Source organism: Cryptomeria japonica, chromosome 3 (assembly GCF_030272615.1).
Source record: "Cryptomeria japonica chromosome 3, Sugi_1.0, whole genome shotgun sequence".
NCBI classification, from domain to species: domain Eukaryota; kingdom Viridiplantae; phylum Streptophyta; class Pinopsida; order Cupressales; family Cupressaceae; genus Cryptomeria; species Cryptomeria japonica.
Window position 1 is genome coordinate 35,232,788 of NC_081407.1, and position 288,358 is coordinate 35,521,145.

The window sequence follows — 288,358 nt, forward strand, 5'->3', positions numbered from 1 at the left end:
ATATACCTTGCTTGCACGTCATTAGAGGTAGTGTTAACATAAATACAATAGTAAGAAGGGGTAATATGAAAGTGTGAAAACTATAAAAACAAGTTAAGGTAGATTGACCCACCCTAACACTTTTGCTTGTTACTTTACCAAAGGAGTTTCTATTTATGGAATGGGCTTAAGCACAACATTCACAAATTTGATTTCCCAATAACGAATTTGATTCTAGGGCAATGAATAGAAACTACATTAAAAGACATAGTTAATACAACTAGATTGCATTCATAGCCTAAATTAATAGTCAAGGTATTTTGAATCCATGTGCTAGATAAACGCAAAATACATGCAAGATCATCATTAAAATAGTCATAATTTCCAAACATCAATGGATTGATTGGATTTTCCAACCAAATTTTATTGAATAAAGATAAAAGCTTCTACATCAATGGGATGATAGTAAAAAAATCATAGCAAAATGAATAGTTACTTGTACATTCTCCGCAAACAATAAAATATGTTAACATGAGGAGGAACACATTTACTTGTGATATCATCCACAATTGCATTAATCTCAAGACACTCTTTGAACTGGTCATATATTTTATTAAGATAGGTAAACTCAATTTTTCTCTTAAAAATTGTATATGAAAAATTCCTTTCATATAACTTAAACAAGAACACCCAAATGCCTTTTTGAACAAAGTGGTAGTGTCCTCCCTAGATTTCAAGTAAAAATAGATGTTCATGTGTTTAACGATAAAATAGATGTAGATGAAGTAGATAATTGGTTGGTCGATTAGATTCATATTTCTCTATCAATAACTTTTCTAATGAAAATTGATCAAGCTCACACTTCTAAAAGTTTCTTCACATATCAAGAAGTGGTGGCAAGCCCATGCTTTGTTGGATGAACAAGCAAAAGGAATATTTGATTGAAATTGGGAAAACTTCTTAGAAGCCTTTAAGGATAAATGTTATGGGGAATAAATCTAGTATAATTGCTATATTAAATGGCAACAACTACAAAAAGGGGGTGACTATTCAATCTACACTTGTATCGATGTCTTCAATGGCCATTATGCAAAGTTGGAGACAACTAAGTAAAAATATATATAAATTCCTCAAGTACCATAGCAACTTGCAACCATTCATTCCATCCAAACTAAAGTTGGACAAGGTTTACAAAATGGAATCTTATTGGTGTACAACCAATAGAGGAGAAATCAAAGATAAACAAAAAATAGAAAAAAATCCTCAATGCCAAAGAATATGCCTTCTTTAGACGAACAAATCATCCAAGATAGGTAAATGGTATATCACACAAATTTGGCAATTAGTATAACAACGTGCCATGTACAAAAGAACATTTTCACAAACACAAAAGCAAAGGGTTCACACAAGCTTGCAATGGAAGAAACAAAAGCAAAGTTGTACATCTCAATGCAACAACCATAATATCCACAGTAGATGTTGTATAAGAAATCTTATTACATTTACAAGTGTGGTGCAAGGTAGTTTAGGATTTTCTAATTAATGGTGGTAGCATGAAGAATTCCATCTTGGAAATCTATCATAGTGTACTTGAATTTGTCAACCAAGCCAATTCCATAACATTATAATTTGGGATGGATTAGTTAATGTAGCACTAGAGGCATACATATCACTCATCAATTTTGACCTTCTCATATATTATACATAATTTTTATAAGTAAATCGTGATATAGTGCCATTCTTAGACATCCATTTATGCACCATTGCCAAGGTGTGTACACAACCAATCCTTGGAGTATCTCAATGTCAATTAATGGCAAGCGATATTGAATTCCTAGAGTGATTCGATGTTAACATGTCATGTAGCTGTAGAACACAAGATATCATTGAGAGGGGGGTGAATCAGTGATTATAAATAATTTCAAACAATGTGTGCAACCGGTAGTATAATGAAAACAATAATAAGCAACTACACACAAGAGCACATCACATAACACCAGATATACGAGGAAAACCCAATGTGGGAAAAACCTCAGTAACAAATGATGTTGGAGATCTACTGCTCCAATCCAGCCTCACAATGAAATAACAGTTTTACAATGTTTAGGGCACCAACCCCTAGCAATTTATGGGCACCTACCCAAAGGAGCACCAACCCCTATTCTATTTTGAGCACCAACTCAAGGATCACCAACCCCTAATCTATTCTGAGCACCAACTCAATGAGCACCAGCCCCTGCACTGAGCACCCACTCAGTGAAATACAATGATATATAAAATCAATACAATGATAAACACCTAGTTACAAATGAGTTTTGTAACACCTGCAAACAATTCTCTCTGCCGGTTAAACTCCTTTATGTCACACTGCTTCTTCTTTACCAGTCCCTGTTCTTACTGTGTGAATCCTCTACAACTCAGTTTTTCCCTTGCCGGATCTTCTTTGAAACTCACTCTGCTCTCCTTCACTCTTTGCTGCTATCTTACCGGTTCAAACACTGTCGGTTTAACAGACTGTTATACTCTGTAACAGTTTACCGATAACCTCAACCCTTGCCAGTAACACCTATCTTACCGGTTCTTCTCCAACACTCAGTCGTTTCAATATTCTTCTATCACACTCAGACTTATCTACTCTCACCTCGTAGAGATTCACTTTATCATAAATCTCTCATCCAGCATCCAATCTCTTTAAAGATCTACGATCTGCACATTTATACTCTTGCTTTCCCACCAAAACAAAAACTCAAACTTCACGCGCTTAGTGTTTTCTTCACCGACCTCGATCCGTATCAAATCGAATCTCATCTTCTTGAATCGACAACCTGTAACAGTTCAACAAAAAGATTTGTCCTCTTTTTATTCTTCCTATAAACATTTACTATTTAGCAAACTGGACTCTGTTCATCAGTCTAAATTTTGTCGATCACAATAAATGATCTAGCAGTTTCCTTCTCCAGATCGGCAAGATGATTAGATATCCTGCTTCGATCATAATGTCAAAAAATAAAATCTCTACCCTTCGATCTGATTTGAGTCGCAATCCTCTGCAACCGATCCCTGTTTTTCACAGTCGACATTTAATACCGACCTAGTTGGCAAATACCTCGTCGACACACCAGTCACCTACCACTACATGTTCGCCACCTGGAGTCCACATGACATCTATGTCAGCATACAGCTCCCATGATTTGTGTTGGTTCAAACTGAGTCACCGACCGAACATGGTACCAGTATACACTAATTGATTAACCTTCATATCGTGCACTTCTTTGTTTTGTCGGTTAGAACATGTTATATTGGACCACACTTACTTACCAGGTTTGCTTGCTTACTGGTTGACATGGCCGCACTTACTTACCGGGTTTGCATCCCATACCGGTTGACATCAACATGCCAACAATCTCCAATGCCGGTAACAACATCTTGCATATCGGTTGACATCAATGACAATACAATGCCAACAATCTCCCCCTTCGGCATTGATATCAACACACATATTATCAGGTTAACCTCCACAACCTGGGCTCACAATATGCACTATCTCCAACTGTGTTCTTTCTCCCCCTTTGACAACAATTTCAAAGGGCTCAAACAACAATTTCCGGTAGGCCAGACCACTCTACCTTGGCTCAAACAACAATTGCGACTTTTGTAGATAGACAAATGGAATAGACAACTATAAAAATCACAAACGAGGATTGATGATCAAGTTCTCCCCTTGTGAAGTTACTCTCCCAGTCAAGCTGATGGCAACTTTGGTAGATAAACAAATTGAATAGACTTCCCAAAGCTCCAAACTAGTCAGTACTGACATATAGACATCAAATCTCCCCCTGTGTCCAACATATGGTCCAAGACTCAAAAATGTATGGCTATGAACTCCCCCTGAACCACAGATCTCCATACACATTTAAGTGTATAAAGCTAGTGAGAAAACTCCTTACTTGTGTCTTAGATATTCAAATGTGTTTATCGATAGTGGTTTTGTGAAGATATCAGCAACGTGTTCACTTGTAGGAACATATTCTACCTTCACTTCTTGCTTTGCAACCTTCTCTCTGAGAAAATGGTATTTGATAGCAATTTGCTTTGTTATTGAGTGCATAACCAGATTCTTTGAAATGTTGATTGCACTTGAGTTATCACACCATATATTGAAATAGGGTCATATATTTCTATTTGAATGGCCTTGAGGGTCTGCTTCATCCATAACACCTGAGAACAACATGTAGCAGCAACAATATATTATGCCTTAGTAGTAGATAAGGAAACTGAATCTTGCTTCTTGTTGTGCCATGAAACTAACCGGTCACCTAAACAGAAAGCGCCACCGCTTATGCTTTTCTGGTTATCAATGCAGTCTGCCCAATCGACATCAGTGTAGGCCTGCAAAGTGAAATCTCCTTGCTTTGGATACCATAAGCCATAATTAAGTGTTCCTTGTAGGTACCTGAAGATTCTTCTAACTGCATTCTCATGTGACTGTTTAGGTTCAACTTGAAATCTTGCCACCATACATACTGTCTGCACTATATCTGGTCTTGAGGCAGTAAGGTATAACAAACTACCAATCATGGATCTATACAGGGTCTGATCCACTTTTGGGGACTCATCAACCTTGCTCAACTTGCACTTGGTCACCATGGGGGTACTTACTGGTTTGATGTCTTCCATCTCAAACTTCTTCGAAATATCTATGGCATACTTGGTTTGAGAGATAAATATTCCTTTATTTTGCTGTGAAATTTGCAAACCAAGAAAATATGACAACTCTCCAAGCATTGGCATCTCAAACTCTGATTGCATCTGGTCAACAAACTCTTTACACAAGATGTCCTTGTTGCCTCCAAATATTATAGCATCCACATATACAACAACAATAATCAAGTGATTTCCATTTGCTTTGATGTACAGATTACTATATGCACTTCCCTTTCTGAAACCTTGCTCCTTAAGATACTTATCCAACCTTGAATACCATGCCCTTGGAGCTTGCTTTAAACCATACAATGCTTTCTTCAATTGGCATACAAAAGTTTCATCATCATGCAGTAGAAAAACTTCTGGTTGTTCTATGTAGACTTCTTCCAAATTACCAATCAAGAAAGCAGATTTAACATCCATCTGATATGTATTGTATCCTTTGAAGGCAGAGAATGCTAAGAACATTCTAATAGCCTCAAGTCTTGCAACCGGTGCAAATGTTTCTTCAAAATCAATTCCTTCCACTTGAGAAAACCCTTTGCACACTAACCTTGCTTTATGCCTGACAATCTTACCTTCTTCATTCATCTTGTTCCGATAAACCCATTTAGTACTAATGACATTTTTATCTGCTGGTCTAGGAACTAATTCCCAAGTCTTATTCTTTTCAATCTGTTGCAGCTCTTCTTCCATAGCATCCATCCATTTGTCACTTTTGCTGGCCTCATTGAATGTCTTGGGTTCCATTTCAGTCATGAGGCAGAAATTCACTTGTTCATTGTTTCGGGCAAGTCTTCTTCTTGTTTGTACACCGTCACTTTTATTTCCTATAATCTTCTCTTCTGGGTGATTTTTTTACACATATATGTTAGGGGTCTTGCTGGGTGCTTCTCCCGGTTCACTTTCTATCCGAACTTCATCTTCATCACATGAATCATCACAGTTTACTTGTGCTTGTGTGCCTTTATGCAAATCTTCATCAACTCTTTCATGCACACTTTCAATGACTCTTCTCAGTCTTTTATTGTAGCATTTGTAGGCTTTGATGTGAGTAGAGTATCCCAAGAAAATACCTTCATCACTCCTAGAATCAAAACCACCTAAATTATCTTCATCTCTCTTGATGAAGCATTTACTTCCAAAAACTTTGAAATATTATGGCTTCCAGTCATACCACAATTCATAAGGTGTCATTTTGCTATTTCTTCTCAGCTGAACCCGATTAGTGTATATACAACAATATGAACAGCTTCCTTCCAGTACATATCTGGTATGTCTACTTCATTCAACATAGTTCTTGCCATCTCCTTGACAATCCAGTTTTTCCTTTCTACAACACCATTTTGTTGTGGTGTTCTTAGGGCTGAATACTGTCTTCTGATTCCATGTTTCTCACAGTAGTCTACAAACTCATTTGATGTGAACTCACCACCCCGGTATGATCTCAGACACTTCAACTTGCATCCACTTTCCCTCTCAACCATCTTCCGAAATATTTTGAATCTCTCATATGCTTGTGATTTGTCATGTAGAAAAGTGACCCATGTCATTCCTGAGAAATCATCAATGAATAGCATGAAGTATCTCTCACCGGCTAACGCTCTTATTCTGGTTGCACCACACAGATTTGTATGCACAAGTTATAAGGGCCTTGAGGTATTATGTTCTTTGGTCTTGAAGGTTACCTTAGTCTGCTTACCTCTTAGACATTCATCACAAAATGTGCTTGCCGGTTTGATGATCGGTGGTATATGTCTCACATAGCCTTTCTTTCTCACCCTAACCAGATTATCAAAGTTTATATGGCCTAATCTTTTGTGCCATAGCTTACTCTCATCTACTTGTCCCATCAAGCACTGGGACTCAAAGCATTCCTTCAAATTGTACACATTTCCATCTATCCTTTTACCTTCTGCAACAATCTGTCTGGTACTTTCCTTCCTTATCTGACAATCGATAGAGTTAAATGTGAATTTGTATTATTTATCACACATCTAACTCACACTTAGCAAATTATGATTTAGTCCTTTCACATAGTATACATCATGTGATTTTAATTTGTCATCTATGTTCAGAATACCTTTGCCTTTTATCTTGATGGAAGAGTTGTCTCTGAACCTCACCGAACCTCCATTCCAATCATCAAACTTGATGAACTTCTTTTTGTCTCCGATCATGTGATTGGAACAGCCACTGTCAACTACCCATAAATTTCTTCTTTCTGCATGCAGGGCAGTCTGGACGATCAGACTTGATTCAGCCTTATTCTTATCCTTTTCAACCCAAACCGGGTTGGCTTCCTTCTTCTTGTCAGTTACAATTTTCTTCTCGGGTTTTGATTTTGGTCTCTGATTCAGTACTGACTTCTTTTTCTTAGAAGTCATGAGTTTGCAGTGCTTTGCAATGTGGCCAACATTTTGACAAAGATAGAATTTCACATTTACATTGAAAGATGAACTTGAAAAACTATTGTAGGATATCGGCTGACTTCTCCTACAATCATAACTCTTATGACCAAACTCATTACATTGATAACAAATAGCATTCATCTCCCGGAGTGCAACAAACGAATTTCTATTTTCAAAACTAGTAGGGGGCTTATGCATCAAACTACAATCAGCAATTCTATGACCAAACTTATTACACTGGTAACAGTAACCATGGAATTTGGGTACATACCAATCTTGTCTCTTTGGAATGGCAAACCTTTGTCTCACCGGATGTTTTCCTCTCATGCTATTAACTTTAGTGAACCCCTCTTCATCAATCTTGAACTTGTCTTTATGGTTTGCATTCTAGTATGATGTGTGAGCCTTTCGGTTCTGAGCATTCTGGTTCACAGTTGGATTTCTTGTAGCTTCAGCATAGGTCTTTTTCTCGGTAGCTTTGTTGACAATAAAGGTTTTTTTTTCTTTACTCTCACTTGAAGAAGTAAATTGTATCTCCTTGCTTGATTTGTCTTTACTGTTTGAACTTTGTCCTTCTTCAAAACCTATACCTCTAGTATCTTTTGAGTGTTTCTAATTACTCAACATCTTGTCCAAGGCTTCAGTGTTGCTCTCATATTTGCTTCTCATCTTCAATTCATCTTTTCTCTTTTCAAGCTCCTTTCTTTGCCTTAAAATTTCTTCTTCCAAATTTTGATGCTCCTTCTCCTTCTTTATGAAATCGGAGGATGCTGTTAATGTTTATATCATATTTGAATATAGGATCTTTTAAATCTTATCAATGCAATTTCCACTTCTTATATCAATATAAGGATTCCTTTGTATATCAATTAATTTAACATGAACTATTGTACAATGATCAATTAAAACTTATATTAATCTTATTACAATTTTACATGAAAATAGAATCAATTAATATATTAAACTTCCAACAACAAATGGCCTGCAATATTTTGGGAGGCAGACAATATTGTTTCTGCACTGTAATTATTCTATACGTCCACAATATGATTGTCTCCCTCCTTATATAAGGAGAGAGACATGCCTTTGTAGAGGCATGCCTATACGTGGATCATGTCCACGTAGAGACATGTCTCCCGGTCATGTAAGAACACGCCGATACGTAATGTAATGCAGTCGATAATTATTGGTAACCCATTTGCATTTGTTACATTGTTAATATGAAATGCTAAATGCACATAATCTTATCAATAGTAAATATCGCTAAGCATATGATTAAATGTTATTTGATATAATCAAATTAATTATGTGTATTATACATTTTTAAATATACACATGATTAATTCATAATCATATTTCAAGATTAATATTTAAGTAGGAATCTTATTAAATACATAATGCAAATAATGGATTAATACTTGTAGAGGATAGATATCAAATGCTTAAGGCCGATAGGCCAATTAAGCATTTGATTTCATCGATTAGAATTATCTGACCGAAGCTACAAAACATTAACACTCCCTCTTAGCTAGGGAGGATTAATTCTATCCAGAACATAGTAGATCCAATAATATCACCTCACTATGATATCTAAGAGATATGGCATGTATACAAATATCAAGTCACATGATATTTGCCATGACTCATAAATATATATATCCATAGACTATGATATGTGCACTAGCATCACGTCACATGATACCTATCATAGGAATATATATCATGGCATATCCATGAATATTACGTCACATAATATCCACCATGATTATCTCAACTATTATGGTTATCCATTGATATCAAGTCTCATGATACCCACCATAATATCTACAGAGATGCTGACTATCATGACATGTTCATAGATATCAAGTCTCATGATATCCAACATGATAGTGATGTTAAATATTGCAAAGTTGTCACTTTACAATATCAACCATATACAAGTGTTCATTTTGAAAAATCATCATCTTTCAAAAATGTTCATAGGACCCAAGCAGTCATGGAGTCTCACACATGATAAAGGGTTTACACATTAAACACCTCTAAGTACAATAAAATTTAAATAATTTAGATTTTATTCTCAAATTAACTTATATTTCCAACCATACCAAGTTTATCCCAGAAGTGCTCAACCTTTGTCTTGGATAGAGGTTTGGTGAGAATGTCTACAGTCTATTCACCTGTACTAACATACTTCAGCTGAATCACATTCCTTTCAACCATGTCTCTACCATAGTGATAAGGAATCTCAATGTGGTAAGACCTGTCATGAAACACTGGATTTACTGAAAGCTTTATACAACTCTGGTTGTCGCAATGGATGATAGTAGGATTCAAAGGTTGTCCAAACAACCCCACAAGGAGTTTCCTTAGCTATACTGCTTCCCTTGCTCCCATGGAAGTTGCAGTGTACTCAGCTTTTGTAGAACTTTGTGCTACTGAGGATTGTTTCCTACTGATCCAGGAAATCATAGCTGATCCTAGGCTAAAATAACACCCTGATGTGCTCTTCCTGTCTACCACACTTCCAACCCAATCTAAATCAGTGTAACCATGAAGATCTAGGTCAACATTAGTATATTTAAGACCATACCCAATAGTACCACGTAGGTATCTCAAAATATGCTTCGCTGCAACCATATGTATCTCTTTTGGTTCACACATAAATTGACTAAGTGCATTAACTGAATAACAAATGTCAGGCCTGGTGTTAACCAAATACATTAGGGACCCAATAATTTGCCTGTATAAGGTAGGATCTGCAAATTCTGATTGTGTTGCTGCTTCCTTTAATTTGTGCAAGTTTGTATCCCTAGGAGTAGACATAGGTTTGTATTCCATCATTCCAAATCTTTTCAGAATGTCAATAGTGTATTTTCCTTGATTTAGGATGATGTTATCTGCTTGTTGCCAAACTTCTAAACCAAGGAAATAATGTAAACGACCCAAGTCCTTCATGTCAAACTCTGAAGCAAGGTCTTGCTTACATTTGGCAATTAGGTGATCTTCTCCTGTAATTAATAAGTCATCAACATATAAAATGAGAATCAACATTTCACCATTTATTACCTTGAAGTACAAATTCGGATATGCATCATTCTTGAAGAAGTTTAATCTTAGAAGATATTTATCTATTCTTTCATACTAGGCTTGAGTGGCCTATTTGAGCCCATATAAGGCTTTCTTCAACTTGCATACATATGCATCATTTCCATGTATGACAAACCCTTTAGGCTACTCTAGGTATACTTCTTCTATTATCCCATTCAGAAAAGTTGTCTTCACATCCATCTGATGAATCTTCCATCATTTAGATGCAGCAATGGCAATGACAACTCTAACATAAGTATATCTGGCAACTGGGGCAAAAGTCTCTTCATAGTCAATCCCTTCCTTCAGAGAGAAACCTCTGGCTATAAATCATGCTTTGTATTTATCAATGCTACCATCTGCCGCATGTTTGATTTTGAAAAGCCATTTTGAGGATACTACTGATTTGTCTTTAGGTCGGGACACAATGTCCCAAACATCATTCTCAATGATGGACTGATACTCTTCTATCATAGCATCCTTCCATACTTGATTTTCAATGGCCTCTTTGACACTGGAAGGCTTTGATTTGATGATCTCACTCATCAAGGCAACATAGCTGGAAAACCTATGAGGTCTTTTGCTTTCCCTAAAGGTCCTTGTGGTGTTGCATAGTCTTTAGCTTCTTGAATCATTTTTCTTGCCCAAAGTGGCCTTTTTCGATTCATATGAGTACCTCTGGTTTCATTTGCAGGATCCATGAGTTCATTTTGTCCTTCATTTTCTATTACTTCTTGAGTCTCCCTTTGAATCTCAGGAGCAAGATCCTCTTCCATGTTAGAGGAGATTCTAGGTCTTCTAACTCTTGAGTACTTTTAGATTTTCTGAAAGCAATATCTTCCTCATAAATAACATCTCTACTTAATTCAATTTGTCTTTGTCCAAGTATATAGATTCTGTAGGCTTTAGATATTTCACTATAACCTACAAATATGCCCTTTTTGCTTGAGGGTTCTAATTTGGATATTTTCTCTTTAGGTATATGAATATAGACTCCACATCCAAATATTCTTAGGTGACTTATGCCAGGCTTAACTCCAGTGAAGGTTTCTTCAGGGGTTTTGTCATCTAGGAGAGAGTGAGGACTTCTATTTTGTACATATACAGCAGTACTAGAGGCTTCAGCCCAAAAAGAAGTTTTTAAGTTTTGATCATACATCATAGCTCTAGCAGCTTCTACAATAGTTCTATTCTTCCTCTATGCCACTCCATTTTGTTGAGGATTATAAGGAACTGTATACTCCCTCTTAATCCCAACATTTATACAAAAGTTTTAAAAGTTATCTAAAGTATATTCCCTCCATTATCTATTCTTAGCATTTTAATTCTCTTACTAGATATATTTTCTACTAGAGCCTTGAATTCCTTAAATCTCATAAGGATTTCTTCTGACTCTTTACATTTTAAACAATATATCCATGTCATCCTATAGAAATCATCTACAAGGATAACATAATACAAAAATCGTCCTAAAGAGGTTACAAACATGGGTCCACATAAATCAGAATGAATAATTTCTAATACATTTTTAGATTTGCTATCATTGGTGTGAAACGTACCTTTTGTGTTTTTCCCTAGAGCACATCCTTTGCATGTTCCTTCAAGATTTTGCTTTAGTTTAGGTAGACCTATCACCATTTTTTCAATTGAAGCGAGAGCTCAGAAATGAAGATGTCCTAACCTCTTGTGCTAGTTGACTCATGCATTAAAGCTTGAGAGGAGGAAATACAAAGTTTGTAGAGGCACCCATGTCTTACTCCATTAGTACAGGCCTTCTTGCTGGTTGAGTTCTTTGGCCATGCCAAGACCTTTCCTTCCATAAAGGTGATTCTATATCCTTTGTCTTCAAGTGTTGAAATGCAAACTAAATTTCTCTTTATCCCTGGGACATATAATACATCTGTGAGTTGAAGGGAGATGCCTGAATTTAGGTTTATAGTACAGGTCCCAATTCCTTTTACAGGATAACTTGAATCATCCCCAATAGTTACTTCCTCATTAGAATTTTCTATTTGGCTACCAAGGTTTTATTTGTATCTTAGTAATGTGATGTGATGCTCCACTATCAGTTACCCAGGTATTAGGGTTAGTTGATACTTGACTTGAAAGAGTTGAGTAGAACACAAGTTTCTCTGAATCATTCTCTCTCCTTGACTTACTAACTTCTGCAACAATGGCTTGACGTCTTGGTCTGTCCGAACAATTTATGGCATAGTGCCCATTGTACTTTGGTCATATCCCTCTTCCTCTTGGATGAGTATTTTCCTCTTGAATCTTTGTCCTTCTTTTTAACGTTCATTTTCTTTCTCTTTTTCTGTGAAGAGGAGTTCAACACATGAATGTCTTCATTGATAGGGCTTTGACCATCCCCCCTTGCAATTAGCCTGGATTCTTCTTGAATGCAATTTGTTTTTAATCGATCAAATTTTGGAAGTTTTGAGCGAGCACTAATTCCTTGTATGAATCCTTCCCATGAAGCAGGTAATCCATTTAATGCTAACATAGTTAGCTCCTTGTTATCTATAAGGTGACCAATAGTGGAGAGTTGGTCCTTTAATTTTGTGATCCTCATGAAATACGATGTAATGGATTCTCCTTTGTTCATCTTCATATGGTGAAGTTTCTGTTTTAGTGATAGAGCCCTGCTAGTATTGTTTATTTCATACATGCTTTCTAATGTTGAGAACATTTTGAATGTTGTATCTAACTTGGAGATTATAGGTACTATGTGATTCTTGACTACGTCTACTAACAACTTCATGGTCTTATTGTTGTTCTTTATCCATTGTCTCTTCTCATCTTCTTCATCTGGTATAGTTGTTTCCTTTTCTACAAAGGCTTCTAACTCTTGCTCTCTTAATGTGATCATAATTCTGAATTTCCATGAGACAAAGTTAGAGGCACCTTCAAGACAATCCTCGAATCTAGCACCGTTGGCCATTAGGAGAAGAGTATTTGTTTTGAATAAATTCAAATGATAAATTCTGACTGCCTTTAGACTCAAATCTGATTGGATCTTCCTTAGACTAGCTCTGATACCATGTTAATGTTTATATCAGATTTGAATATAGGATCTTTTAAATCTTATTAATGCAATTTCCACTTCTTATATCAATATAAGGATTCCTTTGTATATCAATTAAATTAACATGAACTATTGTACAATGATCAATTAAAATTGATATTAATCTTATTACTATTTTACATGAAAATAGAATCAATTAATATATTAAACTTCCAACAGCAAATGGCCTGCAATTTTCTGGGAGGCAGTCGATATTGTTTCTGCACTGTAATTATTTTGTACGTCCACAGTACGATTGTCTCCGTCCTTATATAAGGAGAGAGACCTGCCTCTACATGGATCGGTTACCAATAATTATCGACTGCATTACATTACGTATTGGCATGTCTCTACGGAGACATGTCTCTCGGTCGTGTAAGAACATGCCAATACGTAATGTAATGCAGTCGATAATTATTGGTAACCAATTTGCATTTGTTACATTGTTAATATGATTTGCTAAATGCACATAATTTGATCGATAGTAAATATCGATAAGCATATGATTAAATGTTATTTGATATAATCAAATTAATTATATGTGTATATTTAATAATATATAGTTATACATTATTAAATATATACATATGATTAATTCATAATCATATTTCAAGATTAATATTTAAGCAAGAAACTTATTAAATACATAATGCAAATAATGGATTAAAACTTGTAGAGGATAGATATCAAATGCTTAAGGCCAATAGGCCAATTAAGCATTTGATTTTATCGATTAGAATTATCTGACCGAAGTTACAAAACATTAACAGATGTAACTTCACATATCCTCTTGGCCTCTTCCAACTGGAGTTTCAGATCAAAAATTGTTGTCTTGGTCTCCTCAAGTGATTGCTTCAAACGATCTTGTTCTTCTGCAGCAGTACACTTAACCTTTTTGAGTTCCCTTCTTTTTTTACTTATTTCCTCAAGAGCACTTATGAGCTCACCTTCCAATTCCACTTCAGCTTCAATGTCTTCATCTTCATTAGCTTCATCAACCGGTTCATCTAGTGCCATAAACATATTGGTTTCTCTTTTATCCTCACAATAGTCATTTTTAGAGGCACTTTCTTCATCTGTGGCATCATCTTTAAAAGCATACATGTTGTTCTGCTTCCGGTAGCTTCTTCTGTCTTGTCGGCAGGCTTTCTTCTTTTTATCCTTACTCAAAGGTCTGCTGGTGCTTTGTTGCTCCTCTCCAGCATTCTCACCATAGGGACATTTTGAAGCAAAGTGTCCTATTTTACCACAGTTGAAACATTTGAGAGGTAATTTTCCTTTGTACTTACCGGATCCTATTTCAAGCTTCCTTACAAATTTTGCTACCACTGTGTCCAAGTCTTCCCTAGATTATCTATCAATAATTTCTTCCTTACCCTTTTTGATGGAGTTGAAAGTAGCCTCTTTCTTTGAAATTCTTTCACTGGTTGTTTTCATCTCATAAGTGGTCAGGGATCCAAATAACTCATCCATTGAAAAGGTTTTCAGATCCTTGGTTTCTTCTATTGTAGAGACCTTTGTATTGTACTTAGATGTGAGAGATCTAAGAACCTTTTTGATAGTGACTTCATCAGCTATATCTTCTCCAAGTCCTCTAATAGTGTTTACTGTTTCATCAATTCTTTGAAAATAATCAGCAATCTTCTCTTCATCTTTCATCTTCAAGCCATCAAGCTGACCTCTTAGTGTTTGCAGTTTAGCCTCTTTGACCTTGACATCTCCTTCAAACAATCTTTTCAACTTATCCCAAGTTTCCTTGGCAGATGAGCAGTGCATAACATTAACGAACTCATTATCAGACAAACCACTAAGAATAGCATGCTTGGCCTTGGCATTGTTTTCATACTTCTTAGCATCTGGATCTGTAGGAGTAACATTTGGGACAGTATGCCCATTGTTCACAGACATCCAAACATCAAAACCTAGGGAGGATAGATAGGTTTCCATTCTTCTGCACCAGAAGGCATAGTTGGTACCATCAAACATGGGAGCTTTGGAGGAGGACAATTCATTCATTGTCATTGTGTTCTTAAACCAAAATCTACCCATGAAGGAGAAAGCTTTGACAAACAGGGAACCTAAGGCTCTGATACCAATTGTATAATACAAGATATCACTGAGAGGGGGGTGAATTAGTGATTATAAACAATTTCAAACAAAGTGTGCAACCGGTAGGATAATGGAAACACTAATAAGCAACTACACACGAGCACATCACATAACACTGGATATACGACGAAAACCCAATGTGGAAAAAACCTCCGTGAGAAATGTTGCTGGAGATCTATTGCTCCAATATAGCCTCACAATGAAATAACAGTTTTACAATGTTTAGGGCACCAACCCAAGGAGCACCAACCCCTAGCAATTTATGGGCACCTACCCAAAGGAGCACCAACCCCTATTCTATTATGAGCACCAACTCAAAGAGCACCAACCCCTAATCTATTCTGAGCACCAACCCCTAATCTATTCTGAGCACCAACTTAAGGAGCATCAACCCCTACACCGAGCACCCACTCACTGAAATACAATGAGATATAAAATCAATACAATGATAAACACCTGGTTACATATGAGTTTTGTAACACCTGCAAACAATTCTCTCTGCTAGTTAAACTCTTTTATGTCACACTGCTTCTTCTTTACCGGTCCTCTGTTCTTACTGTGTGAATCCTCTACAACTTAGTTTTTGCCTTGCCGGATCTTCTATGAAACTCACTCTGCTCTCCTTCACTCTCTGCTGCTATCTTATCGGTTTAACAGACTGTTATACTGTGTAACAGTTTATCGGTAACCTCAACCCTCGTCGGTAACACCTATCTTACTGGTTCTTCTCCAACACTCAGTCGTTCCAATATTCTTCTATCAAATTCATAATGATCTACTCTTGCCTCCTAGAGATTCACTTTATCATAAATCTCTCATCCAACATCCAATCTCTTAGATCTACAATCTGCACATTTATACTTTTGCTTTCTCGCCAAAACAAAAACTCAAACTTCATGCACTTAGGGTTTTCTTCATTGACCTCGATCCATATCAAATTGGATCTCATCTTCTTGAATCGACAACCTGCAACAGTTCAGCAAAAAGCTATGTCCTCTTATTATTCTTCTTCCTATAAACGTTTACTATATTTAGCAAATTGGACTCCGTACATCAGTCTAAATTTTGTTGATCACAATAAATGATCTAGCAATTTCCTTCTCCAGATCAGCAAGACGATCAGATATCCTGCTTCGATCGTAATGTCAAAGAATAAAATCTTTGCCCTTCAATCTTCTTTGAGCCGCAATCCTCTACAACCGATCCGTGTTTTTCGCAGTCGACATTTAATACCAACCTAGTCAGCAATTACCTCGTCGACGCACCATTCACCTACCACTACATGTTCGCCACCTGGAGTCCACTTGACATCTCTGTCAACATCCAGCTCACGTGATTTGTGTCGGTTCAAACTCAGTCACCGACCGAACATGCTACTAGTATACACTAACTGGTTAACCTTCATATCGTGCACTTCTTTGTTCTGTCGGTTAGAACATGTTATATGAAACCGCACTTACTTACTGGGTTTGTTTGCTTACCGGTTGACATGTCCGCACTTACTTACCGGGTTTGCATCCCATACCGATTGACATCAACATGCCAACAATCTTCAATGCCAATAACAACATCTTGCATACCGGTTGACATCAATGACAATACAATGCCAACAGTAGCCTTGTAACCATATTGCATGAATGTCTTGAAAGGAAGCTAAGGTGCAAAAAATGCTTCCTAACAATAATCTAATGGGGGAGATGATGCAAATTTTCTTTACAAAATCTTAAATATTACAGAAAAAAGAAACACAATCATAAGGAGATAATGAACATACATAAAGATATACAATAATGGACACAAGATATACTATGGGGAAAACCCTTTCAGGAGAAAAAAACCCCACTCCAAAAGCACGGTACTTTGCATTCCAATAAACTAATGGTTACAATACAATATCAACACTTAGCTTCTTCAACAACAGTCTGCAACTAACAATCCACAATCTAAATCAATTCCAACAATGTAACACTTCACCTGCAAAACACAACATGACTAATACTCTCCAAGGCTACCATATATAGAGAAATACAACTCAAGAGGTAGATTCTAGATGAAGATACAAGATAGGGTTGTGCAAAACATTGGGCCCTATTTTTTAGCCATAAAAAATTATGCAAATAAAACATGTATATCTTCAAAAGAATCCTCATTCAAACCTCCTAAGTTGGGTGATAGATGCTCTTATGCATCTTACATCTCTCATAAGCATATGTCATAACTTATAGCACTTACAACTATAAGAGAATCCATCATAAATAACTATTATTAGTTGATTCTCTTACAGGTAGTCATAACCCAACTTGGGCACCCATCTTCTCCATGCAAAAGGTATCTCTTGCCACTTACCTATTTTGTCATAGAATTTGTCATAGGTTGTCATATGTACGTGTCATAGAATCTTGTCATAAAACTATCATAACATGACATTTGTCAAGATTTTTGAAGTGGGATGCATGCTTCCACATGTGCAACATATGTGCCATACAATCATCGCCAAGTAGGATCCACCAAGCCTGTGGGTCTCACTAGATGACTAGACTTTTGTAGGCAATTAATAAATTAAATATAACAAATAAATGCACTAATCAATGTTAAGATTTGCAAAGATTGAGACACCTCAATCCCTACATGTCTCAAAACAATCAATATGATTTATCTTCAAAAGGAGGTGAACATTCTATGTGTTATCATATGCAAGCTCACGTGCTAGTCTCAATTGCTTACACTAAAGTGCAAACCATTATGTACAATTCCTTGAATCTTGTGCAACATGTGCTATAATAGAAACCATGTTGCACAAGCACACACAAATATCTTTGTTGTGTTATTTGCACAACATTGGGAACCATATTGTGCACTTGCATGTAACAACAAGAAACAAAAATGCACAGTTTTGCAAAGACTCCATAGGTTTTGCACAATCCTTCTCATCATGAGTCACTCACACAACACCAAGGATCATGCTACACAACATCAAATACATCTCTAAGTTATGCACCACACCACATTTACAACTACATATGCTAGCACATACAAGGCACTTGGTCCATGACTCAATGAAGAACCCTATATAACATCTCAGAAAACCATGCAACATTTTCATCCACACAAGCATTAAATGTAACTCTTAAAGTTGTCATAGGATATACTACTTGTTAACACAAAGAGCAATGAGAAACCAAATCATTGGGAGATTAAGCAACATGTGTGGAAGTTCAACAACTTCAAATTCCATAACGACCCTTTGTCTTCACATACATGTAATCTACAAATGTCTAATATTAATTAGCAAGCATATGTAGGATAGATAGAAGATATAATGCTATGGACAAAACACATAAATTAATTTAACATTTTGTTGAACTTACAGTATTGTTCTCTACTTGAACTTTGTCTCCTCATTGCTTATGTGTGCACATAACACATCCAAATCCACAATTAGAGCATTATACCCGAAATTGCATGGACACAGATACGAATACAAATACGGATATGGTATCAGATACGAACATTTTTAAGACTCCCAATATGGATACAATTGGATACAACATTCATAAAAAAACACATACACATATTTAACACAATTTTCTATGTTATTAAAGGAAATTTTCATTACTTCAAAAGCAATATAGACACATCATTGCTACATATATAATTATAAGTTGATTTAACAATTTAGAATATGCAAAAATAGTAGAGTTGCATTGAAAGATATCACAAAAAATGGGTCACTGAAATAGGAAAAAAAATCATTTATCTTTCTTATTTGGTGTAGGTTTTATTTATACCAAAAAAAATTTAATGCATGAAAGAAGTTTTTTAGATTAAATTTAGGAAGATATACATCAAAAAAAAAAAAAATTAAAAAAATATCACATAGAATCCGGCATGGTTGGAAAATCAAGGTTTTTTGGGCACACATGGGTACAGTATACAATGTGTATGCAGGCCGTATCGGATACAGAGATACACGCACCCAAGGAGGGGCAGAGGAGTTTTCAGCTACTCTGGTTATACCTTAAACCATCAAGGATTTGGATCAGACATATTATGTTTTGTATAGACAATAGTTGTGTCTTTTCTAAATAACATAGAGGAATATCACCAAAGAAGCCAACATTAAGCAGAGTTATAAGCAACCTTATAGCTGCCTAACTCCTTGAATGTAATACTGTATACTACCATTCTTTGTATCTATAACAAGAAGACGATGAACACACTATTCAACTTACTAGAGAAGAAGCTAACATAGGCGTTCCATGCATTTAACCTCTCAAATATTGCACAAAAATATTATTAAAACTTTGCATTACAATTCTCATTTATGTGTCTAACTTATTCTAATATAATATTCCTCTTCCCGTAAGTCATCTACACTTCCATATAGTTTCTTAGTTTTTGTCATTTATGTTTATGCTTCTACCGTAGCACATTTAGTCCATTGTGTTTATCCACCAAGAACCATCTTGTAGATCATAATTGCATACAAATCATAAGGTTACCATTCATTTATTTCATACTTTAAAGAAAATAAACAGCGATTTTTGTATACATTTACAAATATATTGCATCACAGTTCTCATTTATGTGTCTATCTTATTCTACTATTCCTCTTTCTGTAAATCATCTACTCTTCCATATAGTGTCGTAGCCTTTGTCATTAATGCTTATGCTTCTACCGTAGCACATTTAGTCCATTGTGTCTATCCACCAAGTACCATCTTGTAGATCATAATTGCATACAAATCATAAGGCTACTATTTATTTATTTCATACTTCAAACGAAATAAACAGAAATTTTTGTATACATTTACAAACATATTGCAACACAGTTGTCATTTATGTATCCAACTTATTCTACTATTCCTCTTTCTGTAAGTCGTCTCCACTAATGTTTATGCTTTTGTTGTAGACTTTTTAGTCCATTGTGTCTATTCACCAAGTGACATCTTGTAGATGGTAATTGCATATAAATCATAAGCTGCTATTTATTTATTTCTTACTTCAAGAACAATGAACATAAATTTTTGTATACATTTACAAACATATGTAGAAACCATGTCATACTTTAAATGATTTCAAATATTAAATATGATAGATGTCTACTGATTAATGTATATATGAATTATACATACCATGAATGATTCCAAACATTAGAGAGAGTGAGAAAGGGAGTTGGAGAGGTAGGGTGCAAGGGAGGGAGAAAGAGAGAGAGGTGGGAGGAAGGTGGTGGGGGTATGACGGGTGGGCACGGGGATGATTGTGGGTTAGAGGTAGAGGACAACAATAAGGGAAAGAGAAGTTTGCATATCAAGTTTTGTAAGGAAATATTTATTAAATTTTGTAAAGAAATATTTTTTATTTTTCAATTATCTGACCAACCTTGTTCATCAGAATACTATATCATCCACTATCATACCACAATGAAAATTTGAGTTTTATGTTTGAAAAAAATTCAAATATAATTGTACTTGAATACATAAATATTATATATTAAATATATTAAAAAATGGAAATTTGAGTTTTATGTTTGAAAAAAATTCAAATATAATTGTACTTGAATACATAAATATTATATACTAAATATATTAAAAAATGGCTACAACATGTTTTAGCCAATCAAAATGAGAATAAATTATATACAAATAATAGACAGTATATCCAGGATTTCTTGGTGTCAAAACATAAAGGTATTAGTGTTCAAAATTTATAAAACATAAAAAAGAGAACTTGGTTCTCCAAAGCAGGTAGATAAAACCGCTTTGGCCATTTTACTTTTTAAATTAGGACCTTTTTGAGCTCTACAGAACCAACAACGGCCTGTCAAACTACAATCATTATGAAGTGGAGAATTGTGCATAATACAACATTTTTAATCTCTTGATTACATATCCAATATAATAGGTAAATAGTTCTTTAACAAAGTAATTAATAACTGGATCAATGTAAATCTCTCTGTGAAGGAAAACAATATCCATATTGAACACATGACAAAGAATTAAACATTTCCAGTTAGTTAAACATTCTTATCAACATCTCTGTTAGTTCCACTCATGCCCAAGCTATGCGAGAATTCTGCACGGGTTGCTTCAATCTTCTTTTGATTTAAATGCCACCTCATGGAAATTTTTTCGACCTATCCCAAGAGATGAAGAGACAGAAAAATGTTATTCCAACTATACTGTTGTTGCTCAAATGGCATACAGAAGATGAAAAAGTGTAACATTAGTATGCATGCGAATTGAGGGGATTAATTGCATACAAACTCCAAGTCTGCTAAAAAACATTAATGCTTACGAGGAAAAAGGACAGGTTTTAGTATATATTTACCAACATCAATGAGGAAATAAAATATGCATATTGATTATATGACTGAACCATGCTCAAAGACTTCAAACGATTTGAGACATCAAATAGATAGAATGGGGAGAAGGACGAGGGTGGAGGCAAAAAAGAGAGAGGAAGGGAGAGAGCAGAGATATGAGAGGGGAGGCAAAGGAATTTGCTAGTCAGTTTTTGCAAATACTAATTACTCGACCAACTTTCATAACGTCTTGATTAAATGTATATGTCAAAGTGTTACTCGACTTCATATCATGAAGGTTGTAAGAGGGACTTCCTTTATTGCCATTAAAAGCCTGCATTAATGTTAGAAGTTCAAGCATTTTCTATTGACATACTTTGGAAAGGGCATGAACTTTTCTTTTGGGAAAGAATGAAAAGAACCTTGAACCTTGTAGATCCTTTGGAGCAAGTGAAGGCCTCCTCTAAGTCCATATGGTTTACATGGTGTAATAAACATTCCTTAAATAAAAGGATATATTGTAGGCTGGATAGATTCTGTGGGAATAGAGAGCTTGAATCTTTCAATGGAAACCATGGTGGGAATCTTGTTTCAGTCTACCCTTCCTCAATGCCTGACCATTCTCCTATTGAAGCTTCCATGTGTTTTGGCCCTTCACCTTCTGCTCAAATGAAGACCCAACCCTCTTCCTTTAAACTAAATTACACTCTTCTCCGTGACCAAGACTATCTTGCTGGCATAAGAACTGTTACTGCTCTGTCCAAAAACTGTACAAAAACCTGAATAAAAGCCTAAACCCTATCCAAAAGTGGGATTCACTTGTGATGAGGGCAAAACCCGAGACACAGAAAAACACAGCAAAAGAGACACAAAAGATCTATATTATTATTATCTGAATACTATTTGCAATACATACAATTACATATAAGAGGAATAAACCCTCTCAGGCTGCAACACAACAACTTACAGAGTTTTCTGCAAATCCCTTACAATGCAATTTTTCCAACCCAGAAACTAAACTTCCAAAAACTCACATCCAACAACTAACTCCCAAGTTTCCTCATATGAGTCCTAAATAGCCTTTTTCCCGTTTGGAACCAAAATTACAATTTAGAAATTACCATTTGGGGGAAACGCCAAATCTTGAAATTGGAAATATAAAAATTTAGCCAAATTCGAAAACTGGAAACTTTCCGAAAATTGTCCAACTTCCGGCAACCATAACTTTTGATCCGAGAATTGGATTGACATGCCGTTTAAAGTGTCGGAAATCTCTCTGAGTGGAGAATATGCTAAGAACCCACTCTGCCGATTCCCGCCATTTTCAGGGCCATTTGGAACCGTTTAATGCCTCAAACCTGACTTGTAAGAATTTTTTTCGGTTTTTCGAGAAACTGAAACTTGAATAACTTTCACACCGTAAATGATTTTAATCTGATTCTTACACCAAAGTGCTTATTTTTCCATTCTCAAGCTTCCCGCAAAATTCGAGCTCCATCCACCATTAAATAAATACTTTCTATTTTTGGCAATTGTCTAGAAAAAGCAGCTTGTCAATTCTGAAAGTTGGAATATCTTATTTGTCTAATTGGGTATCTGTTGATGTGTGTTTTATGCACATAACATTTCAGAATAAAATACCAAGGTAATTTACCCTCTCTTGAACAAAATCACCTCAGATGCTAAGAATGAGATCAACTAAAATGATTCCAAGGTTTCTACATGTCAGGTCTTGACAAGTGGGTAACTCAATGGTCGATGTGAATTGTTGTGTTCACTTGGGGACTTACGCAAATGTTAGGATTATCTTCTTTGATCATGAAAATGCGGAATAGGTGTATTGACAACTTAGGTTTATCAATGAAGCTTTGGACTTAATTCTTACTAAAAATGGGCAAAAGGAATAGGGTTCAGGAAATCTATTCTAGGCTAGGAATGTAGGAAATGATGAACAAATCTAGTGGAATCAAACTAGGCAAGGTCTCACAAACAAGTATTGACACAAGCATAGTGCAATCGTCTAAGGTATACTTAAAGATTTTCAGACTATCACCATCAAACATTGACACCATCCAAGTTGATGCTTGTCAAGGGACATGTAATAGTTGAAGTTAAGCTTACTCAAATTTCCAGTTGACCACACAAGGCGCACTTAACAATGACAAGAGGCTAGTGGTATGGATTAAGGATTCCACGCAAATATCTTCAACAAATCTTTCACTCAAATCTAACATACATTAAAAATAAATTCTAATCTAACTTGGAGGAATTGAGAACCATGAATGCAAAGACAACACTTGAAGAGCAAAATCACCAACAATTGAACAATGATTATGATTCAAATAGCTGCACCATATACCAACAATTCTACAAAAACTCTCTTACAAAAGAGAGACAAGGAGGCATATATAGAGTCTCTTACAAAATGGATGGCCGAGATTGATCCAAGATCATGCCAACAAAACCCTAGAGTTGCCCTAATTAGGGTTTACATAAAAAATGGTGCCACCTACATATGGCCCAATAACAAGATACCTAGTCATCAAATAGGGAATCTTCTAGAAGATTTATCCCTGCATCTCTCTGTCTCTCTCCTAGCATCAAGAATCTAGCCAATACTGAATCTAACTCCATGAAAATGCTAGGCAAGGTATCCTGTTGTAAATCAATCACGTCAAGTGAATCCGAGCAAGCATCCAAAGTGTTCTCCAAATCTAGCATGAGCTTCTGCGAACTATGAACATGAATCAACAAAGAGACCAAGTCATCTAACTGACTCTTCTTCAAAGAGTCCAACTGGCAAAAATACATAAATTTCATCTTGTCCGTTAATTCGGCTAAGTGTAAACCACTAGCATCACTAACATCAACACCCAATAATTCCTCAATCGAGGCAAGGATCTTCATCTAAATGTCCTGAATCAATCCCTCCGTCTCCATACAATTCAACTGGGCGTTCTCATAAGTTGATTTCTTCACGGCTAATGAACAATACCAGCCATGGAAATCGTATCTGTCTCCACTGTGCACAATGTTCTCGCTGACCAAGGTGGAATTAGGAATCCTCTTCAAAGCCTGGAGGCGTGGAATAGTTTTCTCTTGGATAGGCCAGAATTCTTCCCAAACTCCCTCCAAATACTGGATTCTAAATACAAGTCCTGTTGTCATATCATATGCATGGACAAACTGAGTAAGGAAATCATCTGCCTGCTTTCTTGTTCTCTCAATCCACTTTTCCACCTCCGAGAGTGTATCTCTCGCTACCTCATAGTGTGAATGTATTCCATGGTCAACCGCAATAGGGGAAATAAGGGTGAGATTTTCACGCCTTATCCCTGCAATATACTCTCTAAGTCTGATATTCTCTTCTTTGTACCTTTCTTTCTCCACAATCTCTTTGTCTAACCTAGCAACAATTGCCTTGAGGTTTTCACCAACCTCTTGAAACTCTTGCTCTCTGGATGTACGACCAAGGGCAACTGAAGTGATCTGGAAATCCATAGGAGTAGCAATGTCCGCTGTTACGCCTGCAATAGGAACAACAACCTGCGCAATCCGCATTCCTGTCTCATCTCTAGCTATGTGCGACAAAACCTCCACTCTCTTAGGTTCCTTCTCCTTAACATTCCTAGCTAGGTAGTCATCAATGTCATCAATAGGTTGTACCTCTATCATTTTCTTACTTTTCTCCATACTTCTCATCAGCCAATCAGGAATAGCGGCCATCTCCATGCCATCATCGAGACACATTTCTTGATCAAGTCCTCTCAAAGCCAAGATAACATCATCATCGTCATCATCAGGATTATTCATGGTCAAATCGTATATCTCATTTCCCAAACTAACTTCCAAAAGGACAGTAGGGGATCTCGGTTGATCATCATTCTCATTTGGAGGTGCAAATGTCGCTGTGGCATGTAACTCCTGAATATTCTCTAGTAGTATGACTGTGTTGGAACACTGTTGGGTTTCCTTGTTCTGCTCTGTTATTTCAATCACCTTAATTGACGAGACACTGAGAGGTGATGGAGTGGTAGGTGGAGGAATGATAGTCTTATGTTTCTTCTTCTTCACCTCCTCAATCTTCTTCCCTCTGGCCTTGACTTCTCCTGACGTGTTCTTCCTTCTCTTGGGAGCTTGACTCTCTTCGTCTGCATGAATCCTGACATCATTGATAGTCCTCTGATCATCCTCGGAAGTAGACTCTTTCGGCTTCATCCTTTCATAAGTGAAGGGAACACCCATATCAACTAACTTATTCATCTGTATATCTACCCATGCACGGGAGAAACTCAAGACCTCTCTCATCAATACATTCAAATCAATCTCTTCTGACTCTGACCAATTTGGCAATAAGATTGCCTTCTTCATTTCATTCTCATACTGTGGATGCATATGATCCGTATCATCTAACACTTGATCAGGAATGAGGAAAAGTCCACATTTCCTCATGAAATCCACTGACATTCTGAACCACCTTCGTCTCTTCACTGCTTGCTCGTCCATCAGGTCGGCCCAATAATCTTCTATGTCTACTTTATGGATGAACTTCTCTCCCCTAATCCTTCCTACTTTCTTATCTAGATCAAATCTTTCTCTTTTCTTATATGTTGCGAATCGATAGAATGCAAGCTCCTCACTCACAGTGCTGGCGGCTAAGGCAGACTAGCATACCTCTGATGTCTTCCCAACTAAAATAGGGAATGTCATGCATGTCCTATGCTTCTCTCTTTGAATGGCATCAAACTCTAGAAGTTGTCTCACCACTTCCAACAAAATCATTCTGTCGGTCGGATACCTAGGAAGCCTATAGGGTTCGTATTGAAACCCATGAATCCTAAGGTACGTGGAAGTGGGAAACTGAATATACCACGATCCATCTTTCTCTATTAACTCTGTTGCCTCCTTGGACAATCTTCTGTGGATTCCGCCTTCCAGCATCCGCGTGATGTACATAGTAAATGCATCATTCACTCTCTTACAGTCTTCAATTATGTACATGCTCAGCTGGGGGTAGCATTCATGACTCCTGAATTGTCCTTGCCCATTCCCGACTTCACCTTTGCATATCAATCCTCTGTATGAAACAAACCGTGAAAGCAGGTATACCGGGTAAGAAGTCATGGCGAATGACTTGGACCGCTCTACATTCCTCAGCTGAAAGTCTAGATTGTCACTTATAATCTTAGGCCAATTTACCAATGTCCCTCTAAGACAATCTTGGATGAAATAGAACATCCATCCATCAAATATTGCTCCCTGCGGCATCCCCATCACTCCGTTGAGCAGGAATATTAAGTCGCTATACTCCTCTTTGAAGTCTATGCACATGAATGTCTTGGGAGCCTTGGATTGATGAGACCTAGGCTCAATCATCCACTCTTTGTTTATCATATTCTTATAAGCACCCATCTTCTTCGTGTACCGCTCTTTATATTCATCCTTGGGCGCATCCTTCATATCTGTTCCGCGTGGAATTCCGAACACCTCAGCAATAGCATCCTCAGCAAGGTAGGCAATGACAATGCCCTTAGGAGTTTTGATCATTCGCGTGAGAGGATCATAACATCGTGCACACTCCAGGATAACCTCACTGCATTGTATGGACTGTGGAAATCCAGCGGTATGAAAAATACCACTCTTCATAATGTTCACATATGCTAGGGAAGGAACCTGATTTCCGACTCTGAACATCCGTTGTCGCATCTGGTTCATGTCCAGGAAATTGTTGACGTGTCTGAAATCGCATTGCTGCAAACTCCATATGGCCAACGCAGAATAGAATAACTAGCTGAGTATCCTATCCTCTCTTGAGATAAGGAAGTCCCTAATGCTGTTTTTGGTTTGATCAAAGGGGATGACCTCAAGGTTTTGATTGTCAGGTCTTGACTGCAGGATTACTCAATGGTCGATGTGTTTTGCTAGAAACACAAGGGGACTTACGATTTGCAACAAGCTAGTCTGCTGTGATTCTCGAATTACGCAATAAAGAGCAAAAGGAAAGGGTTAGGAGATCTAAAACTAATCAACACGGGTATGCGGGTAGACGGATTCAACATAACCAATTCCTGCTTGGCCAGAATAGCTCACAACCTTGCAGGAGCGGTGCAATCTTCAAAGGGACTTGGAAGATTTTCAGACTGGAGATGCACAACTAAGCACCCAATTCTGGCGCAGCTCAGATGGACACCTGCAATTGAACTAAGCACAATTAAAGGCTCAGGTTAACCATACAAAAGGATACACAATCAGTATATCCTCAATGGTATGAGCCCGAATCTATCAAATACCTGCACACCCAAAATAGAAAGATCTATCTAAAATGCTGAGAGAAACCATGCAAACAGGATGAAAACAAGACAATAAACACCAATTCAATGTCTATATATTGATTTCAGCTGCCTATTACAACAATTTCTGCAACATCTCTATGCTACTGCTTAAAATCTAACCTATTCTAACTCTAAAATCTAACTCTCAACCGAGTCTAACAATCTCTAACCATCTAACTATCTAACAATCTAACCCTTTACAAAAGAAAGGCCTCTGCCTTTTATAGATATTACAATTTTGAATCAAAGGCTAGGATGGACTGCATCCAAGGGTCCGGATCTGCCTTCCAGAAGCTAGCAGCTTTAACCCATGCCAAATTAATTCTCAGTTATCCAACCAGCAACTATCTCAACTACCTGCCACTATTTGGCTATAATTCAGGTCTATCCAATCTTCTTGGTGGTTGGGAATAGTTATCCACAAAAATATCTTGTGCGGGACCCATAGGCAGTTTACAATAAAGCAGTTTCAGTTTTAAAACTGAATTTCTGGACTTAAATCCAGCTGTGCACTTTCTTGAGAATGCATAGATTGAGTGTTCTTTTGCTTTTTGCCTTCAATCTCGTCAGTGGACTTCATCTTTGTGGTCTGGTGGCACACTTCCCAATGCTCGGTTTTTCTCGTGCTCTTGCATCTTTTATTTTCCAGTCTTCAGCGCCTGGCCTTGAATTGCGATCCTTCCTTGAATTGCGTTTGAGGCGTTCTCCTGGTTCTCCAATGACGTCCTGCGATCAATCAACCAATTTCATTTCATTAAATCAATTTGAAAAATTAATTAATTAATTTAACAAATATTAAATCTAATTACGATGTCTGGCTCAAGAAGTTCTTTGTGAGATGTATCTTGAAAATGCTTCTCCTTTCTCTTCGAATGTGAAATCTGATCCTTGGTCTTGATAGTGTTTGGGCGATTTACTTCTGCGTGATTTTACCTTTGGAGTCTTGGGCGTTTTGAATGGGTTTATGGCGTTTTGAAAACTTCTTCTAGCGCGACTCTGGAGGTTTGAAGAGCTCCTGCAAAATTTTAAAATCCTAACACTCATGCCTTTTCTGGTGAATTTCGGAGAATAGGGGGGGGAGTTTTGCAGACTTTAAACTTCACGTCTCCATCTTCTAAATTACGAACTCTGTGTTTTTTCTCCAACTCGCGACTTTTGGGATATGGAGGCCCTTCCAAAACTTAAACTTCGTATTGATCCTAAGTGCGAACTTCGGAGGCTTTCATGTTTTCGGAGGATTCAAACGTTTTGGCAATTCTAAACAAACTGCGAACCTCTAGAAGCCTTCGGCGTTTTCGGACCATCTAACACTTTCGCAAAAAAAACTTCGAACCCTAAGCCCAATCTTGCAAATAGAAGAAACTTCGGAGTATTTAGCATGTTTTGCAAATTTCGCGTCTCTACGTTTTGGCGAACTGGAGGCATCTTCGACCATGCATTGCCTTTAGCATTCCGCGATTTTCAGGCTTCTGGTGAATTAAAAGAATTTCAGACTATTTAGATGTTTCTACAACATAAAAAAACTTCGGACCCTTTCAACATTTTTTGCAAGTTATGAAAAACTTCGGACCTTTTAGACCTCTTTGCAAGTTTGTCAAACTTTGAATTTCGGCCCCAAGGTCCGAATTTGGAAGTCTAAGGTGAATTTCGGAGCATTTAAACATTTTTGCGAACTCTATCATTTTCGGACCTAAAGCACTTTTTTGCAACATTTCACATTTTCGGACCTCCAACCAGTTTTTGCAACATTTCACTTTTTCAACTTTTTGCCCCAGGGTCCGAAATTGGGCATTTTAAGTGAAATTCGGACCTAAAGCACCTTTTTGCAACATTTCACATTTTCGGACCTCCAGCCAGTTTTTGCAACATTTCACTTTTTCAACTTTTTGCCCCGAGGTCCGAAATTGGGCATTTTAAGTGAAATTTGGACCTAAAGCACCTTTTTGCAACATTTCACATTTTCAACTTTTTGCCCCAGGGTCCGAATTTGGAGGTCTAAAGTGAATTTCGGACCTCTAGGGTCTTTTTGCAACATTTCACTCTCGCCGAAGGATCATTTTATGGAATATAACATTTAAGTATAAGTTTCTTATACTTTAAGTTATATTCCATATATACTTTCAACATGTTTGAGAGTGGTTTCGGCCCTCCAGGAGTTATATTGCAAATTCTAGTTTTTGGAGGATTCCTCAGTTTTCCAGACTTGGTCAAATTTTAGGATCGGGACATTCCAAACTTAGCCAAATTTCAGGATCAGGACATTCCAGACTTAGCCAAATTTCAGGGCATTTGAAGATCAAGATGACATTCCAGACTCCATCACTCACCAACTTGACCCTTCATATCCCCTTCCTCTTCCGCAAAGACAGAAAGGCACAAATCGGGGAGGTCCCTGTCCAAGACGGGGATGGGTGTGCGATTCGCACAACAGAAATGCATGTTTGTATCTGTGATCTCCCTCCATCTGGATGAAATCTTGAGCTCTGGATAAAATCCAGTCTCCAACATCTTCAGTAGTTCTTTCCTTTCCTTAAATCCGAACTTCGACATCGCACCTGTACGAAGCTTAAAGTTAGACTTAGGAAAATAAATAATGTTCTTGATAAAATTCCTGACTTTCTAAAGATTTTAGCTAATTAGAGCATGAAGTCAGGAAAATAGTCCACACTCTTGGTAGATTTTGACAATTAGATTCAAAATGTGACAATGCTAGGGCATGGAAACCCTCTATGAAATTCATTAATACCTCTTTATACTTAGAAATTATGCAAACTAAAGTGCAAAAGAGTATACCGAATCAACGATGACTAAGGAAAGGTGTGAAAGGTTGTGTTTTCACACAAGGTATGTAGGAGGACACCTTCCGCGGTCAAAATGGAGGTTACAAATCTTGAGACAGCCTGCAACTAATAAATTAACTTCTCAAAACATGTTGCAATCCTTCAAAAATATGCACAAACTTGATAAAAATCAGTCTTGATGATGAAAATAATCAATCTTGGAAACATGAGTATGGCTGGTAAAAGATAAATTAATGAGGACAAGCAACCAATAACACAGTTGCAGACCTTGAGACAGCCTTCTAATGGTCTGAAAATGGTCTGAGAATAGCAAGCAATATTGGTAGACAAAATCGCCGAAGTTGCAGCTGGCTGGGCAATAAAAGTCAAGTCTAAAAAATGAATGTGCAGCCAACAATGGAGGTCAAAACCTGAAGCAAACTCAGATCTGAAGCAAATGACAGCAAGTAGGGAGGCAAAGGTGGCATCAAACATGCATGGAATCCACCAAAGTATGCTCCAAACAAAAAATGAACTTTTCCAGCCATGGCGCCATTTCCAAATCTGAAAAAAAATGTCTTCAATGCATACTTCAATCTGCCAACAATGGTCTGAAAATGGTCTGAGAACAGCAAGCAATAATGGTAAACAAAATCGCCAAAGCCTCAAACACCAAAAATCACCAATTTCCACCAAAAATCGCCAAACTTGGAAAATCGCCAAACTTGGGAAAAATCGAAAATCTGGAAATGATCTTCAATGGCAGCAATGGAAAGGATTGCCAAGCTGGAAAAAATGGAGGAGAAAAGAATCCTCAATCCAACACTTCGCCAAAATTCGCCAATAAGAGAGAAAAATCGCCAAACATGGAGACACCTGGCAAACTTAAATAATAAAATATTGCTGGAGACTCCTCTCTTATACTTGCTTTTGCCTCTCACTTTCACCACACAAGCAATGTGGGATAAAACACTTTCTTATATACTTGTTTGGTAAAACTAACTTGCTTCTAGAAGGGTAGAAACATTAAATGCTTATTGCAAGTTATTTAATTTTGTTTTAAAATTTTAAATAATCGTCAATCATCATTTTTTTTAAAACAATTAAATGGGGCTCACTTATTAAATATTTCAATTTTAAGTGAAAATTGAGCCTCTGGGGAAAATCGATATGGGTATAGATTAAAAAATCCCATTAAAAATCATTTAACACGTCAAAAATTCCCCCCAAGGGAAAATCGATCCTAGTATGGACAAAAATCCATACTCAAACTCATCAAAATGCACACAAAATAGGCCAGGGGAAAATCGATGGGGGCATGGACAAGGAATCCACACAAAAATTCACTTCATTTGCAAAAAAATACTCCTTGGTGGAATTTCGACCTCAGTCTGGATGAAAATCCGGACTTAAAACTCATCAAAATGCTCTCAGTCGAAAATCGACTTGGGTATGGACTGAGAGTCTGCACAAAAATCCACATTAACTTGTCATAAAACAGCCTGGTGGAAAATCGACCCAGGCATGGAATCATCCTCAACTTCATCTGCACTCTAGTCCGCACTCCCGGTGGAAAAACAAAGGCAATCTGGAGAAATCCTGACACTTAGCCAAATTTTAGTGCTTCCAGGGGAAAAACAACCCAAGCATGGATAAACAGTGGTGGAAAATCATAGCCAGTATGGATTTCAGGGGAAACCCATGTGTAGTGTGGATTTTGAGTGGGGGAAAAGGGTGGGTAGTCTGGAATGTGAGGGAAAAAGCACCTCTAGCATGGAATTTGACCTTTTAACCCTTGGAATATGGATTTCCCTTAGGAATTTGACATTTTAACCACTCATAATCACTTAGAAACTTCAAAATTAGATTGGACTTAAGCAAATTTTCCAAAAATTGAGCGAAACACTAGGAAATTTGTCAGGATAAAGTGCGAAATCAACTTAAATAATACCTTAGGAGCAAGAAAACATCTCCAAAAGGTATGGGAATACCATGGCACTTTAAAATCACCGACGTGCGTGTTTAAAAACACGTTAATGCTCAAGAAGGTTAACACTTACACAAAATTTAGGATCATTAAAATTCCAACGTTTGCAACTTGATCCTATAACCTCAAAAACCCTAAATGGCACTAGGCATGATCAAAACTCCGAGACTCAGGCACGGGAAACATAAAATTGCCCACTAAGCAGCCAAAACCCTAACCTAACAATGCAAAAAGCCGAAAAAGAGGGGGTCCCTGTTAGCAATGGGGCGATGTGTGAAAAGGTCACAACAGTATCCACAAATAAAAACATTAAAATAAAATTAACTAAATAGAAATATTTTTGGGTGATGCAGGATTGCCCTTACACCATCGAATGCTCCTACATCAGCTTGTGTTTGTACGGAGGAACTTGTTTTAAGTGGTTAGTAGAAAGAAAACTTTGGACAAAAATAAGCTAGATAACCTGCTCCACAAAAAATTGCTTCTACTTGAGGGTCAATTGCACACTAACAGTCCTAGCATTCAGTTGGAAGCCAATCTTATTAGGACCAAATCTCTCCTCAGAAAGCTCCAAAATTACAAATTTTAAGGCCAAAAGATTCGAGCCAAGATGAATTGGCTCCAGGAAGGACAGTGAGGCACTAAAACTTCTTTAACGTGATTAAGCATAAGCAAAACATGGAGGAGATATGACCAATTGTTGACAATAGAACTATTTCAAAAGACCATCTATGGAGGAGGCATTCCATTCCTTTTTTCAGAAATTCTTCTCATTAGAAAAAGATGATAAAACTCTTGAAGCCAAAGAATTCTGCCTCAAAATGATACCTAGATAACTTGTTTTAGGTGGTTAGTAGAAAGAAAACTTTGGACAGAAATAAGCTAGATAACCTGCTCCACAAAAAATTGCTTCTACTTGAGGGTCAATTGCACACTAACAGTCCTAGCATTCAGTTGGAAGCCAATCTTATTAGGACCAAATCTCTCCTTAGAAAGCTCCAAAATTATAAATTTTAAGGCCAAAAGATTCAAGCCAAGATGAATTGGCTCCAGGAAGGACAGTGAGGCACTAAAACTTCTTTAACTTGATTAAGCATAAGCAAAACATGGATGAGATATGACCAATTGTTGACAATAGAACTATTTCAAAAGACCATCTATGGAGGAGGCATTCCATTCCTTTTTTCAGAAACTCCTCATTAGAAGAAGATGATAAAGCTCTTGAAGCCAGAGAATTCTGCCTCAAAATGATACCTAAAAAAGTTAGCTCTGAAGATGCTAGGGTTCTTGATAAAGCTATCACTATCTCAGAAATTGAAAATACAATTAAATCATTGGCAAATGGTAAATCCCCTACAGCAGATAGGCTTATTGCTGAATTCTACAAAGCCAACGTATATTGGATAGGGTCTGATTGCTAGAGTTCTTCAATGCAACCTTTCAAAATAATTCTATGGGCCACAACATGAACAAGGGGATCATTGAATTGATCCCCAAAGAGGGAGATAGAACACTGATTAAAAATTGGAGGTCCATCACCCTCCTAAATGTATCTTACAAGGTACTAGCAAAAACTCTTGCTGGAAGGTTGACAAAGGTTCTTGGGAAGATAGTTTCAGTCATCCAAACTAGCTTCATAAAAGGAAGATACATACTTGAAAAACTGATTACAAGCTGGGAGAGTATGCACTAGGCTAAACATGATAAACAAAATGTAGCAATGATTCTATTGGATTTTGAGAACGCCAATGACAAGATTGAGTGGCCATTTGTGCTTGAGATGCTGAAAGCTTTTGGCTTTCCCCCTAAATTCTGCAAGTGGGTTAATATTCTCTTCAATGACTCCTCTACTCGTGTGGATGTGAATGGGAGTTCACATAGCCCATAGTTCTTCAAAGGTCCATCAAACAAAGCTGCCCTATAGCCCCTGCCCTATTTAAGATTGTAGGCTGATGTACTACATTATGTACTTAGATCTAACTTGATCTCTCCTCCAATCAATGGTATTAGACTTCCTAATCACGAACAGATACTAAATGCTCAATTTGCTGATGACACTGCATTGTTCATTGAACTAACAAAGGCTAACTTTGACAATATAATCAAAAGACTGGAGGTGTTTTGTGCTGCATCAGGTTTGAAGATCTCCCCTCATTAATCAACAATAATTGAATGGACTAAAGGTCCTTCTAACTGGCTTGTAAATAAAGAATGACAATGGGCTGATCCATACAAGGTGATGAGATAGTTGGACATACCATTTGCTGTCTCCCCCTCTTTGAAAGCATGTGGGAATGGGTCTTTCAAAAAATAAAAAATAAACATACAAAATGGCAAACTCACTTGCTCTCTCTTGTAGGTAGAATTCAGGTTGTACAAAGAGTCATTGCATCTCATGAGTCCAACATTCCTCTGCTTGATTATTTGCTAATGTCCAGTTTGGTAAACTTCAAAAGATCCTAAGAGAATTATTGTGGTCAGATGGTAAACGCAATATGAAGAGGCACGATGTGAACTGGACCTAGTGTTGTTTGCCAAACAGTATGGGAGGCCTAGAAGGAGATGAAACCTCAAAATTTCTGATCAGGAATAATTTGGCACTGTCCAAACCAAAAAAGGGTAAACTTTGGGCCCCCTGCACATTCATGATATTCTATTTGGCAAGTTTAAGGTTAGAGTTTTGTGCTTGGCTATATTTACCACTCTTTGAAAGGCTCGAAGTAAAGTTAGGTAGTTGGTTTTAAATGGAGCTGTAATTGATAAAATCTCCTCCATAGCGTGTTTTAAATAGATCTATTTGGTGGAATATTGCTCCAAACAGGAAGCCTCTGGCACCATCTCAAGGCTTCTCTGCCAAGATTTGGAACTCTTTGGGGGGTCAAGATGATGGAGAAGCTTTTGGTAAATGGCAAATTGAGGACTTGGGAGCAGATGGGGACTAAGTATGTAATGTCCTAATTTTAAGGTTCTCTTGCACTGCAATTGACTTTGGCTTTCTCGATGGGTGTCTATTTTGTCAAAGGAGTTATTTGATGTTGTAAGTGATCTCAGGTGGTTTGGACTCCTCCTACGCATCTTTCAGAAGTGATTTCCAACTTCTGGTATGCTCTCCAAGAATCTTGAAGAGGATTTTTGTTAATTTTAGCAATCAGATTAACAATAAATAACAGAAAAATCGGAATGCAATGAAGAACAAACACATAACACACAGATACCCTGGGAAAACCTCCCTCTTGGAGGAAAAACCCAGCATCAAAAAGGTCTCAGATCTGATGTATTAGAGCAGAAATAAACAATTACAAATTCGCCCAGCTAGGGCTAGATAGGAGCAGACTTATCTGAATGTTAAACTCATGTGATAGTGAGCAGACCCTAGGGCAGAGTAGAATCAGATTTCTTCAGCCTGAAGATGCACGCACAACATGAAGGGAAGCCACCACCTTTGAGATGATACACATGACAAGGAGAGCTCCCAACCAAGTTCGCTATGCAAGGAATTAGATTTGTTGTTCTCCAAAGTGAATTTGCTGGTCTTGAATGCTAGCAGATCAGAATTCGTATGGCAGAAGATATACGCTTAACAGAAGTAGATTTCGCTGGAGGAGTGAATATGTTCTAAGGCTTTATCTTGCCTTACATATATATGAGTTACAAAAGATCTAATAGTCTTGGTCGGCCACAAGGAGTTTGGTGCCAAGATGTAATTTGAATTTACAATAACAAGTTCCATTCACTTGAGTCCTGCCCTATAACACGTTACCCTTTACATTTTGCTTATGCGCCCAAATAGGGCCTGCCCTTTTAATATTACAAGTTACAATTTTGGGCCCAACCCCAATTACATTAAGTGACCGTACAATATACAAATAAATTTTAATGGCCAAGGGCCACATTAAAATTTAATACGCTAGGAATCCGACCTAGCTATTTTCAACACTCCCTTTTAGCTAGAGAGGATTCAGTCAGCTATAGTGTAATCATGCATCATGGACTTCTTTATGAGATTCATCTTACATTGCCCACAGAGGATGAATGTAACCTGCAAGAAAACAATCAAAACTTTCCATCTTGCATTGCCCGCAAAGGGTGGAAGAGGTCTTTCACCTCAATCTTCTCCTAGAGAAGGATATACTGTCACCTTGCATTGCCCGCAAAGGGTGACTCCACCATGCATTGCCCGCAGAGGGTGGAAGATGCTACTTGATGCATCACTAAGACTAAGACTCCCTCTCAATCATAACTGGATTCTCCACAATTCCAAGCCTATCTCTGAAGTATTCAAACTTCACACGAGCAAGGGGCTTGGTGAGAATGTATGCAACCTGTTCATCAATGCTGACATATTTCAGCTGTAAGGCACCTCTTTGTACCATATCACGAACATAGTGATAGTGAGTTTCCACATGTTTTGATCTGTCATGAAACACAGGATTAACAGACATTTTAATACAACTTTGATTATCACAATGAATAACTGTGGGTTCCCAAGGTTGTCCAAACAACCCAGCAAGAAGCTTTTGAAGCCACACAGCTTCTCTTGATGCAACACTCGATGCAATATACTCAGTTTCTGCAGTACTCAAGGCTACTGAGGACTGTTTCCTGCTGGCCCAGGAAATCACAGCAGAACCCAAACTAAAACAGATACCTGAAGTGCTCTTCCTATCTCTAACACTTTCTGCCCAATCAGAATCTGAGTAACCCTCCAAGGTAATGATAGTGTTGATTGGATACTTCAGCCCATAGCCAACAGTTCCACGTAAGTATCTCAAAATATGTTTGGCTGCAACAAGGTGAACGTGCTTTGGCTTGTTCATAAACTGGCTGAGTGCACTCACCACATAACAAATGTCTGGTCTAGTGTTCACCAGGTACATCAATGATCCAATCAACTGCTTGTACTTAGAAGGATCTGCAAAATCAGAGTTAGTTGCAAATAAACTCAATTTCTTCAAGTTAGTTTCCATAAGAGTAGACATGGGTTTGCAATCCAACATTCCAAATCTATTCAGAATATCAACAATATATTTTCCTTGATTTAGAATGATTTCATTAGGTCTTTGCCACACTTCTAATCCTAGAAAGTAATGCATTAGACCTAAATCCTTTATTTCAAATTCAGTAGCTAATTCTTTCTTACATCTAATAATGAGACTATCTTCACCAGTTAGAAATAAACCATCCACATATAAAACCAAAATTAGCATTTCATTACCAAATACTTTAAAGTAAAGGTTAGGATCGGCATCATTCTTACAGAATCCTAGACTTACTAAATACTTATCAATTCTTTCATGCCAAGCTCGAGGGCTTTCTTGAGGCCATAAAGAGCTTTATTTAATCTGCACACAAGAGATTCTTTGCTATGAATCTCATAACCTTCTGGTTGTTCAACATAAACTTCTTCCTCAATGACACCATTAAGGAAGGTTGTCTTTACATCCATCTGATGTAACTTCCAACCTTTAGCTGCAACAATAGCTATAATAGTTCTAATAGAAGTATTTCTAGCAATAGGAGCAAATGTTTCCTCATAATCTATACCTTCCTTTTGAGAAAAACCACGTGCAACAAATCTAGCTTTATATTTCTCAATACTACCATCAGTAGCATGTTTAATTTTAAACAACCATTTAGAAGAAACAACAAACTTACCTTTAGGTCAAGGCACAATATCCCAGACATCATTCTTGATGATGGATTGATACTCTTCGTCCATAGCTTGTTTCCATGTTTGCTGGTTCATAGCTTCTTCTATGCTTGATGGTTCAGTCTCAATTATATTGCACATCATTGCAACATAGTTTGAGAATTTTTGAGGTCTTCGGCTTTCTCTAAATGTTCCTTGGGGAGCAGCAAACTTTTCTGCTTCTTGAATTGTGCTCCTAACCCAAAGTGGTCTTTTCTTGCTAACTGCAATATCTCTAGGTCCATCAGTTGGATCCAAGGGCTCAGAAGGATCACTACAATCAATGTGTTGAGGATGCTCAATAGGCTCCCTCTGAATCTCAGGGGAATCTCTCTGAATCTCAAGGTTAGTATCAATATCCATATTTTGATTATCAACAATTTCTTTATCATTGTTAACAAGATAACCTTTAGATTTCTTAAAAGCAATATTCTCTTCAAAAGTAACATCTCTACTTACCTCAATATACCTTTGTCCTGGAATGTAGATGCGGAAAGCTTTGGAGGACTCACTGTATCCAACAAGTATGTCTTTCTTCCCGGATTGTTCTAGCTTAGTTCTCTTTTCCTTTGGAACATGAACATAGACAGGACTTCCAAAAATCCTTAGGTGACTGATGTCTAGTTTGACTCCAATGAATGCTTCTCCAGGAGTCATGTTCTTCAATACTCGATGAGGATCTATTCTAAATATATACTGCGGTTTTGGAAGCCTCGGCCCATAAGAAGGTTTGAAGATCCTGATCATGAATCATGGCTTTAGCAGTTTCAACAATGGATCTATTCTTCCTTTCAGCTACTCCATTTTGCTGAGGGTTGTAGGGAACGCAAAACTCCCTCTTAATTCTTGTCTCTACACAAAAATCATGAAAGCTACTTGAGGTGTATTCACCTCCATTATCAGATCTTAACATTTTAATTCTTTTACCAGACATATTCTCAACTAAGGCTTTAAATTCTTTGAACCTACTTAGCACTTCATCAAATTCTTTTGTTTTCAGAAAATAAATCCAAGTCTTTCTAGAAAAATCATCTATAAATGTAACCTAATATAGAAATCCACTGAGAGAAGGAACTGACATAGGTCCACATAAGTCAGAATGGACAAGTGCCAATTTTTCCTTGGTTATACTTTCACTTTTATGAAATGGTTTTTTACTATTCTTACCTAATGCACAACCTTTGCAAGTATCATCATGAAAATGACTAAGTTTAAGCATACCTTTAACTATCTTTTCAAGTGAAGGAAGTGCCTGGAAGTGAAAGTGACCAAGCCTTTTGTGTCATAGCTCGCTAGATTCAGGAGCCTCATGAATGTGTGCTTGAACAGGGTGAGTTGAAAGCTTATACAAACTATCATATCTATTTCCAATAACACGAGCAGATTTAAAACTAGATTTCTTAGGCCATGCAAGTACTCTACCCTCAGAAAATGCTACTTGATAACCTTTATCTTCTAGGGCAGAAATGGAGATTAAATTTCTTTTAATTCCAGGAACAAATAAAATATCACTAAGATGCAAGGAGATACCAGATTCTAAATTTAAAGAAGTATTACCAAAACCTCTTACCGAATACCGAGCATCATCACCAATTACCACATGAAGGTTGGACTCTTTCTCCATTAAGTCTGAGAGGTGCTCCTGGTACCCCGTGATATGCTTGGATGCACCACTGTCTATCAACCAAGTGTTGCTGTCAGTTGGCACATTGCTGGATAAGGCAGAAATGAAGAGGAAGTCTTTGTTATCCTTTGAATCTGCAACTTCATTCAGGTTTGCTTCTCCTTGCTTGAGCAGATTCTGACATTCCTTAACATAGTGTTCAAACTTATCACATCTGAAGCAATGGATACGTGAAAGATCCCTTGGCTTCTTCCTTGAATCATGAGCAGTAGGAGGTTTGAAATCTCTATTTCTTTTAAAGTTGTTCTTCCAATGATCACCCTTCCTTTTGACACATTGAGATGCAAGCATGTGATGGTCACCTCCATGAGTGCCCTTGAGCATTCCTCTTGCAGCTAAGCGTGATTCTTCTTGAATGCAATTAGACCGGAGGCAATTAAATGTGGTGTTAGGCGTAAATAACGTATGTTAGTAAGAATAATATTTATAAGTGTGTTATGTTTATGTTTGTCGCCGAGAGGTTCCCGTCGAGTAGTTGGGAGTTGGTGACGGTTGGCAACTTGACCAACTGTCGAAACTTTATATTGTTTGGTTGGAACCTCAGCAGGGAGGATTATGTATGGACAATTCTAGACACGAGAATAAAGATATAACTTTCTAGTCTAATTATTATCATTTGTCATTTATGTTATGATGTACAATTGTTTTGTTCCATGAATACTTGGTACGTGCAGGAGATACTGTGTTATCTGATTATTCACCAACTATACATTTAGGACTAAACATTTTGGCGTCGTTGCCTGAACGAACCTGGAGATAACTATGGCGGCAGGTGGAAGCAATTAATGGGCCGACCGTTTAACCAGCAGTTAATTGTCGTGGACAGCGACACGCACGAAGAGAGTACCACGGAAGAGGAACAAGAGGATCAATTAACGGCAAACTTGGTGGAGTTGTGGGACATGTCGGTCACGCAGTACGTGTGGCGAGAGGCTCAGAAGAGAGCCGTCTCGGAAGGCACAGTACGTGGTGAACTCACCGTCAGCACCCCCGTCTTTGACCTACTCGGGAGTATTCCAACGTTACTCGCCAGGAATTTGATTGCACTCCAGGACCAAAGGGAGGAAACGGCAAAGGAACTTCGGCGGCAACAAGTTCTCGGACGGTACGAGGAACAGACTCGTAGGGAGGAAGAGGAGAGGGAGGCTAGTCGGTGCCATACCTCTGCCACTTGATGCCCCTATGGCCGAACAAAGACAGGTGTACCACTACTACCGAAGGAGTAAATGAGGGAACTGTACGGAGATCTCTCCGCATAAAAGAACAGGCCGACAGGAGGCGTTGACTAAGAGAGGTTGCCAACTCGAGGAGTCCGAAGAAACACAGCAGAAGTCGGAGTGTGAGTCGGAGTCGGAATCGTAGTCGGGAGAGGCAAAAACCGTGTACGTGGAAGGAGTTGGCCGAGGTCGCCAGGAACCTGCCACTTCCAGACGTAGCGAAGGAAGATCTCGCCGACCAGGCCCCACACTCGACGTCAAGTGAAGAAGACTCTAGAGCCGAATCACAAAGCACCCAATTGGAATTTTCCAAACAAGGAGAGGAGGCGATACGAGACCTGCACGAGGAAATCGCCACTATTTTTGAAGCAACATTGTCTGGCATTAAATATTTGTCCTTGTCAGAGGGCACCAAAATAGGAAGGTCAGATCCGAAAACCTCGGGAAGGAGGGACTATAGAAGTGAAGGTGACCAAAGCTCGGTTGGCAGGGGCCCAACTAGACCAGGAGCATACAGTACCTCCCAGACACATAGTACCTTCCTAGCATATAGCCATTTCCAGGCACTGCATAAAACCGCACAGAAAAGAACAATGGCACACACCCCGAAGAAACAAAACTCCCAAAATTCATGGGCGATGGGTCAGAGGACCCAGTACGACATTGCAAGACATGCGTCACCATCTGGGAAGCAAATGGCCAGGACGACCGAGACTACTGGGTGAAGGCATTTCCAGCCACTCTACGAGGAATAGCTATTGACTGGTACACAGACCTTGATGCTCAGCATAAAACATCCTGGAGCAATCTGAAGAAGGCCTTCGAGGAAGAATTCAAACTCCTATGGGATGACAACGAAATTGTGGCGGAAATTTACAACACCAAACAAGGAAAAAATGAAAGAGTGCGCACATATAACAGAAGGCTGAGGGAACTACTTAACAAAATGGAGAACAAGCCGACAGATGGCCTCAAGAAGTGGTGGTTCGTGGAAGGATTGGTGCCATCCCTGAGAAAGACGATGAAAGTGGTCCCTCCGCCATCGTACGATGAAGCATACAACTGCGCCATGGACATTGAAAGTGAAAACAAGACATCCCGGGGGAAGCGATAGACCAGCGATGGTGACAGCACAGACAAAAACAGCGATGGGGGATCCAAAACCGTGCAAGCACTCCGGAAGGATATGATGAGGATGATGGAGTTAAAAGGTGACAAGGAAAGTGGTAGGGAAGGAAAATAACTATGGTGTACTGACTGCAAGACTGAAGGACACACTAAAGGAAGTTGTCCCCGCAAAGTTTTTTGTGACATTCGCCAAGTAATGGGACATTCCAGTAAGGAATGCCCATACAACTTGAAAGCACGAAGCACACAAGTGCTCTACGCCCAACCCAACCAAGCGACACCGCCGACGACACCACCGAAGCCAACAGCAAACTCTGATGCCTCACCTGGAGGGTACAGAAACAATCGACGAGGTAACAATAGATCCAATAATAACACACCAAGGAGTAGAATTCAATACGACGAGAAGGGGCGACTCATGATTCAATGTAGAAAGTGCAACGAATGGAGTCACTTTGCCCGAGAATGCCAAAATGGAGGTGATGCAGGAAGTTTGTTGTGCAGATGGTGCAGTCCAGGAAATCACGAGGACATAGATTATCCAAAGCAAAAAGGGGTGAACATGCTCGACGTGGAGGGATCAGGAGAAGACATACTGGCAATCACAAGGTTGCAAAACAAGAAAGCCATGTACCCTGACCCTCGCACAGAAAAAGAAAGGTTCCAGGAGGCAAGGGCGGATATCGAGCGAGCGATGGCTAGAGAGAGGAGGGCCTCGCACCTAGCTACCGATGCACCAATCCGGTCGGAACTAGAGAAAACTATCATCAAGCAGATGTTACAAACCACAATACCCATACGGGTGTCTGACCTTCTGCAGACCATGCCACAATTAAGGATGGCTCTGACAAATATAACCAGGGATACTACCCTCAGTCAAGAACACCAAACGATGGCGGAACCATGTAGTACAGATTCGGTGAAGGAATCTGCTACGGATGCCATGAATCCTATGCTAGTCGCGGTGGGCGTCTGTTGTGACCATTTCACACATCGCCCCATTAAAATGGGGACCCCCTCTTTTTGCTCGTTTTGCCTGTTTCTCTCTCTGCTTTTAGGGTTTTGAGTAGGTGAGTGAGTCGTCTGGATTAGGGTTAAGCCTTAGGGTTTCCGTTTTGATGATTTTAAGCCAGAGTCCAGTCCAATTTTGAGAGATTATTGAGCTTCCTCCCGCAGGATGCAATTTTGAAATAGGGTGAATTGTCAAGGGGTCAAGTAAGTTTGTCTAGGTTCAGCCAGAATCTTGAAGCAAGTCCAAATTTTGCCTAAGTGTTGATGATGGAATTTTGAAATTTTGTTTGAGTGATTTTGACCAAATTTTGGAAATTTTGATAATTGATCCCAGGCATTGGAAATGGCCTAGTTTTGCCTTGAGAAGTGACTGAAGTCTTAAAATCTTGATATTGTAGCCTGTGGAAGCAAAATCGCTCCTGTCCTTCAGCCAGGGACCAGGGCGAAAATGATATTTTATGCATCTTGGTTATTAATTTATTTCATTTGTCTTGTGCAGGGTCGCCAGGAGATGCAGTTGAACGCGAATTGAAAGTTTTGAAGATTTTTTTGAGACTCAAAATGGCAAATTTTTGAAGTTTAAGGCCAAATCGCTCCTGTCCCTCAGTCAGGGACCAGGGCGAAATGACTCACTTAGACCATTTTGACCTCATTTTGATCAAATTGAAGCGTCAAGGACGTAATGGAAGGTGAAATCAACATGATAGAGCGCCAGGATTGAGTCGTTTGCAATAAAAGTTGAACTTTTGCCCTCAAGGACAAAAATCGCTCCTGTCCCTCACTAAAGGACCGGAGCTTGTTTCTCAAAATTTCACTGTCCTTGCAGGACCAAGACGATTTTTGGATTGGAAGAGATAAAGGAGGACGTCTTTTGTCCATTGAATATAATTTGAAGAAATTTGCAAACAAGGAAACATGCTATGAAGACAAATCGCTCCTGTCCCTCACTGAAGGACCGGAGCTTGAAATCCTAAATTGCCTTGTCCTTGAAAGATTTGAACGATTTCGCGATTTGAGAAGAACAAGGGAGGCACATTTTACTCGTTGAATATAATTTGATTGTACCTCGAAGGAGAAAATTGGCCCTAGAAGCAAAATCGCTCCTGTCCCTCTGCCAGGGACCAGGGCGAATTTAAAAGGTAGCTCCCGTCCCTCTCTCAGGGACCAGAGCGATTCTTCCACAAGACAAGTTTTTGGCGAAGTGAAATGAAGTTTTAAGTTTGAGGCAAGTAAAAAGGGGCGTAACGAATCCATTGAAGATAATTTGAAGGTTGGCAAAGCACGAATGAGCTTATAAGTGCAAGTTCGCTCCTGTCCCTCAGCCAGGGACTAGGGCAAAATCAAGGTTATCTAATATTCTCCTCCAAGTTTAAACCACTCCAAGCTAAGGTACAAGGCGGCAATGATGTTTGGAACGCCTCGAAGAGAAATGAAGTTGCAAAGGCCGCAAAATGTGATGAAACTGCCCAAGTTCGCTCTTGTCCCTCTCCAAGGGACCAGAGCGAAATAGTCAGATATGCTTAAACTTTGAAGGCCACGTTCGTTTCAAATGTTCAAGAAGGAATAAAGAACATCATTTTACGCCTTGAAGACAATTTGATATCAATATGATGAAGGATTTGCACCATAGACTAAAGTTCGCTCCTATCCTTCAGTCAAGGACCAGGGCGATATTCACTAGACTGGTCATTTCTTTCAAAAACCACGTCAAGGCAAGGTCGCACAAGGTCGAAAATGTCTTTGGGAAGATGATAAGCAAGGAACCAAACGTCAAAAGTGACTAACTTGAGCAAAGAGGCAAAATCGCTCCTGTCCTTCAGTCAAGGATCAGGGCGATATTCATAAAATCAATCATTTTTCTTCCTAGATCACATCAAAGCAAGGTTACACGAGATCCGAAATGTCATTTGAAAGGTGATGAACAAGGAGTTGAGGTTAAAAGATGACAAATTTGAGCTAGAATTCAAAGTTCGCTCCTGTCCCTCACCAAGGGACCAGGGCGATATTCACTTGAACATCAAATTTGCCTTGTAAAGGACAAGTAAGTATGCATGGAATGAAAGAATAAAGTTGTTACTTGCCTTGTGATATAAATTAGTGATTAAGGAGGCAAAGACCAAGGAGTAAATGCAAGTTCGCTCCTGTCCCTCACTAAGGGACCAGGGCGATAATGATCTTAAGAGGCATTCATCTACAAAATTGAATAGATCAAGCTCGAGATTCCCAATGTAGATGCCAGTTTCAATGTAGAGGAAGTGATTTTAAACGTAAAAGGCGAGAAATTCAAGAGCAAAATGCTAAATCGCTCCTGTCCCTCTCCCAGGGACCAGAGCGATGTGGTTTGTACCCCTTACATCTCCCATGTTTTGGCGCTAACATTATTTTCAAATTGCATTAAATGCTAAATTTCGATAAATCTTGGTATTTTTTAATTAAAATTAGCATTTAATGGGTGCGCACAAGGCATTTAATTTTAATTTTGCCTTTTAAAAAATCGAAATAATTAATTATAAAGGCATTTTAATTAATTAATTGGAGCGCTTGGGTTTTATTTTCTATATTTTACAAAGTCGGCCTCCATTTTTATTTGAAATTTATTTATTATTCGCCTATTTTCAAAAGTCGGCCTATGGGGGATTGAGGAGGTAAGCGCTTATATAAAGGGGGTGTGATATGGCATTTTAAATCATCATTTAATCATTCACTTGCATGCGATTTTGGAAGACAAGGAGAAGTGCGAAAATTCCATCCAAAGAAGAGTGTGAATTTGGTTTGAAGAGGAGCGAATACTCTATCAAGACGTTGAAGACCCCAAGGGTGGTGGAATTGACAAGAAAGGCGCCTTTGCTAAAGGAGGATCGCATTGATACTTCAAATTTCGATTTTTGCCTAGGCGATTTCCTTATTTTGCATTTTTAGAGTTAGCTCTCAAGTGAGGTATGGCGAAGTCTTCCCTTGTCTTGAATTTTGAATATTGATCTTAAATTTTGAATTTTGAAATTTTGAATTTCCTGTAGCTCAATCGAATTTAGGAAATGATAACTCAAAGACTTATCATGAAGTTTCCTAAATTCAATCTCTAATCTAATCTATGTTTATACATTGCAAAATCTATTACTTATTATGAAATGTTGTGTAGGTGTTACGATGGCGACCCCGAAGGCGGGAGCATCCACCAGTCGTCCAGCTCTCATGAAGGAAGATCAAAAGAACGAGGAATTGGAGACCAAGATCGTGTCGAAGTGGAGCAACATTGGAGATACCAACTTGGGAAACTTCAGTACGAAGAAGTTTCGAGAGGTCCCTTATATTGGCAAGCCATCACCTGTCGCCAGGAGAATAATTGAAAGTGGCATCATTAAGGCGGCCGGCTTCCCTCCAGCAATCCAGTGCCATGAGTTGATGATCGAGTGTGCTCGCCATTATGATCCACAGTCCAGATCGATCGTGTCCAAGGAGGGAAACACTTTGGCTTACCTTTCAGAGGAGGCTATAAGTGAAGCTTTTCATTTGCCAGAGCACAGAGATATGATCTACAAAAGCATAGAAGGAGCCAGGTCCATGTACGAAGATGATCCAGACACTTGCCTAAGCATCATCAATAAGAACTGTTTACTCAAGAGTCGTCCTCGCCTGAGCAAGATTCCGAATACACCACACAGGATTGACTTCCAGGAGGAGTACAGAGATTTGATAACAATGCTCAACCGAGTCACTGGAGCCCCTCAAGCCTTCTATTTCGAGAAGTGGATGTTCTACTTCATCCAAGTGATAGTTCAGGGAAAAGGAACAATTCATTGGGCTAGAATGATCAGCCATTGCTTGGACGTACAATTAAGGAGACTGAAGGCTACCAAGTCTTTCCACATGAGTTCATACGTCATATATGCCTTGATCAGGAGCTTTGAGTACGCAAGACTACCTCACAGAGGAGTGATTGGAAGGGGACCCGGCGAGGTCAGAGTCTATGATTCCTATGTTCACTTGCATCATCCGCTAGGAAGTAACTACAAGTTAGTTAATGATACCTTCACGATGAACATCACCAGGACGTTGCAAGGCGGAATTCACAATAGGCTATCACAGGATGCACAAGAGCTAGTAAAGAGGTACGGTGCTTGGTTCATCCAATTCCAGAAGTTTACATATATTAGAGTTCATGGATGTCCTTCACCTCCCTACATGTTGCCAAGATATCCGACAGACAGAATAGTGTTACTTGAGGTAACAAGACAGTTGGCAACTTATGTGAAGGCATTCAGACACAGACATGGAAATGGAGTTCCTGTGCCTATCATACTAGGAAGTTCTCTTTGAGGACATTGGTGTTAGATGCAATCATGTTGAGGAGGTTATTCACCCGATCCAGGATAGAGTGTTTGAGGTACTACGTACCATTCTTGGCAGGAGGATCGAAGTTGAGACAAATGTGGACTTGCAAGAATTGGAAGAAAGGGTCAAGGTCATCTTTTGCAAGGATGCGAATATTATCACAGATGAGCAACGGGACCAGATGTTTGCTACCATGCTCCTGATTGAGAAGACCAAAGAACTTAAACCTGAATGGGACGCTACTCTCCTCAAGGCTTTCGATCAGGTCATCCACTTGGAAGAATGAATGAGGAATCTTCCCGAGATTCCAATTGCTGAGATTGAAGGAATCGTATCCAGATTCATTGCATATGCTAAGAAAGAGCATTGGAAAGGGAATAAGATTCTAGAAGAAAGGTTGTTATAGATGAGGTAGCACCTTAATTGTCATTGGTCTATGTCTCCTAGATTTTTGTGCCAAATTTAATATTTGGCTATGCATTTAATATTGTTCAGTAAAAAGGGGACTATTTGTAATAAACCCTAATTAGGGTTTAGGTGTCATAATCTTGGCCATTGATCTTCTTTTTGATCTGGACCGTTCATTGTAATTGAGGATGCTATATATACCCTCATTTCTTTTCATTTTGTAACTAGAAACTAGAGATTAGATATCAGCATTAGTGATTAGAGATTAGCAATTTGATAGAAGCAAGTATTTTGTAGCAAGATTGAGCTTTGAAGAAGGAATTTCAAACAATTGTTGTTCATGATGGCTTTGAGATCAATAAAATATTGAAGTTATGGTGTTTTATTGCAATTCTTGTGGTTATCTTCATGGTTGTTCGTTTTCTTGAATCATTCTCAATCAAAGTAGTGTTTTAATTCGAAGGACAAAGTGTTGGACTTGATCGTCGGTGAGATTCACTTTCCAAACCACTAGCTTCTTGCTGATTGTAGGAACGCCTTGCGTGGTCAACTGGATCAACTTGAATCGCTTAAACTTTCAATCATTGTTGTATCTTGGATATGTGCCTTTGTGGTAGTGTCTACGATCCTTGATGAATTGAAAAACCATTTGTTACCTTAGAAGATCGCATCAATTTCAATTGAGTTGTTACTTTATGGCAATATTGAAGTTGGTAGAATCTTGCCAAGTCTCGTCCACATTGAGTCATTCTTAGGATTAGATTAGACTTTATCTCTTGCAAGCCCTACTCTTTTGATCTTTTTGAGAACTTGTTAGTATTAGGAAATCTTGTTCCTGCAATTCGGATTTGACGTAAGACCCCTTGATGAAACAGCAATCACAACGACCACTGGTGCTTATCCACACGTAGAGACCCTACTTAAAAGAACATTGAAGTCACCCTAACTGATCCTTCTTGCGATATCTTCAGCAGTTAGAGATTTTATTCAAGAGAGGATAAGGTACCCTTGGGTATTTTATTCTGTGTATGATTGTGTACAAAATACACGTCAACAGCGTCGGACAGAAGCCAGCAGTAGTAGAGATGGATATAATGAGACAAAAGCTTACAAACACCATTGTTGATGGTGGGTCCGAAGTCAACATACTACCGGAGGAAACTTGGCGAAGCCTCGGCAAGCCTACACTCTAGCCACCAACCTTCCACTTGGTTGGTGCGGATCAACACGATATCAAACCCCTCGGTACCCTCATGGCACAAAAGGTGGTAATTGGGACACAGCAATTCCTTCTGGATTTTGTAGTCATTCCACTGGAAAGGAAAGCGTACAACGCTCTTCTAGGAACGGGGTGGCTGATCATGGCCAAAGTTAATCATAAGTGGAAAAGGAATACGCTCTCAATCGAGAGTGACGGTCATAAGTATGTAATTGATCTAAGGAACCAGTCTGTTAGCGAAGAGCTCGCGTCATCGGACTCCGACTCAGAAGATTCAAATAGATGGGAGTGGGCTTCTAAAGGAGACAAAGGAGGGAAAGAACCCGACGAGGAAGGAGTGTTGGAACTGGACGGATGTTCCGAGGATGGAACTAGTTCACTGGCGGGACTTTTTCATTGGCAAATGGAGGACTATGAGGTCTTCCACCCGGAGTGTCACATGCTTCAAATATGTGAGATAGGAGAATCAAGCGGCGGGATGGAAGAACAATCCTTTCCCCCGGAGTACGGTAGATACCAAGAGGGAATGGCACGGATGGACGACACGCCAGCCCACCAGTTTGAATGGGATAAACCCATCAAGTACGAGGAACGGGGTGTGGAGAAGGTTAATCTGGGCAATGAAGCAGAACCACAGGTGATACTTGTAGGAGATGACTGGAACCCCGTGATAAAGGCAGCAGCCTTCAAGATATTTCTAGAATATAAAGACATCTTTGCCTGGACCTACAAGGACTTGAAGGGGGTACCGTTGGAGATACGCATGCATCGCATAACCCTCGTACCAGGAGCCCAACCGGTACGAAGGAGGCCGTACAGGATGAACAAAAATTATGCAACCAAAGTAAATGAGGAGATCAATAAAATGTTAGAAGCAGAAATACCGTACATTGTACAGTCGAAACACAGGTGCGAAGCACCATTCCATACGACAAGGCGAGGAGTCCATACGACGTACAACAGAGCATCATTCCGTACAGCGCACGACAGAGCATCAACCCGTACGGTGTACCTCACCCGTACGACGTACCTCATCCAACCATTCTGTACGATGCAGTCCGTTCATTTGATCCGTACATCGTACGACATAAACTACATAGAGAAAAGGGTACTGTGTACAGTGAAACCGTACGGCGGATATGGCACAAGAGACATCGTACGACATGCATGAAAGTTGTACGGACATCGTACATGAGGCATCGTACGGTATACAGGGATGCAATCAAGGAGAGGTCGTTCGACCACGCTACAGGTACGGCAACCAAAGGCGAAGGCCGTACGACAACCAAGAGAAATCCGTACAGACCATAGGAGAAATACCGTACGGTCAAGGAAGCAATATATCAAAAACTCGAAGGCATCAGCTTTGAGTTGGATGAAGGGAGTCTCAAGCCACACACCTATGCATCGTACAACCAAGAGAGAAGCACAAGTCTGATAGAAAGAACAAGTTAGAAAACACAATTCCCGTACGGGAGAATGCACCTTGACCAAAATTTTGACTTCTTTGTCCTTGTTCTTGACGTCTTAAAAAAGCATTAAATTGATGCACGCCATGGAGTTTCGTGTGGGTTTGAAGGTTGTAATTTGGTGTTGGCGGCGAGGGTGCTGCCCTCAACCCCGCCCTGTATCGCGACAGGGAGTGCGCCCTGGGCGCTGCCCCTCGACCCCGCACTGCCCCAGGACCCTGCGAGGGGCGCTGCCCCTCGACCCTGCAAGGGGCTCTGCCCCTCGACCCCGTTGGGGGCATTTCCCCAAACCCCCATTTGATTTGGTAGGTACACTACACAACGCAACCAACAAGAAAAAGGAGGAAACTGGACACATCCATGGAGATTGACGAGGTTAGCAAAGCAGAGGATTTGGAGGAGGTGGAAGAGACGAAGAGCAGGAGAGAGGTGATGAGGGGTTCCATCTGTCAGGACACATAGTTGTGGAGGAGGAAGAGGAAACAGAGTCGTTGCAGCAGGAAGAAGAGGAAGAGGAGCAGCAACAAGGAGGATTGCGGGCTCAATGGAAAAGTACGAGGGTAAAATTCACACCCTCGAAATTATCTTCAGCACACTTGGTACCACAAGAAGCACTTACGGTGGTCAGCCCTGTAGAGGACGTACGACCAGTAGGGGTGTTGTTCCGGAAAATCAATGAAGGGGAACCACCAGCGCAGCGGCAGGTATCATTACCACAGAAAACAGTACTTGTATCAAAAACCACGGAGGGTACCAATACGGTAGACCAGACAGTGGCAGGGGAGGTCGTACCAGGAAAAGACATAATGGCCGAGCAAGGAATTGGTACGGCATATCCAGGTTCTGGTATGGAAGACATTGGTAGGGTACTAGTAAGTACTGGTACAACATCAGCATGTACTGGAATGGTGCCAACATGTACTGATACGACAGGAATTGGTACGGTGCAAACAAGAACTGGTACGGTGCCAGCAAGAACTGGTACTGTGCCAGCAGAAACCGGTACGGTACCAGTAGGAACCAGTACGGTACCAGCAGAAACTGATACAGTACCAGCAAAAACCAATACGGTACCAACAGAAACTGGTACGAGTGACTTGGAGGCAGAAGCTGGTACGGTACCAGCAAAAACTGGTACGGGTGACTTGGAGGCATTAGCAGCCCAAGTGGCAGAGCTAACCTTACAGCTGGAACAGAAAGATAAAAAGCTACTGGAAGCTGCTCACATGGTAAAGAAAGCACAGGAACAACAGCTGCTGGCAAAAAAGAACCTGAAACTTCAGGCTGGATAGTGTTGACGTGTCTAAAATCGCTGAACTTGCGACTTCATCCGGCCAACGCAGAATAGAATAAACTCGCTGAGTATCCTATCCTCTTGAGATAAGGAAATCCCTAATGCTATTTTTTGTTTCATCAAAGGGGACGACCTCAAGGTTTTGATTGTCAGGTCTTGACTGCGGGATTACTCAGTGGTTTGATGTGTTTATGCTGGAAACACAAAGGGGACTTACGATGAGATAGGTGATTGCTGGATGAGTTCCCCAAAACTTTAATGGTCTTGCTTATCAAATGGTTCGAGTTGGGTTGATACTGTCTTCAAAAGGACTGCGGATTCTCTTGATAAAAAAAGGGGAAAAAGGGAAGGATGGGGAGAGAGAGAGATACATAAAAATATAAATTTTAACTAAGATAGCAGATTCAGTAAACAGATGGACACCTCCAAATAACTAAATTAAGCATTACCAGCGATTTAAGCACAATACTTGCATCAATCTAGTGCGATCTTCAAAGGAAAGTAGGATTTTCATGCTATCAAATACAACATTAGAACTTTTACATTCATTCAGTGAGCATTTAATAACCAAACTAAGCATGTGAAAGGTTTAGATTAACCATGCAGAAGGAAAGACAATCAGCCATTCCCTAATGGTATGAACAGCGAGGATTCTATCAGATGTCTACTTAGAAAATGCTATATTAAGGAAAGAAGCATAACTGAAAAATTCCAAATTAATGAAGGAGACCATGCACTCACAAGGAAACTTGAAAACAGTCTTAACTTTGCATTAAATCCTGTAAATTTCGTCAGAGCTTTCGCAACAATCCTAGAACTTCTTACAAAATGAGGGAAAAACAGTCCCTTAAATAGGCTTCAAAATGGATGAATGGCCAAGATCTAATCTAAACAAGTGGCCCAGATTCATCCATAAAACATGGCTGCCCATACCCATAAATGGGAGGCAAATATCAACAACCACCCCAAAGGGAGTAATAACTACCCAAAAAGGCAATTAGAACATATCCAAAAATAATCCCAAAAAGGTGCATACATAAAGTTTTACATTTTAGTTGACTTGGAAGTCAAACATGACCTTTTGGTCCAAAAGTGTATTTTCAAGATTTAAAAGGAAAAAACACTTTCCAGGAAAGCACTTTCTCTTTTCCATTTGTAGATTCCTTTTCCAAGAACTCATCTTCACTATGCAAATATTCCTGCCAAAGATCACGACCTGCCGCACGCTCCTCACGAACATACTCCTGGAACCTGATGCATAATTGGAATAGTAGACTGAAGGGAGGCATAGGAGGATGACGAATTTTATATTGCATGCCCTTGAGATATTGGTCCACGTGCTTCAAACCATCCTTCCAGCTAGAACAATTACGCTCGAAGCACAACATGTCTGACTGGAATTGACCAGCAAAACTTAGGTCCTTAATGGAATAGGTGATCCTATCCGTCCCTAGTCTTTCTTCCCAGTCTGGTTGTATCACTTTATCGAACAGGGCATTTTGCCATCCCGAGACCATTGATCAAAGGATCATTTTGCCGAGTTCTTGCACGGTGTTCATAATTGTCTTGCACGCATCGTGTTCTTTATCAATGATTTCTCTTGTGTCATTCTTCATGGTGATAGTCCAGTACCATTCCTTAAGAGTGCTGATGTTATGAGGATCTAGGATGGTGGGTAACGTAGGAATCTGTGCATAGGTCCAGAAGAGAGCTCTCATGAGGGGAAGAGTAGTGGCCGCCACTTCATGCATTCTAAGGGATTCCCTTTTTACCTCTAATAGCTGGACCAAGGTGGTCTCTCGATGGTGAGCCATCTCTTTTACTTCTTCGAGGATTCATTCTCCCCTCCCTTTGATGCCTTGTATCCATTCCTTGACGGCCCTTGCAGTGTCCCGTACTCCTTCAAATTTTGTTGTGGTCCTTTGTGCCAATGCTGTCAGGGGAATGTGGGATTCGGAAGCATTGTGTAATGGTCTCAGGAGTTGATCGATGTATCCCTCGACTTGCTTAGCACGAGCTCGATACATGTCCTTTTTAGCTGTTATCTCTTTAAGTTGCCTGAGCATGTTCTGTACTGAATCCTTGAATTCCTCCTTTTCCTGTTCCTTAGTGGCTCGTCTGATGGGGATGGTCATGATGCTATAATCCGCTAGTGTAATCTAATCTGCTGGCTTGACTACAGGCGGGGTGGCAATGTGAAGAGTGCGGTTCCTTTGATCATCTTTAGTCATTCTAGAATATGCCTTGGGCCTTTTCTTCCCCTTAGCTTTAGCTTGGTCCATGCGTGAGAAGATGTCCTCCAAATCAATAGGTGGTTTGGTGGCGGCCTTGCGCTGGGCTCTGGCAATCAACCATTCTTTAGGTACTGTCTGGGCTGATGATATGGTTAAGTTTACATTCTGTTCTTTGATGTTTTCAGCCGATTCATCGCAAATTCGCAACTGTTCTGTTACCGACGGGATGGAGGAGGTGTCAAGCTCTTTGCTTGCAGCAGAGTTTTCTCCTACTTCGCTGAACAATTGTCTGATGCCTTCGTGTGATGGTAGCTCTTCAGTCTTTTCAAGCTCACGGGTCTCCTCTGTCTTTTGCTCTCCTTCAACAGTAGAGTCATCTTTGGCAGTGTTATGGAGCAGCAGTTCATGGCGACTCTATTGGGTGGGTTCATGCACCTTGATCTCCTGGATGGATGGAATTTCTCCTTCCTCAATTTGGTCACCCGGCTCGGCTGGTTCAATAGCTATTAGCTTGGCTTCTAGAATGTCGGGTGCGGGAGGATTATCAGCTCCAAATGCATCGATGTCACTCTGGGAAGGAGGAGCGGGTATATAATCCAATTCTACTACATCGTCGGACGAACTAGGGTCCTTTGACGATGAAGTGACCTCTGGTCTTCTTATAGGAATCTTTTCCCTTCTTGTTCTCTTGGACGTCCGAGTACCTCTGCAAGCCTTAGCCTTCTTTCTCTTTTCAGGTTTCTCAATTTCTTCTCTGGGTGCATTGGAAGTTCCCTCATCTTTGGAGGACTGAGAATCAAGGCTGCCCATTAAGTGGTAGGTGAACTGGACACCCTCATGAATTAGTCTTTCAATCTGTTGATGCAACCATAGGTCTGTATATCTTGCTGGGGCTGCCATGACTGCCTCAAAATCAGTGCTAGGGTCCTGCGACCAATCAATGCCTAGTAGAAGATGCCTCACTGCCTCAAATTCCCAGACTTGCAGACAATTCCCTGAATCCATGAGTTGATCCGGGACCCGGTTGTATTCAAAGAGTCACATTTGCTGCACACTCAGCCTCGAATATTCACGCCTCCAGACCTCATAGTCATCAGAGCAGTTTTTCCAATAATCTTCAACTGATTCCTTTGCTCTGTACTGCCTGCCATAGGCTCTCTTTGCCAGATTATCGTGATCAAAGCATTTCCTTGGAAAATGCTCTTGTAGGCCATAGGAAGCCAGCTCTGCAAAGGATTCCTCTGCTAGGGTCGGGGTCTTCAGATGGACATCCTAGTTGCCTATAATCATGGGGAACGCAAATCCGGCCTGCTTGCTATCCCTAAGTAAGATACCGGTCGGACGTGACTGCCTTGCAACCTCCATAAGAACTATCTTGTCGGTTGGGTACCGTGGAAGTCGGAGAGGGGCACCATCAAAGCCCGCTATTCGGATATAGGAGAACCTTGGGAATTGGATGAACCAGGCTCCGTATCTCTGTACCAGGATAGTAGCTTGCTCCGAAAGCCTTATGTGTAAACCTCCCTGCATTAGCCTGACCAGGCGCATTGTGAAGGTGTCATTGACGCGCTCATACTGGCCAATTGCATAAGCTGGGCTATTCTTTTCTCTCTGAGCTATATCCTGATAGTGAAGCTGTGGGTAACAATCATATACCTTTACCTGACCGGGCCCATTCCCGATTTCACCTTTAATTATCAAACCTGGCAGTGGCTAGTTCTTGGTGAACATGTAGACCAAGTAGGAGGTCATAGTGAAGTACTTTTTGCTCTCGAGCTCAATTAGCTGAGTGTGGATGTTGTCGCTTATAATCTGGGCCCAGTCAAATTTAGACTTCCCAGCGAAGACTTGCTCTGTGAAATAAAACATCCACTCTTCAAAGTAGTTGGATTTAGGAAGTCCCATAACCCTGCTGGGTAATGTGACCATATCCCCATGCTCATTGTGAAAGTCACTTCTTGGGGTCTTTTTCCCAATTCTGGCACTTGGAGGCCTTCTCTCCTTGTACCACTCTTCGTTGATCAGTATTCTGCATCTGGCCGGATTCATATCATATGCCCCCTATGCTTCGTCTATAGTCGTGGTCGTGGGATTGCTTGGGAAGGGAATGTCAAATGCGTCGCCAATGGCCTCAGAAGTGAAGTTGGCGAGGGTCATATTCTCGAGGAGCACCAATCTGGAACCTGGCTGATAATGCCGGGTAGCCTCTACCACTAACTCATAGTTTGTACTGCTGGAGGAAATCTCGCTGCTTGGGCGATGCCGCTTTCCACCATCTATCTGGGCTTGCCATATGCGTTAGGGGACAAGACCCGATTCCTGAAGTCTTGGATATCAATATGGCCTAGGTCGGTATCACCGACATTGTCCTAGACGCTTTGAACTTTTGACTCCCTCAATACCCCTCTTTGATACTGATAATTCATCCTTTCAACTTTGCGTGGGATATCTGATTTGGATGCTCACGATGTCTCGGCTATAGCGGGCGTTTTTGATGATTCCACCGCCGATTTAGGCATTTATCCTGCACAGCCGGACGCGGATTACAGGGCGATATAAAAGTAGGCGAGTTAGATAGAGAATATGCCAGCATTCAAGGATTAATTCAAAATTTGGATTGGAAACAACAAAACATTGCTAACTGAGAGCTTGATTGAGCAAAACATTTATTCACGAAGCTTTTGATCGCGAATTTATACTTAACATTTTCGGGATTAATTTTCATAAGGGACAAAGCTCGAAAAATTCTCCTAAGTTTGAAAATGCAATTCCTAGCTGATTAAATCTTAGGAGCAACTTCTAATTTCGGCTGCTTTGCATGACGTTTTAATAATCGGAAAAAAGATGCGAATATGAAGATTTAAGCATTTTAATCACTTTTGCACAGGCATGCATCCAATTTATAAATATTTCAGACGATCAAGAGAGGTAGAGCGTACTTACCTGGTGAAAATGGACGGCGAGAAACTGCTCGATTTGCTGTGCAAGAACGAATGGATAGTTCTACAAATTTTGAATTCCAACGGTTATCTCTCTAATTCAAATTTTTGCGGCTGTTGTTTGAAAAGAATTTGCAATGTCGAGTTTTAAACTAGGCGATTTTCACTTTAGGCGATTAAGTTGAACGTGATTCTGAAGAGGGGTTGCGGCTAGCAAACTTCGGTGAATCGAAGAGTCTGGAGACCATTTAAAACTTTAATCAATTTTTTGCATTCACTCTAAATCGCGATTCTCGGCACTCAGGCGCTTTGCCAAATTAAACACTTCGCACTTTACCTTAAAATGCGATTTTCGAAGCTATGAGGGTTTTGAAAATTTTCGCGTGGCATGGGCAGGGGGGGTTTAGCAGACTTTTAAACCTCATGTCTCTTTCTCCTAAATCGCGAACTTCGCGTTTTTTTGCGTTTTGCTGTCTAATAAACTTTTTGTGCTGCGATGTGAACTTCGAATGAATGGGGATTTTACCAATTTTGAATCCTCTATGCTTGCCTTATGTGTTGCGATTTTCGCCTTAGATGGTGAATCTCGAACCTTTGGAAGCTTTCGCAAGCAAGGTAAACTTCGGATGCCTGCATTTTTCGGACTATTTGGACACTTTCGCCAGAATTAACAAATTTCGGAGCTTTCAACGTTTTTGCAAACTTATCATATTTCGGACCTTTCACGCTTTTTTGCAAACTTATCAAATTTCGGACCTTTGGCACATTTTGCAAACTTAAAGTATTTTTCGGACCTCTGGCACATTTTGCAAATTTAAAGTATTTTTCGGACCTCTGGCACATTTTGCAAATTTTCAGAGCTTTTCTGAAATTTCGGCCCCAGGGTCCAAAATTCGGCCTCCTGGGCAATTTTTGTAAACTTCATGAATTTCTCTCATTTTAACCCCAGGGTCCGAAATTCAGCCCCATGGGCGATTTTTTGCAAACTTTATGAATTTCTCTCATTTTAACCCCAAGGTCCGAAATTCGCCCCCCCTTGGCGATTTTGCAAACTTTATGAATTTCTCTCATTTTAACCCCAGGGTCCGAAATTTGGCCGCTTGGGCGATTTTTGCAAACTTCATGAATTTCTCTCATTTTAACCCCAAGGTCCGAAATTCGGCCCCCCTGGGCGATTTTGCAAACTTTATGAATTTCTCTCATTTTAACCCCCGGGTCCGAAATTCGGCCCCCTGGGCGATTTTTGCAAACTTTATGAATTTCTCTCATTTTAACCCCAGGGTCCGAAATTCGGCCCCCCTTGGGCGATTTTGCAAACTTTATGAATTTTGCAACGAAATTCGCTCCTCCTTCTCCGGCTATCGAAAAATTGTTGTTTGCTCAAATCCCGTAAACTCCGTAAAAACAAACCTCATATAAACTATCTCATCGCTCTTATGCGAAAAATGACAATTTTGGGTCGTCATGCGACCTCCAGACGCGTTGTTCTTTGCTTGGCGGGCTTCGCCAACCTCTACCATCTTACGCCTATCCAAGGCAATTTCACAATTTTGAACAATCTCTTGGGATTCGTGCCCGAGGGCTAGACTAGCCTAATGGAATCATCGGCTCTTTTCTCTCAACATCATCACTTCACAGACCAGTCGAGGACTCGCTCAAAAGGACATGAGACACTCAAAAAGGGAAAGGGGGACCCTGTCGACGACAGGGAGCGTGTGCAACGGACAACAGACAGCAACCTCCTCCTGCGGCCACTACAGCGACGCCTCCTCCCTCTTTTCGATCTTAGCTATGTTTTATATAATTCAGTTTCTCTTGTCTGAGTCATTTGGAAGATGACTACATTTTGGGGGGGCTAATGTTAGGGGTAAATAACATATGTTAGTAAGAATAATATTTATAAGTGTGTTATGTTGTGTTATGTTTATATTTGTTGCTGAGGGGTTCCCATCGGGTAGTTGGGAGTTGGTGGCAGTTGGCAACTTGACCAACCGTCGGGTAGTTGGGAGTTCGTGACGGTTGGCAACTTGACCAACCGTCGGGCTTTATATTGTTTGGTTGGAACCTCGGCAGGGAGGATTATGTATGGACAATTTTGGACACGAGAATAAAGATATAATTTTTTGGTCTAATTATTATCATTTGTCATTTATGTTATGATGTACAATTGTTTTGTTCCATGAATACTTGGTACGTGCAGGAGATACTGTATTATCTGATTATTCACCAACTATACATTTAGGACTAAACATGTGGGAAATTCAGATCTTCCACTTATGCTTTGAATGAATGGATCCCAAGAATCAGGAAGTCCATTTAGTGCAATCATGACAATGTCCTTGTCCACAACTTCATTTCCAATGGAGCTAAGTTGATCCTTCAATTCTGAAATTTTCATGAAGAAAGACATTACCGAATCTCCCTTACCCATCCTGACTTGAAGTAGTTGTTGTCTTAGGGTAAGTGCCCGGCTGATGTTTTTGATCTCATACATTCCCTCTAAGTGTTTGAACATCTCCCTGGCTGAAGGTAGCTTGGAGATGATTGGAACAAGATGATCCTTTACAAAATCAATTAGGAACTTCTTGGCCTTAAGAGCATTCTTCTTGAACTGCTTTAACTCTTCTGGATCTGAGGGCTCAGGCAGATCCTTATCTTCTACAAACTGCAGCAAATCAATCTCCTCAAGGGCAAGGAGAACACGAACCTTCCAAGAGGTAAAATTAAGAGCCCCATCAAGTCTGTCTTCTACTTTCAAGCCTGTCACCATCTTGAAAATAAAACAGAAAACTGAAGGTGAAAGCTTACTGTTAATCTGATTACTTAGAATGAACCTAAAGCTCTGATACCATGTTAATTTTAGCAATCAGATTAACAATAAATAACAAAAAAATCAAAATGCAATGAAGAACAAACACATAACACACAAATTCCCTGGGAAAACCTCCCTCTTGGAGGAAAAACCCAGCATCAAAAAGGTCTCAGATCTGATGTATTAGGGCAGAAATAAACAATTACAAATTCGCCCAACTAGGGCTAGATAGGAGCAGACTTATCTGAATGTTAAACTCAGGTGATAGTGAGCAGACGCTAGGGCAGAGTAGAATCAGATTTCTTCAGCCTGAAGATGCACGCACAGCATGAAGGGAAGCCACCACCTTTGAGATGATACACATGACAAGGAGACCTCCCAACCAAGTTCGCTATGCAAGGAATTAGATTCGCTGTTCTCCAAAGTGAATTCGTTGGTCTTGAATGCTAGCAGATCAAAATTCGTATGGCAGAAGATATACGCTTAACAGAAGTAGATTTCGCTGGAGGAGTGAATATGTTCCAAGGCTTTATCTTGCCTTACATATATATGAGTTACAAATGATCTAATAGTCTTGGTCGCCCACAAGGAGTTTGGCGCCAAGATGTAATTTGAATTTAAAATAACAAGTTATATTCACTTGAGTCCTGCCCTATAACACATTACCCTTTACATTTTTCTTATGCGCCCAAATAGGGCATGCCCTTTTAATATAACAAGTTACAATTTTGGGCCCAGCCCCAATTACATTAAGTGACCGTACAATATACAAATAAATTTTAATGGTCTAGGGCCACATTAAAATTTAATACGTTAGGAATCCGACCTAGCTATTTTCAACAATTTCTATTTATAGTAAGTCGCTCGGTTGGCTCCATTTGTCATTATGCTTCACCGGGATCACTCTACTGAGATCAGATTCAATTCTGATGTGTTCCGACAATTTTTGCTAATTTGGTGCATTAATGGTTTATTTTAATTATTTTTTAGTAAGGATGCTAAAATTATATTAATTTCTTTTACAAGTGCCTAAGTGTCATAGCTCGTCAGAACCAGAGCGAAAAATTTTAGATCATGGGCGCATTTAATAGGTACCTTAAGTGTCAAATTTTCATTATATTAATGAAAAAGGTCTTTTTTGGAGTTTAATTAATAAAGTGATTTTAAATTGTTTAATAAAGTGATTTTAAATTGGAGCTTTCCGAAAGTTAGTAGGCAAAGTATGAAAAGGCACTTTGGGAGATCATTTGGTATGTTGAAGATTAAAATATTGTCTTTGGAGAAAGCATTTGGGATTTTGAGGATTGATTGTTTCGGCCTTCTGGAGGACAAAAACCCTTCTGAAGAAGATTAGCAACAATGGTGAAAGATCCACCCTGGTTGATGTCGTGGGATTTGTTTAGAATCTCAACTTGTGCTTTGAAGGATTTGTAGGTTTCATAATGGAAGTTTGGTAATTTGTTCAAGTTTTGCCAAGTTTGCAGAATTGATTTTATGGAAGCCTTTTTGAGGGTGTGCTTGTGTGCTTCATTGAAGAATATTAATTATCTAGTTGTATTGCAAATATTGTGAAATACCCATTCAGAGACCAATTTCCAATATTCAAAATATCTTATCAGTAGAGATTTGACACCATTCTTGTAGAAGCTTAAAATTTATTACGATATATTCTTGACATGAGATTTAGTCCTTTATTCTTAGCGTCAAAGGATTAAATTATGATGAAATCAAAAAGTTTAAACTTGGGCAAATTTTAAATCATTTGTATGAGTTGGGCGATGCAATAAGAAGCCATATGTAACCAAGAAAGCCAAAAAAGAAATCCATGGAGACCAAATTCAACAGAAAAAGACAAAAGTGGAAGTGAATAAGATATAGTGAAAAGAGCCATGGATTTTCTTCTTAGTGGAGCTGCATCATAATTGTTATCAATAAAGCTTGCACCCTAACCAAAGCTATGAACTTCAGCAGCCTATTGATACATGGGAACACTTCAAGGTTGTGGGTTACCTAAAAACGAAGTGGACCTCCAGAGTAAGTTGGTTCTTTTCTAAGTACTTCACCTAGACTAACACTTCTTGCAAAGGAAAGAGTAAGAAAGAAATGCATAAAATGAACCTACAGTCTAAGGTGATGCACCAAAATGATAATTTTGAAATTACACAAACAAATAACACAGAGTAAAGCCAGTAATAAAAGACTCTCCTACACAACCCAATAAATCATAATCTTTGCATCAATAGTTCATAAGAAGGCAAAAAATCACAGTCCTAAGAGGACAAAATACTCTTTCTCACAACCTAAGACTAATTATTTCATATGCACAACTTATAACCTGCAAATAATTATACTCTTGCACAAAGGTACTAACGTGAAATACAGTTCCAAGGACAGAAAAAACATCACAAGAATCTATACTAACACTAAGAACCCACAATATTAGAAGAAATGGGAAGGTATGAACTCTTTTCTAAGTACTTCACCTAGACTAACACTTCTTGCAAAGGAAAGAGTAAGAAAGAAATGCATAAAATGAACCTACAGTCTAAGGTGATGCACCAAAATGATAATTTTGAAATTACACAAACAAATAACACAGAGTAAAGCCAGTAATAAAAGACTCTCCTACACAACCCAATAAATCATAATCTTTGCATCAATAGTTCATAAGAAGGCAAAAAATCACAGTCCTAAGAGGACAAAATACTCTTTCTCACAACCTAAGACTAATTATTTCATATGCACAACTTATAACCTGCAAATAATTATACTCTTGCACAAAGGTACTAACGTGAAATACAGTTCCAAGGACAGAAAAAACATCACAAGAATCTATACTAACACTAAGAACCCACAATATTAGAAGAAATGGGAAGGTATGAACTCTTTTCTAAGTACTTCACCTAGACTAACACTTCTTGCAAAGGAAAGAGTAAGAAAGAAATGCATAAAATGAACCTACAGTCTAAGGTGATGCACCAAAATGATAATTTTGAAATTACACAAACAAATAACACAGAGTAAAGCCAGTAATAAAAGACTCTCCTACACAACCCAATAAATCATAATCTTTGCATCAATAGTTCATAAGAAGGCAAAAAATCACAGTCCTAAGAGGACAAAATACTCTTTCTCACAACCTAAGACTAATTATTTCATATGCACAACTTATAACCTGCAAATAATTATACTCTTGCACAAAGGTACTAACGTGAAATACAGTTCCAAGGACAGAAAAAACATCACAAGAATCTATACTAACACTAAGAACCCACAATATTAGAAGAAATGGGAAGGTATGAACTCTTTTCTAAGTACTTCACCTAGACTAACACTTCTTGCAAAGGAAAGAGTAAGAAAGAAATGCATAAAATGAACCTACAGTCTAAGGTGATGCACCAAAATGATAATTTTGAAATTACACAAACAAATAACACATAGTAAAGCCAGTAATAAAAGACTCTCCTACACAACCCAATAAATCATAATCTTTGCATCAATAGTTCATAAGAAGGCAAAAAATCACAGTCCTAAGAGGACAAAATACTCTTTCTCACAACCTAAGACTAATTATTTCATATGCACAACTTATAACCTGCAAATAATTATACTCTTGCACAAAGGTACTAACGTGAAATACAGTTCCAAGGACAGAAAAAACATCACAAGAATCTATACTAACACTAAGAACCCACAATATTAGAAGAAATGGGAAGGTATGAACTACTTATTACTGCTAAAAGGTGTTACAAATCTATATTACTCCTGAAAATGGGTTACAAAATTATCCACTTCTGCAGAAAGAACTCTGAAAACTATAGGCTGTCAAAAGTGAACAAGTAAGAACTACTCCAATAATGAAGACTTGGAGATACATGTGCTTTACAATACAATCAATGGAAATAAAATTACACCTCCTCTTGGGCAAGCGGACACAAAAAGCCCACTTTTCAAGGCCTAAAACCAGTCTAAAAGGGGATCTGCTTGAGAAAAAGGTCAAGCCACCCTATCCCCTACCATAAAAGCTCTTAAATGGCCAATAAATTACCCCAAAAATATCTCTGAACAACCAACCTGCAACCCCTCATAAATGCAGAAAATATCCCTGACTTGCTCAATAAATGCAAGTAAGGAAAAGATCTAATAAAGTGATTTAATTAATTATCACTTTAATAAATATATTTGTAATATCCCCGATAATTTTATTTTTTTTAAGTGCAATAAGAATTACAAACAAATACATAACCCGTTAAGGTTAGAAAATATAATCTCAAAGCTTGCTGAAATTGCAACCCTTCCACTTAATGTGGGAAGGTGAGAGCATACGGTGATAAGGGCTTCGTTAGCTCACTAATCTGCTGGAAATGATAAAGCAAATACAATACTGGGCGGAAAGCCAGCCCCTTCCGCTTATCGAGCGGGAAAGCAAGGAACTTGGCGGTGAACCAACCAAGAGAACAATACTGCAGACACGAATCACTCAAACGCAATATTTCAGCGGGAGGACTGAATTACAAATTACTCAACTCAACCGCTTATGCAATGGGAGGATCATTACAACCAACATCACTCGACTGCTTATGCAGCGGGAGGACTGAATTACAAATTATTAGGTATAGGCAACAAGCCAGCCTCTTCCACTTTTCAGCAGGATATGAGATTACAATCCAGAATGGGTTAGTGGTACTACTACTTAACCTTGCAATAAAGAGGAAAGTGAGAATAGAAGAATATTGCCGAACATAAGAGATAATGATCATGAAACTCATTCAACATCAAAAACAACAGGCTGGAAATGCATAACCAACAACCCATAAACTCACTAAATTACTCATATCTCACTCAAATCTCACCCAATTCACTCCAAATCACTCCCAAACCAACACTAGACAAGAAGCAACTAAGACAAACCAAAAAGGAGCTACAAAAACACTCCAAAATACCTTGCATGCATCCCAATGCACCCTCTAAAACCCACGCCTAGCTAGGATATTTCGATTTGCATTATTAAATTCAAGACTCAGAGAAAAGTGCCACAAACTTACAAGATGTATCGCCAACAGCAAGAAGGAAGATTGAACCAGTACCCAGAATGATTAGTCGCTCAGGCAGAGAGGTATGATCAAAAACTTTCTTCAGCCACAAGGAAACCAACAATTCCAGAAATCACTCCAAGCTCCAAAAACACTGAAATATGCAATGAAAATATCATAGATTACAGCACGCAGCTAGGTACTATATCTCAAGTACAAAACTGGAAACACTAGGGAGTAGCACTCTGAAGCTTCAAAGTTCATACACCAATCCAACAACATAATGATGCAAATTTTCAAGATGCCAAAATGAGAGCCCAAGGCTCATATTTATAACTTCACGCCTCCCCAAATCCAAATGCAAATGCAAATGGAGCTCAAACTCCACTCAAATGCTCTTTCATTTCGCTTCATGTCTCCACCAACATGGCGCCCACTTTCCTTTTCCTAGGCAAGTTCGAACTTTGCCTTATGGTGGCGTTTTTTGCAATATTAAAACATTAAACAAGAGATGTTTAATCCTCCTAAATTGCCACCAACAAATTCGCCTTTTGACTTAGGAAAATAACACATGGATATCAATTAATTATTTTTCCCTAAGTCATCCTCAACATTTAATCAGTAAATGCAAATATTTAAATATTAAACCTTTGACAAGGAAATAATATTTAATTAAATTACTTATGACTCCCATACTGATCATTAACAGAAACCAGGATGAAGCGGAGTAAAGAAGACCATAGAACTACTGCAGGACCAGGACCCTGTCCACTGCCAAAAAAAGAAATACTCCATACTGCCACTTACCAAAAATAGTAAGTCATGAATTACTACTCCGAAAAGCATGATCTTCGCACCCAGTGACAGAGCATGGAAAGCTCAGTTGGACAGCATCATCCAAACAGCCAACCCCTAACTTACTAAAAATAGTAAGTTCCGGCTTCACCAACGTTTGAAACCCTAATTCTTCATTCCACATAGCCTACAGGTCTCAGGAATAGGCCAATGGACCACTGAAAACACATCATCAAGAAGGGGACATTACAATCTTTTCCTATTTGATTTGTACATTAAGTCAAAATACTATAAAATGAAAATAAGAAAGATATTTAATAGTGTGTTAAATAATCAATCACTTTAAAAAATATTTATATTATCTCATTTTACATTTAAAACAAGACATTCGTAATGAGAAATATATTTAATAAAGCGATTTATCAATATCACTGTTTAGTCCTTAATGTAAGGTTGATAAAACTCACAGATAACACAGTGTTCTCCACACGTACCAATTATTCATGTACCAGTACATTCATATGCCACAGCATAAGTAATAATGATAAACAACTAGACCAAAAGAGTTATATCTTTATTGATTGATCCGGAATATATCCATACATCCTCTCCCCTGCCGAGGTTCCATCCAAACAATATATAGACCCAACGGTTGGCCAAGTTGCCAACCGTCACCAACTCCCAACTACCCAACGGGAACCTCTCGGCGATGCAACATAACCATAAACACAACATAAACACAATTATAATTATTATTCTTACGAATATAAGTTATTTTACCGCTAACATTAGCCCCCCCAAAAACGTAGTCATCTTCCAGATGACTAAGAGAATAAGAGCTGAAATATAAAACATAAACTAGGACCGAGAAGAGGGAGGAGGCGTCCCTGTAGTGGCCGGAGAAGAGGGTTTCTGTCCAGTGTGAAGTCTTAGGTTCTTTTCTGCCAGCAGCTGTCGTTCCCATGCCTTATTTACCATGTGGGCAGCTTCCAACAGTTTCTTATCTTTTTGCTCTATCTGTGAGGTGAGCTCTGCCACCTTGGTTGCCAGTACTTGTACTTCCTTCTTTTGCATTCTGCAACGAGCCTCATAGGTGGTCATCTTCATTTCCAACTCATTCCGCAAGTTCCTTTCTACAGCAGCCAACTGTGCATGCTTCTCCCCTTCTTTCTCCAGTTTTGTTATATACAGTCGTTGGGCCTCCTGCTCTATCATGTGCAATCGCATCCGCAAGTACACATCCCGGAAGGTCCCCTCCATGCTGCGGAAGGTGGTGCCCAACGTACACCTGCCTCCCACTAGGTGCCTGTGAATCCATTCCTGAACCATTTCTGATTGGCTATGGTCCGGCCACCCTTGCTGCTCGAAGTAGCGTGCAAACTCATCTGCACACCCAGTAGTCATGAAGTGACATAGTTGCGTAGCGTCGGCCGAGTTGCCCGCCTCCATCCACCCAGTCAACTGTGCCATTCCCCGTGCAACATCAGAGAGCCCCTGCAGCTCTCGAAGGAATCGCCGGAATGAGCCTACTGGATCACTCGGATTTGGTGGAGTGAGGTGGAGCCTTGCCACTGATCCTTCTGGCCCGCTTTCCCCCTCATAGCTGCTCTTTTGGTCCGGTCCGCAACTTCCTGGGGCCTGATGCTCTCGGTCAACAGACATCCCCACGTCCTAGTCTGTGATAGTAATAGTTTTGTCCAGTGTCAGGTGCACCTCAATGGCCATGCTGTGCAGTGCGGGGGAGGGGGGAAGGTGCGGAGTGAGTGCGAACTGCCCCAACCATCCATCTAGCGAGGAATCTATATCTTCATCCGTGAGTGTCTCCAGTGCTACCAATGCCTCCAGGCTATCCCCAGTCATCGATATATTCCCTGCCTCCTTCCCTACTAGAACCGTACCAGTACCTGTTCGAGCCATACCAGTACCTGTTGGGACCGTAATAGTACCTGCTGAAGTCGTACCAACACCTGTTGGAACCGTACCAGTACCTATTGACATTGTACCAGTACATGTTGGTACAGTACCAGTACCTATTGGTACCGTACCAGTACTTGTTGATGTTGTGTCAGTACTTGTTGGTACCGTACCAATGTCTATTGTACCAGAACCTGAGTTTGTCTTACCAATTCTCTACTCCGCCGTTATGTCTTTTCCTGGTACAGTCGTTCCTGCCATTGTCTGGTCTACCATACTGGTACCCTCCGTGGCTTCTGCTGCAAGTACAGCCAAGCTGATTTGTGGTAATGATACCCGCCGCTGTGCTGGTGGTTCCCCTTCATTGATTTTTCGAAACAGCACCCCAACTGGTCGTACATCCCCCACGAGGCTAGCCACCGTAAGCACTTCCTGTGGTACCAAGTGTGTCGAGGATAATTTTGGAGGTGTGAAATTTACCCTCGTACTCTTCCATTGTGCCCGTAACCCTCCATGTTGATCCTCCTCTTCCTCCTCTTCCTTCTGCTGCGACTCTACTTTCCCTTCATCCTCTGCAACTGTGTCCTGCCATATGGAACCCCTCATCACCACTTTCCTGCTCCTCAGTCTCTTCCACTTCCTCCTCCGACTCCTCTGCGCTGCTGACATCTTCGACCTCTATGGATGCGTCAAGCTTTCTTCTCTTTTTGGTCGACTGTGCAGTGTTGCCTAGTGTGTCCAGGTGGGTATAGTAGTACATATTAGGTTTATTTGGTTCCACCCCTCCACGCGGTTCGAAGGTTCCCCACATTTCTGGTGGTACTTGCAAGCGTACGGTATCCAGGAACAGGCTGATGGCATGATGGCACACATGTAGAATGTCTTGTGTTCTAGTTTGAGAAAGTCATGGATTCTTTCCGCTAGGAGTTGCCCCTAGTTGTATACTTTCCCACACTTAATCCCCTTCATTAACCCTATCATCCAAACAACTATGTCGGATGCGCGGCTGGCTCCTGTAAGGCGACTTTTTACCAGGTCCATTAGCATTCTCCATTTGCCTGGTGCAATAAACGCATGCTTCACCCCTTTTTGTCAAACTAGGCACTCTTCCACTGTTCTTCTGTGAGATCGTCCCTGCATACCAAATCCATCAACCATTTCTTCTTTTCCTTGGTGATTTGTTTGGTTGGTTTGGCCGCGGATGCCCCCTTCTCGAGTATACCAAATACCCTCCTGAAGTCCTCTGGTTTAAAAGAAACTCGCACCGTGCACCCCTGAAACTGAATGATGGAAGCTCGTTCCTGCGGGTTGTATCCGGACACCATGGTCCTCAGAATTGGCTCAAAATCCTTAATGCTGAATGTGGGCATTTGGATGGCATGGTCTACCTGGGCCTTCCTGAGAGAATCCTTTATTACATGATCCGGAGGGGTTTCTTCCCACAAGGTACGGCATTCGTTGCCCGTCACGCTCTCAAATGCTACATTCTCTGTCATGATTCCCTCTGAATCCTTCTGAACCTTTGGCCTGGTTCTGACCTTCTTGCTGTTGTTGGTCGGCTCTGTGTCAGTCATGGTTGTACTGTAAATGCTTTGCTCCGTTTTCTTGCCTCTATCCCGTCCTCGGTCGTTATTATAACCATCCCACAGTGTGGCTCGCCAATTGGTACGAACCATTACATCAATTGCCACTTCTCCAATGTATTGACAGGCTTTTAAACTTTCCTCCCCCGTCCGTATGACCTGCTTGATGCATGCCAATTCTTTATTCAGCCACATACGGATGGCAAGGAACTCCCCCTTTACCGCAACTGTACGATACACCATATGGATCACACTATCCTATGTTTTCAATGTCGTATGTTGGTCGTACAGTACGTGATTTCCTTCGTACGGCGGTTTTTTTTCCTTTGTCGTTCATACCTCTCTTGCCCGTACGGTCGTGCAGGTACTGAATATCTTTGTCGTACGGCCCCTTCTCGTACGACTTCTCAATTTGCGTGTTCTGCCTGCTATACAGTACCTCCCTTCCGTACAAGTGTTCTTGATGTCGTATTAACCCGTCGTATGGATGCACCTCCAGGTACGCTCGCGTGGGTCGTACGGCTTGATAGTACGACGATGCTCGTACGGCTGCTCCATACACTTCACCTACTATGTCGTACGGCTTACCTGTCACGTCGTACGGTTTAACTCATCCAGTCCTGGTTGCTGTAATCCGTATGTCGTACGGATTCTCCTTGAATGCACTTGCTTCCTGTTTCTTGAACCTCCTATTGTTACTCGTCCAGTCTTTCTTCCATTTTTTGTTTGGTTCCTGGTCGATGTCCTCATCCCCACTGTTGTTCCTCTTCACTCCTGAAGGATCGTTCTGAATTTTTATCTCCAAATCGTGCAACCACATACAGACGTGCGGAAGTCTTCTATAACATTCTTGTGCACAACATGTCCCTACGTACTCTAGGTCCCATATCTTGTCAACTAGCGGAGCGGGTCCCACCCCCTTATATCAGTCATCAATGTAGCGACCCCCATACTGTTGGTACCATTTCACGCTCTCTCTGTCAACCTCTAGTGGTCCCGCGGGGTTAGGGATCACCTGGTACAATGAATTGGGTCCGGCCTATACGTCGCCTGGCTGGGAGGTGATGACGAATAGATCCTCTATTTTCAGCACCATTTTTTAACAGGGACCTAGGGTTGCCCCATACACCTCTAAATCAAGCTCCTCCTCCAGGTCTACCGGTTTCTCCTCTTTATTTGCATTCTCTGCTCTCCTTCGGACCTCTGCTTCTTCATCAATATCATAAGCCACGTACCCTTCCCGAAGTCCTTCGTATGGGGCCCGCTTCTTCCAGTGCCCTGAAACCTGCACCCAAACAGTCAGGTCCCCAAAATACGCATTCATGAGGTACTTGTGGATCCTCGGGACCGCCACACCTTCCACACGTTTCGACACCAGTCGTTCCTCCATGGCCGTAAAGGGCTTTTCCCACTCTTCATCTCTCCGAAAGGGTTCCTTTATCACCGGGTCTTCTTCGACTTCCTTGTTCTGGCCAATGGTCCAGTGCCCCTTGGTGGCGTATCCCAGCAAGTTAATCTCAACGACAAGTTTTCTCTGTTCTTTGTAGATTTTCAGCTTGCAACCATTCATTGGGTCCCTGATTGGATTGTTGTCCAGAGTCGAGAGCTTCACTGCCCCGTTCTTACCGACGTCTCTGATCTTATAGGGTCCGAGCCAACGGACTTTAAACTTCCCTGGTTGAAGTTTGTTCCAGCCGTTATACTTCAAAACTAACTGCCCCGGCCGAAAGTTGGCCCATCATAGGTGCTGGTCATGCCAATGCTTCCGTCGACATTGCGCCACCTCCGTCGCCCATTGTGCCATCAGTCTTCGTTCGTCTAGTTTTATCAGGCCACCAAGCCTTGCACTCAAGCTCTCTTCGTCACTGAGCCTATTATCCACCGCCACCCGAAGGCTAGGTACGGTGTACTCAGCTGGTACTACTGCCTCCTGCCCGTACATGAGCTGGAACAGGGTATGCCCGGTAGTGACCTTGTATGTTGTACGGTATGCCCATAGCACGGCTGGTAGTCTTTCCTCCCAGTCTTCCTGCTCCACCCCACATGATTTGTAAATTATTGACACCAACACCTTGTTGGTTGCTTATGCCTGTCCATTAGCTCGGGGATAGTACGGACTAGAGAGGTTGTGAAATATTTTGAATTCTACGGTCATGGTACGAATTACTTGATTGACAAAGTGCACTCCCCTGTCACTAGTGATTTGAAGGGGTATCCCGTACCTTGTGACGACCTGTTCATACAAGAACTGTGCCATACTCAGAGCTGTGTTGTCCGGTAAGGCCCTCGCTTCTGCCCACTTGGTGAGGTATTCCGTAGCTACTACAATATATTTACACCTATGCATGCTACTTGGCTTCAAAGGTCCCACAAAGTCCAGATCCCATCATTCGAATAACTCCTACGGCTGTGAAGGGAAGAGAGGCATGAAATCCCTCTTGAGTGGTTTTCCCGCACATTGGCAAGTGTCACACCCAATCACCCACTCTCGAGCGTCGGTGTGTAGAGTTGGCCACCATAGGCCAGCCAAAAGCACTTTCCTGGCAGTTGCATCTGGTCCCATATGTCCGCCTGCTAACCCGTCGTGTGCTTCCTTCAACACACCGGAAATATAGCACATCTCCTTAGGATTTGGTCGAGACCCATTTTGTATAGCAGCCCATTGATTAGTTGGAAGGTCTTACTCTTCAGTACCAGCTTCCTCCGTTCCCCTAGAGGCAACTCCCTTGGAAATGTGGAGGTAGAGAGGTACTGGCCGATCTTTCAATACCAGGCCGGTAGTATTGCAATTTGGAACAAGTGTGCATCTGGAAAGTCCTCGTTCACCCCTTCGGCTGGTTCCCCTGATCTGGTCCTTGATAGTTGGTTGGCTATTAAATGGGACTTTCCTGGGCGAACGATAATGGTGAAGGTAAATTCCTGCAGGAGTAGTAGCCATCTACTTACCCTACCTTGGATGATTGGTTTATTTACCAGGTACATTAGTGCATGATGGTCCACATAAAATGTGAACGATGTGAACGACGTGGCCAACAGGTAGTGTCGAAACTTTTGTACAATGTACACCATCCCTAGTGCCTCCCGCTCTGTTGTGCTATAGTTTCATTCAGCCTTTGACAGGAGTCGATTGGCAAAGAAAACGGAATGGTCCAGCCCTTGTCTCCCTACCTACGCGAGGGTAGCACCAATTGCAAAGTTGGAGGCGTCGACATGTACATGAAACTCCTTATCCCAGTCCGGGTATACCAATATTGGTGCACTCACCAGCCGATCTTTCAATTCTTTGAAGGCTTCTTCCTGCTTTGTACCCCATACAAACGGCTCTCCCTTCCTTGTTAGCTTATTTAAGGGCCAGGAAACTTGTGCAAAGCCTTTGATAAACCTTCGGTAGTAGCCGACATGGCCCAAGAATGATTTCACCCATCACATTTGTTGGGCTCTCCATGTTGACAATCACTCCTATCTTGTCTGAGTTTGTCTTCAGACCTTCCTTACAAACAATGTGGCCAAGAAACTTCCCTTATGGTACCATAAACCTGCATTTCCTTGGGTTCAGAGCCAACCTAGCCTTTCGACACCTCTCCATACATTCTCCGAGAGCCTTCAAATGGGTGTCCTGGTCGCTAAAAATCGACCAGTCATCCAGGAATGCCTTGAAGTTTCCTATGGACATTTTGTCAAAGATGTGTAGAATTATTCTCTGGAAGGTTGTAGGTGCATTACATAGTCCGAAGGGCATGCGATTATAGGCGTACACCCCTTCCTCCACCACGAATGTGGTCTTCAGTTTGTCTTCTTCTGCAATACTTATCTGGTTCTATCCCGAGAACCCATCTAGGAATGTGTATATCTGCTGCTCGGCTACTTCCTCCAAGATGCTGTCAGTGAATGGAATCGGGAATAGATCTTTGATGCTTGCTGCGTTTACGTACCTGAAGTCCACGCATATCCTTATCTGATTAGCATCCTTTTTAAGAGAGATGACTATTGGGAAAACTCAGTCACTAGTTTCCACTTTGAATATGATCCCTGCTTCCAACATTTTATTGATTTCCTCGTTTACTTTGGCTGCGTAGTTTTCGTTCATCCTGTACGGTCTCCTTTGTACCGGTTGGGCTCCTGGTACAAGGGTTATGAGATGTACACACAGTTCCGGCGGTGCCCCCTTCAAGTCCTTGTATGTCCAAGCAAAGACGTCCTTGTATTCCAAAAATATCCTGAAAGCCGCCGCCTTCAGTATGGGGTTCCAGTCATCTCCTATGAGTATTACATGCGGGTCCTCATCCTTGCCTAGATTAATTTTTTCCACTCCCCTTTCCTCGTACTTGATAGGTTTGTCTCGTTCAAACTAGTGGGCCAACATGTCATCCACTCGTGCCATTCCCTCCTGGTATCTACCATACTCTGACGGAAATGACTGTCCGTCCATCCTGCCACTCGGTTCCCCAATCTCACATACTTGCAACATGTGGCACTCTGGGTGGAAGACCTCGTAGTCCTCCATCTGCCAATGGAAGAGCATGGCCAGCGAACTAGTTCCATCCTCGGAGCATCCGTCCAGTTCCAATACTCCTCCTTCGTTGGGTTCCCTCCCTCCTCTGTCTCCTTCGGAACCCCACTCCCATCTATTCAAGTCCTCCGAGTCGGAATCAGACGACGCAAGCTCTTCATTGACGAACTGATTCCTCAGGTCAACCACATACTTATGGCCTTCACTCTCGATTGAGAGTGTATTCTTCTTCCAGTTATGATTGGCTCTAGCCATGATCAGCCACCCCCTTCCCAGGAGGGCGTCGTACGCTTTTCTTTCCAGTGGGATGACTACAAAATCCAGAATGAATTGTTGTGTCCCGATCACTACCTTTTGTGCCATGAGAGTACCGAGAGGTTTGATACCGTGTTGGTCCGCACTGATGAGATGGAATGTTGGTGGCCAGAGAGTAGGCTTGCCAAGGCTTCTCCATGTTTCCTCCGGTAGTACGTTGACTCCGGACCCGCCATCCACAAAGGTGTTTGTGAGATTTTGTCCCATTATGTCCATCTCCACCACGGCAGGTTTTCGTCCAATGCTTACCGTGAGTAGCATAAGGTCCACGGCGTTCGTACCAAGTTCCTCCACCGGAGCTGTACTATGTGGTTTTGTCATCATTCGGTGTTCCTAGCTGACGGTGGTGTCACCGGCTGCATTTGTCAGGGCCATCCTGTAAAATTCCCTAACTAGGATTTGATACGAATCAGTTTGATAACCAAGACATCGTAGAGGATTGTTTGTGCAATATAACTAATGGTGGAAATAACCTCTTATACGATAACTCTTAGTTAGGTGTCTTCCCTTTTTGCATTGGTCTGAATATTATTTAAGTAATCACCACTAAATATACAGCTAGAACAGACACTGTAAACATGGAATCAATTAATGCTTTCAAGGGACAGAGATAGGTTTTGTATCATAGTGCACTTGGCTGGGCTTCTGTTGGTTAACTTCGCATCGAGTCATCAGAGTTCCCGATGTCAATAAATTGATGGGTCTAGTACTCTGCAGTCCGTATATACACCACAATGCCTCTTCCGTGATGATTAACTCCTTCCACGCTACACCCCAACGTTGCCACTATACTGTTGTGTCGTTTTATACAGAGGTCAAGACTTTAGTTTCTACAATGTAAGTGTATTGCTTTATCGATGTTTCTGCTATTCAACACATGTCGTGGCAACTTGGAGTCACCGTCGACCGCAAAAAGGAATAGAATCGGGTTTCTTTCCCCTGCGATTCTGCTGCACACACATGTCGTGCAATATCAGTCTCCCCGTCAACTGCGATAAACTGTGTGGCGTCGAATTATATTTCCGGTGACACACACGCTATGCAAATAATGGTATTCCCGTCAACTGTGATAAGTTGTGTGGTGCTGGGTTATACTTCTGGTGACTCTGCTCTATAATATACACTCCCGTGGTAACCTGGAACCCTTGGCAAGGTTCACTTCAATCTAGCAAATCGATTCTCTTCTAGAATCGTAAAACCAATAGGCCAGTTGAAAACTGACGAAAGGCAATATGGCTCTAAGTGTCACACACGCAGATTCAAATATTTCTTCCTCGCTTCTTCTTTTTATCAAATTTCGTGCCCCTCCTCTCGTGAGCCCATTCTTTATTTGACAATAGTTGGTTGAATTCCCGTAATCGTTAAGATTAATTACGGCTAAACTATTGCAACATATGACTTATAAATATTAATATAATTGCAACGTATGTTTTATAAATATTAATTACTTATATAAGTGAATGGAACTTTATATAAGATAATTAATATTCCATATATTCATAATCGCTTATTATGGGGACATGACAGTATCCCCTGCCTCGTGTTGCTTGCCCTCAAGCAACTCCAAAACTCTTTCATTTTCCCAAGTGGCATCATCTTGAGGCAGATTTTTCCATTTGATGAGATATTCCCTGATGGTCCTGTTCCGCAGTTTCCTGTCCCGTTTCTCCAAAATTACTTCTGGTATCATTTCAAGTTTCGCTTCGTCAGTCAAGGGAGGCAAGTCGTCGGATACTGACACCTGCTGCCCCAGAGCTTTCTTGAGACAAGATACATGAAATACATTATGTATTTTGCTAGCTACCGGTAAATCAAGTTCATACGCAACTCAGTCAACCTTCCGTACTACTTGATAGGGACCATAAAATCGAGGCTTAAGTTTTTCGGATCCACTACGTTTGAGAGAAGATTGCCGATAAGGTTGCAACCTGAGAAATACCAAATCTCCCACTTCAAAGTAGCGTTCAATTCCTTTTCTATCTGCATAGATTTTCTGTTGATTCTGAGCTCCTTGCAAATTCTCCTTAAGAGCTAACAGAATGTCTTGACTTTCTTGAAGCCTATCACGAGTTCTAGGTACATTGCTCTGCTCAAAAGTAACGTCAAGAAAAGAAAGTACATCATAGCCATATAATGCTTTGAAAAGAGACATACCAATTGATATGTGAAAGGTAGTATTATAACAATATTCACCCAAATATAACCAACGAACCCAAGCTTTTTGATGACTGGCTACATAGTTACGAAGATAACCTTCAATCCACTTGTTCACTATTTCCGTCTGCCCATCGGTTTGCGGATGATAACTGGTGCTATGATTCAACTCGGTACCTGTCAATCTGAAAAGCTCCCCCCAAAATATGCTCAAAAATCTGCTATCTCTATCACTGATTATAGTCTTTGGTAAACCATGTAATCTAAAAACCTCTCTGAAGAATAACTCTGCAATCTGAACCGCTGTAAACTCTGTAGTGATACGAAAGAGGTGTGCAAATTTAGTTAATCTATCAACCACGACAAATATACAATCTTTACCTTGGGATTTCGGTAAACCTGTGATGAAATCCATGGATATACTTTCCCATTTCTGGTCTGGTATAGGTAGTGGCTGTAGTACCGGCAGGATACGTTTGTTCTGCTTTATTTTGTTGGCAGGTGGTGCGTTCCTTGACATAGCGTAGGACATCGTTTTTTAAGCCCTTCCAAGTGAACCTTTCTCTTACCTGACGATATGTTTTGAAGTATCCAAGATGCCCTGCTAGAAGAATATCATGCATAGATTGGAGAATCTTTTCTTTAACTTCGATCCTGAAGTTAAATAAATCCTGTCTTTGTAATAAATAACATCATTAACAACTTTATATTTATCATCCTCTATATTACCTTCTAGCAAATCACATGCAAAAGAATCCTTTGAATACTCAACTAGCAATAAAGACTTCCAATCAGCTATTACGACAGATAAAGCATTGATTTCAGGCCTTTTAGATAAAGCACCAACAACAACATTATTTTTACCTTTTACATATTCAATCTCAAAATCATAAGCTTGAATTTTACTGATCCACTTCTGTCGCCTGTCATTTAAGTCTTTTTGTCCCAAGAAATATCTCAAACTGTTATGGTCAGTTTTCACCACAAATCTACTACTAACCAAATATTGTCTAAATTTTGTCAATGCATGCATGATCGCCAACATTTCTTTATCATAGATAGAATATAATTTCTCAAGTTTATTAAGTTTCCTGCTTTCATAAACTATAGGATGTTTGTTCTGCATTAAAACTGCCCATATTCCATCACCAGAAGCATCACATTCCACCACAAAAGGCTGATTAAAATCTGGAAGAGCAAGTACCGGACAAGAACTCATTACCTCTTTAAGTTTCTCAAATACCTATTGAGCTTCCTCAGTCCATCTAAATGCCCCTTTTTTGGTAAGATCTGTCAAGGGTGCCCCAAGTTGTGAAAAACCTTTGACAAACCTCCTGTAATAACTGCATAAACCAAAGAATCCCCTTAACTCTGTAAGATTCCGTGGTGGTGGCCATTCCAAAATGGCTCTTATCTTCTCTTGATGAACCTGTACCCCTATTGCACTGATCATATGCCCTAAATACAAAATTTCAGTCATTCCAAATTCACATTTTGACGCCTTTGCATACAATGATTGTGATTCCATAATACCAAGAATTATATCAATATGTTTCAAATGTTCTTCCCAAGTCTTACTATAAATCAATACATCATCGAAGAATACCAGCAAAAATCTCCTTAACTGTTTGTTAAAAATATGATTCATACAGGACTAAAATGTTGCTGGAGCATTTGTTAGACCAAACGGCATAACCAAGAGTTCATAATGACCATAATGACAGCGGAAAGCAGTTTTATGAATGTCTTGTTCCCTTAATTTAATCTGATGATATCCTGATCTCAAATCAATTTTAGAAAAATAAATAGCACCATGCAATTCATCTAACAATTCATCAATTCGAGGAATTGGATACCTGTTTTTGATTGTTTTCTTGTTAAGAGCTTTGTAGTCAATACACATTTGAAGAGTTCCGTCCTTTTTGACCAACACTACAGATGAAGCAAAAGGACTAGAACTAGGTCTGATATGTCCCATATCCAATAACTCCTTAATTGCCTTTTCTATTTCATCCCTGAATGTTTTAGGGTGTCTGTAAGGAGTAGTAATCACTGGTTTAGCACATTCTTCTAATTCAATAGTATGTTCAAAACCTCTATCAAGTGGAACTCCTGGAGGAATATCACTAAAAACCAAATGATGTGAATCTAATACTATTAACAAATCATCTTGATAAAATTTAGATTCAAAGCCTGATACCTTGTTGGAGATTAAACATTGTGCTGACCATACCACATCTCCATGTCTAAAAATAGCTTCCATTCTTTTCACACTGACGATCCTGGGGTCACCGTTAGACATACCACAAAGGACTACCTTCTTATCATCAATTTTAAAAGAGAATTCCATTCTTTTAAAGCTCTGTGTAAATTCATCTAATGTTTCCATCCACTGTATGCCCAAAACAACATTAGTATCAGCCAAATCAATCACATAGAAATCATCAGTGACAGTGTAATTGCCAAGAATAATATTCAATTTAGAAACTTTACGAGAACTAGACATATTAGTTCCACCTGCTACTCTAACATCAAATCCCTCATGTTTTTCTGTCTACAAACCACGTTTTTTCTGCGAGTGCTGCATCTATAAAATTGTGAGTAGAACCACTATCAAGCATAACAATTACACGTTGTCCATTCAAAACTCCTCTAACCCTGAAAATATTATAATGTGGGGTTCCTGTCATGGATGCTATTACTCCTTCTCTTTGCTTGGTACCCGTTTCTGACTCAGTGTTCTGTGGTGCTCGTCCTATGTTAGGATCAACATTCTCGTCATCCTCACTGTCAGACATAACCTCAATATAATGAATTTTCCCCTTCCCTAAACATCGATGTCCTGGCTGCCATGCTTCCCTAAAACTGAAACAAAAAAAAATTTCTTCTGAGCTCTTCTCTTTCCTCTTTATCTAGCCTGTTTTTAGGGAAATCATCTTTGTTGAAAGATTGTTTGTCTTTTTCTGGTTTAGGAGGTGGTCCTTTGTTAAAAAAAATTCCTTTAGAGGATGGTTCCAATTCTCTTGCCCTTTTGACAGTTGTTTGTAAAGTAAGGGGGTTTAAAGATTTAACCCACCTTTTGAGGGAGTCAAACAACCCATCTATAAATATCACAATCTTCTGTCTTTCTGAAATTTCAGTAACTAAGACAGCCAATTTTTCAAATTCAAAGATATATTGTTCAACAGATCCAGTTTGCTTAAGTTGAGTCAGGTCCTTAAGGTGTAATTCAGGGTCTTTAGAATCAAACCTATCAATAAGTTTCTCAGTAAACTCAACATAAGTGCCTATCAAATTATGGCCCAAGGTTATTTGTCCATGATGCCACCATTCATGTGCTACACCGTCAAGATGTAGTGCAGCATATTTAATTGCTTCTTCTTCCATCATAGGGTTTAATTGAAAGTATGTATCTAGTTTTTGTACCCAAGCCCGTGCAGTTGTCTTTCCTAAACCATCAAAATAAGGAATGGACATTTTCCCATTTTTTCTTTGTAATTCACTGTTATTTCCTCGCTGTCCTCTAGGCCTATGTTTCATTCTCACATCTAAATATTCTCTAAATGTCATGGATGATCTGAATTCTTCACCGGAACCTAACCAGTCTTGATGTATTTCTTCCTAAATTTCTCTTATTGTAGGTTCATTCTCAAGTGGCTGGTTTCTAGCAGTAAATGTAGGCATAAATGGTCTTGCTGTTCCTATTCTTTCTGGCTGATTATTAACTGACTGTTCATCTCTTCCCCCATTATTTTGATGTTGATTATTTTGTCTTCCATTATTTTGGTGCTGATTAATACTACTAGCCATAAACTGGGTCATCAAGTTGGTCATTCTACTAATATTATCCTACATATCTTGCTGACTTCTGATCAATGCAGCCAATAAATCCCTATTGTTATCCGGGTCTCCCATGTTGGTTTGAAAAATAAATTCCTCGTCTGTTTTTGTGTGGCTATCCTCAATCTCAAATGGAATTGATGAACTATTTTGTACTAAAGGAAAATTTGGAAACCTGTTTTCACGGGCCCTAGTACTTCGGAAATTATAATTTCCTTGGTGCATAATCAATTGTGTATTAAGTTTTCATGAAGTCTCAATACTCTACAGGCTGGCAGGACACAAAAAGCTCTGATACCACTGTAAAATTCCCTAGCTAGGATTTGATACCAATCAGTTTGATAACCAAGACATCGCAGAGGATTGTTTGTGCAATATAACTAATGGTGGAAATAACCTCTTATACAATAACTCTTAGTTAGGTGTCTTCCCTTTTTGCATTGGTCTGAATATTATTTAAGTAATCACCACTAAATATACAGCTAGAACAGACACTGTAAACATGGAATCATTTAATGCTTTCAAGGGACAGAGATAAGTTTTGTATCATAATGCACCTAGCTGGGCTTCTGTTGGTTAACTTCGCATCGAGTCATTAGAGTTCCCAATGTCAATAAGTTGATGGGTCTGGTACTCTACAGTCCGTATATACACCACGATGCCTCTTCCGTGATGATTAACTCCTTCCACGCTACACCCTGACGTTGCCACTATACTGCTGTGTCGTTTTATACAGAGGTCAAGACTTCGGTTTCTGCAATGTGAGTGTATTGCTTTATCGATGTTTTCGCTATTCAACACATATCGTGGCAGCTTGGAGTCACCGCTGACCGCAAAAAGGAATAGAATCGGGTTTCCTTCCCCCGCGATTCCGCTGCACACACATGCCGTGCAATATCAGTCTCCTCGTCAACTGCGATAAACTATGTGGCGTCGAATTATATTTCCGGTGACACACGCTATGCAAATAATGGTATTCCTGTCAACTGTGATAAGTTGTGTGGCGCTGGGTTATACTTTCGGTGACTCTACTCTATAATATACACTCTCGTGGTAACCTGGAACCCTCGGCAAGGTTCACTTCAATCTAGCAAATCAATTCTCTCCCAAAATCGTAAAACCAATAGGCCAGTTGAAAACTGACGAAAGGCAATATGGCTCTGAGTGTCTCACACGCAAATTCGAATATTTCTTCCTCGCTTCTTTTTATCAAATTCCATGCCCCTCCTCACGTGAGCCCATTCTTTATTTGACAATAGTTGGTTGAATTCCCGTAATCGTTAAGATTAATTACGGCTAAACTATTGCAACATATGACTTATAAATATTAATATGATTGCAAGGTATGTTTTATAATTATTAATTATTTATATAAGTGAATGGAACTTTATATAAGATAATTAACATTCCATATATTCATAATCGCTTATTATGGGGACATGACACATCCTCAACTGTGGCATGGTTTGTAGAAGGTCGGATACCCGTACGGGTATTGTGGTCTATAACATCTGCTTAATGATAGTTTTCTCCGGTCTTGACCGGAGTGGTGTATTGGCAACCGGGTGCGAGGCCCTCCGCTCTTATGCCATTGCCCGCTCGATATCCGCCCTAGCCTCCTAGAGTCTTTCCTTCTCCGTGCGAGGGTCAGGATACATGGCTTTTTTGTTTTGCAATCTTGTGATTGCCAATACGCCTTCCCTCTGTCCTTCCACCTCCAGCATATTCACCCCTTTTTGCCTTGGACAGTCTATGTCCTCATGATTCCCTGGACCGCACCATTTGCACAGCAAACTTCCTGCGTCACCCCCATTTTGACATTCCCATGCAAAGTGACCCCATTTGTTGCACTTTCTGCATTGAATCATGGGTCGTCCCTTCGTGTCGTATTGAATTCTACTTGTTGGCGTGTTATTATTGGACCTGTTGTTACCCGCCGATTGTTTCTGCACCCTCTAGGAGAAACGTCAAAGTTTGCTACCGGCTTCGAAGGTGTCGCTGGTGGTGTGACTTGGTTGGGTTGGGCGTAGAGCCCTTGTGTGCTCCGTTTTTTCAAGTTGTACGGGCATTCCTTAATGGAATGTCCCATTACTTGGCAGATGTTACAGAAGGCTTTGCGGGGACAACTCCCCTTAGTGTGTCCTTCCGTCTTGCAGTCGGTGCACCGTCGCTCCTTTCCTTCCATACCACCTTCTTTGTCAACCTTTACTTCTTTCATCATTCTCATCATATCCCTTCGAAGTGCTTGCACGGTGCTCCGTGTTTTCAAGTTGTACAGGCATTCCTTAATGGAATGTCCCATTACTTGGCAGATGTTACAGAAGGCTTTGCGAGGACAACTCCCCTTAGTGTGTCCTTCCGTCTTGCAGTCAGTGCACCATCGCTCCTTTCCTTCCCTACCACCTTCTTTGTCAACCTTTACTTCTTTCATCATTCTCATCATATCCCTTCGAAGTGCTAGCACGGTTTTGGACTCCCCATCACTGTCTTCATCCGTACTATCACCATCGCTCACTCGGCGCTTCCCTCGAGATGTCTTATTTTCGCTTTCAGTATCCATCGCACGGTTGTATGCTTCATCATATGAGGGCGGGGGGACCACCTTCATCTTCTGTCTGAGGGATGGTACCAATCCTTCAACAAACCATCTCTTCTTGAGGCCATCAGCCGGCTGGTTCTCCATTTTATTGAGCAGTTCCCTCAGCCTTCTACTATATGTCCACACACTTTCACTTTATCCCTTGGTATTGTAAGTGTCCGCCACAATTTCATTGTCGTCCCATAGGAGTTTGAACTCCTCTTCGAAAGCCTTCTTCAAACTGTTCCAGGACGTTTTATACTTGGCATCCAGGTTCGTATACCAGTCAATGGCTATTCCTCGCAGAGTGGCTGGGAATGCCTTCAACCAGTAATCCCGGTCGTCCTAGCCATTTGCCTCCCAAATGGTCACGCATGTCTTACAATGTCGTACGGGATCCTCCGACCCGTCGCCCATGAATTTTGGAAGCTTTTGTTTCTCCGAGGTGTGTGCCATTGTTCTTGCCTAGAGGGTTTTATGTAGCGCTTGGAAGTGACTATATGCTGGAAAGGTATTATGTGTCCGTGAGGTACCGTACGCTCTTGGTCTGGTTGGGCCCTTGTCCGCAGGGCTTTGGTCACCCTCGCTCCTATTGTCCCTCCTTCCCGAGGTTTCTGGATCTAACCCTCCTATTTTGATGCCCTCTGACAAGCACAAATTCCTGATGCCAGATAATGTTGCTTCCAAAATAGTGGCGATCTCTTCATGCAGGTCACGTATCGCCTCCTCTCCTTGTTCAGAATATTCCGACGGGTTGCTCTGTGACTCAGCTCCGGAATCCTCTTCACTTGACGTCGAGTGTGGGGCCTGGTCGACGAGATCTTCCTCCACTACGTCTAGAAGTGGCAGGTTCATGGCAACCTCGACCAACTCCTTCCATGTACACGGCCTTTGTCTCTCCCGACTACGACTCCGACTTCTGTTGTGTATCTTCGGGCTCTTCAAGTTAGCAACCTCCCGTCGCCGTCTCCTTTCAGCCTATTCTTTTATGCGGAGAGATCTCCGTACCGTTCCCTCGTCTACTCCTTCAGTGGCAGTGCTACGTTTGTCCTTGTTTGGCCGTAGCGACATCAAGTGCCAGAGGTACAGCATCGACTAGCCTCCCTCTCCTCTTCCTCCCTATGGCTCCACTCCTCGTACCTTCGGAGTACATGTTGCCGACAGAGTTCTCGTGCAGTTTCCTCCCTTCGGTCTTGAAGTGTAATCAGATTTCTGGCAAGTAACCTTGGAATACTTCCGAGCAAGTCAAAGACGGGAGTGCTAACGGTGAGTTCACCACGTACCGTGCCTTCAAAGGCGGCTCTCTCTCGAGCCTCTCTCTGCACGTACTACATGACCAACACATCCCACAATTCTACCAAGTCTGCCATCAACTGATCCTCTTGTGCCTCTTCCACAGTACTCTCTTCGTGCGTGTCGCTGTCCACGACAATTAATTGTTGGTTGAATGGCCGGCCCATTAATTCCTTCCGCCTATCGCCATAGTTATCTCTAGGTTCGTTCAGGAAACGGCGCCAAAATGTTTAGTCCTTAATGTAAGGTTGGTAAAACTCACAGATAACACAGTGTTCTCCACACATACCAATTATTCATGTACCAGTACATCCATATGTCACAGCATAAGTAATAATGATAAACAACTAGACCAGAAGAGTTACATCTTTATTGATTGATCCGGAATATATCCATACATCCTCTCCCCTGCCGAGGTTCCATCCAAACAATATATAGACCTTGCCAACCGTCACCAACTCCTAACTACCCGACAGGAACCTCTCGGCGACGCAATATAACCATAAACACAATTATAATTATTATTCTTACTACATGAGTTATTTTACCCCTAACAATCACTTTAATAAGTATTCTTATTATTACATGTACACATTTACTCTTAATTTTCATTAATAAATAATACTTATTTATTGATTGGTATTTTATCACTTAATTAATTTTATTTACTTTGATAATATTTATTAAGTGAAAAAATAAAAACCACTAAATAAGTATCATCTATTAATGAAAATTAAAAGATGCATAACCTAGTCGAACACCCCAAAGCTTTCACGGGGGAAAAAGAAGAGAGAAAAATAAAACCCAAGCCAAAAAATGCCACTAAGGCAATCGATGATATTTTTAGGGAAAATGAAAACCTAAAGTATTTCATTTCCTCTCCTGTATTTGGCATTCGATTCCTTCCTTCTGGAAAATTTCTGCCGCCATGAGGGAGTTCGCAAGGGTTTTCTAAAAAAAAAGAAGGCACTGAGCATGGTGAAGAGCGCATTTTTGTTGCTTCTATGTGCTAGGCGCCACCATGGTTGATTTTCTGGTTCAAATTTCTGGAAATGATTGGAAGTTTTCTGACATTTTCATTCGCTGGCCACTTCAGGTAACCCCTTTCTTCAAAAATTCACTGTCTGAAACTCGAACAATATTACCTCTGTGCCTTTACACGAACTTCTCTTTTGATTGCACACAAAACATTTGAAGGGTTTTGTTCATGTTTTGACTGTATTCAGTGCCCCTGTGCATGATTCCTTCAGTATGCTGGGACTGAATCACTGTATACATTTTAGGCTGTATCTATTTTCTTTTGAAGTGCTGGAATACTCTTATTGTGACAATACTGCTCTTTGATATTCTTTCATGAATGTTACCGAATAATGAGATCATGCCAGGTTATTCTCCTTTGATAAGCACTATCAAAACTCAACATATATCATGATTTCATTGTTTCTAGAAGAACCGCTTCTATTCATTATTGTTGCTGTCAATAAATCTGGTTTATGACCGAGAACTAAATCTTATGGATTTGAAAGGTCTTTTCATGGAATCTTCCACGGCTCCTTGACCTCTATGACTGTACCCTAGGGTTTCAAATCCTCAATCAAAGCTTTAAACACTGCCCTATGAGGACCGTAGCCTGCACTTATTCTTTTATTGTTTATACTCAACTCCTACTTGCTTAGGGACTGCAATCTTAATGGACTGTAACAGTGAGGATTGTGGGAGCTATTATACCTTTGAATATGGATACCTTGCTGTCTCTCATGTTTGTCTTGTAGGATTCAATGCACCTTTCAAGCTTTTGACAGTGATCTCTTAGTCTCATTTGATCTATCATTGTCTTTGAAAGTTATCATAAGATGAATGAATTGGCACTGTTCTTTCTGAAGATTTTTATCAAAACTCTTTACGACTGCCCCTATGAGCAGCTCACTATAATGATAAGGAAAAATACTTTACTGCTCTCTTTGTATGACGTGGACCTCATGAACACTTTTGATTGTAGTGCTGCACTTATGAGTAGCATTTATCCTCTGTCCTTTGAAGATTAGATTGCTGCTCTTAAAATACCTCAATATCTTCTTCCTACGATGATGATCTCCAGGCTACTATTGAAGTTTGCCCTTTGGGGATGAATAGCTGTGACTGTATTTGAAGTTTAAAAGCATTTTTATGACTGTATTTTTGTAGGCCCTATGTGATGAAGGACTGCAATCTCTTTGTTCCTATGCTGCTCTAAGGGTTGCTCACTGTCCTAGACTACTCCTCAGATGATTACATACCGTGAATATCTTCTTCATGATTGTCTTTGATCATATAACAGTGATATCATTATTGATGCTCATGAGTGCCTTTGATCATCTTCAAACCCCCCTTTGGCTGTAAGCATGTATTTTGATCCTTGGATAGGACTATGGCTGACTTCATTGTTAGCTCACCATGCTTGTCCTTTTTTGAGACAGACTGCATTTTGATCTACTGCTATGTAAACTGTGATGTGATGCTTTAACCATTGGATGACAGTAGACACAGCAGTAGACCAACATGTTGTGTTAAACACCTTGGGTGATCTCCTGCACTGGCATTCCAAAAGACATGCTTTCTCTCCTAACTACAATTATTATGACAATCATGCAAACTTCCTTATCTCTCTTGTATGATGGTCTCCGTGAATAAGTGTCCCTCGTTTATGACAGTATGCTGGTACTGACATCTAGGACCCGCATGTTCCTATCAGCTTACTGCCATGAGCAACAGGCATTCTTTTATTGTGACTACCGTAGGAGACGGGTAAAGATTGTTGCATCTTTGTCATAATAATCTGTCCTTAATATCACATGTTGAGCTCAACCCTCGTGGGAGCCCATTTACTCCACATGTTGTAATAATAACATCGAATGAAGACAAATGATACAATCACCTGCGCTTGATAGTTGGACTGGGAACATTTTGTTGTAATAATAACATCGAATGTAGCTGGAAGTCTACTGCTGGAGGAGATTGGCATGATTTGAAGCAAGTTAAGCCAGCGCTTGATAGTTGGACTGGGAACATTTTGTAGTAGACGTGGCAGTATGAAGGTGTGAGTACTCTCTATATCAAAAGTCAATCCTGAGTCCTCGGCATCAAGCTTTGCCTATCTCTCCGCAGTGTACTAAATTTCGAATCAGCATATCAACAATATGTATTTTTCAGACCTGTGCGTGGGAGCTCTTGGACAGCAAACTTAATCTTTAAAATGTAATTTTCAGTTATTCTGAGACCATTCGGTACCCATTAAACCCATCGGTTGCTGAGCCAATGTAATGCTACAAAATTATGATCAGATTGTATGATTTTTACGTAGTCTGAGTTTTCTGAAAAGGTCATGAAACTATATTTCTGTCATTGCATATCATTCTTAAGTCTTGTTATATCTGAGACAAACTTCTGCAAATGCGGGGTCTGATTTATTAGCTGTTGTAACTTGGGTATTCATATCTGCTTAAGTATTTGTTTTGAAATCAGTGCAGCAGAATATCTATTTGTTATTATTTTCTGATCTTAATCTCATTTAAGTCGAATGCAAATTCTTAATATTATTATGAGAACTCTATCAAGAATACATGATATTCTCCATGAATACAAATGTTTGGCAAATGCTCATATGGAAAAAAAAGGCAAAAATAAGGTGATTGAAACAGTCTGTTTGCCAACTTTTTGACATAATGCTTGAGCCATTAACCTTGAAAAGTGATTTGAAAATGAGCAAAAATTATAGCAAACAGAACTGGTTACTACAGTGGTATCAGAGCACAAAGTATCCTGCCAGCCTGTTCAAGTATTGGATTCATTATCAGTTGCAGCAGAGTGATGGATTTTACAGTGAGAGATGTCCATTCAGGAATGCATGACAAAATTGATGCAAAGCTTTTAAAATTATACCACGACTCTAATAAAATCATTAGAGCATCCTGAGTTGCCTGAGTTGTTGGAACCTAACTTATCAAGTGACAGGAAAAATGAAGAGTCGTCATTAAAGAAAAAAGATGAGTCCAAACAAATCATTCAGCAGGTGGATGAAGAAAAGTTCATGACAAATCATTTGAATGGAGAGATTTCTTCACCTCATAAGGAGTATATAATAGAGCCCTTGAATGATTCTTTTGACATGTATGCAGCTACTTTTGATGAGGATGTGCACAATGAAAAGGACAAAACAGCAGCCTTTGGTTTGAGTTCAGACATTTCTAGTGATGTTGGTTCAGATTAATATCAATTGAATGTTCATACTCAGTCTTGGCAGAGGAGTGTTTATGAAGACATCAGTGCTAGTGAGTTTGGGAGTGACTCATTCACTAAGACAACCACTCATGGGAGCACAATGATCATTTTTTCTCTTAACAAAGCAATCAGCCCTTTGACACATGGGATCTGGATGTGTTGGCACCTAAGTATGATGAGGATCCTACATGAGATGAATTTCCTTTTGATTGTGACGATGTTCTGATTTTTGAGCATAATGCATGCATGGAGGATGGCATTGATGATTTTGATGATTATCATAAAAACAAAATCAGACTTATCATTGCTTAGAGCTGATTTTGAGCAAAGCCTTCATGATATTGTTGGTCCACATTCTGTTGTTAAGCATCTTCATAATAGAGAGGCACAGGTGACTTGGGACAGCTATGGAGTTACTGCTAATGGGTATGACATAGGGTCGGATTTTGGTATTCATCATGACATCAGTTTTCTTGATTTGCATTAAAATGGTTGTAAGAATCAATTTGTGGTGTTTGTTGATAACCCATTGTTTGAGATAGGTGTTGAGAAGATATATGACAATCCAATTTATGAGTTGGAAGATGGAACATCACTTGGTTCTAGCATTACACTTGGTGAAAAGAGCAAGGTGTGGGATCTAGGAGAAGATTCAGAATGTGAGTTGGAGTATGGTATTCAGCCTGCTGTTGGTCTTGGTTGACATTATGAGTTGATTGGTTACCCCTCGTGGGAGACCACTCGATATGTGATATGCAAATGGGGAATCAGATGAAATTTGTATTTTGAGTGTTATGACACTAGGAGTTGTATTCTCTTCATGGGATATTCTGATTCATGGAGACTTCTTCAATTCTACTTTTGAAAAGTTTCCTGTCAATGTTATTGAGCTTGCTGGAATTTTCAGAACAGCAGCAAGGAAAAGTGATTTCAAGCTTGACACTTTGGTATCTCTGGAGAAAGAAGTATTCAAATTTTAAACATGACATCTACATGTTTAACAGTCCATCCTTTTGATTGAGTGATGTTATATATAATACTAGTCTTTCTTTGGGGATCTTTTTGAAGGTAACAATTGTTCCTTGCACCTCAGTTGTTGATGCTTTCATGGATGGGTTACATGAGACTACCAAAAAGGTCACAAACATCCATGTTGAGTATGATGTTTTTGTTTTTGATGGCAGTTCAAGTTATGATGTTTTCATTTTTTATGGCACTTGGAGTTTTGATGTGGTGTTGGAAATCATTCTTGGTTGGGTATCCATGATTTGGATCTTCAACAAGAATTAATGGATCTTAAAGGGGTGGTAGGAGTGATCTTTGGAACGATAAGGATCAAAAATTCAGATTTGGTAGTGCTGTTCATTTTCTTACCAGCCATCTTGTGATTCCATTTGTTCATCTACAAATGGACTGGAGAGAAACATTAAGGATTGGAGCATTGAACGAATGATCACTGTTGGGAGTGTCACTTGACAAAGAATGAATCAGAATTTCAATTTTGAGCTTGCTGATTGGTTGCAGGTCACTTATCATCATGGTTTCCTCTCATTGAGGGGAGTTGGCACATTATTTTTTGTCAGATGAGTGAAGATTTTCAGTTGGTGGTTGCTTGAAAGTGTTTTCCAAGCACTTTTGAGTTGATTTGGTGCAGCCTTATGCTTATACTTGGGAGTTTCATTGGTACTGTTGTTGTCCTTTGTGTAGAGCACTAAAATCATACTGTACTTCGCTGATTTCAGTTATGAACAGCAGTAGTTATTGTTTATTTCAGACCCTCCAAACTCAGGGAGTTCATGTTATGAAGGTTTGCATTGTAAGCTTTGACAGTTTACCCTCGGAGTTGGTTCGGGACAACGAAATTCTATATGCTAAGTTCATCTCTCAAGGGGCCTTGGAGTTGTTACAGTGAGTGTTAGCACCACTGTCCACTTTCCAATCAGCCTATACATGACTTCAGTCCTTGAGACACAAACGAGTTGGATGGCTTCTTTTGATCAGTATGAAACAGATGTGGCTGGTTAGTAGAGGTGTTTTGATCTTAGAAGATGACTCTTCAGCTACATTCATACTCATGTCTCCTATGTTTTCTGTAGGATTTCAGATTTGTTACCACTGCCCCTACAATTTCATATTGGTTATGGAGAGACCTTTTCATGAGCAGATTGTTTGCCACATACGGGTAAACGTTTAAATGCAGAAAGTAAATGCACAGAACATAATGAGAATATATTTAAGAACTGGTCTCTGTATTAATTCAACAGTCCATATACATCAAGTGCTTATAACATCACACCCAGATACGACTATCATGATGCTACTTCGAAGGAAAGGTATGCAATATATAATACCCGAAGGGGTGCGACCAACCGTCATGTCCAACTGCCCTTGGGGAAGACTAACTGACTGCCGAAACCCATAATTACCGACGACAACATAACATAATGATTATTCCCGACAACATCATCCCCACCAAGAAAAGAAGTCATCTCCGGACGACTTAATACAAAATAGAGATGATATTCATACATTAAACAGAATCAAGGTATAGAAGTGCAGGAACTGCTGACGCCAGTCGAGCCCGCAACTCATACACCCGTTGCGTCCTCGCCTAAAAACCTTTTTCTACTACCATCCGATGCTCAAGTACGGATTTCACCATTATTGCTTCCGCAAGGAGGTCGTTTTTTTTCCTTGACATCACAATCCTCCTGTGCCTAAACCAAACTTGTCTGCAAAACACGCTTTTTAGTCTCAGCCTCCACCAACTGCTACTCAATATGATACTGTCTCCCTAGCCAATTTGTCCTCGATAGCCACCTGCGCTACCCTCTCGGCATCCAACTGCTAGGTACGCTGAGCTAAGTCTCACGCTACTACTACCTCCAACCTGGTGGTCAGCTCCTCCAGAGCCCTCTGTGCATCCACCAAGGCAACCTCACGTCCAGTCGAGACATACTCCGAGTTCCTCAAAGCGTACCATTCATGCCTGGAAGTGGCCACAACCCTTTGGCACAAAGGCTAGGAGATGCCTCAAATCCTCCATCACACTCCCCAAAGGTTGATAACTGAATTGAATAACTCCCTGGTGTCGTACAACTTCACGTTCTTGCAATGCCTTCCTTCAAACTCTGTTTGTTCGCAACCTCCAAATTCGTCTCCCTCTACAGCTATGGCTTCCCCACCAATGCTTAGCTTCAAGCTTCTTTCTCACAGTACGGAACAACCACAACACTTACCGTGACTTTTCTGATGCCCTTCGCCCAACTCTATTGCCGGGAATAATCATTATGCTATGTTGTCATATTATGTTTATGTTGTCGTTGGTAATAATGAGTTACGGCGCTCAGTTAGTTAGCCGACGGGTAGGTAGTCGGAGTCGCGACGGTTGTGTCGCACCCCTTCGGCTGTTATATATTGCACTACCTTTCCTTCTTAGAGAATCATCATGATAGTCGTGTCAAATGTAATGTTATAAGCACTTGATGTACATGGACTGTTGAATTTATATAGAGACTGGTTATTTAATGTATTTCCATTATGTTCTGTGCATTTACTTTCTGCATTTAACCGTTTACCCGAGAGGGCAAACATTTGGCGCCGTTGCCTAGACGAACTCGGGAACGGAAGACACGGATGGCGCACAGACACAATGGGCTTACCCGTTGGTGAAGTAAACCCAGAGGCCGATGACGCGCGGATAGAACTTTACACAGGAGAAGACACGGCAACGCGAGAATTTTCAATTTTGCTCCAGGTAGCCATTCAAACATACGTTCGACGAGAAGCGGCGGAGGCAGAAATCCCACCAAGTGCCATGTGGACAGCGCTGGAGGTTAGCCCGGCAGTAAATCGGTTAATGAACCACCTCCCCCGGTTGCTTGCACAGGCATCGCTGGCACAACAGGCCCGCCTGGAGGAGATTGCCCAGGAAGAGCGACGACAACAAATCCTGCAATGCTACGAAGAGAACAGCCGACGGGAAACAGAGTGAGATGGCGCCAGGCCAGGAGGAAATTGAACCTTTGACTTATGCCCAATAGACTAAATAAGGACAAAAATAAAAAGATACAGAGTGACGAATGGGAAGTGGCACAAACCGCATTGAATCTCAGACAGCAGATAGAACGAAGGCGTAGGCTAAGGCAGCTTGCCGAGGGATGACCGGCCGAGGGGTTGCCCGAAGGGAACCCAGGAGGTGTCACGGAGTTTGCGGAGGCAGAGATAGACGGAGAGAACTACACTATTGTAGGGCTGCCAGAAGGAGTCACGGAGGGTGTCGAAGGAGAACTCTATAGTTCGCCAGAATACCACCGTAGGGTAAGAAGCCGCGAAGAGTTGGTGGAACAAACAAGGCGAAGTCTAAACCTGATCGACGCTACCAGAGACTTGCTAAAGAATTTGTCCATTTCAGAGGACAACTGGAGGGAGACAACCAACCGGAGGGAGACACCGGAAGGTGACGGTACGACCGAAGGTGCCGAGGAAGCACAAGGGTACCGTACGGGAGGCAATTTGATTGGTTCGGTGTCAGCAACTTTTTCCGGAGGACCCACGAGTGGAGGTTCAGTTGCAGGAGGCGGAGGATCGCCAGGTACAAGCACACAAGGAATTAGAGGAGCAAGACCTAGTGGTGGGATGGCGAGTAAACAAAAATTGCCAAAGTTCACAGGGGAGGGCAAGGAAGACCCCTTACTGCACTGCCGTACATGTGAAACCATTTGGTCCGCCAACGGAGTAACAGACCAGGATGACTGGGTACAACAGTTCCCAGCCACGTTACGAGGAGTTGCCATAGATTGCTACTCCGATGTGGACAAGCAAAAAGTGGCCACGTGGGCCAATCTACAGAAGGAATTCACGGGGGATTTTCGGTTGCTCCGTGATGATAATGAAATTGTAACAGAGATATACAGTACCAAACAAGGTACCAAGGAGACAGTACTGGCATACAATCGGAGGCTGAAAGAACTCTTGGGTAAAATGGAAAGCCAACCTGCAGATGGATTGAAGAAACGATGGTTCGTTGAAGGGTTGAAATCCTCCCTAAGGAGGAAGATGAAAATTGTACCCCCGACGTCATATGACGACGCTTATAATAGGGCGATGGACCTGGAGAGCGAACACAAAACATCAAACAAGAAGAAAAGTAATAAATCCTCATCCGAGGACGATGACTCTTCACAAGAAAGCAGCAGCGACGACGAGGCTGGCAAACGGGTGCAAGCGCTCCAGAAAGACATGGAGCGAATGAGAAAGGAATTCAAAATAATGAGAAGCACTGGTCGGAACGAAGGGGACATATGGTGCACTGAGTGCAAAGAGGAAGGGCACACAAAGGGTACTTGCCAAAAGAAGGCATTCTGTGAGATTTGCCAAGTGATGGGACACTCCACCAAGGAGTGCCCATACAACATGAAAACCCGAGGTACGCAAATGAACCAGGTGCTGTTCACAGAGCAGGCCACAACATACGCACCAGCGGGTACCGGCCAACATACTAACACAACGGCATCATCTGGAGGATACCGGGACAACAGACGCGGCGGCGGAAGGAATAGCAACAATAACAATAACAGAAGCCGTATCCAATATGACGCCAAGGGCCGGCCAATTATCCAATGTAGGGCCTGTAATCAGTGGGGGTACTCTGCCCGTGATTGCACGAAGGAAGCCACCCCTCAGCACCTCTACCGTTGGTGTGGGCCAGGCGACCATGAGGATGCAAATTGCTCGCAAGCAGGGGTTAATCTCCTCAACATTGAGAAGGCTGAGAAGACTGGTGAGAAAGAAGTACTGGCGATCACCCGCGCCCAGACGAAAAAAGCCACTTATCCCGACCCCCATACGGAGAAGGAGAGATTACGGGAGGCAAAGGCCAATATTGAACGTGAGATGACGACCGAACGACGGGACAACGAGGTGGCGAGTACATCATCCCGTACGGAAGCGGAAAATAACATCATTGGGCAAATCTTGCAGATGGAGGTGCCGATAAAGGTAAAAGACCTTCTAGACTCTATGCCACAATTGAGGACTGCCATCCTCACCAATGTGCAAAGCACCGCATTATCGAGTACACCACAGGTAGGGGTTCCCGCCATCGCATCGTCGAGTGCATCACAGGTAGGAGTTCCCACCACCGCATCGTCGAGTGCACCACAGGTAGGGGTTCCCGCCACCGCTACGAAGAGTACACCACAGGTGGAGGTTTCCGTCAACCCTTCGACTGACCCGACGTTACTAGCCGTGAGCAGTGGTAGACACCCAGCTGTGGTAGAAATGGGTATCCGTGGGACCATTCTGAAGGACACCGTTGTGGACGGGGGATCTGGGGTGAATGTACTACCAGAAGAAACATGGAAGCGGCTAGGGAAGCCCACCCTGTGGCCACCCACATTCAACCTGGTGGGAGCGGACCAACACGGCATTAAGCCACTCGGCCTGTTGATGGCCCAACAAGTGACAATTGGTACACAACCATTCTTGTTAGATTTCGTGGTTATTCCCTCGAAGAAAGGCTATGATGCCATCCTGGGGAGAGCGTGGTTGATCAACGCAAGGGTAAACCACAACTGGAAGAAAAATACACTTTCCATGGAGAAGGGAGGGCAGAAATATACCATTGACCTACACACCCAAGATGTCGGCGAAGAGCTCGCCTCTTCAGACTCGGACTCAGAGGACTCTAATAAAGGGGAAGAGGGTCCCGATGAAAGTAAGGGCAAGAACGCGATGGAGCCGAACAGTGAAGGGGTGCTCGAATTGGAGGGATGTTCTGAAGATGAGGTATGCTCACTTAACGGGCTCTTCCACTGGCAAATGGAGGATTACGAAATGTTCCAAAGCTATAGGCTTGAAGTAGAGGAACTAGAGCAACCAACAGAGGTGTACTTGCCGGAATACAAAGAATATTGGAAGGGAGACGCCCCAAACCCTGGCGACGTAGATAATCTGAAGAGTGTTGGCAATGATTGGAACCCTATGTGGAAGACCACAGTCTTCAAAATCTTTATTATTCTTCTTCTTCTTATGTACGGGAAGGAGACCGTGGTCCCTGTAGAATTTGTGGTTCCAGGTCTTCGGATGGCCATGGAAAATAAACTTGCCACCAATAGGCCCAAATTGAAACCCTACCACGCGAAGCGCGCAAGGGAACCGAGAGGCCGGGCAGGCGACTCGCCAGGGACAGGACCAAAACGGGAGACTCTCGGGCGAGGCAAACCGAGAAGGATGAAGGGCGATCCCAGAGATAGGGGACCCGAGCCGAAGACTCTCTAGACAATTAAATTAAGAAATCGAAAAAAGAAAAAAAACGTACGATCGTATGACAGGTGATCGTACAGTCAAAAATTTATTTAAAACACCGTACGGTCGTACGAGACAGTTAACTGCACGACAGGAAAATAAATTTGTGAAAAAAACACCACTGTACGGGGCCGTACGGCTGGAAGAAAGAAAGAAAAACGTACGGTCGTATGGCAGGCGACCATACGATCAAAAAATTATTTTAAAAAATTGGAGGAAAAAAACCGTACGGTCGTACGACAGCGACCGTACGGTCAAATTTTTTTTAAAAAAAAGAAAAAGAAGAAAAAAGGAACAAACCACCGTACGGCGGTGACCACCGTGCGGTGGTAACACCGACGGTGACCACCATGAGGTGGGCCACCCCGGCGGTGGCAACACCGACGGCGACCACCGTGCGGTGGTAACACCGCCGGTGGCCCACCGTAACACCGACGGTGACCACCGTGCGGTGGGCCACCCCGGCGGTGGCAACACCGACGGCGACCACCGTGCGGTGGTAACACCGACGGCGACCACCGTGCGGTGGGCCACCGGCGGTGGTAACACCGTGCGGTGGGCCACCGGCAGTGGTAACACCGTACGGTGGACACTGACGGTGGATGCCATTGTGCGGTGGTCAACCGCACACCCAGCATAAATCCCCGCACACAAAGCCGCACAACAGCACAGTCGCCATGGTCCGTCATACGGTAGAGGGGTGTAGGCCGCACGGGAAGGTGACCGCATGATTGGGAAGGTGGCCGCACGATCGAAGGTGCCAGGGAGGTTGTTGGCCGGGGTGCCATCGGGGACATTACAATGCCTAAAAAATTAAAAATTAAAAATAAAAAAAAAAAAAAACGACGACGGAGGATTGAAAAATGATTCGATGACATCTGGAGCCTGGACACTGAAAATATTGGAGTGTAGAAGAAGGGTTTTGACATCATAAAATATCACAGAAATGACTCGCCCCAGGACCCCGCAAGGGGCGCTGCCCCTCGACCCCACGGGGGCGCTGCCCCAGACCCCGCGAGGGGCGCTGCCCCTTGACCCCGTTGGGGGCGTTGCCCCCAGACCCCAGTTTATTTTGAGCTACAGAAGACCACGGGAAGTGTTGTGGTTGTCCGTATTGTGAAAAAGAAGCCTGCAGCTAAGTATTGGCGGGGAAGCCATAAGCCGTAGAGGGAGACAGATTTGGAGGTTGGGAACAAACAGAGTTTGAGGGAAGACATTGCAGGTCCGCGCAGTTGTATGACACCAGGGAGTTATTCAGTTCAGTTTTTAGCCTTTGGGGAGTGTGATGGAGGATTTGAGGTGTCTCCTAGCCTTTGTGCCAGCGGGTTGTGGCCACCTCCAGGCATGACTGGTACGCTTTGAGGAACTCGGAGTATGTCTCGGCTGGACGTGAGGTTGCCTTGGTGGATGCACAGAGGGCTCAGGAGGAGCTGACCACCAGGTTGGAGGCAATAGTCGCGTGAGACTTAGTTCAGCGTACCCAGGAGTTGGATTCCGGGAGAGCAGCACGGGTGGCTATCGAGGACAAATTGGCTAGGGAGACAGTATCAATTGAGTAGCAGTTGGTGGAAGCTAAGACTGAAAAACGTGTTTTGCAGACAAGTTTGGGTTAGGCACAGGAGGACAATGATGGCAAAGGAAGCAATATTGGTGAAATCCGCACTTGAGCATCAGGTGGTAGCAGAAAAGGGTTTTCAGGCGAGGACGCAGGAAGTGTATAAGATCCGGGCCCGACTGGCGTCAATAGTTCCTGCCGTTCATCTCTATTTTGTATTAAGTCGTCGGAGTCGACTTCTTTTCTTGGGGGGGATGATGTTGCCGGGAATAATCATTATGTTATGTTGTCATATTATGTTTATGTTGTCGTTGGTAATAATGAGTTACGGCGCTCAGTTAGTTAGCCGACGGGTAGGTAGTTGGAGTCGCGACGGTTGTGTCGCACCCCTTCGGCTGTTATATATTGCACTACCTTTCCTTCTTAGAGAATCATCATGATAGTCGTGTCAAATGTAATGTTATAAGCACTTGATGTACATGGACTGTTGAATTAATATAGAGACTGGTTATTTAATGTATTTCCATTATGTTCTGTGCATTTACTTTTTGCATTTAACCGTTTACCCGAGAGGGCAAACAAACTCAAACAGTGTATTGCAGCTCAAAAATAAACTGTGGGTCTGGGGCAATGCCCTAGCAGGATCGAGGGGCAGTGCCCCTCACGAGGTCCAGGGGCAGCGCCAATTTACCACCTTCAGAACCACACGGAAGTCCATGGCGCACATCATTTTTGTGATATTTTAAGATGCCAAAAACCTTCTTCTCCACTCTCATTTTTTCAGCATCCCGGCTCCAAACTCCATTGAATGATTTGCAATTTGGTCGTCGTTTTTTTTTTTTCACGTGCCACCACCACCGTTTATCCCTGTCGTGCCGTGGTATTTTTCCTTTCACCCTCTTTTAAACTGTCACTGCCATGCTCCTTCAGGCCTACGAACTGTTATCTCACGAGCCCGTACAGAGGTTATCTGCCGGTGGAGTGAACCCGTACGGTGGCTGAGTCGTATGGCGACTGGGGTCACCCGAAGCTTGGTGTCATACGGTGATTGGTCTCCCATACGATGGCTGGGAAGGTCGTACAGTGGATGAATACCCGCCGAGTTCTGCCCTCAGAGGCCGGTGACCTCCGTCGACGATGGTGCACCGTACGGTGTCCCACCGCACGGGGTCCCACCACACAGTGATCTACTGTGGTGGTTCCACCGTACGGTGTCCCACTACAAGGGGTCCCACCACACGGTGGTCTCCCGTGGTGGTTCCACCATACAGTGGTTCCACCACCACTTGCAAAAAATATATATTTATTCATTTTTATTTTTTTTTCAAAGTTTTTTTTTCTTTTATTTTCAATTTATTTTCCTAATCTAATTGTCCAGAGAGTCTTCGGCTCGAGTCCCGTGCCTCTGGGATCGCCCTTCATCCTTCTCGGTTTGCCTCGCCCGAGAGTCTCCCGCTTTGGTCCTGTGCCTCTCGAGTCGCCTGCTCGGCCTCTCAGGTCCCCTTCCTCTTAGGTCCCCCTCCGAACTCTCGGGTGACCTTCCGGCCTCCCGGATCCCCTGCGTGCTTCTCATGGTAGGGTTTCAATTTGGACCCGTTGATGGCAAGTCTATTTTCAATGGCCATCTAAAGACCTGGAACCATAAATTCTATAGGGACAACGGTCTCCTTCCTGTACATAAGAAGAAGAAGAAGAAGAATAAAGATTTTGAAGGTTGCAGCCTTCCACACAGGGTTCCAATCATTGCCAACACCAATGATCTTGGGATTATCTACGTCACTGAGGTTTTTCTCCTTCAATTTTACCTCTTGATACCTGATGGATTCTTCTTTCAGGAACTGGTGTGCGGTGGTGTCACTCACACAGGCGTCTCCCTTCCAATATTCTCTGTATTCCAACAGGTACACCTCTGTTATTTGCTTTGGTTCCTCTACTTCAAGCTTGTAGCTCTGGAACATTTCGTGATCCTCCATCTGCCAATGGAAGAGCCCGTTCAATGACCCCGTCTGATCCTCAGAGCACTCTCCTAGTTTGAGAATCCCTTCGTCATTGGGCTCCATGCAGCCCCGTCCTTCGTCCCTCAGGTCGCCTTCTCCTTCACCCTCTGATTCCAATGATGATGCCAGTTCCTCACTAACCAACTCTGTCCCAAGGTCTATGATGAACTTCCTTCCTCCATTCTCCATAGACAGAGTGTTCTTCTTCCAGTTGCGGGTGGCCTTGGCTGCCACCAGCCACCCTCTCCCTAAGATCGCATCATACCCTTTTTTCTTTGGTGGGATTACCACGAAGTCCAGTATGAAGGGTTGCGCCCCGATGGTAACTTGTTGGCCCATCAATGTCCCGATGGGTTTGATTTCATGTTGATCTGCTCCCAGCAGATTGAATGTAGATGGCCACAGCATTGGCTTCCGCCAGGTTTCTTCTGGAAGAACATTCACTCCCAATCCACCATCGACGATGGTATCGGTTAGAATGGTGCCAAGGATACCCATCTCCAAAATGGCTGGGTTCCTTCTAGTGTTAACTGCCAGCAGCCTGGGGTCTATTGCAGACCACCCAAAGAACATCCATGCAGTGGTTGGTATTGGTGCGTGGTTAGGAGAGATTATTCAACAATGTCGTTAGTAATTGAGGCATTGTCCGGAGGAGGTCGTGTACCTTGACAGGCACCTCCAGTTTTGAAATTTGATTTAGTATAGCCTCCTCCACCTCTGGTCGGCTGGAAGTACCCGTCGCACCCTTCGCCTTCGCCCCCTCTCGTATCTCTTTCTAAATTTCTTCCCGTGTTTCCCGTACCCATTGCCTCTCTGTCTCCAAGTCTGGGCACATTGCTTGTCTAGCTTGGGCGCGGGTTACGGCCAGCACTTCCTCTTCTTTAGTTTCCTCCATATTGAGCAAGTTGACGCCAGACTTCGGGTAGGTGGCATCTTCGTGGTCTCCCGGTCTGCACCATTTGCACAAATATTGTGTGGCCTCTCCCTTCGGACAGTCTCGAGCGAACTGCCCCCACTGGCTGCAGGCTCTGCATTGTATCATCGGTTGGCCTTTGGAGTCGTATTGGATCCGGCTCCTTGTATTGTTATTGTTGTTATTGTTGTTTCGTCCTCCCCACCGGTTATCTCGGTAGCCTCCCGATGTTGCATGGTCGTTCGCCTGGGAGTTGTCGGTACTGCCCGATGTAGTTGGTTGTTCTTGCGTAAGTAATACTTGTTGGTTTTGTGTTTTCATGTTGTATGGGCACTCCTTGATGGAGTGTCTGATGAATACTAAGAGGGAGGGGTGAATTAGTATACCAAAAAATAAGGAACTCAAACACTTTGAGTCTAGTAGCAAACCGGTATAACAGTTTAACTAACAAACCGGTTAACACAAATGCAAACCAAACAACAAGTAAGGCATTCACCCACAGAAGCACAATCACCATAACATGAGATTTTGATGTGGAAACCTGTTGTGACCATTTCACACATCGCCCCATTGCAAATGGGGACCCCTGCTTTTTGCTTTCTAGGGTTTGTTTTCTAGGTCTTTTAGGGTTTTGTCTGTTAGCCTTTAATTTTCGAGTGTCGCCAAGGGGATCACCGGATAGCAGGTTCTGCTTGAGTGAGGTCAAGCTGATGAGTGATGAAGTCTGGAATGTCCTGATCCTGAAATTTGACTATCTGGAAAACTGATGAATCCTCCAAAAACTAGATTTTGCAATATAACTCCTGGAGGTCCGAAACCACTCTCAAACATCCTGAAAGTATATATGGAATATAACTTAAAGTATAAGTGACATTTCCTTCTCACTTATACTTAAATGTTATATTCCATAAAATGATCCTGGCGGAGAGTCTAAAATGTCAAATTTCGCTCCTGACCCTTCCAGAGGGTCCAAAGCGAATTTCGCTCATGACCCTTCCAGAGGGTCTAGAGCGAAATTCCTCATAACCACATTTTTGGCCTTCCTTCGACATGAGACTTTATTCCTAGCAAGATGAAAGATGAAAACCTACCTTGCAAAGAAGTTTCGAGTTGGAAAAATGATGATTTTTGGTCAAGAATGAAAATTTCGCTCCTGACCCTTCCAAAGGGTCCAGAGCGAATTTTCTCAAAATTACCCTTTGCTATCAAGTTTTGCTAAGGCAAGTATGGGACAAGGTGAAAATAGAAGGAATTGAGCCCAAATGAGAAAATTCGCTCCTGACCCTTCCAGAGGGTCCAGGGCGAAAATTCTTCAAACACCTATTTTCCCTGGCAAAATCAAGAGAAACTTGGGTTGAACATGCAAGGAGAAGTGTTTTTTTAGCCTTGAAGGTGAATTGAAGTTGAAAGGATAGAGGAACATGCTCAAAACTTGAAAATTGCTCCTGACCCTTCCAAAGGGTCCAGGGCGAAAAATCCTAAATCCACTTTTTTCTCCAAGTTTTGAATGAGACTAAGCCTGGACTACAGTGAAAAAGCCTATTTGGGATGCGTTGAAGGGGGTGTGAACTTTGAAAAATGAGAATTTTGAGCTCAGGAGAGAATTTCGCTCCTGACCCTTCCAAAGGGTCCAGAGCAAAATTCCCAAAAATGCAATGTTTCCTTCAAATTTTTGATGAGCTAGCCTAGTGATGGAGGTGAATGAACCCTGGAGATTGCCTTGAAGGAGTTTAATGATCAAACTAAGGTGAAATTTTGGCCTAAAATTGAAAATCGCTCCTGACCCTTCCAGAGGGTCCAGGGCGAAATCTTGAAGAAACTTCACTAAGCCTCAAACAAACCTTGATATTCCCAAATTTCGCCATACTTGCCAAATTCAAGACATTTGGGAGGTTGAATTAAATGTGCATTAATTGAGGCATTGGCAATTTAATAAATTAATTTTTAGGCCTTGAAATAATAAAAAAATTTACCTTGGAGGCACTAAAATTAATTTTTAAAATTAAAAAAATACAAATGAGCGCTCAAAAAACATTATTTTGCCTTTATAGGCAAGTCGGCCACCTTTTCAAGGAAATTTTATTTATTTTACCCCTTATTTGCCAAGTCGGCCTTGAAGGGAGTAGGGTGAGCGCTCTATATAATGGGGGAGTATTGCTTCAAGTTTCAAATCATTCATTCATCCCTTCTAAGTGCGAAATTGAGGAGCAATTTGAGGAGCGAAATCCAGCAGATTGGAGGTGAAATTTGCTAAGTGTTTGGAGGCTAGTGGAAAGCGAAGTTCTTTTGGAGGCTAATGGAGGCATAATTCATCCAAAGGAAGACCACAATTCAACCCTTGTCCAGCAAAATCCGGTCTTCTTTCATCATTTTCCAAGGTTTTATAGTTAGGCTTTCAAAGGAGAAGGTATGAAGAATCATTTTGAAGTTGTTCTTCAAGATTTATTTTGATTTCATTGCCATTAATTTGAAAAATTAGAATTCTGGATTTATCATGTCATTTCCAAATTAATATCTTAAATCATTCTCTTGGAAGATCCTAAATTCTATGCTTTAAGTTTTGATGCTCAAAGACTAACTTTAATCTTTTGTGTAGGCATCAAATGGCGACCCCAGAGTCGGAAGATCAACTACTTGGCGGACCCTCATCAAAGAAGATCAAGTCAGGACAAGGGCAACCTCCTCCCGTTTAGCATCGACAAGGACGGCCTTCTTCGATCAAGCATCATCAGGAATAACCTCTTCCAATCCAGCATTCCAAGGCGAGGTACATCATCATCCTGCACATCAAAGACAAAAGAAGTCAAAGCAAGGGTTCGTTGAAGAAGCAGATAGTTTCAGATGAATTAATTAAAGCTAGCTTCTCAGCATCATCGAATTGGATATCTACCAAGTTGCAAGTATCAAACAAGGTGGCATCCCAGTCATCACTCCTCCAGTCGGATTGGTCCACCTCAGCATGTCCAGATTCAATGTACCTGACTCATGGGAGATGGCACAAACTTCGATGTACCTACCCCGGCTATCCATTGGTCGAATATTCCAGAGAAGACGTGTCCAAATAATACAATTATTTCATTGGTCGGAATTAAGTTTGTTGTAACAAACCCTAATTAGGGTTTTCATTGTAGAATCTTGGCCATTGATCTCAGATTGATCTTAGCCATTGAATTGTATTAAGGGCACTATATAAGCCCCGGCTCTTCATTTGTAAAGGCTAAGAGAGAGGAGTTAGGAAATAGTGAGTCATTAATAGTTAGAAGGTGAATAGTCAATTGATAGAATAGCAATTAGAGTAGAATAGGAGGACAAGGCAAGAAATTGTTGCCATTGATTGTAAATAAACTCCATTTTCATTGAAGTAATGGTGAAGTGTGTCATTTCTTGCAATATGCATGGTTTCTTGTTGAATCTTCATTTCTAGATGGTAGATGATTAGGTTGAATGAAGAAAATTGTTGAATGCACTTGTGTGGAATCCGTCTAATCCAAACCACTAGCCTCTTGCTGATGGTAAGTGCGCCTTGCGTGGTCAACTGGAATAAAATGAGCTTAATCCTAAGTCGTTACACATCTATTGTTTCATGCATTATCTTGGATGGTGATCAATGTCTGATGGTGTACGATTTGAACATATTGGAAGCACCCCTTAGAAGATCGCATTGAGCTGGTGTCGAATTGTTCAAGCCTGATGGTGAGACCCAACCCAGTAGGACTCCGCCTAATCATTCATCCATCTTCTCGCATTCTAGGTAGTAGAGTAGACTTCCTAAACCTTGCATCTTTTGTCATTTGTTTGTCTTCCAGTTAGTTAATAGGACTTGTGATTCCAGCAAATCAGACGTTTAGGTCATTCAGTGCAAGTCCCCTTGTGATTCCAGCAAAATCACATCATACCGCGAAGAGCTTATCCACAAGTAGAGATCCTACAAAGAACCACCTTGAAGTCATCACGATTGATCCTTTTTGCGACATCTTCAGCATTCGGAGACTTTACTCAAGAGAGGATAAGGTACCTCTGGGTATTTTATTCTGTGTTTGGTCGTGTACAAAATACACATCAACAAAACCCAAATGGGAAAAACCACGGTGAGATGAAACTCACAAGTAACTATCTGCAGAATAGTAACCAAACCGGTTAGAGTCATACAATGTTCTCTACCAGAACAGATCCTGTTAGGAATCTCAATCTTTGTTAGGAGATAAGTCCGATTAAAGACTACCTTGTGAGAGGACTTCAGATCCACAGATGTGAATCACCTTGTTAGAGGATTTACAAAGGCTTTTCTGGGCCTACCCGATTAAGGGTTTCTGACTTGTCAAAGATGTGAGTGATCAACAAGTGAATGATCTAGCAAATAGCACAGTCTGCTTGGTTAGATCCATGATAGCTCATTGCTAATGCATTTCAACATTACTTCAATCTTCAGTAAATCCACACTCTGTTACAACACACAGACTTGATCTTGTCTATTAAGATCGCACATACAAGAACTCATCAACCACCAAAAACCCTAACAGCTACACATATTAAAACCCTAGACATGATGTCCTTAAAAGGAATCTAATTTCATGTCGGTCCAATAGGATTACATTGCAAGTTCCTAGGTTCATTGTATCTAGACACATTTGGTAACACGGCACAAAATCACCGTCAAAGCGTCGGTGCATGGTAACTCATCACAAAAATATATCAGTTGGTAACTCATCACAAAGTATTACCGGTTTATACAACTTTACCGATTACCAGTTGGTAACTCAAAGTAATACCGGTTTGACTAATAAACAAATTACCGGTTTGACAAAAATGAAGAGTGGGAAAATGATAACTACCGCTTCTAGTTCCTTTGCTCTGTTCCGCTTGAGATCCTCGAACCGCTCGAGGTCTTCATGCCGCTTGAGATCGGTAAACACTTTCTCCAAGACACCGATAGTCTAAGGACTACAACATAATACCAGTTTGAAACAAATACCAGTTGAGCATAACTCATACATACAAAAAGTGATCTCATAGCAAGTGTGTGTCCATCAATGACAATCACAACATAATCATCAAAAATGCCAACAATCTCCCCCTTTGGCATTGATGGCAACACTTAGGAAAAATTTTGACATCTAAGTGTTTTACAAAAAAAATGTCATAGTCAAAATTACTCCCCCTAAGCATATACACTATCCCTTTGTGTATACTACCTTACAGAGATAAACATGAGAGTATATATAGCACGCATCAAAATTTTAAATACCAGAATACTTCTCCCCCTTTGCAAACAATGACAAAATACAGTTGAATAACCCCTGTTTCTATTAGCTGAATAAATGTTTATGACAATAAAGCGTGAAACTTGTCAAAAACAGATTTAAAGTCCTACATAAATTGCTTCATGGATAAGGACCATGACTCAAGCAATGAGGTAGCAACCTCACTCTCCGTTTGCATCTGGGAGACCTGTTCCTCCATGGCATCCAAGGTACTCATCTCTTGAGTAACCATCAAGGCATCCAGATTGAGATAGCATTTCTGAAGTATTTGCAGTCTTGGTAGTAGAACCAGTTGTAGTTCCTGCAAATCCTTGGTCCGGTTGCTGATCTCCAAATCAATTCTTGCAGCCTGAAGTTGAAACCGGTGAACGGTTTGCCCATAAGCAGTAAAGGAATCATATGGTGTCTTGAAGGTGCTTATGAATGTCTGCAAATCAGTTTGCAGTTTGTATTTCTGAGCACACACATCATCACAGAATAGATGGGGTTGACATATCTTGCTAAGTAGTAGATTCCCCTCATCCAGAACATCCTTAATGTTCTTCTGTGCCTTCTGCAGATCGGACCGGAGCTCATTTAACTTTTTCACCAGGGCAGTGTCCAAAGCCTTTTGATGCTTCTTTTTGGCATTAGCTTCAACAACCTCTTCTAGGCTTTGTACCTGATCCTCCACAACTGTGCATAAGAGTTTCAGTTGGGCCAGAGAGGAATCGGTACTTGGAAGGTTGGTACCGGGTATCAAACCAGTAAGAGTGTCCACCACAGCTTGGATCACGTCTTGCTCCTTTTTCCTCCTTATCACCTCCAGGCGTTCTTGAGCAAGCTTAATGCTTTTCAGCAACTCCGATTCGTTTGCAGATTGGAAATAATGGGACTGCTAATGTCAATCGGTTTGGCTTGACTACCGGTTGCCTTTGGGGTCTCCACTTGAGTGCTCTTTTCCGCTCCCTCCTTCTCTTTAGCCCTTAGCTTGTCCTCTTCTGCCTTCTTTCTCTCCTCTTCCTCTGTCTTCCTTTTCTCTTCTTTCTTCTTCTCCTCTTCTTTCCGCTTCTCTTCGTCTTCATCCTCCTTCTTTTCCTCTTGTCTCTTTTCTTCTTCCTTCCGTTTCTTTTCCTCTTCCTTCTCTTGTCTCTTATTTTCCTCTTCTTTCCTCCTGTCCTCTTCCTGTTTTCTCTTTTCTTCTTCTTTTCTCTTTTCCTCTTCATCTGCCTGTTTCTTCTTTCCTTCTTCCCGTTGCTTCTTCTCTTCCTCTGCCTGTTTTTCCTGTCCTGCCGCTTCAGTTGGTGTACCCGGAGTAACATCTTCACCGTTCAAGGCATCAACATCAATGGGTTCCATTTGATCAATGACTAGTACTCCTTCACTGTCATACGCCTCATCCGGTTGATTGATTTCTAGTTCTTGCTCAGCTTTCCTGTTGGCTTCTGCCACTTGGTGCAACTTTAGAGCGGATTGAGCAAGGGAGTGGGTATCTTTTACCACTTCCGGGACTTTTCCTTCTAGCAACAGGAGTCTCCTTCTCATGAAGAAGAGGCCCTTATATCTTTCCACCACTTCATAAAGTTTTGTTTTAGGCACATCAGGAAAGTATTGTGCAAATACTTCCTCTCTTATTTCCTGTTCCTTCTCTATGGCAATGCGCCATTTGTTATCTAAAGATTTATATAAAGAATCAGGTGTCTCAGATTTAATTTATGAAGGCCCCCGGTCATTAATACATAAATAATTAGTGACTTCCTTTTCAACTTCTTCCTTTACATCATCATTAAAATCATCAAAGCACTCTTTCAAATCACAAGCACTTTTCTTCTAATATTCTTAATAGTTCTTTGACAATGTGTCAAAGGTTTGTAGGAGGAAATATCAATATTTACCGGTGCAGATGTTGCCGGTTCATTCTTTGTCTTTTTCCTTGTTTGCCTAGTCTTCTTAGGCTGTTCTTCAGACACAGTGTCCTCTGAGTCCGGTGTGTTGTCTTTTGTCTTCCGCTTTCTCTTAAAGACTTTGGCAGGTGCAACTTCCGGTTTCTTCTTTGCTGGTGACCGCTTGGTCACTTTGGGACTTGTTGCAATAACTGATGCCGATACTGAAGGCACTGCCTTTCCCTTCTTTACTGAAGGTTCTTCTACCGGTGTAACCCTTTCCAAATAGGTGTCGGTTCTCTTTGCCTTTGGATCAAGGGGCGAGGCGAGTAGGGTAGAGGCATACCCATCTAGTATGTCATACATTACCTCATATCCCATGGGTTCCACTTCTTCCTGTCTAGGCTCAACTGCCTCCATTATGCACTCATCAACTTTGATGATGAAGCAGATGTCATCTTCATATTTCTTGACAATATCACCTGATATTCTCACTCTTTGGCTCATTTTGCATCTGAACTCATCAAAGTATTTGTTCAGAACTTCTGGATAACCAGTTCCAACCGCTTGAAGGCTTTCCTTGATTTGCTTTGTAACCGGTTGGTCGACAGACCACTGAATATCTCCAACTCCTGGGAAGTAACCTTGGAAGTAGAAGAACAACCCAACCAATAGTTGTCCAAACTTAAATCTCAAGGCATTGTCCTATTTAATCGACTTCAGGTTCCCCAGAAGCTGCCTTTGCATACAGGTGCAAAAATCAAATGATGCATCTTCTTTGATCATCCTGTAAGCAGCATTTACCGCTATAGTAGAGACAGGGTTGATCCTGCTAGCATAAAATGTCTAGTAACCTATTACCATGCAGGCATATTTGACCAGATCGTCCTTGATGGGATTGATGGTCATTCCCCGTTGGTCGCTCACAGAACCGGTGAGTTTGGTCATTTCCGTCTTGCTGATCTTCCTTAGGGCTGGCACTTCACCGACGTTACAGAAACCGGTGACGGCATGAATCGCTTCCGGTGTGATGTCATGCGTCCGCTCTAAGTACATTTTATCGTCGTTCACTCTGCTCAGAATGATGCGGATGTGATCATCTGAAAACTCTTCAAGGAAATAGACCACATTGTGAAGCTTCTTCTTTTCCAAGACGTTGAATTCCAGTTTGATCTTCTTGTCCTTTCAGCAGAATAGGCTTAACTGAGAATGGATCATCAGAGATCCTAGGTCTTCAATTTTACAATCAATATAGTCTGAAATACCTTCCTCCACTATAACACCAGCGGGTATTTGAGATAGGGCATTATATTTTGCCTTCCGTTGAATGAAGTCTACTGAATCAACGGGTGCACTAGAGCTAGAGTGTCATGCGGAGGCCATGATAAACAGAGAAATTTGAAAAATACCTTTGTAAATCGAAATTTAGGGCTTGCAAGTTACACTTCGCCACACACTCCTTCGGTTGCTGAAATACCACTTTGTGTTCTACACTTGACCGATTGATATTAGCTTCTGATTCTTCTTCAAGGTTTTGAAAATTCTTCGAATCGCAATCCAAATCGCTTTTCGTCGCTCAGCACTTAAAAACTTCTTCGCTCGAGAACTAATAAGTGAAAATGACTTGAAAAATCCTTTTAAACAAGTTCTTCACCTACCATAATAAATGCTCCACTATTAGGGCGTAAACCCTAATTTGCCTTTTATCGTTTCTGGTCTTCTGCCAGTTGACAGGTATCACATATCGGTTAAGGTCTTTTACCGGTGTAAACCGGGGGTCCGAAACATTTCACCGTTTGCTCCCCCTAAGCTTTTTTGATGCTTAGTTTGTTGGTTCAGTGTCTTCCACACTAGGTGCAGAAACCGGTTCTTCTTAAGACACTTCTTCTGGCTTCTTCTTCCAGGTTTTCTTCATATCCGCTTGAGCAGTTTCAACATCAATCTTTCCTTCCGGAGTGACCGGTATATCATCCGATATGTTCTTTCTCATTCTCCAGAATCTTGTTGTATGACCCGGTTTGTTGCAATTATAGCAAATCATTCCAGGTGCTCTCCAAGGTCCATTGTTCATGTTTCCATTCTTCCTTTTGCATGTTGCAGCAGTGTGACCATTACCATGATAGATCAAATAGGTTGCTCTCCATCCGGTTGCTGCTTGATAGCCACTGCTTCCTGACTGATGATTATAGGTATTAAACCGGTTTGGGTTTCGGTTCCCAGAGGGTTCAGAAAAAACTCCTTGACCCCTTTGAGGATATCTACTGGTGTTGTGCATGACAGACCTACATTCAAATGCTCTATGCCCAAACTTGTTGCATGCATAACAATTACCATTGAATCTATTGGGTCTAGGCTTATCGTTTAGAAAATACGGAAAATTATTGTAAGCCTTACTTCTACATACATTAGCAGTGTGTCCTTCCTTCAGACAATTAAAGCAAACACGTTTAAACTTTTGCTTACCTTTATCCTTTGGTGCCGGTTGTTTCTTTGATACTCCATCTTTTGTTCCAGAGGTCTCACCTTCCTCATATTCAGAGAAACCAAGTCCATTAGTATTCTTTACCGGTTTAGCTGATTCAAGCTTTTGCTCTAGCTTAACAGAGCTCTTATTGAATTTGGCAAGTATTTCCTTTGACTCGGTAAGTTCTTTGGCAATAGCAGCATTAGATTCCTTCAAGGTTGCATTCTCAAAAATAGCCATGTTTATTTCACCTTGCATTTCCTCTTTTTCTACTTTCCTCTCTTTGAGATGAGCGGTAAGTGCACTGATCTCTTGCTTCATCTTGGAGATCTCATGATCTTTGTCTTTTACTAGATCTTCAGCTTTCCTCTTATTCTCAAGCTCTTGACACATTCTAATAGTCAGTCCTTCAAGTTCCCTCCTTAGGTTGGCATTGGACTCATTCAGTTTTTCAACTTCTTTAACTAGGGCTTCCATGTCCGCTTCATCAGAAGAACTGTTTTCAGTTAGCTCCATCAGTTTTTCAGCATGCTCTCTTCTTTTTGCCTGAGAGGCCTTATATTTGACTTTAAGTTCATCATAGGTTTGCTTAGTCTAAGTGAGCCGATGAGTAAGTTCCCTCACGGTGTATTCCCCCATATCTCTTTCCAAGTGGTTAGACTTATAGAAAGGTTGGCTCTGATACCAATTGATGAATACTAAGAGGGGGGGGTGAATTAGTATACCAAAAAATACTGAACTCAAACACTTTATCAGTCTAGCAACAAACCGGTATAATAGTTTAACACTTTAACTAACAAACCGGTTAACACAAATGCAAACCAAACAGCAAGGCATTCACCCACAGAAGCACAATCACCATAACACAAGAGATTTTGACGTGGAAACCCAAATGGGAAAAACCACGGTGAGATGAAACTCACAAGTAACTATCTGCAGAATAGTAACCAAACCGGTTAAGGTCAAACCGGTTAGGGTCATACAATGTTCTTTACCAGAACAGATCCTGTTAGGAATCTCAATCTCTGTTAGGAGATAAGTCCGATTAAAGACTACCTTGTGAGAGGATTTCAGATCCACAGATGTGAATCACCTTGTTAGAGGATTTACAAAGGTTTTTCTGGGCCTACCTGTTGTGACGTTTTCACACATCGCCCCATTGCAAATGGGGACCCCTGTTTTTTGCTTTTTAGGGTTTTTTGTTTTTTTGTTTTTGTTTTTTTCTAGGTCTTTTAGGGTTTTGTTAGTTAGCCTTTGCATTTTTGAGTGCTGTCGGGGAGATCAATAGGATAGCAAGTCCTGCTTGAGTGAAGTCCTGATCCTGAAATTTGGCTAAGTCTGGAATGTCCTGATCCTGAAATTTGGCTAAGTCTGGAAGTTCCTGATCCTGAAATTTGACTAAGTCTGGAAACCGAAAAACCTCAAAAAACTAGATTTTGCAATATAACTCCTGGAGGTCTGAAACCACTCTCAAACATCCTGAAAGTATATATGGAATATAACTTAAAGTATAAGAACTTATACTTAAATGTTATATTCCATTAAAATTATCCTGATAGATAGTTCAAAAAGACAAATTTCGCTCCTGTCCTTCACTGAGGATCCAGAGCGAATTTCGCTCCTGTCCCTCTCCAAGGGACCAAGGCGAAGCGCTCCTGTCCCTCACCAAGGGTCCAGGGCGAAAATACTTATTTGAGTCATTCCTGGCCTTGTTTGGTCAAATTGAAACATCAAAGACACAATGAAGGACGAAATGAACGTGATAGAGCATCCAGACTTGATCAAAGACAATGAAATGATGGAGTTTTTGTCTACAAAGGTAAAAGCGCTCCTGTCCCTCACCAAGGGACCAGAGAGATTTTCTTTATATGCACTATTTTAGACCTTTCTTAGACTTGAACTCTTATTCATGGCGTGTAACAAGATGATATCTTCCTTAGCCAAGACATTTCATGGTGAAAAGTGAAGCATTTTGGCCTAGAAGACAAAATTCGCTCCTGTCCCTCACTGAAGGACCGGAGCTTGATCTTCAAATTTGCACTGTCCTTGCAAGATCAAGACGATTTTATGATTTGAAGAGACCAAGGAAAGCATGATTTATCCATTGAATATAATTTGGAAGACTGACAAAGGACGGATAAGCTTGGGTTTGCAAAATCGCTCCTGTCCCTCACTGAAGGACCGGAGCTTGAATTCCAAATTTGCATTATCCTTGCAAGATTTAAGTGATTTTGCGATTTGAAGAGGTCAAGGGAAGTATGTTTTGCCTGTTGAATATAACTTGAATAGGCCACAAAGAAGAGAATCAACCCAAACGGCAATAGGCGCTCCTGTCCCTCTCCAAGGGACCAGAGCGATTTTCTCAAGAGACAAGTTTTGGGCAAAGGAAAAGCAAGTTTCGAGTTTGAGATGAAGGAAGGACGATGAGATCAAGAATTTGCACAAACAACTAAATGGCGCTCCTGTCCTTCACTCAAGGACCAGGGCGAAAATCTTGGGAAAGCACGTTTTTGCCTTGAAGAAGCGGGTTGAACATGCATAGAAGAGATGAACGAAGGTCATTGCTTACCTCCAAACTTGATTTGGCGATCTAAAGGACAAAGACCAAGGACAAAAGATGAAATCGCTCCTGTCCCTCACCAAGGGACCAGGGTGAAAATGCTTTAAAGTGCACTCATTTCAAAGATCGAATAAATTGAACTCGAAATTCTAAGTAAAAATGCCATCTTGGACGTCAAAAATGAGGTCTTGGACGTAAAAAACAAGAAGTGTGAGGTCCAAATGGTATAGGCGCTCCTGTCCCTCTCCAAGGGACCAGAGCGATCTTGTTGATATCTATTATTTTCCCATGCTTGGGCGCCAATATCCTTCAAATTGCATTAAATGCCAAATTCAATAAAACCTTGAAATATTTTGAAATTAAATTGACATTTAATGATGGCGCATGGCATTTAATAATTAATTTTGAGCCTTAAAATCGAAATTTTTAATTATAAAGGCATTTGAAATTAATTATTATTAATTTAAAATCAAAAAGAGGGCGCTTGGGGTATTATCTATTATTTTTTGCAAAGTCGGCCTCTTTCTTTTTATTAATTTTATCTATTTTGAGGCCTATTTCACCAAGTTGGCCCATGGGAAATGAAATGGTGAGCGCTCTATATATTTGGGGTGTGTTTTTTTTCATTATTCAAATCATTCACTCATTGTTTCAAGTGCGATTTGGAGAAGCAAGGAAGGAGGTGCAAAATCTAGCTTGTGTGGAGCGAATTTCTACCAAGTGTGGAGGCTAAGGAAGGCGAAATTCATCTTGAAGGCTATTGGAGAGGCGTATTTCTTGCTAGATTGGAGGATAAATTCCAGATGTTGTGAAGACATTTGAAGGCGAATTTCCAGATTTTTGAAGAGGAAGGTGGAGTTCTTTTCCAAGCTAAAAGAGGTGCATTTTATCCAAGGGAGAGCTTTGATCTACGCTTTGCCTAGCGAAATTCATCTATTTTTACATCATTTCTTAGAGTTAATTCCCAAGTGGAGGTATGGCATAATCACCTTGGCACCATTTTTGAAGATTTAAATTTTGCTTTGAAAATCCTAAACTAGGAAATAATAAACTCAAGATTTATCATGAAGTTTCCTAATTAAAATCTTGAATCTTCCTTTTAAAGTTTAATTTTTAGATTTCAAGATATATTACTAATTTTGAAATGTTGTGTAGGTATCAAGATGGCGACTCCCAAGCTCGAAAGATCTACAAGTCGGAAGACTCTCCTCAAGGACGATCAAGCAAGGACAAGGACAACCTTCTTCGATCCAGCCTAGCATCAACAAGGGTGACCTCCTCCAGCCTAGCATCGACAAGGACGGCCTTCTTTGGACTAACGTCATCAAGGGCGACTTCTCCAATCCAGTATTCCAAGGCGAGGTACATCAGTCATCCTACACATCAAGGACACAAGAAGTCAGAGCAAAGGGTTCGTTGAAGAAGCAGATAGTTCCAGATGAATTAATTAAAGCTAGCTTCTCAACAACATCAAGTTGAATATTTACCAAGTTACAAGTGTCAGACGAGGTGGCATCCTAGTCATCACTTCTCCAGTCAATGTGGTCCACCTCAGCATGTCCAGATTCAATGTACCTAACTCATGGAAGGTGGCACAAACTCCGATGTACCTACCCCGACTATCCATTGGTGGAATTTTCCAGAGAGGACATGTGTCCAAGCAATATAATTATTTCATTGGTCGAGCATTAAATGTTATGTAATGGTTGTAACAAACCCTAATTAGGGTTTTAATTGTAAAATCTTGGCCATTGATCTCAAATTGATCTTAGCCATCGAATTGTATTGTGGGCATTATATAAACCCTGACTCTTCATTTGTAAAGGCATTAGATAGATAAGAGATATAGTTGGAGGCAGTTAGAAGATAGATAGAGAGTACTTAGAAGGTGATTAGCTAGTTGATAGAATAGCAATTAGAGTAGAGTAGAGAGAGAAGGCAAAGATTGTTGCCAAGATGTTGTTGTAAAAGACTTGTAACTTCATTGAATAAATGGTGAAATTTATGGGTTGATTCGACAATTTGCATGGTCTTTATACTTCTCGTATTTGATTTCATGTTATTAGATGAGTGGAAGAAATGTGCTTGATTGATGGTGGGATTCATATATCCATACTACTAGCAGTTTGTTGATTGCAGACTTGCCTTGTGTAGTCAATTGGAATCATTCAGCTTAAGCTTAACTTCAATTGTCGCTTCTTCATTGATATGCATCAACCTGATGGTGTCTATGCCTGTAGTGATGATTTGAACATCATAAAGCTTTCCTTCGAAGATCGCACTAGCCTTGTGGAGATGGTCCTGGGATGTCAAAACAAGACTTAATTAGAATTCCATCAAAGATCATTCATTGCTCTTACATTCTTAGTGTTAGGATTAGATCCTCTCCTCGCCCTCGTCTTTTTTCCTTTTTTCAAGTCCAAGCTAGTAAGATCCTATGTTCCAGCAATACTCAAAGCAGATCAGACGTTCAATCATCAAATGTAAGTGCCCTTGTGATTCCAGCAAATCACATCATACCACAGAGAGCTTATCCACACGTAGAGACCCTACATACAAGAACCTTGAAGTCATCCCGATTGATCCTTTTCGCGACATCTTCAGCATTCAGAGGCTTTACTCAAGAGAGGATAAGGTACCCTTGGGTATTTTATTCTGTGTTTGATAGTGTACAAAATACACATCAACACTACCCGATTAAGGGTTTCTGACTTGTCAAAGATGTGAGTAATCAACAAGTGAATGATCTAACAAATAGCACAGTCTGCTTGGTTAGATCCATGATAGCTCATTGCTAATGCATTTCAGCATTACTTCAGTCTTCAGTAAATCCACACTTTGTTACAACACACAGACTTGATCTTGTCTATTAAGATCGCACATACAAGAACTCATCAACCACCAAAAACCCTAACAACTACACATATTAAAACCCTAGACATGAAGTCCTTAAAAGGAATCTGATTTCATGTCGGTCCAATAGGATTACATTGCAAGTTCCTAGGTTCATTGTATCTAGACACATTTGGTAACACGGCACAAAATCACCGTCAAAGTGTCGGTGGATGGTAACTCATCACGAAAATATACCGGTTGGTAACTCATCACAGAGTATTACCGGTTTATACAACTTTACCAATTACCTGTTGGTAACTCAGAGTAATACCGGTTTGACTAATAAACAAATTACCGGTTTGACAAAAATGAAGACTGGGAAAATGATAACTGCCGCTTCTAGTTCCTTTGCTCCGTTTCACTTGAGATCCTTGAACTGCTCGGGTCTTCATGCCACTTGAGATCGGTAAACACTTTCTGCAAGACACCGATAGTCTAAGGACTACAACATAATACCGGTTTGAAACAAATACCGGTTGAGCATAACTCATACATACAAAAAGTGATCTCATAGCAAGTGTGTGTCCATCAATGACAATCACAACATAATCATCAAAAATGCCAACAGTGTCCCATCACTTGGCAAATCTCGCAAAAGGCCTTCTTTGGACAAGTACCCTTCCTATACCCTTCCTCATTGCACTTCGTGCACCATACATCCCCTTCGGTTCGACCCGTGCTTCTCATTGCTTTAAATTCTCTCCTCATTCGCTCCATGTCTTTCTGGAGTGCTTGCACCTTTTTGCCGGACTCGCCATCACTGTTGCTTCCCTTGGAAGACTCATCATCCTCAGATGAGCTATCCTTCTTTTTCTTCTTGGATGTCTTGGTCTCACTCTTGAGATCCATCGCTCTATTATATGCATCTTCATACAAGGTTGGAGGAACAATTTTCATCTCCTTCCGAAGGGAGTGTTTCAGTCCCTCCACGAACCATCTCTTTTTCAACCCATCCACTGGTTGACTCTCCATTTTCCCCAACAGTTCCTTGAGCTGCCGACTATAGGCTCGGACCGTCTCGTTCTTGTTCTGCTTTGTGCCATAGATTTCGGCTACTATTTCATTGTCGTCTCTGAGAAGGCGGAACTCTATCTCGAACTCCTTCAGGTTGGGCCATGTGCCGACTTTGGCCTTATCCGTATCGGAGTACCAATCGATGGCCACTCCCCTTAAGGTTGCTGGAAATTGTGTTACCCATTCGTCCTGGTCGGTAACAATGTTCACTGACCATATGGTTTCGCAAGTGCGGCAATGGCGGATGGGATCTTCCTTCCCGCCGCCGTTGAACTTTGGCAACTTCTGCTTACTTGCCATCCCACCGCTGGGTCTCGCTCCTCCAATGCCTTGTGTGCTTGTACCTGGTGATCCTTCGCCTCCGCCTCCGCCTCCTGCACCTGACCCTCCACTCGTGGGTCCTCCGAAGAAGGTTGTTGACCCCAAACCGAACAAATTGCCTCCCGTACGGTACCCTTGTGCTCCCCCGGCACCTTCGGCTGTACCGTCACCTTCGGTTGTCTCCCTCCAGTTGGTTGTCTCCCTCCTGTTGTCCTCCGAAATGGACAAGTTCTTTAGTAGGTCTCTGGTAGCGTCGATCAGGTTTAGACTTCGCCTTGTTTGTTCCACCAACTCTTCGCGACTTATTACCCTACAGTGGTATTCTGGCGAATTGTAGAGTTCTCTTTCGGCACCCTCCGTGACTCCTAGGTTCCCTTCGGGCAACCCTACGACAGTGTAGAGAGTGTAATTCTCTCCGTCTATCTTTGCCTCCGCAACCTCCGTGACACCTACTGGGTTCCCTTTGAGCAACCCCTTGGCCGGTCGTCCCTCAGCAAGCTGCCTTAGCCTATGCCTTTGTTCTATCTGTTGTCTGAGATTGAACGCTCTTTGTGCCACTTCCCATTCGTCGCTTTGTATCTTTTTTATTTTTGTCCTTATTTAGTATATTGGGCATAAATCACTTCCGTACATAGCAAGCACACACCATGTACACAAAAAAAACTTTTATTATTTTCTCTTTCGGCCACAATTTATGTCAACATTGTGTCGGGATTATTACAGGGTTCAATTTCCCCTTCGCCTCTTGCCATCAGGCTTTGCGTCCCAACGCGATTGTTTTCTTTGTACTGTCAAAGGACCTATTGGCGTCGCTCCTCATGGGCAATCTCCTCCAGGCAGGTTCGTTATGCCAGTGATGCCTATGCAAGCAACCGGGGGAGTAGGTTCATCAACCGATTCACTGCGGGGCTAACTTCCAGTGCGATCCACACGGCACTTGTTGGGACTTCAGCCTCCATGGCCTCTCTTCGGACGTATGTCTCGATGGCTGCCTGAAGTAGGATTGAGAATTCCCTCGTTGCAGTGTCCTCTCCGTCGTAGAGTTTCGTTTGTGCGTCCTCGGCCTCTCGGTTAATCTCACCGACAGTTAGGCCCATCGTGTCCGTACGCCATCCACTCCTTCCTTTCCCGAGTATGTCTAGGCAACGACGCCAGATGTTTGCCACATACAGGTAAACGTTTAAATGCAGAAAGCAAATGCACAGAACATAATGAGAATATATTTAAGAACCAGTCTCTGTATTAATTCAATAGTCCATGTACATCAAGTGCTTATAACATCACACCCAGATACGACTATCATGATGCTACTTCGAAGGAAAGGTATGCAATATATAATACCCGAAGGGGTGCGACCAACCGTCGCGTCCAACTGCCCTTCGGGGAGACTAACTGACTGCCGAAACCCATAACATAATACAACAACATAACATAATGATTATTCTCGACAACACAAATGGTTGTTGAGCATTGGTAAGCTTTAGGGCAGCTAGTTATGAGAGCTTTTCCAGACACAATACATTTGTCCATTGCTTCCACTTTGGTGAGTAATGGTCACTGCAGTTACTACATGGAGATGATATTCATGTTTTCAGATGATGCCTTGTTGTTTGCAGTGGTTTGGGTGTGTTGGTGTGTTCATCTTCATCATGTGTCCTTTTGGCTCAAGAGGACATTTATCTTTGCTCTCAATTTCCATTGCCCTATTATAGAGTGTATGAAGGTAGTATTTACATTTATTTTCTTAATGATGAAATGACTCTTTCAATTAACCATCCCTTCTCCAAGGCATCTATAGGTTCTTTTTCTAATTTCTTCAATAATTCTTCAAGTCTATCATTGTAAGCCCTTACACTTTCATGTTTGCCTTATTTTGTATTATATATTTCAGTTACAGTTTTATTATTGTCTTGAAGCAGTTTAGACTCTTCTTTAAAGGATTTCTTCAACCTATCCCACATGATTCTAGATGCTAGTTCAATTTCAATATACAGATCAATGCCTATACCCCTTAAGGTGGCTAGAAAGGACTGTAGCCAGTACATGCTCAAAATGTTTCACAGGAGTTGCAATGCCTCATTGGATCCTCTGATCCATTACCTATAAATTTGGGTTGTTTCTTCTTCTCAACACTAAGGCTTGATGGTGGAGTCACCATATTTTTCTTCTAATGCAACCATATAGCTATCTTTTATTCTACCAAGCTTCTTAAAGGCAACAGCACCAAATGTTCACTACTAAATGAATACAATGATACACAACAATTTAATGCAAATTAAACTAATGTCATATACAAATGATTTATACAGGAATTGCAAAGTAATTCAATAGAGTTGAGTTTACATATGATATGACAATTGCTTTCTTTATTCATTAAATACTCGTATACAAAACTAGAATAAGGGAACAAAATCAGCACATGGTCCCTTTTCCCAACTATAGAAGGGCTACATAAATCCACCTACGGTTGCCAAGGAACTCTAACCATCGACGACTATCAAAATTGTTTCCATCATCCAACGAGGCATAACCATACCCATCAAACTAACTAAAAGTACAGCATGACTAACATGTAACTTATGTTATTACCAGCATGGATTCGACCTGCAGCAATTTCAGAGTCTGCAAAATCCCAAAACAGATTTCATACTAAGAGCATCTACTTTCCAATACCAAGGCAATTGAATTCTGCACTACATCAGATTAATGCTACATAATAGTTCTCACAGATAAGTGAACCCGTCCTTCGCATTTAATTTTGATATAGCATTTACACACTTTTTCATTTCCCAGCTGAATTAATCTAGGCTTATTCAAGCTTAAATGTGCACATTCATTTAATTAGCCTAGATTAAAATTAGGAAAACTACTTTTCCTTTACTGGTATAAAGTATACATATCAAAATCATAATCAAAAACCAGAAGGAGGAAGCAGTGGAATTTACAAGGATAACTTTGGAATCATTTAGCTACTGGAAAAGTACTAATGCTAAACCTAAACAACAAATAAAAACCATAACTGAATCAGATTATAAATATCCATCAGTGGAAAGATTGAAATATTGTTCGCTAATAAAGAAACAAAGTGAGAAATGACATTAAAAAAAATTGAAAAGACATTTAATGTCAACTCATGCTATAAAATGGAACATAAGTTACCTATGATCTAATAAAAGCAAAAAGGCTAGGCTCCTGATTTAGAGATTAACCAAAACTAGTTGAACAGAATCAACAAGATAAACAGATGTTTCTGTAGCTAATGCATTCATAGCAACATTGTTAAATATAAAACACATCACACCTGTAAACTTTCCATAAAGTGTTCTCATATACACAAGTTAAACTATATTTTGTATACATCAGAATAGCTAATTAACATAGTCAATTAGAATATTTGATTTTCAAGAAATTGTGAAGTTTTACATAACTTACCCAAATCTTGAGTGGTCTGAATCGTTCTCTAACTGCCTGAACTTTGGGTTGAATCATAGCTTTCCCTTCCCTTTGGATATCACTACACTGCATTAATAATACACTACACATTATCATATGAGCTGAACATGCATGGAAACATGATTTAAGTTCATTCCCACTGTAAAATATATGTACCTTGTTCTCAACAATCTATCTTAATACATGCCAACCACAACATGAATCAATCTGATAAAGTCAAAGCACAGTTCCTTTTCACTTTGTTCTTCCATTCTAGTCGATGTTAAAATTGTTTTGCATGTGACCCACTTGGAAATCAACGCTACAATTGAAACAAGAGTTTGTAAAGAGTATATAATCACCTCGAAATAGTAACAGGAAAAACCAGTTCTTCAATTATTTAGACTATACTATATCAAGTATTAATATGTCAATATTTGAAGACTGATGTGATCTATAATGGATTAGGAATTTGGTGGAATGCACAACAAAATTGTCAGAACTAAATGTGTTGATAGTCAGAAGTGATTTACTTCCAAAAACTGAAGCATAAATTTAATTGCAGAATTGTAGTTATATGAACCATGACTAAATAGAAATAGAAAAAAAAAGATGAAAACAAGAATTTACCCCATCAATGATTTAGGACATATGGAGAGACACCTCTAAGATGAAATGAAGAGAATCATGACTTTGCAAAAGTTGGTAAAATTTGTAATCTAATTCCACCAGTCACAAATCATTTTAAAATGTCAACCAGGTTAAACAAGAAGAGCTGTGATGCCTTACCATTAATTATAACTTGTGCTAGGCGTGTGCCAATTTAAGGCGTGAGAATTCTTTGTAGCAAGTCATGGCACTGTTCAGTAATAGCAGTGAAGGTTTTGAGTAGCTGGTCAAGTGACGATGCATTTGTGGAGGCATAGCAACTACAGGCAGGGCGAACTGAAGTATGAGAAGAGTTTTTGAATGCTGGAATTGATGTATGAGACATGATATCTCCTTCAGTTCTGAATGTGAGCAAGTCCTATGTGCTGGCGCATACGGGGGAGTAATCATAGTGGTTTTAAGATCAGTTTGGAGGCAATGGAGGCATGGTGGATTCGTTCACATTGGGAGGTGACTGTAAGACTGTGTGAGGAGCTTGGTGTGAGCTTAGGTTCTGAAAAATCATTAAATCAGTCCAAAACCCAAGTGCTGGTTATTCCGTTACAGGAGACTCATGCATTTTGCACTACCAATGAGAATTTATGTTGCCACCTTTAAAGGTCAGAAACATTTTATTTGTCTGTAATTCCTTATATCTGATTTGCATTCCAAAATCACTGTAGTCTGAAACTTTATAGCAGATATAAACTGAAGAATATGTTGTTTATCAATAGGATGTGTTAATGCAAACTTTACTTAAGTATGAAGGCCTTGCAATATGAATGTCAAATGAAAACAATGCAAATTGGAAACACATAAACCTGCAAAACAAACCTTATCCAACTTACGCAAATTGTTTGGCAAATTGTCTAAGGTTAGAAAATTGCAAAAAAATTGGTTAGCAAATCAGGGGAGTATCTTACAGCAGCAGAGTGTATAAGCATGCCTACAGTTGCAGAAGAGGAGAAGAAATACTATCACACAGAGATTCATACTTTGTTATCTAGATGAAACAAGGTTTTTAGTAGCATACCTCCAGGTAGGCCTCCTGAAGGAGGCATTAAGCATGTGATTGAGTTGGAGGAGAGACAAAAACCATCATTACTACTCCATACAGTCATCCTAACTGACATAAAGATGACATTGAAAAGGCTATTAAGGAGTTACTGGAGATGGACCACATTAGACCAAGTAAGAGCCCATGTGCTTCTTCGGTTGTTTTGGTGAAGAAGGATGGAATCATGTGCATCTACATTGATTACAGAGCCTTGAACAAGAAAAATTTAAAAAATAAGTACCCCATCCCATGGATAGATGAGCTCCATGAAACAGTCTATTTCTCCAAGATAGACTTGAGATCAGGCTACCATCAGATTCAGGTTAGAGAGGAGAATATTGCGAAAACAGCCTTTAGATGTCACTTTGGCCACTTTGAGTTTCTAGTCATGCCCTTTGGGTTGACCAATACACCTGCTACTTTCCAGTCTTGCATGAATCGAATCTTTCGCAAGCAGCTACGTAAGTTTGTACTGATATTCTTTGATGACATATTGATTTTCAGCAGGTCTTCAAGGAGGAGCATTTGAGGCATCTCGATGAAGTTTCGGGCATTCTTGAGGCTAAATCATTGTTTGCAAAGGAGCCTAAATGTGAGTTTGGGATGACTGAGTTGTTGTATCTTGGTCATATAATTAGCTCTAAGGAAGTTAGGGTGGAACCAAAAAAAATCAAAGCAATCCTTGATTGACCTCCACCCACAAATCTCACACAGCTGAAGGGATTCTTTGGGTTGTGTGGTTTCTACAAGAGGTTCGTCAAAGGGTTTTCACTGTTGGTTGCCCCACTCACAAATTTGACTAAGAAAGGGGCTTTTTCTTGGCCCGAATCAGAATAGAAATCTTCTGATAATTTCAAACAGTTGATGAACATATGCCCCGTTCTAGCTATTTTAGACTTCTCTAAGCCTTTTGAACTTGAATGTGATGCTTCAGGTGATTGTATTGGGGATGTTCTAATGCAAAATAAACACCCAATTGCTTACGAAAGTAGGAAATTACGAGGTGGAGGGTTTGGTTATTCCATTTAGGGCAAGGAGATGTTAGCCATTAGGCATGCATTGGCTAAATTCAAACAATATCTAGTTGGAGGTAAATTCATTGTTAAGATTGATCATAACAGCCTCAAATACTTCCTAAATCAGAAAGACCTTAATGATAGATAGTAGAAATGGGTTGGTTTGCTTCAAGATTATAATTTTGACATTGAGTATGTCAAAGGGAAAAGAAATGTAGTGGTTGATGCCTTGTCAAGAAGGCCACATTTGTGCTCATTAACAGAGATTGCAGCAGATTGGAAAGATCAAATCCTCGTTAAATATGCCAAGAAACTCTTGCCAGAAATATTTTGGATGATCCCTTACATGATGACAAGTATAAGGTAAGGGATGAGCTTATTTTTACAAGGATAGAATCTTGTTGGTTCTTGAATCTAAGCTTAAATTTAAGGTTTTGAAGACATTTCATGATGTTCCTATGGCTGACCGTGAGAGATTCTCATGGAAGGGATTAAAAATGAGGTCCTTAAGTATTATGTTCGTGAATGTCCAATATGCCAACAAAACAAAAATTAACATAATTACCTTGCACATTTGTTGCAGCCCCTACCCATTCCCAATCAAAAACGAGAAAGTATCTCTATGGATTTTATTACAGGACTTCCCAAGGTGCAAGGATTGCATTTATGTAGTAGTGGACAAATTGACAAAATTTGCTCATATTTATGCCATTTTTGTATTGTTTACAGCAGTTTAGGTGACATTTATTTTTCAGTAAGTTATTCGGGCTTCATGGGATACCAAAAAATATTGTTAATGAAAGGGACAGCAAGCTTATGAGCTTGTTTTGGTAGGATTTGTTTAAATCATGTGGAACAAAATTGACTCCTAGCACTAGTTACCACCCACAAATAGATGGGCAAACTGAAATTGTCAACAAATGGGTGGAAGGATAGCTATGCAACTATGTTTTAGAGCTAGAGAAGGCATGGGTGAAGTGGCTACATTTAGGGGAGTATTGCTATAGCTCCAACTACCACATGACCATCAAGATGTCTCCCTTTATGGCATTATATGGATATGAAGCTCCTAGCTTCATTGATTTACTTTTTGGGGATAGCGTAGTGCCTAAGGCCAAAGATCTTTTGTAGGAGAGTCAAAATATCATGATATTCTTAAGAGATAACATCCAACATACAAAGAAACAGCAGATAATGCAAACCAACACCACGTTGAGCATGCATTTTGTTGATGGGGAAGTTTGCACTTTTGTAAATGCAAAATAAAATATACGAAGTATATCCTATCCCCTCTTGAATAAGGAAATCTTATAAGTTGTAGGACTTGATTGTTTGCCCTCTCGGGTGATAACTTAAGACATAAAGCACGTAATGCAGAATAATAACGCCATAGATATCAGACAAGTATAAGAGATATTATTCCATTCATAATTGTTGTCGTTCCCACAAGTTACATTCGGAAGTATATAAAGATGCCGAGGGGGTGCAAGCGCCAACCGTCGCACCGCAACTGCCACCCCTCGGTTGCCAACTAACCAACACAATTACAACTTAATTAACTAGTTTTATTTCCGTGTACAATATTGCCGCCAACATCATCCCCCCCAAAAGAAAAGAAGTCGTCTCCGAACGACTTAATACAAAATAGTGATGACATTAAACAGAACTGCTGACGCCAGTCGAGCTCGAAACTTATACACCTACTGTGTCCTCGATTAAAAACCCTTTTCTGCTACCATCCTGTGCTCAAGTCCGGATTTCACCATTATTGCTTCTTTGGACATCCAAGTCCTCCTGTGCCTAAACCAAACTTGTCTGCAAAACACGCGGTTCAGTCTCAGCCTCCACCAACTGCTACTCAAATGATACTGTCTCCCTAGCCAATTTGTCCTTGATAGCCACCGGCGTTGCCCTCTCAGCATCCAACTCCTGGATACGCTGAGCTACGTCTCATGCTAGTACTGCCTCCAACCTGGTGGTCAGCTCCTCCCGAGCCCTTTTTGCATCCACCAAGGCAACCTCACATCCAACCGAGACATACTCCAAGTTCCTCAAAGCGTACCATTCCTGCCTGGAGGTGGCCACAACCCGCTGGCACAAAGGCTAGGAGACACCTCAAATCCTCCATCACACTCCCCAAAGGCTAATAATTGAACTGAATAACTCCCTGGTGTCATACAATTGCGTGGATTCTACAATGCCTTCCCGCAACTCTGTTTGTTCGCACCCTCCAAATCCATCTCCCTCTACGGCTTATGGCTTCCCGCCAATGCTTAGCGTCAGGCTTCTTTCTCACCGTACGAAACAACCCACACTTACCATGACTTCTCAAATGCCCTTCGCCCAACTCGAAAAAGTGTATTGTAGCTCAAAAAATAAACTGGGGGTCTGGGGGCAGCGCCTCCAGCGCCCCCCCAGCGGGGTCGAGGGGCAACGCCCCTCGCGAGGTCCCGGGGCAACGCCCCAAGTGCACTCCCTGTTCCAGTACAAGACGGGGTCGAGGGGCAGCGCACCCGCCGCCAACACCAATTTACAACCCTCAAAACCATACGAAAGTCCATGGCGCACAGCATTTCTGTGATATTTTAAGATGCCAAAAACCCTTCTTTTCCACTCTGAATTTCCAGTGTCCTGGCTTCAAACTCCAGCAAATCATTTTAAATCTGGCCGTCGTCGTTTTTTTTGTTTTTTTTTTTTGGCACTATAATGTCCCCGATGGCACCCCGGCCATACAACCTCCCTGTACGGTCAACAACAGCATTGGCACCTCCAATCGTGCGGCTGCTTGGTCTACCTATGGTGGTCGTTTTGCCCTTACGTGGCTATGTGGATTGTGCGAGCTTGGTTTCTTTTTTCCTTTTGCGGCTGCTGCGCATTGGTGTGTATAACCCCTGCTGTGCGTGTTGATCGGGCCGTGCGGTGCATCTTCCTCCTCCTTTATCCCTTACTGTGCGGCAGTGTTCGGTGTTGTGCGGTGGTCGGGCTATGCGGTGTGCGGTGGTGGGTTCATGTCTCGGCAACAACCTTCGGTGGCTCCCACCGCACGGTGGTGTCACCGTCGGTGGTTCCACCGCACAGTGGTGCCACCGCACGGTGGTGTCCCTGTCCACCACACGGTGGTGTCACCTTGGTGGTTTCACCGCACGGTGGTGTCACCTTGGTCCCACCGTACGGTGGGCATTTTCCCTTTTTCTTTTTTTTTTTCTTTTTTTGACCGTACGGTTGCTGTCGTACGACCGTGCGATTTTTTTTTGATTTTTTTTGAAATTGTCTAGAGAGTCTTCGGCTCGGGTCCCCTGTCTCTGGGATCGCTCTTCATCCTTCTCGGTTTTCCTCGCCCAAAAGTCTCCTGCTTTTGTCCCGTGCCTCTCGAGTCGCTTGCCCGGCCTCTTAGGTCCCCTTCCATCCTCTCCGATCCCCCTTCGAGCTCTCAGGTGTCCGTCCGGCCTCTCGGGTCCACTGCGCGCTTCGCGTGGTAGGGTTTCAATTTGGGCCCATTGGTGGCAAGTCTATTTTCAATGGCCATCGGAAGACCTGGAACCACAAATTCTACAGGGACCACGACCTCCTTCCCATACATAAGAAGAAGAAGAATAATAAAGATTTTGAAGACTACGGTCTTCCACACAGGGTTCCAATCATTGCCAACACTCTTCGGATTATCTACGTCGCCAGGGTTTGGGGCATCTCCCTTCCAATATTCTTTGTATTCCGGCAGGTACACCTCTGTTGGTTGCTCTGGTTCCTCTACTTCGAGCCTGTAGCTTTGGAACATTTTGTAATCCTCCATTTGCCAGTGGAAGAGCTCGTTAAGTGAGCATACCTCATCTTTAGAACATCCCTCCAATTCGAGCACCCCTTCATTGTTCGGCTCCATCGCGTTCTTGCCCTTGCTTTCATCGGGACCCCCTTCCCCTTTATTAGAGTCCTTTGAGTCCGAGTCTGAAGAGGCGAGCTCTTTGTCGACATCTTGGGTGTGTAGGTCAATGGTATATTTCCGCCCTCCCTTCTCCATGGAAAGTGTATTTTTCTTCCAGTTGTGGTTTACCCTCGCGTTGATCAACCACGCTCTCCCCAGGATGGCGTCATAGCCTTTCTTCTTCAGGGGAATAACCACGAAATCTAACAAGAATGGTTGCGTACCAATTGTCACTTGCTGGGCCATCAACAGGCCGAGTGGCTTAATGTCGTGTTGGTCCGCTCCCACCAGGTTGAATGTGGGTGGCCACAGGGTGGGCTTCCCCAGCCGCTTCCATGTTTCTTCTGGTAGTACATTCACCCCAGATCCACTGTCCACAATGGTGTCCTTCAGAATGGTCCCACGGATACCCATTTCTACCACAGCTGGGTGTCTACCACTGCTCAAGGCTAGTAACATCGGGTCAGTCGAAGGGCTGACGGAAACCTCCACCTGTGGTGTACTCTTCGAAACGGTGGCGGAAACCCCTACCTGTGGTGCACTCGACGATGCGATGGCGGGAACCCCTACCTGCGGTGCACTCGACGATGCGATGGCGGGAACCCCTACCTGTGGTGCACTCGACACTGCGGTGCTTTGCACATTGGTGAGGATGGCAGTCCTCAATTGTGGCATAGAGTCTAGAAGGTCTTTTACCTTTATCGGCACCTCCATCTGCAATATTTGCCCAATGATGTTATTTTCCGCTTCCATACGGAATGATGTACTCGCCACCTCGTTGTCCCGTCGTTCGGTCGTCATCTCACGTTCAATATTGGCCTTTGCCTCCCGTAATCTCTCCTCCGTACGGGGGTCGGGATAAGTGGCTTTTTTCGTCTGGGCGCGGGTGATCGCCAGTACTTCTTTCTCACCAGTCTTCTCAGCCTTCTCAATGTTGAGGAGATTAACCCCTGCCTGCGGGCAATTTGCGTCCTCGTGGTCGCCTGGCCCACACCAACGACAGAGATGCTGAGGGGTGGCTTCCTTCGTGCAATCACGGGCGAAGTGCCCCCACTGATTACAGGCCCTACATTGGATAATTGGCCGGCCCTTGGCGTCATACTGGATACGGCTTCCGTTATTGGTATTGTTGCTATTCCTTCCGCCGCCGCGTCTGTTGTCCCGGTATCCTCCAGATGATGCCGTTGTGTTAGTATGTTGGCCGGTACCCGCTGGTGCAGATGTTGTGGCCTGCTCCGTGAACAGCACCTGGTTCATTTGCGTACCTCGGGTTTTCATGTTGTATGGGCACTCCTTGGTGGAGTGTCCCATCACTTGGCAAATCTCACAGAATGCCTTCTTTTGGCAAGTACCCTTTGTGTGCCCTTCCTCTTTGCACTCAATGCACCATATGTCCCCTTCGTTCCGACCAATGCTTCTCATTATTTTGAATTCCTTTCTCATTCGCTCCATGTCTTTCTGGAGCACTTGCACCCGTTTGCCAGCCTCGTCGTCGCTGCTGCTTTCCTGTGAAGAGTCATTGTCCTCGGATGAGGATTTATTACTTTTCTTCTTCTTTGATGTTTTGTGTTCGCTCTCCAGGTCCATCGCCCTATTATAAGCGTCGTCATATGACGTCGGGGGTACAATTTTCATCTTCCTCCGTAGGGAGGATTTCAACCCTTCAACGAAGCATCGTTTCTTCAATCCATCTGTGGGTTGGCTTTCCATTTTACCCAAGAGTTCTTTCAGCCTCCGACTGTATGCCCGTACTGTCTCCCTGGTACCTTGTTTGGTACTGTATATCTCCGTTACAATTTCATTGTCATCACGGAGCAACCGAAACTCCCCCGTGAATTCCTTCTGTAGATTGGCCCATGTGGCCACTTTTTGCTTGTCCACATCAGAGTACCAATCTATGGCAACTCCTCGTAACGTGGCTGGGAACTGCTGTACCCAGTCATCCTGGTCTGTTACTCCGTTGGCGGACCAAATGGTTTCACATGTACGGCAGTGCCGTAAGGGGTCTTCCTTGCCCTCCCCTGTGAACTTTGGCAATTTTTGTTTACTCGCCATCCCACCGCTGGGTCTTGCTCCTCTAATTCCTTGTGTGCTTGTACCTGGCGATCCTCCGCGTCCTACAACTGAACCTCCACTCGTGGGTCCTCTGGAAAAAGTTGCTGACACCGAACCAAACAAATTGCCTCCCGTACGGTACCCTTGTGCTCCCTCGGCACCTTCGATCGTACCGTCACCTTCTGGTGTCTCCCTCTGGTTGGTTGTCTCCCTCCGGTTGTCCTCTAAAATGGACAAATTCTTTAGCAAGTCTCTGGTAGCGTCAATCAGGTTTAGACTTCGCCTTGTTTGTTCCACCAACTCTTCGCGGCTTCTTACCCTACGGTGGTATTCTGGCGAACTATAGAATTCTCCTTTGGCACCCTCCGTAACTCCTTCTGGCAGCCCTACAACAGTGTAGACAGTGTAGTTCTCTCTGTCTATCTCTGCCTCCGCAACCTCCGTGACACCTCCTGGGTTCCCTTCGGGCAACCCCTCGGCCGGTCATCCCTCGGCAAGCTGCCTTAGCCTACGCCTTCATTCTAGCTGCTGTCGGAGATTCAACGCGGTTTGTGCCACTTCCCATTCGTCACTCTGTATCTTTTTATTTTTGTCCTTATTTAGTCTATTGGGCATAAGTCAAAGGTTCAATTTCCTCCTGGCCTGGCACCATCTCGTTCCGTTACCTGTCGAGTGTTCTCTTCGTCGCGTTGCAGGATTTGTTGTCGTCGCTCTCCCTGGGAAATCTCCTCCGGGCGGGCTTGTTGTGCCAACGATGCCTGTGCAAGCAACTGGGGGAGGTGGTTCATTAACCGGTTTACTACCGGGCTAACCTCCAGCGCTGTCCACACAGCACTTGGTGGGATTTCTGCCTCCGCCGCTTCTCGTCGAACGTATGTTTGAATGGCTACCTGGAGCAAAATCGAAAATTCTCGCGTTGCCGTGTCTTCTCCTGTGTAAAGTTCTGTCCGCGCGTCGTCGGCCTCCGGGTTTACTTCACCAACGGGTAGGCCCATTGTGTCTGTGCGCCATCCGTGTCTTCCGTTCCCGAGTACGTCTAGGCAACGGTGCCAAATGTTTGCCCTCTCGGGTAAACGGTTAAATGCAGAAAGTAAATGCACAGAACACAATGGAAATATATTAAATAACCAGCCTCTGTATTAATTCCACAGTCCATGTACAATAAGTGCTTATAACATTACATCTGACATGACTAACATGATCCTACTTCGAAGAAAAGGTACACAATATATAATACCCGAAGGGGTACGACACAACCGTCGCGACTCCAACTACCTACCCGTCAGCTAACTAACTGACCGCCGTAACTCATTATTACCGACGACAACATAAACATAATATAACAACATAACATAATGATTATTCCCGTCAACACTCTACTTCGAGCCTGTAGCTCTGGAACATTTCGTAATCCTCCATCTGCCAGTGGAAGAGCCCGTTCAATGACCCTATCTCATCCTCGAAGCATTCTCCTAGTTTGAGAATCCCTTCGTCGTTGGGCTCCCTGTAGCCCCATCCTTCGTCCCTCAGGTAGCCTTTTCCTTCACCCTCCGATTCCGAAGATGATGCCAGTTCCTCGTCAACAACCTGGGTCCTCAGATCAATGGTGTACTTCCACCCCCCTTTCTCCATAGAAAGGATGTTCTTTTTCCAGTCGTGGTTCACCTTTGCTGTAACCAGCCACCCTCTGCCTAAGATGGCGTCGTACCCCTTCTTCTTAAGTGGGATTACCACAAAATCTAGTATGAAAGGTTGCGTGCCGATGGTGACCGGCTGGGCCATCAGGGTGCCGAGTGGCTTGATGTCGTGCTGGTCTGCACCTACCAAGTTGAACGTAGGTGGCCATAGTTTTGGCTTCCCCAGCTTCTTCCACGTATCTTCTGGCAGTACATTCACCCCCTAACCTCCGTCCACGATGGTGTCTTTGAGGATAGCCCCGAGAATTCCCATCTCTACTACAGCAGGATGCCGACCACTATTTAAGGCCAATAACATTGGGTCAGCCGAGGGGCTGACCGGAACTTCCGCTCGTGTGCCATGCAAAGGTGCCTGCACAGTGGTTTGTATGGAATTAAAAATGGCGGTTCTTAACTGTGGCATTGTTTCTAGAAGGTCCTTTACCCTTATAGGTACTTCCATCTGCAGTACTTGCCCAATGATGCTATTTTCCGCTTTCGTACGGGATGATGTACTCGCCACCTCGTTGTCCCGTCGTTCGGCTGTTATCTCATGTTCAATATTGGCCTTTGCCTCCCGTAATCTCTCCTTCTCCGTACGGGGGTTTAGATAAGTGGTTTTTTTCGTCTGGGCGCGGGTGATCGCCAATACTTCTTTCTCACCAGTCTTCTCAGCCTTCTTAATGTTGAGGAGATTAACCCCTACCTGTGGGCAATTTGCGTCCTCATGGTCGCCTGGCCCACACCATCGGCAGAGGTGCTGAGGGGTGGCTTCCTTCGTGCAATCACGGGTGAAGTGCCCCCATTGATTACAGGCCCTGCATTGGATAACTGGTCGGCCCTTGGCGTCATACTAGATACGGCTTCCGTTATTGTTATTGTTGCTATTCCTTCCGCCACCGCATCTGTTGTCCCGGTAACCTCTAAATGATGTCGTTGTGTTGGTTTGCGAAGTTCCGAGGCCGGCTGCTCTTGCATGAAGAGAACTTGTTGGCTCCTAGTTTTCATATTGTAGGGACATTCCTTTGTCAAATGTCCCGCAATCTGACAAATGTCGCAGAAAGCCTTCTTGGGACAGGACCCCTTGGTGTGTCCGTCACTCCTACAGTCGGTACACCACACGTCGTTTTCTTCAGTCTTACTTGTACTCCCCTTCATGGCTTTGAATTCTTTCAACATTCGTTCCATGTCCTTTTGGAGAGCATGCACCTTTTTACTCAATTCACCACTGCTACTGCTTTACCTGTCAGAATCTTCATCATCGTCAAATGAATATTTATTACTTTTCTTCTTCCTTGATGTTTTGTATTCGCTCTCTAGGTCCATCGCCCTATTATAGGCGTCGTCATATGACGTCGGGGGTACAATTTTCATTTTTTTCCATAGGGAGGATTTCAATCCTTCAACGAACCATCGTTTTGTCAAGCCCTCAGCCGGTTGGCTTTCCATTTTACCCAACAATTCCTTCAATCTCTTGTTGTATGCCCGTACTGTCTCCTTGGTACCTTGTTTGGTACTGTATATCTCTGTTACAATTTCGTTGTCATCACGGAGCAATCGAAACTCCTCCATGAATTCCTTCTGTAGGTTGGCCCATGTGGCCACTTTTTGCTTATCTACATCAGAGTACCAATCTATGGCAACTCCACGTAACGTGGCTGGGAACTATTGTACCCAGTCATTCTGGTTTGTCACTCCGTTGGCAGACCAAATGGTTTCACATGTACGGCAGTGCCGTAAGGGGTCTTCCTTGCCGTCCCCTGTGAACTTTGGCAATTTTTGTTTACTCGCCATCCCGGGTCGTCTTCCTGGGGGTGGTTGTGTCTGTGTCTGTGGCCCTGTGCTGCTTCCTCCGGTGGCGTTGGTGGTGTGTCTTGCGTGGGCGACTAGAGGTACGGTGTTTTGCCTGTCATGTGTGGCACCTACACCCGTACGGTTGCCCTCCCCTTCGCTCTCACACGCGCCCACTCCTGCTTCTTGTTGGTGATCTTCACTCCGTGGCGTAAGGGATAAGTTTCTAAACTGATCCCGAGTCTCGACTAGATTTCGTCGTAACCTTGTTTCTTCCAGAAACTCTTCGTGGCTCTGCATCCTACGATGATCTGGCAACGCGTAGAAATTTCCATCGGCCTCTGCACCCTCCATGACACCTCCTTGGTTCCCCTCGGGCCCCCCCTTCGGCAGGTCGTCCTTCGGCAAGTTGCCTCAGCCTCCATCTACGTTCTACTTGCTGCTCTAGAATCAAGGCCTCTGTGCGGCCTCCCACTCGTTCGTTTCTGGTTTTTTATTTCTATCTTTATTCAATAGGTTTGGCATTAATTGTCGCACATTCCCATAACTCACAATACATAAATCAAAACATGTCTTTATTAATTCATCTGCTCAAATACAACTCGTGTCAATGATACTTTTATTTGAAAATAAGAAGTTCAAGGTTCAATTCCCTCCTGGCCTGGTGCCATCTCGTTCCGTTTCCTGTCGGTTGTTCTCTTCGTAGCGTTGCAGGATTTGTTGTCGTCGCTCTTCCTGGGCAATCTCCTCCAGGCGGGCTTGTTGTGCCAGCAATGCCTGTGCAAGCAACCGGGGGAGGTGGTTCATCAACTGGTTTACTGTCAAGCTAACCTCCAACGCTATCCACATGGCACTTGGTGGGATTTCTGCCTCCGCCGCCTCTTGTCGGACGTAGGTCTGAATGGCTACCTGGAGCAAAATTGAAAATTCTTGCGTTGTCGTGTCTTCTCCTGTGTAAAGTTTTGTTCGCGCGTCGTCGGCCTCTGGGTTTATTTCACCAACGAGTAGGCCCATTGTGTCTGTGCGCCATCCGTGTCTTCCGTTCCCGAGTACGTCTAGGCAACGGCGCCAAATGTTTGCCCTCTCGGGTGATAACTTAAGACATAAAGCACGTAATGCAAAATAATAACGCCATAGATATCAGACAAGTATAAGAGATATTATTCCATTCATAATTGTTGTCGTTCCCACAAGTTACATTCGGAAGTATATAAAGATGCCGAGGGGGTGCGAGCGCCAACCGTCGCACCGCAACTGCCACCCCTCGGTTGCCAACTAACCAACACAATTACAACTTAATTAACTAGTTTTATTTCCGTGTACAATATTGCCGCCAACATTGATCAAATGGGATGATCTCAAGGTTTCAAATGTAAGGTCTTGACTACACTTGAGATAACTTAGTGGTGATGTGATTTGTTGTTAATCACAAAGAGACTTATGCATCTTACAAGCTAGTTTGCATTTGATATTGCAATCTGATTGATGCTTCACTTCTTAAACTGATTAAAATAAAGAGAAAAGGAATAGGGATAAGAGAATCTAGGGACAATGACAGTAATGGCTGGTGCTGCAAACAGATAGAGTCATATAAAACTAATTCCTGCTTAACCAGAGATAAACTCACAATGCTATAGAAATAGTGCAATCTTCAAAAGAAAGTTAAGGATTTTCAGATCATGAATATTCATTTGGATACCCAATTCTAGCATAATCTAAACAAAAGTCCACAATTGAACTAATAGAAATAATGGGTTCAAACTAACCATGCACAGAAACTTACAATCAACAAATCTCCAATGGTATGAACCAAAAATAGATCAAATATCCTCACACTTCACTATTAAAATCACTGAACTTTAACTAATTTGATGAAAGAAACCATGCAAACAAAAAAAGGCAACTAGTAAAACATCATACTTAAATGTTTTATTCATTTGCTTCAACTACTGGTACAACAATCTCTCAAATCCTACTCTACTTCTAACTGTTTGCTGGCTACCGCTATTCTTAACTAATGATTACAATGAGAGAGGCGCTGGCCTTCTATAGATATTACATCTTACATCAATGGCTAGGATTAAATCCATTCAATGGCCTAGATCTTCCTTCTAGAAACCCTAGACAACCTTATTTAATGATTCTTACAACTCGCAAATTGTTTCCACTACAAGACGAAAGTTACACACTTCCAAAGGCAAAATAACAACCTTTTGTCACAAAAGGACAAAACTGCCAATCGGATAAATAACTTTCTTGGGAAAATAATAATACTTGGCTTTATGATATTGCTTTAATTTAGCCAAAATGTCATGTCCCCCGTATCAAGTTGATGTAATAATATTTGATATATATATATATATTTATTTGATTTATTAACAATTGTTTATTTATTTAATAATTAAAAGGAATAATTGTATCTTATCAATTAAACAATTAGTAATCTAATTGCATAAGTAGATCAGTCTCTAAACTAATGCTAAACGTATCACTACATCCGCTAACTACTACCTTAAGAGACACGATATTAACTTAAGTAGTGATTCTTCCTATATTATGAAAAGCCACCAAATATGAATACTTTCAATTTGTTATGAGACACGTTTTAAGAAAGACTTGTCTCTAACTCTCAAAAAGACACAAGTGCTCGAATGGGAAAATACATGTAAGTATTGTCGCGTACAAGAAGTAAGGGGACACAGGGAAAAAGAAGGGAGAATCAGACTGGAAGTCTAAACCAAATTGGAGATCAATTAATATACAATTTTCTGATAACTTCTGCTTTGGACAAGGACTGGTATGTTATTTTGTCCTGAGCAATAATACTCTTATTTTCTTTATAATTATAATAAGAAATTAAGTTATTGAATTAGTGTTTCATGACTGTTGATAATAGGGGTAAGATAAACATCAGATATGTCTGAACTCCCTAAGTTTTAAACATTGTCATAGTGCAACTAGATATTGGCCTAATTATAGACCTATGCCTTAACCCAAATCTGATTCCTTTTGAATGGTTGGATGCTATTAGGGAGAGGCAGTTGGTTTTAGTAAAACCAACTCATGATAGACGAGCCCCAAGGGTGAAATAACTCATGATCCTGAAATCTGGGCTGTAAGCCCCAAGGGTGAATGGACTGAGGTTCTGGTAATCTGGGACTTAGAGATGGTATCATTGCACCCTAGACAAGCAAGTCTCCCATCCAGGACTAGGAAATTGGAAGGAGATTAAGGTTAGGCCTGAATAGGGGCAATACTTACTGTGCTATGAGCAACCTAGTTATTTAATATGAATGTTACTGTAGCATAATAAGTAGTAATGTATGTTTTTTTGCGGGGATTAACAGCCTATAAATCGGGGACATTACACAAAATATTATTATTTTACAATAAATTAATTCCCTCTTTACAGTAAATCATTTTCCATCTCATTTCCAGCTGTCATCTCCCTGTTTCTGTATATTTCCTATAGCATTTTTGTAGCTCGTCACTTTTTCCAAAATTCTAAAGAGGGCACCCCCTAGATTGTGATAGTGGTTCTCAATACTTCATCTCCATCTCTATGACACATCCCCGATTGGCACATGTCTGTGGATATTTCCAAGTGCCTACAAAATTCTTCATTTCTGTGAACATGTTACTCCCAATATTCTTTAGAAAGACATCATCTTCAAAATTTTGATCTTGTGTTTCTCATTCTGTCTTAATAATCATATGCCATGATTGGAAATTACATCTAGAAATGCTCGAATCATTGACTCATCCAAATGATCTTTCCTCCTCTAGCTCTGTAATATCCCAGTAATATTTTTTTTGAATTTTTAACAATAAGCGACACAAGCAATCACCACAACCCGTTAAGGTTAGAGAAATAAACCGAACTACTGAAAGGGAACCCTTCCACCTTTTGTTCACCGAGAGCCCAGTCTGGGAGGGTGAGAGCATACGGTGTTCCGGGGATTGTTAGCAACAATAATCAAACTGAAATTACAATGCCTAGGCGGCAAGCCAGCCCCTTCTGCTTATCCAGCAGGATAGAAACCAAACTCTTGGCCGTAAACCAACCAAGGGAAAAATGACAAGAAATTGAAATTCAATCACTCTACCGCATGTTTCAGCGGGAGGACATTACATTAAGCTATCACTCTACCGCATATTTCAGCGGGAGGACCATAGTATTGAACTTATCACTCGACCACTTATTTAGTGGGAGGACTGAGTACAAAAACTGAATTACAAAACTTAGAAGGCGGCAAGCCAGCCTCTTCCACTTATGCAGTGGGGATTACAAATAAGAGCAGAAAGAAGGGATGATCAGTATTACTGAAACAACCTTACAAAATAGAGATGAGATGAGAAGAGTAATTGCAGATTTTTACAACAAGACTATCATTTTTCTGTTACAACTAATCTGCAGGCTGAAAGTACAATTCAACAGCCTATGGAAACATCAAAATACTCATAACTCACTCATTTTTCACCCAAACCAACTCAAATCAATCCCAATCTCCCAATATAACACTAACAACATCCAATCCAAACTACAACCCCAAACAACCCTTATTTCATTTGCACGCATCCCAATGCAATATCAGAAAACCATGCCATACCTAGGGATTTCGATTTTGTCTAGAAAAATCAATACTCAATTAAACTTGCTAAAAACTTACACAATGTATCGCCATGGCTAGGAAGGAAGGATGAGCCGGTACCCAGAATGATGGAGTCGCCTGGTTAAGAGATGTGAACAAAATATACTTTCAGCAGTCCCACGACCAACAACCAGAAACACTCAAATCCAACATAGAACACTCCATAATATGCACTCATTCACCAATCAGCAATGGGAACACAAGGACACAGCTAGGTACTATCTTGCAAGTACGAAACTGAGACTCAACTAGGAAGCCAACTTCGAAGCTCAAATTTTCAGTTGCCAAACCGGCAGCATAACGATGAAATTTTCAAAGATGTGGAAATGGGAGACCAAGTCTCATATTTATAACTTCACACACCTCAACCCCAAATGCAATTTCCTTCAATTTCAACGCCTTTCATTTTACATTTCACTCCACTACATGCGGACCCCAAATGTGGCGCCATTTCCCACAAGTCAAACCTCACGCCTAAGGCAAGGACCCACGTTACACTTTGGCAAATATTAGAGATAAGTCATAAAAAATAATATCTTTCTCAATATTTCGACATCTCTTTAATAAACATGAAATTCACCAAGAACTTAGGAAAAATAGGCATTAATCCCAATTTTAATAAATCAGTCGCAAATAATCAAATTAATTAAATATTAAACCTTAGGATAAGGAAATAATATTTAATTATGTCGCAAATGACTCTCGTACTGATTATTATCACAATCAGGATGAAATTGAGCCCGGACGACCATAGAACTGCTGTAGAATCAGAACCCCTGTCTACTACCAAAAATAGAATTGTGCCACACAGCCACTTACTAAAAATAGTAAGTCAAGAACTAATGCTCAGAAAAGCATGATCATCGCATCCAGAGGCAAAACATGGAGAGCTCAGTAGGACAGTAACTCCAGAATGGTCATTCCCTGACTTACTAAAAATAGTAAGTCCTCGTTTCATCAATGTTGGACCCTCATTCTTCATTCCACCTAGCCTACGGGTCTCAGGAATAGGCTAATGGACCACTGGAAGGTCATCAGTGAGAAGGGGACATTACAGTCCCCCCTCCCCAAAATTGCTTGTCCTCAAGCAACTGCAAGGCTGGATGCAATAAAATCTCCTCACTTTCCCACGTAGCATCCTCTGCTGGTAGGTTCTTCCATTTGATCAAGTATTCCCTGATCACTCTTCTCCTCAGAGATCATTCCCTGAATTCAAGGATAGCTTCCGAAACCAAAACCAACTCTCCCTCCTCATCAAGCGGAGGCAACAACTGAAGCAACAACATTATGTCCCAGAGCCTTCTTAAGGCGAGACACATGAAATACATTAGGGATCCTGCTGCTTGCTGGCAATTCCAACTCGTAAGCCACTTCTCCAACCCTTCTACTGACTCTGAAAGGTCCATAGAATCGTGGCTTCAACTTCTCAACCCCACTCTTCTTGAGAGTAGACTGTCTGTAGGGCTAGAGCCTCAGATAAACCATGTCGCCCACCTCAAAGGTGCGCTCAATTCACTATTGATCAGCATACAACTTCTGCTGATTCTGTGCATGCTGGAGATTGTCCCTCAGAATCCTCAGAATATCCTGATTCTGCTGCATCATATCCTTTGCCTGAGGGGTTCTACTATAATCAAATACCAAATCTGCGAAGCTAGGAGCTTCATAACCATATAGTGCCATGAATGGTGACATCCGGATGGACATGTGATAGGAGGAATTGTAACAATATTCCCCTAGGTGAAGCCATCTTACCCAAGTATTTTGCTGCTCCGAGACATAGTTTCTAAGATAACCTTCCAACCACTTATTCACTATCTCGGTCTGCCCATCAGTTTGAGGGTGATAACTGGTGCTTGGAGTGAGCACAGTACCACACAATCTAAAAATCTCCTGCCAAAAAGCACTTAGGAACTTGTTGTCGCTATCACTCACAATGTTCTTCAGTAAACCATGTAATCTGAACACCTCCCGGAAGAACACTTCAGCAACTTGTGCTGCTGTAAAAGAGCTGGTGATGGCAAAGAAATGAGCAAACTTTGTAAGTCTGTCCACCACCACATAGATACTATCTTTCCCTTGAGCCCGAGGCAACCCCGTGATGAAATCCATGGAAATACTTTCCCATTTTTGACCGGGAATTGGCAAGGTTGTAACAAACCAGCTGGTAGAGTGTGCTCATCTTTGTTCCTCTGACATGTAAGACACTCCTTAATGTACTTCAAAACATCATTTTTCAGTCCCTTCCAAGAGAATCTCTCCCGGATCTGCCTGTATGTTTTGAAATAACCTTGGTGACCAACAAGGGGGATGTCATGGAAGGTCTTCAAAATCTTCTCTTTTAACTTGGATTCAACTACTATGAGGATTCTTCCCTTGTACAGGATCAATCCCTCAACCAATTTGTACCTTTCATCGTGAAAAGTACCTTCTATAAGGCTGGTTGCAAACTGATTTTTGGCATAATCAGCAAGCAACAACTCTCTCCAATCAGCAGTAAGCTCGCAAAGTGAGCTTAAATGGGGTCTTCTGGATAAGGCATCTGCCACCACATTGTTTTTACCCTTAACATACTCAATATCGAAATCGTAAGCTTGTAGCTTACTCACCCATTTTTGTTGTCTCTCATTCAGATCTTTCTGATGCATGAAGTGTTTAAGACTATTGTGATCAGTTTTAACAATGAACTTACTCCCTACCAGATACTGTCTGAATTTTGCAAGGGCATGCATTATGGCAAGCATTTCCTTGTCATAAATGGAATATAGTCTCTCAGGACCTCTCAACTTTCTGCTCTCAAAGACTATAGGATGCTTATCTTGCATGAGGACTGCACCAACACCTTCTCCAGATGCATCACACTGTAGCTCAAATGGCTTGGTGAAATCAAGCAATGCTAAAACAGGGCAGGAACTCATGATTCTTTTAAACTGCTCAAATGCTGTCTATGCCTTTTCGGATCATTCAAAAGCTCATTTCTTTGTGAGATCTGTAAGGGGGGCAGCCAACTGAGAGTATCCCTTCACAAACCTCCGATAGAATCCACACAATCCCAAAAATCCCCTCAAATGTGTTATGTTTTCGGGAGTAGGCCAATCAAGGATGGCTCTAATCTTTTCGGGATCCACCTTCACACCACCCGCACTGATAATGTGACCGAGGTAGAGCAACTCTTCCATCCCAAACTCACATTTGGACTCCTTGGCAAACAGGGACTCAGATTCTAATATGCCCAACACTTCATCCAACTGTTGTAAATGTTCTTTCCAAGATTTGCTGAATATTAGGATGTCATCAAAAAATATCAAAACAAACTTCCTTAACTGCTCTTGGAAGATTTTGTTCATGCATGACTGGAATGTAGCAGGAGCATTAGTCAAACCAAAGGGCATGACTAGGAACTCAAAATGCCCAAAGTGGCATCTGAAAGAAGTCTTCTCCACATCTGAAGCTCTCATTCTGATCTGATGGTACCCCGATTTGAAGTCAATCTTGGAAAAGAACACTACCCCATGTAGCTCGTCAATGAGCTCATCAATTCTCGGAATAGGATACCGATTCTTGATGGTTTTCTGATTCACGGCTCGGTAATCCACACACACACGCATGGTCCCATCCTTCTTTCTCACCAAAACAATAGCCGAAGCAAAGGGGCTTTTGCTAGGCCATATGTAATCCATGTCAAGCAATTTCTAAATTGCTTTCTCAATCTCATCCTTCTACTTCTTAGGATATCGGTAAGGAGTAGTCATGACTAGCTTAACTCCTTCTTCAAGCTCAATAATGTGTTCGGCACCTCTTTCAGGGGGCCTGCCAGGAGGGGGATTTTCGAACACCTTGCTTCTCTTAGTTATCAAAGCTTGAATGTCTTTAGGATAATTTTTGTGCTCTTGTTGTGGCTCTGAAGGCATTACCATGATCTTGCTTCCATCCTTGACCATTGCTGAAATATCTGAGGAATAGCTACCCTTATCCACCAATGGATTGGAAGGCATTATCAAACACTCCACTGCACACTCCACCTGATTATGGCAGATCAGCCTTTCCATTCTTTTCAAGGATACAACTTTAAGTCCCCCATGCGACATTCCTCTCAAAACTACCTACAAACAGGAATTTCAGCTCCATGGTTTGTAGGTTTAGTGTGATCTCACCAAGAGATCTCAGCCATTGAATCCCGAGGACTGCATCATCAATCCCTCCAATACTCACCACAAAGAAATCATCTCTGATTTCATGATTTCCCAACTTCAGAGACATGTTGGAAATCATTCGGTTACAGGATATAGTGGAGCCATCTACTACCATGACTTTGAAGCCCTCAACTTCCTCTGCCACTAGTCCCTTTTTTGCAACAATCCTTTCATCAATGAAGTTGTGTGTTGCACCTGTGTCAATGAGAGCTATGACACGATGCTCTCCAATCACACCTCTAACTCTGAAGGATTCATTTTTGTGAATGCTCGAGAGTTGAGCAACCACTCCTCTATCTTCTGACCCAAATTCAGGCCCTTCAGGAGCCTCTTCATACTCGCTGTCCTCAACTTCAGTTTGTTGTTCTAAAATTTCAGAATCTGATCCATCTGCTGAATAGCACTCCATCTTATGCAAATTCCCTTTTCCATGGCACCTATGTCCAGGAACCCAAGGTTCTCTGCAAGAATAACAAAGATTCTTTCTCCGGAGCTCTTGATGAAGCTCATCATCCATACGCGGAGGGAACCTCTTGTTCTGATTCGTGAACTTCTTCTTGTCCTTTCTAAAAGGGAAAGGCTTGGACTGAATTTTACTCTTTGGGGCAGCCAACTCCATACTTCTAGAATTTTTTATAGCTTCTCCCAGGGTGGGCGGATCAAAAGCTTTGACCCATCCTCTCAAAGGTTCTTCAAGTCCATCAGTGAAAAGGGCAACCAACCGCTTCTCTGAGATGCTACTCACCATGACTGATAGGTTTTGGAATTCAGTCACTTAAGTATCCAATGAACCTTGCTGCTTGAGTTGTGCAAGTTCTCTGAACTTCACCTCTGGATTCTTGTTGTCGAATCTCTCAATCAGCTTGTTGGTGAAATCAGCATAGGTGGTGATTAAGTTATGACCAAGGGTGACCAACCCATGGTACCACCATTCATGGGCCACTCCATCCAAGTGCAAGGTAGCAAACTTGATGGCATCCTCCTCCGGCATCGGCCTCAAGGACAAGTAATTGTCCAACTTTTGTACCCATGCTCTAACTGTACTCTTAGCACTTCCATCAAAGTGTGCTAAGGTCACTCTTCCAAGAGCTTGCTGATAATCTCTTGGGGTAGTAGACTTATAGTCATTCCTCCTTCCTCTCTTCATTTTCTGATTCATAAACTGATCCAGAGTTAGGATATCTCGGATCTCAACAGAAAGAGAAGCATACTCCATGTAGCTGTTTCTTATTTCATCAGCTGTGGGTATCTCTGTTTCAGCTTGTTGTACTTCTCTTGGCAGAAATACAGGTTGTAAAGGCCTTGGGGCTGAACCTCCATTGTTACTCCCGTTGTTACTCCCATTTCCATCGCCTACAGGAGCATTAGAAGTGCTGGCTTCCAGTCTATTGTTGCGCTGATAAGGGACCTGTTGTGACCATTTCACACATCGCCCCATCGCAAATGGGGACCCCCTCTTTTTGCTTGTTTTTCGCTCGTTTTTGCTTTCGTTTTTAGGGTTTTGTTAGTCAGTTGGTCGTCTGGATTTAGGGTCAAGCCTTAGGGTTTTAAATTTTGTCCTTTCAAGCCAAAATCCAGCCGTTTTTGAGAGCTTTTGAGCTTCCTTTTCTAGGATGCAAATTTTGAATGCAATGAATTCGCCAAAATGGTCTAATTTTCAATTGGAATGTTAATGCAGAGCTTGAATTTGTCTAAGTATTGACCGTCAATGTGAATTTTTGTCCGATTGAATATTTTGACCAAATTTTGACTTTTTTGAATTTTGATCCTGGGCATTGGAATTGATTTGTTTTCGCCTCGTGAAGTGTTAAAATGTGAAAAATCTTGTTATTTTGGCCTGTAGGAGCAAAATCGCTCCTATCCCTCAGGGAAGGACGGGAGCTCATTTTCAAATATCTCATCGTCCCTGCAGAGTCCAGACAAATTTCAAGTTGGAAGTGATGGAGAACGGCGAGATCTTTCCATTGAATATAAATTGAAGATTTTCATGAGCACAGAAATGCCTCCAGGAGGAAAATCGCTCCTGTCCCTCAGTGAAGGACCGGAGCTACAATTCAAATTTCGCCTTGTCCTTGCAAGATTTTGAAGACTTAACAATTTGAAAGGGTCCGAAGGAAGATACTTTGCCAAATGAATATAATTTGAGATGCAAAAACGAAGGAGAATGACCTATATTGACCAAATCGCTCCTGTCCCTCTCCAAGGGACCAGGGCGAGGTACCTTGTAGCTCTCGTCCCTCTCCCAGGGACCAGAGCGATTTCCTTCATTATGCAAAATCCAGACAAGGGTCAAGGCAAGTTTACGTTCAAAAACAAGGGAAAACATGAGATGAACGCATTGAATATAAATTGAAGATTTTTGGGACGTCCATAACAGTGTTAAATGCCTAGTCCGCTCCTGTCCCTCAGGAAGGGACCAGAGCGATTTTTGATATAATTGCTTTTCTTGCAAGGTTACAGATGATGTCAAGGCATGGACGAATGGAGTGAAGAGGGACGAATCCGTTGAATATAAACTTGGAACCTGGCAAAGTGAGATAGTGGCCACAAGGGAAGGATCGCTCCTGTCCCTCTCCAAGGGACCAGGGCGATACAATGATGATAATACTCCCTACGCAAGTTCAAGGTCGTTCCTCCAAAGTTCAAGGTCGACACAAGTCAAGACAAGGTGGCGAGGGACATTTCAAGGCGTCTTCATCATGCGCAAACACTCAAAGGACGTTAAAATGAAGAAATTGACACCCTATAACATAGATCGCTCCTGTCCCTCAGGAAGGGACCAGGGCGATGTTAGATGCATTGGCCATTTCATGCAAAATTTACGTAAGGACAAGACGTTGCAATGTTTTATAGGGTCCATGGTATGATAAAAAGATGATAAACAAGAGTTTTGAACGTGAAATGATCATCATTTTGAGCATGGAGACTATATCGCTCCTGTCCCTCTCCAAGGGACCAGGGCGATTTGCTTTGGATTCCTTGTTTTGCTTCAAGATCAAGCTAAGTCAAGACGTCCTAAGATAGCATATGGTCCAAGGCATCGTTTGAAGATAATTCGCAAGGGTTTTGAACGTCCAAACATCGCCAAATAATGTAAAGGCCTCACATCGCTCCTGTCCTTTGGATAAGGACCAGGGCGATATCATCAAAAGCACGCATATTCCTTCACGATCAAAGTTAGGCGAGGATAAGCGAGGCAAGGGACATCGTTTGGAAGATATTACAAAGAAGATTGAAGTTTAAAATTGCCAAGGTTAAGGAGAAAACGTGGATCGCTCCTGTCCCTCTCCAAGGGACAAGGGCGATGGTCCCTTTAATGCGTCCAAACACTTCGTGCAAAAAAATGAAACAAACGCAAAAGGAACAAGCATAGGTGTTGTTCGCCCTACAATGAAGATCGAAGATAGAAGATGCATATTGAACGTGGAAATTAGAAGATCGCTCCTGTCCTTTGGACAAGGACCAGGGCGATATGCACTTAAAGGACACCCATATGCGCACACAAGGCGATCAAATTCGAAGGACCATCAAGATGATTGATTTTCAACGTGGAGATGAAGGAGTTGGACGTAAGAAATGCAAAAGTCAAGACAAAAATGGTGAATCGCTCCTGTCCCTCTCCAAGGGACCAGAGCGATGAGGTACGTCCCTTCCTTTTTCCAGTTTTGGCGCCAAATTAAACAATTCAAATTTTCCTTAAATGCTAAATCGATTTAAAAAATTGAAAATCCATTTTTATTTAGCATTTAATATGGCGTTATCTTTTATTAATTATTTTTTTGCCTTTATTAAAAATCGAAATTCTCATTTAAAAAACGCAAGGCATTAATAATTAATTATTTAGTTAATATAAAATCGATTTGAAGCGCCCAATTAGGCAAGTCGGCCTTGTTATTTTATTGCAAATCATTTAAAAAATGGTTTTATTTGTCAAGTCGGCCTAAGGGGTGAAAGGATATGAGCGCTATTTATAAGGGGAGTGAAATGTTCATTTTCACATAATCATTTTTACCTTTCTTCATGCGAATCAAGAAGAGGCGAATATAGTGCGAAGTGTGTTCAAAAGTAGTGCGATTTCAAACCAAAGGTGGCGCTAGTATCATCTTGTGTGGAGTGCGAATTGCGTTGAAGACCAAAGGTGGTGCGAATTTCATTCATCCAAGGGTGGCACTTAGTTATCAAAAGGTGGTGCGAATTTGAAGACCACACCAAGGGCGAACTTGGAGATCCATCTAAGACCACGCCAAAGGGCGAATTTGAAGATCATTTAAGACCACGTCTAAGGCAATACTTGAAGATCACGTTCTCTCCAGAGGTGGCGAAGTCGATTTTGAGGAAATCATATTGAAGATTATCTTATACCTCAAATTTTGCCTAGGCGAATTTTGTTTTTGCATTCTAGAGTTAGCTCTCTATCGAGGTATGGCGATTTAATTGTTATTGCTTTATTCATTCATCGTCATATTCCAAATTTTGCAATTTTGAATTTTGAATCTCTTGGCTCAATCGTTTTTTTTAGGAAATGATAACTCTAGAGACTTATCATGAGGTTTCCTAAAATTTATCTCTCTTATTTACGTTATTTATTGCAAAACCTATTTCTTATAATGAAATGTTGTGTAGGTATGGCGACCCCAAAGGCGGGAGCATCCACCAGTCGCTCGGCTCTCATGAAAGAAGATCAGAAGACCGAAGAAGTAGAGACCAAGATCATGTCTAAATGGAGCAACATTGGAGATACAAACTTGGGGAACTTTAGCACGAAGAAGTTCCAGGAGGTCCCTTACATCGGCAAGCCATCACCTGTCGCCCGGAGAATAATAGAGAGTGGCATCATCAAGGCGGCCGGTTTTCCTCTAGCCATTCAGTGCCACGAGTTGATGATCGAGTGTGCCCGTCACTACAATCCACAGTCCAGGACAATTGTGTCCAATGAAGGAAACACTTTGGCGTATCTTTCAGAGGAAGCCATAAGTGAAGCCTTCCATCTTCCAGAGCACAGGGACATGATATACAAGAGCATTGAAGGAGCCAGATCAGTGTACGATGATGATCCAGATGCTTGCCTAAGCATAATCAACAAGAACTGGCTACTCAAGAGTCGTCCCCGTCTGAGCAAAGTACCGAACACACCACACAAGATTGATTTCCAGGAGGAGTACAGAGATTTGATTACCATGCTCAACAGAGTTACAGGAGCACCTCATGCCTTCTATTTTGAGAAATGGATGTTTTACTTCATCCAGGTGATTGTTCAAGGAAAGGGTACAATACATTGGGCTAGGATAATTAGCCATTGCTTAGACGTACAGTTGAGAAGACTCAGGGCTACTAAGTCCTTCCACATGAGTTCATACGTCATCTATGCCTTAATCAGGAGCGTTGAGTACGCAGGACTACCTCACAGAGGAGTGATTGGAAGAGGACCCGGCGAGGTCAGAGCTTGTGAATCCTATACCTACTTGCATCATCCACCAGGGAAGAACTACAAGTTAGTCAATGATACTTTCACGATGAACATCACAAGGACGTTGCAAGGAGGGATTCACAACAGATTATCTCAGGATGCCCAGGAGTTCATCAAGAGGTACGGTGCTTGGTTCATTCAGTTTCCCAAGTTCACTTACATTAGAGTGCATGGATGTCCTTTACCTCCATACATGTTGCCGAGGTACCCGACAGACAGAATTGTGTTACTTGAAGTAACAAGGCAGTTGGCAGCATATGTGAAGGCATTCAGACACAGACATCAGAATGGAGTTCAGGTACCTATTATTTTGGGTAATTCAGTTGAGGTATGTCCTAATGTCCTAGCCATGGATGACGCAGAGAAGGAGTTAGCCTTGTATCCTTTTTCATCTTTTGCTTGGAGGAATAGTTTTGATCCACATGGACATTTAGAAGAGACGGTCGGTAGAAGATTTAGACATGAGCACCAAATTGAAGATTTTATGATGAATCTCCTAGATGATCTCGAAGTGAAACGAAAGATGCATTCTAGATTGCCTTTGGATTTCATCAGGAAATGTAAGATTTACAGAGTGGCCGACCAAGCTCAGGACAACGGCAGGCACATCCAATCTTCATATGATAGAGAAAGCAAAACAATAAGTTTGAATTGGAATGAGCCCGAGGCCGTGGATTTAGATGATTTGATGGCACCAGTCTTGTCTTGTACTCGCAGATGGGTAGACGTTCAGCATCAGAAGTTGAGAGAACAAGGCATAGCCATGTCTTTTACTTTGGAAGAAAAGCCAGCCGAAGGTGGAGCCAGTGTTAGTGAAGGCAATCCTAATCCTAGGAATTCAGGTGAAGGTAACCTTCGATGTGCCAGTGAGGGCAATCTCCATTCGAGAGGTTCGAAGAGAAAGGAAAGATCAGAAAAGAAAGAGCCTTCCAAGAAAAAGTTAGGTGCCAACAAAGATCAAACACCAGGTACTTCTTCCAGACCAGAAGATAGAACAGTTCGAGTGGAAGAGTCCATGGAGTCGATGGTACAGAATGACAGACAGGAGGAAGGACAGGCACAGCATGTTTCGTCAGATGGATCTCTCCAAGACTATGATTTAGATAATGATAATGAAGTAACATCTCCTCCCAGACAAGAAGAAATAGTACATAAAGAAATTCAAGTTCAAGAGACAAGATCGAATATCCCAGATTGGTTGAAGGAAAGATTGACTAAGGTGATCGTAATAGAGGACGAGGACAGTGCAATTGATTTAGAGAGCCTTGTTGGACGTTCACATATGACAACAGAGAAGAAGAAGGCTACAAAGATGTCCAAGATGATTCGAGATGAGACTGGATCTAGAAAACTGCAGATAGCTACACCGGCAGCAGACAAATATGAGGGTGAGATCCTAGCAGAAGACTATCATATACAGACTATTGAGTTAGGACCATCCACAGCAGAGCAGACTTTAGATGATGCCACCGACACATTTGAGGCATTGAAGGACAAGCTTAGAGAAGAAGTAGAAAAGAATAGAAAGCTTGAGAGAGAGAGAGGTGCATGGAGGACTTATTTCAGTCACATCAATGAACCTTTGGGACGTCAGGATCCAGTTAGATCACCAGTGCAGGCATTGCCCCTTCAATCGATCAATGAAGCAGAAAGATTCAGGAACCTGGTCCAGCGTACATGTAGTTGGATGGATAGATCTCATACAATGGCCTTAGAGTTTGTTACAAGGATGTCGAAGATCATTCATCAGGCTATCCAAGTTCTTGAAATTATCCACAGATTGATGGCAACAGTAGCTGCATTTGCCCATACTAAGGACGTTGTCATCCCTGTCTTGAAAGTAATAAGACACACATCCAGAAGAATTTTAACGCAGGAGAGGATCTTAGAAGGTGATTCTCACAGTTTGTTTCAGTGGTCAACCTTACTCCATATAAAGAGTGTTCTCTTCGAGGACATCAGTGTTAGATGTGGTCAAGTTGAGGAGGTGATCAATCCGATCCAGGACAGAGTATTTGAGGTACTTCGTACCATTCTTGGCAGAAGGATCGAGGTCGAGACAAATGTGGATATACAAGAATTTAAGGATAGAATCAAGATCATCTTTCGCAAGGACGCAAATGTTACAGATGAGCAGTATGATCAGATGTATGCCACCATGCTCCTGATTGACAGAACAAAGGAACTTGAACCTACTTGGGACGCAACTCTTCTAGATGCATTCGATCAGGTTATCCACTTGGAAGAGAGTATCAAGAATCTTCCCGAGATTCCAATCACAGAAATCGAAGGAATCGTGACAAAATTCATTGCATATGCTAAGAAAGAGAATTGGAAAGGGAATAAGATTCTAGATGAAAGGTTGTTACAGATGACATGACATCTTATTTCTCATTGGTTGATACCTCCTAGATTTTTGTGCCAAATTTAATATTTGGCTATGTATTTAATATTGTTCAGTAAAAAGGAGGTCATTTGTAACAAACCCTAATTAGGGTTTAGGTGTCATGATCTTGTCCGTTGATTTACTTTCAATCTGGACCTTTCATTGTAACTGGGGATGTTTTTTATACCCCCATTTTTCATTTCATTTGATAATAGTGAATAGTATAATAGAAGAATAGAGTAATAGTCAATAGTTGATGTAAGAGAGATTAGAGTTAGAAGCAATTTTTATTTTGTAGCAAGATTGAGTCTTGAAGAGAGAAATTCAAGCAATTGTTGTATATGATGACTTGGAAATCAATAAAATATTGAAGTTATGGTGTTTTGTTGCAAATTTCTTAAGTTATCTTCATGGTTGTTGGATGTACTTGAATCACGCTCACTCAAAGTAGTTTGTTAATTTGAAAGACTAAGTGTGGGATTTGATATTTGGTAGGATTCGCAATCCAAACCACTAGCTTCTTGCTGATTGTAGGAACGCCTTGCGTGGTCGACTGGAAAACATTTTGAGTCCTTAACCTTCAAGCATTTTCGTATCTAGGATATGTACCTTCGTAGTAGTGTCCTTGGTCTTTGATGCATTGAACACCATTATATTACCTTAGAAGATCGCACTAATTTCAATTGAGTTGTTATCTTATGGCAAAATTGAAGTTGGTTGAATCTTGCCAAGTCTCGTCCATACTAAGTCATTCATAGGGTTAGGCTAGATTAGACCTCTTTAAACCCTATCTTTTTGCTATTTTTTGAAAGTCCCTTTTAGTTTAGTAAAATCTTCGAGCTTTAGAATGTGTAAGACCCCTTGGAGGAAACAGCAAATCACATCATACCACTAAAAAGCTTGTCCACACGTGGAGACCCCACTAAAAGAACCTTGGAGTCCATCTAACTGATCCTTTTTTGCAGATCTTCAGCAGTTAGAGACTATTTTCTCAAGAGAGGATAAGATGCCTATTGGTATTTTATTCTGTGTATGATTGTGTATAAAATACACGTCAACAGGACCCCAACAACGTTCTGGTTGAGCTTTGCCAGCAGTAAAGACATCATGTCCATCATGGCATTGATTTGCTTCTCTGCCTTCTTGTCGGATGCCTCATTTGTTTCTGTAGTCTTATCTGACATTGAATCCACTGAATCTGAGGTATCTAGATCCTTCCCTCTATTTCTCAGTACTTCTAAAAATGTGTCTTCTTCGGGCACTATAGGAATCTGAAACTGTTGTCTCTTCTTCTCTCTGTTGTAGTATCTGACATCTCTGTCACTCATAGAGACTTCTGAACCCACTGACTCTCACAGGCTGGCAAGAAGAACGGCTCTGATACCACTGTAACATCCCAGTAATTTTTTTTTGAATTTTTAACAATAAGCGACACAAGCAATCACCAAAACCCATTAAGGTTAGAGAAATAAACCGAACTACTGAAAGGGAACCCTTCCACCTTTTGTTCACCGAGAGCCCAGTCTGGGAGGGTGAGAGCATACGGTGTTCCGAGGATCGTTAGCAACAATAATCAAACTAAAATTACAATGCCTAGGCGGCAAGCCAACCCCTTCTGCTTATCCAGCAGGATAGAAACCAAACTCTTGGCGGTAAACCGACCAAGGGAAAAATGACAAGAAATTGAAATTCAATCACTCTACCGCGTGTTTCAGCGAGAGGACATTACATTAAGCTATCACTCTACCGCATATTTCAGCGGGAGGACCATTGTATTGAACTTATCACTCGACCACTTATTCAGTGGGAGGACTGAGTACAAAAACTAAATTACAAAAACTTAGAAGGTGGCAAGCTAGCCTCTTCTACTTATGCAGTGGGGGTTACAAATAAGAGCAGAAAGAAGGGATGATCAATACTACTGAAACAACCTTACAAAATAGAGATGAGATGAGAAGAGTAATTGCAGATTTTTAAAACAAGACTATCATTTTTCTGTTACAACTAATCTGCAGACTGAAAGTACAATTTAGCAGCCTATGGAAACATCAAAATACTCATAACTCCATCATTTTTCACCTAAATCAACTCAAATCAATCCCAACCTCCCAATATACAACTAACAACAACATCCAATCCAAACTACAACCCCAAACAACCCTTATTTCATTTGCACGCATCCCAATGCAATATCAGAAAACCATGCCATACCTAGGGATTTCGATTTTGTCTAGAAAAATCAATACTCAATTAAACTTGCTAAAAACTTACACAATGTATCGCCATGGCTAGGAAGGAAGGATGAGCCGGTACCCAGAATGATGGAGTCGCCTGGTTAAGAGATGTGAACAAAATATACTTTCAGCAGTCCCACGACCAACAACCAGAAACACTCAAATCCAACATAGAACACTCCATAATATGCACTCATTCACCAATCAGCAATGGGAACACAAGGACACAGCTAGGTACTATCTTGCAAGTACGAAACTGAGACTCAACTAGGAAGCCAACTTCGAAGCTCAAATTTTCAGTTGCCAAACCGGCAGCATAACAATGAAATTTTCAAAGATGTGGAAATGGGAGACCAAGTCTCATATTTATAACTTCACACACCTCAACCCCAAATGCAATTTCCTTCAATTTCAACGCCTTTCATTTTACATTTCACTCCACTACATGCGGACCCCAAATGTGGCGCCATTTCCCACAAGTCAAACCTCACGCCTAAGGCAAGGACCCACAATACACTTTGGCAAATATTAGAGATAAGTCATAAAAAATAATATCTTTCTCAATATTTCGACATCTCTTTAATAAACATGAAATTCGCCAAGAACTTAGGAAAAATAGGCATTAATCCCAATTTTAATAAATCAGTCGCAAATAATCAGATTAATTAAATATTAAACCTTAGGATAAGGAAATAATATTTAATTATGTCGCAAATGACTCCCGTACTGATTATTATCACAATCAAGATGAAACTGAGCCCAGACCACCATAGAACTGCTGCAGAATCAAAACCCCTGTCTACTGCCAAAAAAAGAATTGTGCCACACAGCCACTTGCTAAAAATAGTAAGTCAAGAACTAATGCTCAAAAAAGCATGATCATCGCGTCCAGAGGCAAAACATGGAGAGCTCAGTAGGACAGTAACTCCAGAATGGTCATTCCCTGACTTACTAAGAATAGTAAGTCCTCATTTCATCAATGCTGGACCCTCATTCTTCATTCCACCTAGCCTACGAGTCTTAGGAATAGGCTAATGGACCACTGGAAGGTCATCAGTGAGAAGGGGACATTACAAGCTCATTTGTAAACGACTCTTCATTGTGATCATACCTTCAACCTTATGCTCCGGTTTTCACATCTTGTTGCTACATTGGTGGTGTGAACCTGCAAGGACGAGTAGCTTTATTATCTCAAGGATTTCTAGAGTTAGTATTTCAAATACTGTAAAGGCCCCTATCCTTCTGCACTAATCAATTCAGTCTACTTGGTGTCGCATTTCGTCAAACAGTTGGCAGGCTATCATTTAATGATTGATTTTTTCCCCTCTTCTGAAAGTTTTCTGCGGTTTAGTTGATACCAGGTGCATTTTTGTTTTGAAGAACATACAAACATCCACATACAAGAAAGTGCAGGAAAGATAGATAACATCTTATTAATTACTTTTAGCATCAAACTGAAACTTCCTAATGAACATTTAACACTATGATTTCTTCTATATTTGTTACAGCAAGCATACATATGGTCATAGAGAGATTCACAACGAATCTTTAGAAATCCAATACCAAAGCTAAAGGCTTTGAACCAAATGAACCTGGTTTACAAAATTCTGTGACTGCTCCAGCATTGGCCAATGCCTCTTACGCCTAATTGCAAATGACTTTGCCCAGCCAATGACCAAAGTCACGCCCAGCAGTGACTGTTAATACATTCAGCAGTCTAAACAGCTTTCGTTTCAAAGTGAACCCAGCACATGACTAGAAAATGCAATCTTACTGTCCACATTAATATCAATCTTGCAATACACCTCACTCAGATGTGTCACAGGTGATAAAACTCACAACCAGCCATGACTACAATTAATTCTCTTCGACTAAAATGACTCAGTTGTCTGTCAGATTCAAACCATGAAGAGATACATCCATTTCTGTCCACTGAAAACTAACGCACAGCATGAACTAAGTTACCATGGCTAATATATCTTAACAGCCAAGATATATTTTACTTTTCCCTGTATATTAGGGGCCACGGTTATCTTTGGTTGAAACTTCAAAGCCTGTCCAAAAAACACCAAGTCGTGGCAGCTACCAATCTGCCCTCCAACGCTGTCTAGGGATTTCCCACACTTATCAATACCCAGACGAGCTGCCTGCGGGTTCTTTCCCTTACGTTGAGCCAAGCTAATTAAGCATGGGCTTCTACAATCCCTGACATACATTTTTCTACTTCATATTACTATCAAAATTGGACAAATGAATATTTAGAAGTGTACCTGTTCATACCCAGCCATACTCTCTACTCCAACTGAGATAGCTTTATTAATCAAATTTGAATTTTTGACCTCCTAGGCCTGGTCTTTCACAGGTGTGGAAAGTGCTGCGAGAGAGGGATTTCGTCCTCCAATGCCAAGAAGATTTCCAGAATTTCTCCAGAAACACAAACTCCAATGAGCACAATTACCAAGATACCAATTTCTAAGATGTCCCAATCTGCATTTAATGCTTTCATTTATAACTCTCATTGGGCCCATTTCCCAAGAGACCGCGAATGTGGGATAAATAACTTCTTTTTAAAATATCACTTCTCTCTTAAGTGAATAAAGTGAACCTTTTAAAATAAAGTGACTTTATAAATGAATGTACTTTAATTTAATAGTCACTTTATTAATTTAAACTCCCTTTTTCCTCTGAAAAATGACCCTTTCAATAATATAATAATATTTTGACACTTAAGGTCACTATTTTATGCGCCCAAGATTTAAAACTTTTTGCCCCGGTTCCAACGAGCTATAACACTAAGGTTGGAATTAAATATTTTAATTAAATTTAAGCAACCATAGTAAAATAATTAAAATAACTCATTAATGCACCAAATTTTTGAAAACTTGTTAGAACACATCGGAATCGAGTTCTGATCATACCAGAGTGATCCTGATGACAAATAATAGAAAACGAGGCTGATCAGGTGACTGACTAAAAATAGACGGCTTCTCCAAGATTCTTGGAGACCAATCCAGAGGCCAGAAATCACTTCGGAAAGTGGTGTATAACTCCACTAAACCCATTGAGCTCATCAGGAACATCAGATTACTCATCTGAACAAGCTGACGTAAACCCAGAGTGTCATCTACTAAAGCTTGCTAGAGAACCTAAAAAATTGGGGACATTACAGTCTGTCCTGCCCAAAGATTGCTTGTCCTCAAGCAATGCCAATACAACCGAACAATCTTCTAACTAATCCAACTGAAACTAAGAATAATCCTGGGGTCCCAAATCAGTCTAAGAAATTTGCAACACCATCTACTGGAAGCATTGTCTTGCAAGGTGCACCAATCAGAGACCTCCCGAAAACCTCCAACAAGAAGAGCAAAAGCATACTGTGTAAACTCATTCATCTCCTCAAAAAATTGTGCTCCCAAAGAATCAAACTGCAAATCCATAGGAATAGACTCCGGAACTAACAAACCTTCACCCTCAAACTGCACTGTCATCTCTTGGTTTCCCATCAACAAATTATCATCAAAACCAATACTGAAAATCCTGAATAAACTGAGATCTATCCCATGCAATATATCCTGCCAAGGTGCCTCAAGGAAATCCATATCTAAAACCCCATTACCTAACTCGATCCTAGGCAACAGGAAATGAAATATGCTCCACCTCAAAGGATGACCCTCAGCATCTCTGAACAGAATGTCCCAAAAGTGACACCAATCAGTACCTGACCAGAAACTAGTAATCATAGAGTCAACCTCGGAATCATACATCATGACAATGACATTCCGATCATAGACCGTGATTCCCTCACCGTCACCTAATCTCCAAGTGTCCCAGAAAGAAACTTGAGAGCACCAAGCAACCCAACTCACTGCAATCAACCAATCACCATCTAGGGGCATGTATACTGACATCATGTGAGGACTGTAGTGTCTAATGCTCCCACAAGTAGAGATGGAAGGTAATTGAGCTATACCCAAGAAATCCTCCACAACTGTCTGCACAGATGATTGGAAGTGCTCAAAAAAATAAGCAAGACCAAAACCACAAACTGCAACATCAAATCGACCAAAAGCCAAGTCCTAGCCAAAATTTCCCTCCAATCCACCTGCAACAACTGTAACGGTCTCCTAAAGATTCTGTAGTAGGGAATGGTAATATCATTACAACTACACTGTGAGTCCCTGACATAAAGAGTAAATCCACCATGCTAACGCTGCACCACTCTAATAACCTCTACAGTCCAATCAAACCATATCTCATTCTCTTGATTCTATAGGCAACTAGCTGGTGAAAAGAAAGTGTGAGACTTGCCAAACTTGATCTCATCACCTATCATTAGAAATATGTCATACCAGGACGAACCCCCAAACTCCATACACAAATCAACTTTCCTTGCCATCAATGACAAAGTCAAATCCTGTATATGAGAGCTAAAGCTAAACTAGTGAGCACTCCTCAATATGCAGTCGAGATGAAACACTCATCTACCACAACGCAATATCAGAGTGACCATGTGTAATCCCCTCCATGCTGGCAACAATAGAAGACGTCTCACACCTCAATGCAAAAATATGTACTCCATCAACAATATGAGATCCATTCAACCCTCCAAAGATGCCTGAGCCTGTGACCAAGTCCGTAGTGTCTGAGTCATCAATAGTCCATTCCACCCATAGTGGTTTCTTGTAAATATGGATGACACCCAACCTAGGTGCATAGAAACAAATTCCAACTCCTGTCAAGCTACTGGTATAGATCAGAACAACACCATGTAACCAATAAACCAAATCCAAAATGAAAAAACAAGCATCTCTACAACCCCAGGAAGGTAAGAACTCATCATTCTCCCATCCTCTAACTCCAAAAAGGCAATTCCAATCTCTCCAATTCAATTCAATAGCCGCTGCTCTCATAGTGTAACTTGACAAAATTCTAACCAGCAACGTAGGACAATCATCAATCAATGAAATAGGAGGTAACTCCCATGAAATAAATGTTGGAATACTATAGCCAACATACTCCTCTCCAAACTGCAAACTAAAATCATCAGGAAAGGTGTTGAAGTCCTGTTGTGTCATTTCATACTTACAGATTTCCTCAATTCCCTCTATGATTTGCTTGATCTCCGAGGTTCTTACATCATTCTCATGGATCACTAATGGATCAGCAATGGTATCCTCTGCTTTGTGTAAGGAAGAGTGGGCCATGCTCAACTATAAGCAAAGATCATTGATTTCTTCTTCCTTCCTTCTCAAAGCATCTAAATAGATCTCGACCAGGTTGAGAAGATGATCACGATTTGAAAGAAGGTGCAAATAATTTGTCTTCATTGTTCCCATACCCTCTTTGATCTTCTATAAGCTACCAAGAGAAGCCTCTGCTTCAATTCCCTTTTGTCTTCTCTCTAACTGAACCATCCAGATATAATTTTCAACCAACTTGTGCATCTCATCATGATGGGATAAGGCTGCCACAATCTCATCCTCATTCACCTTCAGCTGATTCCACAAACTATGCAGACTATGAGAAGCATTTGATTGTGACTGTAGCTCTTCTTCTACAAAGTACTACATGCACACACTATGCTCTTTTATTAGATCAGCACTAATTCCACCTAAAGAAAAAACCTCAATGCCCTGATTAAGTGTCTCTGTACAAGTGGGTTTAGTTTGCTCCATGGTCTCATCTTCCCACTTAGCTGATTGACTTGGTAGATGGCATGTTCTCATCTTGTAGTTCTACTGGGACAGTAATGTGATCATAAGAAAACTCTTAACGGAAGTTTTTTTCTTCCACTGTTTTATCAATGAAAATCTGCACATCACCATGAAGAGTTTTGAGAACCCCTCACCTGTAGTGAATGAATCTAACTCCATATACTCCTCCTCAGCTGTATGGCAGTCATTACCCTTATTGTTAACCTCGGGCAAGGTAATAGGTGTATTCATAGTTGAAACGTTCCCATCAACATCTGGATTGTCTCTCACCTCAAGAGTAGGTGATACCTGTAAACCCCACATGACCAATTCTTCTGAAGTCAGCTGTTCCATGAACTTCTCAATCAAACTTCTTGCGAAATCATAGGCTATAGCTGAAACATGCAACTCTATTCTCCAAATGTCTAGCAAATCAGACCGCAATTGCTCACAAACAGTATCATTCTCATCCAGGATCATGGACAAGATGTCGAACATATCTGTCTTCACCTTGTTAGGATGACGTTTCTTGATTTCAGCAATGAAACATTGAAACATTTGTAGAATCAACTCATCATGATGAAGGTCCAACATAAGGACAAATGATCTAGTCCTTGCCATAATGTCTAAAAATTTTGTCCTTCTATTAAAAGTCGGGGCTTTGTCATCATGCAACCCATGAAGACTCTCCACAATCAGCTGTAAGACTTCTTTCATTATATCATCTTTGTAAGGAATTTTAGGAGCTGTAATTCTTATAATTTCAATTGGGCAATTAGAAACAACTAGTCTTACCTCCTTTTTCGGGTGTCTCAGCAACCTATGTTCTGTTCTCCCAAAGAGTTCACTGTTGGAGCTATTGCATTTTGGATCAGCTGAGAGGGTGACTGTTTCACCTCTTGCAAGCACTCTGCCACTTCCTCCGATGAGCTAAGAAGATCATCTTTTGATAGAGATAAGTGTCCCAACTTTTCTCCTGCAATAGACACCCTTTTGCCTAACGCATTATCACCTTCTGAAGTAATTAGAACATCCTTCATCATGACTTTTTAAATTTCTTCATTTTCACTGGCTTTCTGGATTTGGACACTGAATAAATCCTTTTCATTAGTTTCTGATTTCTTTTTAAAGATGGTTTTAAAACAACCTGGATGCTCATGCAAGTACTAAAGATCTTATAGTAACTCTTCGTAAGACTTCATCTTTTGATTAACCCTTCAGGATGGCAGGATACACCTGCTCTGATACCACTATAAAGGCCCCTGTCCTTCTACACTAATTAATTCAGTCTACTTGGTGTAGCATTTCATCGAACAGTTGGGAGGCTATCATTTAAGAATTAATTTTTTCCCCTCTTCTGAAAGTTTTATGTGGTTTACTTGATACTTGGTGCGTTTTTGTTTTGAAGAACATACAAACATTCCACATACAAGAAGTGCAGGAAAGATAGATAACATCTTATAAATTGCTTTTAGCACCAAACTGAAACTTCCTAATGAACATTTAACACTATGATTTCTTCTATATTTGTTAAAGCAAGCATACATATGGTCATAGAGAGATTCACAACGAATCTTTAGAAATCCAATACCAAAGCTAAAGGGTTTGAAACAAATGAACCTGGTTTACAAAATTCTATGACTGCTCTAGCATTGGCCAATGCCTCTTACGCCCAGTTGCAAATGACTTTGCCCAGCCAATGACCAAAGTCACGCCCAGCAGTGACTGTTAATACATTCAGCAGTCTAAACAGCCTTCGTTTGAAAGTGAACCCAGCACGCGAGACTATACAAAATCAGCAGAAAATGCAATCTTACTGTCCACGTTAATATCAATCTTGCAATACACCTCACTCGGATGTGTCACAGGTGATAAAACTCACAACCAGCCGTGACTACAATTAATTCCCTTCGACTAAAATGACCCAATTGTGTGTCAGATTCGAACCATGAAGAGATACGTCCATTTCTGTCCACTGAAAACTAACGCACAGCATGAACTAAGTTACCACGGCTAATATATCTTAACAGCCAGGATATATTTTACTTTTCCCTGTATATGAGGGGCCACGGTTATCTTTGATCGAAACTTCAAAGCCTGTCCAAAAAACACCAAGTCGTGGCAGCTACCAATCTGCCCTCCAACGCTGTCTAGGGATTTCCCACACTTCTCAATACCCAGTCGAGCTGCCTGTGGGTTCTTCCCCTTACGTTGAGCCAAGCTAATTAAGCATGAGCTTCTACAATCGCTGCCGTACTTTTTTCTACTTCAGATTACTATCAAAACTGGACAAATGAATATTCAGAAGTGTACCTATTCATGCCCAGCCATACTCTCTACTCCAACTGAGATAGCTTCATTAATCAAATTTGGTTTTTTGACCTCCCAGGCCTGGTCTTTCACAGGTGTGGAAAGTGCTGCAAGAGAGGGATTTTGTCCTCCAATGCCAAGAAGATTTCCAGAATTTCTCCAGAAACACAAACTCCAATAAGCACAATTACCAAGATACCAATTTCCAAGATGTCCCAATCTGCATTTAATGCTTTCATTTATAACTCTCATTGGGCTCATTTCCCAAGACACTACGAATGTGGGATAAAAACTTCTTTTTAAAATATCACTTCTCTTGTAAGTGAATAAAGTGAACCTTTTAAAATAAAGTGACTTTATAAATAAATGTACTTTAATTTAATAGTCACATTATTAATTTAAACTCCCTTTTTCCTCTGAAAAATGACCCTTTCAATAATATAATAATATTTTGACACTTTAGGTCACTGTTTTATGCACCCAAGATTTAAAACTTTTCGCCCCGGTTCCAACGAGCTATAACACTAAGGTTGGAATTAAATATTTTAATTAAATTTAAGCAACCATAGTAAAATAATTAAAATAACTCATTAATGCACCAAATTTGCGAAAACTTGTTAGAACACATCGGAATCAAGTTCCGATTGCACCGGAGTAATCCTGATGACAAATAATAGAAAACGAGGCTGATCGGGTGACTTACTAAAAATAGACGGCTTCTCCAAGATTCTTGGAGACCAATCCAAAGCATAAATCACTTTGGAAAGTGGTGTATAACTCCACTAAACCCATTGAGCTTATCGGGAACATCAAATTACTCATCTGAACAAGCTAACGTGAACCCAGAGTGTCAGCTACTAAAGCTTGCTAGAGAACCTAAAAAATTGGGGACATTACAAATACCCTTCCTGTTTGACCTACAATTGAATTCATTTCACATTTTCCCTTTTAAGCACACTTAGTGAGATTTCATCACTTTGCTGCCTCATTTTTGGAAGGATCTCATTTTGATGGTGTTGTGACGTTTTCACACATCGCCCCATTGCAAATGGGGACCCATGTTTTTTGCTTTTTAGGGTTTGTTTTCTAGGTCTTTTAGGGTTTTGTTAGTTAGCCTTTGCATTTTGAGTGCTGTCGGGGAGATCAATAGGATAGCAAGTCCAGCTTGAGTGATGTCCTGATCCTGAAATTTGACTAAGTCTGGAAACTGAAAAACCTCAAAAAACTAGATTTTGCAATATAACTCCTGGAGGTTTGAAACCACTCTCAAACATCCTGAAAGTATATATGGAATATAACTTAAAGTATAAGTGACATTTATACTTAAATGTTATATTCCATAAAAATTATCCTTATAGAGAGTTCGAAAAGTCAAATTTCGCTCCTGTCCTTCACTGAGGATCCAGAGCAAATTTCGCTCCTGTCCCTCTCCAAGGGACCAAGGCAAAGCGCTCCTGTCCCTCACCAAGGGACCAGGGCGATAATACTTATTTGAGCCATTCCTGACCGTGTTTGGACGAATTGAGACATCAAAGGCATGGTGAAGGACGAAATGAGCATGATAGAGCATCCAGACTTGATCAAAAACAATGAAATGATGAAGTTTTTGCCTAGAAGGTCAAATTCGCTCCTGTCCCTCACTGAAGGACCAGAGCGATTTTCTTTATATGCACAATTTTAGACTTTTTTTGGACATTAACTTTTATTCATAGCATGAGGCAGGATGATATCTTCCCTAGCAAAGACATTTCATGGTGAAAAGTGAAGCATTTGGGCCTGGAGGACAAAAATCGCTCCTGTCCCTCACTGAAGGACCGGAGCTTGAAATCCAAAATTTCCTTGTCCTTGAAAGATTTGAACGATTTTGCGAATTGAGAAGATCAAAGGAGACACATTTTATCAGTTGAATATAACTTGAAAGCGCAATCATGAGGAAAATTGACCCTAGAAGCAAAATCGCTCCTGTCCCTTTGCCAGGGACTAGGGCGAATTTAAATGATAGCTCCCGTCCCTCTCTCAGGGACCAGAGCGATTTTCCTTATAAGACAGGTTTTGGGCGAAGATCAAGTAAGTGTTAAGTTTGAGGCAAGCAAAGGAGGCGTAACGAGTCCGTTGAAGATAATTTGAAGATTGTAAAAACGCCAAGTGAAGCCCATATTGTCCTAGGCGCTCCTGTCCCTCAGTCAGGGACCAGAGCGATTTTTTGCCTTAGGTCAATTTCTTGCCAAGTTAGAACGAAATCCAGGCTAAGGATGAAGGGAAGGGGACACAATGAGTCCATTGAAGATAATTTTGGAAGTCAGCAAAGTGTGATTGAGCCTAGAACATCAAGTTCGCTCTTGTCCCTCAGTCAGGGACCAGGGCGAAATGTTAGTTAAATTGCTTTTCTTCCAAGTTTAAGATCACTCCAAGTCAAGAAGTAAGGTGGCAAGGACGTTTTGAGGTGTCTCGACGAAGAACGAAGTTACAAAGACTGCCAAAGTTGAACAATTTGCACCAAATGCCCAAATTCGCTCCTGTCCCTCAATCAGGGACCAGGGCGATATTTACCATATTGGCCAATTCCTTCAAAATCACGTCAAAGCCAAGGTACACGAGATCAAAGATATCATTTTGAAGGCGATAAACGAGAAGTTAAGGTTAAGAACGAAGAATTTTGGCTAAGAGCATAGGGATCGCTCCTGTCCCTCACCAAGGGACTAGGGCGATAATCTATTTAAGCATCAAAGTGCCTTGTAAAAGCCAAGTGAAGTAAAGGTGGAATGAAGAAAAAACGTTATTGTTTGCCTTATGACGAGGATTGGTGATCGAAGATGCAAGATCAAGGAGAAAACATCAGGATCGCTCCTGTCCCTCACCAAGGGACCAGGGCGATATTAGTCACAAAAGGCATTCATTTACAAAATCAAGTCACTCAAGTTCGAAGTTCCTTGTAAGCATGCCACTTTCAACATGGAGATGATGGTTTCAAACGTCAAAGGCACAAGAATCAAGATCAAAATGGTAATTCGCTCCTGTCCCTCAGTCAGGGACTAGGGCGATAATGGTTTGTCTTTACCTTTTCTAAATTTGGCGCTAACAAACATTTTTTGAATTTATTTTAAATGCTAAAAATCGATAAGTTTGAAAATTCAATTAAGTAGCATTTAAAAATTGCGCTAAAACATTAATTAATTAATTTTTTTGCCTTTTAAAAATCGAGTTTATTAAAAAAAAAGCGATGGCATTTAATTAATTAATTATTATTTTAAATAATAAAATGGGGCGCTTGGGTTTTAATTTTCAATTATTTATAAAAGTCGGCCTTTGTTTTTTATTTAAAATTGGTTTTTAATTGCCTCATTTTGTAAAAGTCGGCCTAGAGGTAAATGAGAGGTGAGCGCTTATAAAGGGAGGGTGAAAATTTCATTTTCAAATCATTATTCAATCATCTCTTACATGCGATTTGGAGAAAGCAAAGGTGGTGCGAAACATCTTCAAAGGGGAGTGCGAGCTTGAAGTTAGAGTTAAGGCGAACTTGCCAAAAATATTGAAGATCACATCAAAGACCCCAAGGGTGACGAAGTTGATAGGAAGGACGTTCGCTTGAAGATCACGTGGAAAAGGCTTCAAACATTAATTTTGCCTAGGCAAATTCCTTGTTTTGCATTCTAGAGTTAGCTCTCAAGTGAGGTATGGCGATATGGATTTATTGTTTTGATTTTGATTGTTGATCGTCATAGCCTTCAAATTTTGAATTTTGAATTTTGAATTGTAATAGCTCAATCGTTTTTTAGGAAATAATAACTCAAGGATTTATTATGAAGTTTCCTAAAAATTAATCTAATCTATGTTATATATTGCAAAATCATGTTTCTAATTTTGAAATGTTGTGTAGGCATCAAATGGAGATCCCGGAGTTGGAAAATCAAGCCAGATCAAGGACGATCAAGCAAGGACAAGGACGACCTTCTTCGATCCAGCCTAGCATTGACAAGGGCGACCTCCTCCAGCCTAGCATCGACAAGGACGGCCTTCTTTGGACTAACGTCATCAAGGGCAACCTCTTCCAATCCAGCATTCCAAGGCGAGGTACATCATCATCCTGCAAATCAAGGACACAAGAAGTCAAAGCAAAGGGTTCGTTGAAGAAGCAGATAGTTCCAGATGAATTAATTAAAGCTAGCTTCTCAATAACATCAAGTTGAATATCTACCAAGTTACAAGTGTCAGACGAGGTGGCATCCTAGTCATCGCTCATCCAGTCAGTGTGGTCCACCTCAGCATTTCCAGATTCAATGTACCTAACTCATGGAAGGTGGCACAAACTCCGATGTACCTACCCCGGCTATCCATTGGTCGATTTTTCCAGAGAGGACATGTGTCCAAGCAATATAATTATTTCATTGGTCGAACATTAAATGTTATGTAATGGTTGTAACAAACCCTAATTAGGGTTTTCATTGTTGAATCTTGGCCATTGATCTTGAATTGATCTAAGCCATCGAATTGTATTGAGGGCACTATATAAACCCTGGCATTTCATTTGTAAAGGCAATTAGGAGTTAGAGAATAGTTGGAAGCAGTTAGTAGATAGAGAGTAGTTAGTAATAAGATAGAATAGCAATTAGAATAGAGTAGAGAGAGAAGGCAAAGATTGTTGCCAAGAGGTTGTTGTAAAAGACTTGTAACTTCATTGAAGAAATGGTGAAATTTATGGGTCGATTCGACAATTTGCATGGTCTTTATACTTCTCATATTTGATTTCATGTTATTAGATGAGTGGAAGAAATGTGCTTGATTGATGGTGAAATTCGTATATCCATACTACTAGCAGTTTGTTGATTGCAAACTTGCCTTGTGTAGTCAACTGGAATCATTCAGCTTAAGCTTAACTTCAATTGTCGCTTCTTCATTGATATGCATCAGCTTGATGGTGTCTATGCTTGCAGTGATGATTTGAACATCATAAAGCTTTCCTTCGAAGATCGCACTAACCTTGTGGAGATGGTCCTGGGATGTCAAAACAAGACTTAGTTAGAATTCCATCAAAGATCATTCATTGCTCTTACATTCTTAGTGTTAGGATTAGATCCTTTCCTCGCCCTCATCTTTTTTCCTTTTTTCAAGTCCAAGCTAGTGAGAGCCTGTGTTCCAGCAATATTCAAAGCAAATCAGAAGTTCAGGCATCAAATGTAAGTCCCCTTGTGATTCCAGCAAATCACATCGTACCACAGAGAGCTTATCCACACGTAGAGACCCTACCAAAAAGAACATTGGAGTCATCCTAACTGATCCTTCTTGCGAAATCTTCAGCAGTTAGCGACTTTATTCAAGAGAGGATAAGATGCCTTTGGGTATTTTATTCTGTGTATGATTGTGTATAAAATACACGTCAACAGATGGCAATGTAACTCATGGACCTCCTTGGTTTACATTCATATTCCCTTAGCATTTAGAATTTCAATTTGAAACTCTCCACTTGATGGTTCATACATAGAATGTTTTTAGAATTTCCAGTCCTGAATCCATTGTCTCAACATGCTGCAAGGAACTTAGTTGTGTGCAACTCGGACTTAGGGATGAAAAGTGGAATTTAGATCTGAACCTGAAATCTAGTCCCCAAACTCAGACCTTGGAAAGATTTTGGAATCAACCTACAAATTTGGCTTTTGGAAGGGTTTCAGGATTAAGGACAAAACTCGGTATTAGGACAAGTTTTAGGATTAAGGCCTGATTTTGATTTTGTGTGCAAACACCAAATTTGTGGAGGGAAAACTTCATTTAAGATATAAAATTCGATGTTTGGAAGACCTATAGGATTAAGGCTCTATCTCTGATCATTTAGGATTCCAAAACGGTTTCCTACCACCAAGTTTTAAATTGTAATACTTGTTTGTGCTGATGAATTTCTTCCCAAAACTTTGATACTTCTCACAAACGAGTTTGGGATTGCTTTGACTTGGATTTAACATGCTCAAATCTGCTTAGACACCACATGAAATGTCATTTTGAAACTTGGGCTTCATATCGCTGCAAGGAAATTCAATTCATGGAACATGGAACGGAACCTCTGTGTCCATCTCGAACTGAAAAGGGGCATGGGGAATTTTCTGTTTTGAAACTCTCAATCTGTTGAAGACAATGGTGCATTAAATTACAAGCTTGGACCTTGACTAATCTACAAACTCAGTGTATGGAGGGATTCTAGATTAAGGATAATCCTAAGTTTTGTACAAACACCGAATATCAAGATGACTTGGAACAAATTCGGTGCTAGGAAGATCTTCAGGATTAAGACTAATCCAGTTTTGTTTGCAACCACCGAATTTGAGAATCTTTGTGCAGAATTTGGTGATAGGAAAGTTTGAAGGATTAAGCTTATTCCCTTTTTTAATGCAATTACCGAATTTTGGATTCTTTATTCCAAAACTTATTTCTGAGTCTGAGCTGGCCACTTTAGGCTGTTTGACTTTGTTCCTTGTCTACCCTTGAATCTGATTTGGTCTTTTAATTCCTCTTCTCCTTTCTTTTTCTTCATTTGATTCCAATGTTGCAAAAAGACCTTTGGATTTGAAAAGTTATAGCATTGGTCCTCTATTCATTCCACAATAGGTTGGGTTTTGACCTAGGTTTGGACTTGAATCTTTGATTCCTCCCTCATGCATTTATACATTTCTTGTCTATGGTCCATTTTGAGGATTGATTCTCACTCCTACTCCTTGTGCCTTTATTCCCTAAGCTTTGAGTCAAGTTTAATTCTTGGGTTCCCTCCCAAACCTCTTGAGACTGCATGATGCAATTTGATCTACCCTCTTTCTCATTCTAGCAACCTTTACAAGACGATGCCGCTGCAAAACTCAACAAAGCAAGCAAAACAAAGGGGGTCCTTGTCGAAGATAGGGTGTGTGTGTGCAACACAACAAATGGTGACTCGGTTGGGGAAATGTTCCTAAACATTTCAAGGATGACAATCCAAATCAAACCTAGAATCTCTGGTTAACACTCTACAAACCAAGCCAAATGACAAAAGACATATTCGAGGTGAAAATAAAATTACAAATTGAATTAAGCCACCTCTAATTTGGACTATAAAGTGTGTGCAATTGAGTTCATTCCAGCTTAAAGTAAATTGAAACATCATTGTTCCACTATGACAAGCTAAGTAGATGGCTCTAACTCCAAAAGTAACCTGGACATCACCTCGCTTCCACTCAAGCATTTATAGCCCCGACAAGTTTGTCGCTACAATTCTCGTGAACATTGTTCTACTGCCAATTGGGCATTCATAGCCCCAATAGAATTGCTCACATCTTCCCTTTATTGGATCATTAATCCATTATTTCTTTTAAACAGTACAATTGCATGCATTTTCTTTTTGATTATGCATTTTATATTCATAAGCTATGAAGCTTATCATGAGTGTGAGAATTGCAATGGTCACTGAAGCAAAGCTTTAGATTTTTCACTTGGTATAATTCCCTTTGATTGACCACAACAAACTTTAAGCAAATATTTAAATGTCAAATGTGCAATGATTGCAACGTTGGTGACAAAACACAAAATGTAACGACATTTTCCAAATGAATAAACTTTTGAACCAAATGAGCTGACTGTATGGACAGCATGTTACGTATAGAATCGAGCCCGGCTTATTCTATTACGCTAGCCGAATAGTAGGGGCCTACCCACCCATAGTCTGCAGGGTGGGAAACTATAGTTCCAATAGCCCTACTGTTCTAAAGCCTAATAAATTATAGGCCCGTAATCTGACTAAAGTAAGGATTCCGCTCGATTCCCTTGCGCCCCCCCCCCCCCCCCCCCCCGGAGGTAGATTATTGGGCGGGGGTCCTATAAAATTGTAGGGCCCGACTGCCCCCTAAAATTATATGGTGGTTCTAATCTACCTCTTGATTAATCAGCCTGCCACCTTCCCTTAGAATAGTAGGGGCCACCCGGACTACTAGAGCACAGGTTCCCGTTCAAGACTTGGCAGCTCGATTTGATGCCAAATGAAGATACACATTGTATGGGGTCATTTTCTCGCGTTTTTATATAGATAGATTCTTGTTTGAGCACGATTTGGGGATTTCTTTATGGGGTTTAAACCATTCTACATCCAAAGAGGAGTAGCTCCTGGCCCTTAGAATTTGACACACCCGCCAACAATAAGGTAGCCAATGTGAACACTCACCACCTCTCCTGAAAAGCAATGAATTTGGGAAAACTCACTACCCCAAGGTCTCTATAGTCGGGTCACGATAGTGATGGGCAGCCCAATGGTTGATGTGGTTGTACTTGTTAAGGGGCCTGCTGGTTGTGAATGGCTGAACTTCCTTTTTTTTTAATTTTATGATTTAAGATTCTCTGGAAAATAAACTGCGAAGAGTGAAAGGGAACAATAAAATAACAATAAAACCAATACAATAACAAATTAATGAACTACTCAATTAGTTCCTTGCAATCCAAGAAATTATCAAATATTATCCAAGTTAGCATTCAACAACGGACCTCCAGAAAACCTGAAAAATCATCAATTTCACAAACTTATGGAAATAAAATCATCAACGATATGGCCTATCACAGTAATTCTCATACACCACTGACATGCGCAATATGATTCATAAAGTGATAAACAAAAAGATCAAACCACGTTGCTAACTCCAAATAATAGACATTACCAAATTACACAGAACAATTTTGGTAGAACATAGACATAGATCAGGCAATCTACAAGTTGCTTCTTGTATTAATCTCAATGCATGTATAACAAAAATAACTCAAACTTCTTAACAATCTGCAAAATATTCTAAAATCTCTAAGTAGGTCCCAAATTAACTATTAACTAAGTGCTCCACCAAAGTTGGCATCAAAGAAACAAACTGAAATATAACCTTGACCTCATACACCAAAGCTGCACAAAACACAAACCCTTGCAAAATGACAGAGACACAACCCCTCTAAAAGCAAACTACTCTAAAGTGAGAAAACAAGAAATCTAAACTAAGAACAGAAAACAAGTCTACCCTACAACAAGAAAACTAAACTAAACTAAATATGTACAAGGAAAGGCCGACTCAACAAACTGTGAGCTATCTGTGTGAACCCATGACCCAGGATGATTTCGCAAAATTTGCAGCAGTAACAAGGTAAAGGGCATAGTCCTAAGTCTACCGGTTTCATCTTTGTATTCTAAAAGAAAACATTTCAGTGGGCCACTCTCATACTCAACCAGAACATCAGACAATATCAGCAATTGGGGTAACATTGGGTCCATGATTAATCCATATGCAAATTGCTTTCCCTAAACATCCATAATCAAATTGATAACATTTAGAATTAACAATAGCAAGGAAAAAGACAACCTAACGTGTTTTTGAATCATGCAACAAATCTTGTTTACCATCCACCAATGTGTCATGTGGTAAGGGACCCTCAATAGCCTCAGGAGGTCACAATTGGTGGTGCAACATCCCGTTTGCATTTGGCATATGTAAATCAACATCATATTCATTAGTGAGTTGTGCAGACTTAAAAAACAAAATTGAACTTGAACTCAAGAGCATGGAACTCTGTAGCAAGGTGCATAATGTCTTCCACGTATCATACCTCAAGAAGGCACATGGGTATAATGCGGTTGCCTCTTTTGAGTTGCCTTCTTTGGATGATGAAGGCAAATTGGTGTTGATTCCTCATTCCAAAGGTAGTAATTCACTTCAAGGAACATATTTTGTGGAAGAGGGACTATTAGAGAGTATTTGGTGAAGTGGAAGAACTTACTGGTGGAGGATACTTTGTGGGAGAATGAGCAGATATTACAGCATCCAATCTTGCAATTGCTTGATGACAAGCAATTTTGGAGAGGGAGGACTGTAATGTCCCCTTCTCGCACCTAGTCAGCTTTGCTTCCTATTAGCCTATTCCTAGGGGAAACGTCCATGCAACATACAAAAAGTACCTTTGACCATGATTATTAATTAATTAAAAATAAAAAATTCATTGTATTCTAATTTTTAATTAATTAATAATCACAATCAAAGGTGCATCCTATATACTGCATAGACAAAAGTTTTCAAGGGTACCCGTAGGCTATTTGGTGGTGTTTAGGGAATTCATGTTTCCTTGGAGAACTTGGCTTTTCAATTTCCTTGGATTTCAAGAATAGTGCTATTTTTGGTAAGTGCTATTTTTGGTGCCATATATCTCTCTTTAGTTTCAACCTTGATATGTGCGAATCGGTTTCCGTTTCAATGCTTTGGCACTTTTTAGTAAGTGATTGGAATTATTTATAATATTTATACTCAAGTATTGAAGTGACATTTTAATATTAACTTTGATTGGAATTATATATAATATTTATACTTCAGTATTGAAGTGACATTTTAATATTAATTTAAGTGTTATAAATATTTCATAAAGTGAATGTCCCCAAGTTGGATGCCTAGGCTATGGGGACCAAAGTTGTTTTTTAAAGCTATTATGGGGGGAGGGACTTTTTTAAAGAAAATGAAATATTTAAAATTTTGAAATGCCCTAATTTCCCACCAAAGTCTATAAATTGGAGTTTTGCCTCTCATTTCTTGATGTGGAGTTTGCCCAGATGAGATGTTGTTGAAATGAACAGAGTTCTTCCAAGAGTTTTTGAGGATGAAAACCCTCTTCAAGCTGAGAGATCCACCCTAGCTGGTTTGGTATTTTCACTCAAGAAATACACTGGTTTGCACAACATTTTTTGGTGATTCGGGATTTCAAAAAATAAAGATTTATATGGTTTTCTGATTTAAGTTTTTGGAGACTATGTTGATGATGAATGCAAGGATTTTCTGATGTGTTTGCAAGGTTTTCTTATATGATTTCAGACTTGGCTATCCACCCTCCTTCAAGCTAGCTAAACCCATCAATTTGTACATGTGAGCTAGGGTTTCAATTAAAACTTTGTGGGTGATTTTCCGAAATGATTCTATGTGCTAAGTGACCCAGATTCGTGTGTTATTTCAAGAGTTTTGGCAGGGATTGAATTTTACTTGGGTGTCCTTTTCAGACTTCTAGGCTGATGGAAGTGGCAGCAAATCATCTTTCTGTGGCGTTTAGGCTGATTGAGGTGTCAACAAGAATATGTTTGCAGTTTGAGGTGACAAAAGAAGACTTTTGGAATTGTTCAAACTTAATCTAGTCCCCCCTATGTCTTCAGCGCTCAGATTTATGTTGCAGGTTTTCCTAAGCAAGTTTCAGAACTGTGTATGGTAATTTCATGTATTTGGAGTGAAGAGTGACTGATCTGGGCAGTATAAGAGCATTGCATTAGCACTCACCTTGTTGTCGCAGGTTGTTCTGAGCAGGTTTTAGACCTGTGTATGATAATTTCATGCATTTGGAGTGAAGAGAAACTGATCTGGGCAGTATATAGGAGTGTTAGGAGCTGTTTTGGAAGTGTTTTTTCCTATCTTGCAGCCCCCTACTGGTGCAGAGAATAGATATCATAGTTGCTGTTGGTATTTTAGACCTGCAAAATCACATTTCAGACTTGTTTGGAGGTGTTTAAGCTGCTGGAAATACTTTCTTTTATGTGGGTAGTCCTTGGTTGATGCTGTCTTTGGCGTTAATGACTTTCATGCATTTTCAGACCTGTCCATTCCATTTCAGTGATTGTAGACTTACTGAGTTGTCCAGGGTTTCCTATTGAGGTGCTACATGTTTTGTATTTGATTCAAACAATGTTATGTACTTGGGTGCATGCTTTAAAAATGAAATGTTTCAATATGGATTTGATGTAATCAGCATTTTCTTGATTTAAATGATATATCAGTTGTTCAATAGAAACCTATCATATTGCATGCTACCTTTTGTTAATTGTTTGGCAAAACATTCTCAAAAATAAAGTAAGAGGGTCATATTACATGTTTCAGACATCTTCTTGCTCATTGTGGAGAAGTTAATGGTACTTTTCTCATTACACTGGCCCCTCTATTTGGTCATTGAAGTTCATCAATCTTTGATTTTGGTGAAGTGTTTTGGAAGTATTGTTGAGCCCTCCCACAAGTGAAAAGGTAGTGGTCTGAATTTCAATAGAATGCACAATTCTTCTTCTTATCCATCTAACAGTTTGTGGCATAATGCCCTGGTTTACTGCATTTTAAGCAGTTCGCGTCATCTCTCCTGTGGTTTCCTATAAGAACCCTGCTGGTTCTAACTTCTCTGAAATGCTAATTCTGATTTGTTTTTGTATTTTTCAATAGTTTTGGATAATTTAAGGTAAAAAATAGCAAGTTTGCCAGACAAGAAATGCACATAAAACTGAATTGAAACAAAATTGAGAGCAACTGCAACTGTATTATGAAGAGAATAACTGCTACAAATAATTCTAATGCTAATTGCATACCCGTAGGTCCTCAGCTTATTTTAAATAAAGAATTCTGGAGTTTGCCAACCAAAACTGGGAAACTGACCAAAATGAGTGTACAAGTCCAGAATATGAATTGTTCAGGCCAAAAAAGAGATGAAACCTCCTAATAATGTTGGATGTTGGGAATGGAGCAACTAAACTGCAAATTAGATAGGCGTTCCAACCTCCCAGGCAAAACGTCCTCTTTCTGGACCCCACGTGCCAAGTCTGATTTGTACGGCCAGCAATGGGGACTTGTACAGCTGCTTTAATGTGTTGATGTTTGTAGCTAGGTCGGATTCCTTCTAAGGCCGACCTAGCAAATAAATGCCTAATTGGCCTATCAACCTTAGTCATTTAAATGAACTAAGATGAAATATAAAATACAAAGTTTGTAAGGACCGACTCATTAAGTCCGCAACCCTATGAAAAGTCACATTACTTTGAGGGCCGACCCTTTGTGAAAGGGTGCCTCACCCTCATATATATATGGAGTGTAATTTCATTCTTTGGATTATCAATCAGCGAATTAAAGGAACAGATCAAATATCAGCAAGGCAGATCGAATACATATGCGAAGGAGCAAATCGCATAATACTTGAAGAGCAGATCAAACTCATATCATTGTGAACAGATTGAACATGTATTGAAGAGCAATTATATTGCAGAGCTATTTGAGGAGAAGAACGAATCATTTGCCTTCTACATTCAGCTTCTTACAGCCATGTGAGATCTTGCTTATTTTTTAGCAGATTGATATTATAATTGGCTTCATCATTGGGCCACATTGTAACTGAGTTAATCCAATATATAAGAGACATTATTGTTGGGTTTTTCTCCCTCGAGTAGGAGGGTTTTCCCAGGGTATCTTGGTATGTTCCTTGTTCATTGTGTTGATTTTCCTAATTGCTATTAATCTGACCATAAAAACAACATAATGAAATGAAAATGCTGCTAATAGAGGCGTCTAAACCTGGATGCCTACTTTCTTATTCCAAATCTGCAAATAATTGAAGAAAATAACCTCCGATGAAGCACAGACGGACTCCTGAATGAAGCCCTACCAGTTGCAATAATTCAGCTAATCTTTCACAGCCTCAAAATCACAGATCCATGAAAAATTTCCGTTCTTCAATAGCAAACCCTTTGTCTCAGAAAATCCACAAAGCAAAATGAAGCAATTTCAAATGATCATCAATAATAGAGTTTGAATTGCCTTCTTTTTCCTTATAACCCCCAAATGGCACAATTTCCCAAAAAGTACACCCAAGTTGCTTTTTAAATACATTAAATGTATTTTTATCATTTTTCATAGTTTTAAAATGTATTTGGGCAAACTTTTATTTAAGTGATTATAAAAGTCACTTTATAATATTTAAGTGACTTATAATTTTAATATAGTCACTTTATGACTTTATAATATCCATATAAGTTAATTAAATAACTTAATTGCTAAAATATTAATATCTCCCTCAATATTCAGTCTTTTGACATGCTGTCGGAAGCTAGGGTCAACACTAAATAACCCCCATGTCTCCAGGTGCCCTAACTAAAAATATCACAACTAACAGATTGAGTAAGTCCCTCAACTAAGCCCATACACTGACTACAAAGGCCCTGAAACTGAAACCAAGACTGAACTGATGAAGTGGAATTGCCACTGAGACTCTCTATCCAAAATGTTAGCCTATGAGAGTCCAAAATAATAGGCTAACCCATCAGTCACTGAAACTGACTAGAGTGGGGACATTACATTTCCTCTTCTACGTCCTTTGCCTCCTCTGCAATTGAAGGATCTATTGTCCTCATTGTGTAAGAAACCCTTCTAATTTCTTCACTGAAAATGTGTATCGTTTCCCATGTTCATTTTGTCAAATAGTTGATAAACTTCTAGGTACTTGTTTTTTAAAGATTTGTATATTCAGTTTGCAAGGGTTTTTTGGCATGAAATGCATTACAATTATGAAATAAATCATAAGTAATTTCTAACAGTACTGTGACAGTGATAAATCAACAACATATTGCATTAATTTTTAGACTTCTATTTGCAAACAACAGCCAGAAATTACAGAAATTTAGGAGTTTATTTCTGCCTTTTAGCAGACCCTTGAACAGCATACATATTGCAGAATAAATTCTGAGATAACTCACACAGTGATGTCTCAAACAAGAGTACATTCATATGTAATTTGCATGCCTTCCTGAGGATGTCATTGGTGGTTAGAAATTGCAGATCTGAGACTTCAATGTTGCAGCAGAATTAAAATACAGAATTAAGGTATTAGAGATTCCTAGTTAAACCCTTACTCGCCCAGCGTATCACTGTTCTTCGATTTGCCCAGAATTCTGCAAATTTTTACCCTCAGAAGTGGGACTGACTTCTTCTACAAATCCATCTAGGTTCACACCTTATAGAGTTTATTCTTATGTTTGAAACACACCGATTTCATGTAAAAACCCAATTCCCAGTTTCACTTAAACTTTCCCAAATTTCCTCTAAATATATGTGGTCAATAATTGTTATGTGTACTGCTGTTCAAGTTCTGAGTTTGCAGGTTTGTGTAAAGCTTGCATTTGGGGGTTTAAAATGGAATTTGCATATGCTCGATAACTTCCGATGCATAACTTTAGATAAACTCATACAAATTATTATATTAATAGTAATCTTATCCAGCATATAGAGAAATGATGCTAATCGTTATTCTTGATTAACAGTAATATAATAATTCAACAATACATAACTGCTTCTGATCTCTTAGCCAATAGGAGCATTGCATTGATCCATGCAATCACCTCATTCACCAGAGATAACACAGTCAGCAACAGGAATTTGTAGCCTCCAAGAAGCCACGAACTCACCATACCAAATATCAGCATTGGAAATTATCCACAACCCCTCTTATTTGATAACTGTTCTTTGCATAGACCTGAGCCAAGGAAGGTAGCACACCTCCCAATTCTGCCGCATCTCTTCTTACGGTTTGTGTCAGACTTTCCAACCTCACAGGTCCCTTGTATTGGCTATGTCAACCTCCAGCAGTCCACGATATCCAATAATTACCTTGATTCAAATAAAACCAACTTAAGGCATGCAGCTCACAAGAAACAACACTCCCTTCGCCATGTGAGTAGGCATGTTTCACAACATGCCAAGATTCAATTCAACCAGCAAAGCAAGCCCCCGAAACATCACGCCTCGCAAATGTTAACTTCTATCGACCAAGGTATAGCAGAAATCCTTCATAGAGAGTATATGCCCGATGTAAGTCAATTTCCTTATTGGAGCGCCCGGACAAGAGGTTTATCACCATCTCATACCAAAGACAATATTCACATAATGCTTTAATATTAATCTTCAGGGAGTAATAGCTACGGCCACACCACAAGGATCACCCAGCTAAATAAAAATAAATTCCAACACCCCTTGTATCTTCCATGGTGGAAAAAAGATCTTTGGTGGCAGACAAATATAAGTGAATCGCCCAACAAACTGCTTTTTTTCAATCGCTCAAAAACGTATGATTCTTTTATTAATGGGAAACCAAAATTACTCGCCCAACTTTTCAATAATTATTTCCAAAGCTTCTGAATGGTATCACCCCAAATGAAAGATAAATAACTTTGGTATGATCATGAAAAATAATAATATTTTATTTCCCGCAACACAAAATATATTTTATTATTTCAAATAATAATATAATTGCTCAGAATCATAGATTTATTCTACAAATAATTATTTTCTAGCCATCATACATTTATCCTGAAAATTACCTGTAAATAATCCCTTGTTCTGGAAAATAATAAAATACCTCTAAAAATTTGTCTTCCAAGAAGACTTCGCAGAATTTGATCGCTGAAGCTCAATAGTAAACTTTGGGATGAATCCGTCCGATTGATGGAGTTGAATTTTTGTCCAACCCACCTAAAAATCCCAAGGGTTTCGTCCTCAGGTATTCAAAACCTATAAACAAGCTCTCCAAATTCTCGCAATAAAATAATTCCCAAAAGATGATAGTAATTCCCCTTCACCACCTTTTCTATAATAATTTTGGCAACCACTTTTAGGCATCGTCTAGAAAAATAATTTAATATTTAGCCATAAAGTTATTTAATTTATATTTTAATTTTAACCAAAAATTACTTTATTTTAAAAAATTACTTTATTTTAAATAATTATTAATTAAATATTATTTGTATTAAATAATTTCAAACAAAATACTAAATAAACTAATTAATTCTTTAATTTTACATAGCTACAAAAAATGGGACATTACATTTCAGTCAATATTTAGCTCAGAAAATAAGCCCACGATCTGCCCTTCATTTATCATTAAACCCTATATCAGATCTGCCCTTTATTTTTCATTAGACCCTATATCAGAACCTCACACCTAGGGTATTGATTTACACAACAATAAACATAAATCCTAGTCGCCCAAAATCATTAATCTATCACAGTGATCAACAATAAAATTGCTCAAACATATATCTGCCATTCATCAAAGCTTCACATCAAGGGTGCAGTGCTGCGAAGTGATGGATTGTCGCCCAAAATCATTAATCTATCACAGTGATCAACAATAAAATTGTTCAAACATATATCTGCCATTCATCAAAGCTTCACATCAAGGGTGCAGTGCTGCGAAGTGATGGATTTTCACCCAGCTCATTATCATCCTTGACCCTCAATAAGGAGGCCCAGCAATAGGAATCGTCCCACAAATACCTGAAAATATCCCATTAAACTTCACCCAACTCATGTAAAATTCATACCAAGGCGTCCATAGCTTTAACCCTCTCAAAAGTTCAGAAATTTGTCTTCCATGAAGACTCAACAAATCTCAAAAATTGTCAACCTGCAACAATTTATTCTTTTAAGCTCCAAACCAGCAAATAACTCAAGGTGAATTTTGAACCAAATTCACCAATAGATTGAATTGTGGTTTCATACAACCACCAAGAAACCCAAGGTTTTTCATCCTACGGCATGTTGAACCTGCAAACACAAACTCTCCAAAAAATTCTGAAACACAAGTCAAGAATTGGATGCCAAATGACTTGCCAACATCTCCTTATAAAGGCCAGCTGAGTCTTCTTGAAGAATCAAAATTAACCTCCTTAAAACTTCTAGAAGAGCACTTTATTTAATAAAGTGACTATATAATATTTAACTTATTTTTTAATAAGTCACTTTAATTAAATTAATTAAATAAAGTAGTTATCCTTGTAATTTAATTTATTGGGACAACTTTAAAATAATTAATTTTATTTTATTCCCTTATAATCTCTCATCATAGCCTATGGGAATAAAAAAATAGGCTAGATGACTTTGTTGGATGATCACTCAAAAGAAGGGTCATTACAGTCCTCCCTTCCCGAAGATTGCTTGTTCCCAAGCAATCTATACTTGTATGCCAAAGCCAATCACCAAAAACCCATGTCAATATTGTTGGTTGAAAATTTTGTACACTTGGGGAAATATACAAAATTGTGGTTTCAACCACAGCGTGTGAGTAAAACTCTCCTAATTAAGGGAAGGCTCCCCCTATCTAACTACAACTGTGAAAATAAAACGGGATGGGACAGCAATCTTTCTTCTTCTTTCAAGAAAGACAATATCCTTTTCTCTTCACAGAAAAGGATAGCGATTTGATATAAACAGCAGTAACCACTTTCAAAATGAAATGAGAGAAAGGAAATGAAGTTTCCTGAAAGCTCAAAGACTTTCGTCACTTCCTTCGAGACAGGACAGCAATATCAAGCTCAAAGACTTGATTATGTGAAGTCCTATCTATCCTTTTCTATACTAATGCTATCAAGAACAAATTATAACAGCTCAAAGACTGGAATATCTTATTCTTTTCTACTTTAAAACAATGGGAAGTAGAATAAGCTCAAAGACTTACAGCTATTTCTCACAAAATCTACTCCTAAATTCTCCTCAGAACAAGTGAAAGCACAAAGACTTACAGCTTCTCTCAACAAAATATTTATTTTAATCTATACTAACCTCAACTACTTGCAGCACAAAGACTGCAAATCAGATGTGATTAAGCTCTTTAAGAAACACTTGCAAGAAAGATAATATAGAACACAAACTCAAGTATGTAGCACAAAGACTCAAAGCTTGAGCAATTTCCTTCTATTCCTTTCAATTCTTGAATTTACACATGAAAGCTCAAAGACTTCTTTGCTGTAAATTTGGCAGAGTTTTTGCTTGCTTTCCAAAAGATAAAAATTACAATAGACCCCCTCAAGTATTTATAGAAGAGGAGCCTTGAAAAAAAGGTGGGAGGATCCTAACTAACTTGAGAGATTCTCTCAACCACCAAGACCTATTCAATAACTAACTATGACTTATTCCAACTATAGTCCTAATTGAACACAACTTGTAGTTGCTTTACATGTAATTACAAAAGTGCAAGTAATGAGTTAACTTGCAATTACAAAGTTATTTTTTTACATGTAACTTGTCAAAACAAAATTACAAATGCATAACTAAAACTATTCCATGTGTCTAACGACGCGACTCTAACTGCATCATCCTTTGTCTGTGATGATCTTCATGTAACTTCAGGATGCTAGAACTTGAAGTATTCTGGATTGGTAAAGACATCTTGAACCGGAATGGGAACTTGCATCCTTATCTTCTTGCTTTGGGTAGTATTAGCTTTTCAAGAGGGAAAGGGTTGCCTTCCTCTTTTTATGTCATGACCATCTTTGTCTTGAAAGCATTCTATGCTCTCAACAATGAATTGTTGTTATATCTCTTCTGTGTATCATCCTTCATTCTTGAAATCTTCTTGCAAAATAAGGCTGTAATGGACACCCCGGAATGCCCAAAAACCATACCAACTGCTGCTAGGAATTTTATCAAACAGTTTGCATCCAACTCCTTATTTCTCCGTTTAATGTTTTAAATTCCCTTATGGCTCCAGAAATGCAATGTTGGTTTGTTTTACATGGAATTGAAATCACAGAATATGAACAAGAATGAAACTACAATAATATGCAACTGGAAATTGAACTACTGCTGATATGATATTATTTTCAGAATTAATCAAATACATAGCAGATTTTTTCAACTCACTAAATACTCCAGCAATAATGCTCCATCAAATGTTTTCCAATCTTGCTGCTACAATGACATGAATAGTGTCGCGTGAATAGTGTCGCATGAATAGTGCCACGTGAATAGTGCCATGTGAATAGTGCCCACGTGAATAGTGCCCGCGTGAATAGTGTTGCGGCCTGTAGCTGGAAATACACCCAAATAGTGTTGTTGCCTCTAGCTGGAAATGCACCCAGAATGCACCCAATCTGCAAGTTAATGAAACTGAAAGCAATGGATTCCAAAGGCCAAACCCCAAGGGAATGACGTCTAGAATGTCACACGAGAGGATAGACGTCCTCTAATGCCAAGAAAGGATCTGCAACTCACACATCAATTTCTTCTCAAATTCAACATGCTGAATGAAGCCACAAAAGCTTCCTTTTATTCTTTCTCCAAGGGTCGACCCAACTCACTTAAGCAATGTGGGATAAAACATGTGCAATATAAAACATATTAAAATATTCACTTATGTCTCCCTTGGATGCCCCTTTGATTTGCACACATCCCCATAAAATAAATATTAAAGTAACACTTTAATATTTTACAATTAAATTAAATGTTACTTTAATAACACTTCAGGCATTAAAATATACTAGCAATCGGACTCCGAATAGCGCGACTGATAACTCGTCGGAAAGCTCTCGCCAAGAAGTATCGAATCCAATCACCAAAACTAGCCTCCGTTGTGTCCTGTTGACTTACTAAAAATAGTAAGTATGCCTGAAACTAAGTAAATCAACTCCGTTTTGGCCTAAACTAGAAATGACTAGGCCAAAACACTCCAGGATCCCTTTAAACCCTTTGTTAGCCCTCGGGACCATGTAGAGCTAGGCTAATGCACATATGCTTGGTCAACTGCTAAAGTGGGGACATTACAAAGGCCCATGCCTTAATCCATTGATTTGGTAGATCGTGTGTGCAAACCGAACTAACAAGGGAAGGGATAAATTGATGCAAAATTGGGCTCACAAGTGAATTTCGGGTTTTGGAAGTTGCATTACATGTGTGGGAAAAACAAGAGCATTAACTTGCAATTGTGGAAAAAAAAATGCAACTTCATATGTGTAATGGGTAACTACAAGTTTGCACTTGTAATTGGACCTTTAGAACTCATTTTCAAGTGTTTTTTGAGTGCATTTTGGACCAATTTCGGGTTTTGGATGGCTGACCGCAGGTAGACTTTAAATAGGGAAAATGAATGAAGGTGTGAAATGAGTGAATGAAATGGTATGTACGGATGATGGAAATGAATATGAGTGAAAATGAAAAGATTTTGGGAAGATCATCTTCAAGAAAATGGGAAGAACTTTCAACATGTAATCCGGTTCTAAAAACCCGATTTTGAAAGAATGGGTATTTTTCATCTTTGCAACTTGGAATTTCAACCAAAGATGGTTAAATTCTTTTAACCGTAAGGGAAGAACAATTATTTTCATCCAACTTGCCTTGCAAGGGGAAAATCTCTCTCACAAAACTGATTTTTGGGGCAAAATATGTTGGTGTTGGAAATAAGCCACACCCGGACCAACGATGGATTGGTCCAAGAGGGGCCAGTAGCTCAGTGGTAGAGCACTCCAGCAGCGTATGGAAGGTCCTAGGTTCGAGTCCTAGCTGATCCATGTCTCAACATGGTATCAGAGCCATGTCCGGCCTAGGAGCCCCAAGCAGACGAGAGGTGTGGCTTAAGGGGGGGTGTTGGTGTTGGAAATAAGCCACACCCGGACCGACGATGGACTGGTCCAAGAGGGGCTAGTAGCTCAATGGTAGAGCACTCCAGCAGCGTATGGAAGGTCCTAGGTTCGAGTCCTAGCTGGTCCATGCCTCAACAAAATAATCATATACAAATTTACAACCAGAAAGGAAAAACAAGAAAATGAAACAAAGAAAGAAAAGAAATCAAACCTTGCTTCAAACTGAAAATGCCTCTTCAAAAAGATGATCAATCTTTGAAAGAAGGAGAACTCTTAAAAAGAAATTAACCGCATTCCAAAACCCTAGCCACGTTTTAACAAAACACCTTGGGCAGCAAAATGTGGCACCAAATTCAAACTTAATGGCATGTGAAGTGATCAATCCTCCATCAAACCCCAACGCCTTAGCATAATAAGCAAAAACGCCTAAAGGAGAGATGAAAACGTGGCAACTTGGGAAAGAAAATCATGGTTTTGGCAAAAAAAGTTTTTGTTGTTAAAACCCCATAAAACCAGCGATAATGTCTTCCAAATGGCATGAAGAGAGTTGGAAAATGCATGAAAATAGCAAGGAATCTAAAACGTCTTCCTCCTCCTTGAATTTCTCCACAAAAATTGTTAGAAATCTTCAACAAAATCCTCCAATATTACTGGTCGGGTTTTTAGAAAAGAACAAGAAGTTTAAAATTACATGGAATAAGGAAAATCGGGTTTTTGAGAGCAAACAACAAGTTTAAAATGTTACTTTTCTCTCAACAAGGCAAAATCGGGTTTTAAAAATCCAATTGCAAGTTTAAAATTTCACTTTTTCCATCAACAAGGCAAAATCGGGTTTTAAAAATGCAATTACAAGTTTAAAATTCCCCAATTTGCACTTTATGGAGAAAATTGGGTTTTTTGGGCAAAATAGCAAGTTTAAAATGTCACTTTATTTCAATTCTAGGCAAAATCGGGTTTTGGAAAGAGATGTGCAAGTTACAAATTACTTGTAAAGGGAAAATAAAATCCCTAGAACAAGTTTTAATAACTTGCACATATGTAATAGAGGTTTAAAATCCCTATTACAAGCAAAAGACATTAAAGTAGGGGTTTTAGAAAAGAATTACAAGTTTACTTGTAACTTATCCAAAAAATCCCTATTTTAACTTAAAAAGCCAAAAAGCATCAAGGGGGAAATAAAAAGCAAATTACAAGTTCTTATTTTTCAATAAAGTGCACTTGTAATTAGCCATAAATTTCCCTACAAAGACCAAAACAATGGAAATCATTAAAACTTGCAATTCAAGAGAAATTTCCCACCTACAGTCAGGGAGAAAAAACCCGAAATTGAAGGAAAGACATAGCAAACGAATCCAGAATGCGACGAAATTCGAAACATGGTTCGAGGATGGATTGAGGATTAAGCCAGTCCAAGGATTATTCTGCCTCGGGAAGCGTGCCATAGAGTAAAAATTTTATTTTTTTCACAAAAATTTCATGTAATGGTCCTTCATTTTTTAAAACAAAAATGAGGACAACAAATATTATGAAAGCTCCACCACGAATCTGCTACTCCACTCTGATACAACAATGATCTAGAATTCCACCTTTTTGCATTACCCTATGAAGCAATCTCGTGATTATATGACCAACTCTCAAATCCCAAACTTCCATAACATCATATATCCTGAAAGTGAAAGGATAAGCATAATCCAACAAATCATCAACACAAACTTCCCATCTCAAAATCAATATTGTTGGCAAATATCTAAATTGCAACAACTTACCAACACCTCCTCTTGACTCCAAGATGTCAATTTGAGCTTAATCACAGCTGTCCCATACTAAAAACCATAATTCATAATATGATTTTTCATAATCAGCGATCTGTAAGATAGCAGCTGCAATACTAAAATTTCTTAACAAGAATAGGGAGGGAGACACTGAAATGACATAGGAGAAATTTGAAACTTCTTGCCTTTCAATCATTAACTAGAAATTTCTCCATTCCATACCAAAATCACTTGCCAACTAACTTGACTGCATGCAATCATAAGTATGTGATGGCTGATCTGCACTAAAAAAGGGGTACCAATTCTGAAAATTTGATCTATAAACTGCAATGTGACATGCCACTTGTCATCATATTCTTCCAACATGCTTTGTTGGAGAGCACCACTATGAATACCAAGCAAGGAAGTGATCCCGTCATGCTTATGCTGTGCTGCTCTAATTTTCATGTGATCGGCCAGAGAAACGGGACTCGCCCGAACTCGCCCAGACTCGGCGAGTCCGAGTACAAGTCATGCTCGGCGAGTCCTAGGGACTCGGACTCGGACTCGGACTCGTCCGAGTCTGGGGAGTAAACTCGCCAGACTCGCCGAGTTGGCGAGTTTGGCTCAAAATCGCCAGACTCGGCGAGTCCTGAGCCCCAGACTCGGCTACTGGTTGGGTCAATAAAATGACAAAAAAAAAAACATTTTAAAAAGTTTTTTTTAAAAGTAATAAGTTTTTTTGGAAGGGCGAAATTTGACATTTTGGTCTCTCCGTCAGGATTATTTTATGGAATATAACATTTAAGTATAAGAAAGAAGAAAGATGTTCTTATACTTTAAGTTATATTCCATATATACTGTCAGGATGTTTGAGAGTGGTTTCGGGCCTCCAGGAGTTATATTGCAAAATCTAGTTTTTGGAGGATTCTTCAGTTTTCCAGACTTAGTCAAATTTCAGGATCAGGATATTCCAGACTTAGCCAAATTTCAGGGCATTTGAAGATCAGGATGACATTCCAGACTTTATCACTCACCAACTTGACCTAGCTTGGACCTTCAAGAATGATACTCACTCACCAAGCAAGACCCAATTAGCAACAAGAGCAAAACCAGGCCCTAAGGAAGACTCTCAAAGAAACCCTAATTCAGACTTGTAATATGTTTTTTTGGCCTCGTGGGGCGCTGCCCCTCGACCTCGCCCTGTATCGCGACAGGGAGCGCGCAAGGGGTGCTGCCCCTTGACCCCACCTTGGGGGCGTTGCCCCCAAACCCCCGTCGAAAAATATGGGGGAAACTGCGTCGATAGAAGTAGAGAAAATTTAACCTCCGAGTCTGACACTGATTGGATCGACCAGGTAGATATAGAGGTTGAGACTGTAGCCATGGCAGAGGAGGAGCGGAGAGCACGAGCACAGACAGGAGATTCAGAGGCAAATAGTGACACGAATGTTCCTGATGTTGGTGAGCCTGGCATGGTGTCATGGGGAGCGGCTATGGCAGTCGAATCATCCAGGACCTACCTTAGACGCCTTCGCAGGGGGCGGGGCCAGAGGGTGCAGGCTCCTCTGAGCCATAGACTTGTAGTTGTATTTACCTTTGGTATTTGTATGAAACATTTGATGATGATCATATGATGACATGGATTTTTTATTCCATGAGTTTTGTAATATTGTCTACATTTGACAATATTTATATATCTATGTTTGTTATTTTCTTCAGCTACAATTTGCGTTTATGCTTATGTGATTGATGTATACTTGTGTATGTAATCAAATGAGCCGAGTTTGATGATGTTATTGTGTCTTTAAGGTGTATTCAATAAAGGGTGTTTGAAACAAGTTTTAAATATTTAAAAATCTCTAAATTTCTTGAGTTTTTCACTATCCCGAGTCTAGCCGAGTCTGGAGCCGAGTTTGACGCCGAGTCCCGAGTCCGAGTCCGAGTCGGCCTTGCCGAGTCTGAGCCGAGTCCGAGTCCCGTTTCTTTGTGTGATCCTCATAAGGGATCTTCTAAAGGTGTTTGAAAATTCAATGCAATTCCTCAATTCCCCATAAAGATGGTATCTCCTTCTGCTAGGCAAGCTCAAACTTGAAAGTTTAAACACAATACAGGGATGGTGCAATGTAGAATAAACTCCATTATGAAAATATGCCTTAGCTGAATTCAAAACAATGCATACCTTGATGTCCTGCCACAAGTCAACCAAAGAGGGTATCTTCACGATGGCAAGGTCTTCATTCATCATAACCTCCCATGGGTGTACTTCACCTGGATCCCATAGACTTATGAGTTGATGGCTTTGATCTGAAAATGTATGCTCGTGATGTAGCAATTCAACACTCAAACTCCCAGTGCTAGAATGACAAACCAGTGCACACAAACCCAGTTACAAACTTCAATTCAAGGTCTGATAATTCTGTTATCAGCATCATAGAGCAGCCACTATTCATCAATGTGTAGGATGAAAACCCTTGAATCAACTCTAAAAATTCTCCCACTTGCTGCAAATTGATGGAATTATGCCAACTCCGCAAACATTACACATTGTAGTTTTATGTAGGAGTGTTATACGATGCATTTGTATTTCTATTGTCTCTCCAAGGCAATAATCTATAGCCATGGCCTTGCGTGTAAATGGGATCTTCTGCAAGTCCCTTAACATATCCCATGGTTTGATTTGTTTCTGTCGTATCCATGGTTTATAGGGCAACAAGGTCTCTACCATTTACATCTTTTATTTTATGGTTGAATCTTTTTTTCTTTCCAAATCTTCAAAGAGATTCTTTTCTCTTTTTCCTGTTCAAGTTTGGGAAAATGTGATAAAGACTAGATGGGTCAAACTGCAATTCATTAAATTCCTCGAAATATACTAAAAATGTTCCCTTATTTCAGGTATTAGGTAAGGTAAATATGTCTTTTTAGGTTGTTGTTAAGCAAGACACCTGTTTCATGTACAAGGCCCCCCTTATGCATGCATTCACAAGGGGATTGTTTTTTCATTCCAAATCAAACGTGTAACTTCCATTATACATGCCTTTACCATCCAGTTATACTTATATGGCATTGGGAAGTTGCGATTTTGGGGGAACCAAGTACACATGTTTAATGGAAAGATAGGCCAAAAGAAAAAGAAAAAATGGTTTTTTCTTGAAATTACAAAGTGAACAAAATAATATTGATTAAAAAGCAGAATTAAAAAATAGAGAACGATATACTCATTTCTAATAGATGCTTACTGAAGCAATTGAGCATATAACCAATTCAAGAGATCGTATGAATTCTTTTTTTCTAAGTATTTTACTTGTGATCTATTCATCTTTGAAATGAGGATACATGTAGGTATGACTTACAGCGTGCAACTGTAGCTTTTTTATTGCAATGATGCCAGCCAATATGGTACCACCAAAAATAATACCAGTAGCAATAGCAAATGCCTTTGCAACTACAATAAGAAACATATTAGTCTCCACTGGATTTAAATTACATGCATAATTGATCAGCTTTTGTTCACAACAGACTTGAAGAATATATTTGTTCTTCAATACCATAAACTGCAACAAAATAACAACATGCGTTCTAGAACTTTGTATCATTTTCATCAGCCAAATAAAAACCAAGTGACTAATTGTTTGCTATTAGTTTAATTATAGATCCTTTGCAAACTTTAACATGTCCAAAGCATTGATTGAAAATCCAAGAGGTGGGTGAATCAAGAAACTAAGATCTGATGAGTTTACTTCCAAGTAGTTCTATGCATAGTAGCAAACAATGTTTTCAAGGATGAATTGGCAAACCAAAAGATAAATAGTTTATCAAAAATTGTGATTTAATTCAGATAAAATCATATTAGGGTTAGGGTTTTTGAAAAAAACAATACATGCAACTAGCAAAAATTGAAAATAAAAGCTAGGTTTAGAGTTAGGGTTTCCCAAAAAAAAAAATCAAAATCCGTCAAACTTGCCAAAATATCAGTCAAACTCACAGTTTATCACAATCTGGATAGCTTATTGGCGGTTCAGGCAACAACAAACTAAGAATAACTTGTCACCCATTATTTATTCAAAACATCCCAATTTATAGCTAAAAATGCCAAACAAATCAACCCCCAATTCGTCATGATTAGTCATGATATATGACAATTACTCGTCATTTTACAGCAATTAATGCAACTATGGTTCTAGGACTATTGCAAGAAGGGTATTCAAAGAAAACTAGCAATGCCCTACACCCACAAGAAGAATGGTTTGGTTAAGAGGACAGCATAGCTATCATAGAAATGACCTTGTGCATGTTGTATAACAGAGGCATGTGGCATAAATAGTAGGGTGAAGCAATGAACATGACAATATATATCATCAACATTATTTTGTGCAAAGCCTCATAGGATGTCACACCTAAAGAATCCTAGTCCAATATCAAACCAAAGGTAACACATTTTCATACTTTTGGCTCAACTGTACGTTTTGGTTCCCAATGGCAAAAGGAGTAAATTAGATTCTAAGAGTGTTAAATACTTCTTTGATATGAAACCAAGTAGAAGTAAAAAGTCTCATAGCAATGGTGTGACAAAAATCATTGCAGATTTACACTTATTTTTTGATGAAAAAATTACACATAAATATTTGCATGCACATGCCAAATTTACAAGATTTGTAAAATCCACAGAATCTCAATGCGAAAAACAAATTGGAAGAAGTTTGATCTACTAGCTGGCTTGGACTAACCTCCTAACAACCAGGATTTTATTTTTAAAAATTTTTACATAGGATGAAAATAAAACATATATTATAGACAGTAAACTTATTCTAAGTTCCTACATTTTCTACTATACCCTTTGAATCCTCATCATTCTTTGTTGGGTATGGTGAGCAATCTTAGGAACACACACCCACTACTATCTCCATTAACAAATCCATTGCTAGTCAAGATGTTTATGTAAAAGAAATAGAACCTTTCTTTGATTGTAACACTAACCAGCAAGTTTTTAGTGATCAATCCAGAGCTAGAGTTGTGGTTCCTTTGAAAGATTAAGGCTCTAAGTCTCCCTATACTCCACAATCTCTAGGTGACTAGCCTCTAGCTAATACTTCTCCACAAAAAGTATACTAGTGAACAAGACCTAAGTTGACTTTTATTCAAGATGTGGTTACTTCATCACAAGAGTCTCAAATTTCAAAGTAATTAAGACCCAAGAGGTATTATTCCACTCTAGATTATGTGTACTTGTCTATAAGATGACCCCACATGTCAAAATCAGGTCTAATACAAGTGTGGATAACCAGCTGTCACCAATACTGTGCAGGTGGCAGATGTTATTAGTTATCCACCGTATCTTAAGGATTAGCTAGCTTTCACCAATAGCATAGAAATTGGCACCAGAAGCTAACCATGACATGATGCACGTGCAAACTAGACTGCTATCACCAGTATTGTGTAGGTGACAGATGTCAAGAGCTAACTGTCATATGTTAAGGTCTAGCCGACCATCACCGTTACCACAAAGGTGACAAATGTCAAGAGCCAACTATAGTATGATAGGGCTTAATTGGCTTTCACCACTACTATGTAGGTGATAGATGCTAGGAGCTACACCAATCTAGGTTTGATTGACTTTCACCAATGGCACAAAGGTATAGATGTCACAGTCCACCAACTCAAAAGGATCAGTGAACTGTGGAAATCTTATTAATTGCCTTATATGATGTGTGTTGTTGCACTTACACCTTATCCTACAATGATTGCAAGTAGTGTGATATGCTTTCCCATCATCACAACTAGTGCAGAGAAACAGGGGAAAAGGATAGGACCCACAATGTAGCATGAGATGCACCTACATTCCTTTTTTTTGGCTAGGATGCACTTACAAGGTTAGTGTTAGTGAACCAGGTAATGAGAAGATGCATGTAGCAATGTTGTATCCACTTCCTATAGCTAGTTGATTACTATGTATGTGTGAGTCAATCATTGGATACATGTATAAAAATAGCCTCAAGTATTTGTGCATGTTATTATACTTGTGCCCTTACCAATAATGACAAGTAGTATGGGATACTTTCTTATTGTTTAGTCCTAGATGTATAGTTGGTGAATGATCAGAAAACACAGTATTTCCCACTCGTACTAAGCATTCATGAAACAAAACAATTGTGCATCATAACATAAATGACAAGTGATAATAATTAGACCAGAAAGTTATATCTTTATTCCAATGTCCAGAATTGTCCATACATAATCTCTCTACCGAGGTTCCAAGCAAACAATATATAGACCCGACGGTTGGCCAAGTTGCCACCCGTCACCAACTCCCAACTACCCGACGGGAACCTCTCGGCAACAACAAAACATAAACACACATAACACACTTATAATTATTATTCATACTAACATACGTTTTTACCCCTAACACTTATTATCATAGGTGGCAATGGATTGGAAAAAAGGATGGAACCCACGATGCAATATGGGATATGCCACCATTAATTTTTCAATTGGGAGGTACTTACAAGCTTGTGTTAGGGAACCAAGAGAAGGAAAAGATGTTTGCATTAAGGTTGCAACTACTTCCTTTTTGCTAGCTGATCACTATGTGTACTTGTGAGGTTGTTAAGTTATCACATTGTGTATATGCATTGGGTGCTTGAGCTAGACATATTGTGTATATGTGATGCATTCACAAGATATCGCATTTTGTATATGTAATACTTGCATTATTCATACTGTATATGTGACATATGTCAAAGTTAGTCACCATATGTACCTATGATGTGAGTATGAGCTAGTCACCTGTGTATAGGTGACATATGTCAGAGCTAACCCAGATTTGTGCATATGGGTGTATAAGAGCTATTCTCTTATGTATGTGCAACACAAGTGGGAGCTAACCATGTTGCATATGGTTGATGAATGCTTGAGACAATCACTATTTGAAAATGAAATGTTGGAAAGATATGCTTCATATGAGGTTTGTGTGTGTTCATATACTAATATTTGCATGGAACCAACACTTGATTGGAATGAGTCTGTTATCATTCTATAATAATTGAATTAAATTGAAAGCATAATCTCAATAAATAGTTGTGGTTTAAAAATCAGATCAAAGACCTCATCCTAGATCTCAGATTATGTAGATCCTTTATCACTGATGTATGATTTACCAAGCCTCTGATTCCCAAAAGGGATACATGGGCAGGAACATTAAAAATGAACCCTCAACGTTTAGTTCTAGGTCTAGGGATGACCTAACATTGGGAGCTTACCACATTCTAGTGTAAGTATATGAATGGTGACGTGCAGTCATTGCCATGACCATAGTTGGAAAATTTATGAAAAAAAATTAGTACTTGGAGGTGCTTATTGCAAAAAAGAGTATATTACTTTAGAAATGATAGAGTTTACAATTAACAAATTGAAAATGGCCACAACGCACCTCAAAGTTGTAATCCAATGTACTGTTCTCTTAAGAAACCAATATATATTCCAATAATGACATATAAAACAGGTTAAAACTGTTAAACTAATTTTCACCAACCTGTACAGTCCTCAAGGTAACCCCCATCTCAGTCAGTAAATGCTTTCCAGCCAGCACATGCCACCAATTGAGGCTGAGCCATTCTCCTTCATCAGAAAATCCTTCTAATGTCATGTCATACCTTGAGAACACCCTCAAATGATGTTTTGACTCATTCCAATCTACAAATGATATTTCATCTTGATTCTTGCTTAAACCTTGTTTAAGCCTTGGAAAGCCTGGCTTTAGCCTATAAGATTGGCAGTTCTTTACCTTTGTGCTTTATTTGAAATTTACATTATTTGATTTGAATATTACACTGTTGGGATCAAGTTCAGAATACTTATGAAGTCTCTCACATTTCATCTTCATAATCATGATACATGATTTCAGTCCATTTGATGACACTTGATCATTTGTTGATACCAATATAAACTTTTTTTCTTTCTTTGAATGATGAAAAGGATATTAAACTTTAGTGTGCACTCATTGCATTCTCATGCAAATCTTTTACAGCATGTTTTTTTCTCATTATTATACTAATTATGACAATTCAAGGGAAGAAGTTGCATATCAATGAAAATATATTTTACAAACTTTATAATTGTAACTTAGGAAAATAAAACTTACTCGTTGAGAATCCCTCCATAGCGGCTTTCATTTTCTCAGTATCAATGCTAGTACTGTGATCTTTTCTTATTTCATTGGCAGTTGAAGCTTGTAAAGACAATTCTTCTGCAGGCAATGTCCACCTGCACCATTATTGTTCAAAAACAGAGCTCTTTTATAATATCAACCTTTAGAGAAAGCATATGCAAATAATCAAGCTTATAAATAACCAGGCATGCATTATAATTAAGAGGATTCAACATTATTTTCTATGATTCAATGTCCTAAGGCACAAATCGTTCCAACTGGTCAAAAAATCCTTACAAGGATCAACTAATATTGGATTTTGATAATTTTGGCAATGATGATAATTGTGAGAAAAGAATGCTTTATAAGGCACACCCTCACCCAAGAGCTTTGCAAATGGAGAATGAGGCTAGAAAATGGTAAGCCTAAATTAGTGGATTATATTACTTGTTCCTCATCCCTGATAACAAATTTTTAGAGGTACTTGTGTGCTTTGTAGGTCCCATTTGCTTGTGATTATTAACCAATATACATCATGGTCATAGAGAAATAATTACTCGCTGAAAATTGTCATCATGGTGATGGTTTGACTTTGAATATTAAAAATATTCCCACTTAATAAAAATCCCACAAAAATCAATACTAAATAATGATACACTATACAAGACCCCACCATTACCTAAAAAAATGTCTGGTTGTGATAATATCCTTGAAGCCTAGCCAAAACAAGATCTAGTCACAATACCTTGAGGCAATGGAAGTCAATTTTCAGATTTAATCATAGCTGTTTGTGAAAATAATGTCCATCTGCATGACCCCTATAAAGGCCAAAAGATGAAACAAGTGCCACTCAATTGATTCTTCCAATCTCAGCGTCAGCTTATAGGTACCTAGCTTCCTGGAATTGAGTCTTAAAGGTCTAAGTAGCCTCTAAAGACTAAAATTGTAGGAGAACATCTTGAATATGTCCAATCTGCCTCATTTATGCCCTATTTAGTTTCTCGGAACCATGTAAACCCCATACAATTAGACAGAAAGCCAAGAATCCTACTTGTGCACATATTAGAGATCCATTTGCTCTTTCTAGCCATGAGAATAAAGATGCATGTTACAATCTATGGCATGTCCTAGAACCCACATGCATTTCCCCATATATTAGTTTATTTCTTGAGCAAATTTGCCAATTCACTTCCAACTCTAGCTCTTGGTTTGCAAAGAGAATGCATAAACTGACTCAAACAAGGTCAAATTGGCTAAAACTATTATTTGGAAGATTTACAAGGGTAAAAAAGGTAAAAAGATAATTCTCAATAGGTTTGACCAAAGATGAAAAACTCTTACTCGGCAATAACTCTTTTGGCCCAAAATTTTTGAAGACTCGGGACTCAGCAAAAAATGGGGAAAAAATCGGCAAAAACTGGCAAATTTATCGAACATTTGAAAATATATAATTCTTAAAATATTCTTGAAAAACACACATATAGACTCAATTTGTAGAACATATTACTAATTTCCATCATATATATATATCAAAGTTTGAGTTAAATACATATTATATACCAAAAAATAAATTAAATACATATTATAGAGGATTTGCATTCCTTGAATCTCCTTTCTGTAGCTCTACTTCACATCTTCCATAAATTAAATACTTTGTTCAATACTTGGCATTGGCATGTGCACACAAAGCCTTTCAAATTTTCAGCTCATCTCATACACATTGATGAACTTTGTCAACCTTCACAACATGCCTTCAGCTTCAAGAACATGATTCAAGAAGCATGAGACTTCCACATGAAACTACCATATCATGCCAAAACACCATACTGAAGTTTTCCTCACACATACACCTAAAGGATTCACATTCTTCCCACAGAGATGCCACATCCCTTGAAGGCACCTATTTTTAACTTGTTGTGGATAGGTACACAATTACACTAATTGATTCGCAAATGGCAAGGTGCAAGGTTATGTAATCAATTGCATGATAGTATTCAGTAAAAGAAAACCCGACAAATCATCACTGCAGATTTATTTGAGTTTTTCTCTCGATTTTTTGCGATTTTTTAATAAATCACCCCGATTTTTTTCAAAAAAATCGCCCAAGAGTTTTTTGCAGATTAAATCGTTGCCATAAATGACTCGCGATAAATCGGGAGTTAAACAATTTTTTGCAGATTTTTTCATCTATGGGTTTGACTAAAAGATTGGAATTTTCTACACCAAAAATGCAAGAACCAATATGGAATTTTCTACACTATTTATACAAGAGGCAAACTTAGCGTTATCTCCAATTTAGATTTTTATCACCCTCCCCACTCACCTACAAGAGGAAGAATGCATATATTCATTCATTCGACATGCAAATTTATTTTGAAATACACAAATGCTCAACAAACTCTTTCTTGTCAAGGTCTTCCTTGATCAAGACATGGGATCAACAAGCATCATTGTGATCACATATACCATGCACATGCAAGTCCCTATAAATTGGTCTATTTCTAGAGCAAATCTGTCACTTCATTTCCAATTCTAGTTCTTAGTTTGGGAAGAGAATGCATAAATTGATTGAAACAAGATCAAATTGGCTAAAATTATTATTGGAATATTTTAAAAGGAAAAGAAGTTAAATAGATAATTTTCAATGAGTTAAACTTGTTAGGGCTTCACTAAAAATTTGCAAATTCTTCTATGTCTTAGGTTGCTTTCAATGTGGCCTTAAAAAATTACATTATTTTGATCTATTCCTTTGGTTTCCTTGTGGGTTTCAGGCCCCAATCAAGACTTGGAACTTTATGTTCCAACACCACTCTTCTTCCCGTGCCCCATTTTCTCTATGGCTTCTTTTTTGTTTCATTAGCCTATCAAGCCCTAGGCCCCAACAAGAACTTGGAACTTTATTTTCTCTATTCCACGTTCCCTCCCTACCCCTAGCCTCCAATGTTTAATGAACTTCAGACTTGGTTTTGGATTTGGAACTTGCATCCAAGTTCCCTCTTTCTTCCCATCTCCCACTCCCAACCAATTTTCTTTTGGTTCACATTTCTTTTTCCTTCCCACTTCCTAATTCTACCTTACTTCTTAAGTCCTTGATTCCCAACTCCCCATGAACACTCACGTCAATGTCAAAAAATGACTAGGATTACCCCTAGCGAATAGTACAGCCCCCAAGGAATTTTAGTGCATTCCACAAGGGGGCTACTATTCTAAGAGTAGCAAATTCTTCGGTTCCAGATTGAGCCAAAGATCCACTTGGTGTTTGCAGAGAGTGAAATGCAAGTAGATTGTTCTCTACAAAATTGAGTTTATAGATATTAGGGATCATCAGTCCTATTTCACATTTCCCATCCACTGAAAAGGCAAAAATAATCAAGGATAAGCATCCACTTTTGGCACATCCAAGTTGCATATTTTGTGAGCTATATCATTGATGCATTTTCTGGGTATGTTTGAAATGGATATGTAATGTCATCTAATAATCTAGGTTGCTCATAGTTTTGAATAATATTGTCTATTCAAAAGAAAAATAAAATCTGGAATTTTCAGCCTTATGTTGTCTATAAGTTTTCCCAAATTTCTCAGTTATTAGTTTGCTGCAATTACTTTTATCATCTGCACTTTATTTGTCAATTCAAGACTATTGCAAAACACTTTTCAAAACAAAAAAAACCAAAGACAAAACAGGGCAGCATACTACAGCAGTATCAAAGTAGTGTATCTTGCCATCCAGGAGGGTACAATATGACAAAACAGTGATGTCAGGTTGGGAACAATCCCCATTTCCATTGCATTATCGCAGAAACAAGTCCGGTTTGAATTTAATTGCAAAGGAATAGGGGACTTTAAAGAGACGCGATACAAAAAATATGGGTGACAGGAATGCAAGAGATCCAGGAGAGGAAGGATTTCTGAATTTCTTGGATGCCTTTGTAAGAGGGCAACAAGCTGCAAAACAAAGGACACAACAACAAAATCAGCATTTGAAACTATTTACAGAAATCATGGCTCGACAAATGGGAATAAATATTGGTGCAAACAATAATGGAGGTAACAATGGAGGCAATAATGGAGGATACAATGGAGACAATAATGGCCAAGGGAAGAACTTAGTTCATAGTGGTAATCCAGATCAACAAACTAGAACCCATCAACTCGAGGCCTATTATGCCTACCTTTCCACATAGGGTACTGTTGACGTGTATTTTGTACACTATCAAACACAGAATAAAATACCCAAGGGTACCTTATCCTCTCTTGAATAAAGCCTCTGATTGCTGAAGATGTCGCAAAAAAGGATCAATCAGGATGACTCCAAGGTTCTTCGATGTAGGGTCTCTACGTGTGGATAAGCACCAGTGGTCGTTGTAAATATTGTTTCTTCAAGGGGCCTTACGTTTCCGAATTGCAGGAACAGAATTTCCTAAACTAACAAATTCTCAAAAAAGATCAAAAGGTAGGGTTTGCAAGAGATGTATTCTAATCTAATCCTAAGAAAGACTCAATGTAGGCTAGACTTGATAAGATTCTACCAATTTCAGTATTGCCAAGCAATTACAACTCTACTGGAATTGATGCGATCTTCTAAGGTGACTAGTGATTTTTCAAATCATCAAGAATTATAGACACTACCATAAAGGTACATATCAATAGTTAAATAATGATTGAAGGTTCAAGCAATATATATATCTCCAGTTGACCACACAAGGCGTCCTTACAATCAGTAAGAAGCTAGTGGTTTGGAACGTGAATCTCACCAAAGATCAAGCTCAACACTTAGTCCTTCAAACTAAAATACTACCTCGATTGAGAATGATTCAAGAAAATAAACAACCATGAAGATAGCCACAAGAATTGCAATAAAACACCATAACTTCAATATTTTATTGATCTCAAAGCCAAAATAGACAACAATTGCTTGAAATTCTTTCTTCAATGCTCAATCTTGCTACAAAATAACTTTCTTCTCTCTAATATCTAAAATCTGATTTCTCTATAATATCTCCTCTATCTCTAATGACAAAATGAAAATGAGTGAGGGTATATATAGCATCCTCAATTACAATGAACGGCCCAGATCAAAAGAAGATCAACGGCTGAGATATTGACACCTAAACCCTAATTAGGGTTTATTACAAAAAGTTCCCTTTTTATTGAACAATATTAAATGCATAGCCAAATATTTAATTGGCACAAAAATCTAGGAAACATAGACCAATGATAATTAAGGCGCCACATCATCTACAACAACCTCTCTTCTAGAACCTTATTTCCTTTCCAATGTTCTTTCTTAGCATATGCAATGAATCTGGACACAATTCCTTCAATCTCAGCAATAGGAATCTCGGGAAGATTCCTCATTCGTTCCTCCAAGTGGATAACCTAATCAAAGGCCTTGAGAAGAGCCGCATCCCACCCAGGTTCGAGTTCTTTGATCTTCTCAATCAGGAGCATAGTAGCGAACATTTGATCCCGTTGCTCATCCGTATGACATTCTCATCTTTGCAAAAGATGACCTTGACCCTTTCTTCCAACTCTTGAAGGTCCACATCTTTCTCAACTTCGATCCTCCTGCCAAGAATGGTACATAACACCTCAAACACCTTGTCCTGAATTGGATGGATGACGCCCTCAACTTGATTGCATTTGGTGCTGATGTCCTCGAAAAGAACCTCCTTCATCTGAAGTAGAGTTGACCACTGGAGTAAATTATGAGCTCCTCCATCCATTATCTTTTCTTGTGTTATGATCTTCCTTGGTGTTTGCCTGATTACTTGTAGAACAGGAATGATAACATCTCTAGTGTGAGCGAAAGCGGCTACTGTTATCATCAGGTTGTGGACGATCTCAAGGACCTGGATAGCTCGGTGGATTGTCTGCATCATTCTTGTTGCAAATTCAACGGCTACTGTGTGGGATTTGTCAATCCAAGAGCTCATAAGCTGAACCAAGCTCTTGACCCTCTCTGCCTCGCCAACTGATTCAAGGGGAAGTGCTTGCACAGGAGACACTGTCGGATCCTGACGTCCCAAGGGCTGATTGAGATGGCTAAAGTAGCCTCTCCAAGCACCGACCTCTCTCTCAAGCTTTCTATTCTTTTCCATTTCTTCCTTAAGCTTGTCTTTAAGTGCTTCAAATGAATCGGTTGCCTCATCCAGTGCCTGCTCGGCCGTGAGTGGACCAAGCTCAAATGTTTCTACATCATACTCTTTTGCAAGGATTTCACCTTCATACTTGTCCACTGTTGGTGTAGCTATCTGCAACTTCCTAGACCCTGTCTCATCTCTGATCATCTTGGACATCTTGGTGGCCTTCTTCTTCTCCGTTACTTCCTGAGAATTTCCTACAAGGCTCTCTAAGTCAATTACATTATCTTCATCCTCAATCACAATCACCCTTGTCAATCTCTCCTTCAACCAATCTAGAATGGCGGATCTCGTCTCTCTAACTTGTATTTCTTTAAGCAAAGGTTCTTCTTCTCGGAGAGGAGATGTCACTTCATCATCATTCTTGTCTTCATGTATCTCATTGACTTGGGGAGATCGACTTGACAAATGCTGAGGTGCCTTCCCTTTTTCAGGTTTATCATTCTGTACTATTGACTCCATAGACTCATCCACCTCAGGCATCGTCATCCCTTGTCCTTCAACTTGACTTGTCCTTTTCTCATGTCGAGATGATGTACCTGATGAGCGATCTCGATTAGCCTCTTGCTTCTTCTTGGAGGGTTCCCTTTTCTCGGGTTTTTCTTTCCTCTTCGCGCCTCTAGGATGAGAATTGTCTTCACTTGCGCTTGCTCCTCCTTCTGGTTTTTCCTCCAAAGTATAAGTCATTGGTATGTTCTGTTCTCTTAACTTTTGATGTTGTACATCCACCCATCTGCGAGTACATGACAAAATAGGAGCCATCAAAGCTCTCAAGTCTGTAATCTCAGGCTTGTTCCAATCTATCTTTACTGCTCTGTCTTCTCGGTCATAGGATGATTGGAGATGTCTGCCACTGTCCCGAGCTTGATCGGCCACTCTATAAACTTTACATTTCCTGATGAAATCTAAAGGTAACCTGGAATGCATCTTTCGTTTCACTTCTAAATCACTTGAGAGATTCATCCAAAAGTCCTCTACCTGAAATTTGTGCCTGTACTTCCTACCATATGTCTCTTCTATATACCCATAAGGGTCAAAATTCTCCCTTGAGGCAAAGAACGTGAATGAATATGATGCCAACTCCCTCTCTGCATCATCCAAGGCTAGAGCATTAGGACATACCTCAACTAAATTCCCCAATATGATGGGTACGGGAGCTCCATTTCTATGCCTGTGTCTGAATGCCTTCGCATAGTCTACCAACTGCCTAGCCACCTCAAGTAGCACTATCTTGTCTGTCAGATACCTCGGCAACATGTAGGGAGGTGAAGGACACCCATGAACTCTGATATAAGTAAACTTTTGAAACTGGATGAACCAAGCACCATACCTCTTTATAAGTTCTTGTGCATCTTGAGATAGTCGGTTGTGAATCCCGCCTTGCAATATCCTAGTGATGTTCATCGTGAAGGTATCATTGACTAACTTGTAGTCACTTCCTGGTGGATGATGCAAATGAACATAAGAATCACAAACTCTAACTTCTCCGGGTCCTCTTCCGATCACTCCTCTATGAGGTAGTCCTGCATATTCGAAACTCCTGATCAAGGCATATATGACGTATGAGCTCATGTGACATGACTTGGTAGGCTTTAGTCTTCTTAACTACACATCCAAGCAATGGCTAATAATTCTAGCCCAATGAATTGTTCATTTTCCTTGAACTATCACTTGGATGAAGTAGAACATCCACTTCTCAAAATAGAAGGCTTGAGGAGCCCCTGTAACTCGATTGAGCAAAGTTATCAAATCTCTGTACTCCTCCTGGAAGTCGATCCTGTGTGGTGTGTTGGGAATCTTGCTCAGGCGAGGACGACTTTTGAGTAACCAATTCTTATTGATGATGCTCAAGCAAGAGTCTGGATCATCTTCATACATGGACCTGGCTCCTTCTAAGCTCTTGTAAATCATATCTTTATGCTCTGGAAGATGGAGAGCTTCACTTATAGCCTCCTCTGAAAGGTACGCCAAAGTGTTCCCTTCCTTGGACACGATCGATCTTGATTGTGGGTCATAATGGCGAGCACATTCGATCATCAGCTCATGGCACTAGACTGTTGGAGGGAAATCGGCCCCGCCTTAATGATGCCACTTTCAATTATTCTCTTTGCGACAGGTGATGGCTTGCCAATGTAAGGGACCTCCCGAAACTTCTTCACACTGAAGTTTCCCAAGTTGGTATCTCCAATGTTGCTCCACTTGGACACGATCTTGGTCTCCAATTCTTCATTCTTCTGATCTTCATGAGAGCTGGACGACTAGTGGATACTCCTGCCTTTGGGGTCGCCATCTTGACACCTACACAACATTTCATAATGTAACATATTTTGCAACGTAGAAATATAGAGTAGAAAGGAAGATTTAAGATTTTAATTAGGAAACTTCATGATAAATCTTGAGTTATCATTTCCTAATTAACTACATCAAACTTAGGATTTTCAAAACAAAGCGCAAAAATTCAAATCTTTAATAATGGTGCCTAGGGTGATCTCACCATACCTCCACTTGGGAATTAACTCTAAAAAATGATGCAAAAATGAGGTGAATTTTGGCTAGGCAAAATGAAGATTGAATTCCTTCCTTTAGCAAAATGCGCCTCCTTTAGTCTTCTCAAGCATCAATTCCACCACCTTTAGTCTTCAACACTTAAGATAATTCGCTCCAACTAAACCAGATTTCGCACCTCCTTCCTTGCTCCTCAAATCGCACTTGAAATAATGAATGAATGATGATTAAAATTGCTCAAAATACCCTCATTATATAGGGCGCTCACCATTTCATCTCCCCATAGGCCGACTTGGCAAAATAGGCCAAAAAATAAATAAATTTGCAAAAAAAGAGGCTGACCTAATAAAATGGATAAAAATAATACCTCAAGCGCTCCTTTTTCAATTTTAATTTAATAAAAATTAATTTAAATGCCTTTCTAATAAAAAAATCGATTTTTTTGAGGCTAAAAATTAATTTATTAAATGCTATGCGCTTTTATTAAATGCCAATTTAATTAATTCTTTTTTCAAATATTTCAGAGTTGATGATTTTGGCATTTCATGCGATTTGGAGGATGTTAACGTTGGGATATTGCAAAATAAAGAATGCACATGTTAAGCGCTCTGGTCCCTTGGAGAGGGACAGGAGCACTTTTCTATTTTTAGGCTAGGATTCTCAATTTTTTGAAGTCAAACCTTTGTTCACCTTGCTTTAGAAGATCTTTCCCATCTCACACAACTTTGCCTTAGCATAATCTCGGAGGGAATTTATTGTTTTCATAAAAAATGCTCTGGTCCTTCAGTGAGGGACGGGAGCACTTTTGAGTCCATTGCATGAATTCTTGATCACATTAATCTTCAATTTACCCTCAAGGTGTAGAATATCACATTTCACTCCATTTTGAGCCTTGGTAATAAAAATATCATTTCAAAATGCAAGGTAAATAGTCATATTTGGAAATTGCACCCTGGTCCCTTGGTGAGGGACGGGAGCACTTTTGCCAGTTGTCGTCAAAATTTGCAACTCTCGCATCTCAATTCCACTTCAAGGCATTTTAAACACTTTTTCAAACTTGCGCCTTGGCCTCGATTTGTCCAAAATTGGCGAGAAAGGCGAGATAACATGTTAAGTGCTCCGGTCCTTCAGTGAGGGACACGAGCACTTTTTGCAATTTCAAGCCTATCTGTCCTTTGCTAGCTTCCCAAATTATCTTCAATGGGCTAATCATGTCCTCTTTCATTCATTTCAGTCACAAACTCACCTTGGCCTTGCAGGAAATTTACACTTTTTGGAAAATCACTCTGGTCCCTTGGAGAGGGATGGGAGCACTTTTTTGAAAAATCGCTCTGGTCCCTTGGAGAGGGACGGGAGCACTTTTTACATCTTGGCATACTTTTTTGTTCTTTAAACCTCTCAATTGCGTCCAAGGCATAAAACATCATTCGTCCTTCCCATCCAAGTCAAGTTTTGCCATAAAATATCAAACAAAGAAGAGAAACTTGAAAAAGTGGCATGGTCCTTCAGTGAGGGACAGGAGCACTTTTTGTCATTTGGGTTGATTTACTCCTTTGTAGACCACTTAAATTATATTCAATGGACAAAACATGCTTCCCTTGACCTCTTCAAATCATAAAATCACCTTAACCTTGCAAAGATAGTGCGAATTTGAAATTCAGTGCTCCGGTCCTTCAGTGAGGGACGAGAGCACTTTTTGCCCTCTTAGCCAAATTGTCTCACTTTTCGTCTCGAAATTCCTTTGCTAGGGAAGATTTTATCTTACTTCATGCTATGAATAGAAGTTAATGTCCAATAAAGGTCTAGAATTGTGCATATAAAGAAAAGTGCTCTGGTCCTTCAGTGAGGGACGGGAGCACTTTTTACCTTCTAGGCAAAAACTTCATCATTTCATTGTTTTCAATCAAGTATGGATGCTTTATCATGTCCATTTCGTCCTCCACCATGCCTTTGATGTCTCAATTTAACCAAACAAGGTAAGGAATGGGTCAAATAAGTCTTTTCGCCCTTGTCCTTCAGTGAGGGACGGGAGCACTTCGCCTTGGTCCCTTGGAGAGGGACGGGAGCACTTTTGATGATTCAAACAAAATCCTTCACTTTTCCAGGCTAAAACCTCTTCAGGCGGGTGGAGAAAATCACTTGTTTTCCATTCATATCCAACACTTGGCCTATTTTCACTGCGAGATGAGGGAATTCAAAATTTCGCCCTAGTCCCTTGGTGAGGGACAGGAGCACTTTTTCCTTCAACCTTCAAAATTCACCATTTTCATGCCTTCAAAATCTTCAAAAGTATCGAGTCATGTCCAATTATCATTCCGAAAGACCCTGCACAAAACAAAATAGAAAAGTCAGTGACAAATATGCATAAAATAACATTTGTGCTCTGGTCCCTTGGAGAGGGACGGGAGCACTTTTGTCCTTTCTGGCTAAAATATTCAAAATTTAGGTCTCCAATCATTTCACAAGGCAGAATTAGGTCATCTTCAAGGCCAGGAATCAGTTAGCAAGCCCTCACAAAACAAGAAATTGCACTTAGAATGAAATACGCCCTAGACCTCCAGTGAAGGACAGGAACACTTTCTCTGTTTCAGGCATCATCTTGCCTCCGAAATTTGATCAAAGTTTACCTAGGCAAAAATACACAATTTCATCTTCAAAATGCTAACACTTAGACAAAATTTGATTTTCCCTCAAAAAACCCTGACTAGACCTAACCTGAGACATATCTGACTTCCTGACAGACTCACCTTATCGACTCAATCTCAATCCTCGGGAGGACGCTTAATAACTTTCAAAATTTTGACTGGACTCATCTTTAAAAATATCCAAAAGAAACCCTTAAGGCTTAGCCCCAGCCCAGACAGATCACTCACTCACTCAAAACCCTAAAAGCAGAGAGAAGAACAGGCAAAACAAAAGCGAAAAGAGGGGGTCCCCATTCTAATGGGGCGATGTGTGAAATGGTCACAACAGGTACCAGCACCAATTGATAATGGACCCCAAAAAACTGATTTCTTGGATCAGTTCAAACATGATTGGGAGATTAGAAGTTGTAAGTTCTAGGCTGCTATATCATTAAGGGACTATACTGATGTTAGAATGAAGCATAGACCCTGCACTGGTGATAGATCACAAAATTATGATTTGTGGAAGGTGGGAAAATTAACTCTTCCTTATTACAATGGTTCAAGGAAGACTTCAGCTAGAACTTGGGTTCAAAAGGTTGACACCTATTTCCAGCTCAACCCTATGCCAAAAGAAGAGGCCATTAAGTATGTTGTGATACATCTAGATGGCATTGCACACAAGTGGTGGTATCATGGGACGTGATAGGATTACTTCTTATGCAAATTTTACCAAGAAATTGATTGAAAGATTTGATAAGAAGGATCCGGAGCTGCATTTCATGGAATTGGCACAGCTGAAGCAATGGGGTTCTAATGATACATATATTGCATATTTTAAAAGACTTGCAATGTTAGTCATTGATATATCAAAGAGAAGACTCGTTCTTTTCAGGGATGCGTTGGCAAGCCCATTGAGAGGTTGGATAAAGGATCCCAATCCACCCACCTTACAGGAGGCCATCAAAAAAGATAGAGACATGGAGGCTTGTACTTCCAAAAGCAAAATTCTATCTAAAGGTTTCCCACATAAGAAAGACAAAGACAAGAAACCATTTCAAAGGGAATCACATCAGCCACATAGTGATTTAAACAAGTTGGATAGTGAGCAGCTCAATGACCTCAAAAGGAGGATAGTGAGCAATTCTGAAGCAAAAAGGTGGCCAACATCAATAGCAACAGCAAAAGGTATTGAATCAAATTGTAACATGCCACTATTTCTATACATAGAAGAAAATAGAATACAATCTATATTAAGATTAAACTTTGAGCATTTCAAAATATAACTACTTCAGCTGAAATTGAAAACTAACTAACTGCTCTTCAGCATAACAAGAATCTAACTGATTCATCTGTAAGGAAGTTAAAATTTTAACAATCAAAACACGGAACATATATCATTATGTTATTCAATATATAAAAGGAATTCAAAAGTGTAACTTTAATTTTCAAACGAAGAGATAAAAGTTCAGAGATTGCAATCAATAAGCTTCCCAATTGGAGATCTTCTATATCAAGCCTCAGCATAGTCTCGGATGAGGAAGAGCAGCATCAAGGGCTTTTCCACCCAACCACAAACTTGGCAATCTCCCGCGCCCTTTCCAACTAGAAGTGGTCAGACCCTTCACAAGAGTGCAGACTAGGGACTTGTTGTGACCATTTCACACATCGCCCCATTTGAAATGGGGACCCCCTCTTTTTGCTCGTTTTCGCTCGCCTTTCGCTTCGTTTTTTTTAGGGTTTTGTTGGTCAGTCAATTGTCTGGATTTAGGGTCAAGCCTTAGGGTTTTAATTGCCGTCTTTTCAGGCCAGAATCCAGTCAGTTTTGAGAGCTTTTGAGCTTCTTTTGTAAGAATGCAAATTTTGAATGCAATGATTTCGCCAAAATGGTCTATTTTCAATTGGAATTTTGAGTGCAGAGCTTAAATTTGTCTAAGTGTTGAAGATGAAATGTGAATTTTTGTCCAATTGAGTAATTCTGACCAAATTTGGAGTTTTTTGATATTTGATCCCGGGCATGGGAAATGATTTGTTTTTGCCTCGTGAATTGATTAAACTTGTGAAATCATGTTATTTTGGCCTGTGGGAGCAAAATCGCTCCTGTCCCTCAGTGAAGGACCGGAGCTCGTTTTCAAATATCTTACTGTCCCTGCAGAGTCAAGATGAATTTCGAATTGAAAGTGGTAGAGAAAGGCGTGATCTTTCCGTTGAATATAAATTGAAGAATTTCACGAACACGGAAATGCCTCCAGGAGTCAAAATCGCTCCTGTCCCTCAATGAAGGACCGGAGCTTAAAATCAAATATTGCTTTGTCCTTGCAGGATTTTAACGACTTGATGATTTGAAGAGGTCCAAGAAGATGTGTTCTATCAAATGAATATAACTTGAAGTACCGTCGTGAAGAAGAATGACCCAAAATGCAAAAATCGCTCCTGTCCCTCAGTCAAGGACCAGGGCGAAGTTCTTTGTAGCTCCCGTCCCTCTCCAAGGGACCAGAGCGAAATCCTTCATAGGGCATGTTCTGGGCAAAGATCAAGCAAGTTTTATGTTTGAGGACAAGGGAGGATATGAGTTGAACCCATTGAAGACAAATTGAAGATTATGAAACATCAACAAGGGACTTAAATGCCTAAGTTCGCTCCTGTCCCTCAGTCAGGGACCAGAGCGATTTTTGTCATAGATGATTTTCTTGCTAAGTTACAATCAATCCCAAGGCATGGATGGATGAAAGGAGGTATGATGAATCCGTTGAAGATAATTTTCGAAGATGATAAAATGAAATGAAGCCTACAAGACCAATATCGCTCCTGTCCCTCTCCAAGGGACCAGGGCGATATGATGATTATATTGCCGTTCCTCCAAATTTAAGACACTCCAAGGCGAAGAACAAGGTGGCAAAGGCATTTCGAAACGTCTTCGTCAAGCATAAAGTCACAAAGGTCGTCAACATTGGAGGATTTGCACCAAGACCCCTAGTTCGCTCCTATCCCTCAGGAAGGGACCAGAGCGAAATTCCTATAAATGCCTAGATTTCAAAAGTTTATCAAGCATCAAGCGACTAAGAAGGATCGAGGGACTTTATTTTGCACGATAAAAGTAATTGCAAGTTGGTCGAAGTAAACACGAGCTCAAAATGTTGAAGTTCGCTCCTGTCCCTCAGGAAGGGACCAGAGCGATATTGATTATATTGGCCAATTCATGCAAAAATCACGTTAAGTCAATGATTTGCAAGGTCATACAAGGTCTAAGGTGTCTTTTGAAGATGATATACAAGGGTTTTGAACGTCAAAATGTTAGCAATTGAGCCAAGGAAGCTATATCGCTCCTGTCCTTTGGACAAGGACCAAGGCGATTTCTATTAAAACACTCATGTTCCGTCAAAACCTAGACAAGGCAAGGATAGGCAAGGACAAGAACACCATTTGGAAGGTAACGAACGAAGAACAAAGATCAAAAGTTTGCCAATTTGAGCCAGGACATAAGGATCGCTCCTGTCCCTCTCCAAGGGACCAGGGCGATATTTGCTAAGTTACTGGTTATCCTTCGAAGATCACGTTAAAGCAAAGTTGCAAAGGGTTTGAGACGTCTTTTGAAAGGTGATGAACGTGGAGTTAAAATCAAGAACGAAGTATTTTAAGCTAGAAGACAAGGATCGCTCCTGTCCCTCTCCAAGGGACAAGGGCGATGATCCTTCCAACGTCTAAATGCCTCATAAAAGTCAAGTGATACAAGCGTGGAGTAAAGAAACAAGGTTATTATTCGCCTCGTGATGGAAATTTGAGATCAAAGATGCAAGATCAAGGAGAAAACACTAGGATCGCTCCTGTCCCTCTCCAAGGGACCAGGGCGATATTACATCCAGAGGCATTCATTCGCACAAGCAAGTCGATTAAACTCGAAGGACCCAACGAAAGTGCCAAATCCAACATGGAGATGGAGACTTTGGACGTCGAAATTGCAAGAATCAAGACCAAGATGATGGATCGCTCCTGTCCCTCAGTCAGGGACCAGGGCGATGAGGTTTGTATATTTCATTTTCAAAATTTTGGCGCCCAAACACATTTCTTTGAATTTATTTTAAATGCTAAAATTCGATAAGTTTGAAAATCTAATTAAAATGGCATTTAATATTTGTGTTTGGTATTAATTAATTGTTTTTGCCTTGTAAAAAAATCGAAATTGTTAAATTAAAAATGAAGGCATTTAATAATTATTTATTAATTAATAAAAAAATCAAAGGGAGCGCTTGGTTTGTGAGAGTCGGCCTTGTTATTTATTTAAAAATCGTTTTAATTACCTAATATTATGAAAGTCGGCCTATATGGAGGTGAAAGGTGTGAGCGCTATAAAGGAGGGGTGCAAATTGTCATTTTCACATCATCATTTATCATCTCTTGCATGCGATCTTGAAGGAGAAAGTGCGAATTGTGTTTGAGGGGTGCGAACTTGGTTTTCACTTGAGCGAATTGATAAAGGATCGATCATTTAAAGGATATCACGTCAAGGACATACCAAAGGTGGCGAATTTGCCAAGGCATTAGAGAGTACGTCAAAGACTTGAAGGGCGGCGAAGTTGATAAGAGGAACGTTGTTTGAAGATCACATCAAAGCTATCTAACGTCAATTTTGCCTAGGCGAATTTTATACATTTTGCATTCTAGAGTTAGCTCTCTATTGAGGTATGGCGATTTTGTTTTATTGTTTTAGTTTTATTCGTTAATCGTCATGGCCTAAATTTTGAATTCCTAGCTCAATCGTTTTTTAGGAAATGATAACTCTAAGACTTATCATGATGTTTCCTAAAAAAAATTTATCTCTCTAATCTATGTTATTTATTGCAAGATCTAGTTTCTCATTATGAAATGTTGTGTAGGTATGGCAACCCCGAAGGCGGGAGCATCCACCAGTCGTTCAGCTCTCATGAAAGAAGATCAGAAGACCGAAGAAGTGGAGACTAAGATCGTGTCGAAGTGGAGCAACATTGGAGATACCAACTTAGGCAACTTCAGCACGAAGAAGTTTCGAGAGGTCCCTTACATTGGCAAGCCATCACCTGTCGCCCGGAGAATAATCGAGAGTGGCATCATTAAGGCGGCCGGCTTTCCTCCAGCTGTTCAGTGCCATGAGTTGATGATCGAGTGTGCTCGTCACTATGATCCACAGTCCAGAACGATCGTGTCCAATGAGGGAAACACTTTGGCGTACCTTTCAGAGGAAGCTATAAGTGAAGCTTTCCATCTTCCAAAGCACAGGGACATGATATACAAGAGCATAGAAGGAGCCAGGTCAATGTACGAAGATGATCCAGATGCTTGTCTAAGCATAATCAATAAGAACTGGCTACTGAAGAGTCGTCCCCGTTTGAGAAAGATCCCGAACACATCGCACAGGATTGATTTCCAGGAGGAGTACAGAGATTTGATTACCATGCTCAACTGAGTTACAGGAGCCCCTCACGCCTTCTATTTTGAGAAGTGGATGTTCTACTTCATCCAGGTGATTGTTCAAGGGAAAGGTACGATACATTGGGCTAGGATGATTAGCCATTGCTTGGACGTACAGTTGAGGAGACTCAAGGCTACTAAGTCCTTCCACATGAGTTCATACGTCATCTATGCCTTGATCAGGAGTGTTGAGTACGCAGGACTACCTCACAGAGGAGTGATTGGAAGAGGACCCGGCGAGGTCAGAGCTTGTGATTCCTATGCCTACTTGCATCATCCGCCAGGGAGCAACTACAAGTTAGTTAATGATACCTTCACAATGAACATCACAAGGACGCTGCAAGGTGGGATTCACAACAGATTATCTCAAGATGCCCAGGAATTAATCAAGAGGTACGGTGCTTGGTTCATTCAGTTTCCGAAGTTCACTTATATTAGAGTGCATGGATGTCCTTTACCTCCATACATGTTGCCGAGATATCCGACAGACAGAATTGTGTTACTTGAAGTAACAAGACAGTTAGCAGCATATGCGAAGGCATTCAGACACAGACATCAGAATGGAGTTCCAGTACCTATCATTTTGGGCAATTCAGTTGAGGTATGTCCTAATGCTTTAGCTATGGATGACGCAGAGAAGGAGTTAGCCTTGTATTCTTTTTCAACCTTTGCTTTGAGAGAAAGCTTTGATCCACATGGACATTTAGAGGAGACGGTCGGCAGGAAGTTTAAGCATGAGTGCCAAATTGAAGATTTTATGATGAATCTCTTAGATGATCTCGAAGTAAAACGGAAAATGCATTCTAGATTGCCTTTGGATTTCATCAGGAAGTGCAAGATTTACAGAGTGGCCGATCAAGCTCAGGACAATGGCAGGCATATCCAGTCATCCTATGATCGAGAAAGCAAAACAATAAGGTTGGATTGGAATGAGCCCGAGGTCGTGGATTTAGATGCTTTAATGGCTCCTGTTTTGTCTTGTACTCGCAGATGGGTTGACGTACAACATCAGAAGTTGAGAGAGCAAGGCATAGCTATGACTTTCACTTTGGAAGAGAGACCAGCCGAAGGTGGAGCTAGTGTGAGTGAAGGCAATCCTAATCCTAGAAATTCAGGTGAAGGTAACCTTCGATGTGCCAGTGAGGGCAATCTCCATCCAAGAGGTTCGAAGAGGAAAGAGAGACCTGGAAAGAGAGAATCTTCCAAGAAGAAACAAGAGGCCAACCGAGATCGTTCATCCGGTACTTCTTCTAGACCAGAGAAGAGGACACTTCAAGTGGAAGAATCCATGGAGTCGATGGTACAGAACGACAGGCAGGAAGAAGGACAGGCACAGCAAGGGTCACCAGATGGATCTCTCCAAGATTATGAGTTAGATGAAGATAAAGAAGACAATGAAATAACATCTCCTCCCAGACAAGAAGAAATAGTGCATAAAGAAATACAAGTTCAAGAGACAAGATCAGCTATCCCAGATTGGTTGAAGGAAAGATTAACCAAGGTGATCGTAGTGGAGGACAAGGACAATGCAATTGATTTAGAGAGCCTTGTTGGACGTTCACATGAAGTAACAGAGAAGAGAAAGGCTACCAAGATGTCCAAGATGATTCGAGATGAGACTGGATCCAGAAAACTGCAGATAGCTACACCGGCAGTAGACAAATATGAAGGTGAGATCCTAGCAGAGGAATATGATATACAGACATTTGAGCTAGGACCATCCACAGCAGAGCAGACATTGGATGATGCTACCGACTCATTTGAAGCATTAAAAGACAAGCTTAGAGAAGAAATGGAGAAGAATAGAAAGCTTGAGAGAGAGGTCGGTGCATGGAGGACATATTTCAATCACATCAATGAACCTTTGGGACGTCAGGATCCAGCTAGGTCACCAGTGCAAGCACTTCCACTTCAATCAATCAATGAGGCAGAAAGATTCAGGAACATGGTCCAGCGTACAAGTAATTGGATGGATAAATCTCATACAGTGGCCATAGAATTTGTAACAAGGGTGATGAAGATTATTCATCAAGCTATCCAGGTTCTTGAGATAATCCACAATTTGATGATAACAGTAGCCGCATTTGCTCATACCAAAGATGTTATCATTCCCGTCTTGAAAGTAATAAGACATACATCAAGGAAGGCCTTAACACAAGAAAAGATCATGGATGGAGGACCTCACAGTTTGCTTCAGTGGTCAACCTTACTCCATATGAAGAGTGTTTTCTTTGAGGACATCAGTACTAGATGTAGCCAAGTTGAGGAGGTGATCAATCCGATCCAGGACAGAGTATTTGAGGTACTTCGTACCATTCTTGGCAGAAGGATCGAGGTCGAGACAGATGTGGATATGCAGGAATTAGAGGATAGAATCAAGGTCATCTTTTGCAAGGACGCTAATGTTACAGATGAGCAATATGATCAGATGTTTGCCACCATGCTCCTGATTGAAAGAACGAGGGAACTTGAACCTACTTGGGACACAGCTCTTCTAGATGCATTCGATCAGGTCATCCACTTGGAAGAGAGTATGAAGAATCTTCCCGAGATTCCAATTGCAGAAATCGAAGGAATCGTATCCAGATTCATTGCATATGCTAAAAAAGAGAATTGGAAAGGGAATAAGATTCTAGATGAGAGGTTGTTATAGATGACATGGCATCTTATTTGTCATTGGTTTATGTCTCTTAGGTTTTTGTGCCAAATTTAATATTTGGCTATGCATTTAATATTGTTCAGTAAAAAGGAGGCCATTTGTAACAAACCCTAATTAGGGTTTAGGTGTCATGATCTTGACCGTTGATCTACTTTCAATCTGGACCTTTCATTGTAATTGAGGATGTTATTTATACCCTCATTTTTCATTTCATTTGTAACTAGAGTAATAGTTAGATATCAAAGAGTTTGTTGTATTAGAGAGATTAGAAGTTAGAAGCAATTTTATTTTGTAGCAAGATTGAGTTTTGAGGAAAGGAATTCAAGCAATTGTTGTATATGATGACTTGGAAATCAATGAAATATTGAAGTTATGGTGTTTTGTTGCAACTTTCTTGGTTATCTTCATGGTTGTTCAATTTACTTGAATCATGCTCAATCAAAGTAGTGTGTTAATTTGAAGGACATAGTGTAAGACTTGATCTTTGGTAGGATTCGTAATCCAAACCACTAGCTTCTTGCTGATTGTAGGAACGCCTTGCGTGGTCGACTGGAGAATACCTTGAATCCCTTAATCTTCAATCATTATGGTACCTTAGATATGTACCTTCGTGGTAGTATCTTTGATCTTTAATGTATTGAATATCATCTTGTTACCTTAGAAGATCGCATCAATTTCAATTGAGTTGTTATCTTATGGCAAAATTGAAGTTGGTTGAATCTTGCCAAGTCATGTCTACACGAAGTCATTCTTAGGGTTAGACTAGATTATACCCCTTGAAAACCTTACTTTTTTGTTATTTTTTGAAAGTTTCTTTAGTTTAGTAAAATCTTGAACTTTCGGAAGCGTAAGACCCCTTGAAGGATACAGCAAATCACATCATACCGCTGGAAGTTTGTCCACACGTAGAGACCCTACTAACCAGAACCTTGGAGTCTTCCTAACTGATCCTTTATGCGAATCTTCAACAGTTAGAGGCTTTTTTTCAAGAGAGGATAAGATGCCTATTGGTATTTTATTCTGTGTATGATGGTGTATAAAATACACGTCAACAGGACTATAGCTATTTGCCATCTTGCCATCTCAGCCTGGTGTTTAGAACGTACATGCTTCTAGTCGGCCACACACTATAGGTACCTCCTAACTAGTATGACCTTACTAACTAATAGGTGTATCTGGTTCATGTGAACTGACGGTGGCATGCAAAAAGCAGCACCACCTCGGCCAAGGTTTTAACATTACAAGCGTTGATCAACGAGCTATCAGAATTCACCACCCTTGCTCGACTTGTACATTCAATTCTTGAGTCCAACTGACTCACTAGTTTACTAACCAACTACTCAACGTCTACTGACAATAACGGTCATGAATGGCCATCATAGGGTAATAACATACACTTGAGCCCAATTGACTCACCAGATTTGTATAGCATTAATGTTCAACTAACCCACTGAATCTTTAATCAACTGGTTTCATAACAGTCACATGTCTACTGACATTAACGGTCTACAACAACCTTCATGGTATTATAGCATTAACAGTCCAGCCTATTGCTGTTTCCACTAACTCTACCTGACTCAACTATTTTCAAGCTATAATATTATCAGAAAATACAGTAAACTTGTTTTTTTGAACATATATATATCCTGTTTAAACCCAACGAGTAATATTTGGTTCAGTTATTATTCTGGATAAGAGTTTAAGCATACACCTTTCGGATTTGCATCTAATATTTGTAATCAGATCTTACAATCTTAACTTTTGATTTACTTCTTTCATGGTGATCCTATCTGTATATTAATAGCAGATTATGGAATTGACTCATTCATAGCTCATCTACCATGCAAATTAGATACTTTCTATTCATCATTTATCCTGTGTCACGACTCAACTGCATCTCAGATTCCATTATATGTTTCATCAATTTCTCCTTATTAATATAACTATTTCCAATGAGTGCTAATAAAATTTTCAAACAAATCGACCAACTGCTCTGATAACCTCGATGCTCTGCTATAGCCTAAGTAAATCAGGTAAACATTTGATCAGAGAGACCATATTCCAAATCAGTCCATGAATACGTCATGCACCCACATAAACACATTAGTCAAGTTGTACCTCCTTTTTCGATTCTCCTACTTCATCATCTGGTTTATACAAAGTTTTCGTTAAGATTGAAACATGATTATATATGCAGTCTATTAAGATGACTCAAGTTCTGATTATTACATCTATCTCTAATTATTTCTTTTGAACAACGATCCAATCAGGAACTTTTATCTTGGCATAGTTGATTTGATCTCTACTCTTTGATTGTCAAGTACATGTTTTATATGCATCACTTAATCTATGTGGGTCTCTACCTTTACCGTCTGCTATACCATCGCCGAGGTATGCAGGTGATAGAGGTAGACTGCCGAATAATGATCCATTTAAGACAGATTCAATTTAACTACTAATCTTCAAGAATGCATTAGAAGCAACCAGATGCAGCTATCTCTGCATTTGCATTGTAATCACAGATTCATGCAAATAACATTTCTTTCAAAGATCAAACTAAGTCAAATAACAAACAAATTATTCTAAGTTGAATTGATTAATCATGCCTGAGATATTTCGATGTGATTTCAAATCGCCTCCCTAAATGGACGGCTTGTCTTTGTCCTCTTTGAGCTCCGATACGTATGAGCAAACTTCTTAAGTGTGTGTTGAGTTGATATTCATTCCATGTTCGGATTAGGATTCACGGTCATTTACAAAGAGTACAGAAGAAATAAATCGATCAAGTGATATCAGATTTGTAAAGATGAACCCCGATGGACAAAATGTTCCTTTTTCCAATAATGCGAGTGCAAGGGAGCGAGCTCAAACTCAACCCCCGACCTCTTAATAAGGTCACAAGACCAAGATAAACTGCCAAGAAGGTTGTCCATATGCTGGAGTTTCAAATGGAAACGGGAATGGAGAAAATAACATCTATTCCTACCTGATTCTTAAGAAAGGCTACAACTATAAGCCAATATAAAGCTTGGTACCATCTTCAATTTAATTCATTATATATTATCACATATACGTGAACTTTTTTAAGGATTATGTACATATATATATTTATATCTATATGCGTATGTGTGTACGTACATCCTTTTAATTAAATAATAAATAATATATAAGGTATGTATACATATATGCACATATGTATAGATATGTATATAAGATATTTATTAATACAAATATTGTTAAAAGAGTAATTAAGAATTCATTAATAACATTATTAAAATTATTAAGCCAAAAGCATCATTAAACTCGTAACACCAAAGACGTCAAAGGAACAAACCAACTACCTCTAACTGACAAGACAAAACGACCACTCAAAAGGCCAAAGTGACAACTGACTTTTCTTAATGACCTAACACCATACTCACAGTTAGATGGCAAGTTTGAACAATCTGTTGTCTACACAACTCTCCTTGATGATACTCTCCCTCCCTTTGGAGGTGTCGCAAATCTTGCATCCACTTGGAAACATAAAAATGGTTAGACTATTCTCATCTTCTTTGTATTCACAAATATACAAAATAACATTGTCAGTACTAATCATTCATATCAAAACTCAGCTAAATAAAAGATTTCACATCTATATATGCATTAGTGAAACATGATATAACAATCACAATTGCATTTTCCATTAGTAATCTATATTGGAAAAGAGGGTTGTAACACAAATAATACTCCAAGCAGTGCCCTCACACCAAGAAGATACCAAGAAACCAGCTCTAAATCATTATCTAAACCTCAAGCAAAGAAAAAGAATGAAGCACCCACCAAAGCCAAAGAAAAATGTTTCCAAAACCCTCAAAATCCGATGTCGGGAAGATAATAAATCCCACAACAAGAAAGATATAAAAAAGTTTCCTCTAAATCCTCCAGATTTCAACACTAGAATCTCCTGCAATACTGTCACTGAATTGAAACCCCACAAAAATCTCAAATCTGAAAGCACTATGAAATGCCTGTAAGATATCTCCAACAAATACTAGCTAGGGTGGATCTTTCACCACAGAAATTGATTTCCAATAGAGATTTTTCATCCTTCAATGGCTTCAGATGAACCACATTCGATCTCTTGAACTCCAATAGAGTTTCTTCTTCTCAATCAGAGAGAAATATTAGAAATAATAATCTTTAGCATATGGAAATGAGAGCCAAAACTCTCTTTTATAATATCCCAAAAAGAAATTAGGGCAACACAAATATAATAAAATAACATTATTTGCCATTTGAAATACTTAATTTTTTCATCCCAAATGGACGTCCACATTTTGCACATAAAATATTACTTTTAAATCTTGTGGACAACTGCTTGGATCTACTATCAAAATCCAACCTCACAAAATAATGAATCACTTACAAAGATATAGAAGGCACCAACCTACCGGAGACATCAAGCCCCTTTACTTGTGAGCATCAACCCACTAGAGACACCAATCTCTCATGCCTAGGTCTGAGCAACAACTCAATAACTACGACCTCAATCTCAACAATATGAATGATATGAGTTTAGGACCTTCAACTGCAACATACAGTCTGCATATGATCTAATCAATCGTCAAACACTCTCCTTCATAGCTTATGATGTTCTGATAGTGATGCACATGAATCAGGAAACCACACTTTGTCTCATTCTCCAATTTGCACAATATGAACTTGTATCCTCAGAATTACATATTCAACATTAAGAACTACACATTGAAATGAATTTAGGACACTTATATATGTGTCACCATTGCAATTACAACAAGTCGTCCCAATACATAATTAATCATTTACAAGTCAGAAACACATCTCTTCATCAAAATTGTAGTAGGCCAGGTTCAATTAGCCCATACACAAGGTAGCTTAAGCTGGTCCTAAAAGCTGTCAACACACAATCTTCAACGGACACACATGCTACACTTCATCCGCAAGTTGGCCTCACCAAACGTGTTATAGGTCTGGCCCAAAAAGCTTGCACACAGTTCTGCATGAGGAAACACGTCATGCAGATCTTGTTGAGGATCAATTAGGTCACAAGGAACATCCACCCTTAATTTCCAGCAGCACAAACAGTATACACCTGCTGCATCGCTCCTGAACAAGGTCTATCAACAACATAGTAGCCAAATTGGTAAAACAAACATTATGTTATGCTACACTATAATTCTAAAAACTCTGAATAATGATAAAACATGTGTAGGCATACTCTCCATTCAAACTGCAGGATGCAACTCCTTAATATTAGAAAATGCGAACCACTGCAAATTACCAAAACAAGCTCACTGTTTTGGTAACTACAACCAACTTTCCGAAATAGACTTTTAGATCACTTCCATCACCTTGAATAGATACATTATGATATTACAGACATATCGTCATATCAATCAATGGTATTGTCGCAACTCAAAATGCTCTGACATGACAAGACAGTAACATGAATTTTCCAACCTTTCAGCTGCCACAGGAGTAAGCAACATGTTTGATACTCTATTGAAGTCATCTGTCCAACAATCTCCCTCAGAGACAACATCCTTTTGACATCAATGACAACATATGTCCAACACATAGTGCTACCCTTTATGGGTTTAAATAATTTAAATTTGCTTTTATTTGAGGCTGACCTTTATTCATGTGATTTTATGACACTATGCAACACAGAATAAAATACTAAGTATTCTATCCTCTCTTGAACAAAGACCTCTCGGATGCTAAACTATGTGATCAAACGAGACGACTCCAAGGTCCAGATAGTCAGGTCTTGACTTTATATGTGGATAGACTCAGTGTGTGATGTGATTTGTTGGAATCAGAAGGGGACTTACGTTTTATTTCAATTTTGTTGGAACTTGAGATCTAATTGACTGGAAAAAAAAGAGATAAAAGAGACAAGGGTTTAGAGATCCTATACTAATCCTAAGAATGTAAGAAATCAATGTTGATTAAGTGTAACCAAACCAAGCTTTGCTTCGCCATGCGAGAACAACTACACAAAGAAGGTGCAATCTCCTAAGGATAAGTGAATGATTTTCATATCATCCATGCACATCAACATTATGAACAATGAGCATACAATGATTGAAGTTAAGCTTTTAATCAAGTTCACTTTGACCACACACTGCAATTTGCAATCAACAAACTCCAAGTGGTATGAACATAGGTTCACCATTCATCAACAATAAGATCTTTCATCCATCTAACCAACATTTACACTATGAGAAGTAGAGATCATGCAACAAGTTGAAATAGCACACCAAATTCACCATAACTTCAATGAAGAAAGTATTTATTATAACAAGTCTTGACAACAATCTCCTTTCTTCCTACTCTACTCTAACTAACTAGCTATTTTCTATTAACCTTTACAATGAGAGATTTGAGCCTTATATAGAGGTCCCAATACAATTTGAAGGTTCAGATTGATTCTCAAATCAACAGCCAAGATCTAACAATGAAACCCTAATTAGGGTTTGTTGCAACAAAATCCCTTTTGGCCAATGAGAAAATTACAATAAATTGGACACATGTCTATATTTGAATTCCAAACCAAGAGGAATTGAGGTTAGGTACATATAATAATATTTGATGTAGTGCCAGTTGAATGAGTCAGGTTCAATGTCCTTGGACACATTGATGTGGAAGTAACTTGATTGGCTTGAATGTGAATGGGATGCCACCTCAACCTATCATGTAGATCATCACAAGGTGTTTGTGATTGAGGCATATCTCTTGATACTCAACATTTCCAATTGCCCAATATGATGAAGATAGTGGGACATATTCCCAAATTGTATCATCTCAAAGTGATCAAGTTGTTAGGCTTGATTAACTCTTCTGAAACTATCTGTGAGATTATGCTTGAAGCAACCAAGATCAAAGAGACCAAAAGATAGCACAATGACAAGAGATATAAAATATGACAAGAATAAACTGTATTCCTATCAAGATGCAAAAGAGATCAACTGGATCATCAAGAAAATTACATACAATGTAGATGAGCCTGCTTATAAAGGCAAGGCTAAGAGACGAGAGCACACAATGATGACATGTGGCTCAATGAGATGCAAGCGTAGGTAGAGGTAGGTAGGAGAAATAATAAAATATTCCACATGAGGTGGATCACCCCCCGAAGGTGGAATTATCACTCCATAATAAGTGGATATGATAAAGTAATAACAAGATCACACCATAAAAGGTGGAAATTTTCCTACATACACACTCCCAATGTATGCACATCTCCCTAAGTGTCTCATATGCAAACTACAATGTTATGCATGTACCTAAGTAAACTTAAGTGTAATTATATCCAAGATGAATAAATAATTACACCAACACCCCCCCTTAAGTGCAACTTAGAGGAATGCACTTAAGTCTACAATGCAACTAAGCAATGCAAGATGGGTCCTGGCTACAAGGCCATGTTAGGTACCCATGTACAAATGCAAATGCAATCTCCCATAAAGCGGGGAAAGAGAGATAAACCCAATGGGAAAAAACCCTCCCCCAGAAGAGAGATGAAAACTATACAAAGAACTCTCAAAGAAGCATGTGAAGGACAAAACCCCATGTGAGGATAAAATCCCCCCACATATGAGAGAAGAAAAGAGACTAGGTAGCCCCCCCTCAATGTAGAATCTGCACCAATGGTAGAAGCTAGAAACTGAATGAAGAAACTGCTCCACGAACGTCGAACAACGTTCCTCCCCTTGGGAAGAAACAAAACCAAAGGTGTGTCCATCAAGTCTCCCCAATCATGAAGGGAAGATGAGGAAAAAAAATCATGATGAATGAAGTCTCTGAAAACTACTCAAGTGCCCCCATGTCGATACTGAAAGTTTCCCCCTCCAAAGGTGGTGTACTGATCCACACTGCTGAAAAAGGCACTCCAAGATCTAGTGGAGATGAATGTAGAACAAGATCCAAAGACTCACATGTCTCCTCTGAAGATAAAGAGACCTCCTCCAACTGCTGTACAAAAAAATCCACAATCATGTCAACCTTGAAAGAATGATCATGTAGAGAATGCACAGGAGGGTCAGAGTGTTCCCTCGCAACAATCGAAGAAGGATCATCTTCATCAAAGAGAAGATGAATGTCATCAATGATGTCTCCCAAATCTGCAATTAGGACTCCACAAACAAACCTACAAAGTCTGGCAAGTAGTCATCCCAATGAATTGAAGCTGGAAGACAAGATATATCCTACTGCACTAAATCACAAGGAGGCAAAATTGTCGCATCATCTGCATCATCAGGTGCAATAGGCAATGTGATATCAAGAGGAAGAGATGAAATGTAAGGCTCAAGAACAGGGTCACATGTGAGAATCCCCAAGTTCAAGTACCCAAAGTTCTCAAAATCCGAATCATCACAAGAAGTGTGATCATCATATGTAAAATCATCCTCATCCATAGGAACAAAATCTGCAAAGGAATACAATCGAGATGCATGATCCACAACCCCAGTCGCAATGATAGCTCTACTCTCCAAGTCTCTAATGATAACTGACTCAAGTGTAAACTCCACAGTTTTATTTGTTGCCCCATGTGTGATTTGATAGATGGAAAGAAGATTGTTTGTCAAATGGGGTACACACAACACATCATTGAAGGAGTTATCCCCAATGGCAATAGATCCTTTCCCAATCACATCCATATATGTATGATTACCCATCAAAATTTGTGGCATGGTGCAAGGCTCAAATGAGGAGAACATAGACTACGAAGATGCCATATGATGAGAAGCCCCTGAATCTAGAAGCCATCTCCCTGAATCATGACTTATAGTAGCACAAAGAGCTTGTCCTTTTCTTGTCCCAAAAGAGTGAGTCTTCCCACTTGTTGCTGCCATAAATGCTTGTCCTTCCCCTTTGATTGTGAGGAAGTGGAAGGTGATGAATCCTCCTTCATGTAGGCATTAGGCAAATCAATGTTGTTCTTTTTGAGGATATGTAGGAGCAAATCAACCTTCTTAGAATGGCAACGACACTCCTCATGACCAACCTTTTTACAATAGGCACAAGTAGGTCTCTCCTTCTTTGGTGAATTGACTTTCTTGGAAGAGGATGAATCCCATTGTTGTGGAGAAGGTGGTGCTTTGTCCTTAGGCTTTGATTGCCCCTTCTTCTTATTTGAGTTGTCCTTTCCTTGAGTTCCTTTCTTCCCTTGAGTTGCCACTAATGCTTGAGACTTAGAAGTCTTAAGAATGCCCATGCTTATCAACTTAGTTTGTTCCATCATCAACATGTCGATGAAAGCATCAAATGTAGGCATTGTGTAGCTTGAACCCATTGTCATCCTATGGGTTTGGAAACTAGAAACAAATGCTACATATTCTTGTGGAAGCTTGCCCATCAAATTGAAGATCAATTGAGTATCCTTCTTATCAATGCCACAATCTTTGAGTTGTGCCCTCAACTCTTTTGCCTTAGTGACATAATCTTGTATTGTATCAAAGTTCTTGGAATCTAACATGGTGAGATCACTATCAATTTGATATCCCCTAATCTCATCAACTTGACCATACAAGTTTTCAAACTTTTGCCAAGCATCCTTAATTGTAGTACATTTCTCAATATAAAAGATGAGATCTTTTGATACATACTTTCTTAAGGTACCAATTGCCATGATATTCTTAGTGAGCCAATCCAAGTGACCATTGGGATCAGCCTTAGGATCAGTTGGAGCAACAATAGTTCCATCAATGTAATGAGTTAACCCTTTTTTCCATTAGTTTACTCCATGCATCAATTTTCCAAGTAGCATAATTATGTGGAGTTCAGAGAGGAAACTGAGGAGAACCCATAGCAGCAAAATAAAAGAACACAAGAGAGCAAGAGCACAAGAGACACCCTCCCAAAATTCACTCAATCAAATTCCCCCCTCCCCCAAAATGATGATTTTGGCACTTTATACATAGTGCGTGTACAATAGGCCACTTGCAAACAAAGACAAAGTGGACTTCTGATTTTGTTTTACAACTGCCCCAACAAGCTTAGAACTACAATGCAAAAGACCAAAAGGATAGATGATAGATCTATGCAATACAAGTGCCAAATTGGCCAAAAAAGACCATATGTTGAAAGTACAATTTCCACTCAAAATATCTACAAACTGATAGCAGATTATGAAAGTAGATGAAAAAACATGCACTTTCAAAAAAACGGCACCTGAAAAGGAGTTTGTATGAGCCCAAACCATAGAAAGGAGACTCGGACTCGACAAAACTGATCTGACTCAGGACTCGGCAAAAAATCGACAAGGTTTGGCAAAAACTCGGCAGAACTCGGCAAAAAAACTAATTTCTAGTGATTTTTGCCTAGAGCGAGTCTTGGAGAGTCACGAATCCCTGAGACTCGGCTAGGGTCACTTGGCTCGAGACTCGCCAAGACTCGATGAGTCCTGGAACTCTAGCCCAAACGGAGTCTTGGAAGTTGCAAAAAAGGGGATTGGACAAGTACAGTCACCAAAAACTGAATTTTCTAAAAAATTTGTCCACCCAAATCAAAAAATAATACCACCACGTGAAAGTACACGAAAAATTAGCCCAAATCAAAAAAAAAATGCACCCAAAAAGTAGCCAAAATGAGCAAGATATGGCCTTCCAAAGTTGAACTACAAAACTGAAAGGCTTAATGGTGAGGGGGGCAAAAAAGTTTCAAAAAATGATGACGTCAGCAAAACAGGAGGCTCAATTTGACGGCCATATGGTCGTCGCCAAATCGTCGCTCCCCTTTTGGCTGACCGTACGGATGATGATGTCAACAGTACATCAACAGATGACGTGATAGATTCTGATTGGTTTCGTACGGATTACGTAGAGCTAACGTGTCGTATAGATCCGATGTGGACGGATGATTGTGCAATCTGTACAGATGACATGTCTCGCTGACTGGGCGTACAACGGATTAGGTGGCGTTGACGTGGGAGGATGATGTGGCAAATGCAACAAGTAACTCGTCGCCACGTGGCGCCTGCGTGTGCAGAAACTGAGCAAAAGTGGGCAAATACTATGACGCCACGTGTCACTGCGTCGCAAGTATGGTGGAGATCTGCGTGGCCTGTGTTGGCTGAGAGGCGAATAGTTGGCGGCCGCATGGCCTGTGCTGGCGGGCACAGGTGGAGGGACCGGTGGGCACCGAAGGGGGAGACACAACGGCCGACGGTCGGCAATTTGAGCAACCAGCAGGAGGATTTGAGCCCGGCAAGGAGGGTGGTTGGGTTATCAGAGCAGCAGTCGACGGCCAGTAGTCTGAGCGGCCAACAGGAGGAAGTGAACCCGGCAAGGAGGGTGGCTGGGTTATCAGAGCAGCGGCCGAGTAACCTGAGCAGCAGTCGGGATGAGGGCGGCAGGAGCACGGGGCTATCGACCGGTGGGGAGAGTCTGCGGCGGTGGCAGGTACGGCTCTGCAATACATATAGCCAAATTGGCTATATTTTTCCTCCAAGCCCCAAAATTTGATATTCACCCAATATAGGCAAATTTATAGTCAAAATTCATGGAAATGGCCACCCAGACACAATGGTGAGGTCGGATCTAGTCTAGGACGCCTCTATAAGATGCTTCTCATCAGATCTATCTCTTGACCTCCTTCAATGATGCAATAAAATCTCTCCAAAGGCTATGCAAAGGTGCTCCAACCGCTCTGATACCATGTGAGATTATGCTTGAAGCAACCAAGATCAAAGAGACCAAAAGATAGCACAATAACGAGATATAAAATATGACAAGAATAAACTGTATTCCTATCAAGATGCAAAAGAGACCAACTAGATCATCAAGAAAATTACATACAATGTAGATGAGCTTGCTTATAAAGACAAGGCTAAGAGACAAGAGAGCACACAATGATGACATGTGGCTCAACGAGATGCAAGGGTAGGTAGGTGTAGGTAGGAGAAATAATAAAATATTCCACATGAGGTGGATCACCCACCGAAGGTGGAATTATCACTCCACAATAAGTGGATATGATAAAGTAATAACAACATCACACCATAAAAGGTGGAAATTCTCCTACATACACACTCCCAATGTATGCACATCTCCCTAAGTGTCTCATATGCAAACTACAATGTTATGCATGTACCTGTTGTGACGTATTCACACATCGCCCCATTGCAAATGGGGACCCCTTTTTTTTTGCTTTCTAGGGTTTGTTTTCTGGGTCTTTTAGGTTTTTATCTATTAGCCTTTGCACTTTGAGAGTTGTAAGAGGGATCGTTAAGATAGCAGGCTCTGCTTGAGCTAGAGTGAGTCAATAGATGGTCCAGGTCAGGGTTTTTTAAGGCCTTCCTTAGGTCAAGTTTTGCTTTTTGTGTATGGTCTGAGTTCGAGCAGGTCAATGAAGTTTTGTGAGTGAGTGTCATCTTTGAGAGTTTAAGATTGGTCCAATAGGTGAAAGATGAAGTCCTAGGCATAGTTTGATGTGAAGTTGACGTATTTGTCCTTTGGAGACGCCTTGGACAAGTCTAGACCTGATGATTTGATGAAAAGGTCAAGAAGTTTGAGCAAATTTGCAAAAATATGAAAGGAAATGCATCAAAGGGTTGAGTCTAGGGCAAAGTCAAGTCAAATTCAAGGTAAATTGAGCCAAGAATAGGAATTTTGCTCCTGACCCTTCCAAAGGGTCCAGAGCAAATTCCTCTATAGGACACTCTACATTGACCAAAACTATGAACTAATCCATGTCCCAGGTATTATTGAAGGCAATTCACTTGTTTGGATGAAGAAATGTGAAAATGAAGTCAGGATTTGAGCCAAAGGGTGAATTTCGCTCCTGACCTTTCCAAAGGGTCCAAAGCGAAATTCATATAAGACCCTATTTTTTCACAAAATCTTGAAGAGAATGCCAATTTGAACTGGATGATGATGGAAGGAGGCCTAACAAGTTATATCGAAGCCAAGGAAAGGAGAAAGGAAGTGAGAAATGAGCCTAAAATGAAAATTTCACTCCTGACCCTTCCAAAGGGTCCAGAACGAAATTCACATAACCTTTATTTTCTTCCTTGTTATGGCCAAGTTTTGGATTTCTAAGCCATGGTTGGAAGGAATTTTATCCGTTCTTACCTTTGAAAGGTGAATTGAGGCGATGGAATAGTGAAAATCAACCCAAGATAGGAATTTCGCTCCTGACCCTTCCAAAGGGTCCAGAGCGAAATCCTCAATTTGACCCCCTGTTTTGCCTAAGATGTTGAAATGACCTTGTTTTGAGCTAAGTGGATGGCAAATGGACTTGATTGTGGTGAGGAGAGGTGAGTTTGATCAAATTTGAAGGAAAATTGAATGGAAGAAGTGAGAAATCAACCTAGAATGGAAATTTCGCTCCTGACCCTTCCAAAGGGTCCAGAGCAAAATTCCCCATAAACATTATTTTCTTCCTTGTTAAGACTAAAAGCCTTGTTCCTTGGACATAGTGGGGGTAAATGGACATGTTCTTGCCTTAGGAAGTGAATGAAAGCATTAAAAAGTGAGGATTTTGTCCAAGATTGGGAATTTCGCTCTTCGAAAGGGTCCAGAGCAAAATTCTTCATAAACCTCATTTTCTTCCTTGTTTAGACCAACATCTTAGTTCCTTGGGCATATTTGGAAGTAGATTGACATGTTTTTGCCTTAGGAAGTGATTTGAAGTAAAAGAGTGAAGGATTTTGTCCTAAATCATGAATTTCGCTCTTGACACTTCCAAAGGGTCTAGAGCGAAATTCTTGAAAACGCCTATTTTTCCCTTTGATAAGGTCAAATCCTTAGTTTCTATGGCGTGGTTGAAGGTGGATTGGTTTATATTGACTTTGCAATGGAGATTGGAGTTCAAGAGATGAAGAGTAAAGCCTAGAATGTGAATTTCGCTCCTGACCCTTCCAAAGGGTCCAGAGCGAAATTCCCAAAATCTCCTTTTTCTCTCAATTTTGTGTCAAGCCAAGTGTGGATCAAGGTGAATTTGTAATGTCCCCACTTTAGCAGTTGACCAAGTGTATGTGCGTTAGCCTATCTCTACATGGTCCCGAGGGCTAACGAAGGTTTAAGGGGATCCTAGAGTGTTTTGGCCTAGTCATTTCCAGTTTGGGCCAAAACGGAGTTGATTTACTTAGTTTCAGGCATACTTATATTTTTAGTAAGTCAGCAAGACACAATGGAGGCTAGTTTTGGTGATTGTATTCGATACTCCTCGGCGAGAGCTTTCCGACGAGCTATCACTCGCGCTATTCGGAGTCCGATTCCTAATATAATTTAATGCCTGAAGTGCTATTAAAGTAACATTTAATTTAATTGTAAAATACTAAAGTGTTACTTTAATATTTATTTTATGGGGATGTGTGCAAATCAAAGGGGCACCCAAGGGAGACATAAGTGAATATTTTAATATGTTTTATATTGCACATCTTTTATCCCACATTGTTCAAGTGAGTTGGGTCGACCCTTGGAGAAAGAATAAAAGGAAGCTTTTGTGGCTTCATTCAGCATGTTGAATATGAGAAGAAATTGATGTGTGAGTTGCAGATCCGTTCTTGGCATTAGAGGACATCTATCCTCTCTTGTGACATTCTAGACGTCATTCCCTTGGGGTTTGGCCTTTGGAATCCATTGCTATCAGCTTCATTAACAGGCAGATTGGGTGCATCCCCAGCTACAGGCAGATTTGGTGTTTTGATCATACCTTCTCCACTTCTTGACCAATGTTTATGCCATTCTGAAGGGATGATTTTATGAAGATATTGGACTGATTGAAGACTAATTAATACTGTAGCAGCATAATTAATACTGTAGCAGCACTATTCACGTTACTGTAGCACGGCACTATTCATGTTACTGTAGCATGGCACTATTCATGTTACTGTAGCAGCAAGATGGGAAGTCATTGCTGGAATATTATGTCAAAAATGCTGGAGTATTTAGTGAGTTGAAAAATCTACTATGTATTTGATTTTAATAATTCTGGAAATAATATCATATCAGCAGTAGTTCAATCTTCATGTTGCATATTATTGTAATTCCCTTCTAGTTCATGTTATGTGATTTCAAATTTATGCAAAGACTTAAAAACAAACAAACATTTCATTTCCGAAGCTATAAGGGGATTTAAACATTAAACGAAGAAATAAGGAGTTGGATGCAAACTGTTTGACTAAATTCCTATCAGTAGTTGGTTTAGTTTTTGGGCATTCTAGGGTGTCCATTACAGTGGTATCAAAGCTTGTTTTTCCTGCCATCCTGTGAGGGTTTCATGCGTCCAGCACATCAGTATTACTTGAGGAGAAACAGGTCAAACACAAACCTACAGAATTCACCAGAGATTGAAGAGGAGGGTGACCCTTTTTCAGCACCAGCCATGGGTGACAGAGATGGGGAAAGGGGAGAACCTAGCACTAGGGAGATGCTCAGTGATCTTGCTAGGGGTCAGAGGGAGCTCTAGGCTACATTGCAGCAGATGGCTATAGCATTTACACAACATTTGACGAGAGCAGATCAAGGCAATAATGCCAACCGAGGTAATAATGGCAACCAAGGTAATAATACCAATCAGGGTAATAATGCTAACCAGGGAGGTGGACAGGGTAATGGAGGTAATGGAGACGCATCGGTTAACAGGGGAACTAAGACATATGCTAGAGCAGGTTCTTCTACTACGAGACCACTCATGCCACAGTTTCCTCCGAGACAGAATGACCAGAATAATGTCGGTCCTACACAGCAAGAGATTCAAGATATGATTATGGATGATTGGAGGGACTCGAGCCCTGAGTTACAGGCTGAGATGACATTCAGGGAATATATGGATGTTAGACTCAAGAATATGCCCATGAGAGGAAACCGACAACATAATTATGAGATGAGGAAGAAGTTGGGAAAGTTGTCTATTCCATACTATGATGGTACAAGGAAGGCTTCAGCACGGACATGGGTCCAAAAATTAGATACTTATTTCCAGCTTAATCCCATGCTTGAGGAGGATGCCCAAAGAGGATGCTTGACAACTATTTGTCATTGAGACCGATGCCCAAAGAGGATGCTATCAGGTTCGCCACATTACATTTGGAGGGTGTTGCTCATGAATGGTGGTACCATGGATTAACCACACTTGGTCATATACACATCACCACTTATGCAAAATTCACGGACAGGTTCATAGAGCGATTTGATCGCAAGGATCCGGAGTTGTACTTAAGAGAATTAGCACAGCTGAAACGGGTTGGTATCTTGGAGACATATATTGGTGATTTTCAGAGATTATCAGTTATGGTGCCTAGCATTAGCGAAAGGAGATTGGTTGTCTTGTTCATGGAAGGATTAATGGAGCCACTAAGAGGCTGGTTGAAAGCCTTTGACCCACCTACACTACAAGAAGCAATGAAGAAAGCGAGGAGTATGGAGTTCCCAGCCCCTAGAAACAAAAGTTCGCATAAAGAAACTCCTTCTACCAGAAATGAGAGTCCTCAACAACTTGCTGATTGTAATGTCCCCGATATAGTTAAATAGTCAATTTAAATAATTTATTGTACGGCCCCATACTTAATAATATATTTCGGACCCCTTTTATTAATTAGTTATTTATAAACTTTTTGGTGTCAGCCCGTTTGTAACCCTTCGGGAAACTTCTTGGAGCCCATATATATGGCCGATTTAGTCATTGTTGTAGGTATAGGTATGCGAATTTGGTATTTTTCTTTGTTTGTGTGAATTCCAATAGGAGTTCCGTGGTCAGCCATTTCGGAGGTGGAAGACCCTCCTTACTTGGTATCCGCAGTTTCAGTGGGATTCATCCCTCACCCTATTCTGCTCTGTGTACCTGTTCCGGATCTGGCAAATCTGGAACCACATCATTGTTGAATCAAATATTACTTCCAGTTGCATATCTGATAATCTGGTATACATGCATGTCAACTAAGTCCAAGGATTCCTAACATTCAAAGTTCATTACTTGATATGCTTGCGGAAGACCAACCCCTTCACCGCACACAGGTTGAAGTCCACCGTACACCCTCTTCACCGTATGGTCACACTCTCTTCTCACCACCGTACGGCCTACTTCCCTGACACCGCCATACGGCCCTGCTTCTTGACACCACCGTCCGGCTTGCTTCCCTGACGCCACCGTACGGCCTATCTTGACACCACCGTACGACCCTGCTTCTTGACACTATGGTACGACCCTGCTTCTTGACACCACCATACAGCCTCTACTTGACTCTCGTACGGCCTTGCCTCACACCACCGTACGACCCTGCTCTAGACACCACCGTACGACCTTGCCATCCTCGCCAGTACGGTCCAGGAACATTACACTGATAAGAAAAAGAAATCAGCAACTATGGTGGATGAGGAGACACGAGAAGAGTTAAGGAGGGAAAAATTATGTTTTTGGTGCAAGGAGCCTTACAGCAGAGAGCATGATTGCCCCTTGAGGCCTAAGGGCAAGGCGAATCATGCAATGTGAGTGTATTATGAGGATCCTAGTTTTGAAAATTCAGATCAACCAGCTATTTCAGGAGACAATCAGGATGGAAATGTGGCAATAGAGCTTGAGTCGGATGGGAATCTATCTCCTATAGCTATATTTGTTGATGAACAAGGCAAGATTACTTTCCGATTCAGAGGATCAGTTAATGAACAGCGTTGCATTGCCTTGCTTGACACTGGTGGAGCAACACGTAATTTTATTGATGAAGGATTTGTGGCTCGAAGCAGACTACAGACAGAGGATTTCAAGGGATTTCGAGTTAGAGTTGCAAATGGATATACCCTCATGTGCACCAAACGGATATGTGCTCTCACTTTGTTGCTGAATGATTATGACCTACAAGCTGATTTTTATGTAGTTAACATGGGTGCAGTAGATGTAGTCTTGGGAATGAAATGGCTCCACGACAGAAGAATTTACCCTCAATGTGCCTAAGTTGGAAATGAAATTCAAATCAAATAACAGGGATTATGCGTTGAGGGGAATTGTAGATGGGAGCTTACACTCTATCTCTCTTTGTGGGAAGAAGAGCAAGAAAGAAGAACAGTTGGTTATTCAGGAGGAGCATGAGATGGTGGATAATCCATTGTTTGAGCTTGATGCTACATGGTTGTTGGATAATCCACTCTATGATTTGGATGTGGACCATTCTCCTGATAGTGATGATTGAGATTCTTCTAGTGCATCAGGATTTCATGCAAGTCTCATACAAGGAAATTCAAAGGTCTATATAGTGAAGAGTTTCTACAGCTTCACCTTTGATCCTCATGTTCACGACTTATTTCAGTTGTATAGTTCAAGGCTACATGTGATGGATGGTTTATTTGATAGATCACTTTCAGAAGAGATTGGGAGCAAGATGGGTCAGTCACTTGACTTGCTTCCTCATGAGGCTTATACTCTTGTAACATGTGATGAGGTGATTGACTTGGTTCAGCAGAATCAGTAGGTGATATTAGTACAGCTTTTATAGGAGCTATGTGGTGACAGCAGCGACATTACACGGATTTTCCCATGGGATCCAGGTGGAGGTGATTATTTGCATCTATGATTGCTTGGGGACAAGCAATTTCAGGAGAGGCGGATTGTAATGTCCCCATTTTTGGAGAGGAGTTGATTAATTAATTTAATTGGTTTAGTTGTCCAAAATTATTATTATTTTTCAAGGATAGCTTAATTAATTAATTTAATTAATAATATTAAGTTAATTATTTATAAAGTTATCAAATAAATTAAAAATTAAAAGATGACTTTATATTTAATTAATTTAATAAAGTGACTAATTAAAAATTATATCATAAAGTCACTCCTAGAAGCTTCTAGAGATGAAATGAAAAAAAGTATAAAGGGGGGATCTAACCGAAGCTTCAAGTAGCTTGGTTTGTTGATTTGAATATTGATTGGATTTTGTGGAACTGAGCGGTTTCTGCAGATCTTCATCTTTGGGAACGAAAACTCCCATAGATTGCATAACTGAGGGAGTGGAAGACCTTCCAAGGGGTTGTAGCTGAGAGTGGGAGACAACTCAGTCTTCCATATTGTGCTTATTAGAATTAATACACATTCATGGTGGTTGGGAAGGACAAATCAGTCCTTTCACTTGAGCTTCACTGATGGCCAAGGGCTGATTTTGATAGAATGCAAATTGGAGATCATTGGAGGCAATTTTTGGAGTTAGAAGTCTTTTTATTTTCTGAGTTTACATATCAGACATCTTCAGACTTGTATCAGCTTGTGTGTACCTCGATTTTGTGTTCCAAGGGCTCATTTCAATCCACACTTGTATCAGCATTGAAGGAGGAATTAGAGGATCTTGGTAGAAGCATTTGGGTGAGATTTTGTGTTGGTTGCAGGTGTCATATCAGTTCTTAAACAAAATCTGACCAGACCCTTACTTCCCACGATTTTGTTTCTTAAGGCTCATTTTTGCATCACACTTCATCTTAGAAGACAGCACCAGCACAAGGGAGGAAGGGCAATTCCTTTTGAGGCATTTTGAGGGAGGAATAAGAGGTGTTCAGTGCCTCAATTAATTCTGAGAAGAAATCGTATTTTCTGCCCCAAAACTTCGACTTGGTTCATATTTCATCAGCTTAGCAACAAATCATAGCAAGGGAGGCAGCCATAGCATTGGAGGAGAAGGACGATGCTTTTTGAAAGACTTTAAAGGAGTATTTGGAGGGAGATCAGTGATAAATCAGCCTGAAGCAAAAATCATAGCAGTCCATTCATTCCCTTCGATTTTATTCATAGCTTCCAATATTGGCATCAAATCACATGAAGATGGGGTAGAGCCACACTTGAGGATTGAAGGCGATCATTTTGGAAGGAGAATTTGAAGGCTAGCAGCTGATCTTTAGATATCATCAGACCTCCATTGCTACAGCCGGGGCGATTTTGATATTAGTTCGATTGTGGCAAAGGGAGGCACCTAAATTCGGGATATTGGTTGCTTCTTCAAACTCCAAGCGAGGCAATTTCAAATCAGGTTTTTTGGCATCACTCAATGTACTTTCAGATGTTTGATTAATGTCCATGGATGTCCATTGTCTTCAGAAATACTGAATAACGTATGCAAAGAGTTTGATTACTAGTGGAGATATGGTATGATGTTATTTGATCATTATCTTTGCAATACAGGAGATACAAGGTTGCATTCCAATTATATGGTTGTCTGAGCTTTCATACCAAGTGTTTGATATAATGCCAGCTAGCTGTAGATGCATGATTTGTGTGTCAAATTTGGTAAGGAACACTATCAATTAATTGTATATGCACTCTTTGTAATCATTCTATCATTAGGAGTCATTTGTAGCTATTCATTAATAGGAAACATGTGGTTGAAAACTCCTACACAAGTCTGAAACTTATGAGACAGCAAAACAGCATAACACGCAAATTACTTAAACTGCATAACATGCAGATTGGACAGTCAGTATTAGCAAATATTCCTTGCATTTTCAGTCAAGCTACTGCAGAGGATATTTCAATAGCTCCAATCGATATCTCTCGGCATTTCTTCAGGTAGATGTATTTAAGATGTCTATACTAGTTTAATTTAAGTAATTATTTAATTTAAAAAGTGATCATTTATGTTAAAGTGACTTTTCAAGGACCCAAAAGTGAATTAAAAATTAGAAGAGGTCATTTTATTAAAAATAAAATAAAAAGTTCTTGAAAATTCGAAACGAGATATTAAAGGAGTTGCAAATCAAAAATTACACATATTTGATCATTTTTCATTATGCATTGTGATTATTGGCCTCTTGTTCAATTTGAAAACCCTATGACAAAAACCCTAAGGGTACTTGGCTTCAGACAAGTGATTTGTAATATACACCCTTGTTTTTTTTTTGTTTTGTAATCTGTTTGAAAGTTTTTAACTGTTCTTGAGTAGATGGAGATGCAGAGAAGGGTATTGCAATAATCTTATTTGCAGTAAATAAGTAAAAAAATAATTCTTCAAAATAAAATATATTCAGAAATTACCCACAACTAGAAATACTTCAGATTTATTTTCAGAATTGGAAATACTATATTATTGAAATATGAACTACCCAGATCATCAAAATACATTATAATGCCATTTCTAACATACCCATAAAATTTGGAGTTTACAATATTGAAATCTTCCATAAAACCAGTAAACTGGATGCTCCAAACTTGGACACCACACCTTGGAATACCTCTTATGACCAAATTTGAATGTATTTTGAATAATGCATACCTGGACGCCTACAAGCAGCAACAAAAACACCTTCAAAACCCGAGTTGTCCCCTTCAGAAACTCCCACGCCCTCAATCCAAGTTGTAAGGGCAGCAAATGGACAAGTGCAGCCAACACAATAGATGTATAATCAGCAATAAAAACCTTCAATACACTCCATTCTTGCCTCCACAATAAATCTCTGACCTTTTGTGCTCTACAAATGTAGAATACAATCTAAAATCTTCAACAATAAAGCCAGTTGTGATTTCTCAATGAAATCACCAATGAATCCTCCAGATTAGACCTTTCACTAACATAGAGGATGTTCCTTGCAAGGGTTTTTGTCCTCACAAAGCCACGTGATAAACAAATTCAACTAGCCAAATTTGTTTTCAAAATATCAATCTCAACATCCTGAAAAATGAGCTCAAAACCAAATAAATAAGCCTCTAGAAACCCCCAAACCCAGATTAGGGTTAGCACTTTTTAAATTAATTTTTAAATCACCTTATAACTCCCACATTGGCGTTCACTCCCCAAAAAGGTCACTAAATTTAATATTTGCAAAGCACTTTTTAATTTTCACCTTGGGCGCCTACTTAGACAAATATTTAAACTTAAATAACGTTAAAGTTAAATATTTAGTTTAACTTTATAATTTAAACGTTATTTAAATTAAATGCTCTAGACCTCATTAAAACTCAAAATATCATCATCACCTGCTCAAATCAACATCCCCCAATAGAAATACTGCCAACTAGCCAAGTCGATGTACAACATGACACTAAAAATAGTATGGACAAATTACCCAAATTCACTCCAGAAAAAGGTGTTATGCATATCTCAACTGACTGAGCTCAATACAACACCTAGCATCACCAAATAAGCTGGATCAAACTATCACCATGAGTCCCTTTACCCTAACTCATTTGTCTTCGGGAACCCACTAAATAGACAAACGGTCACCAAGCTGAAAGTGCTTAGGAAGCGAACATTACATGTTTATTCCTAGTCAAATTGGAAGTGGATTTAAGCAAGATTCACATGTCATGCTGAAACAAAAGTAGAGAACTTGAGCTAGATTGTCAAATTTTAAGGATTCACGGGAACTTAAGGCTACAAATTTATTGAGGGTTTGCAGGCAAAAAATTAATTTGCAAGATTTCATTTCTTTCCAGTGTGTGGGGAGATTGATATTAAATTAAAATATCTAAGATTGGAATAACTGGCCACCCATCTGTAGGAGGTATTTCCAGGAAGAATAGATTGTGATGATTCTTTTGTGGAGTCCTAGCTCTTACCTTACAAGTCACAGCTTGCATGAAAGAAGGTGTCGAGTTTAGGAGGGAGCTAGAGTGTATTTTGGGGACATGGCAGCAGATTGAAGGGGGACGTCCAGCCTATATGAGGAGTCGTCCAGTCTGTGAGGAGCCTAAAGGCTCACAAAACTAGTTGCCGCCCCTTGGTGTGCCCAGCAAAGGATCCATACCAAGTAGGGGAGGTATAAGGTGAGGCGTAGGAAATCAAATAGGTGATTTCAAGGCTCAGTTCAGTCAAAAACAGCATTATCTGACCCGCAGTATCTCTTGCGTGCCAGTTTGCACTTCCAGATCAGTGTTATCAGTCCCTTGGAGCAACCACCTAGTTAAAGCTTCCTTGGACTAGCAAGTTGCTTCTAAATCTATATATGGTTGGAGATTGTTGTTCAACTCTGCTTTTGCATTAAAATCTCTGTAATTTGATAATAACTGGAATCAGAAATTTATAGTAGAAATTATATAATATGAACAGTTATATTTCATATTTGTATTAATTAGTGTTGTCAATATCATTATAGTATCAATCTATGCATGCAAAATTGTCAAACATTTATGTACGAGTCCTAAAAACTTGCAAATCAAGAAAACAAATATTATATGGACACAAAGGAACCCGTATGGGTCATTGATCTTCATGTTGAGCTGATAGATCATGCAATTCATGTACTCTGGTTGGCCTAGGAAAACCTAAAGAAGTAGAGATTGCTCACTCACATGAATTGGTCCATTGTTGTCACTGTCCGATCATAATTCTAATCTATCACTCTATATTGACCTTCCCCAACCTTAGGTTTTGGTGTTGTCTTTAAGATTTGTGGAGCTACAACAGTGATCACAACACAATGTCCCCTTGATAATATTGTACAGTCCACATAATTTTGAATTTCATTTATAGTTTAGGGTTTAGGATAGTATTTGATTTTTAGGAAGCTTCTCCTATGAATTCGTAGAGAAGGTTTACAATAGTGTTTAGTCTCAAGGGAGCTTCCCCTACAATGTACAAATTTTAACTGTTTAAGGTAAATAAACTGTCAACTGTAGAATTAAGTTAATTCTGGGTGTAGCCTACATCTACTCACGAGGGTGAATTTGGCAGAAGAGATATCCTTGAATAGTGGCAACAAGCCAAAGGACACCCAACAAAAGGAATTTACCAACCATAACGAAGGAAATTGAAGTCTCCCGGGCATATGTTTAATATTGCTTAATATAATATAGTGATTAAGATATCTGACAGCTATGCTTCCAAGTAAAGAGCCGACTTACACATTGTTGGGTAACACGTTGAAGTCACACCTACGGGTTACTTAACTATGTGTAAGTCGGCTCTTTACAGCCAAAAGAGGGAAAAAATGAATATGATGATTAAGATAAACTTGCCTTTTAGGACCAAAAGTTGCTCTGGGAACCGAAATCCATGCATTGAGAGGATTCATGGCATTTAGAACATCAGGGGATTGATGCCTTCCCAACTGCAATTGCTCACCACTACTAGTATTGCCTCTCACGATAGCGGAGACAGAGGCCAGAGAAGAGTGTCGCGACATGGTCGAAGCGGTGTCATTCCCAGAAGACAAGGGAATGGAGTGGCGGAGGATCTCTGGAAGAACATCAGCCTTGGAGCTATCATTGGAAGATGGAACGGGACAGGGAGACGCATTAACATCGCCTAACTTCTCTCTCAAGCGAGCAGCTGCTATTTTAGACTGGTTGGCAAAGAATGCGCCCTCTGTGCCTGCCAACCTGCCTGCTAAGAAACTCATCTTCCACTGCTGAAAAATAGAAGATTCTCTGATGATGAAACAAAAACTACTAGGGATGATAAATACTCATGAACACGAAGGTTGTAAAACTCCCACGTTCGAAGGTTATTCAAAAATGGCAGTGTGGAACAAAGCAGCTAGCAATGGCAAGGGTCATGGTGGGATATTGGTGTTAGTGAAAGAAAAAGAAGGGCGTCTCATTCAGCTTGAAAAAGAGGACTCCAATAAACAGTTTTTATGGTTTAAGATCTCATAAAATTATAATTTTATTAAGATTGCAGCATGTTATTTTGCTCTGCAGGTCTCCAAAACTTACAAGAAATGTGGTCTTGACAGCAAAGACCCCTTTGCTGCCCTAAAAAAAGATATTGATGTGTTCTCTCAGTTTGGCGAGGTCCTCCTTGTGGGGGATTTCAATGCTAGAACTACAAGTGAATAGGCTTGCATCTTTAGCTGTAAAGATGATTGTAATCCTATTTGGCTCCTAGAAGAAGAAAATCATCAATGGGAAAGAGTGTCAGAAGACACCAATGATTGCAACTAATTTGGGGAAAAGTTGTTTACTCTTTGTGGCATGTTTGACTTAATTATCTGTAATGGTCTAATTAGATGGACAAATTCTAGCAATTTCACTTGCAACACTTACAAAGGGGCGAGTATGGTTGACTACGTTGTTTATTCGCATAGCCTATGTGAAAAAATCGAAGATATGGTGATTGGTGAACATTTATGGGACCTCAAATCAGATCACAAACCGGTCTATTTAAGTATTGTTTGGGCAGAAAAGAGGTATTATATGGAAAAAAATCAACCTTCCCTACAACAACATTCAAAGGGCAAAATTCTTTTGACGCAAGAAAATGCTTGTATCTTCCAGGCTGCTTTGGAGAGACTTCTTAAATGGGAGAAAAAGACATTTCATGATCTCAACAGTCATAAGTTAACAAATCTGATCCATGTGGCCCTCTCAAAATGCAAAAGAGCAAAAAACAAAAAATCTGAGACAAATTGTTTCCCGGTGAATGCTTGGTTTGATGAGGAATGCAAAATGGCTAGAAGAGGTTTAAGAAAGCCAAATAATAAAGAGACTCGCATCAAAGCTTACAAACAGATTTTAAAAAAAAAGAAAGCTAATTTTATGTGTACTAGGAGGGAAGAGTTAATTTTTCTTAGCAAATATAATCCCAAACTTTTTTGGAAAGAGTTGCAATCAAAAAAGAAACAGATTGACAATAGTATCACAGCCACTCAATGGTTTGATTATGCTAGGCAACTTTATGAACATGATTTGGAGGTAGCTCCCCCACCCTTGGTCAACATTTCTACTAATCTTTTCACCGTGCAAGAAATTGAATTAGGTATTAAGAAATTGGGTGTTGGTAAAGCTAAAGACTTAGGTGAACTTCAAGCAGAGTTTCTCAAGTGGGGCATGAAAATCCTTGCCCCTCATATTGCAAAAATATTCAATAACATCATTCCTCATGGGTTTCCTAAATATTGGACTACAAGTCTTGCTATACCTCTTTTCAAAAGTGGAGATGTCAATAACCCCTCCAACTATAGGACTATAATGATCAATCCTTTGTTTGCTAAGTTATTTGGCAGCATGATAGAAAATAGAATCAGCAAATGGGCAGAAGAAAATCATAAACGTTCAAAAGGCCAAGCTGGTTTCAAACCTAAACATTCCACAGTTGATCATGGTATTACTTTAAGACACATCATCGAAAAAACCTGGGAGAAAAAGGAAGATGTTTTCTGTTGCTTTGTTGATTTCAAAAAAGCTTCTGACACAGTCCCACGTAACAAACTGTGGCACAGAATGGAAGAGCTTGGTATCCCGGCTCATCTTAGGGCTGTTGTTCATAGGCTTTATGAGGAGGTTAAAGTGAAAATCAGAACTCCTAATGGCATTTCAACTAGTTTTAGGATTGATATTGGTGTCAAACAAGGGTGTCCTCTTTCCAATACCTTGTTTGGCTTATACATTGACAAACTTGAAGAATGGTTAAACATGCAGAATGGTGATGGTATTCAATTGGGTGAATTTGTGATAAGGCTGCTCCTTTATGCTGATGACCTCATTTTGCTTGCCAATTCCGCCCTTGGTTTGTAAGAGCACTTATTTGCCTTTGAGCGCTTTTGCAATATTGTGGGAATGCAAGTTAATATCAACAAGACGAAAATCATGGTTTTCTCAAGTAGAAGGAAACAAGAGCAACATAAGTTTTACTTTGAAGGTAGCATTCTTGAAGAAGTTGCAGATTACAAATACCTTGGAATTGATTTCAACAAGAGTCTTAGTTGGGAAGGTTGCAGGAAGAAGAGAACTCTAGGCGGCTGGAGGGCACTCTATGCACTTCAAAATAGATGCAGAGAGGCTGAGCTTTGGGATTGGAAAACCATCCAAACACTTTTTAAGCTTTTGGTGTTGCCAGTTATTCTATATGGTTGTGAAGTTTGGGCCAGCAATACCTTAGATTCTCAATGGAAGCAAATTGAGAGAATTCAAAAACGTTTGATCACAAGCAAGTTCAAAATTAAAAGCACGGTCCCATATGATATCATGTTAAGTGAAACGGGTGTTGCCCCTATTGAGGCAGCTGCTATGGTGCGTCTCATTAGCTATTTAAAAAGAACCGAGCAAATGGGAGAAGATAGATGGCCTAAGGTTGTTGTCAACAACACTTTGTGCAAAAGGAAGAAGACGTGGATGAAACAAAACATCAAATGGTTGAAAAAATGGGATATTTATTTGAACTCATGCCCCACTAACAGCAAGGAGATAAAGGTCTTCGTTATGGAAAAGTTTTACAAGAAAAATTGGAGTATTGGGTTAGGAAGGAAAAAACAATACTATATTAATGAGTTCAACCCCAATTATGATCATCTTCAAAAAGTCTATATAGGGGCTAATATATCATGGAAGGCTAAAATTCTAATCGCACAGCTTAGAACCAAATCTCACCAACTTCGGTGTGAGACCGGGCGGTGGAAAAGGCCAAAAGAGATTTGGGAAGAAAAAGTTTGCCCGTTTTGCGTCAGCGGGAGCGTGGAAACTGAAAAACATTTTATCTTGGAGTGTGAAGCACTTAAAGTCAGCCAGGAGAAGTTTGCCAATTTTCTAACTGCCAGCACATGGTATAACCTATTCAGCGAGGAGCATATCGTGAAGATGGGTGCTCTCGTCATCAGCCTGAATAAGCAAAGATCAGACCTTAAAAAACTAATTCAGCTTGATCAGATTGTCCCATAGGCTATTCTTAGCCTCGTGGACGTTAAAATTCTTTCTTTTTCTTCTTCTAAATGAGGATTTCTTTTGTCCCGAAACCAATTCTGTGTAGAATGTTTTTTTTCCAAAGATGTTAGACTTGTGTTAAAAAGGTGTATTTAAATAGCTTGCCCATACTAGGTGTTCTATACACACGTAACATGTCAGTTTTTTATGGTGGGTTTACCAAAACCCTCTCATATGTTAGGTGTGTTGAATGTGCACTATAAAGAGTTTGATATTTTGTGATTAAGTTTTTAATATACCTTTTTTTTTCAAGTCGAATAGGATTAAAAATATGTTATATAGAATTAGTTCTTAAGTTTAAAATACTTTTTTCTAATAGTTTTGTGATTTGATTCTTTAAGTAAATAGTCAATATGACATGGTTAACATGTCAAATATTTAGTGTTGAGAGATGAATTTGGTAGGCTTTTGTCAACAGTGGCTCTCCTTCTAGGAATCTAGGTCAATCATCTTGTTGAATCAACAACTCCCTCTAGGAATCTAGGTCAATCATCTTGTTGAATCAACAAGTGCTTGTCATTGTCTTAAGCTTGCTCATTTTCAAGGGTATTAAAAAGTATGGATTGAAGGTGACTCACTCTATATGTCTAAAGAAGATTTAGAAGCCTAGTTGGTCTATTGAGATCTTTATTAAAGATTGTCTTCTTAAAATTAACTCTTTTGAAGCTTCCTTTATATCTCATTATATTTTAGGGAAGGGAATACCCTTGCTGACTCCTTTGCCAACATTGATGTCACTAGGAGAGATGAGTTTAGATGGCAGAGGAATGAACCCCTCCCATCTAATGTTGATGATATTATTAAGCATGATATGCTTCATGTTCGGAGAGGAAATGGCATTTAATTGACTCACTTTTCTCAAGGCTTTTATTGGTGTGTGGAAGGATAGATTTATTAATGAAATTATGGGAAGTCCTTGCCAATTCATGATTACCACGTGGATTGTGAGTTTTTTTCTTTCCTAGTTTTCTCTATGAAGTAGTTGGAAGGCAATTTTCTAGTTTCTCAATCTACCTGTGATCTTGTGGGGTAGGCTCCTAGTGGTGATTCTTGGGCTTTTCCTCTTATGGGTGGTGAAAGGAACAAGGTTGAACCTCTAACTTGTATCGATGTTAAGAGAGATGCTAAGGTTTGGAGAATCCTAGAAAGGGGTGGTGTTACTCCTTACTTAGAACATCTCCATGGCTCTGATCTTAGAGATTCTAAAATTTTCATTAAAGGTTGAAAGGATCGGACGCTTTCAGCTTATGGGAAGAATGTGGAGATTTCTAAAGAGGTCATCATAGAGATTACAGGGCTTTCTATGGAGGGAAGGAAAATCTTCAAAGACATAAGATCTTTTGAGGTGGTTGTGCATAATTTTCTCAAAGGGAAGGAGGGCAAGAAACTAGTAAAGAAGTCAAGTGGTGACTACGAGATAAAATCCCTCAAATCTCTCTAGGTGACTGTTATTAAGGTAATTGTGGGCTACTTTTCCTTGGATTGGAGACTTTCCACTGTCTTTGCCTTCCATTTTATCCTATTAAAATGTCTTGGGAATAAACAGAAGGTTTCCTTCCCTTATTATCTGCTAGCTTTGTTGGAATTTGAATTTAAAGAGCATAGGAAGAATGTTAGGAACCCAATACTGCATGAGAGTTTAATTCTCCTTATTCTTGAGTATGTTAAGTCTCTTCCCTCTCCTTCCAAATTTAGGGTTCAGAAGGATGGTTTCCCTACCTCGGTCAATGATGAGGAGTCAAATATTGAGGCAAGGGATGACATGGATACCGAGACAAGGGATGAGGATTGGAATGTTGACGACAATGAGTCAAACTCACAGAAGAATGGCTACACCACTCCTCCTAATGTGAAAGGTAGGGGTAAGAAAAGGTAAAGAGCTAATGTGGCTATCTCTGGTTCCAATGGTTTAGATTATGAGGACGATGGTTATGTTGGAAAGTGTAATTTGGGGGACGAGAAAGGAAAAAATCTTAAGATTGGGGATCAAGACACTACTGCCATGGGAAAAAATTAATTGGAGGAAGCCTCTTCTCCTCCCTCTCCCCCTAGGACGGGGGGGATAGAGAGGGTCGTCCTCCTTTTCTAAGAAAACCATAGGAATCGCCTCTCCTTAGTTTACACTAAGAAGACCTAGATGACTCACTTGGGGTGACTAGAAATGCAACTATTGACCATTTTAGACTGTCGAAATGGTTCTTTTTAGAGATCAACCAAATCTAGTCTGTGTAGAGTAACATTGATTCTTTTCAAAGAAAAGCAGATAATCCCCGGTCTAAGGAGGATGAAAAGAAAATGTTGGCTATCCTTGAAAATATTGCTAAAGATGTCAAGACTATGAAAGCAGACTATGAAGGGTAAATCATTGTGCTCGAGGCCAAGATGAAAAAGATGCATGACAATCTAGTAAGTATGGTCAATATGAGTTACAAGGCTATTCATAACAATACCAAAATCATTAGGTGTCTTATTGATAAGTGGTAGAAGCTTTAGGCTTCTAAATCTTTTGATAATGCATATATGGATTTGGAGAGTTTTGATTAGGATAATTAGGTGGTCACTGAGAAGGGTTTGTGTTCTCATACACGGGGTAACTTGAAGGAGTCTATTGAGCAAACAAAAACTAATTTGCAAGATATGAACAAAATGTATTAGAATATTAACCAATTAGAGGTTGAGGTTGTTGAGGCCCTCAAAAACCTTCATTAGTGGTGCTTGTCTTTATGTTTTTGTTCTTTTTTTGGTATGTCCTTGGCTCTTCATTACTAGTGTGCCCCCCTTTTTATGGTTGTTGGTTGCTAGTTGGCTATGAGTATCTTTATGACAACTTCTTGTAAATAAGGTTTCAAGTCCCTTCAAAACCTGTTTTATCCTTAATAAAAAAACATTTTGAATATCTAACACCTTTCATGTTAGAATGTAAAACTACTGAGGGAAAAAGGGCTCATGATATTTATAGGAGTTCATAGTATGTGATGTGGGTTTGCAATATTATATAAAGGCCTTAAATTTGTTATAGAGATGGGTCATGTCTTTGACAAAGTTTGTATGTGGGTTGTACTCTTCTTCTTTTTTAATTTCACATTCAGCCACAACATTAGTCACTAAATACGTAAGGTATCATTGGCCTACTTCAAACTGTTACTAATCCTTGATATTAAACTATTGACAAGGCATTGCATTAAATACAATTCACCGTAGGAATTAAAGTTTCAAAGAACACCATTTCAACATTGATATTCATGACTTTTTCATTTTACTGTTTATTTTTCTCTATAATCATTTATATGTTTTGTCCAAACATTTGTATTTTTTCCATTACAAATTAGGATGTGTTTAGTAGGATCTCGGTATTGTATGGAGGCTTGAAATTTGTTATAGAAAGAAAGTGTCTTTGACAAAGTTTGTATGTGGGTTTTTTTGACATTTCACCCAACCACAATATTGGTCATTGTTTAAACATGAGGCATCATTGAGCTATTTCAACCAAACACTAATACTTTATACTAATAAACCTAATAAGTCATTACAAAAAATTAAATATAACCCAAGAATTAAAGTTTCAAAGGACACCATTTTAGCAAATTGGCATTCATGTTTTTTTTTTTTTTCAATACTTCTTTTACTTTATGGTCATTTACTTATATATTTTGGCTAAATGTTTGTGTTTTATTGAGTGGCATCTATGTGTTGTTACTAGACACCTACATCCATGTACATGCTAGTGGAAATGACACTTTGACAATGAGATGTTATCCTTTTTAATTATTTGTTGCTATTAAGATTGTAATATGTAAGATTGATTGAGGAAAGATTTCAATTGTTTTCACTCTTTTTTTTGTGAAATTTTGTAGGTTCTACTATTTGGGATCGTTGACATCAAGGGAAACCCTCTAAAATTGCTAATAAATTTTGGAATTCAATATAATATTTTTCAATTCTAATGTTGATCACAACTATCCTTTTTAATATGTTTTTTATAATTACAAGCAACAAATATTACAAAGTATTAGGAAATGGTGCTTCAGAGAATCTTTGGTAATGTTTTCTTAACATCGTTAAGCTAATGAGCTATTTTCCTTTTGCATTGATTTATCATGAAAGATTTAGTTCCCTCCAAATATTTATCTAAAAATGTTTATATCCAAGTGTTATGTTTATTAAGATTTATAACCAAAGTGTTTTGATAGAGAAAATATTTTATTGTGTTGTGGATGATTTGCTTTAATGGTCACCTCTAATGGTAGCTTAAATATTTACTACAAATATTTTCCTTGGAGAATATTTTGCTTCTTTCAATGTTGGTAGTAGACCTAGAAAATATATATTAAGAAAATTTTGATCTAAAAATACTAAGTGGAAAGGCATGTGATGTCTCTAGTGGGCTCTTGTTGTGTGATGTGGGTTTGGAATGTTACATGGAGACCTAAAATTTGCCATAAGGGGGGGTTTTATCTTTGGCAGCTTAAGTTGGAATGTGTTTAATGGGTTTGTGGTACTATGTGGAAGCCTTACATTTTCTATAAAGGGGGTTCCTGTTCTTGAAAAAGTTTGCATGTGGGTTGTACTTTTTTTTAACATTGCACCAAGCCACGACATCAACTACTACGTACATAGGGCATTATTGAACTATTTTAACCCATAATCGATACTTGTGTTGAAAACACAAAGGTGCTGAGAGGGGAGGTGAATCAACATAAATCAAATTTTAACCATTCATTAACTTTTAAACCTTTAAAGCAAATCTATAGAAGTAAAGAATAAAACACAACATGCACAACATAAGAACACTAGGATTTTTACGTGGAAAATCCAAGAAGGGAAAAACCACGATGAGGATCAACTCACAATATATGGAACAAGTTATTATAATATTCATTTTAGTCTCACTACCAAGGAAGATCACTACTCCCTGAATGGACTTCTAGGCTAAAGTGCATTGCCTTAAGGCAAGTTACAATACTTGAAGTTTGAAGATGAATTCTCTAGAACAAGATAGAATGAGATCATAATGACATGCATAATGTGAATTGTTGTAGAAGAAGCATATGACATGTTGGTAGTGAAGTCCTCTTTGTAGCACAATTACTTTGTCATAAAAATTTTGCACACTCCATCATCATCCGAGATATCACTAATTTATTTTGCACATTAAATCAACACCACATCTTCACAAATGATTTAACCTTCCATATATATCCTTTGTAGCATCCAAAACATCAATTAGGTCATCTCAAATTGGACCTAACAAATGAATCTTGTGACCTAGAATACGTCAGCTCCAAGCATATTCATCAACCACAAAATTAGGTTGCAAATCAACCTAGCACTTAAATATCATAACACATCCTTCAAAGCCAATGAAATAGGTCAGGATTAACTACAATTGAAGGAACTTACCTAGTCAAGCAAATTTTACACCACAGTCAAGATCGCTAATTATTTGCCTTTTTATCATTACGGAGAGAATCAAAACATCATGCAGAACAAAATCAAGGTATTGGAGACCATCTGCAACCTTTCTACAACATCTCCTAAAAGAAATCAAGCATCAACTTCTAGTGCAGAAGAACGTCATCATTGAACTGGTAAATACTGTGCAGATCAAATTGATTGTATGACATCAACATGATAAATACAATTCACTAGAGCACCAACACACTTGAAGCTCATTTCATTGGCCCAATACACTATGCTCAACATCTTCCCAAAACCACAAGATCATACCAATCATTGCAATAGAATACAAAGCATAATAGTGAGCCAACTAAAACACTTTTCTTTGACAAACTGTGATATGGAGTTCAACTCTTATAATTGTTTTTGTATAAATGGTTAAGTCCTAAAAATTGGTAGGCCGATGACTAATATGCTTCACAACTTAATTCCAAAACTGCACATCAAAATGATGCAGGGTAGAAGAATGCAAAGTAAAATACTAACACACAGTCATAGGGAAATAGATTGTTCTACTTAGACAAGTTTTCTCAATTTCCTCAATCACCCTAACATGAAATTGAAACCAAACATCATGCTACTATTTCCCTAAACATGTATACATCAACCAAGATGACTACAACATATATAAAAGTCATTAATTATGTGAACTAGTGCATACCATTTGCTCCAGACTGATATATTGCCATTAGATGATTCTGTGGACTATCTTCTATATCTCACATCAATATGAAATGGCACAACTGCTCTCAAACATCTTCAATACACACACACACACCATCAATGACCACAACACATACTCTAATTATCATCGCCATGACAATGCATAATGTTATACATCAAATTGACATCAATGACAACACATATTGCCAACAACTTGATACTAATATGGATGATAGGACATTGTATTAATGCAATGCAACACAAGAAGCTTCAAACAACACCATTTTACACATTGACATTCATGTTTTTTATTTCATTCTTTGTTTTTCTCTATGACCATTTGTATTTTTCCCCTATCATTTATATTTTGTTAATGGTCATCTCTAGATTGACCCCTAGAATCTCTATAGTATGGCGTTTAGGTTTTAAGTTGGCTTACTAAGGTCTTCATTTTTACCTTGTATCCCAAACCCTAAGTCTGTTTGAGCTTTGTTAACTTTATTCTATTTTTCAATTCACCAGCTCTGGCCAATTCTTGTTAGATTAAGTTATGTGCTTGAACATTTTAAGTCATCCATGTACCATCCCTACCTTCTTAGCAATACATTTGGTTCCACTCACCTGATAATATTTCATTATATTCTTGTCTTTAAGATCATCTTATGTGGTGTGATCCCTACCAGGTTGCCCAAGTCAACTCTAATTAGCGTTCATTCATTGGTGGTGCACTTAGAAAGCTTGGCAATACTTGTAAGATACTAGCCCACCTTCGTGTCACAATGTTGCACTATGCCAGCACATGTCATGATAGCATGCTAGCGCACTCTATTGTCATATTACTTTAGTATTCTTCTGAGGTCATGAAATTATTTCATTTATTGTATTATTAGTACAAGCCTCATCTTTTTAAAGCGTAGATAAAATATTTGTCTGAGTTGTATGCCATGTCATTTCCATGCCCACTCTTGGTTAGTCATGCAAGTTTGCAACAATACAAATGTTTGACCTTGTTAGGGTCGTAATGATGCAATATGTTGCCATGTGTCCAAGTGCTTAGAGTTAGCACAAGAGTGAAAACCATAAAATCAAGGATTATGATGAAGCAAGATGCTTCCATGTGGTAGCCTATTGCAAGTGCACTAAATGAAATCTGAGGGCCCCTATCTTAGTTGCAATGCAACACTTAGGGGAAGCATACCAGTAGTCATTATAGCTAACTTCGTGCACCCATAGATTCTAAACGGTACATCAAATTTTGATGATTTTTTTGTTGTCTATGCATGAGACTTAATTGCTTATAGTTATTGTTTTGGCTTCTGAGTAGTAACAATGCATGTTGTGGGTGTAATAGTGAAAAATTAGGGTTTCCACCACAAGAATGATGAAAACCGCCAATTTTTACTTAGGGACCATCACATTAATTGAGGGATGTAAACCCAATGGATCTAGCCACAAACCAGCAAGGATAAGGACTGACAATTCTATTGGATTTACTGGATTTGATTAGACTATCCTCTTTTTCAAGTTGAATTGTGAAAATGTTGAAATTAGGCTAAATTTGTTAGAAATGATGTAAAAACACATGAACAGTAAGCTACAGTCGTCAGATTGAGCCATGAACCTAGATCTGAGAATTGTAAGAGTATTTGAACCTGTTCCCAGAAGGAGTACATAATTTATCGGGACTGATATAGCGGTCGCTTCAGTCCTTTGCACTTTTCACACTCCAATGGGGGATCGATTTGTCATTGTAATTAAAGCCAATTCTAAATATTGTAGCTTCGTACCTATTCTTGTGCATAGTAGAGAACAAAAATAGGTTGGGAATAGGGGTTTGCATTAGGTCAAACCCTGGTTTTGAAGTTAACCATGAAATAGAAATGAAATATGATTGAATTGCAGTAATAAAAATGTTCTCCTTTTGAGGGAGATGCTGAATAATGACTAAAACACAAATGCTATACCTCCTTATGAAGTTTCATTTGTCTCCACATGGAATTCTAGGGTTTCATGAATTCTTCAATAACATAGAACATGAATGTCAACTCCAATGCTTGAATCTTGACTTTACTTCTGCTCCAATGCTTGAAAGAAGACTGATTGCTTGCTCACTTGCTTGAATGCTTGAATTGATGTGTGTGGATGCTCAATTATCTTGCATGTATATCAAAATGAGAGGGGTAGACCTCCTTTTATACTTGCCCATTGAAAAACAACTTAATTTTCCAACATGAGCCAACACGAGGTCTAGATTCCCGCCCAAACCTTATGACCATTAAGGGGCCCAAAATTGGGTCCTGATTGGGAGGACCTTGAGGCGTTGGGACCAGGGCGCCATGCCCTGGTCCTGCCCAATCAAAGACCAAAAATTGGGGGCAGAATGAAGTGTGAGGTGAAAATGGTGCCAAAATTGCATGGTATGAGCAAAATCAGGTCTCAGTCAAGCCTCAAAGCACAAACAGCAAGGTGAGGGCCCAGATGCAGACAAAATTGTAAGGGAGTACAATTAAGGATGCTACAGAGGGATCCATTATGCGTGCAAGAATAAAAAAGTATACTTTTCAAAGTGTCGCCTGATACTTGTTTAAAGATGCTTAAATAACCATGCACTTAAAATCGCCAATACTTATGCACAAATTCCCTCGTAGTCATGTGTTCTGGGTACCAATAAAAGTGCACGAATGGGCCAATTATGGTCCAAAAAAGCTAAAAAATGAGCGGTTATTGGTAAATGTGTAATTTATTAATTAGCTTTTTTTTTTTTAAGTTAGTAATTGGGGTGTTGGGTGTGCAAGGAGTGAACAGTTATTGAAACATGAACGGTAACTGGTGCTCTTCCCTTAATTGACATGTGGTTGTGTTAGTCCTACATGGACATCCACATTAGACCAACTCAAATTTGGATGTCTCTTGCCTTGTGGGCCCTGACCAATGACATGTAATATTGACTTTCTCCATGGTTGTTTATGATTGGTCAAAGACTTTTCAACATTGCATGCCTGCCCTATTACATTATTCAAATCTAGTCAAGTATGCATCACCATTCATGTTTCCCACAAATATCAGGATCAACAACCAATATTTAAACAATGTAATGAACTAATAAGGTTTGGTTTTCCAAATGTTGTACAAGTTGATCAAGCTAATTTTTAACGGACGGTCCTTTAAAATAGGCATAGCAAACACGATACATGTTTCAATAATAAATGTAAACACTTTGAGGTTGACGTCTCCATGGATTTAATCATATGAACTAAATATATTAAATAAAGTTGTTTAAGATACTTTATAATAGTTCTTGTGTCCAATCTAGATGATGCTAAATGTTGTATCCTTTGTAGCAAATCATAAGAGAACAAAGTAGATGTATGACAAAGAAAATTTAATTTGTATCAAAGAAAATAAAATGGTAAAGCATAATTAAGCTAGATAGAGATAATGTAAATTAAGTAGGCAAAAAATTTCATTATCCATTGAAGAATCAATTGTTGTAAAAGAGGTCGATGCTTCCAAATCTAAGAGATTGGTGTTTCTTCCGCAGTTGGTACTTAGTTGTGAGGATTAGCATCTCTAGTAGGTTGGTGTCTGCAAATTATATAATTGGGGATTGGTGTCTCTAGTGGGTTTTGTGCCTGTAAAAATTATAAGATCTTTGTACCTTGTGAGACCAAATTTAGAAAGCATATCCAAGCAAACCTTCACCATGGATTTCTCCCAAGAGGGTTTCTACATAAGTCTAGTATTCTCTATTATGCGGATGGTTCATGTTTTTTTGTAATTATTATTCTTGTTGATATTACAATTATTTCTCTTATGATTGTTAAGATTTAAATAACTAAAAGATTGTATTAAACTGATTCACTCCCCATTAATATAATTGTGTGTGTCGGCGTTTATAAATGGTCAACTCTTGCAGTGTCATACTTTAACATGTCTGTGTGACCTTCTTTTAGGATTTTTCGCATCTTATTGACATTTATTCTATGTCACAGATTAGATCTTTATCATTTGTCGACATTGTGTCCTTCTTCTGCATTATTTTCTATTTGATTTTAATTCTCTTGCATTTCAATTAGGTCTTGTCAGTATCATTTTCGAATTGCAATCAGTGGTAGTGATCACCTTATCATGTCAATTGGACATCGTCAATCCTAATTTGTGTCAAATTAGGGTTTTTTCCTAGGTCTCAATCATTTTCAATCAATTGTCAATCATCCTTGATCATTTTTCAATCAATTTGAATCATTTTGGGATCTCTTTTCAATCATCAATTATCAGTCTCTTTGTCAATTTTGATTGATTCATCATCAGTCTTTGTCAAGCCAACCTTCATAAAATCTACCTTTGACAACCTTTGATCGATTTGTCATCGATCTCAAGCAATCATCAATTCTCGTCAATTTTTGATTGATTACTCATTGATCTTTATCAATTGTCATCTATCAATTTGATCCTTTTGTCAATTTCAATCAATTTGTCATTGATCAAAATCAATCAATATTGGCTTCATATCAATTATTGAGCCTTCATCATTTAATTTCTTGATCATGATCAACATCATATTTTTAGTGCTTCAATTTTGTCTTGGCCTAATTCATTTCCTAAGTCTCCTAGGGTTTTATGATTAATTCATTTAATCCCATTAACACTTCCCCTTAGGTTAAATAAATTCATTTATTTATCCCATGTCACAATTAAATTTATTATTTAGTTGGATGATTTCCCCTTTTCCTCTTGTGCGAGTTAATTAATAAATGTGAACTTATTAATTAAATTCCACCTAATTAGTGACACCTAATATACTAATTTTTCAAATTTCAATTCCCACTAATTTCCCCTCCTAATTTTTCCTCTATTTTGTCTCCTTTTGGGGCTAAATTGTCATAATTGAAAAGTTATTTTCCCTCTCCAATTTGTCATAAGTTAATAAGCTCTTTTTGCTTGCAATTTGTCATAAATCAAGTGGCACTTTTTCCTCCCTAATTTGTCATAATCTATGAGCATAAATTGCTCTCAATTTGTCATGAAATTGTCATAGCAATTTGTCATCCTCTTGGCATAGAAAATTGTCATTTAATTTGTCATAATCATGCCAATTTGTGAATCAATTACCCCTTTTCAAATTTGGAGACTTTTGTCCTATCAATTGGACTCCTTTCTCATTCAATCCTAACAACGCTTCGAGTAACCTTGTGCTGTGATTTTCATCTCTCAATCCACTTGCTTTTCACTTGCATTTGCACTTGTAGGTGAGATCCACATCCAATTTGAAGGTGAAAGAAGAACAATGGAGTTCAATGGAGGAAACATCATTGTTTTGGTTTGCGCTCTCTTTTGATGTTTAGTCTTTATTCTATTGATTGAATTAGGAGTCCTTTCTTAGCATTTAGGCTCTAGTGGTTAGCTTATTTACATGTTATGAATCTTATTCCCATTTTTCTAGTTACAGTATGCTCATCAGAGCATGCTCAAGATCATGTATTTTTTTAGAATTTAAAAAGAACATACATGTGGATGTTGACATGTAATTCCAACCCATTTGGTTGGATGCCCAAGGAAAATACAACTATAAGGGTTGGAAAACCCCAAAGTAGATAATTGTAAGGAATTTAAGTAGTGGAACAACTTCACACACTAACCTTGAGAGGAGGGTAAAGCAAAAACTTTTAAAGATCGTTACAACAATTACAAAAACTTAACAAAAATAAACATAAATAGCATGCATACCATAACACAATGATTTATGTGGGGAAAACCTTTTCGAGAGAAAAACCCCACACTCCAAAAGCTGCCCAATATATTATTTAGAAATCAATAACAGATTATAATATACTTGCAGAGCAATCTTTTCATAGGAGTATCAGTAACTAATGATTCAGAGGTGACTCAATATAGCTATTTAAGACTCTTACACAACTTCCATCTCACACACCTCATATATAGGAGATACAATACATGAAACCATCAATTGATATTACAAAACCATGGGATAACACCACCTAATAAAATGAAACCCATCTTATCCTCAATCTTAAACGCTCTATGATGTGTCAAACACACATTTTAGGAGACTCAACTTCTGAAGACCGTAACTTTTGAACTAAGTGTTTGATTGACGAACAGTTTAAAGTGTTTAAATGTTCGCAATGCGCTCTATAAAACTATAACCCACTATATTAGTTTCAAACAATTTCAGGCCATTTCAGAGCCTCTAAAGCCATCAAAATTGACTCTAAAACTTTCATTTGCAACTTTTAAAAACAAAAACTTAAATTTCTTCAAATCTTGACATGATCTTGCAACAAAAATTTACCAGCATACTTATCTATCCAATGCAAATTGTTGGGGAAAATTTCAGACCAATTCATGCTCGGATGAAAACTTACTATAAATAGTAACCTTATGTAAATGCAAGGTTGAGGCACTATTTTCCTAACACTCTCCCACTTATTGAAAACCTTGCAAGAGCAAAGGTATTATTGTGGCATGCTAAATTGTAATCTCTTACAATTTTGTCCTCACTTAGGCCTCACTTTAGCATTCTATCTTCTAATGACTAATTACAACATTGATTCTACTCACACCCCATTCCAATCTTGCATTTTCATTGTTAGGTCCCGAAGACAACAGAGAGGGGGGGGGGGGGTGAATCAATTGTCAAATAAATTCAAACCAAAAACAACTTAACCAACTTAATGCTTAATACCAGTAAACCAGTTAAGTATGCCGATAGACAGTTTTAACAGTTAATTGCTATACCGGTAAAGATTAATGCATGAAACATAAACACAAAGTCATCCACAACACATGACACCAATATTTGTACGTGGAAACCCTGTGAGGGGAAAAACCATGGTGGGAAACCTTACCCACAATCAAATGATATTACTGCAGATAGTAAGTGTACATAAATGGGGTCTACACATGCAGAAAGGCCAACAGCCTAGAGCTCACTACTCAATCACAAAATGGGAGTCACATTGACTACAGTTGGATGGTTAAATCTAATAAGAATGTACTACACAAGATAACATCTCCATATGATGGATTTAGTATCGGTGTAATGCTGATATGCTTTCACAAAAACCTAGCTTCACCTTCAAATCATGTCTGCGTGTATTGCACTGCTTAATCTCACATATACCTTCACACAATTCTTTTTCGCATTCCACACTTGATCTTACAAATAAGATCTTACCTTTATACCATAACCTAAGACCAATTTTAGTAGGTCGGCTCTACAAGATATTGCAATAAAAATATCTTACAAATAATATAATATCCGATGCAATAACCGATTGAACATGTCAGTTTAATGCATTTACAACAATAATTAATCATTTCCATAGCGTGCCATGCTGATCTGGAAAAGATAAACCTGTCGGTGTAACCCTAGGTAACCTTGGACCTATTTGCCGGTAAAAGCAAATATACAACTGTGAATATACCAATGAACAAAACTCCAGGACAAGATGTCCAAACGATGCCTTCGACATTACCAAGTGTCTTCCATATCATTCCAAGTGTCGGTGATCATTATATCCTGCCGGTGAACCATATACCAGTAACTGTGCAATAGTTGCTTACCGGTGAATGTTGTTGGATCTCCAAAGTGCTAGTGTTTTAGTAGGTGTTGACATCAATGACAAAATCATACCAAAATACCAACATTCATCATCCATCCAGTTCTCTCCCCATTTAGGAGTCCTGATTTTTAGAACTGGGGCATGGTATGCCCTGGTCTTAAATCAAGACCAAGACAGGCCACACCCTGGTCCTAAATCAGGTCCTAATTTGGGGCCTCACAATGGTCATCTTAAATGAGTGGGAAACTTGATCCTGTGTCAGCCTAATCTAGAAATTCAATTTGTTTTTTCAAGTACAGAAGTATAAAAGGAGGTCCACCCCTCTCATTTGAAACCTTGCAATTTCAAGAGGCTAATTTATGCTCCTAATTCAATTCAAGTGAGAAAATAATCAGTCATTCATCAAGCATTGGAGCAACAGAAGTGAAGTCAAGTTCAAGTATTGAATATGGAATCCATGATCAATATTTTATGAAGACACTCTACATGAAACCCTAAAACCTTTGTGTGAAGGTCAAAAAAAACTTCATCAAGATATACATTGTTGTTTCAAGTATTTTCATCATTTCCCTCAAATGGAAAGTATTTCATCACATTTATCAATTCAATTTCATGGTTAATTCCAAGATCAGGGTCTGACCTAAGGAAAAACCCTATTTCCAACATCTTTCCCTCTCTTTCTATCTGCAGGAAACAGGTGCAAGAGTTGTACTCGGGAAATTTGAAAATGTCGATAGTGACAAATAGGTTTAGCTTTTGATGCTGGAAAATTCGAAGGACCAAAGCGAATCTATGCTACCTAGTCCCAAAAAAATAGGCCGAACTTCTGAGAACAGGTTCTAAACATCTTCTTTTGCCTATATCTTAGTTGGTGGCTCCATGGGACATTTGTAGCTTACGATTTTTATCAGTTTACTTCAATTTTTCATGGTTTTGCCCTAATTTTATAATTACATTACAATTTTAACTAAAAAAGAGGATAATCAACCCCAACTAGTTGAATCCAATCAAAATCTCAGACCTTTCCCCATTGGTATTGAGCCTAGATCTATTGGGTCCAAGCCTCTTTTAATGTAAAGGTGTTAATTGAGTTGTTTGGTGGATTTACTTGGTGAAATCCTAATTCCCAATTTTTCATACATTACATTTTGGTGAGCCCGACATCCTTCATACTTAATTATGATTTATTGTCTCAAATCTAATTTTGTTTGCATTTGAAAATTCAAGTTTGTACTCATAGTTTCTATTTTTAATTTCACAAATTTGGAGGTTATATTCACAAAATCCCTAATTTATTATTCTAAAATTAACTGTGTGTTGCATAATTTTTCAAGTGTATTTTCAGATTTGATTATCATTACATGTTATGTTTTGATTTAACGTTATTTATTATTAAAAATCATAAATCAAATTGCTTAATTAATTGGTTAATCAATCATTGTTACAACACATTGCATTGCTTAATCATAGTTTTTATTTTTTGCATTCAAATTTCCCTCCTTTGTGCATGAGTTTTGTTACCATTAGTCCTACATATAATATTCTCATGAAATGAAGTTATAGACTTAAGTCCTCCCAAGGTTTAACCACTAAGGATATGGAGCCTCGATTAGATCACTTGTTTCATGAGAATGTTGGTGCTTCCTTTCCAATAAATGATATCATTTATCCCCATTCTCCTTGTCGTTCTCATGACATGGATGAATCACTAACTAGGGTTACTAATGACCAATTGGAGAAGATTGATGATGAATTTGAAAATCTCCAACAATGGATGAGTCAACAATACCTGAAAAGTGAGGCAATCCCGTTGCTTGTAGGATTAAAAAGAATGGTGCAAAGTGATAAAATTGGTGTCGATTTGTTGTGTGGCCTTTCTCATATTGTTGACAATAATATCATATCAATCAAAAGTTGCACTAAAGTCCTTGGTTACTCTCAACCCATTAGTCAAGTCAACCATTCCATCGCTATGCCTACATTTACATCTTCTATCATGGCTACTTCCACACAAAATTTTAATCCTACATATGTCAGTCACGAGAAAAATATCGTTAATCAATATTCTTACATAACTCCTTCCATGACCCTTCCAATTGTATCCCAAACATCTTCCGTACCCACACACCACAATGTTCCACCTCCTTATTCTCAGCTTCCACCTACATATAAACAGTCCAACATGTCCAATTTCAATCCATCCACTAAAGCAACCATTAATAACTTAGCCCAAACTGTTACATCCCTGCAACATCAATTGGCTTCCACTACCCAATCCAAGTTCAAGTGTTCCCATATTTAAAATAGAAAGCCCATTATCTGATGGCATTGTCTGTGCAATTTCCCTAAACATATGGAAGTCCCTCAATTGGAGTTGTACAATGGAAAAGGTGACCCCTTGACTCATGTGAAGTCATTTGAAACTTTGTGTAGTGATTTTGCTCATGACCAAAGACTTAAGGCTAAATTGTTTACCTGAACCTTTAGGGATAAAGCTTTGCAATGGTGTTTTTCTTTGTCTCCTTATTCTATTACTTCATTTCAACAATTGGATAATGCTTTCATTCAACAATTTTAATATGATATTGGTTTTGAAATTAAATTGATTGATTTGATTCATTGTAAGCAAGTAGTTAAAGAAAAAGCGATTGATTTTACCAGTAGATATAAACATCTGCATTCTCAAATTGATTATCAAGTGACTAATCATGACGTTCAAAGAATTTTTATTACTAATGTACAAAAAGACATTAGAGATAAGCTTCTATTTTCTGAGTTTTTTTCCTTACGCAATTATGTGTAGTGCTTCAAAATTATGAGCTTCAAGTGAGTCAATTTGTATCATCTTCTTCAATGGCTCTTGTCGATAAGAATGAGGGTGCTCAACAATTGAATCTGAAGTTTAAACCCAACAAAGGTTACATCAAGATAAATGGCAACATCAACACTCACGTGGCAGCCATGACATCAAGTGTGACCCCTTTATCTAATTACTTTAGAAAAGAACTAACTCCTCTTTCTAAGTCTTTGCATAGTATAGTATCGAGGTTGATAAATGCTAATGTGTTGAAACTTCCTCCCATCAAGACAATTGACACTTTTTAACCATTTCCACCCTATCATGATCCCAAAACCTTTTGTCAATACCATCATCAACCTGGACATGATACCAAAAAATGTTATACATTGAGGAGTAAATTTCAAGACTTCATTGATAATAATACCATATATGTAGCTAGTGTGAATGACAAGGGAAACAAGTCCATAGCTCCTCCTAATCAAAACCTTCAAATCTTTGCCAATCCTTTGCCTTCTCACTTTGCCAATGTTGTTGAGTTAGATTCTTTTGCCTTTTCTCCCAATGACCTTGGTATTGAATCTAACAATGTTGTGAATCTTATTGATAAACCTATACCTCCTAAATACCTATACATTACTATTGATCCTAGTAAGACTATTGTTGCATCTGATGGGCTATTATATATCACTGCAAAGATCAAAGACAAGCTCTCACAAGGGGTGCTCATTGATCTAGTGTGTATGGTAAATGTGATTACTGAAGAATGTCTTTTTATCTTACCATTTCATCAAGTTATATATGATAAATATGATATTTTGGTCAAGGTGTATGATAGTTTATCTTGCCCTACTATTGGTTGTATTACTCTCCCTATTGAGGTTGGTACTAAGTGCTTAGATGTCACTTTTGCTATGATTCCTACATTAGATCAATTTCGTGTGAAGTTGGGCATCCTTGGCTCTCTTCCATGAAAGTTATCCCTTCTACAATTCATAAATATTTAAAATTCCCTCATAATGGCACTATCATAACAATTAATCATAACCTTTACAAACCCACAAAAAAGCATGGCAATTTCACCCTTGATTACTTTTGGCCTAAACAACCTAAAACTCTTAAACCTCGAAGTGGCATGAGATGATCATGTCTTTGAGTAAGCCTAGAGATTTTATACCTATGGGTATTCCTCCTCCACATAGGGGATTTGGTATTCTTCCTACTCCTTTTATTCCCCCTATATATGCCCCAGTCCTGCCTCCTACATCTTACAAAGGAAAGCGCTTGGCATTTTCTATGTCTCAACCTAATAGGGTTTCTCCCATTTCTCCTCCTTTAAATGAAGAAAAGAATCCCATGTCCATCAATCCTTAACCTTCGCAAGTCTTGGCTAAAACTAAAAGGAACCATTGTGCGAGAGAATACTGACAAAGACATTGTGCCAAGGCTTGCGAGCTTGCTTCCCAAACCATTTCCTCCCCAAAGACACCAAATGTTGACTTGATCCCATTTGTCCAGCCTTCACCTAACCTTAGAGAGGAATTTCAACTTAAATCACCAAGATTAAAAATGCTTAAAAAAATGATCGATCAAGTTCTTTTTGCATTGGAGATCATTTTTTATTAACCTAGATGATTATATGGATAATGTTGTTCATGCTAACAATGTTGATTATAATGATTCCGATGAGCTTATTGATGTTAATCATGATTTACCTTCACATTTTCAAAAGGATTAACCCTAGCTCCTAGTGAAAAACAAAGTGACTTGTCATTATAGGATGGTCCTTATTTATAAATTGTGGTAACTCCATCTGTCGTGCTTGAAGTGTCTCCTCTTGCATCTTGCCCACCATCCTTGAATGATGTTCAACAAGATTGGGAAGTGGATGATTTTCTAAATTAGCTTCATTCGTGTTGTGGATTCTCTCTTGTCTGTTTTCTTGTTTTTAATATGCTTCCCCCATGATGTGTTGCTTTATTTGTTTTTGTGTTTACTTAGGCTCTCTTTGGATTACCCTTGTTACTTTGTTGGTGCAATGTAATAAAGAGGTTGAATCTATTTTGACATTCTTCTATTTGTATCTCCTTTCTTCGATATGTTGTGCCTTATGTTGTCTACTCGGGGACAATGCAAAGCATTAAGATCTCTTTTTGGTCTCTTCCATATTGACTCAAAAAGACACATGTTCTCTTCTTCCACTATGTTTTTAGTTCTACTACCTTTGGGGGATGAGGTCAATTAAATACAAATATTCTTGATATACATTATTTTATCATAAGAGCATACCGACCCTTGAGATAGTGCATCCCTTATGTGCTCCTTCTTATATGTTTCATGACCATTATCCTTTGATTTGTCCTTTTTAGGGAACATTTCATTGTGGTAGCATTCTTGTCTTTTGGATGCATGCTATCGTTGTCCAATTTTGGCCTCATTCCTTAATTGCTTATTTAGAGTCATTTCGAGGTTTTATGTCTTGCGTAGTTTTACATCTTTGTGGAAAATTTAATTTTGGGGTTTTGTCTCCAAGTCTTGGGTCTGAACGGGGATATATTCCTTATTTAACTTTTGAAAAGTTTTTTATAATCTTTATCCTTGATAAGGGAAACTACATGATCTCCTAGAGTCAAAATGGAGAATTAAAAAAATTATTCAAAAACTTCAATGTTTGCCCTAACCTATGAATGGAGAGGAAAGCCGATTTTTTAAGCCTTACTTTTCATTTTGTTTCCTATGCCCACCAAGGGAGAACTTTCAGTCGGGTATCAGATAAAAAGGAGAAAACGCTAAGTTTATAAGCATAAATATAGTGATAACAACAGTTTGAGCAGCAACCTTGTCAACAAGAGCTTCAAATATGGTGGAAAAGAGCCATGTTTTCAGAAGAAATAGTGGCTTGAAGGAGAGCTTCCAGTCAAGATGTGTAGCGAGGTAGGTTTTTGAATCTATTTCCAAATACTAGGTTGTAATATATAAGTTTCTCATGCATCTTTCATATCTTCATCTATTCATGCTTAAGGGAAGATATTGATGCATTTTGTATTTGGGAGTCTATGTCATGGGCGTAATGATGTCTTTGTTGAAAATGAAGCTTTTCTCCATGATTTTCTAGTAGTAGTAGCATTCATAGTCATTTGATCATGATAAATAAGGACTAATCACCAGATCAAATAAGAGAAAGACAAAGAGTGTGGAATGCATAGAGGTATCACATGGATATAAAGCCATAATCACTGATAAGGTAGTCAAGAGTTGGCCTGAGACTAGCAATAGCTAGAAGATCACAATGTAACTAGTGACAGAGCAGTGATATTATAAGGGATCATGGTTGTCAAGGCATTGAGGTGTAGTGTCAAAAATTGCATACCCCTTTGTAATTTGACCTATATCTTTTGTAACCACTTTGGTGTACATTCCCCTAAAACTTGAGTAGGCTCATTTCAATCCTTGCATCAGCCTTTTCCCTCTCAGGATGCTCAAGATGCCTTTTCAGTAGCTATCCTTCAACTTTTTTTGTCATGTTAGCCATGTATTTCTCTTGCCGCTTGTTGTTTTTTCGCATGATTCATTCCGTCAATAACACATCACGCGGATGTTAGCATGCCGCATGTTATTCTCGCAACATCTCAACATTCAAATGTCGGTTCTAAGCGCACCTTTCCACTCGTCACCTGCATATATCAGTGGAAATGACTCAAAATCTTCTAAACGGCTCGCCAACCCCCTTTTTCCCTCCTCTTCTCTCTTTTAAAACCAATCTTTTTGCTCTAGTCTCTCTCTCTCTCTCTCTCTTTGGCTTCTTCAAGCTATTAGTTATTCAACCTCTCTAGATTCTGGACACAATCTCTCTTATTCTTTGGGCTCTCACAACTTTCTCTTGCTCTCTCTCTCTCTCTCTCTCACTTGCTACAATAGTCTCTAGTTTGCTACAACACTCTCAAGCTCTCACAATATCTCTTGCAACTCTCTTGGCTTTTGTTAAGCCTATTTAGTAATATCTATCTATTTATCTCATCTTCGAGCATCTTGGGATTTATCACATCCCCTATCTATTTAATCATTTTATCATCCTAGCCATTTATATTTTGATCCATCTATCTATCTAGGTTTTACGTGGAAGTGGAAAGACCAAAAATGGGGGTATGACTGAGGCAGACTGCAAAACACAACCCCCAACATTTTCTCTCTCTTGCTTGTGTGCAGGTTTGTAATCAAAGAAAGGAGATTATCTTATTGGAGGCTTCAATCTGGACCAGTTGTAAGCTTCCTTCAACTTTCTTTTACCTTATTTTAATTGTTAACATTCTATTGATTTTATTTTATTTATCATAGCATTGTTAATTTAGTTATATTATTGCATTCACATCCATTGTATGGTCTCTATACTTTGTTTGTACAAGACGATAGCACATCGGGCTAGTGTCCCAGTTTTGTGCATTCGTCAAGAAGACAGAGGCTTTGTAGAGACATACAGAGGTCTTCTCTGTGGCACGATCATCTAGTTCTATTGTGTTTTATCCCCTAGCTCACCTTAGCTCCAGTTTGAGTGAGGTAGCGACAGATAGTTTGTTCTCTAAGATTCATCATCTTAGAGGTAACAAATTCCCACCTCTACATTTTGGTGAACCCGACATGAACACTTCTTCTGTATTATTTTCAAAAGAATTCTTTATCGTTCCTTCAGTCATGCATTACTTTTTTTAATTAGTTAATTATTTCTAAAATGCATTTGTTATCTTCTTTTTCTATTTCTAATTGTATTCAAAGTGCTAATGATGTTCCTTTTCATGATTATGATGGTGACTTAACTCTACCTATGTCACCTTATACATTTGATCCTTCTCATAATATATCTTCTATTTCGGAGGATATTTTGTTACAAGAGGATGAAATCATTGACACCTTTCTTAATGTTACTCTATCGTCTCTTCATTCTAGTGCACTCTCTTCTAGAGATGATGCATTAGTGAATGGTGAGTCTCGAGTCATATCTAATTTTTCAAAGGTCGATGTTGAGAAAAATCCTTCATCTAAATGTTCTACATATCATAATGAGTATATGAATGTCATTTGTGTCTCCATTGCCCCTAAAAGGCCTAAGAGACCAATCATTCATGTGACTGTTGGCAAGAGACACTATAGGTATGTTCAGATGTTGTCATTGATGGCAACTCATATCAGTTTTGGTATCCGTACTTCATGATTTCATTATTCTGATAGATTGAGTGAAGATTGTTTGAGTCCGGTGATGTCCGGTTAGTAGACCGGGATAGGCAATAGTGAACAGTTTTGGTTAGCGAATTATTTTGGTTGTGTATTTTGCTATGTAGAATTCAGAAAAGGCTTGTGGCCATGTAATATTCCTAACTCCTAGACTATGGCCTTCGGTCATGAGTTTTGTGTAAGTTACAAGATCCAGTAATCATGTTTTTGGTATAAACAATGTGTAGTCACATAAATCTGTCCATTGTAATTAAATGAATATTTGCTATTTATTTGATTAAAAATCCACTAGCCATCAGTTAATTAAATTAATATTTAAATTAATTCATCCCCAAACATTCTTCTATTAATTAAATAAATTATTCAATTTATTTTAATTAATTCATTAAACCAAATACAAATCAATTAAATAAATAAAATCTATTTATTTAATTAAATCCCCCTTTTCCTCTTTTAAATAAATTAAATAAAACATTTATTTAAATCATTATCCCCACCCCACTTGCATTTTCCTACAAATGCAACTTGCACACATATTGAAATAAATGAATTTTTATTTTAATAAAATCCTATTTTCCCTCACCCACCAAATCCACTTGCAAAATCTAATCCCCTTCTAGATTCTTCTAACCCCTTCCTAATTAACTTAATCCATCCCCTAATTATTGTCACATTCCTAAGCAAAATGGAGTCACTTCTCAAATGGCCCAAAGTCTTGGATAACCATTGAAGGTTTTCAACCTTCAACCACCAAAAACCCCAAAGTCTTTGAAAACCATTAAAGGCTTCCAACTTTCAACCACTTAATCCACAAAGTCTCCAATAACCATCAATGGTTAACCCAAACCCTCCCACATGGTTAAAACATTTGTTTTGACTCAACCTCTATCCAACCCAAGGGTCTCATCAAGCATTCAATGCTTTGACCATGATTATCTCTTAATCATTTGCACAAAGGTTTATCCTTGGATTAATTCCTAATTCAGTGGGTAATCCTAATTTAGGCTTGACCCTTAGCCTTTAGATAACCATGAAGTCTTCTCAGGCCTTTAATGCCTCCAACCTCTTCTTTCAACCCAACCCTATGTTGACATTTGTCACCATTTCATTGGTGCCAATTGTGCACATGGATTCCCAACTTTCAAGCTTGACCCTTGATTAAACCTTTCAATCCTGGCCATCCATTGCTCCATTTTTCCTATAAATAGAGCCCATTCCTTCATAATCCAGATCCTGAAAACTTGTAAGCATTTAGACTATAGCCATTTTAGAGAGCATTTTAGCATAAACAATCTAATCTTTTGTCTTTTGGTTAAAATATATCATTTTAGCATTAAAATAGCTTTTCATTTCATGTTTGGAGCTATTCTACAATCTCAATCCTCCATAAGCATCCATAGTGCAAAAAGCTGCTGAGAGCTACACTATTTTGGAACTTGGAGAGGAGAGGAACAAGGGAGAAGGAACTAATATCATGCTGAGAGATAGTTGGAGATATCTCATTGTCTTACTTCTTTAGTTAGATTCATTAGCATGTGTTTTTAGTATCTCTCTTGAAATGCCTTCATGTGTTTGGTTTTTGATTGATTAACTCTAACGTCTTGTGTGTTTTGTGTTCTTTGATCATAGACTAACCTTGTGCCATTTAGGAGGGCATCATTTGGTGAACCCGACGTGAATCGAACACGCAACCTTCTGATCATTTTTTTTTGAAATTAACATTTTGCTTGTTGAAATTGTCACACAGGTCACGCTTCGGCGCTATTGAACGCGTTTTAGCGCTATTGCAAACTTTCTTTTAGCGCTATTGACCTTAAGATAGCTCTATTGAAAATGTTTCAGCGCTATTGATAACATTCCAGCGCTATTGTCACCGTTTCAGCGCTATTGACACAATTCTAGCGCTTTTGTCTTCTCGGGATTTTCTTTTCTTTCAGCGCTACTGTTTAAATTAGCGCTTCTGCTCACGCAGACTAGCACTGTTGTATTAATCAGCGCTTCTGTAAAAACACAGAATAGCGCTGTTGCAACAGAGTGTCGCCCAAATGGACTTGTAACCCAAAAATCAGAATTTAGGCTTGTGGAAGCCCCCCTCTTTGAGCATTGATTTTATTAACTTGTTTCTTTTCTTTGTGCAGGTTAAACAACACAACAAAAATCACAAAAATTTTCATTTAGTGCTTAAAAAGAACTTAAAAACACAAAAAAGAGTTTTTCATTGTTTTCTAGTTAGGCCTCATTTTATTTGGTGCTTAAAATCAACAATTCCATTTTCTTGCATCAAACTAAAGAATTTACAATCCAGACTTCAAATTTTGGGCAAGTAAAAAGAACAATTCACTTGTTTTTGATTTTTTTTGCAAACAAATTTTCCTTCAAAGCAAAACGTGTTTTTCATTAAGTTGACCAGGATTTTCAAAATTCTAGATTACAAAACACACTGCCTTTGAAGTTAAAAAGAACACCATGGCTGTTGGAGCAACATCTCCAAATAGTTAGATCATCTTTGCAAATGTTGGATTAAAAAGAACAAGTGAATTTTGTGTTTGGCACGCTTGTGCACAAAAGTCAGTCGAGTGGACCTACTTCTAACACACACTATCCTCTCCCTTGGCTCTCGTGGTCCTAGGTGCAAGAGAAAAGTGTTAGTAACACTCAAAATTTTATTTTTTAAGAGAGGCCTGCCAAGGGATCGATACTCTTGGGAACGACCTCGAGCGGTAAATCCTTCGAGCCGCTATAGAAATCAGGTGAGAGTGAAAGCTGTAGCCTTGGGTATAGCTGTTCCTATAGTGTAACTGGCCGAAAGGACAAATGGGCCCCACCACCAGTTACAAGGCTCTTAAGTGAGTCACTGCAGAATGAGCTTATGTCCAAAGCCATCGAACATGACTAAACACCTTTAAGTAGTAGCCCACTTGTTCTATTGATTGAGGATATTTGAGGTATAATTTAGTGCAAGAGCATAAATGGTTTTGCTCCAAAGATACTCACCATACATATTTCCTTGAGTAGAAACATAGCTTTTTGAAAAGTCACTTGTGGCTTGATGAAAGTGGTGACTCCCCCATCATAGGGATCATCTATTTGTTATGCTCGTGCAAGACTTAGTATATCACATCCTTACCTGCCACGGCGGGATTCATAAGGTATGTAGTACCAAAGTCGAAGAAATATCAAGATGTGGGCTAAATTTATCACAACTGGCCATTTGACCTTAGGGATAAAAAGTGTTTGAAGTGTGGTCGTTTTACAGACCTAGAGCAAATTGAGCCGACTTCAGGCTTTGGAATTACACCTTAAAATAAATCTAAAGGAAGGGTCAGAAACAAGTCCAAGGATTGGGTTGATCTAGACCCATACTCATTTGTGCCTTTGAGGCTACAATCTTGTGTTTGTGTGCTTGCTTTGTTTTCTTGTCAAAGAAAAATCAGAAAATCAAATCCCAAAAACAAAGTATTCATCCAACATCTGTCAACACAACTAAAAATACCAAAAACAAAGTGCAAACAACAAAGAGACAAAATTTATGACCATTCTTCACATCTTGCGAAAGAAGAAGTGTCATCAGAATATTACCTTGAAAAGAAGACCATTAAGCTCAAAGGCTTTGATCAAAAGGAGGAAATTCTTCTATCTCAATAGACAAATCTTTGTCTCATATAGAGTCTTTCTACATCGCATGCGTCTGTACCTTCAAAGTAAAACAAACGAGTTTGATTCAGAATCATTGAACCGCAGAGCTTTTATGCAATATAGAGCTCTGAGTTATCACAAAAATCAAGGAGGAAAGATTAATCCCAACTTCTTCCCAAACATCTGTATCACCTACAACACAGCTCGAGAAGTGCCACCAACGCCTGAAAGGGAAGAAGTAGAGTTTGTTCCATTTGTAACACAAAGTTTTTATTGAAGTTGAAAACAAAACATCCATCATCTCATTCATACATCATTATTCCATCATCAATTCATCCCAAAACTCTCAAAACATTAAGAGGTTCTTGTCCCAAGTTCTCTTTTAGATATTGCTTGAAATCAAACACATCACATCACTTTTAGATTGTTTCTACATCTAGGATAAGCTCATCCTAAGAGACACATCTACGCAGGTTAAAACTAGTTCATGAGTGAATCCTCTCATTGCTAGGTAGTCAAAATCTGTAACACATCTCAGATTTCTCTACACCTTATCACATCCAAACTCCTCAAAACAAACAAGCAATTCAAAGAAGGAATTTCGGTTACATCTACCTTAAAGTGCTAGAGATCCCCATACAATACAAATCACCAATCATCAATCTTTCATCAATAACTCATCATCATCTTCAATCAACTTCAACACAAACTTACAAACAAAATGGCTCAAACCCGATCGCGATCAAGGCAACGAGAAATAGAAATTGAGGAAGAAGAAGACAACCTCAATGAATTTCAAGAAGCACTTGGAGGAACTGTAACTGATGAAAACCCAAGTACTCCCACTCCTTCAACAATTGAAAGGGCTCAGCATAACCCTCACTTCAACAGATTATTTGATGAAATATTAAGGAGCAATGCGGATGCTCACTTCTTAAAACTCGCTCAAGAAGGAGCCAAACTCCCCTTGGACTTTGATCTTGCCCAATTAAGACAAGCATCAGAAAGACAAAGTCGCCATGAGGAGGAAAGGGGTAGAAATCACATCAGATATAATATTCCTCGAGGTAACCCACCACCTCCTCCTCCAAATGAAATGGAGATGTTGCGGCAACAAGTCGAGAATCTCGCCCAACAACTTCATAGTGGTGTTAAGACCAATCAATTCTCACTTAATGATATCTGTCCCTATCCGTTTGATAGGAATCTTTATATGCCACCCTTTCCACGCGGGTTCGAAACACCCAAATTTGAAAAATATAGAGGAAAGGGGGATCCCCGTGATCATGTCAGAGAATTTCATTCCGCTTGTCTCGAAGTGGCATATGAAGACACATACCTAATGCGCCTCTTTCCCCAAAGCTTGGGAGGAACAACCACATCATGGTTTTCCTGACTTCCAGGTGGCATTAGAACATTTGAGGAACTCATCTAGAAGTTCCTATCTCATTACTCTTATAATATTGAACGCGACATCACCATGGCTGATCTATGCAATACCAAACAAAAACCAGGTGAACTATTCTCAGTATTCCTGCAACGATGGCGCCAAATGTCTAGCAGACGTTCTCTTCAGTTACCTGAACGAGAACTAGTGGAAATTTTCATTTCCAACTTAAACGAAGAAATGGAATTTCACCTGGATGTTAAAGACACCGACTCTTTTAACGGTATGATCACCAAGGGTATAAAATGTGAAAGGGCACTCATCAAAAAAGGACTCATCAAAATCTTTAATGAACCCAAAGATGGTCCTCGCCCGCGCTTCAATAGTGATAAACCAAACTTCTGGAACAAGAATAAAAATATCGTCAACGATGGGGTTGTGGATGCTCGAACTATCCAAAATGCACAACCTGTGGTTCGATTTGCAGGACAAAATCCTCCACCACAAAACAACACAAATGTCCCTTCTAATCAAGGTCGCATCACATCTCATGATGAACCAAGACCTCGTCCACAAAAACAAAAACGCACATACACTCCCTTAGGGGAACCCATTGAAACAGTGATGCGACAACTCATTTCTCAGAATTTGATCACTCTACCTAAGCTATCCAACTATGAGCCTCGAGTTAAACCAACATGGTGGAGAGATACTAAACACTGTGAGTTCCACCAAGGAAGAGGACACAAGACAAGTAATTATCACCGATTGAAAGATCTCATTCAAGATCTTATTGACCGAGGAGAAATTGAGATTGAAGGGCATGACCCAAAAACAACCAATAATGATCATCAGATGTTCAAGAATCCACTTCCATCGCAAGATCAAAGGGGTCCTTCCACGTCCAGACGAGGTCCTGATACCACTGATTATACGCAAGCTGCGTATAATTACACTGTCAATCACCTGTATGATGCCAGTGAACAAATTGCAACTATCACCTTCAAAAATCCCACCTCAAATTGCAATGTTGTTACACGTCGTGGCAAGGTCACCATAAAGGCAGCTCCACAAGGCACCACCTCCATCCCAAAGCAATACAATCTTGTGGAACAATTAGACAAAACGCCTGCGCTTATATCCATTCTAGAGCTATTACGCCTGTCACCATCTCATAAAACTATCTTGGATCAAGCACTCCAAGAGGCGTCAGTCCCTGCAAACTTGAATACGAACCAATTTCAAACCATGGTTGGAAATCTAAAGTCATCACCTTGTCTCACTTTTTCCGAAAGTGACAACTCTTCGTTCCAGCATCCTCATAACGCCTCACTCCACATTGAAGGCTTTGTCAACCAACACAGGATCAAGCGAGTCTTGATCGATAATGGAGCAGGCCTAAACATTTGCACACTACAATTGGTCACAGCATTGGGATATGCAATAGAATCAGTGGATCCTCGTAAGAAGATCACCATCAAAGCCTATGATGATGCAGAGCGTTCATCCAAAGGAGCTGTGGTACTACCAATCCGAGTGGGCCCTGTGGTAAAGCATATCATTTGTCAGGTTCTGGACCTTCCTCTGCCATATAATCTATTGTTAGGTAGACCTTGGATACATGCCATGCAAGCTGTTCCATCTACCTACCATCAATGTATCAAGTTCCCACATAATGGTGCAGAGGTCACAATCCTGGGTGATGCAAATCCCTTTGCATTTTGCCATAATATCAGCCATCAACCAGAAATTACTGTTCCTAATAATAGGGAAGCCATTTCCTCCACATCATATGTAAGTCCCGCCTCTCTTGTCAGTTCGAACACCCCTATACCCAAGCAAGAAAAGCTTAAAATGAAAGTAGCAGAGGAAGGTCCGCGAGAATACAACTTGAGTCAGCTCTTTTGTGTGGGACAAATGCCCACTTCTCCTAGAACACATGGTAAACCATAGCAGTTGCTCCAGCAACCACTAATCACGCCAGCATGTGCCTTAACGCCTTTCATCCTTGGAAAGAGTCAAGAGGAAGAAACACAAGATGAGGACCTAGCGGACTGGATCTATAAAGATCCCATCACCACTGACAAACCGCAAGTTACACTTCCTACGGATCAGTATGGCAAAGGCCTTCTCATTATGCAAAGAATGGGATATGATAGTCAGAGTGCTTTGGGATACTGCAAACAAGGATGACACGAACCTCTGCTACCAGAATTCAAGCCCAAAGGTAATACAGGCCTCGGTTTTGAAAAAGAGATCCTTCCTAAACTCAGATTCAAAGGAAAACCTAGCAAATCATTTTGCCCGCCTACTGCAAAGAGGACACCTTTCATAATCAAAGCACCATCAAGCAATATCGCCACTGCCCCATCGAGGCTCACAAACCCACTACAACCATCTACAATACCAATCATCCCACCAAGCGAACCAGTAATCCCATCAATAACACCAATAGCAGCAGCAACTGTATCAGAACCCGCAGTAGCATCTATGGCACCAGCCGTTCCAACAGAAGCCACTAAATCAACATTGCCGATACTTCCAGTGACAAATCCTTTAAACCCCATCACGGTTCCTACAGCACCGATCACTACAAAGATACATAAACCAATCACGCCTGCCGTGTTCAACTCCAAAGACATCCCAGTATGGTATAGCAATCGGATGCTGGAAAGTGATTCAGAGACCGACTCACATGAGTGGGAATTTGATTCTGTATAGCTTAACACTTCAGATGAGGAAGACACATCACCACCTCCGCCACGCAAAGACATTCCTGTTTACGGAGAAGCACAAATAAAGACCACTTGGGTACCTGAGCTGGAAACATCTTCCACAGACCCTACGTCTCATCCTACGCCTGATTCTGACAGGGAGAGTACCATCAACGACCTTCACCACACTGTCTTAACCCTCACTGATACCTCTAACGAACTTAATCTAATCGATGAAGTAATGCCCATTATCCACCCTGAACTCATCGAATGGAACCAACCAAATCCCCCATGTCTTGACCTCTTCCAGAACGATGAGGCTATCATTGACTTTTTGGAATTAAGGGATAACCTACCAAGCGGGGATCACAAAGCTGGATTTGCCATTGAACTTAATAGCGCAGCATACTTCGGGGTGGATGCCAAACCTTTCAGCTGCAAAAACATAACAATAAAACATGGATCTACTAGTGAAAACCACACTGTGGCGCTGTTTGATCCGACAAAAGTAAAAAGAAAGAGCATATCCAACGGTGAAAACCTCTCTGAGGCGCCTGAGGATGAAGGGTTTGACATTCTCCCTGCTAGTACACAACAGGAACGATCCACGATTCTTATCAAGGAAACCAATGAATACAATGTGGGGACTCCTGAAAACCCGCATATCATACATCTGGCATCTCTTCTCACTTCAGAGGAACAGCCTCAATTTATAGAGTTCTTCCAGAAGCGTCAGATCAACTTTGCATGGTCATACGCAGACATGCCTGGGCTTGATCCTGATTTAGTTATGCATCATCTCACAGTAGCACAAGGAGCCAAACCTGTCAAGCAGAAGCTTCGTAAGATGCATCCTCAGATTGCTGTGCTCGTCAAAACCGAACTCAAGAAACTCCTGGATGTTGGTTTCATTAGACCAATTGATTATGCAGAATGGATCTCCAACATTGTGCCAGTCGGCAAACCAAAAGGGGGCATCCGCATTTGTACAGACTTCAGAGATCTGAATAAGGCATGTCCTAAGGATGACTTCCCTCTACCAAACATCGACATCATAGTGGATCTGACAGCAGGACATGCCATGCTTTCACTCATGGATGGCTTTTTAGGATACAATCAAATAAAGATCGCACCAGAGGATCAACATAAGACAGCCTTCACATGTCCATGGGGCACATACTGCTGGAATGTAATGCCTTTCGGTCTAAAGAATGCAGGAGCCACCTATCAAAGAGCAATGACCACCATCTTCCATGACATGATGCATACTATGATGGAAGATTATGTGGATGATTTACTAGCAAAATCACTTACTAGAGAAGGACATCTTCACATCTTAGATAAAATCTTTGATAGACTGGAACAATACCATGTTCGACTCAACCCAAAGAAATGTGTCTTCGGAGTGACCTCCGGGAAGCTTCTAGGATACATTGTCTCAAGCAAAGGTATTGAGGTTGATCCAGCAAAGGTTAAAGCAATCATGGACATGCCACCTCCAAAGAATATCAGTCAGCTAAGGACACTACAAGGACGACTTCAATCCATCCGCAGATTCATTGCACAATTGGCTGATAAGTGTCACCCATTCACACACTTGCTACACAAGAACATCCGCTTTCAGTGGGATGCTAGATGCCAACAAGCATTTCAGGTGCTTAAAGACTATCTCATGAATCCACCATTGCTGATGCCACCAGATCCAAGTAGACCGTTGTTACTTTATATCTCAGCAACAAGTACAGCATTAGGTGCACTATTGGCACAACATAATGCAAAAGGTAAAGAGTGTGCTGTATACTACATCTCTCGCACACTGGTTGGCTATGAACTCAATTACACACCTATTGAGCGAGCTTGCCTAGCAGTAATCTTGGCAGCCACTAAACTGAGGCACTATCTGTTAACACACAAAGTGCAACTCATTGCAAAGATTGATCCACTCAAGTATTTACTTAGCAAAGCAGCATTGACAGGTCGCTTGGCCAAATGGGTGATGATTCTAAGTGAATTTGACATTGAGTATGTAGATCGTAAAGCTATCAAAGGTCAGGTTATTGCAGATCAGTTGGCCGATGCACCACTCCTCGGCGATCATCCTCTCATTTCCAATTTTCCAGATGAAGAGATATTCATGATCACAACAGCACAACCATGGAAACTATATTTTGATGGTTCATACACTAGGCATGGCTCGGGGGCAGGCATTCTGTTTATCACACCTCAAGGTGATAGCATCCCGAAGTCCTACAGGCTCACATTTTCATGTACAAACAACATAGCAGAGTATGAGGCCTTGATCACAGGACTCAGATTAGCCATACAATGGAAATTAAAAGAACTGCAAGTATATGGCGATTCCCAACTAGTCATTCGACAAGCAACAGATGAGTATCAGACCAAAGATGATAAACTCATGCCATACAAGCAAATGGTGGACAATCTAAAGACATCATTTACTACTATCACTTTTGAGCAGATACCAAGAGATCAGAATCGAGTTGCTGACGCTATAGCTACCATCACATCTCTACTAGATCTTCCACAGAATTCAACACGCTACGAGTTCTTGGTAGAACAACTTTGGATCCCCGCTTATGATATCCCCGAATCTGAAATGATATGTTGCCTTGTTGGTTCTGAATCCCCATGGTACGGTGAGTTCTACACCTATCTCCGCGATCACACCCTTCCTCCCAACCAATCAAATAACCAACGTAAAACCTTCATTCGCCAAACTGCTCGATATACCATTATTACCGAAACCCTATACCGACGCGGTCTTGATGGTACTCTCCTTCGATGTCTAGAACAAGGTGAGATAACAAAGGCTTTGGAAGAGGTACATGAAGGAATTTGCGGGACTCACTCAAGTGGTCCATCACTAGCCAAGAAGATCATGCGAGCTGGATACTATTGGCCATCTATGGAAAAGGATTCCTACTACTTTGTCAGGAAGTGCAAAAAATGTCAAGTTCATGGTGACCTAATACATGCACCAGCTCAAGAACTGCAACCAATCACAACACCATGGCCTTTTTGTCAATGGGGTCTTGATCTTGTGGGTAAAATCCATCCATCTTCATCCAATGGCCATAAATTCATTATTACCGCCACCGAATATTTCACCAAGTGGATCGAAGCTGTTCCACTTACCCAAGTCACCGACAAGCAGATCGCCTCATTCATCCTCAATTACATCATCTACCGGTATGGTGTGCCCATGTCCATTGTCACAGATAACGGTCTTCCTTTCAAAAATCAGGATGTTCGTGAGCTTTGTGAGAAATTTCATATCCAACACCGCTTTTCCACTCCCTATTACCCACAAGGCAATGGTCAGGCTGAGGCATCCAATAAAAACATATTAAAAATGCATAAAAAGAAAGTTTTCAAATTTGTGTACCGCTGGTCCATAGTCGGCTGGGCGCTGGAATCGTCGCACTCGCTCAAATCGGTGCTCGGTGATCGGAAACGGCATCGTAGCTCCTCCTTGCTCCTCCAAATGTCACTGTCAGAGCTCAAGTTTTCAACTGGTCGCGGTCACAAATGATCCTATTTTCACCCCTTTCACCCCATTTATACCCCCCGCTGTCACCGTAACTTCGCCCTGCTCATCGCCGTGGTCCCCGTGAACTTCCCGAGCCTCCCATTTCTCCCTGTTTCCCCCGATTTCTTCTATTTTTCACCAGTATGCCTAACTTCTTTTCTTCTACCACCCTGCCAATTTTCGTTCTTTTTCGAGAGATCGCCCGATTTTTTGAAATTTTTCGGCCCATCTCTCGAGGGGGCATACCACCCATTAAATTTACATTTTATGGGGCATTTCTCCACACCTATTTTTCTTTCTTTGAAACGACGCGATAAACCGCACCGTCTCAAAGAGAGGCAAATGTAGTCACATAAATCTGTCCATTTTAATTAAATGAATATTTGCTATTTATTTGATTAAAAATCCACTAGCCATCAGTTAATTAAATTAATATTTAAATTAATTCATCCCCAAACATTCTTCTATTAATTAAATAAATTATTCAATTTATTTTAATTAATTCATTAAACCAAATACAAATCAATTAAATAAATAAAATCTATTTATTTAATTAAATCCCCCTTTTCCTCTTTTAAATAAATTAAATAAAACATTTATTTAAATCATTATCCCCACCCCACTTGCATTTTCCTACAAATGCAACTTGCACACATATTGAAATAAATGAATTTTTATTTTAATAAAATCCTATTTTCCCTCACCCACCAAATCCACTTGCAAAATCTAATCCCCTTCTAGATTCTTCTAACCCCTTCCTAATTAACTTAATCCATCCCCTAATTATTGTCACATTCCTAAGCAAAATGGAGTCACTTCTCAAATGGCCCAAAGTCTTGGATAACCATTGAAGGTTTTCAACCTTCAACCACCAAAAACCCCAAAGTCTTTGAAAACCATTAAAGGCTTCCAACTTTCAACCACTTAATCCACAAAGTCTCCAATAAGCATTAATGGTTAACCCAAACCCTCCCACATGGTTAAAACATTTGTTTTGACTCAACCTCTATCCAACCCAAGGGTCTCATCAAGCATTCAATGCTTTGACCATGATTATCTCTTAATCATTTGCACAAAGGTTTATCCTTGGATTAATTCCTAATTCAGTGGGTAATCCTAATTTAGGCTTGACCCTTAGCCTTTAGATAACCATGAGGTCTTCTCAGGCCTTTAATGCCTCCAACCTCTTCTTTCAACCCAACCCTATGTTGACATTTGTCACCATTTCATTGGTGCCAATTGTGCACATGGATTCCCAACTTTCAAGCTTGACCCTTGATTAAACCTTTCAATCCTGGCCATCCATTGCTCCATTTTTCCTATAAATAGAGCCCATTCCTTCATAATCCAGATCTTGAAAACTTGTAAGCATTTAGACTATAGCCATTTTAGAGAGCATTTTAGTATAAACAATCTAATCTTTTGTCTTTTGGTTAAAATATATCATTTTAGCATTAAAATAGCTTTTCATTTCATGTTTGGAGCTATTCTACAATCTCAATCCTCCATAAGCATCCATAGTGCAAAAAGCTGCTGAGAGCTACACTATTTTGGAACTTGGAGAGGAGAGGAACAAGGGAGAAGGAACTAATATCATGCTGAGAGATAGTTGGAGATATCTCATTGTCTTACTTCTTTAGTTAGATTCATTAGCATGTGTTTTTAGTATCTCTCTTGAAATGCCTTCATGTGTTTGGTTTTTGATTGATTAACTCTAACGTCTTGTGTGTTTTGTGTTCTTTGATCATAGACTAACCTTGTGCCATTTAGGAGGGCATCACAATGTATAACAGTCGTAGCATGTGGTGATTCGCTTTTGCGGATCTTGCGAATTGATTTTGGCTATTGTTTGCATATTTGAGGTTGATGAGATGTCATGTGGGAAGCACGTGGACATTTTGTTTTGGCTCGCATATGCTTTAAAGGTGGATTTGAGAGAACTTGTTTACACGTTTCATCTTTTGTGGCGTGTTATTGAAGCTGACATGAATGGTTCTTGATTTGTGATGCAGATATATAAGATCAATTGTAATGGGTATTTTTGTGTGTGGTGGTAGTGTGTGAAGTGTGTATGAGTGATTGTGTGTAGTTCTACATGCATAGGTGTTAGAATTATGCTCTGGATTGAAGCAAAATATCATAACAAAGCAGTGTTGTAGAATTGAGTAAGAATATGTTTTGTGCTTAACCAGAACTATATCCAAGCATTTGTTGATGCTACTTCATAGTTCAAACTTCATTGTAATCTCTTATAAACATTTTGTAAGGCAATGAGCCTTCTGGGGTTGTAGCCCTTATTTATAATCGGAGCAGTGATCTCTAGGTAGTGTGCCTGAATGCATGTACATTCCCTTTGTAATATTTTTATACTTCTAACAGAGTATACTAATATTATGGTTTTGAATCCCACCATGGTTTTTCCCTTAATCGGGTTTCCACATAAAAATCTTTGTGTTATGGTGTTGTTGATCCTTTGCTTTGTGTTTCTGCACTTTAATTTCCTTCATATGCATTAAGTGATTTTCAGATTTGGATAACTAAGTTGAAATTGCAGAACACTGATTCACCCCCCCCCCCTCTCAGTGTTCCTTGGATCCTTGATTCCAACAATTGGTATCAAAGCTAAGTTCCTTGGAAGAAGTCTAACAGGTTGAGGTGGATCTTGTAAGTGAATCAATGGGTTCTGGCAGTCTTAGAGAACGACTACTTATTGCACTTGATGATCTACATCAGTCCAAAGCTAAGGTCAAGCAATAGAAGACTGAAAGATATGGAGAACTTTATTGAATCACTGAAAGATCAGTTCAACAAGTCAAGAGACAAAAGAAGGGAGCTTGTTGATCAGCTTCATGAGAAAGAAAGTCAAAGCATTGATGAAGAAGTTCTAAGGAATTTTAGACCTATGCAAGAAGATGTGGTATGTTTGGACATGTTGATAATCAATGCAGAACAAGAAAAAATCAAATGAATTTCAGACCTATGCAAGGAAATGTTGTTTTCTATGCTAGCAACAAATGCAGTCACATTGCAAAGTATTGTAGAAGCAGAAATGTGAATAGGAAAGGTTGGGAAGATAAGAACAAGAATGTGAAGATAGATGAGAAGGGTAAAAGAAAATTTGAAGAGATCAGAGATCAAATGAAGAACACCTGGGTAAAGAAGAGCAATGATGATGTAGGAAGTGGGTCTGCACTTGATTCTGGTGCTGGAAGTACATCCGGTAACTAAGCTAAGGCATCAGGCCTTAGGGGGAGATTTTTATGAAAAATCTTTCAAACCCCCCCTATTGGAGGTCTATACCTAGTTCTCGCGGGTTGCAGACGCTTGTTTGATGATTTTCTGGAAGAGTTAGATGATCCACAAAAGATTTCTTGAAGAGTTGTTGGTATGCAGAGTAACCAAGAGAATTAGGGTTAAGTGCATATGTTATACCTAAAAGTTAGGTATGTGGTGGATAAAAGGTGAATAAACCTTTCATTTCTCACTTTTCATTCGAAGCGAAAGAGCAGTAGAGAGGAGAAAAGCATAATTTCTAGAGATTCAGAGCGAATTGAGGATTCATTGTTCGATTTTGCATACGGTTAAAAGGTATTTATCAACAAACATTTTTCTCAGTTTGAAGCTTGAAATTTCAATATGGCATCCTCTAGTATTGCGACCCCATTGGTAGTTATGTGGAAGATATTAGGGTTTACATCAATTGTAATATTGAAGAGATTGGAAGCACCCAAATGTTGAATTTGTACACAAACCACATGATTGATGAAATGGGAAGCTTGAAGCTTTAATTCAAATCAATTGAGGAGAAGGGTTTCACGCAGTTTGTTCATTTTTTGATGTTCGATGAGCCAAAGTGGGTTTGATATATCCTGAGCAGGATACATGATGAATTCATGTGGCTTGACAAACCTTACAAGATTACTCAGAGTGTAATCAAGGCGGTAACCTGTTTAAGCTTAGTCGGTGAAGTACCTACCTTAAGAAATATGAAGAATCAGATAGTAATTGAGGCAATCAGTTCACAATTTGACAGCAGATCAATGACAATCCATGATATTGTTGAATATGACGTCCAATTTGCATCAATGGTGATATGTTACAATTTATATCAATCTAGTATAGATAATTCAATATTTGGTACAACAATATATGTTGCCTATCAGATATTGAAGGAAGATAAGCAATATAATTTGTGTGAAGTACTCCAGAGAGAGTTATTGAGAAATTTGAAGAAAATCAAGCAAGATAAGAAGCATGTGTTCAAATTTGGTACTTTCTTTATCTGTCTATACTTCTTCTTCATGAATGAGATTCCAGGAGTAGGAAAGGTTCAATGAGCCTATGATAGACTGGTGGAAGTGCAGATAAAAGAAACACTTTATGGTCTTAATTCGTAATGGAATTATTTGGGGATACTTCAAAACCTTTCAAAGCATGATGCAAAACAAAGAAAGGATTCCTAAAGAGATAGTTGAGAAGTATCAAGATACTATCTGCTTTATGGTGGACACTAACCAATGTCTTATGGAAGCCATTGAGACAAGGACTTCATGGATAATGCCAAAGGTGTACGAAGTTGGCGAACATGTACCTGAGGCATATGCTCAACACCTATTAAGAAAACCAGTGGACAAGTCCGAGGATAGGTTCGACACATATAAGAAAAAGAGCATGAGCCTACATTCTTAGTTCAAGAAATTTGGTATACAAAAAAAGTTAGGAAGGAGGTTGAGTAGCTGGCCGAGAATATGGGAATCACCAAGGAGGCAGTCCGAAGAGCAAGAGAAAATAACTTTCTAAGGGAATAATATATGGTTAAGATAAAGAAGGCTAAATCAGAAGCCCATGTTCCCAAGCCTAAGAAATCAAAGGGTTTTATACTCTCATTCGATGGTCAAAAACATGTCAGTTCACCCAAGCCCCAAGCTAAATCATCTGGTGAAGTGAAAAGGAAAGGAGTTGACGATGAAGAGGAAACAAAGTCAGATGATGTGGTGAAAGAAATAAAGATCAATGGCAAAGAAAATAAAGTTGTCAAAGGCAAATCATCCAGTGAAGAGAAGTCCATCAAGAAGACCCAGCCATATGACATTAAGGAAACCATTGTCAAGGAAGGTAACCTCAAACCTATTTCCAAATATTATAAGTTATTGGATGATGCTGGAAAGAGATCCCTAGAAGAGACAATTGTTGAATACTTTAATAAATATAATAGAGCTCTTATTGAAATAATTATATGGCATTCTAGACATGAGGAAAGAAACTGCTATAATAGAGGAAGAGAGATTAAGAGAATATATATTAGTTCAACTCTATCATATGATAGCAAAGGCATAAATTGAAAGGATTCTTGAAGAAAGCAAAAAAAAAATTGGAAGCAAGAAGAGACTAAATAAGATAATGACTGGCAGAAGTGAAGAAGTTAGAAGAGAAACTCAACAAATTTTAAGAGCAATTTTGTCAGATAATCAATATGAGATGGTTCTGGAGAAATCACAAGAAGATGTTGAGAAGTCTATTTTGGAAGGTCAAGATAAACCAATTCCAGAAGAAGTTGAAGATGAAGGAGATAAGATTAATGTTGACGTCAGTGATGTAGATAAGCTTGATTCAAAGAAGGAGTCAAAAGTTAAGGTTGATACTGAGGCAAGAGACATTGAGGATATGGTAAAAGGAAAGCAAATCTATATAGAGGATCCAGAATTTTCTCAAGGCCCCATCAACCTAGCTTCTTTGTCCCCTATTCAGGCGCTCAAATTAGCTACATTTGCTCAAGCCAAAGCTAGTGAAGACTTGTAAAAATCTTGCACAGAGAATAGTGAGTTGGTCATTTTGGCATTTGGTGTATTGGTGAAATTCATTCCTTCATTTCAAAAGGACTTATCAGACACTCCATCAGGTAATCTAAAAAGCTTGATCAATTATGTGGAAAATCACTTTCAATCATTTGAAAAATCTGTTGAAGACAAGGTCTGCAATGAATTCCATGCCAGAAGGTTTTAGACACTGAAAAACATGGTCGCGAATGATAGAATCACTTTGGATGCTAGCATAAAAAGTGTTCAAGAATCATTGTTTGAGGGATGAAATAACTATAAGTCATGTTTTAAGCTATCCAAGTTTACTTAGCACATTGAGAGAAAGATTAAAGAGCATGAGGATCAAATTGATCAATTATCTTGTCATTTGATCCCCTGTTAGTCTCCTTGAGTGGTCACAAAGAACAAGTAGTATCTTTGCTTGAGAAGATTAGGAGTCTGAATCATGAAAAGGTGAAAGTAGTTGATAAATTTTGTGAACTCAAGAGCCTTATTACTCCTAAGATGGATATTATGCTTAGTGGATTGGAAGATGCTCAAGCTGTCATGAAATCCTCTGAGCCATCCGATCTGAGATCAGTAAAGGCACTTGCATACTTTCTCAATGGGCTCATAACTATTATGGAGTCTCAAGAAAAGCTAGGATAGTCACCTAAATTCCTTGAAGAATTCTTATGCTGTACATAGCATTTTTGGTTTTTGGTTTCTGACACTCTACCTTTGCCATTGATTTCAAAGGGGGAGAGTAGATGAGTGAAGAATGTTGATCTTAGGTGGATTTTTTCTTTTTTGAATCCGACAGAGAAATTTTTGGTTGCAATGTGTATATTTTGGTCTTGGTCCGACACTTAGTCATTTTTCACTAATTTTTGCCATCAATGCAAAGGGGGAGATTGTTTGCAAGAGACACTGCAGGTATGTTGATATGTTTTCATTGATGGCAACTCATATCAGTTTTGGTATCCGCACTTCATGATTTCATCATTCTGGTAGATTGAGTGAAGATTGTTTGAGTCCAGTGAGGTCCGGTTAGCATAGCAGGATATCCGATAGTGAATAGTTTTGGTTAGTGAATTATTTTGGTTCTGTATTTTTCTATGCAGATTTTGGAGAAGGCTTGTGGTCATGTAATATGCCTAACTCCTAGATTGTGGCCTCTGGTGATGAGTTTTGTGCAAGTTAGAAGATCCGATAATCATGTTTTGGTATAAACTGTCGTAGCGTGTGGTGATTCGCTTTTGCGGATCTTGCGGATTGATTTTGGCGATTGTTTGCATATTCGAGGTTCATGAGTTGTCATGTGGGAAGCATGTGGACATTTTGTTTTGGCCTGCATATGCTTTAAAGGTGGATTTGAGATGACTTATTTACATGTTTCATCTTTTGTGGCGTGTTATTGAAGCCGACATGAAATGGTTCTTAATTTGTGATGCGGATATATAAGATTGATTGTAATGGGTATTTTTGTGTGTGGTGGTAGTGTGCAATGTGTGTATGATCGATTGTGCACAATTCTACATGCGCAAGTGTTAGAATTGTGCTTTGGATTGAAGCAGAATATTAGAATAGAGCAATATTGCATAAGAGTAAGAATATGTGTTGTGCTTAACCGAAACTATATCTAGACATTTTTTGATGCTACTTCATAGTTAAAACTTTATTGTAATCTCTTACAAACTTTTTGTAAGGCAGTGAGCCTTTTGGGGTTGTAGCCCTTATTTGTAATTTGAGCAGTGAGCTCTAGGCAATATGCCTGAATGCATGTGCATTCCCTTTGTAATATTTTTATTCTTCTAATAGAGTATACTAATATTGTGGGTTTGAATCCTACTGTGGTTTTTCCCTTAACTGGGTTTCCACGTTATTTTTTGGTGTTATGGTGTTGTTGATCCTTTGTTTTGTGTTTCTGCACTTTAATTTCCTTCATATGAATTAAGTGGTTTTTAGATCTAGATAACTATGTTGAAATTATGAAACACTGATTCACACCCCCCCCCCCCCCCCCCCGCCCTCTCAGTGTTCCTTGGATCCTTGATTCCCATAGTGACTGTAGCTAGTCCTTCTCTAAAGAAGGTAAAATCTATTCATGGTGTTCCTTTTGAAAGTGACTCACCTGATCTTTTTAAGACATATGCACAATCTAAGGCTCCATCTCCTTCCTCTCAATCAAATTCATTTATTGGTGATGAGTGGGGTTCCTTAGACTTTACAAGCTCCTTCATTAGAGAAAATAAAGTCAGCCCCATCCACCTTACCTTTCTAAAAGTATCACACCCGCTATCTGTTATTGCGTCATTTATTCCTCATGATAAGAGTGAGTCATCCGTTAAGGTTTTCTGTTGGAGTCCTAATTCGTTCTGTGATACCTTGGTTCAAGTTCTTAGTGCGTCTATAAATCCTTTTTCTAGTCATACAAGTCAAGTTTAGATAATTGGTTGAACTCTGTGAACACATCAAACCATTTTGAACTAGGTTCAATAGGTTCATTTAGGTTCAATAGGTTCCAAGCAGTTCGGGAAAGGTTTTTCATACTAATGTTTTCTCTAAGTGTCTTACAGCGGCTCTTTTAAAAAGTTCCTTTTTCGATGATATAGCACTTTATTTTTGGTCGAGTGTTGAACTTATTGAACTAAGTTCAAGGGGTTCAAATATGTTCAACAAGTTCAATATAGCACACGTGGTCAGCAGTTTGGCGCGACGTACATCTTGAACCATTTGAACACTCATGAAGTCTATTCAAGATGTTCATATGTGTTTAATGTTGGTGGGTCCCAGGGGTTTTAATGATTTGATAGTGCATTCATTGCCAAATATGAAGAGGCGGAACCATATCTTAAGTGATGTCACTCCTTGATTTTTCAAAGTAAGTAATCATTTCGGGAACTGGCGGTTACTTCAAAAACGCCGCCATGCATTCAATGCATGCGTGCAAGGTCTAATCCACAAACTTGCCACACTTAGACTGAAATTATGAAATTATTGCATTCAATATATTCGTATCATTGCCTTCCCAATAAGGTATGAAGGATTGTTAATACTCCGCATTTGTTCCTTGTTGTTGTATCTTTGAGTGTTTTTCCTGGATAGGAGTCTTTCTTGCTGCTAGCTATCGTCCGGTCAACTGTGAAGGTGAGTCTTTCCTCGTCCTCTCTAGTGGTTTTCCTTGCATTTTCTCTTGTACAGAAGGTTTCTCTGTAATCAATTTAGGTTTATTGTTTAAAATTATGAAGTCCACGCTGCATTTGTTTGGAAACATTTTTAGCTTGGCATCCACAGAACCCATAGTTAGCAATACTGATCTAAAAGGGGAAAACCTTGAGGTGTTGAAAGAAAGGGTGTTCAAGGGGATTGACAAGTCTTTTGGTGTGGAGATTCTGAGTAGTGGTCTTGTAGAAGCCGCAACCTTTCCCCCAACAATTCCTTGTCCAGAGTTGATTCGAGAATGTATTGCTAGATACGACCCAGTGTCTGAAACCATTAGGAGAGACAATGGCGAAACCCTTATTTCCATTAATCGTGAGGTAATTTCCTCAGTCTTTAAGATACTTGAATACCAGTTCTCCAACTTTTTTCCTGCTCAGTCAATCATCGAGTTCAATGCGGACAGAGCCGGGCACTGAAACAATGTAGCGAAATTCTGGTTGAAGGTTCATCAAAGAGGTGGTTCAAGGTTACCCAAGAATCCTAATAAGAACCACATGTTGCCACATATTCATGATGTGATGCTTTTTTTGCACCGAGCCAGAGGATCTACTGAGGCTTATAGCTTTGATGACTGGATTTATTGTTATGTGCAGTTGGTTTTAGAAGGGAAGCAGTATTTGGATTAGGCTGAATTGATCGTCGATTCAATGAGAGAACAACTGAGTTTGGCTAAGCAGTTCAAAAAAAACTTCTTTATGTCCTCATATCTCTTGTATTGTTTGGCTTGTGTTAAAGAGTTAACTGGTATACCGAAACAACTCACTGAGGAAGATGTTCCCGTATATGAGTTTTATCCTATGCTGCAAAAAGATAAAGCTTTACAGGATTTCAGAAGGGTGCACAACGTTTTCCTGGGTGATTTGTGTCATGGATTGAAGAATGTGAAAGCTAAAAGGATTTCTGATGATGCACAGACTTTGATAAAGAGGTTCAGGAGTTTTTATATCCAGTTTCCACGCTTTTGTTATATACGGGTAGGAGGTTTTGAAGAGGAACCCTTCAAGCTTCCTCACTTCTGTTCTGATTGCTTTGTTCTAGCAGAAGTATGCAAGCAACTAACCTCTGTAATAAAAAAGGCATAGCCTAAGGACAAATGGGAAGGTCATCTTCCCATACAATTGAGTGTGTTGTCTTGCAGTTCAATGTCTGACGCTCTGAGTATAGGGGCAGACCTCAGGAATTTTAATTTTTCTCTGTATTATGAAAGAAAAGGTTTTGATAACAAAGGATTTTCCCAAAGCATTGGTCTAATGCCTTATCTCCCCATGCCACAGTTAGAAGATTTCTGGGAAGATTGTACAGATGAACTTGAAGTTTTTAAAAGGGAAAACATGCGATTAGTGTTAGAACAAGTTGTCTCTTTGCAGATAAAGTTAGATACTAAAGGGCTCGAAGAGGATTATCTTGAATTATTCGAACCAAGGTATTTGGCCCATGCAGAGACTGAAATGCCTCCAATTAACTGGGATGAGGAGGAGAATGATGATATACAATTGAGGACCAAAGGGGTTCTAGAAAGAACCGCGACATGGGTGGCTAATAAGAAAGCAATGAAGTCAGGCGTTAAGTCTCATTCTGCAAGAAGTAATAAGGATCCTCTATCTTCACCAAATCATCTTTCTAACAATGCTCCTGTTCGTGCAGGCAAGGATAACAAGTCACCTCAACTTAGACACAGGTCTAGTTCAACTTTGGATTTTCGTACTCCTCGACATACTCGGTCACGAAGTGCCGCCCAAAGAAAGATGGATCAGACGAAGGATATGGGGGTAAAGGATGTTGTGCTCGATGCTCAGATATTTGAAATTGAAGATTTGGATAGCGAAGTTGGTAGTGCCCTGGATTCTCAAACAGTGACTGTGGCTATGACGCCACCTTCAAAAATGATCGAAGGAACTACTCATTTTGGTGCAACTCCTAAGTGGTTGACCACCTCAGTGAACAAGAAAAGGAGTTTTCTTCCTGTGACTATTCCAATTCAGAAAATGGTTGTTAAATACATAGAGAAGAATCCAAAGCCAAAAAGGTTCAAGACTGTCGCTCGCCTGAACAATGATGAGGAAACTAGAAAATGGGTTGCTGAGATCGCCTCGTATAAACCTAAAGATGAAAACAAGGAGGCTGGCCCTGATGATTTTGAGATCACAAAGGTGGAGTTGGGAAACATGAGCAAAGATACAGAAAACCACTTTTTCCAAGTGTCGGCAAAGAAAATGCTTACTAGGTCGGAGAAGGATGGGCGAGAGAAGAGAGAACTAAAGCGACACATAAACGTTCTAGCTCAGTTCATCGATAGTATTGGTTGCCTTGGGGCACTTCCAATATCTCATGCTACTGAGAACTTCGACCCAACTTCATCGGAAAACAAAAAGCTAATGAACCAAGTTCAACGGGCCAAGAGTATTGTTGAAGCTATGGAGAAATGGATTGAGCGAATAATCAAGGACGATGAGAAGTACATTACTGACTCCCGGAGACTATGTGATGAAATACAGGGTCTTATTTCTGAGGTTCAAAACTAGCTTGTGCCGTGGGAGAAGGAGGAGCACAAATGGCAAAATATCTTGCCTTTGTTTGCTGAAATAGAAGAATATGGAGCTACCAGGTTTTTGACAGAACACTCAATTAAGCTGGTGGCGGATGAATGTCAGCTTTTTGTGCTGAAGAAAACTATAATGTGGTGAGTGCTTACCTTCAAGCCTGTGATTACTGATGCAAAAACCTCTGTTTACGAACTCCAAGATCTTCAAAGTAGCATAGTCAATGATAATAAGGTGGTTAATCCTAATCATGATTGGCAGCTGGGAATTTGCGGTTTGAGCACACAAGATGGAATCAGATCTTTCCATATGAACATGGAGAAGATTAGGGCCAAGGGTAGTTTCATGCTGGAAGATATAACCAGGGTGGCTAGGATTGAGTCTATGACTTTCATTGGGAATGATCAGTTGCCGAAACATTCCAAGAAGATGGTGCAACACAGGTGGAATAAAGGGGTGGCAAAGGCGAAGCTCAACGCGAGGAAAATTCTGAGCCAATCCATGGTTCAAGAACTTACAACTACTCACGACGCCCGCGAAAGCGGAGAGGATGATGATGATGGAAATATGGTATAATGCATTAATTTAGGGCTAGTTTCCTTTATTTTTGTAATTTCTCATGGTTATGCAAAGACTTCGGGACATCTGTCCCAAAATACTTCTTGTTGGTGTCATAACTGCTTAGGGGGGTGGTTGAGTTTTCAGGGAGACCTCCCCTATTTTAAACTATAAATTAAGGAAAAATAGAGGGTATGGGGGTTAGATTTGGTGACTAATTGTAGGAGTTTTTCGCTCCGTTTTTGGTATTTTCTATTTTATCAAAGGAAGAATCATACTGTTAAACCTGGAATGGAAGAATATTTGTAGATGTATTTTTATGTCTTTGTTGCATAAGGATGTATATATAAAGTCTAATCATATTGTTTTTGGGAGAAGGAAAATCTGTGTGTTTTGAATCTGAATAGATGCATGTCTTTGCATATGTTTATCTGATCAAGTAACAGTAATGATCTTTCCATTACAGAAACTTATTATTCTTCTGATGTTCTTTCCTTTGAATGTTTGTTTACTTTAGAAAAGATTCATGATCGAGAGTAGATTTAGTTTTCCTTAAATCTGTTCATTCTTTATTAGATATGTGATAGAAGTATATTGAACTTTGTTTCAGTTGTTGTGGCTTCATATATTGAAAGTTAGGAAAATGGCTTTTCGTCTTTTTGAAACATGTGAAAAATTTCAGCCTTTCATCCAAGAATGAAATAGGCGGCCTTACATGCTTTCAGGTTAAAAGCTTCTATTCAGAAATAAATAGTTTAGCACATTCCTTGAAAAACTAAGATAGGGAGCTGTACCTATGCAAAATTCAGAGGGAAGTGATTTGAACAACACTTACCCAACTGTTTAGTGAAACGCTTGTTCTTAGAATAAGGTAACAGAGTTCAAGATTAATCATTTGGAAAAGAGAGCAAATCTGTTCACTAACACTATCGAATATCATTATTCTTCTGTATCATGGGATCATGTGAACACCATTAGCTACACCATTAAAGGTGATCCTCCCTCTTTGAAGGAGTTGTAATCACATTATGGTCCAGGATTCAATGTTGCTTCCAAGTACGGATACAAAGGAGATGGTCTTGGGCACATGGGTCAAGGAGTTCAGGTCCCTTTGGAATTGAAATTACACTCTTTTCCAATGGGTTTAGGTTACAAATCTTCTCCTTTGTCTTTATCCCCTTCATTCTCTAATGTTCCTACGTCTTCTTCTTCTTGTGAGCAGTCAAACTCTTCTTCCCAAGAGAAAGGGTTGTTTCCTACTCCTCATCCTTTATCTGATCAAGAGCTTAAATTGTTGTAGCTTCTTAAAGCCTGCTTGATTGCTCTTCCTCCTCCTACACATAATAAGTTTCCTAAGAGTTAAATTATTTTTGTGCATACCATCAAGTGCTTGGCTATTCCACTAGTTAATGTAAGGCCTTGAATGACAAGATTCAACAACTTCATCAATTAGGTGTCATCGATCTTTCATTTATTGATATGCCTCCTTGTTCTTCTATGCATAGAAAGTGACAATGAGGTGTATCTCTATCCTTTTCTTTATCATATTTCAACCTTCTTTGCATTCTTATCATGTCTCTATCTCTCACCCATTGTGGTGACTATCTATCTCTCACCCGTCATGGTGACTATCTATCTCTCACCTGCTATGGTGACTATCCTTTTATTGCTTTTTCATGTTTGCCTAGGTGGGGGCCAAACCACTCGATCTTTTTTCTTTTTCAGGATTGCCTAGGTGGGGGCCAAACCACTTGATCTTTTTTCTTTTTCAAGATTGCCTAGGTGGGGTCCAAACCACTTGATCTTTTTCTTTATCATTTTCTTTGCCAAGATGGGGGACAAACCATTTGATCTATCACTTTTGCTCACCTTTGTAGGGGCCAATCTACTACTTACCAAATCTATCTATAATCACCCAATCACATGGCTATCTAGCGTATTGCTACCCATGCTAGCACATCTATCTTTGATCTCCCAATCACATGGCTATCTAGTGTGTCGCTACCCATGCCGAAAAAATCTATCTATCTCATCTCCCTATCATATGGTTTTCTATACTGGCATATCTCATCGCCCTATCATATGGTTATCCGTATCGGCAATATCTCATCGCCCTATCGTATGACTATCTAGCATAATGCACTTTTCTATCCATACCAGCGTATCTCACATCACGATGGCCACTTATCTTACATATTTTCATAACAAGGGGCTTTCCTCCAAAGCGAGGCTCATTTTTGTTACACTGTCTTATCTATCATTTATCTCTATTCTTTATCTTATCATCCGACATGTTAGTTTGCAGCTAGTGTGTTTGCGATGTATCGAGTAACAACATCTATTCCAAATCACAACTCCATCTCACTGGGGGGCAATCTCGTCTGATCAACAAAAATCTACTTACCTATCGCGACTCTTTTCTTATCTTCCTCTACTTTAGCTTCACATATATCTTTTTTATCCTTATCAGTAGTGGCATTCCTTCTGAGCGAGGTCGGTGCTACTTATCTTTTGGTAGTGGCCTTCCTTCTAAGCGAGGTTGGTGCTACTTATCTTTGATCATCTGGCATAACATAACTTGCTAGATCTATCTTTTTATCGTCATCATGTCTACATGACCACTAGTGATGCATCAAGCTAGTGTCTGGTTCATGTACTATATCTTCTATATTGATTGCTTCTATGAATTCTGGATGCATTCTTCCCTGAAGTGATGAATCCTTGCATTCTTCTCTTCATTTTAGAATTCCTCTATCTATTGTTTCTTTTTATTTTTTGGATAACGCATGGTATTGAGACAACCTTTTACATCGAGGTCTCTTTTACATTGTTGACTCAAGATTGTAGTTTCTTTGTTGAATGCTTTCGTGTGCGTGCTATCTTTTTCTTTATCATGTTCTAACCCTTTTCTCTTGTGTAGGTTTTTCTATCTAATGCATCTGTTTTATAGGTCTTCAGCTTGGGCGCATGCTTCCTTGGCATGGAGATTTATCTACTTTGATCTGAAATTAGAGTTTACAAACAATAACATGTAAATTAATTCCAATTACAGTTTATTCCCGATCCTGGCAGTATTGCATGACTATGCTTTTAACCGTTGAAATTACAAGAAGATTTATGCTTTAAACACTTAAAAGTAACAATGTGTTTAATAACATAAAATAAAGAACATAACTAAAAAAGAAATGAGAGAAATAAGAAAGAGATAGAAGAGACGCAAACAATTTGATAACGGAGTTCGTCCGGTTAGGACTACGTCTCCGGGTCCACTTCTCAATTCGGGGACCGCTTTATTAATGTCGCTAGGCAAAACACGCCTTCTTACAACATCCAAGCTTCAGCCTTTACAGTCTCTCTCTTTCGCACTTGAAGATAATAACTTCGTGCTTACAATAATCTCCTCACTTACAAAATTCTCTCAAGAATTACAATAATTCTCCCACAAGAATTACAACTGGTTCCTTCAAGACTAAATGTCTCATATCTCTTTTTACAAAGGAAAATGACTCCCCTTTTATACATAAAATATGCTTTATTTGGTCTAAAACCAAATAACCATAAAACTCCCCAAATTACATAACAAATTAACCCATTTTGGCTTCCATAATTTCAAGCCATACAAAATATAAACTCCCTTTGTTTGGCTTGTATAATTTTAAGCTATACAAAATAAACTATCCCAATAATATGTTGTTCGTATCTACCTACATATTAAATTTGGGTTGTTTAACAAATTTCCTAAGTTATGACTAATTTGGGGTCTATTAATGTATTTTCGTAGGGGCTTGGGTAATAACAAACTTTACACCTTGCTAATCCCGAAATAAAGGTAGCTTCCAAAAATCAAGCAAAATAAATGCATGAGATGTTGGGCGGATTTGTTATGGATAGATAAAAGCTCATCCTCAAATATAACATATACCATAAATAGCCTATTGGTTGGCCTTATTTTTAGGAGGGCAATGGTTGGGAGTTCAACTCCCATTATCTAATTCTTTTAATTCGAATTAAATAACCATTTTAATTTGAATTTGAATTTTTTCCCTCTCCTTAAAGTTTTTATAGTGTCATGCTGATGTCATCAAAATCCGTATTTATCTTGGAACTTCAAACAATCATAACTTCTTCATATGAGCTCCGTTTTTGATGAAACGAACGCTGTTGGAAAGCTCTCATCGGACTCTTCATTTTGAAATCCATTGTTGACCACTTTGAGATGGTCTGATTTCGCCCTTTATCTAGCCCTCTGGTTCACCTGTTTGACCAAACTTTGACCAAGCATAGCTTTTGCATATGAGCTCTTTTTTCGCCCGTTCAAGTTGCGTCGGGTTCCATTCTCTGAGCTCTTTGCAGTGATGCTGAATTTGAGAGATTATGAGACTGTAAATTTTTGGCCTTTGTAGATCCACCTGGATCATACTTCCTCTACAGTATCCTTTTCATATCATTATGTTATTTCTTTTTTAGTAGATTTCCTTTAGCTTGCATATTCATGTTCATCCATAAGCTCGCTAAAGTGGGGGCAAAATGTAGTGTCAAAAATTGCATACCCCTTTGTAATTCGACCTACATATTTTTGTAACCACTTTGGTGTCCATTCCCCTATCACCTGAGTAATCTCACTTCAGCCCTTGCATCAACCTTTTCCCTCTTAGGATGCTCAAGACGTTTTTTTAGTAGCTATCCTTCAGATTTTTTTGTCATGTTAGCCACATGTTTCTCTTATTGCTTGTCATTTTTAGCATGATTCATTCGATCAATAATGTGTTGTGCAGATGTTAGTGTGTTGCACGTTAGTCTAGCAACATCTCATCATTTGAATGTCGGTTCTGAGCGCACCTTTCCACTTGTCACCTACATATGTCGGTGGAAATGGCTCAGAATCTTCTAAATAGCTCGCCAACCCTCTTTTTCCCTCCTCTTCTCTCTTTTTAAAACCAATTTTTTCTCTAGTCTCTCTCTCTTTGACTTCTTCAAGCTATTGGTTATTCAACCTCTCTATATTCTGAACACAATCTCTCTTATTCTTTGGGCTCTCACAGCTTGCTCTTACTCTCTCTCTCTCACTTGCTATAGAAGACTCTAATTTGCTACAACACTCTCAAGCTCTCACAATATCTCTTGCAACTCTCTCGGATTTTTTCAAGCCTATTCAATAATATCTATCTATTTATCTAATATTTGAGCATCTTGGGATTTATCACATCCCCTATCTATTTAATCATTTTATCATCCTAGCTATTTATCTTTTGATCTATCTATCTATCTGGGTTGTCTATGGACATGGAAACACCAAAAATGGGGGTTTGACTGAGGTAGACTCCAAAACACAACCCCCAAAATTTTCTCTCTCTTGCTTGTGTTGAAGTTCGTAATCAAAGAAAGGAGATTATCTTGTTGTAGGCTTCAATCATGGACTGGTTGTAAGCTTCCTTCAACTTTCTTTTACCTTCTTTTAATTGTTAACATTCTATTCCTTTTATTTTATTTATCCTAGTATTGTTAATTTAGTTATATTATTGCATCTGTGTCTTCTATATGGTCTTTGTACTATGTTCGTACAGGATGATAGCTTGCCGCACTAGTGTCCCAGTTTTGCGCGTTCATCTCGAAGACAAAGGCTTTGTAGAGTCATCCAGAGGTCTTTTTTGTGGCATGATCATCTAGTTATATTGTTTTTATCCTCTAGCTCACCTTAGCGCCAATTTGAGTGAGGTAGCGACATATAGTTTTTTCTCTAAGATTCATCATCTTAGAGGTAACAAATTCCCACCTCTACATGAGGAAAATAAAAGTCTCAATAAAGAGCATTATGGAAAAAGGAAAACGTGTTGCCTAGGCCATTCATAGTGAGAGTTGTAAAAATACAAAGTCAATGCATGATGACCCATAGATGCAACCTCAAATAAATTGAGATCAATATAGATTCAAAGAAGAACAGTCTCGAGAACACATTGTGGCAGACATAGAAAGCATTCAAACAATGACCCTTTTCAGTCCTAAGCATGCACTGACAATGAGGACATAGTTGTTGATAAAAAACTTATAGCAACTTGGGGCATAAA

General features: G+C 39.7%; 1 protein-coding gene across 2 annotated transcripts; it reads right to left on the reverse strand.

Annotated features, from left to right (window-relative positions):
* Positions 1–21,021: 21,021 nt before the first annotated feature.
* Positions 21,022–234,045, reverse strand: LOC131046742 (uncharacterized). Of its 2 annotated transcripts, none has more exons than XM_057980532.2 (5): positions 233,476–234,045; positions 190,202–190,323; positions 189,593–189,678; positions 120,048–120,134; positions 21,022–21,490 (listed from the first exon to the last, which is right to left on the reverse strand). In XM_057980532.2, exons 1-5 carry the CDS (start codon positions 233,856–233,858, stop codon positions 21,371–21,373), a joined length of 798 nt encoding a protein of 265 aa, XP_057836515.2. In that variant the 5' UTR covers positions 233,859–234,045; the 3' UTR covers positions 21,022–21,370. The 2 variants fall into 2 exon arrangements, with proteins under 2 accessions (XP_057836515.2, XP_057836514.2); XM_057980531.2 differs by lacking the exon at positions 189,593–189,678 and adding an exon at positions 185,415–185,506 and having other exon boundaries at positions 233,476–234,039.
* Positions 234,046–288,358: the final 54,313 nt, after the last annotated feature.

Bases quoted from the DNA above. Each gene is read 5' to 3' on its own strand.
- LOC131046742 (XM_057980531.2), bottom strand. From the start codon at position 233,858: ATGAGTTTCTTAGCAGGCAGGTTGGCAGGCACAGAGGGCGCATTCTTT. The intron at 185,507-190,201 runs GTAAGTTTTATT...TTCTTATTGTAG, and splicing joins TATGGAGGGATTCTCAACGA to TTGCAAAGGCATTTGCTATT. The intron at 21,491-120,047 runs GTAAGTTATGTA...CTCTTGGGATAG, and splicing joins TCAGACCACTCAAGATTTGG to GTCGAAAAAATTTCCATGAG.